The sequence below is a fragment of the Myotis daubentonii genome, chromosome 1 (genome assembly GCF_963259705.1).
Source record: "Myotis daubentonii chromosome 1, mMyoDau2.1, whole genome shotgun sequence".
NCBI classification, from domain to species: Eukaryota; Metazoa; Chordata; class Mammalia; order Chiroptera; family Vespertilionidae; genus Myotis; species Myotis daubentonii.
Window position 1 is genome coordinate 85,089,292 of NC_081840.1, and position 243,793 is coordinate 85,333,084.

Sequence of the window (243,793 nt, forward strand, 5' to 3'; positions counted from 1 at the left end):
TCTAGTTAATCATCACTTAAGGCAGTTTTGAAAACCACATTACTCACTGCTGCAAATTTCAATGTTATATTGTGTATGTTGTGTAGTTTGCTCTATTGCAAGTCTCTCTATTGATTTATTGGTTAAGAAAATGTCCATACTGATTCTGGCAGCCATAAGTGTTCCTTTTATACAGAAAATACATAGTTTCTCACTGAGGTAAACTTGTCAAGATCATTTCATTTAATCGTTGGAGAGAAAAGAACACCAGAAAAAATCACTTGGTGCTTTACATAGAGCTCGGAGTGAGGTTGGAAATTTCATATAAATACAGTATTTCAAGAAAATCCCAGCAAAACATATTACCCGCTTGGATTTGTTTCCTCTGCTTCTAAAGGAAACCTTTATATTTACCAGTGACCATACTAATGGTCAATAGCTTTCATTCTCCTTTTGCCTTTTAATGTAAGTGCAGATTTGGCACATTTTGTAATTTCATCTTATAAACAGCTTCAATAACCCTGCAATGAAAATCAGGCATTTTGATGGTATAGTAACTACAGCTACATAATTTTACACCAGGATGGGTCATAGGGTTGCTATATTTACCTTTAAGTTAGATTTGGTCATGTGTCCGTATTTATTTATCCTACTTGAATAGCCCTTACAGTGAAGATAAAAGTGTAATTATTTTTACAACAATGAAAGATTCAGGGTGCCAGAACCTCATATCCAGCAACCATAACTAGCACCAGTGAATAGCACTTCAAGGCTTTTAATCTCCATGACAACCTACCTTGCGTTCTTCAATAAAATACCACTTTGCATGCATACAAACATATTCTTTATGCATACAGTCTACTTGTTAATAAATATCATCTGCACTGAGCACACAAAAAAACCTTGCTTTTAAATAACTCTGAGTTCTCTCTATAAAAGTAATTAATTGAACTGAGAAAGAACTTAATTTATATCTTTACATCTATAGCACACCTACACAATAAGCCACCAAAAGACTTTCTGAAATAGATGTTGAAACTGATACCTTCTTCAATATGAAATGCTGTGGAGACACTACCCTCCAAGCTCTCTTGGGTGTTGTATCAATAATACTTTCTTGTGGTGAGTAGATAATTTCACTTTAGGCCTCCTTGTTGCTGATGTTCTACCATAAGGGAAAGTATGCCACTACAGGCTAAGGATTTTCTATTTATTCTCTCAGTTGTTAAAGAAAGTTCTCTAATTTTTAGGGTAAGATTGACTCGTTTGTTGATTGTTCTGGTTCTTGACATCTTTGTTCTTGACAGCTTTTGTTCATTTTTCTCCTTAGTTTTTACAGTCAGAATATATCAGAAAGAATTGGAAGAGAAACCCTGAAACTTTCAAGGGATGTTTCGTCCTGCCCATTTTAATAAAAGATGCTGGGTAGAAGATAAAAGTAGTTAATCAAGATTTGAAAGTGTCTGTTGATTTGGTTTTCCATATCTCATTTTTTGAGAGGAGCAGAACTGGTTTATCACATAGAACCTTACTTTCTTTTTAAATTGTCAGTCTAAGATGTCTTCTGTATAGATCAGAAGGAGAGGTCTTAGAAATCAGAGAACCTGAGACAATGTGCAGGCCATTGGAAACTTTGACCAAGATAGATCGCACTTTAATTTTTAGGTGATCCTTTGCTTTATTATGAAAAAGATTTATCCTCTCATGTCTCTGGTTCCTTTTTAAAATGATGTCTTTACTCTCTTGCCTACTTTGCAGACTGAGATCATGTTAATTACTGTATGCGTTACATAAAAGTCTTAGTAGATTTGGAAAAAACATTTTGAATATAATAACCTCTATCTAAAGAAAAAAAAACAAAACAGAACAAAAACAAAAAACACGATATTGTAGTCTCATGTATCTTAAACTAAAATAATGTAGAAGCAGAGTGTTTGCCTTTCCCTGCACAGGACGCCATGTCTAATTTGCTGTCTTCTCTACCACATCAGCAGTATTTTCAGGATCCTGAGGTTCACTCTATTCATTTTGTCCAACAGCCAGTACAGAATCAGAAAAGAAATTTGTAGACACTCTGACAAACATTTTATTAAAACAAATCAATTCATTGGTTTTATTTTCTTTATGATTTTTTATTTTTCATTTGCATTTGACATACAGTATTATATTAATTTCAGGTATACAACACAGTGATTACATTTACATAATTTACAAAGTGACCACCCCAATATGTCTACTACCCATCTGACACCATATTTAGTTATCACAATATTATTTACTATATTCCCTGTGTTAGACATTGTTTTCTTTGAATTTTACAAAACAACCAATTTCAGTAACTTGTTTCATTGTACAATATAACTGGATGTTTTTCCTGAATTGACCGGTTATTTTGGCATATAAGAATACTTTCAAATGTAGTAATTATTACATGGCAATGTCAGACAACCTGTTTGTTTGTTTTTCAGGTACTGAGAGTTTAGGCAACAAAATAGGTATACTTAGGTATAAAATATGAATCTAGTGTTTCGGGGGCTGGTAGGTCTTCAACAATTTTGGCTTTTGGTGTATGTGACAGTCCTCCAACTGGTCTGTGACCTCCTTAAGAGCCAGCACTTTGCGTCTTTATTTTTAATGACAGTGAGGAGACAAAAGGAAGCTAGGTAGATAGGGGTGGGACCATGGAAAAGGAAGTAGAACCGAGAACTACTAGGTGGATTTACTAAGGCACCCCAACTGGGTGGGGAAGGAAGGGCACTCAGGAGAGAGGCATGAACTTTAAAATGTACGGATATTGCTAAGACAAGCAGTATGCAGATAACCAATCACAAGGCAGTAAGGCATATAAACCAATCCAAAAGATGTTGCTAAGGCAGAATTCTTTGAAAAGACCAATTAGGAGCTAGCAAGACAACCCACCCCCTAAATTAAAAGGCATGCCCTCTTCAGCCAGTGTGGCTCAGTGGTTGAGCCCCCACCTATGAACCAGGAGGTCGCGGGTTCAATCCCCAGTGCGGGGCATGCAGGAGGCAGCCGATCCATGATTCTCTCTCATCATTGATGTTTCTATCTCTCCTTTTCCCTTCCTCTCTGAAATCAATAAAAATCTATCTTTAAAAAAAAGTGCACACTTCCTCTCTCCCTGCCACCAGTGGGCTCCTGACATTCATTCCCGTGGTGGGGAAGCACATCCTGCGTCTGTGTGGCTTATGGCCTAGTGAGCCTCCACACGTGGACTATCAGACTTTAATTATCTTGGATACTAAACTACTCCTGACTTAACATGGAATGGGAGCTCCAGATGCAGGCCTGCTCTTGGAACTCCAGCTACATCTTTTCCAGGACTGGCCTCTCCCAATAAACTTTGGTTTCATTAATCATTTTTGTCCGCGATTTTCAGCTTCGTGAGAAACAATATCGGTAAGAACTTCAGCTCACCATTTAGGTATCAATAGCAATCAAAACAAACTGAAAAAATGCTATATATCTCAAATACCAGAAAAATAATATAGTATTTTTGCAAATTAACTGTCATACTTCTATGATACTTTTCCACCCACATCTTTTGGCTTCATATTCTTTGAAATTTTCCTCTTATGGCAATGATTTCACAATATTTTCTATAGAAAAAATAATGGTACTGCTACAAGTTGTGCCCTACAAACAGGAATATGAAATATGTCCTATCTCATGCATTTCCTGTTAATAAAGAAAAATGAGTGCTACATTTATAATGGCCTCTACTCCATGATCAAATATACTAAAGGCCCGGTGCATGAAAATTCATGCACTGGAAGGGAGTCCCTCAGCCCGGCCTGCTCACAGTCTGGGAGCCCTCAGGGGTGGGAGGCGACCCAGCCATCAGGGGAAGGCAATGCCCCCATCACACCTCTGCTGCTGCCACTGCCAGCAACGAAAGTTTCAGCCAGCCCTGGTTACCTGAGCCTCGGGCAGCCCTGGGCAGCTGGGCAGCTGACATCCAAGGCTTGCCTGCACCTCAGGCCAGCCCTGGGAGGCTGGGGGCTGAGAGCGGGTCTGGACACACCATGCACCTGCTGCTGTTCCTCCCACCCGCCCCCCCCCCCCAGCTGGGCTGAAAGGACTGTGGGACTCCTGCGGCAGGAGCAAGGAGCCTGCCACTCCCGGCGGGGTTGAAAGGACTGGGGGACTGGGTGCTGCCATCTTTGTGATGGTGTGACAATCAATTTGCATATTCCATCTTTATCAGATAGGATTCCTAACAGGAGAAAAATTTTGTTTCAATTGGAGTCAGTAAGAACCAGATTATACAATTTCCCACGTTTAATGATTGGAAGAAATTTACACAGATTAGTTCTAATTGATATTATTTCCAGCATATTTCTCCTCCACTACCCACATATCACTGGTCGTAGCCCGCCATTACCATCCCAAACAGAGTAGGAACACAGCAGGCTTAAAGAAAAAGGGCAAAGAAGGACTCTGAACAGTGCTTACTCATCTAAATAACATTTCAAAGAAAACAGACAGCAAGCAATCATACTGTCCCAATTATTTACTGAGAATGGTTTACCACGAGCAAACCACTTTCATTCTGAGGAAGGTTTTATGCTTGTAATGGTTTTTTGACATCAGCAACGTTGTGGAAAGTTTACTCTTCAGTAATTCCAGGGAACAAATTTTGCATATTTTCCTCCTTTCCTTTGAAAATCATGCTAACAGGAAATGACACAGGATTTTTGGACTGGAAACGTGCGGTGTTTCCCTTGGCAGGATGGTCCCCTGGGCTCTTGTCCCATGGAGTCGAAGAATGAAACCACAGACGAAAGGTGGCATAGCAAAGGTGGAAATTTATTGAAGAACAGACTCCCATGTGGGGAGGGGGATAGAGTCCCACTGAGTCCCTTTTCCCTATCTATATATATATATCCTATCTAATAAAAGAGAAAAATGGTAATTGGCGTACGACCGATACCCTTTTCATTGGCTAATCAGCGAGATATGCAAATTAACTGTCAGCCAAGATGGCGGCCAGCAGCCAGGCAGCTTGAAACTAACATGAGGCTTGGTTGCCTCAGTGACGGAGGAAACCAACGTTCCCCGCCTGCCGCTGCCTCTGAGCCGGCAGTTTAAGAAACATTGTAACAAATACGCCCAACTTCAGCCAGCAGATTCGCAACATTGTAAGCAAAGGCCAGAAACCTACTTTCAGCCGGAGGCCTTAGAGCTGGAGCCAAGCCTCAAGCTAAAGCTGGCCCAGAATTAAAAAAAAAAAAAAGGAAAAAAGGAGCGGTTGGGAGCTTCAGTCACCCCCAGCCCGAAAACAGCCCTCAGCCCCTCACCCAGACTGGCCAGGCACCCCAGTGGGGACCCCCACCCTGATCCAGGACACCCTTCAGGGCAAACCAGCCGGCCCCACCCGTGCACCAGGCCTCTATCCTATATAGTAAAAGGGTAATATGCCTCCCGGCACCGGGATCAGCGTGACAGGGGGCAGCGCCCAAACCCCCTGTTCGCCCTGCGGCTCTGTGACAGGGGGCAGGGCCACAACCTCCCTATCGGCCCTGCTCTGTGCCTGATAGGGGGGAGCTCCCCCCCACACGGGCCCTGCTCTGTGTGTGACGGGGTAGAGCCATAACCTCCCCATCAGCCCTGCCCTGAGTGTGAGAGTGGCGGCGCCCCAACCCCCTGATCCGCCCTGCTCTGTGGGTGATAGAGGGCAGCACCCCAACCCCCTGATGGGCCCTGCTCTGTGCGTGACAGGGGGTTGCTCCACAACCTCCCCATCGACCCTGCCTTGAGTGTGACAGGGGACGGCGCCCCAACTCCCCAATCGGCCCTGCTCTGAGCCCAACCAGGGGCTGCACCTAGGGATTGGGCGTGCCCTCTGCCACCCGGGAGCAGGCCTAAGCCAGCAGGTCATTATCTCCCGAGGGGTCCCAGACTGCTAGAGGGCACAGGCCAGGCTGAGGGACCTCCCCTCCACCCCAAGTGCACAAATTTGTGTGCACCGGGCCTCTAGTATATATATAAAAGCCTAAGTGACCAAATGACCGAAATGACCAGAGCGACCAGTCACTATGACGTGCACTGACCACCAGGGGTCAGATGCTCAATGCAGAAGCTGCCCCCTGGTGGTCAGTGTGCTCCCGCTGGCAGCCACTCACTCCCTAAGTAGTCTTCCAGGTCCAATCTCCAGAAAACAGGACAGGCACTGACAGACCAGCACCACTGGCACAGTCCTGACAGCACTGCCAGCCTCCTGGAAGTCAGCCTTGGCCACCGTAGCCACTTCCCCTCCCTAGATGCTCTGCAAGGAAGAAACAATATAAAAGCAGCCTCCAGGTGGCTCCTGACAACCGGCCCAAATGTCAGTGGGATGGATCTGGGTCCCGGGCCAGCAAGGGCATCCCACCACCTGCCTAGAGGGCCGAAAATGTCCTGCTCTATGCCCCCTCCCCCCATTGCCCTTGGAACCCCACCGTGCACGAATTCATGCACTGGGCCTCTAGTAGTTTATAAAGGCTGCAGATCTTTGTGCCTTGATATCTTCTCTAATTGATCACTATTTCCCTTTGATTTGGTTACTATAGCAACTCCTGAGCTCAAAAGTGAACCTCACATGGGATGTCAGGCTCTCCTCCCTCAGAGTTCTCCCTCTGGGCTTTCTTCCTCCTTCTTTATTTTGTAAATATAGACCTTTTGCTACTTCTAGCTCCCTTATCTTATGGAAATGTAACTGCTGCCTCTCCCAATTCCCTTGTATTGTGGAAATGTAACTATTGCCTCTTTTCAGCCTGTGCTTTTTTCATGGACCCCCTTAATTTTAAAAATTCCCTAAGCCTGCCTATTTCACCCCTAAAAATTCCTATTTCAGTAACAACATACACCAGACTCTAAATGATCGAGAAGAACGTGTGTGTGTGTGTGTGTGTGTGTGTGTGTGTGTGTGTGTGTGTGTGTATTGGGGATGGAGGGGTAGAGAAACAGCTATAGAACTAGCAATGTTCTGTGGATCATGGTGTGGAGAAATGACCTCTCCCCAAAAAATTAAAACCAAAACTAAAAGAATAACATTTCAGGCCTGGAATTTTAGGCGTATGGAGACAATAGGTATTCTCATAACTGCTAAAATCGTATCGGTGGACAGTCCTTTTAAAACCGGACAATCAAGGGGTCCTGGCTGCCTGTCACTACTTGAGCCATGTAAGCAGAGACAGGGTTGAATCATATATGAGCATTTATTCCAATACAGCCATCACTATGGGAGAGCAGCTCGTCATCCACAAAAATCTGCTCTGCAACCCCCTATAAGCCATCTGTTTATATAGGGGAGGACAAAGATTACATGGGAAAGTAGGGATTACAGGCGTGAAGAAGTAGGCAATGGGGTCTGGGATGGGACTCCATTGTTTGGGCAACAAGGTTGTTAATCTTTCCATGATAGTAGGCAGTTCTTTATTGATATTTTTTACAGAGAGGAAGGGAGAGGGATAGAGAGTTAGAAACATCTATGAGAGAGAAACATCTATCAGTTGCCTCTTGCACACCCCCTCCTGGGGATGTACCTGCAACCAAGGTACATGCCCTTGACCAGAATCGAACCTGGGACCCTTGAGTCCGCAGGCCGATGCTCTATCCACTGAGCCAAACCGGTTAGGGCTAATAGGCAGTTCTTGAATGAGAATGGACCTCATTCCAAGGCTGACTGCCAAGTCCAAGGTTGATTCCCAGCCAGGTTAGAATGTCCTTTCTCTAATCAGAATAAGGCAATCATGGTTAGCAGAGCATGATTAATATCTCTCCTAACTATAGCTAGTCCCCAATATTCTATTTTTGCCCCTAACAATTTGTTATTGTGAGGTCAGTTGGGAGCTGAAAACCAGGATTACAGGCTTTATTAGGGGAAAGAGACCAGCTGGGCCGTCTTGCAAGGGGAGAACAGCAACCCGTGCAGAGGTGAACACGCCTTTTGAGGGGCGGAATGGGAAGGAATGGGGGCTTAGTGTACTTGGCGCACGCTGATTGGTGGCTTAATGTATGGTCCATATAGGACAAGGGCTTAGGGTATTTGGCAGGTATTGATTGGTGGTTCAATGTATAGTCCATATAAGGTGCCTGGTTAGGTTCTCAGGTATTTCCAGGCCCCAGGTTATGTCATACTCCGCCCACCAGTTGGGGGAAGGGAGGATCTATCAGTTATTATTCAGTAAAGAAACCCTGATCAAGCCATTGCTGTGTCATTAATTCTAAAAGAACATGTCTAGTAATTCAGTCCATCTGATGATTTCCCAGGCTTTGGGAATATTTGCTTCAGTGTGGCACACAGAAAAGTTATAGCAGATTGGACACATTTTGAGCCACAGACAAAATATTCTAAGTTCAAGTACCTACTGAATTTTATTTGCCAATTTTCATGGCATTTATCATATCATTATCTAAATGGTGATAGTCATTAAATCCAACCATAGTACACATTTTATACGAGAAAGGCACCAGTATATTGTCAAAGACCCTCATCAAACCTTAGTCAGGCTCCTCTGAACACTCCTCAACTAGATCTGTTTTTCTTTATATCACACCATTTTAGCAAAAAACAAAAAACAAAAAAACAACACGTTAATTCAGTTTATCAAGACTCTCCACTCTGACTGTCCAATCACCTTCGATGTCTGATCAAATTCCTTATCCCCACACTCCCTTAGGTGATAGGAGATCACCCCGGACTGCCTTCAGCAAGAAATCTATCAAGCGGGTTCAGCCAGAATGCCCCCGACCCTGATGTTTCCTCTTAGCAATTTTCTATCCACTGACCCCACCCTGCTCCCTGGCTATAAGTCCACACTTGCTCACGCTGTATTTAGAATTGAGTCCAGTTCTAACTGAGGTCTATCTTCCCCTTTGCCATAGTTCCTGAGTAAAGTCTGTTTTTACTGCTTGAAATACTGCCTAGCTCTGGTTTTTCTATAACAACATGGAAGCTTGCAATCATTAATTTGCAGCAGAAAGTAATGAACACTTATACCAACTTGGTAAGGCGTTATGAACAGTACTTGAGTATGTTAAAAAATTAGACTGACAGCTTTGAAACACACTGTCCTCTGTTTATCCATAAAACATGTATATGATTGCTACCAGAAATGCTCAGCTTCCTTATGAATGACCCGCTGTCTGCCCCTCTAGAGAGTGAGAAGAGGGTTCAGATTGCAGCCCATTCAGTTCTTGGCTCCTCTGCTGAGACTGCCAATTAGAGCATTTTGTGATATGGACATCTGTCCACTGGACTGGGACCAGCTCATCTCACAAAGCAGTTGTCAAATGGTAGCAACTTTCCATGACAACCTGTACTGGATTCAAACCCAGGCCCTTCCTTGGGTGACATGGCTTCCTCTCCTGCCACGGAATCCCAGAATTTAGGCACACTAATTTTCAAAGCAATCTAATGATAAAATCCTCATTTCTTTTAATTGATGGAAATTTTACTGATGCTTGCTTTTATTATAGAAAAAGTATCCATGAAGCGCATTTTTATTCTTGGAAACCTTGGCACTTTTCAAGTCACTGTGGGGGAAAAAATTATATATTTAACAATGTTTCAGTGAATGCTTTCTGAGTACCTACTACCTGTTAGGGAGTGTGAAGATGCTCCCAGTTTTCTTTCTTTTTCCTGAATATATTTGCTGAATAGCTGAAAAATTCATTTTGTCCCTTCTCTATAACTAGTTCTTTTTCTTCTTTTTCTTTTTTAATTCGGCATATAGTACAAGGTAAGAGGAGCCGAAACTTTTATAAGGCAAAAGGTAATGTTTGAAGTTACAGCAATGTGAATATAGTTTAGTTTCTCAACTATATATAATTACTTTGAAGAGAAAAATCAGAAGAATAGGTTTATTGTTATATTTTTGCCAGTGGGTGTGCGAAGTGATTTAACTTTGATTTAACAATGATTATGTAATTGTATTGATACAGGGCAAACAGCCTACCAACCTTAGCGAATCATCCAGACTGACAGGAGGAGGTGTAAAAATTCTGCCTGCTACTTTTCTGTTTCATATCCCTGCCTTTACAAAGGAGAGAAGTCTTGCTCACAAGTTGGGGAGGGCAGTGATACGTGAGGCATCAAAGCTCCAAGATCACAAATATAAATGAATCAAAAAACAGTGTGTTGATTCCAAGTGATATAATTTTAAAATGAATTGGGTGGCGGTGAACCTACCCTGCCCAAATGCTGACTGCGTCATAAGAGATACAATGCAAATGGCTGGAAGAAGGTACCTACCATTCAGAAATGAAATTCTAAACTTACAAAGCTGAACGAAGATACAAATTAATCCTACTGATCTCTTCCAGGATGTTGGTCCCTGTTTTACCGCTCTTGGATATTTGTTGCATAAACCAAACCATTCATTTGGACAAGGAGGAGCAACATAAGGTATAAAGGTCTAGGGGTAGCACTGTATCCTGAGGTAATTAAAATTTCTATTTTTGCAGCCATGGAACCTGCAGCCATAGCTGATTAAAAGTACAAAAATTTACATCTGGAGAATAATTGTGCCAAGGACAATGCTTGACCAAATGTAATTAGCCGAATTTAGATAAATTCTCAATGTGCATTCTTTAACTTGAATAGAAAAATCACACACTTCATTGACCATGAATGGATTTGAAAATGAACATTTGAATTATATGTGAGGATACTTTCCCAAAATAATAGGCCCAATATATGTCGATGTGCTAAGTAGAAGCTCTTGCTGACCCAAAGACTGTATCAGCCTTCTGCTTATACTCTCAAATTCTATTTGCTGATTTTTGTTAATATTTATAATAACAGAAATAGTAGGTGAGGGAAAGAAAGAGAATAACAGATCCATTTAAATCCTTATTCTTTGTTTTTTCAGTGCTTCTTGTTCTTTTTCTTAGGGATAATTAGAGATAAATGGTATGGTATTATGTTTGCTCAGATAGCAATACAAAAATGCCTATTTCCATCATTTTCAGTAATAGACTTTCAAGCTATATTTTCTTCAAAGTTGATCCTCATTATTCCAGTAATATTTAAGCTATTAATTTCTCCAGAGAGTGCTTTTTGAAAATGGTAAATTATAAGACAAATCCCAAAATTACATTTTCTTTAATTTACAGTATTGTTCAAGCTCTACTGTTAGCATAAATGAATAGTCTGAGCTGCAGTCTGGGAAAAAAAAAGCCTTGTGCATTAAACAGTTGGCTTGGAAACAGAAACATTAAGAATATGATTGAAATTTTTTACAGAAGATGAAATAACAGCATGCGCAAATGCTCATTTATGATAATTCTAACATTTCTGCTAGAGTTATAGAAAAGTAACAACATTTATCAAAACAAAAAAGGAAGAAAGAAAGGTGAAGGGCTTCACTTTCTAACCAACTGCAAAGATATCTGCAATGAAAGTGATTTTCACAGTTATATAGCTTTCATTTTTTTCTAAGTTGCAAGTTTACCCTTTTGAAGGAACACAAAGGGCTTTTCAAAACAAAAGTCAACTGAAGCAAAAGTTATCATGTTTCATGTTTAAAGTTGTCATGTTATAAAAATACAACAATAGCAACAAATATAGTCAAACAGCATGTTATTCTGATAGATGTTGAAGTCTATAAAGGTTTATAATCATCAGCTATTTATCTTATTATAAAAAGACATGAATTATGCTAATGTGTGATGAAATCATATTAAATTTCTCCCAGAGTATATCTGTTTGCTTTATTTATTTATTTTTTTGTCTTTGTTAAGGGTGGGGGGTTTGAGGAAAATAGATAATACTTTTTATAAAATTATGAACAAGACTAGTCTTCTAAAATCTATAAATAATCTGAAAAATTGTCAATGATAACCACCTAAGGCCTAAGTAAGCATTTGTAATTCTTCAAATGAAAAGCTTCAAATGAAATTCTTCAAATGAAAAGCCTCAGATACTAAGAATATCACTTCCTCCATCTAGTGGTAATTTACTGTAATTCTCTCAAATTCTAAAATAACATTTCAACCTCAATGTGGGTTTGGGGGACAAGAAGAGATAAACCAAAAAACTTACATATTATATGCATAGTCCATGGACAGGAGCAATAGGGTAGTGAAGAACTGGGGGAGTCGGGTAAGGACAGGGAGGAGGGGTAAACGGGGAGAGGGTGGGGAAATGGGAGATATCCATAATATTGTCAACAATAAAAAAATGTATATTTTAAATGTCATTTTGTTTTTATATTTATGCTAAGGTCATATAATTGTATTTATGTAAGAAATTAAGGCCCTGGCCGGTTTGGCTCACTGGATAGAGCGTCAGCCTGTGGACTCAAGGGTCTCAGGTTCGATTCAGGTCAAGGGCATGTACCTTGGTTGCAGGCTCATCCCCAGTAGGGGGTGTGCAGGAGGCAGCTGATCGATGCTTCTCTCTCATCGATGTTTCTACCTCTCTATCCCTCTCCCTTCCTCTCTGTAAAAAATCAATAAAATATATTTTAAAAAAGAAAAAAATTAAGCTATATTTTGTTAGATTTCTGAAAGATTTTACTACAGTCTGAAGAAATGTGGCATTGCTGTCTACAATATTTCACTCTTAAGCCAAAATGAATCAAATATAGTCTTTGTTTGCAACCTACTCGGGGAGGCTTGACATATATGTATTAAATGTGAATAAAGGCTGGTTTTAATTATCAAGTGAGTGATAAAGGCACATACTACAAGAACTCTGAGGAAGGTGTGGTCTTTAATTGTCACCATTGGATTCGAGGAATACATGGAATTGAAATGGTCTTTAAAGAGATGGTAGAAATTACATAACCAGAGTAGACTGAAAAAGGTATTCCAGGAGGGAGCAACAGTTACAAACAAGACTGGAAAACAAGAATTTAAATGGCTCTGGCATTTTTTAAAGACAATGGGTAAATCCTTTCCCTGCAAAAAATGAGTCCATATGTATGATCAAGAGGGGTGAGAGTAGGGTACAGTTATTATAGATTTGTTGTAGAGGGTCTTGATGTCAAGATTCGAATACTGAACTACATATCATTAGGTTCAATCCCAAGAATTATGATGGTGGCATCCATGGATCATCTATGGTTCATAATGAGCTTTTTGTGTTCAATAATTTCTTAAAATAAGGAAGTTTTTCTGTGCATGAGCATACATGCATTTCTCTATGGAGAATATCCATAATTATCATCAGATTCCCAATGGGATTCATTGCTCATATAATAGGCAAATATTACATATTTTGAACAGCAAACTGACATGTTGAGGTTTGAGAAGATTCCTTTGGCTTGGCCTGTAAGATAGTTTGATATGGGCAGTTAACGTATTATTTAGGCTGGTAATAGTCGCCCAGCACAAGCAATACTGAAACATCTGCTGCCCTGGTTGTATGGTACTTTGTTCCTCCCCTCTCTGGGCACTTAATACTTCCCTATGAGATGTTCTCAATCTAGAGCTGGTTCTATGATAATTTACAGACCCATATAAGTGATCCCTTCAAAAAATATCCATAAACATACCTAAAATTTAAGGGTAGTGGGTATATCTTTCTCACCATTGATGTCCATTCTGACTGCATTTCTATTTGGAACTCAAACTTCATAATGATAGTAGTAATCATAAAAATTTTCATTTGTTAATCTAAAAAAACAAAACAAATGAACAAACAAAACACAAAAACAGACTCACAGAAACAGAGATCAAACTGATGGCTGCCAGAGGGGAGCAGGGTAAGGGGATGGGTGAAAAGGGGAAGGGCCAAACTCTCAATGATCTTGTGATAAGTTTGTATGGTGAAAGATGATTGCAGGCTTAGCATGGTGATCACATTTTAAGGTATATAAATGTTGAATCATTATATTGTACACCTGAAACTAATATAATATTGTATACCAACTATACCTAATTTTTTTTAAGTTTCCACTTGTTGAAATCTATATGCCAGGCACAAAACTAGGTACATTTGTTCAATGAATTGAGTGCTCGTTATTTGCCAGGTAGGTCATCGGTAATTCTTATGATAATCCAATGAGTTAATTATATTCCCCAATTTTATAGATGAGGAAACTAAAGTGTAAAAGGGTTAAGTAACATTACCATAGTCACCTTGTTTATGCCTAGTACAGCTTTGATTTCAAACCAGATCTTGCTGATTTGATAAGATGTGTCAAAGGTGGAATTCAAAAAGTATTTGGCCAGGCCCTAGCTGGTTTTGCTCAGTGGATAGGGCATCGGCCTGCAGACCAAAGGGTCGTGGGTTTGATTTCTGGTCAAGGACATGTGCCTCGGTTGCAGACTGTTCCCTGGCCCAGGCCCTGGTCAGGGAGCATGCAGGAGGCAACCAATCGATGTGTTTCTCTCACATTGATGTTTCTCTCTGTCTTTCCCTCTCTCTTCCACTCTCTCTAAAAATAAATCAATGGGGAAACATCCTTGTGTGAGGATTAACAACAACAAAAAATAAGTATTTGGCCAGGATGTACAATTTCCGAATGCATGTATCTTGTCCTGCCATAGGCCATACCTGTCCATTTTTTCCCTTGTTCAAACTACCCCTATCCTTCCTAGCTCCCTTGCAAGAAGCCCAAGGGATAGGTACAGAGCCCAAAGCCAGATAAATGTGCTTTCTTTATATACTGTAAAGCTTTTGTCCAAAACCCCAGAGAACTAAGTAGGAACCAGTACCCAAATCTCTTTTCATAGCTTGATGTTTCTCAAGCTCTTTTACTAAGAAACTGTTTAATTGGTATGGCATATTAAAGTACCTCATGATCAAAAATATCATGGAAATATTGCATTGTATATTTGATAGATCCTCCTTCCCCCAATTGTCAAAGATCACATTAAATCCCTCCAGGACAGGATTGACAAAAGACAACATAACCAGCTAGAAGCGGGGTATGCCATTTTTGGCTCACTTACTCCATGGCTCCTCCCACTATTAGGCCCACTGGTATTTATTCTTTTAATTTTGCTCTTTAGCCCCTGTCTCATGCGCTGTTTCACTAGTTTTTTGCAGAACAGAATGCAGGTGTTCGCCAACCAGAATGTGGGAGAGATCTATCTGGCCTTGAATTCAGAACCTAGAGACACCTATGTCGCTGGAATCTTTGAGAGCCTGGGTAGATGCCCCTGACGACACCCTCTCTCAGCAGGAAGTAGCTACGGAAGACAGACCTTCGCCCCCTGACCTTGCCCCATTCTCAATTTTTTTACTATTACCAAAAGCCTGGAATAATAGAGCCTCCCTTCCCCCAACTGGTGGGCGGAGTATGACGTAACCTGCAGCCCGGAAATACCTGAGTGATTAACCATGTACCTTATATGAACTGTACATTGGACCACCAATCCACACCTTCCAAATACCCTAAGCCCTTGTCCTATACGGACAATACAGTAAGCCACCAATCAGTGTGCGCCGAGTACACTAAGCCCGTACCCCTTCCCATTCCGCCCCTCAAAAGGCGTGCCCACCCCTGCACGCGTTGCTGTCTTCCCCTTGTGAGGCAGCCGGGCAGGTGCTTCTCCTCTAATAAAGCCTGTAGTCCTGGTTTTCGGCCTCTGTCTGATTTTTCAATATTTTCCTCTTGGCATTTAAAAATGCATATTAACAGATTAAAAACTGAGACATCCTGCAGGAAAAGAAAGATTAGGTAAGGCTGCTCAAGACAGTTTTTCTCAAACTTGTTTGACCAAGAACTCTCTTACATAAAACTCCCACTAATACACTGAACAGCAGCCCAGAGTTTCATAAACTCTGGCTATCACAATGACAGAGTTAGCAGCAGCTACAGTGCCTGAAAGCAGACTCCCTCCAGGCTTCCATTGGAACAATGGAGCTCCTTCAGCAACTACAAAACGGAGTTTTTCTGACCCCAAACATTTCACATGTTCACTTTTCCCAAATGCAGCATGTGCATTTAAAAAATATATATATATAATTGCAATCCTCACACTCACAAAAAAGCTACAGGACAATTAAATTCTAGACTAAACGTGACCAGACCACTGCTTCAACAATTTACAATGTAAGCATCAATTACTTGTTAAATATTTCAAAACAACAACAACAATGCAGTCAAATCAGGAAATAATAAAATCTAGGCCCACATGATTCCTACCAGCCATAATCTATAGCAAAGAAAACAGAAGACGGGGAAAGAAAAAGCACTTCTTGGTTCCAGCATCACTGGGGTGTGAGTCAATCCAGGCCAGTTTACCACCAATCCCCCGTCTGTGGGCTTACATTTCGCTTGGGAGGAAGAACCCGTGAGAAGGTTAACTGTGACCCTGGAATTCCATATCCTAGAGGGGCGGGGGGAGCAGAGGGGAAATCTATCATTTATACACATTGCCTCTCTCGGGGAGTACTCGAAACACCCCTGTTTGCTTTCAAATTTTAGAAATTGCATTTGGGTCACCTCCACTTATGAAGTCTTTCCTGAACCACCCCCTGCCCCTCCCCCCCCCCAATTCATCACCTACCATTTATTTCATATATTTAAAACCTCAAATTTCCTCTTTCCATCTCTCTCTGGTCCCTGCATTCCTGCCACCCACGTCTGAATTGACAGGGGTCTCCCTCTGGGAAACAGCTGCGGTGCCTTCTTCTGAGCACAGCACACCTACATTTATATCAGGCCATTCACCAAGTCCTGCTGATTCTTCATCCCCAGCAAGATCTCAGGATATCCACGGTCTATGGCTGCCAACAGATTGCTTTCTTCTCTAAAACATCTCAGGCCTGTCCTTGCATCTTCTTAGCAGAGGAAGCCCCTTGTCGCCGAATTTGCCCCAGCTGAAAAGAGTGACTCAGTGCGTTTCTGAAACAGACCTGCTGGTGGTGATGTGGCTTAAAAGGCCTAATGTTGCCCTAACTGGTTTGGCTCAGTGGATAGAGCACTGGCCTGAGGACTGAAGGGTCCCAGGTCCAATTCTGGTCAAGGGCATGTACCTTGGTTGTGGGCACATCTCCAGTAGGAGGTGTGCAGGAGGCAGCTGATCAATGTTTATCTCTCATTGATGTTTCTAACTCTCTATCCCTCTCCCTTCCTCTCTGTAAAATATCAATAAAATACATTTTTTTTAAAAAAAGGCCTAATGTTATTTGATACCCATGTGCTCATGATGCAATCTAGACCTGCATTGCTGTTAACAGCTGAAGTCTATATAGCAGAAGTCACCTGTAAAAAAGAGATAGATCCAATAAAATGAAAGAGAAACATGATTGCAAGAGTTTCATGATTGCAAGCTGGGGAAATGAACATTTTTGTAGTAGGGAAGCTAGAAGAAATTTATCATGAGAGTATTTTTATTTACCATTATTTGGTAATTTAATGAACAGTATTTTGATTCTTGTTTGGTAGAAAATACAAAAAGAGCTAATGATGTCCTTAACTTTAAAAGACAGTCTCCCACCTTCCATAATTTATTTTGATACTTTATGTATCCCACAGTATTTGCTACTAACACTACATAATGAGTGGCAAGCTCAAAGTTACAATAAATTATGCATAATTTAGTCTTTTGGAAAGTCTATAAATACAGTGTGAAGTGTTCAGCTTGTTATTTGATACAACATCTGAAATCAGATTGCTTGGGTGCAAATGTTTATCTTGATATTATAATTGTGGCGTGAATGCTGAATTTATTTGTTTGCAAAGAGCATTTTATTAATTAGTTACACCAGTCTCAAAGGTATTCGATTTTTTTAGAGACATCAGTATCAAAACTTCTGCAAATATAAAGTAACTACTTTTTTTTTTTGCATTTATTTATTTATTTATTTATTTTTAAATCTTTTTTTTTTAAAGTAACTACTTTTTAAAAGAAGAGAAGTTTTATTAAATGATTTTTTAAAGTATCATTTGGGGAGCAAAAATGCTTCTAAGAGGCATATTTTCCAAACATATCTAAGCATTGAAGAATTTACTAATTTTATTATTTATTGCTTTTCATTATCATCCCATGTTCTTTCTTTAGACAAAATCAGAGTGCAAAGGTCTTATCTTGGTGTTCAGTTATTAAGAACTAAAGTATGTAAGAAAGTTTACTTTCCTATATGGTTAAATTATCTATAATTCTTGTTTTTATTTTATTTTATGTGTTGTCAAACTATCAATTGTGACGAATCTTTATATAGGATTATGTTGTCTCCATTTGTCCCCATTTAGGGATATAATTTTTATTCTTAAAGGGAGCATAGTTCATGTGTTTTATTATTTTTTTCATTGCAAACTCATGCTTATTGAAACTTTATATATGAAATTGATTTGAGGACTATATTTAAGGTGAGTTTCTTCATGAAGATTTGAATTCATACCTAAAAAAATATTGTAGGAACTACCAACTGGGACAAATTCTCACCTTGGATTTTGGGGAAAGGGGACACACAGTAGGAATTCCTGCTCAAAACCTACATAAGGGCTCATTTGTGGTTAGTAATACTCAAAGAGATTTTTTGAAATCCCTTCACCTACAGCCCAAGACTGAAACAAATTAATGTTCTTATTATCTCATTCTGCTGCTGGGGACTGGGGGAGTCCCTAATTTGCCCTTTTCTTGAAGGTATCAGCTTTAAGGGTTCCAGCTTTATGCAGAAGTCCATATCCAACATTCTGCCTTGCTCAGGCCTTAGGCCAATGATGGTGAACCTTTGAGCTCGGCGTGTCAGCATTTTGAAAAACCCTAACTTAACTCTGGTGCTGTGTCACATATAGAAATTTTTTGATATTTGCAACCATAGTGAAACAAAGACTTATATTTTTGATATTTATTTTATATATTTAAATGCCATTTAACAAAGAAAAATCAACCAAAAAAATGAGTTCGCGTGTCACCTCTGACATGCGTGTCATAGGTTCGCCATCACTGCCCTAGGTTTTGTCTTCTATTCCTCACATATGTTGCCCAGTAAAACAAGCCCTTTAGGCCACCAGAGATTTAACAGATAGGGTTAATTTTTGTCATTTTTGGCCTTGAAGCAGTGCCATCGTTTCCATATCAGCTCAACCAAGAACCTAAAACAGATTCCTTGAAGGAAGTTCTGAGAGACTCATCTCCACAGCCACAACACAAGTGCCAAGGAGAATATTTTCCTTATTTCATCATGATGGGATCTCCTGCATTAGAATGGAAGAATAGCCATGCCATCTCCAGAAATTTCAGGATGATTATCTCAGCATTGGGAGTCTGAGGTCCCCATGAGGGATATGAAAAATCAAGAGATGAAACAGAAAGTGGAGCTGTTTTCAAGAGCTTGTGCTCAATGAGGGGCCTGTTCATGCTATTGGTAGTAGCAGGGGAAGACAGAGAAAATGCAAGAGGACAGAAAAAGTAGGTGACTAATGCCACTTGCTACGACATGGCTCAAAAATGTCTTTGAACCAGGGAGAAATAATATGAGACTAGAGTTCCAGCTAGTTAGATGAGATTCCACTTTAAGTCTCTTGTTTGAATATTATCATATGACCCAGGCTGTAGGCCCTAGGAAAACTGAGGCTACACACATAGCTCTAAATGTCAACCAGTCATCTCCCTTCAATGTCGCACTTGAGGACCTAGTATACAATACATAGAACTGAACACATTATGTTACAACCCACACAAAACAGAACATACAAAATGTATCCTGACTCCTATATTTTCTGTCTTATTTGATGGCATAGTCATCTAAGTCACCCAGCTAGAGAAACTAAAAAGTATTCTCTCTACTCCCCAAAGTTTAAATTCTTTTTAATCCTCATCTGAGGATATTTTTCCCATTGCTTTTTAGAGAGAGTGGAAGGGAGAGAGGTATTGGGGGGAGGGGAGGGAAAAATAGAAATATCCATGTGAGAGAGATACATTGATTGGTTGTCTCCTGAATGACCCTCTCCAGGGGCCAAGGATTGTACCTGCAACCCAGGTACATGCCCTTGACTGGGAATCAAACCTGAGACCTTTCAGTGCACTGGCTGATGCTCTAACCACTAAGCACCACGGGCCAGGGCTAGTCCCCATACTTTACTCAAGTTATAAACCAATTCCACCACCAAAATTATCTCACTTATATGTGGAATCTGATGAACAGAATAAACTGACAAACAAAATAGATCCAGTGGCATGGAAGCATGCAACAGACTGAGGAATCTCAGAGGGAAGTGGGGGTGGAGAGGTGGAAGAAATTAGCCAAAGAACTATATGTACATATGCATAACCCATGGACACAGACAACAGTGTAGTGAAGGCCTAGAGAAGGGGTGGAAGTGGGAGGGGAGCTCTTTGGGGAAGCGGAGGGGGGCGGGGAGGAGAAAGAGAAATATCTGTAATACTTTCAACAATATGGATATATAAAAAATCTATAATAATAAAAGCATAATATGCAAATCGACCAAACAACCAAACAGCAGAAAGACCTTCCAGACAACCATGCTATCACACCTACTGGTGCCAGGTCAGCCAAGGCAGGTGCGATGCGATTGGTCGGGGGCCTGGCCATCACCCCATGATTGCCCTGCAGAGGGAGGTCCAGGCCACCTGCCAGCAGGGGTATCAAACAATCAGGGGGCTCCACAATCATCCCAAAGAGGTAGGCCCAGGCTACCTGGCCAGTGGCACTGCAGTGGGTAGCTTGGGCCTCCCTCTGTGGGGGTGATCCATCATGGAGCCCTGGCCGGGTGGGCAGGGCCTACCTCTATGGGGCGATCAATCACAGGGCTTTGGACTGTAAGAGGGAACAGGCCAGGCTGAGGGACCTCCCCCATCCCCGAGTGCACGAATTTTGTGCACCAGGCCTCTAGTAATATAATAATAACAATTAAAAATTTTTAAAACTTTGTAAACTATCTTTTGGTCTGCTCTCTCTTCCCTATCTCTCCTTTCTTACTTTATTCTTTTTTTTTTTTTTGAGGTATGATTGATTTACAATAAGTTGCTCATATTTATTTATTGATTGATTTTTTTTAATTGCTTAAAGTATTACAAAGGGTATTACATATGTGTCCATTTCCCCCCCCCCCCCCCGCCCTAGACAGTCCCCTAGCCTCCCCTATCCCCCAGTGTCTTATGTCCATTGGTTATGCTTATATGCATGCATACAAGTCTTTTGGTTGATCTCTTACCCCCCTCCCTCCTGCCCCCCAACCCTCCCTGGACTTCCCGCTGCAGTTTGACAATCTGTTTGAGGCAGCTCTGCCTCTGTATCTATTATTGTTCAAAAGTTTATAATGGTCTCTATTATCCATGAATGAGTGAGATCATGTGGTATTTTTCCTTCATTGACTGGCTTATTTCACTTAGCATAATGCTCTCCAGTTCCATCCATGCTGTTGCAAATGGTAAGAGTTCCTTCCTTTTTAGAGCAGCATAGTATTCCATCGTGTAGATGTACCACCATTTTCTAATCCATTCATCTACTGATGGGCACTTAGGCTGTTTCCAGATCTTAGCTATGGTGAATTGTGCTGCTATGAACATAGGGGTGCATATATCCTTTCTGATTGGTGTTTCTGGTTTCTTGGGATATATTCCTAGAAGTGGGATCACAGGGTCAAATGGGAGTTCCATTTTCAGTTTTTTGAGGAAACTCCATACTGTCTTCCATAGTGGCTGCACCAGTCTGCATTCCCACCAGCAGTGCACAAGTGTTCCTTTTTCTCCACATCCTCTCCAGCACTTGTCGTTTGTTGATTTGTAGATGAGAGCCAGCCTGACAGGTGTGAGATGGTGCCGGGGTCCAACCCCAGCGGGTCCAGGGGTCCCCAAAGGTGTGGACGGAGTCGGCGAAGAAGGAATGACACGGAGACAGCGTTCAGTTGATCAGCAGCCTAGCCAGGATCTCCAGCCAAGTTCTGGTCTCGATCTCCAGAGAGGTTCTGCTTAGGATCTCCAGCCAGGTTCTGTGTCCATGTTCTCTTGCTAGGTTCTCCAGGTTCTCCAGCCAGGTTCTGTAGCCATGTTCCCTCACTAGGTTCTCCAGCCAGGTTCTGTCCAGGTTCTCCAGCCAGGTTCAGTCACCAGGTTCTAGTCAGGCTCTCCTGCCAATCTCCGCAGTCAGGTTCAGTCCAGGATCTCCTGCCATGCTCTCTCGCCAGGCTCCGCCTCCAGGCTCCGAGGCCAGTCCCTGTCCAGGATCCTCTGGCATGCTCTCGCCAGCGAAGTTCTTCTGTCTCTAGAGAATGTTCTGTGTAGGTTCTGTGCCTAGGCTCTGTCTCTCTTGGTCCTGTCTTCCAAGCCCTGTGTCCTAAGTTCTGTGTTCTAAGTTCTGAGTGTTTCTGTCTTGTTACAACTGTATTTATACCAGTTGATTCAATCCTATCAATCTCTATTACAAAGGTTAGGGCGTTTCTTATCTCCATTCCAGGGAGAAAAGATTATGTAGTTTAAGCATGATTGTTCGTAGTTAAAGGGATTAATTACCCGCCTGGCACTTAGTTGAGGGGTTTTATTCCCTCCCTAACTTCAGGGGAAAATCCCTACCTGGGGATTCAACCTTTCTCGGAGAGGTGACCTTGGTTAAAACACAGCTCCAAGAAGGTGAGCCAGCATATTAAGAACAGTATGCCATATATGCCAGGTCCCTTGACAGCAAGGATGGACCGGCTCCCGGCAAATTCCCCCTTTTTTATTTTTTAAAAGCAAGCATTGAAAAGAAAAACCTGAAATGCTCTCTTATATCCATTTTAAGAGTAGGATTGGCGCTTTCCGCTATTACCTGAGTCCTGATCTATCACCCCAGGGAGAGCTCGCCAATCCTGCACTTTCCCGGGGTGGAAAGGCTGCAGTGGGGTTAAGGATAAGGCTCCTTGGGCCTACCTTCTCCCATGCCATTACATTTACCTTTCCTTCCTCAGAAAAGCATGGACATACTTCTTGTATAAAACGTTCTGTCTGACTGGGAGTAACCTTAATTCCTCTGCTAGCAAGCATATGTGTTAAAAGATCAATACAGAGTCTTATTTCTTTAGACTCAGTATGGCACATCTTCTTAATCTAAAGATCAATACAGAGTCTTCTTTCTTTGGACTCAGTATGGCACATCTTCTCAATCTAAGAATCAATACAGAGTCTTCTTTCTTTGGACTCAGTATGGCACATTTTCTTAATGTAAAGATCAATACAGAGTCTTCTTTCTTTGGACTCAGTATGGCACATCTTCTCAATCTAAGTTCTGTACTATCCACCTTCTTACCCTACTTATCCTCTATAGGGGGGTTTGCAGCACCCTGGTGGAGTCCTATCTGTCCTGAATGTGGGGGTTCTCAATGGGGGGCTTACCTATGGGAATCCTGTTCCAGGGGTTCCCAAAGGTGTGGACGGAGTTGGCGAAGACTATCCACCCTCTTCCTACGGTGGAGTCCTATCCGTCCCGAGTGCGGGGCGCTTACCTAGGGGAACCCTGTTCGGGCGCCAGATGCCGGGGTCCAACCCCAGCAGGTCCAGGGGTCCCCAAAGGCGTGGACGGAGTCGGCGAAGAAGGAATGACACGGAGACAGCGTTCAGTTGATCAGCAGCCTAGCCAGGATCTCCAGCCAAGTTCTGGTCTCGATCTCCAGAGAGGTTCTGCTTAGGATCTCCAGCCAGGTTCTGTGTCCATGTTCTCTTGCTAGGTTCTCCAGGTTCTCCAGCCAGGTTCTGTAGCCATGTTCCCTCACTAGGTTCTCCAGCCAGGTTCTGTCCAGGTTCTCCAGCCAGGTTCAGTCACCAGGTTCTAGTCAGGCTCTCCTGCCAATCTCCGCAGTCAGGTTCAGTCCAGGATCCCCTGCCATGCTCTCTCGCCAGGCTCCGCCTCCAGGCTCCGAGGCCAGTCCCTGTCCAGGATCCTCTGGCATGCTCTCGCCAGCGAAGTTCTTCTGTCTCTAGAGAATGTTCTGTGTAGGTTCTGTGCCTAGGCTCTGTCTCTCTTGGTCCTGTCTTCCAAGCCCTGTGTCCTAAGTTCTGTGTTCTAAGTTCTGTCTTACTTTATTCTTGCAGTAGTTTCCAAACTGGTCTGGTCTACCAGGTTCAATATTTCCCCATCTCAATCAATTCTTCTTGTTGCAAGCATTCCCTTAAGCACATCTCTAATTATAAGATTTTTCTGTGTAAAAAGATCATCTAGGTCCATATTTCATGTAGGATGGGATGCAGGATACATTCCAACATTCTTTACCCGGCATAAAGATTCACAACCCAACATAAAACTTATTTGCATAGGCTGACCATCCAACATTCTTCCTTTATTCATTTATTCAGCAAATATATTTTGAGTGCCTACTCTGTGTCAAGGATATAGTTAGCCACAGAGGAGTCATCTGAACTTGCCAGGGTCCTCTTAATCAATTATGATTTATCATGCTTCTATGTTTTTGCACATGTTATTTCTGATGCCCCTGATTTCAGGACCTAATTTAAATGCCACATCCACTGTCAAGCCTTCCATGACCCCCTTATGGTATGTCTCTCCTTCTTCTGTGCTTCCTTAAATATTTGCATAAAATTTAACATAATACTTATCACAATAGAATATTCAACTTAGCCTACATTTATTAAGTGCCTACCATGTTACACAAAGGCCATTTTACAGAGCTGCAAACCCAAAAGCTCCAAAGTAGCATTGGTTCAGTTGCTCCTTAAGTTTACGCTTGGATAATATTATAAGCATAAAGTTGATCTTAAGCTTTTCTATGTCATGTTATTTATCTTTGTAACAGGTCCCCTGCTTCTTCTCTTGACCTACATGAACTCTATTCTCAACACAGCAGCCAAAAGTTATATGTTTAAAACATCAGTGAGATAATGTTCCTTTACTTCCCTCAATCCTTTCAGTAGCTTTCCCTCCCTCACAGAATAAAATTCAAATCACTATTGTGGCCTAAAAGTCTACATAATCTGGTCTCCAGCTACCTCATCTCTTCACACTCTGTCTCCTTCACTCCCTTTCAACAAGTTGACACCCTTCCTATTTCTAAAACACATTTCTGTCTCAAGGTCTCATTCCCTCACCTTATTAATATTTCTGTTTAAATATCACTTTATCAGAGAAGACGTTAATGATCTCTCAATTTAAAATAAAATCTTCCTCCTCTTTGTTACTTTGCTCAGTTGTGTTTTTCTTCACAGCACTTGCTGTCATCTGACATATTACATGTGTATTTGTTTACTTGCTTATTTTGTGACTTTCACTTGATTGTGGGCTCCATAAGAACAGAGACTTTGTTTACTGCTCTGTCCTCAGGGCTTAGAACAGTACCTGGCACTCAATAATTATTGTTGATGAATTAATGAATATTTTTTTAAAAAAAGAGCCAAGACATAAACATTTTAAACCCTGTACTACTGGATTTTGTTCAGTTGAGTCCATATACTCATTCTGATTATAGCCAGGATATTAGTAAATAATGTTAGCTATATGACTTATGCTTCTGTTTATAGAAACACAGGATTTATAATATGATTTTAATAGGAAACATTGACTACGAATTGTAGATGTAAGATGAAAAAATATCATACACTTAAAAAAAATACAGCTTGAAAAAGCTGAGACATAGAAAAACTAATTGGCAATATTTCAGAGGATATAATATAAAGTTTTTAATTATTTTATTTATTATAAATTTGTTCAAAGATATTTAAAACCTTTTATTAAAATTAAAGGCTGGGGAAGCACAAATAATGAATAATTCCTGGGAATAACATATAATGTCATGATCATTCTTGATACTGTTTTATTCATTTCCAGGTATCTTCACCTCTTTGCATAGATCCAAATTTCCATCTGGTATCATGTATATGTTCTTTCTGTCTGAAGAAGTTCCTTTAACATTTTTTATAGTGCAGGTGTGTTGACAATGAAGGTCTGAAGAAGTTTTGAAATACATTTATTTCGCTTATTTTTCCCCCCCATGGGTTATAGAACTCTGGTTTGACAGTTGTTTTTCTCTGAATACTTTAAAGATGTTGCTCCAGGGGCGATCCACCCTCCGAGCTGCTGGACTATGGTCTGAGTCATACCCCTGCTCGGCCGTTCAACGGCCCCCACCACCGACAGCTGTGGACTAAATTCTTTTAGCCAAGAAATCTTCTCTCCAAAAGAAAGCTGGCACTGAAGGCTAAACAAACATGACTGATAAAGCAGGAATATTCTGGTAAATGTGAAAAACAAAGAACATCTCTCCGAGGTGTCTCAGAGCAAAGTTTAAAATATACTGACTTTCAAGATGAAGAACGAACTCCTGGGCAGGCAGTTGAGCCCAAGCTTTTAGGGCTAAGGTCAGAGGCCCTGCTGAAGCTGCGGGGTCACCTCTCCCCCCCTACCCCCCGCCCCCATCGCCCTCTGGAGCCACACTTCCAGATCTCTCCAGAAGCCAGGCTGTGCTGGGCCTCTGGACCTTTGGTCCTACGGTTCCTGTACCTAGAATGCCCTTCACAACTCCACCGCCACCTCTGCCTGCTAGACACCCATCACACACCAGACTTCATTAGGCATTATTCTAGGGCAGTGGTTCTCAACCTTCCTCATGTTGTGGTGACCCCCAACCATAAAATTATTTTCGTTGCTACTTCATAACTGTAATTTTGCTATGGTTATGAATCGTAATGTAAATATCTGATATGCAGGATGTATTTTCATTGTTACAAATTGAACATAATTAAAGTATAGTGATTAATCACAAAATCAATATGTAATTATATGTGTTTTCCGATGGTCTTAGGCGACCCCTGTGAAAGGGTCGTTCGACCCCCAAAGGGATCGCGACCCACAGGTTGAGAGCCGTTGCTAAAGAGGCTGGAGTTCAGGTTTGTAAACAAATGGAGATTTGAGGGAGATGGTGCACCTGGAATGGTTGTGGGGCTATACTTTGCACTATGCCTCTTTTTCATTTGGCTGTTTCTGAGATATGTTTTTATTATAAACTGGTAATTTGGTAAGTAAGTGGGTTCTAAATCTGAGTTCTAAACCTCTGATTTATAGCCAGTTAGCCAGAATTACATACAGATGACAACCTGGACTTTCAACTGACATCTGAAGTCCAAGGAGGGGGCTGTTGGAACCCTCAACCTATAGCCAATAGGTCAGAAGCACAGGTGATAACTTGGACTTTCAACTGGCATCTGAAGTTGGGCAGGGGGAGGCAGTCTCATGGAAATGAGCCCTTGGCCTATGGAATCTGATGCTTACTTCAAGCAGACAGTGTCAAATTGAGTTGAATTGTAGGACAACCCGCTAGGCGTGTCTGAGAGTTGCTTGGTGGTGTGGGAAACCGCCCCCCACCCCCACCCCCGACTTCCACATATACACACATGTTGAAATTGGGCCCAGAACCTTTAGGCCTCATCGGACATCTTTTAACTCTCCTCTTAGATCCCCTTGGCTCACTTTTTGGTTCCAGAGCACTAGCCACAACGAACTCTAGGAAGGTATAGCCTGCAGCACCTTATCTGAGCTGCAGCAAGGCTCACACTTTCTGCCAAACTTCCCTTCTGTCACCATAGGGGATGCCTTTGGGAGCGGGCTCGCCATCCTGGTGCACCTAAAAGAACCCGTGATAAAAGGGAGGACAGGAGTTTGAGAACAAATAATCTTCTCTTCTGTCTCTCCAGCAGGTAATTCTTATGCACATTCTTCACAGTTCTTCTCTCACCTGCTCCAAGGTGCAGAGAGAGAAAAATCTCATAGAAACTAGAGCTCAAGAAAAACTTGGATGGAGTAAGGAATGAAGATGAGGGAGAGGAGAGGACTCTGGTGAAGTGGAATTTTTGGACTGGAACACGGGGTGTTCCCCTGGGCAGATTGGTTCCTGGGCTCTTTATCCTCCAGAGTCGAAGAATGAATTCACGGACGAAAGGTGGTATAGCAAAGGTGGAGATTTATTGAAGAACAAGTCCAGACTCCCATGTGGGTAGGGGGAAAGGGACCCACTGAGTTCCTTTTCCCTATGGCTTATAAAGGCTGTAGATCTTGGTGCCTTGATATCCCTTCTGATTAGTCACTATTTCCTTGGACTGGTTACTATAGTAACTTCTGAGCTCAAAGGTCCAACCTCACATGGGACATGTAAGGTTTTCCTCCCCTCCTTCCTTATTGTTTTTTATTCCCTTTGGGGTTTCTTCTCCTTTTGGATGAAGGGCTTTCTTCCCTTCATTTTGTAAATATAGACCTTTTGCTGTTCCCAGCTCCCTCATTCTATGGAAATGTACCTGTTGCAGCTTTTCAGCTTTCCTATTCTACAGAAATATACCTTCTGCTGCTCTGCAGCCCTGTACTTCTTTCATGGTCCTCTTAATTTTTAAAATTTAATCAATAAAATATATTTTTAAAAATAAATAAATAAAAATAAAATTTCCTAAATCTGTCTTTTTCACTCCTAAAAATTCCTGTTTCACTGGCATTCTCTGTGGGCTATGTGAGCATTTTATACATCTTCATATCCCTCTAATATTTAGCTGAGTGTAGTTATTTAATAATGTTTTAAAATGAATATATGGAATATAGTACAGTAAAAATAAAAAATATATTTTTCTGACCTATATTTGACTATATATAAATTCTTATGGAAGATCTAATGTATTAGCTGTCTAGAAAAATTGCTTCTAAAAATCCATTTAAAATTAGGAGCCTGGAAAAACACCATGTGTAGTATTTGGCTTCTAGTTAGATTTTTTATTGAAATAAGTCGATTACTCTACAATGAAAATTTTTATTTACACCTTCCCTGTGCAGACAAAATGTTGATTGGAGGAAGAGAAGGATAGCAGGAGGGAACATGAATAATGGCTGGCAAGGACTCCCCTCCTGCTGACTTTAGTATTTTCAAAAGGCAAATGAGGAAGTATAGACTTTATTTAGTGGAATTTTTAATAGTTTTTAAAGAGCTTAGTTTCAGTGTAAAAACACTGACAAGGGCTATTGACATTAATTCACTTGAATAGATGGAAACAGTTAAACTTTTATTTCAGAATGTTATAAACAATAAATTTCATGAATATTTATTGTGAAATCTACCAAATTATAATTCGTTACAGTGTATTGTTCACCTAAAATTTCACTGTCATAAAGTCATAGCACAGTCAGAATCAGGAATGTCTGGTGTAAATATTTACTAAATGAATTAGAATTGTTAGGGGCAAAAATAGAATGGTGGGAACTAGCTGTGGTTATGGGAAATATAATCATGCTCTGTTAATTGTGATTGCCTTATTCTGGTTAAAGAAAAGACATTCTAACCTGGCTGAGAGTTGTGTGCCTGGGAGTCAACCTTGGACCTGGAAGTCAACTTTGGAATGCAGTCCATTCATTCAAGAACTGCTCATTGTCATGGAAAGATTAACAACCTTGTTGTCCAGGCAATGGAGTCCCACTCCAGCCCCATCTTCCCCTTCCCTGTAATCCCTACTTCCCCATTTAATCTTTGTCCTACCCTATATAAGCAGCTGGCTTATGAGAGGATCAGAGAGCAGATTTTGGTGGATGACCTGCTGCTTTCCCATACTGCTGGAGTATTGGAATAAACGCTCATGTATGACTCAATCCTGTCTCTGCTGAATTGGCCAAGTAGTGACAGGCAGTCCAGACCCTTTGATTTTCCGGTTATAGAATCAGAAGAGGTTTCCCCACTATTCTGACTCCCTCTGATACCACCAGGCTTCCTTTCTATTCTGCCACACCCAGAGGTACTCTAGGAGATAAGGGACCCCATACTCCCGTTACAGAATTTACCAGGTGACCGAAAAATACACAAGAGTACCTGGAGATACAGGAAAAAAAACATTTATTTCCAGATGTACTAGTACCGTGACTCAGGGGAGCCTGTTTCCAAATCCTGAGCAAACCAATATGAAGGAAGCTTTCTCTTTATACCCTTTGGTTTCTTTGTCCCCCAAATAAGGAACAGACTTCCGGACAGGCTTTGAAAAAAGCCCCATATGATGGGATGCGGCCAACACTGATAACCTCCTCCAGGGGTTGTGTATGGTTCATGGTTTACGGCCTCTGTAAAATGTAAGTATTTAGTTAAATAGGTCTTGCAAGACAAGATAATTAAGGAAGGGGCAGTGTCTAGACTACAGGCTAACAGGAATGTGTATTAGGGATACTGATTAACCAGGTACAGAGTCAGGCTACTAGCCTCCCCCCGAAAATGTCTTATTTCCCTCATCACTCCAACAGAGGAAAGAGCTTACTAGTGTTCTGTTATTAAGAGGGAAGTGAGCATACAGTGCATTCAATTGGATCTTCAATAAAGCCTTAGGATAAAAGTAGGTGTCCTGAGAAGGTGGCAAGGGGCCTTGGCGTTGTGGCAAAAGACCCAGGAGAAGTGACAGCCAGCACTCATCAGGAAAGTAAAACCTTTATTACACAGCGCTGCTAGTTCAGGGGACTTTGATCCAAAGCCTGAACTGACAATGTGGGGGGAGGTTTTGAGATTATATATATATATGTATGTGTGTGTATATATATATACATATATATATATATATATATATATATATATATATACACACACATATATATACATAATATGCTAATTAGACCGGACATTCTTCTGGACAACCTTCTGGATGAAGCCAGGGCTTCGAGGGAAGCCTGGGTCCCTGCCGGCAGCTGGGGGAAGGTCTACTCTTGCACGAATTTCGTGCATCGGGCCTCTAGTATATATATATATCTTCTTGTGGCAGACTCCTCAGGGTGGGCTTTGTAGCTCCACCCAAGTCAGTTAGAATGGGAAGATTACTATTTAACTAGAGACTGAACTAGCTATAAGCCCCCAAAGTTGCCCTCCTATTTTCCTTCTCATTCCCCCCCTCTTGTTCCACAAGCTAGCCTTAGCCTCCGGGATTACAGAAGACTCAGGAATTGGGGATAAGGTCACCAACCGCTCTAGCTATTTTCTGCTGAAGGAAGGCAACGAAAAGGGGGGTTTAGCATGCCGTGTCTTCATCATCTTCCCCAAGGGGGTCGTAAAAGTAGTTCTGAGTAGCATGGGCAGAGAAGTTCACCTCCCAGACTGGTAAGTCTGGGGATTCCGGCGACACTTGTATAAAAACAGAATAAAACTGTTAGAAAAATGAAAACAATGATTACCCAGAAATACCAAAGTCAGGTTGGTCAGCCGGATCTGCTGTCTTCTTCTTTTTTTTTTTTTTTTATATATATATATATATATATATATATATATATATTTAAATATATTTTATTGATTTTTTTACAGAGAGGAAGGGAGAGAGATAGAGAGTTAGAAACATCGATGGGAGAGAAACATCGATCAGCCGCCTCCTGCACATCCCCTACTGGGGATGTGCCCGCAACCCAGGTACATGCCCTTGACCGGAATCGAACCTGGGACCTTTCAGTCTGCAGGCCGACACTCTATCCACTGAGCCAAACCGGTTTCGGCTCTGCTGTCTTCTTGAAGATGATCTACAGTGGGTGGTTCAGGTCAGAGATCACCTTCCACTCTGGATGCTGATTGTCCAGCCGGTGGGCTGCTTTCTCCCAGGAGTGGTGGATCCAGGTGTTCAGTCCTGAAACTTTGAGAGCTGAGGGGGTGATTAGTATGACTGAATAAGGTCCCTTCCAGCTTGGCTTCAGGGGTTCCTTTTTCCAACCTTTTATCCAAGCCTGGTCCCCAGGCTTGTGAGGGTGCACAGCTGTTCCTAGAGAGATGGGCAATTGATCAGTAACCCATCTGTGGACTTCAAGGACAGTTTTCCCAATTCCTTGTAGCTGTTTCTGAATTTCTAAGTTCCCTACCTCCCCCAAATCTCCCTTTGGCCAAATTAAGGGAAAGGGTCTGCCACATAGAATTTCAAATGGAGAGAACCCTACCCTGGCCCTCAGGGCACAGCATACCTGCAGGAGCACAAGTGGTTAAGGTATCTGTCCAGGGTAAGTTTGTCTCCTGGCATTACCTGACCCTGTGGTTAATGGCATTCCATACCGTGGAATTATGTCCCATAGTAATGCCTCGGTGACTTCTTTCACCTTCTCTGTGCAGGCAGGATATGCCTCAACCCAGCCTGAAAAGGTGCCCTAATTCTGTAAAGTCTACCTCCAGATTTTCAAAGGGAGCCTGCCCACAGCACAAATTCCTATGGGTCCTATAGGACCCTGCCTTGCACTGTTTTGTACACAGAGGAGGCAGGCTGAGAGACTGAGGCTCATAAGGAGGGGTAACGGGCAATTAGATAATATCTGCTTAACAAGGCTTCTAGAGCCAATTTCCCTAAATGGGTAAGTTCAAGCTGCTGGAGAACTACTCTATGAGCTAATTGTTCTGGAACACAGACCCTATGATCTGGGAGTATCCACCAACCTTCCTTCATCCTCGTCCTCTTACGTCCTTCTCGCTGGGCCCAAGAGGGGTGTATTTCAGAGGTTCAGGTAATTCAGGATTCAGCATGATCCAAGATAGCGCTGCTCGCTCCTTAGCAGCCAGCTTTGCTGCTGTGTCTGCACATCGGTTCCCACCTGACACTGAATCTTTTCCCCACTGATGTCCTTTACAATGGATGACTGCTACTTCCTTGGGCTCCAAGACTGCTTCTAGTAACTCCAAGATTTTATTCTGATTTTTTTAGTTCTTTTCCTCCAGCCATCAGGAGCCCCCTTTCCTTGTATATGGCCCCATGGATATGCAGGGTAGCAAAGGCATAGTGCGAGTCAGTGTTGATGTTGGCGCACTTATCCTTACTGAGATTTAAGTCTCTGACTAGGGCCCAAAGTTCTGCCCTCTGTGCTGACCATCCTTCAGGCAGGGCCTGTGCCTCTATTACAGGGGTCCTCAAACTTTTTAAACGGGGCCAGTTCACTGTACCTCAGACCGTTGGAGGGCCGGACTATAGTTTAAAAAACAACTATGAACAAATTCCTATGCACACTGCACATATCTTATTTTGAAGTAAAAAAACAAAACGGGAACAAATACAATATTTGTATTTGCATGTGGCCCGCGGGCCGTAGTTTGAGGACCCCTGCTCTATTATCTCAGAGTTTGATACCACTGCATACCTGGCTTGTCTTTTTCCTTTATCTAGGAAGCTACTGCTCTCTGTGAACAATACTAAGTCCTGATTCTGTAGAGGCCTCTCTGTTAGATATGGCCAGCTGGAGTAAACCTCCTCTAGAACTTCTAGACTATCATGCTCAGGGGTTCCCTCTGATTGAGTCATCCGAGCACGAGTCAGCCAATGTTGCCCCTTGGCTTCCATTAGGGCAGCGGTTCTCAACCTGTGGGTCGCGACCCCTTTGGGTGTCGAACGACCCTTTCACAGAGGTCGCCTAAGACCATCGGAAAATACATATATAATTACATATTGTTTTTGTGAGTAATCACTATGCTTTAATTATGTTCAATTTGTAACAATGAAAATACATCCTGCATATCAGATATTTATATTATGATTCATAACAGTAGCAAAATTACAGTTATGAAGTAGCAACGAAAATAATTTTATGGTTGGGGATCACCACAACATGAGGAACTGTATTAAAGGGTCGCAGCATTAGGAAGGTTGAGAACCACTGCATTAGGGTGACAATAGCATGAGGCACTTGAACATTTAAGTTCTGTCCTAGAGTGAGCTTGTCTGCCTCTTTGACTAATAATGCTGTGGCTGCAAGGGCCTGAGGCATGGGGGCCACAGGGAGGCAACCAGGTCAATCTGTTTGGAGAGGTAGGCTACTGGCCTCTGCCAGGGTCCCAACTCCTGAGTCAGAACTCCTAGGGGTACCCTGTTGTTCCCGTGAATGAAAAGGTTAAAGTCCCGTGTCACATCTGGGAGCCTTAGGGTCGGCGCCTCAGTGAGCTTTGCCTTTATGGTCATGAAGGCTTTTTCCTGCTCAGAACCCCAGTTAATGGGTGCCTTTTCCTCTCCTTTTAAGGCTTCATAGAGGGGCTTAGCTAGATCTGAGAATCCTGGGATCCAAATTTGACAGAACCCTGCTGCCCCTAGGAATTCCCGAATCTGTCGCTGGGTGCTGGGGACTGGTATGGCACACACTGCCTGCTTCCTTTCAGTCCCCAGTCTTCGTTTCCCTTGGGTGATTCGGAAACCTAGGTATTTGGCTTCTCTCTGACAGATTTGAGCCTTCCTTTTGGACACCTGGTAACCTGTTTCAGTTAAGAGTCTTAGAAGGGTTCGTGCTCCTTCCCAACACTGAGCTCTCATGGAACTGGCCAGTAGGAGATCATCTATATATTGGAGTAGAACGCACCCCAAGTCCTATCCTGGAAATTTGGACAAATCTGATGCTAGTGCTCCACTAGAAGGAGTCGGGGAGTTCTTGAACCCTTGTGGCAGTCTGGTCCAGGGTCTGGTCCAGATCCTGTGGTTGGTTTTTCCCACTCAAAGGCAAGCAGGGGCTGACTGGAGGGTGCCAGCTGAAGGCAGAAAAAGGCCTTCTGCACAGACTAGTGGGAATTCCTTCTCTAATTCAGGCTCTAATAGTGAGTCCTTTGACTGGGAGGTATAAAGTCTCCATTCTTTCTCCCTAGGCACTGGTAAAGACAGGATCATTGGAGAGGTCTCCTCACCTAAGTGCAGTTGTGCTGAGCCATCCCGGGCTAAGGTGATTTCTGCTCCCATTTTGGCTAAAAGGTCTCTGTCCATTAGAGGGACCGGGCAGTCTGGCAAATACAGGAATTCATGAACCACCTGGTGGCCGCCTAGTTGACATCAGAGGGGGCGGCAGAATGGTCTGCGGGTGTGGTCCCTGGTAGCTCCGACAATGGTGACTTTCCGTCCTGAGAGGGGAGCTACTTTCTGAGTAACTACTGAGTGCTCTGCCCCTCTATCAACCATAAAGTTCACAGTCTGGCCCCCAATTTTCATTTTGACCATCGGCTCATGGGGGCCCAGCTGGAAAGAGCCCGGTCTGTCCTAGTCCGAGTCGGCTGCCATTATCAATGAGGTCTGCCTCAGGCGGATCTGGCGGATAGCAGCTGGGTGGTTTGGACGGCCTTGCCTGCTTTTACTGGCGGCTCAGACATTCATTCTTCCAGTGTCCTAATCCTTTACAATAGGCACACTGGTCCCATTTAAGACCTGTCCTTCCTTTTCCTGACTTGGCTCCTTGCTGTCTCCCTTTCCTTCCTGCTGAGAGTTCTGGGAGTTAGCTTCTATGACAGCCACAGAGATCAGGGTTGCTTGCAATCAACCCAGCTGGGCTTATGGGCCTGAAAAATTGACTCTAGGAGATCAACCATGGCCTGAGATTTTTCAGAATAAGCAGGAGTGTGATGCTTCTAATTTAAGAGATGGGTCGTCGTGAAAGGCTGGTAGTAAAAGACCGATCCCCCCTCTTGTAGGGTCCCACCTTCTCCTAGTACTACGGGGCCCGAGTTTCTCAGAAAGGCATCTGGAAAGCTGGGGGTGGCCTGGGTCCCTGGTCAGCTGAGTGCAAATGTCATCCAACTGGCTCTGGAGAGTCTGTTTGGGGTCGGGGTGGAGATGGAAGGAGGTGGTGTATCTAAGCTTCCCTGACCGGGCAAAGGAGCACTGGGTGCCACTTGAGGCACATATGGAGGTGGTAAAGCTGGCGGCACTTCCTGGGGGTAGGGGGGTCCTATAGAACAGGGGGCTGAGCTTCCTTCTGAGGGACCTGCTTCTTTTCTCCTGCCACTAAAACCTTACTCAGTCCCTCTTACACACTCAGAGCCGGATCCAAGGAGGACTATGCTGAGCTATTTCTAGCCATTGATCTATGTAAGAAAACTGATCAGGATGACCAGGGTCACCCGTGATGACTCAAAGAGGGCCCTGACAGCTGGGACATCTAGGGTTCCCTCTGAGGGCCAACCCACACCATAGGCTGGTCATTCTAATTCACAGAATTTTCAGGGAACTAGTTTCACACTATAATCCCGGCAAACTCTTTCTGTAAAACCCAATATTCTATAATATTATAACTAACTAGGGGCCCAGTGCATGAAATTCGTGCACTGGGTGTGTGTGGGGGGGAGTGTCCCTCAGCCCAGCCTGCCCCCTCTCACATACTGGGAGCCCTCAGGCATTGACCCCCATCACCCTCCAATCGCAGGATCGGCCCCTTGCCCAGGCCTGACGCCTCTGGCCTAGGCATCCGGCCCGGGCAGCGGGGACCCACAGCTGCAGTGGCCCCGCGATCGTGGGCTTGGCTTTAGGCCCAGGCAAGGGGCCCCTAGCTCCTGGGACTGCCAGCTTCGACTGTGCCCAGCTCCCATCGCTGGCTCCACCCCTACTTCCTGCTATCACTGGCCAGGGCGGCAAAGGCACCTGATTCTCCGATCATGGCTGGGGGGCAGGGCAAAGGCGGCCCCAGGGCTGCCTTTGCCCTGCCCCCCAGCTCTTAGCTCCCCCCTGGGTTTCCGATCACTGTCAGTGGCAGGGGGCTTCTTCCTGCTTTCCCTTTCGCCTCCCTGCATTGTGCCTACATATGCAAATTAACCGCCATCTTGTTGGCAGTTAACTGCCAATCTTAGTTGGCAATTAATTTGCATATAGCCCTGATTAGCCAATGAAAAGGGTAGCGTCGTACGCCAATTACCATTTTTCTCTTTTATTAGTGTTGATAACATATTTGACAAAGGCTCCTATGTACCTTCAGCATAAAATTTTCCTTCATGAGAGAGAAAACAAACATTCAAGGCATTTCAGAGCCTATTGGGATGATCTAAAGCCAATTCTAGATCAAGAAAAAGTTTCTTAAAATTCAAACCCTTCCAGGATTGTCAAACTTGATTTTACCAAAAGATTATATATCAAAGTGTATTAGACACAAACATCCTTATAACTTTCAGAAATAACCAGCTTTAGAAACTACCTTCTTTCTCCTTCAAAATGCATTTCTATGCCTCTGCTTTCTTTATTACACCAAAGCCATATTTTCCTTAACCTTAATTTTTAGGTGACATGTAAGTAATTAACATTCCTTAGATTAGCAATACATTTATATAATTTTTTTTCATTTATATAATTTTTGTCTTTTTTTTGTTTACCATTAGAACAATATCTCATGTAGTGTGCTCTATACATAGTTATTAAGTGTATGAATAAATCTGTCAGCTAAAAAAAAAAAAAAGGAATATATTGTGCAATCCTTGGTAAAGGCAAGTGTCACTGTTGCCCCAAGAATCTCACACATTATCTTTACAATTATCTTGTAAAGTGAACTCTTATGAGAAGAAAAAAAAAGAATTGTCGGTTTTTAGCACTGATGGTGGGAATTTTTATTTGGGACCAGCTCGGCTCCTACAACTTACTTTCAGTTTGCGGCTGAAATAAGGATGATGACTGCACTTGGCTTTTAGTCTTCCTCAACCACGGGAGGGAGCGAGGTTAAAAGTCCTGTCTCGGGAAACCCCGTACCAAGCCTGGGGAGGGTGTTTTTCCTTCTTGCTGTGACTGCTGTCTACGGAGGGGAAGTCACTGCTTTTATTCTCTCCATTCCTTAAAGGAATGAAACTTCAGAAACAATAGGGTCCTCTGGGGAGCCACCGGGCAGAAACGCCGACCCCGCGCCCGACCTCGCTGTGCACCGAGACAAGGAGCCGGACGAAAGAAACCGAAGGCACTCGGACACAGTCGGGAGGGCAGCCCGCGGGGGGCGCGCCGCCGCCGCCACCTCCGCGCCGCCGCGGGTTCCGCCCCGAGGGGCGGGGCCTAGGCCCTCTTCCGGGTTGCGGCCGGAAGTGGAGATTTTGAATCTTGCAGGCCGTTGGATGGGGATGTTGCTGTTGTCGCAGCGCGAGAACTGAAAAGTGGCCCGACGCTTCTGGAACGTCTGGCCGCGCCGTGGTGAGCGGCTGGGGAGCGGGACGAAGGGAGGGTTCCAGGGCTCGGCCGGCGTGCAGGGGAGCGGGGGCCTCGGGCTGCCTGTGGGTGTTCGGGTGGCGGGGCCGCCTGTAGGGATTTGGAGAGGTCGGGGCGCAGGGGAGCTTTTCCGGGCCGGCGCTCCGGACGGTTGGCGCCTACGAGGCAATGGTGATAGTATCGAGCCTCGCTTAACCTCTGACTTTTGTCTAATCTCTGACCTGCTGGTCATGGCTGGTTAGCATTTTCGCCCATTCGGCTCGCGTGCTGAAGCTTCGACAGTAGCTGTAGCCGATTGCGAACGCGTTGCCACAGGTAGGAGAACCCTCCTTTATCGAAGATGGAAGGTTGGCACAGGTTTGGAATGCGGAGGTGCGCGGCGGAGCTCCGGGTTCTTCCCGAGGGGCGCGGCCGCAGCAGGCTGTTCTTCGGCTCCGCGGGGAAGTGACAGGCTGTGGAATGCCCGGTAGGGATTTAAACTGAAATCTGAGCAGCCTTTGTGTTTAAAACCGGATGTTTTTCTTCCACGCCTGGCATTTTTCTTGTACCGCAGCAACCCGAGACTCTTGCCCATTTAAACCGGCTCTACGAAGAGCAGCGTTCACAAGGGTCCCATTCGATTGCTAACAATAGGGGTGAGGTTTAGTTGGTGCCACAGACATACCTCCAACCCCCTCTGTTCATTGGCCAGCTGGGGTATTGTGGAGTCACGTTGGAAATACTCCTGTTTTCAGCATGGGGTTTTCTTTGTTTTGCTTTGTTTTTCTTTTGGTGTTTTTTTGTTTTATTTATTTGTAATGACGAACTACCTAAAATAGCAAACTCTGTCTAGCCCCCCGTAGCAAAGTCTTGCCTTCTGGAATAGTTTAAATGTATGTCGTGAGTGAGTGCTGTATGGATTGGCTTTCGCTCAAGTGGACACTAAATGAGTGCTTTACAAAAGTGTGTGGACATTTTGTATCTTGCCTCATTGAAAACTCTCAGACTAATTTTGCCTTGCTTTATAGGAACAGGTATTTTCTGTTCCTTTTAAGATTTTTAACACCAGGGCATCATACTACATAAGTGTATAAGTAGTTCTTACAAAGTAGGACTTTGCATTATTCAGAATAGACATTCCTTCATCTAGTGTTGGCCACTCCCACTCTCCCCTCCCTGCTAATGAATTTTTGGTTCATCATTAGCTGGGGGTAAAATAGGTTTAAATGTTAAGTATTTATGATCGTTGAAATTTAAACATTTTGTGTAAGACTACAGCAAAGACATTCGCTATACTTTCCCATGAGCTATTCTCATTTTGTGTAAGCTACCAGCACATGGTAATTTTTTTTTAAAACATTAGTGTCTACGTTTTAATGTATCTTTTCCTTATCTGGATTCTTTTCATTGATTTTTTGCTCTGTCTCCCTAAATGAGTGAGTTCCAAATTTTATTGCATACACATTACCTTGAAGGATTTATTAAATAACTAGTGGCCTGGTGCACAAAATTTGTGCACATTAAAAGGGAATTAATTAGAGGAAATATATTAATATTGCTGTTTTCCCTTTCTCTATAATAGAAGTGTCCAGCCGGCCCCACCCCCATTGGGCGACACCAAGACCTGGCCGGCCCCAGCCCCATCAAGTCCAGCGGGCAGGGGACATAGCCTCACGTCATGGCACTGGGGTCGGGGGGTGCGGCCTCAGGGGCCTCAGGTTCCCCGCCCCGGCCCAACGCCAGCAGCCTCAGGTCCCTGCTGATTGGCATTACAGCATGATGGCATGATGACCATTTGCATATTACCTTTTATTATGATGATGATTCTAGCACTAGTCAGTGCTCAGTGGTTAGAGTGTCAGCCCAGGGACTGAGGGGTCATGGGTTCAGATTCCAGTCAAGGACAAACTCCATCTCCAGCGCTGCATGGCCTGGGCGCGAGGCAACCAATCACATGAGATGCTTCTCTCTCTCTCTCTCTTTCTCTTTCTCTCTCTCCCTCTCCCTCTCCCTCTCCCTCTCCCTCCCTCCCTCCCTCCCTCCCTTCCTTCCTTCCTCCCTCTTTCCTTCCCTCCCTCCCCTTCTTCTTCACTTCCCCTTCCACTCTCTTAAAAAAAAATCAATGGAAAAAATATCCTCTGATGAGGATTAATAAATGCTGATTACTTGGCTTCATCAGAGTAGGTCTGGAGGATGGGGTCAAGGAATCTGTATTTATTTATTATAATTTAACCAGAGAGAATTTGACCAGAGCTTCAAAAACTCTGACATGATCTTTACTAAAGAGGCTTTATAATATATTGATTAAGGGCATGGAACTGGAGTTAGTCCCATGTCTACCACTGGTAGCTTTGTGACGAAGAAAGCCATTTAACCTTTCTGTGCTTTGATTCCCTCAGCTGTGTATAACAATATCTGCCTTGTAGAAATATTGTGAGACTCAAATGAGTTAATACATATACACATTGTAGAACAATGTGTGGCACATAGTAAATGTTACATATATCTCTTATTGAGTTACTAAGCATTGTACAAACCACATTACATTCATTATCTCAATCTTCACAGATAGCACTGCTATATGTACTACTTTCAGATAAAACTGAAGCTAAGAGGGGCTCAGTAATTTATTCTCACACAACTAATCAAATGTTTGAACTGGGGTCAGAAACCAGATTTAATTAGAAAGTTTATGCCTTTTTATTTTTTTCCTTTTTATTGAATTTATTTGGGTGACATTGGTGAACAATTATACAGGTTTCAGGTGCACAGTTCCATAGCACATCATATGTACATTGTATTGTATGTTCACAACCCCAAGCCAGATATCCCGCCATCACCATTTATACCCCCTATACCTCCTTCACCTTCCCTTCGCCCACCTCCCCTTAGCAATCACTACACTGTTGTTTGTGAGTTTTTTTCTCTTTTTTTTTTTCTGAATCCCACCACCACCACCACCACCACCACGACCACCACCACCACCACCACCTAGCTCCCCAATTCCCCCTGACCCCCAGCTGTCAGCCTGCTTTCTGTGGGTCTGTCTCTATTTTGCTCGTTAGTTCATTTTGTTCATTAGATTCCACGTATCAGTGAGATCAAATGTACTAGTCTTTTTGAGAGTGGAAGAGGGCGGGGGGGGGGGGGGGGGGAGAGAGAATGAGAGAATGAGAATGAGAATCATGAATGTGAGAGGCACATCCATTGATTGCCTCCTGCACAGGCCCCCTCTGGGGCAGGGCTTGAACTTGCAACCCAGGTAGGTGCCCTTGCCCAGAAATTGAACTCAGGCAACCCTTCACTGTGCAGGCCCACACTCTATAATCAGTGAGCCACATTGGCCAGGGCTATGCCTTTTTAAAAAAGTAATGCTTCCTGCCCCTTTCTGCAGTCTGTCCTTACAAATGTTGCTCCATAAAAATCTCTGCTAGCTTCCCATTGCCTACCATATAAAATTCAAATTTCTTAGGGTTCCAGCCTCTGTTTTCAAGCATCATCTTCATAATATCCCACCACCTTTTTCCAACCTGTGACGTTTTATCCATACTACAGTTCTTCAAATCTATTCTCTATCATTTTTATGCATACTTATCCATTGACCTTTTTTTATTTCCCCTTAAAATTTTCAAATATCTACCTAGATTCCCCTAGCCTAGGCAGAGTGCTTCTTCCACCTTGGATTTTAGTTGTATGCATTGATTCTGAGCTCTTGTCCTGTTTGTCTTTTTACCTGCAAATTCTTAATACAGAACAGTGAGTCCTTATTCTCTGAAACTGTATATTCAATGAGTGCTAACATATTGTATCATGTTAATTCTGAAAGAATAGAATTTTGTGTAGTTTAGTAGAGAGATTTTAGTCATATATGGTTTGTAAATTCGACAAATATGGAAAAATAAGTACTGAAATCATTGGCTCAGAAGACCTATCAAGTGGGAAAAAATTAAGAGCAATATTTGCTTTATACATATTTTCACACTAATCCTTATAGCCATTTTATTATTTCCATATTAAGATGAAAAAAAAACTGATGCACCAAGATATTTAGTAACTTAAAAATTTTCTTTTGGCATTTAATTTCCATCTAGTACAATTTTGTTTTAACTATAGGAATGAGTTAAGTGTAATTTAAAAATTAACTTTATAATAGAAAGTTAGCCTTATTTGTACATGAATTCATTTTTGCATCAATTCTAAATTAAGAAAATATTGAGGAATTGAAAACATATTTGCCCCCCACCCCCACCCCTCACCCCCGTTTGAACATTTAAGATTGTTACCTGACCTTGCCCTCAACCTTTTTTAAAAAAACCTGTCTGACAATGCAGGGACATCATTCTAAGGACCATTGGGTAGAGGGATTAGTCCAGGGGTGGGCAAATTTTTTGACTCAGGGCCACAATGGGTTCTTAAACTGGACCGGAGGGCCGGAACAAAAGCATGGATGGAGTGTTTGTGTGAACTAATATAAATTCAAAGTAAACATCATTACATAAAAGGGTACGGTCTTTTTTTTTTTTTTTTTTTTTTTTAGTTTAGTTTTTTTCATTTCAAACGGGCCAGATCCGGCCCGCGGGCCGTAGTTTGCCCACAGCTGGGTTAGTCTAAGGATGCTTCCATGCCACATACCATCTCCAGCCAAAGTGGTACCAGGTATTTAAATCAGAGCTGAATAGCTGATGTGGGCTAGGCTATTCACATTATTTCTCTTGAATTTGGAATTGGAATACCAGACAACTATTGGGAGCCAAACTAGAAAACTTTTCATGTGCTATGACAATGGAATCAAGAAGAAACATTAAAAAGAGGCATAGGGAGCCAATACGAAGAGGAAGAAGGCGGGAAACATGTTTCCTGAGAACTAGTTGTAAAGTAACTCAATATAAACTTGTAGTAACTTTATTACATTTTTTTATTAAGACTTTTTTAATGAGCAATTTTAGGTTCACAGAAAAATTGTGGGGATTATAATAGAGATTTCCCATGTACCCTCTGCCCACACATGCATAGACTCTCTCATTGTCAATATCTCCCACTAGAGTGGTACATTTGTTAAAATTGATGAACCTGCATTGACATGATAATCACTCAAAGTCCATAGTTTAAATTTCTGTTCACTCTTGGGTGTTGTACATTCATTGGGTTTGGATAAAAATATGTAATGACATATCCATCATTATGATATCATACAGAGTATTTTCACTGGTCTGAAATTCCTCTGTGCTCCACCTATTCATCCCACCCCCCAGGCAACCACTGATCTTTTTACTGTCTTCATTGTTTTGCCCTTTTCAGAATATAATATAGTTGGATCTTTTTTAATATATGCATTCAGTGCTGTATATTTGCCTCTGAGCATTGCTTTCACAGCCTCCCCCAAAGTTTGATATTTTGTGTTTTCATTTAGTTCCAAATACTTTGTATTTTCTCTTGAGATTTCTTTTTTGACCCTTGTGTTATTTAACTGTGTTGTTTAATCTCCATGTGTTTTGGGATTTTTCGGTTATTTTTATGTTACTGATTTCTAGTTGGTTTTTTGTTTGTTTTTCTTTATTGATTAAGGTATTACATATGTGTCCTTACCCCCTCCATTGCCCCCCCCCCCTTCACCCCCACTCATGCTCTCACCTCCCTGGTGTCTTTGTCCATTGGTTATGCTTATATGCATGCATACAAGTCCTTTGGTTGGTCTCTCCCCCTTAACCCCACCCTCCCCTATCTTCCCTCTGTGGTTTGATGGTCTGATCGATCCTCCTCTGTCTCTGAATCTGTTTTTGTTCATCAGTTTATGTTGTTCATTATATTCCACAAATGAGTGAGATCATGTGATATTTATCTTTCTCCGACTGGCTTATTTCGCTTAGCATAATGCTCTCCAGTTCCATCCATGCTGTTGCAAATGGTAAGAATTCCTTCTTTTTTACTGCAGTGTAGTGTTCCATCGTGTAGATGTACCACAGTTTTCTAATCCATTCATCTACTGATGGGCACTTAGGCTGTTTCCAAATCTTAGCTATGGTGAATTGTGCTGCTATGAACATATGGGTGCATATATCCTTTCTGATTGGTGTTTCTAGTTTCTTGGGATATATTCCTAGAAGTGGGATCACTGGGTCAAATGGGAGTTCCATTTTTACTTTTTTGAAGAAACTCTGTACTGTTCTACACAGTGGCTGCACCAGTCTGCATTCCCACCAGCAGTGCACAAGGGTTCCTTTATCTCTACATCCTCTCCAGCACTTGTCATTTGTTGATGATAGCCATTCTGACAGGTGTGAGATGGTACCTCATTCTTGTTTTGATTTGCATCTCTCGGATGATTAGTGACATTGAGCATATTTTCATATGTCTCTTGGCCTTCCTTATGTCCTCTTTCGAAAAGTATCTATTTAGGTCCGTTGCTTATTTTTTTATTGGGTTGTTTATCTTCCTTTTGTTAAGTTGTATGAGTTCCCTGTAAATGTTGGAGATTAAATCCTTATTGGTGATAACATTGGCAAATACGTTCTCCCATGCAGTGGGCTTTCTTGTTGTTTTGTTGATGGTTTCTTTTGCTGTGCAGAAGCTTTTTATTTTGATGTAGTCCCATTTGTTTATTTTCTTTTTAGTTTCCACTGCCCTAGGAGCTGTATCAGTGAAGATATTGCTTCAGTATATGTCTTCAGATTTTGCTGCCTGTGGATTCCTCTAATATTTTTATGGCTTCCTGTCTTACCGTATGTGTAAGTCCTTTGTCCATTTTGAGTTTATGTTTGTGTATGGTGTAAGTTGGTGGTCTAGTACTGATTTCTAGTTTAATTTCATTGAGGTATGACAGCAGACATTATATGATTTCTATTCTTTTAAAGTTGTTATGGTCTGTTTTATGGCCCAGAATGTAGAACAAGCTTAAGAAGAATGTTGGATAAAGTTGTCCATTATATCCAGTTGATTGATTGATTATGTCCTTACTGATTTCTTTGCCTGTTGGATCTATCCATTTCTAATGGAGAGGGTTGAAGTATCCAAATATGGTAGTAGATTCATCCGTTTCTCTTTGCAATTCTAGTTTTGCCTCACATAGCTTAACACTGTTGTTAGCCACATACTTGTTAAGTATTTTTACACTTTCTTGCAGTATTAATCTTTTTATCATTATGTATGCCCTTATCTCAGATAAATTTTCTCTTTTTTTTTAATTGTTTTAGTAAAGTATTACAAAGAATATTACATGTCTCCTTTTTTTCCCGCCCTTAACAATCCCCTGGCCTCCCCTACCCCCCCAGTGTCTTATGTCCATTGGTTATGCTTATATGCATGCATACAAGTCCTTCGGTTGATCTCTTACCCCCCCGCCCCTCAACCCTTCCTGGCTTTCCCGCTGTAGTTTGACAGTCTGTTTGAGGCAGCTCTGCCTCTGTATCTATTTTTGTTCATAAGTTTATAATGGTCTTTATTATCCGTGAGTGAGTGAGATCATGTGGTGTTTTCCCTTCATTGATTGGCTTATTTCACTTAGCATAATGCTCTCGAGTTCCATCCATGCCGTTGCAAATGGTAAGAGTTCCTTCTTTTTTACAGCAGCATAGTATTCCATCATGTAGATGTACCACAGTTTTCTAATCCATTCATCCTACTGATGGGCACTTAGGCTGTTTCCAGATCTTAGCTATGGTAAATTGTGCTGCTGTGAACATAGGGGTGCATATATCCTTTCTGATTGGTGTTTCTGGTTTCTTGGGATATATTCCTAGAAGTGAGACCACAGGGTCAAATGGGAGTTCCATTTTTAGTTTTTTGAGGAAACTCCATACTGTCTTCCATAGTGGCTGCACCAGTCTGCATTCCCACCAGCAGTGCATGAGTGTTCCTTTTTCTCCTCATCCTCTCCAGCACTTGTCGTTTGTGGATTTGTTGATGATAGCCAGTCTGACAGGTGTGAGATGGTACCTCATTGTTGTTTTGATTTGCATCTCTCAGATGATTAGTGACTTTGAGCATGTTTTCATATGTCTCTTGGCTTTCTGAATGTCCTCTTTTGAAAGGTGTCTATTTAGGTCCTTTGCCCATTTTTTGATTGGATTGTTTATCTTCCTTTTGTTAAGTTGTTTGAGTTCCCTATAAATTTTGGAGATTAGGCCCTTATCAGATATAACATTGGCAAATATGTTTTCCCACACAGTGGGCTTTCTTGTTGTTTTGTTGATGGTTTCTTTTGCTGTGCAGCAGCCTTTTATTTTGATATAGTCCCATTTGTTTAGTTTCTCTTTAGTTTCCAATGTCCTAGGAGCTGTGTCGGTGAAGAAATTGCTTCGGCATATGTCTGAGATTTTGTTGCCTTTGGAATCTTCTAGTATTTTTATGGTTTCCCGTCGTACATTTAAGTCCTTTATCCATTTTGAGTTTATTTTTGTGTATGGAGTAAGTTGGTGGTCTAGTTTCATTTTCTTGCATGTATCCGTGCAATTGTCCCAACACTATTTATTGAAGAGACTATCTTGACTCCATTGTATGTTCTTGCCTCCTTTGTCAAATATTAATTGAGCATATTGGTTCAGGCCGATTTCTGGGCTCTCTATTCTATTCCATTGATCTATATGTCTGTTCTTCTGCCAATACCAGGCAGTTTTGAGAACAGTGGCTTTGTAATACAGCTTGATATCTGGTATCGAGATCCCACCTACTTTGTTCTTTTTCAGATTCGCTGCAGCTATTCGGGGTCTTTTTTTATTCCAGATGAATTTTTGGAGAGTTCGTTCTAGGCCTGTGAAATATGTCGTTGGTATTTTAATGGGAAGTGTGTTGAATTTATAGATTGCTTTGGGTAGTATGGACATTTTAATGATGTTGATTCTACCAATCCAAGAACATGGTAAGTTCTTCCATCTGTTTAGGTCTTTCTCTATCTCTTTTTTCAACGCCCTGTAGTTTTCTGAGTAGAGGTCTTTTACCTCCTTAGTTAAGTTTATTCCTAGGTAGCTTAATTTTTTTGGTGCGATGGTAAATGGGATTGTTTTTTTAGTCTCTCTTTCTGTAAGTTCACTATTGTTGTATAGAAATGCCATAGATTTCTTGGCGTTAATTTTGTATCCTGCTACATTGCCAAATTCATTTATTAAGTCTGATAGTTTTTGATGGAGTCTTTAGGGTTTTTTATGTACAATATCATGTCATCTGTGAATAAGGACAGTTGAACTTCTTCTTTTCCAATTTGGATGCCTTTTATTTCTTCTTGTCTAGTCGCAATGGCTAATACTTCCAGTACTATATCGAACAGGAGTGGTGAGAGTGGGCATCCCTGTCTTGTTCCTGTTCTTAGTGGAAATGGTGTTAGTTTTTGTCCATTGAGTATGATGTTGGCTGTGGGTTTGTCATATATGGCTTTTATTATGTTGAGGTATGATCCTTCTATTCCCACCTTGCTGAGAGTTTTTATCAAAAATAGTTGTTGGCTTTTGTCAAATGCTTTTTCTGCATCAATTGATATGACTATGTGGTTTTTTTCTTTCAATTTGTTTATGTGATGTATCACGTTTATTGATTTTCGGATATTGTACCACCCTTGCATCCCTGGGATAAATCCAACTTGGTCATGGTGTATGATCTTTCTGATGTACTGCTGGATCTGATTTGCTAAGATTTTGTTGAGGATTTTGGCATCTATGTTCATGAGGGATATTGGCTTGTAATTCTCTTTCATTGTGTTGTCTTTACCTGGTTTTGGTATTAGGGTGATGCTGGCTTCATAGAATGAGCTGGGAAGTGTTCCTTCCTCTTGGATTTTTTGTAGTAGTCTGAGGAGGATAGGTTTTAGTTCTTCCTTGAATGTTTGGTAAAACTCCCCTGTAAAGCCGTCTGGTCCTGGGCTTTTGTTTGCTGGAAGCTTTTTGATGACTGCTTCAATTTCTTCCATAGTTATTGGCCTGTTGAGATTTTTAGATTCTTCCTGATTAAGTTTTGGAATGTTGTATTTTTCTAGGAATATGTCCATTTTCTCCAGGTTGTCTAATTTGTTCGAGTAGAGTTGTCCATAGTATTGTTTAACAATCATTTGTATTTCTGTGGGGTCTGTTGTTATTTCGCCTCTATCATTTCTGATTTTGTTTATTTGGGTCCTCTTTCTTTGCTTCTTAGTGAGCTATAAACTTCCCTCTCAGGATTGCTTTCATTGTGTCCCGTAGGTTTTGGATTATTGTGTTTTCATTGTCATTAGTTTCCAGGATGTTTTTAATTTCTTCTTTGATTTCATTGGTAACCCAATCTATCTACACTAATAAAAGAGAAAAAATGGTAATTGGCGTACGACGCTACCCTTTTCATTGGCTAATCAGGGCTATATGCAAATTAACTTCCAACTAAGATTGGCAGTTAACTGCTAACAAGATGGCGGTTAATTTGCATTTGTAGGCACAATGCAGGGAGGCGAAAGGGAAAGCAGGAAGAAGCCCCCTGCCACTGACAGTGATCGGAAACCCAGGGGGGAGCTAAGAGCTGGGGTGCCCCCCAGCCATGATCGGAGAATCAGGTGCCTTTTCCACCCTGGCCAGTGATAGCAGGAAGTAGGGGTGGAGCCAGCGATGGGAGCTGGGCATGGTCGAAGCTGGCAGTCCCAGGAGCTAGGGGTCCCTTGCCTGGGCCTAAAGCGAAGCCCACGATCGCGGGGCCACTGAAGCTGTGGGTCCCCGCTGCCTGGGCCGGACGCCTCAGCCAGAAGCGTCCTGCAGGGGCAGGGGCGGAGCCCGCGCGATCGTGGCGCCCCCCGCTGCCATTGCAGGTCCCCGCTGTCCGGGCCGGACACCTAGGCCAGAGGCAGGCGTTAGGCCTGGGCAGGGGCGGAGCCTGCAACCGCGGGGAGCTGGGGGTCCCCTGCCCAGGCCTGACACCTCTGCCGGAGGCCTCAGGCCTGGTCAAGGGGCTGATCCGGTGATTGGTGATCGGAGGGTGATGAGGGTCAACTCCTCTGGCCGAGGCATCAGGCCTGGGTGGGGGGCAGAGCCGGGGATTGGGGGGATATGATGGTCCCCTTGCCCAGGCCTGAAGCCTGGGTCAGAGGCATCAGGCTTGGGCGGGGAGTGGAGCAAGCGATCAGAGGGAGATGGGGGTCCCCTGCCCAGGCATGATTCCTGGGCCAGAGGCCTCAGGCCTTGGCAGGGGCCAGAGCCAGTGATCGGGGGGAGATGGGGGTCCCCTGTCCAAGCCTGACGCCTCTGTCAGAGGCGTCAGGCCTGGGCAAGGGGCCGATCCTGTGATTGGAGGGTGATGGGGGTCAACGCCTGAGGGCTCCCAGTATGTGAGAGGGGACAGGCTGGGCTGAGGGACACTCCCCCCCTGCCCCCACCCAGTGCACGAATTTCATGCACCGGGCCCCTAGTATTTAATAACATGCTATTCAGCTTCCAAGTGTTTGAGTATTTTGGGTTGTTTTCATTGTAGTTTATTTCTAATGTTATGCCATCGTGGTCTGAGAAGATGCTTGGTATGATTTCAATCTTCTTGAATTTAGGGAGACTTTGTTTGTGACCCAATATGTGGTCTATTTTCGAGTCTGTCCCATGAGCCCTTGAGAAGAATGTATATTCCGTGGCTTTGGGGTGAAGTGTTCTGAAGATGTCAATTAAGTCCATCTGATCTAGTGAGTTATTTAGGATTGCTGTTTCTTTGCTGATTGTTTGTCTAGAGGATTTATCCAGTGATGTCAGTGGTGTATTAACACATTGTATGCGGGAAACGTGTTTACACGTTTTACATATTTATATGTTCTACCAGTGTAGTAGAGCACGGGACACGTATTAAGACGTTTTTTATAGACTAGCAGTAGAATGCGGGTAACGTATAAATACGTAAACTAAAGTTATCGTGATTTTACTGAACGTTGCCATTTGCGCAAAAAATTAGCAAAAATGGCCCGCGCCACCTGTTAGCGCGCGATAAAAACTACCCGCAAACAATGTGTTAAAGTCCCCTACTATGATTGTATTGTTGTCAATCTCTCCTTTGATATCTTCCAGTTTTTTTATGTATTTGCGTGCTCCTGCATTGGGTGCATACATGTTTGTCAGGGTTATATCTTCTTGTTGTATTGATCCCTTTAGTATTATGAAGTGGTCTTCCTTATCTCTTGTTATGGCCTTCACTTTGAGGTCTATTTTGTCCAATATAAGTATTGGTACCCCAGCTTTTTTTTCATTTCCATTTGCCTGAAAGATATTTTTCCATCCCTTCACTTTCAGTCTGTGTGAGTCCCTTCTTCTGAGGTGGGTCTCTTGTAGACAGCAAATGTATGGGTCATGTGTTTTTATCCATTCAGCAACTCGATGTCTTTTGGTTGGAGCATTTAGTCCGTTTATGTTCAAAGTTATTATTGAAAGGTACTTGTTTGTAGCCATTTCTTTTTTTGTGTGGCTGTTTTCTTTCTGAGCTTTTTATTTCTTCTTTTTACACCAGTCCCTTTAGCATTTCTTGTATTGCTGGCTTGGTGGTGATAAACTCCCTTAGCCTTTATTTGTCTGTGAAGCTTCTTATTTCCCCTTCAATTTTGAATGATAGCCTTGCTGGATAGAGTATTCTTGAATTCAGTCCTTTGCTTTGCATCACTTTGTAAATTTCTATCCATTCTTTTCTGGCCTGATGTGTTTCTGTTGAGAAATCATTTGATAATCTAATGGGAGATCCCTTGAATAAAGCTTTCCATCTCTCTCTTGCAGCCTTTAAGATTCTCTCTTTGTCCTGAACATTTGCCTTGGTAATTATGATGTGTCTTGGTGTGGGTCTTTTCGGGTTCACCTTGTTTGGGACTCTCTGTGCTTGTGTGATTTTTTTTCTCCCCCACCTCTGGGAGGTTTTCTGATATTATTTCTTCAAATAGGTTTTCTAACCCTTGTTCCTCTTTCTGTTGTTCTGGCACCCCTATTATTTGTATGTTGTTTTGTTTCATGTTGTCCCATAGCTCCCTTAGGCTCTCCTTCTGTCTTTTAATTTTATTTTCCAATTGCTGTTCAGTTTGGGTGTGTGTTTTTTCTCTGTCTTCTAATTCGCTAATTCGGTCCTCTGCTTCTCCTAGTCTACTGTTGAAACTTTCCATGGTGTTTTTTATTGCAGCTATATCACTCTTCCTTTCTTCTTGGTTCTTACATAATTCATTGATTTTTTTCATCTGTTTCTTCTTGCTTCTTGCATAAGTTGTTGATTTTTTCCTCCATCCGGTTTATGCACTCTAGGACCCTTAATCTGAATTCTTTTTCTGTCATGTTGCATGCCTCTGTATCACTTAGCTGCTTTTCTGGCGAGTCCTCCTTTTCTTTCCTTTGGGGGTTTCTTTGTCTACCCATGTTTGATTGTACTGCCATAACTAGATGTTGAGTTGTTCAGTGGCTGCTCCTTGGGTGACAGTGGTTCCTCGGGCTGCAGTTGTTCCTCAGGAGGTTGTGGTAGCAGCTGCTCCTCAGTTGGTAGCAGCTCCTCTGGTGGGTGCTGTTCACAGTTGTGGTGGCTCCTCTGGCTGGTGGGGGGAGTCTTCACACACAGCTGCTGTTCCTCAGACAGAGTCAGGTAAATTTTCTTATTTTGAAGTCTGTTCCGTCTGAAATTAATATAACTTCCACGTTTTTTTGGTTAGTGTTGACAGGGAATATTTTTCTCCACCCTTTTACTTTTAAATATAAGTATATTTAAAGTGGGTTTCTCGTAGGTAAAGTCTGATTTTTTTAAAGCCATTTTGACAAATCAATCTTTTAATTGGTATATTTAGACCATTGGCATCAAAGTGATTATTTATATAGGTAGAGTTATATCTGTTATATTTATTACTGTTTTCTATCTGTTGCTTTGCTCTTCCTACTTTTATCTGCCTTCTGTGATTTTAATTGAGCAATTTGGATTATTTTCTCTTTTTTTAGTATATCAGCTATATATATATTTTAAAAACTTTGTTAGTGGTTGCCCTAGAGTGCAGTATACATTTACAACTAATACATATTCAAATACATTGTTGCTATTGTTATTTTGAACAAATTATTTGTTAGATCAGTTAGGAATAAGAAAAAAGTTTTTATTTTACTTATTCCTTATTTGATGGTCTTTCTTTCTTTATGTAGACCTGAATGTCTCTCGCAAGCACTCCTTTTAACATTTCTTACAAGGCAGGCTGACTGGCAACAAATTTCCTTAATTTTTGTCTAAGAAAATAATTCTCCACTTTTGAAGCATAATTTCACAAGATATAGAATTCTAAGTTGTTTTCTTTTTTTCCTCAACACTAAATATTTTACTTCACTCTCTTTTTGCTTGCAAGGTTTCTGAGGAGAAGTTGTTTGTAATTCCTACCTTTCTTTATAGGTAAAGTGTTTTGCCCACCTCTGGCTTCTTTTAGGACTTTTAAAAATTATTTATTTTTCCATAGTTTGAAGTGATATGCATTTGTTTGGGAGCATTTATCCTGCTTACTCTTCTGAACTTCCTGGATATGTGGTTTAGTTTCTGACATTAACTTATTATTGTTTCAAATATTTCTTCCGTTCCTTTCTCTCTTTTCCTTCTAGCATTCCTGAAATGTGTATGTTATACCTTCTGGGGTTTTCCCACAGTGCTTGGGTATTCTGTTCTATTTTTTTTTCAGTCTTTGTTCTCTTTTCTTTTTAGTTTTTTAAAGTTTCTGTTATGATATCTTCAAACTCAGCAGTTCTTTGTTCAGTCTACTGATAATCCCATCAAATGCATTCTTCATTTCTGTTACAGTATTTTTGATATCTTTAGCATTTAGTTTTGGTGCTTTTATGGGATTTCCAACTCTGCTTACATTGCCCATCTGTTGTTGTATACTGTCTACTTTATCCATTAGAACCCTTAACATGTTCATCATAGTTGTTTCATATTCCTCTTTTGATAAAATTCCAACATCTCTGCGATGTTAGGTTCTGATGCTAGCTCTCTGTCTTTTTAGGTTGTGCTATTTGCCATTTGATATGCACAGTAAGTTTTTCTTGATAGCCAACATGATGTACAGTGTAAAAGGAATTGTTGTAAGTAAATAGGCTGTTTATAATATGGTGGTAAGGTATGGGGGAAGAGGAAATGTTCTATAGCCCTATGATTAGGTCTCAGTCTTTTCAGGAGCCTATGCTCCTGGACTATGAACTTCACAAGTATTTCTCAGTTTTTTTCTCCCCCATTGTGTGGGTCAGGATGGCTAGAACGGGTTGGGGTTGGATATTTCATTTACCCCAGATCATTTAGGCTCTGACAATACCCGAGTAATTTAGGCTCTGCTTAATTAGTTTTCTTGAGACCAGGACAGAGTGCTTTGGTGTCTTTCAAATGATACCTTTGCCCCCTCCCCCTGCCAAAAGTACAAGGAGATTTTTCTCTAGCATTTTTCTCTAACATTTACTGTGGATCTTTGTCAAGTTCCTGATGATAAATCTCACAATATTGTGAGAGGGACCCACAACTTTTAAATATCAAAGTTGTATGCACTGAGCTTCCAGCAATTAGTCAATTACAGTTCAGGTTTTCCTACCCTTGCACTAGGTCCCACAACAGTTATAGCTGATAAATCTCTGTTCTTGTAAGCGGTGACTCCCAGTATTCACCTGTATCTTCAGTCTTGGAGAGAGTGGTACAGTGGGGCCTTGACTTACGAGTTTAATTCGTTCCGAGACCAAGCTTGTTAAGGAGCTCCTTAACTCAAATTACTCTATCAACTCAATGCAAAAAATCGGCCGAGAGACAGCTGGTATCTCAAAAAACTCGTTAGTCGGGACACTCGTAAGTCAAGGCCCCACTGTATATCCCCCGTCCACCCCTCTCTGACAGATCCAAAAAGTGTTACTCATTATTCAGTCTTTTCAGCTCTTGTTGTTAGGATGGAGTGGTGACTTATAAGCTCCTTACATGCGGCTTTTCCTTTTAATTTATTTTTTATATTACTTTATTGATTTTTAGAGAGAGAGAGAGAGAGAGAGAGAGAGAGAGAGATAAGAGCAATACATCAATATCTCGAATGCACCAGACGGTGGATGAAACCTGCAACCTAGGTATGTGCCCTGACCAGGAATCAAACCCTCAAAGTTTTGGTGTACGGGATGATGCACCAACCAACTGAGCCACCCAGCCACGGCTGTATGAGTTCTTTATACTGTATTTTAGATAATAGCCCCTTGGAAGTATTGTTTACAAATATCTTTTGCCCTATAGAGATCCCTGGAAACCTCTGTGGTGTAGGTAACAGAAAATAAAAACTAGGGCTTTACCACCACCTACTGGAAAACAAAAGGAAGACCTCTAGTTATCAACCAGCTAAACAGTGAGAGTCAAATACTTAAAATATTTCGTGACCTGGCTTGGTGGCTCAGTTGGTTGGAGTGTCATCCTTTACATCAAAATTTTGAGGGTTTGATTCCCGGTCAGGGAACATACCTAGTTTGCAGGTTTGATCCCCGGTGAGGGTGTGTACTGGAGGCAACCAATCGATGTTTCTCTCACATCAATATTTCTCCCCACCTTCCTCTCCCACTCCCTCCTTCCTCTCTCTCTAAAAATCAGTAAAATATATCCTTGGGTGAGAAGATATATATATATTTATTTCATTTCCACAAATATCCAGACAGAGATTAATCCATCAATCCAAGGTAAGAAGGGAGTTCAGAAAGAAAAGGAAAAATCTCAAGAAGGTGGATGTCCTCTTTACGACCCGATCTCCTCAGTCTCAGAGTACCACCTCCGTGGTGGGAAGTGGCAGGCTATGGGTTACGCGACCTGTGTGTTCCCTGTGCTGCCTTCCTGTAGCCAGAAGCACCTGCAGAGCCACTCCATCTGAGTTGGCCCAGCTGCCTCTACCATGCTCTACCTCAATGGGTTAGGGAAGGTATGTGTGGTGGGGGAGGTTTTGCATATCTGCAGTTACGTTCTTTCTAGTGGGTTTAGCTGCAATGAGAACAGACTACATAACGCTGGAAAGTTTTTTTCTGCCTTTTTACAGTCTTTCAAGTGAGGATTTTACTGCCAGGGAGCCACAGGAGAATATGATAGATAATTCCCAGGACTGCAGATTTCTTTGACCAGTAATGATAGGTGGTAGAATGCTGCCACCCTTTGCAGTACTTCTCTGCCCCTGACCCTGGGCTCAGCCTCAATGTGTGCCAACTGCCCAGGCCTGATTGCTGCCTCTGCCCCTCTGGTTTACCCAGTGGGGGTTGCACCTCTAGTGTTCACTGCTATTGCATCTTCTGGGGCAGCAGAGAACTCTGGAATGCATCTATGGCTCTTGTCTCTGTCCTTTCCCCATCCTGTTGCCCTGTTCATTCCCACCTTCAGATGTCTTAATGCATATATCTCTCAAACGTGTTTGTGTGTTGAGCAGAAAATCTTTTATTGAATTATAGCCATCCAACTTCAAGGGTAAAGACCTGAAGGTCTTCTCGTGCTGCCATGCTGCTGACATCTCAGAATCTCTGTTTTTGCTAATTCATTGGGATATTGTCCACGTAATATCATGTGTTCTGCAAATAGAGCTATTTTGCTTTCAATTTGGATGCCTTTAATTTCCTTCTTGCCTAATTGTTCTAGCTAGAACTTCTAGTACAGTGTTGAATAGAAATGGTGAGAGTAGACCTGGTTGTTTTTCTCCAGATTTTATGTGGAAAGCTTTCAGTCTTTCACCACTGAAGTGTATTAGCTGTGGTGCCCTTTTATCATGCCAAGGAAGATCCCTTCTATTCCTCGATTGTTGGGGTTTTTTTAATCATGAAAGAGTGTTGGATTTTGTCACTGTTTTTTTTTTCTGCATCAATCAAGATGAACATGTCACATTTTGCTTTTATTGTTAATGTGATGTATTACATTATTTGACTTTTCTTCATACGTTGAACCACCCAGATATTCCTGTGATAAGCCCCACTTTGTCCTGGTGTGTAGTTCTCTTAACAAAGATTCAGTTTGCGGGTATTTTGTTGATGATTTTTGCATTTATATTCATAAGGGGTACTGATCTAGCTTTTCTGTGATGCCTTTAGCTTTGGTATGAAGATAAATGCTGGCTTTTTATAGATTGAATTAAGTGTTTCCTCCTCTTCTATATTTTGGATCGGTTTGGAAAACATTGGTGCCAGTTCTTAAATACTTGATAGAATTCATCAGTGAAGTATTTTAGGCATGGACTCCCTTTAGTTTGGAGATTCTTGATTTGTGAATTTTTCAGCATTCCTTCTTTCATTTTCTTGTTGGCCATGTTGAATTTCTTTTCTAAAGTGTGCGTTCAACTCCTGGATATCAAAACCAGATAAGGACACTACAGTAAAGCTACAGGCCAATATTCCTGATGAGTATGGATATAAAATTTCTCAATAAAATACTAACAAACCAAATTCAACAGCACATTAAAAGGATCATACATTATGATCAAGTAGGATTCATCCCTGGATGCAAAGATGGTTCAACATATGCAAATCAGTAAGTGTGATACATCACATTAATAGAATGTGAAATAAAAATTAAAGTAATCTCAATAGAAAAAGCATTTAACAAAAAAACATTCTTTCATGATAAAAATTCTCAACAAATTATGTATAGAAGGAATATGCTTCAACATAATAAAGGCCATCTATATATGCAAGCTAGCATCATAATGGTGAAAGGTTGAAAGCTTTTCCAGTAAAATTAGGAAGAAGACGGATGTGCACTCTCACCATTCCTATTCAACATAGTACTAGAAATCCTAGCAGAGGAGTCAGGCAAGAAAAACATAAAACATATCCAAATCCAAAAGAAATAAGCAAAATTGTCTGTTTGCAGGTGGTATAATCTTATATATTGAAAGCCCTAAAGATCCCACCAAAAAAAAACTGTTAGAATAGCTACCCAGCTGCCATGAAAGGGAATTTGGTTTACTTTATTGCATTAGTTAGTTATTGCTGTGTAACAACCCCAAAACTTTGTGACTTGAAACAGTAAACATTTATTATTTTTATCATTTCTTTGGGTCAAAATTTGAAAGCAGCTTAGCAGTGTGATTCTGGCTTAGGATCTCCTAGGAAGTTGCTCCCAGACTGTCAGCTAGGGTGCAGTCAGTCCTATGAAGGCTTGATTGGGGCTGAAGGATTCACTTTTAAAATGACTCCCTTATAAGGCTTTGAGTAAATGCCTCACTTCTTTGCCAAGTGGACCTCTTTAAAGAGCATCTTGAGAATCCTTTATGACATGGTAACTACTATAGCTTCCTCCAATGCTGATGACCCATGATAGGAAAGTCACAATGCCTTTTATGACATAGTCACACATTGTCATTTCTGCCAGGCTTTGTGGTGGAAGTTGCTAAGCGCAAGGAAAGGGAAATCAGGCTCCACCTGTTGAAGGGAGGAGAATCAAACTGTGAATATCACTAACAGACCAAGTTGGGGTAAGCAGTGGAAGAGACTCAAGAATACCTCTAGACAGTGGCTTTCTAGATTGCTTCGTTAAATTGTTAATGATGTTAAGTTATTGTTAAGACTTGAGCTGTTATTGAGAGCCTTGGCCGGCCCTCACAGCCCCTCGGAGCCTTGGCAGGTCCTCGTAGCCCCTCACAGCCTGGGCTGGCCCTCGCAGCCCCTGCTTCGTCTGGAAGGTCATCCCAACAGTCGTTCAGAAGGTCGTTCTGCTGTTTGGTCTAATTAGCATATTAGTTCGTTATTATATAGGATATACTTACATAACATTGTCTCCCCCCCCCCCACCCCCCCTACTACTTAGGGCATCTTAAAATTCATGTACTGGAAGGAAAACAAATGATAAAAATCCATCTAAAATGTGTGAATAATCCTTAATTTTTTGCTGAAGCTTTGTTTTGGAGATGGTTGTTTGAAATAAAGCAGTCATTAATCAGATGCTGGGGAATAGAAAGAAGGCTAAGTGAATTTAGTCAAAGTATGAGTTATATAATGTCTTTAGAACATCCAATTTGGGGTTAACTTTTATTTTTGATGTAATTTTAAACAGAGAAAAGTTAAAATAATAGTATAAGGTACTTTTATATATATTTTATCCAGATTCACTAGAGTTTTTTTTATGGCATTTGCCTTATCATCCTTCCGTTCTAAATAAAACCACCAGTGATGTGTGATAGGTTTTTTTTGTTTTGTTTTGTTTTTCTCTCATTGCAATGAAAGAGATTACAGACCAGAAAAACCACAGGACTTCTAACCAAAGGGTATGTAAATGGTTGAGCACTGTACTGGAATTAGAATGTGACTATAGCAGTCATATGCTTGCAGTTCTATATAGAATGCCTACAAATATAACAGCCACAAATATAGTCGGATGAAGAATTGTTTTTCAGGCTACTTAAATATGAATAGCATTGCTATTGATGATGTGATTTTTTTTTTCCTAAACAATAAACAAATCTTGGTAAAGTTATGAACAAAAATAACATACAAGTTTCCTTGACTTTACATAGGAGTAGTAGTTTGGAAATACTCATTTTGTCCTAAAATAGCAAGAAAAAAAAAGATGATATTTATAAATAATGGAAAGACTCATTTTGTCCTAAAGTAGCAGGGGGAAAAAGGTCTATATGTAAAATGGCTCAGGTTCTGGGATAATGTAATTATATATAGGTTTGAGGGTTTTTTGGTTTGTTTCTTTGTTATGTTTTAACCTACGTGAATCCTGAATATCCATTTGGAAATTCAAAAGTTTAGACCAGGATTTTTTCAGTCATTATGCCGTGGCACACTGGTATGCTGAAGAATTTTTAAAACGTCTAATACCTGACTATTTAGTCAGGGTCACTGACCTCTTCTCCCTTAGATTGTCAAATAAAAAAATGACAAGACAACAATAGCTGTTGGTGTGAATGAATCAAAATTATATCTGTTTTGTCATATTGGCAAAATATATTACGTTTTTTGTCTGTGCTGAAGAATTTAGTAAAAAATCCTTGAAAATCGCTGGTCTAGAATGTTCTTTGTTGTGTAGGACTGTTGGGTGCATTGCAGGATGTCTTGAAATCCTGGCCCCTATCCTCTAAATACAAGTAGTTATCTTAATCTTTTGATAACAACAAAACATTCCCTCCAATTTTAACAATGTCCACCACCTTTTGTTCAGAACTATCAGTCTTAGTTGTATAAAAGGTGAGGAAGTCATGTATTAGAGTATGAAATAATATGCAACTTATTTGTAATTATGCATTGACTAAATTTAAAATGGATAATTTGAAACTTTTAAAATTAAGCTGGCTGTATTATATGTTCTTATTTTTCCTAGTAAAATGAATGAAAATAAACCAAGTGACTCACGGACTCTAGGTAAGTAACAGTATTTAAAATATTTTCAAATATAATTTAAAATATTTTACTCATGCTTTTTTATAATAAATCTCTTCAAAATGCTATTCAAACTATAGAAATGAATTCCCCAATTCATGCTTGTTTCATATAGTCATGTATTAAGGTATAACATTGTGTGTGTATTCATTTCAACAAAAATCTGCTATAGGAAGAAAATTTGCTATATTTTATTTGTATTCTCTATATGTATTTATCAGGCATTGTTTATATCTTAATAAAATTATTTATTTAATAAATAAATTTTTTCACATTCCTTTACAAAAGGAAAAATGTCGGTGAGAACCATTTAAACAAAACATGAGTGTTTAACATGAAAAGCAAAAGTTAAGTTTGAATGGTCACAACAGTCTCCTCAAATAGATACAGACCTTTGCTTTTAGTTGTTTTTTCTTCATTTATATATTGAACTTAAACAGTATTTATTGACTTGTTACCATGGAAAATGAAAAATTTAAACTGTTACTTTATTTTAATATATTGATTTTTTACAGAGAGGAAGGGAGAGGGAGAGGGATAGAGAATTAGAAACATCAGTGAGAGAGAAACATCGATTCAGCTGCCTCCTGCACACTCCCTATCTGGGATGTGCCCACAACCAAGGTACATGCCCTTGACTGGAATTGAAACTGGGACCCTTCAGTCTGCAGGCCAACGCTCTATCCACTGAGCCAAACCAGTTAGGGCTAAACTGTTACTTTATACTCTTCTGCTACCACTCCTCCTCTCATCTATCCTTTTATAGATTTATTCTGTTTTTAATGTATTTTTATTGATTTCAGAGAGGAAGGGAGAAGCAGAGAGAGACAGAAACATCAATGATGAGAGAGAATTATTGATCATCTGCATCCTGCATGACCCCTACTGGGGATCAAGCCCACAACCCAGGCTTGTGCCTGACCTGGAATCAAACTGTGATCTGGTTCATAGGTCGGCACCCAACCACACCGGCCAGGCTATAGATTTATTTTTTTATTCCCTTTAAGTGTGATTTAACATATTACACTTAGAACTCTATGGCTTGCCTATCCTTTGTAGAGAGTATCTGTGGACTCCACATCATGTTGGATAAGGAAATTTGTGTTCTTAAACTTCCCTCTGCTTTCCTGATTTTACTTACGGACTTCTATCAACTATGCTAATAGTTCTGAAACTTAGTAATTCATAGAGTACCTTCATATATTTGCCAGATGTAAATACTACCTATTCTGTTATTACTTAATCTTTTTCCTAGGATTGACTCAATTTTATATATGTATATCCTATATAATAAAAGGCTAATATACAAATCAAATGAACAGCAGAACAACCGGTCGCTATGACACACACTGACCACCAGGGGGCAGATACTTAATGCAGGAGGTGTCCCCTGGTGGTCAGTGTGCTCCCACAGGGGGAGCACCGCTCAGCCAGAATCCAGGCTCACAGCTGGCTAGCCCAGCAGTGATTGTGGAGCCTCTCCCGCCTACGCTGCAGCGCTAAGGATGTCCAGCTGATGGCTTAGGCCCGCTCCTTAGGGGGAGCGGGCCTAAGCCATCAGTCAGACATCCCCTGAGGGCTCCTGGACTGCGAGAGGATGCAGTCTGGGCTGAGGGACCCACCCCCCTGCCCCCAGTGCATGAATTTCATGCATTGGGCCTCTGGTATATATATAAATGTGTTTATTTCATTATCTACACTAATGAAAGAGAAAGATGTAAATTGACCATCCCTTCATGATGTCCACCAGCCAATCAGGAGTGGGTATGCAAATTAACTCAACAAAGCTGGCAGGCCTGTGGGCAGTGCGCATGCACGCAGACTCCGAGCTCCTGGGGGCAGGGCAGGATGCTTGCGTTGTTGCCATGGCGACAACGCAGGCATTCCACACCACCCCAGCCGCTCCGGGCCTCTGGGCAGTGTGGGAAGGTGGAAAGGTGGCTCTGGGCCAGAGTGAAGGAGGAAAGGCAGCTCCGGCCGGAGCGAAGGCAGTGCCAGCAGCCAGAGGAAGGAAGGCCTATTCTTGTAGGAATCTTCGTGCATCGGGCCTCTAGTTATGAAATAATATCATTTGCTATAGTAGAAGATGATCTTACATACAATGAAGTCAGAACAATTTTACTGAATTCTAAACATTAAAATTAAAAAACAACAAGTACAAATAAAAACAAAAGTAATCTATTTATAAAAACCATGCCGAAAACCTATCCTGTCCTGTATTCATGGTCTGCATACTGGGTGGAGGCAGGAGGGGAACAAATTGAAAGCTGCAGGCTCACAGTATATAGCAGATGCAGCTTCATCTAAGCATATATCATGAGGACTCCTCTTTTGTAGTGTAAGCTAATTCCTTGTGTTTCTTTTTCTCTTGATACTGCATGCCCACTTACAGTAAAAGTGTAGGCACTAGGGATGAAGACATTAAGGTGGGACCTGCTGTTGTAAAATGTCCAATAAACAAATGGCAATTCGCTGGAGTTAATATGATCAGTTACTTTATATGGGGGAAGGCAGGGGAGCTAGACTCTTTTAAAAGATTGGAGGAAGGGGCTTTTAGGTTTGGCTCATTAAACTGGAGTGAGGAAGGTAAATATAGAGGGGATATTTTGCAATATAATATTGGAATCTATTTTGTGACTAGCCTAGATAACAAATATAGAGCACCTTTTTAACATATAACATTCATTGTTGATTAGTTAAGGCAGGGATAGGGAACATCCAGCCCATTGTCCCTGTAAGGCCTGCGAAATCATTTGGTCTGGCCCTGCCAAGACATTATGGGTGAGTTAATTAAATGTTTAACCAAATATAGCAGGCTAATTTTGCATGGCCTGGGAATGATGTTATAAATATCCAGCTCACCCTTGGCCGAAAAAAGGTTCCCCATCCCTGAGTTAAGGTAAATTAAGACTAGCTGCTACTGTTATAGGTGATCCCTAAAGTCTTAATGGTTTAACACAATAAAAATTTATTATGTGCTCATGTTACAGTCCAGTGTGGATTATTTAGTGGAGGTGGGGCAGACAGGGAGTTTCAGCTCTGTGCACTCATTTAGAGAGTCAAGCTCCTTCCATCTTGTATTGATCTACCACCTTGAGATTCTCGGAGGCTTTTCTCTTCAGCTAGTGATTTTCTCATTGTTTTATTAGTATGTTATTATAAATTTTCTGTATAAGTAAGCATCATGAGATATGAAAGATTGATAATAATTATACTAACTCTTCCTCAGTTCTATGTGCCACGCCCTTTTAATTATATTACTATATACTATATCATTTAATCCTCATTAAGACACAGTTTGAGGTTGGTACTGTTGTCCTCATTTTTAAGAGGAGGAAACAGAGGGAATGCAGGAGAGAGTGGGGAGGGGGAAGAGATCAACCAATGAACTCATATGCATAACCCATAGACCCAGACAATAGGATGGTGATGGTTGGGGGCGAGGAATGTTGGAGAGGGCAATGGGGGCAAAAGGGGACATATGTAATACTTTCAACGATAAAGATTTATTTTTAAAAAAGGAGGAAACAGAGCCATAAAGTGTTTATGTCACCTGTCCAGGGTTATACAGTGAGAATGTAGATCTGAGTCCTAACTCACATGTCCCTGACTCTACAGTTTGCCTTTTTTTTAAAAAAAATATATATTTTATTGATTTTTTACAGAGAGGAAGGGAGAGGGATAGAGAATTGGAAACATTGATCAGCTGCCTCCTGCACACTCCCCACTGGGGATGTGCCCGCAACCAAGGTACATGCCCTTGACCGGAATCGAACCTGGGACCCTTGAGTCTGCAGGCTGACGCTCTATCCGCTGAGCCGAACTGGTTAGGGCTACAGTTTGCCTTTTTAAGATTATTTTTATTTATTTATGTATTTACTTTAGTCTTTGTCTCGCTAATATTTATTGGAAATCAGAACTGTGCACTGGAAGGAATGTAGATGGTAACCTAGAGATCTTACACATTTCCTACCTTATAGTAGTGAAAGTAAGTTATACATATACAATAAAGGCTAAAACCAAGCAGCACTATAAGAAATCTCTTGGAGGAGGGTTTTGCTCTTAGAGTTGCTATGAATTCAAGGAGCAGAGTGAGATGTTTGGGTTAAGGTGATGTTGGGAGAATTTATCTTGAAAGTTGGAAGCCTAGGGAGGATCCAGAAAACAAACAAGAGAGGAAAGAAGAGGACACCTTATGTTTGGACATCATCCATTTCTTCCCAGCACACCTAGTTTTTCTCTGGTCCTACTCTCACAGAAACATGGAAATGTCAGCGTGCATCTGAGTGGCCCAGTAATTGAAGACTAGCGCTAATTTAAACATTGGTTATATTTGGTTATATTTCCTGTTCTGTTTTCAGTCTACCTAGACTGGGATTTGTATTCAGAGGTAAAGGAAAGAGTTGCACATTTCTCTGAGATCACTGTTGATTTGTGTAAAATACTAACCTGACTTCGTAGGAAAGGAATGAGATGGATGAGGGGCATGCTCATTGGTGAGTAAAAAGAGGTAGAGGCAGGATTTTAAGCTGGTGTGGATTCTTTTAGCCTTGGGAAAATGCAGCTGGGAGGCTCTCTGTACACTGGCAATCTGTTCCTGACATGGGTGAACTGAAGAACCTGTAGTTTGTGTGGTAGCTCCTCCTGAAAGTAATGATCTGATTCACCATATGATTTCCATTCTTTATGGACTATAAAAAAGACACTTCACCATTTTTTGAAAGGAGTATGAGCAGGAATGTTGGTAGCTTATGCATTATTTAGAACCTGCCATCTTGCCTTGGTCTCACAAAGGAAAATGACAGCATTGTCATGATGGTTTCAATGTATGTGATGGGAATATAGATGTTGGATTTTGGAGCTTCTGTGAATTGCTGAGGATATTAAACCCTCAATTTTTTCCCATCCATTATTGCAGATAAATATCTGGTATCATATTAAAAATTTATATTGCATGTACATTTGAGAAATATAGTATACTGTTAACAAAATTATTAACTCCAGCTCATATTTTATCCAGAGTAATACATATGAAAGATTACAGGACATCACATGGGCACAGATGATAGCTAGATTTGGCTCACTCTTATTTCCACTAGTGTCACATAGAACAATTTTGTTCATTTTGAGACATTTTCAGTGAGATACTTGGAAATTTGGGTAAGACTATTACATCAATGCACATAGATAAAATGGCTTGGCAGCAGCACCATCTTGTATTTACATAGTTCCTCTTTTCTTTTTGGCTACTTGTGAGTCTCTTTTATTTCAGTTCTAGATTCTTGTAGTCTTTCTCCTTCTTTAATAACACATCTTTGGTTATACCTCTGCCAATTCACAGATCTTCATTGGCTCCTATTTGCACCCCAAATAAATTACAAACTCCTCAGGGTAATAATTAGGGTTATCCTGTGTAACCACCCTCCAGAACAAAAAGTAGAATAGAAATAGCACCCAGAAGTCATCCTTGTTGTTGCTGTCCTCATGCTGTCCTATTATCCTTCCCAAGAATAATATCTGACTCAAAGTCTTTTTTGTTCATCGTTATGCTCATGAGATTCATCCATGTTGTTGGTTATAGTGGTAGTTCATGGCTTTGTAGCATTATTTGCATACCTCCATCAGCAAACTTTATGTGTATAAGGCTCTTCCTAGATGTGGTTTGGAGAGTGATGAAGTTCAGTAAAGCTTAAGCTAGTCATGCAGACACGGAAGTTCAGTATGTCCCTGCTGGGACCCTTAGTTTCTGTCTAGACCTTCTCAGGAGCCAGAAACAGTGCACAGGATAGCATGAGTGAGCACTTTAAAATTGCTCTTGCTTAGAGCTGAGCTTCTCAAACTTCTTTCTAAATTTGTTATTATTGTGGTAAAATGCACATAATAGAAAATTCACCATTTTAACTATTTTGAAATGTACACTTTGGTGACATTATGTACATACACTATTTTGTGCAACCATCACTGGCTCCAAAATATTTTCATCACCGTCAAAGGAAACTGTATACCCATTAGGTAGTCACTTCTCATTTCCTCTGGAAAACATCAGTCTGCTTTTTGTCTATCTCTGTAATATACCTATTCTGGATAATGAAATCTTATATAAGTGGAATCATGTACGTAACCTTTTGTGCTTGGATTCTTTCATTTAGCATAATGTTTCAAGACTTATCCATGTTGTGTGTATCAGTACTTCATTCCTTTTTCTAGCTAAATAATATTCCATCGTATGGATATACTATATTTTGTTTATTTATTTATCCACCTATCAATGAACATCTCCCCCCCCCCCTTTTTTTGGCTATTGTGAACAGTGCTGCTGTGAACATGAGTATACAAATATTTGTTTGAATATTTATTTTTTATTATTTCTTTGGCATGTATACCCAAGAATGGAATTGTTGTGCCATGCAGTAACTATGTTTAACTTTTTGCAGAACTGCCAGATTATTTTTCAAAGTAGCTATACCATTTCACATTTACACTAGCAGTATATGAGGGTTTCTCCGCAGCCTTCCAAACATTTGTTATTATCTGTTAATTGTTACTGTGTTATTACTTTTCTTGTTGTTAATCCTCACCCAAAGATATTTTTCCATTGATTTTTTGAGAGTGGGAGGGGGAGAGACAGAGAGAAGGAAACATCATGTGAAAGAGACACCTCACATCAACTTGTTGCCTCTGGCATGTGCCCTGACCAGGAATGGGAATTGAGCCTGCAACCAGAATCGAACCTGGGACCTTTCAGTCTGAAGGCCGATACTAGCCACTGAGCCAAACCGGCTAGGGTGTTTTGATTATAACCATCCTAGTGGGTGTGGAGTGGCATCTCACTGTGGTTTAGATTGTATTTCCTTAATGAATAATGATATTAAGCATCTTTTAATATGTTTACTGACAATATATCTTCTGTGGAGAAATGTCTATTCAGATCTTTTGCCCCATTTTAAAATTGGGTTGTATTTTTCTTGTTGAGTTGTAAGACTTTCTTATACATTCTGGACACTAGACCCTTAACAGGTATATGATTTCCAAATATATTCTCTTAATTCTCTGTACATTATCTTTTTACTCTCTTGTTATTATCCTTTGATGAACAAATGTCTTAAACTTCGGTGAAGTTTAGTTTCTCTATTTTTTCTTTGATTACTTTTGTTTTTAGTATCCTGTGATATTTAAGAAACTTGCCAAATTCAAGGTTATGAAGACTTACCCCTGTATTTTCTTCTAAGAGTTGTATAGTTTTGACCATACAATTAGGTCTTGGACCTGCTTTGAGTTAATTTAATTGTTGTATATGGTGTTAGGAAGGGGTGTGATTATATTATCTTGCATGTGACTATTTAGTTGTCCCAGCACCATTTAAAATTTTTTTTGTTGATTGGTTTAGAGAGAGAGAGAGATGTCATTCTGTTGCTCCATGCATTTATTGTTTCATTGGTTGCTTCTTGTATATACTCTGAGCAAAAATCGAACCTGAAACCTTGGTGCATTGAGACAGTGCCCTAACCAACTGAACTACCTGGCAAGGGCCTGCCATCACTATTTGTTGAAGAGACTTTTCTTTTTCCATGGAATGGTCTTAGAATCCTTGTTCAAAATTAATTGATCTTAGATATATGGGTTTATTTCTGGAATCTTCTTTTCCATATATCTATATGTCTATATATCTTTCCATTTCTCTTATGCCAGTACCACACTGTTTTGATTTTTGTATCTTTGTCATAAGTTTTGAGTCTTCTTTTTTTTTTTCCTAGGTCAATCTAAAGGTTTTTCTCTTTTATTGTGAGTCAGTCTAAAATTCTGTTGACCTTTTCAAAGAACCAACTTTGCTTTTATTCATTCTATTGTTTTCTTTCTCTTTCATTTTTTTCTGCTCTAATGTTTATTATTTCTTCCCTTTTGCTAGTTTTGGGTTTACTTTATTCTTTTTTTTCTTCTTCTAGTTCCTTAAAGTTAAAATTAAATTTGATTTTTATAGAGGCTTTCAGGAGCTTCCTGACCAGCCAGAGGTGGAAGCTTAGTTTCTGGGTTTTTCCTGAGAATGCACCCAGCCCTGAGCATGTGTGTGTCCTAGATTCCCTCACTATATGTGGGAACTTTTCAAAGCCATTATTTCCCCATGTATCCCCCATTTCCAGCCTCTTCTTTCTTAGGCTTTTTAGTCTGTCACCTGCTTGTCCTGTCAGTTATCCTTTGTTTCAAGCTGCTGCAGCTAGTATATTTGTCTAAATGCTTTTGATAATGGTCAGACTCCAGCCCTGAGAAAGTTCTGACCTAGGCAAAACAAAGGCAAGCATCTGAGCCCATCCCCTCAGGGAGCCTCTACATAGGTCAAAACAAACAGTAACATTTCTTTGAGAACAAAGTCCACCTTACCTCCTCTTGGACAATCCACACCAGGAACATGGCCATTGTACTTAAGGCCATTGCCCAGCTGGAGATTGGGAGGCGGGAGGTGATGGGTGAGTTAAAATACCATAAAGTTCTCATCAAATATAGCAACTTGTTTTTTATTAAGCACTAGAGGCCCGGTGCATGAATTCGTGCATGGGTAGGGTCCCTTGGACTAGCCTGTGATCAGGGCCACCTTCGCTGGCAACCAGCCCCGCCCCCTGCCGCCACCCACTCCAGTTCCCCATTCACCATCGGGCGATTGGAGCCTGAAGGCCAGGGGGAAGGATCGAGAGGTCGGCCGTTCCCGCCCGCTCGCCAGCCCTACCCCCGCCGTGGGTCACCCTCTGTGTGTGGGGCAACTGGCAGGGTGGGGACCTTGGCCTGGTGCCGCCCGCACCCTCTACCACCCACCCCCAGATCCCTGTTCACCATCGTGCGATGATAGCTTGCTGGCCGGAGAAAGAGATTAAGAGGAGGTCAGTGCACCTCATAGTGACTGGTTGAGCAGTCATTCTGCCGTTATGGTCGCTGGGCTTTTATTATATAGGATCCTCCTAATTGTTGTAAGATTTCAGAGTTTCTGAAAAATTGATTCTGACAGTTTTTGGCAGCTTAATCGTTACTTTAATAGAGTTTTGAAGACTCCTAATCCATTGTTTTCAGTGACGTTACCTTGCAGGTTGCCATTTTATCTATACACTGGAATTCATCATTAAAGATTAATGAATAAAATATAAAGTCACATTATTGTTTTAGAAGTAGGTGTTGAAATTTTAAGTTACCGATAACAATATAATGTGACTTGCTTACACAGAAAGAATTGAACACATCAATTGAAAAAAGCACTAATTCCATAGGGTGTTGTTGTTGTTTTTAATTTACAAAATATTTTTCCTATCTAATTTACTTTTTCACTGTTAGCTTGTGTTTTCTGTCGAAAAAATGATGATTGTCCTAATAAATATGGAGAAAAGAAAATTAATGAGAAATGGAATCTCACTGTACATTACTATTGTTTGGTGAGTATAATTTATAAGTAAATCTTAGAAATTTGATGTTCTTCTAAAGAAGAGGATTAGATCCTGATGATTGATTTCTAGGAATTAGATAACTTATTTTACTATTCTGGCTCTCATTTTGCCTATATGTAAAAATAAGATTTTCATTAAGACCTGTCATCATTACATATTTATTTTTGCCTAACCTTTTGACTAAAGGTAATAAATATTTGTAGAAAAGGAAATAAGATAATTTATGATGGGTCACTCAAAAGAAAAAAGTAATTTCATACTGAAAATTAGTCTCATTTATTTCCCCATTCCCTCCACCAATTTCTTGATTCACTGAATCTGTGTCTTAAAATCTTATTTTCTGGGTACCGCTTTAGGGCTGTTCACAGCATGGAGTCTGGCTTCTTCCAGAGCAAGTGAAGAAAAAAAGAAAGAGGGGATAGATACACACACTGTCATGGAATCATGTGACCTAGTCTTCACAGTCACATATCACTGTCACTTTTGCTTTGTGCTCTTGCTTAGAAGCAAGTCATTAAGTGTTAACTCACACTCAAGGGGAAAGGAATTAGACTCCACTTCTTAAAGGAAAGAGTATCAACTAATTTGTGGACATATTTTTATACCTACCACAGTATCCATGTTAAAACTCTTTAGATGCTTCCTTAAGAAAACATATAACATACTCCTTGGTGGTTCTGTAAGACTAGTTTTGTGTCTCAGTTACCCTATGGGTTAAATAAACTTCTAGATTGGCCTAAGAACCTAATTCCTTTGTACCAAGAGTTAAGAAAACATGAAATTGGCATGCTAACATTTTTTGTAAATTGGAATTTATTATATTTTGCATAACAAGAAAACGTTTTCATTTTTCTAAGAGTTTATTTTACTTTTTATATAGAATTAAGAGGGCTATTTTATTAGTCTGTTTACCCCCCCCCCCCCCCCATAACTAATTCCTAAATAATGTATATCACTTGGTTTTCTTTAGGAGACATTATGCTGATTAAGCCTCTTTAAGCACTTTGATATTGTCAATACTTTGAAGTATTTTTGAAATATTTAAATATATTTAAGTTGATCACATTAAATTTTTTATATTCTCTTATTTTATTAGTGAGTATAATAATTCGAAGAGATAGTAACCCTAGACTCAACATTTATAAGATTCTATTTCACTGTGAACAGAGAAGAGTAGTAATGTTACCAATGGCAATGGAATGTTAAAGTTAAAAGTGACTTATTGATAATCTAGTCCAGTGTTTTTATTTTTGTGTTTAAGGTCATTCATATTAAATTATTTGCTGAGGGATCTGGAAAGTTGGATACAGAGCCTGATTTGCAAGCTGGACTTGTTATTCACAGTCCCATGCTTTTTCTTGATTCATGCTCCTTTAACATGTTTAAACTAAAGTTAAAAATCAGATTTTAAAACATTTAAACATTTATGTTAATTACAGTTCAATAGGTTTCCCTGTAAATATGCCTTATATGATTTAGAATCCAGCTAGATTTACAGTTAGCCTGAAATATCACTAGTAACCTGTATTATCCCCCTCGTATTGACTGTTATTACATTTACACCTTTCAGTATTTACCACTTTTTCCCCATAAAGCTTAATTATAGGTATTTTTTGTTTTCCTTCCTTCCTTTCTTCCTTTGTCTGTTATTTCTTGAAATATTTTAGAGACTAGTTTCATTATATGAACTATTAATATACAGTGCCTTTCAAATAAAAAATGTGAGTAGCCTCTTACTTTGAACATAAAAAATAACTATTATAGGTAAGAGGTACTTGAAATTCTAGCTGTTTTATTTATTAAAATATTATAGATAAATAATTTTTATTCCAAACTAGTTTTTTAGAGTTTATTTTCTAATTGAGAACATATTCATAGTTGATGTCAAGTGGAATTTGGCAAAGAGGTAAAGAAGAAGAAGGAGTTTATGGTTTCCTAATAGAAGACATAAGGAAAGAAGTGAATAGAGCTTCTAAACTGGTAAGTAAATTATTTTACTCATTTTAGTAAATACTGTAAATATTGTCAATACTAGGGAAGTCTTCGTTATCAGTTTCTCCACTAGAAATTTGTAAGACTTCTATTTTATGTTCCAGTGCATACTTTGTCAAATATGGTGAATTTAGAACATTTGTATTTTTGCAAGTGAAAGGGAACTTAATCGCCCCTGGATAATATATGTGACAGTATTGATTTTCCCTTCCTTATCTTATTCCAACCAACCCATCAATTCACCCACATTTATCATCAGAATTCTGAACACACTAATACTCCGCTGTTCTTCAAACTTCAATACTGAGTCATCCAGACATTCACTTTTCATTCTTATATCTCAGTTGTTGGGTTGAAATGATGGGTTGAGGTAAAATTACACAAGTATGAAGACCAGTAATTTGTGATCTCCACACCTCTGTGGCCCTTCTGTGACTTTGTGTGCTTTGTTCAGTGCCTTCTCCTGTTCTCCAAGATAAGTATTCTAAGCTTTTAACTCCTCACTCATTTCATTATAATACTAGAGGCCCGGTTAAAGGATTCATGCACCAGTGGGGTCCCTTGGCCTGCACCCTCTTACAATCCGGGACCCCTCAGGGGATGTCAGATTGCCAGTTTCAGCCCGTTCCCCGCAGGCCAGGCCGTGGGATCCCATCAGTGCATGCCTCTAATCTACACTAATAAAAGAGAAACATGGTAATTGGTGTACAACCGCTACCCTTTTCATTGGCTAATCAGCGAGATATGCAAATTAACTGTCAGCCAAGATGGCGGCCGCCAGCTTGAAACTAACAGGAGGCTTGCTTCAGTGTCGGAGGAAACCAACGTTCCCCGCCTGCAGCTGCAGGCCTCTGAGCGGGCAGTTTGAAACATTTTAACAAAAAAAACACCCAGAAACCAGCTTTCAGCAGAGCTGGGATCTCAGAGCTGGAGTTATACATTGTTTCGATTACCTACTTTTACCAGCAGAGGCCTAAGAGCTGGAGCTTCAGAGCTAAAGCTGGCCCAGAATTAAAAACGAAAAAAGAAAAAAAGGAGCGGTTGGGAGCTTCCGTCACCTGCCAGCCTGAAAACAGACCTCAGCCCCTCACCCAGACTGGCCAGACACCCCAGTGGGGACCCCCACCCTGAAGGGTGTGTGACCAGCTGCAAACAGCCCTCAGCCCCTCACCCAGGCTGGCCAGGCACCCCAGTGGGGACCCAAACCCTGAAGGGTGTGTGACCAGCTGCAAACAGCCCTCAGCCCCTCACCCAGGCTGGCCAGGCACCCCAGTGGGGACCCCAACCCTGAAGGGTGTGTGACCAGTTGCAAACAGCCCTCAGCCCCTCACCCAGGCTGGCCAAGCACCCCAGTGGGGACCCCCACCCTGATCCAGGACACCCTTCAGGGCAAACCAGCTGGCCCCACCCATGCACCAGGCCTCTATCCTATATAGTAAAAGGGTAATATGCCTCCCAGCACCGGGATCAGCGGAGCCAAGAGGCCTCCCGGCACAGGGATCAGCGTGACAGGCGGCAGCGCCCAAACCCCCTGATCGCCCTGCGGCTCTGTATGTGACGGGGTGGGGCCACAACCTCCCTATCCGCCCTGCTCTGTGTGTGACAGGGGAAGGCGCCCCAACCTCCTGATCAGCCCTGCTCTGTGCCTGATACGGGGGAGCTCCCCAACCTCTGATCACCCTGCGGCTCTGTGTGGGACAGGGTGCGGCGCCCCAACCCCCTGATCGGCACTGCGCTGTGTGTGACAGGGTAGAGCCATAACCTCCCCATCGGCCCTTCCTTGAGTGTGAGAGTGGCGGCGTCCCAACCCCCTGATCGGCCCTGCTCTGTGTATGACAGGGGGCGGTGCCCCAACTCCCCTATTGGCCCTACTCTCTGAGTGACAGGGGGGAGCTCCTCAACCCCCTGATGGGCCCTGCTCTGTGCGTGACAGGGGTCAGCGCCCCAACACCCGGATTGGCCCTGCTCTGTGTGTGACAGGGGCTGGGTCCGCAACCTCCCCATCGACCCTGCCTTGAGTGTGAAGGGGCAGTGCCCCAACCCCCCAATTGGCCCTACCCTGAGCGTAACTCGGGGTGGCATCCCAACCTCCCAATCCGCCCTGCTCTGTGCATGACAGGGGGCGGCGCCCCAACTCCCCAATCGGCCCTGCTCTGAGCCCGACCAGGGGCTGCACCTAGGGATTGGGCCTGCCCTATGCCACCTGGGAGTGGGCCTAAGCCAGCAGGTCGTTATCTCCCGAGGGGTCCCAGACTGCGAGAGGGCACAGGCCAGGCTGAGGGACCCTCCCTTCCCCCCAAGTGCACAAATTTTTGTGCACCGGGCCTCTAGTATGCATATAAGATCTTTGGTTACTCTCTTACCACCCTCTACCCTCCCCCCCTTCCCACTGAGATGCATCAGTCTGTTCCATGTTTCCATGCCAGTTCTTTGAGTTTCTGGCCCCTGGTGGTCAGTGTGCATCATAGCTAACTGGTCGAATGGTTGAACGGTCGCTTAGGGTTTTATATATATATAGATGAGAATCTACTCTGTGATAGCTACTAAATGATGTGCAAGGAAAGGACTGTGGGTTTCCAAGTGGTCTGAGTAAGAATAATGAAGGTGAGAGAATGAGAAGGTTAAATATGAACATGCAGTAATAGCCTGCAATGTGCAACAGACAATTAAAGTAATGTATGTTTGTCCTCCTTCCTGTCCATGTCCATATCCCAGTTACACCCCTGGGCAAGTCTGGAATTTAAGGAGTATTTCTTAATTATGTGTTTTCATTTGAGATTTGAATGAGATGTTCGTGTATAGGCATTATGCTTATAAGCAAGCAGCTTTATTCAAGACATTTTATAAGGGAAGCATGTAGAGACCTTTATTTTAGTTGAGGCAAAGAAATGGAGGCAACTATTTTTTTTTAATATATATTTTATTGATTTTTTACAGAGAGGAAGGGAGAGGGATAGAGAGCCAGAAACATTGATGAGAGAGAAACATCGATCAGCTGCCTCCTGCACAGTCCCCACTGGGGATGTGCCTGCAACCAAGGTACATGCCCTTGACCGGAATCGAACCTGGGACCCTTTAGGCCACAGGCTGACGCTCTATCCACTGAGCCAAACCAGTTAGGGCGAGGCAACTATTTTTTAACATGTTGAGGATGCAGAGGCTTGATGGTAAAATAAAGGTTCCAGAGCATAAGGGAAAAGGTTGGGAGAATGGGCATCAGTAGGGTATCTAAGAGTCACATGTGAGTATTAGTATAAAAATTCCTCAACTTCCTGATAGTGAATATGTGGTGAGAGGTGGTCTCTAAAGGTCTCCTTACGGTTTGGAAATACCTGTTTTCTTAAAACATCTGAATTCTCTCTTGAGTATACTGTATTGTGAACCTTTAAGAATATCTTGATCCTGAAGAAGTATTTCCATTTGTGACTTTAAATTAGAATTCTCTATATCATTTTACTGAGAGAGCATCAGGTTGGCAAGGTATCCTATCTAATAAAGAGGGGATATGCTAATTGACTCTCATGCCGTCGCAAAGATGACGGCACCCACAGCCAATAAGGAGGGAATATGCTAATTGACTGTCCTGCCCTCAGAGATGGCAGCACCCACAGCCAATAAGGAGGGAATATGCTGATTGGCTGCCATGCCCTCAAAGATGGCAGTGCCCACAGCCACAAGATGGCTGGCAGGGGAGGACAGTTGTGGGTGTTCAGGCCAGCAGGGGAGGGCAGTTGGAGGTGATCAGGCCTGCAGGGGAGGGAAGTTGGGCGGGACCATGCCTGCAGGGGAGGGCAGTTGGGGGTGACCGGGCCGGCAGGGGAGGGCAGTTGGGGGCAATTGGGTTGGCAGGGGAGCAATTAGGCGTCGATCAGGCCAGCAGGGGAGCAGTTAGGGGATGATCAAGCTGGCAGGCAGAAGTGGTTAGGGGAAATCAGGCAGGCAGGCAGGCAGGCAAGCGGTTGGAGCCAGCAGTCCCAGATTGTGAGGGATGTCCAAATGTTGGTTTAGGCCTGATCCTATGGCAGTCAGATATCCCCCGAGGGGTCCCAGATTGGAGAGGGTGCAGGCTGGGCTGAGGGACACACAAACACACACACACACACACACACACACACACACACACACACACACACACACACACAGTGCATGAATTTCGTGCACCGGGCCTCTAGTTCTCTTATGACCTGGTAGTGTTTGAGGGATCAGCATTAACACTCTTTAATCTCTTCATCAGTGACCATTATAATGGTCATTTCAAGGATTTCAAGATGTTTTAGGTACTGCTCTATATTTTAGTATTGATTGATTCATCTAATAGTCTTTGTATACCACTGTTATATTTCAGTTAGTAGCAATGCTATTGTGTTTGTTTCCTAGAGCTGTCATAATAAATTACCATAACCTGGGTCACTTAAAATGGAAATGTCTCACAATTCTGGAGACCAGAAGTTCCAAATCAATCTGTCAGAATTGATTCCTTCTGGAAGCTCTGAGGGGGAATCCATTCCTTGCTTCTCTCTGAGCTTTTGATGGCTGCTGACAAGCTTTTCATTTCTTAGTTTGTGGCAGCATAACCTCAGTCTCTGCTTCCATCTTCATATGGTCTTCCCCTCTGTGTGTCTGTGTCTTAAATCTCCCCCTCCAAAGACATCAGTTATTTGACTTAGGAACCCCTCTAAATCCAGAATAATCTCATCTTTAAATCCTTAACTTACTTCAAAAAGACCATATTTCCAAATAAGGTCACATTCATTCAGGTACCAGGAATTAAGACTTGAATATACCTTTTTAGGGGTCACTATTTAACCTATTATGATTATCTAATACTTTTTCATATGGTTAGGATAGAGTGAGCCTAGCCATTTCTTTTTACAGATTGGTTTTTAGTATTGTGAAACTATTTTCCTTGGTGAATATTTCCTAATTATGTGTTTTCATTTGAAATTTGAATGAGACTTTCCTGTATAGCTATTATGTTCATAAACCCTTATTTTTTTTTAGCAAATAGGAAGGAAAAGAAACTTTTTTTTCTCATTCATATGTTAGGTTACAGATGTTTACTATATCAGAAATTATTGTAGGAGTGAATCTTTAGTGTCTTTAGGTTGTTTCTGGGTAGAACAATTTTTCAGGAAATTTCTTTAATATATTATCACCACAGCTATTTGCTATATGATTAAATTAATTTTCAGGCTCCTCAAAAGGAATATTTATTTATACCTCAGTTATAGTATAGTGCTCAATTTTTCTATGTTATGTCCCTATTCTTTTTTGTTTTTTTTCTAGAAATGCTGTGTTTGCAAGAAAAGTGGTGCTTCAATTGGATGTGTTGCACCTCGATGTAAACGAAGTTATCATTTCCCGTGTGGACTTCAGAGAGAATGTATTTTCCAGTTCACTGGAAATTTTGCGTGAGTTAACTGTTGAACATGAAAGATGATGGTTAAAGAAAAGTCAGTAATGGATATGGATATTCCAATTATATAATTACTTTGTTAAATTTTTTTTCAAAGCTGCACTGAATTTATACAGCGTATTTTATATATATATATATATATATAGAGAGAGAGAGAGAGAGAGAGAGAGAGAGAGAGAGAGAAAATATATGCAATCATTTCTATCTGCAAAGTCTTAAGAATAGCCATATATGAAATAGACTTATTTACCTTTAGCTTTCAGCTCTAGAGTATAATATCGAACTGTTAATGTGTATTCATAGTCAGTGAAAATTTTTACCTTATATAATTCTAGATTTTTATATCACTCTTTAGATTTATCAGTAATAGTCCAGTTTTCTTTCATGGAGCCATATTTACTTCTAGCGTAAATTGAAGGCATATAAATTTGGAATCCAAAAGGTAAATATTGCTCCCCTGGATGCTCCTGAAAGTACTGGTTCTTGAATCCAGCTGTAAACATGGAATTTTTATAAATTTTGATATTAGGTGTCATGAGTGTTTTATTTCTTTTAGTCCTTGTGTTCTTGACCAATTTAATGATTTTTTTCCTATGTAAAAAAACTGCAGTTTAGATAATACAAATGGAAATAAATTTAGTGGGTTAGGAATAAGTTATTATTTTCATTTTATCTGTTATATGATTAAATATTTAAATGTTAAGTTCCTTTAATTTTGTGCAGTTTTTGATGCAATGATGTGTGTATTCTGTTGCTAACAATCTTATATAGGATTCTCAACATAATATTAGTTGCTGAGATTCTGTGAGGGAAGGCCTACCACCAAAAGGTTCACATTTTGAAAGTTCAGTTAAACATGCTCATAGATTATGAAACTGACTTATAATGCCAAAGTTCCAGTCTGTTGTAGGTTAGTTATGAGAGAGATAGAAATGAAGTTTCTCTTATAAATGTGAATTGTAATGCTATCCTAATTGTGCTTTGTAACTTATTAGATGTTGGTTTTAAATAATTTAGGTCATTTTGTTGGAACCATCGACCTGTTCAAATAATTACACCTAATAATTATAGAGAATCCGTACCATGCACCATTTGCTTGGAGTTTATTGAGCCTATTCCAACTTATAGCATATTACGAAGTCCTTGTTGTAAAAATGCTTGGTTTCATAGAGACTGTTTACAGGTAAGATGTTTTGTAAGCTTTTTCTGATATAAAATTTGTTGCTTGCTGCTAAAATTTAAAATTGGAAAGAATTAACATGGGTGTTTTAGCCCATACTACTTGTAACTTTTTAAAACATCTCTATTAAAATATCTTCTTGACAAAAATGCCAACTCCATCTTTAATATCAAGGAAATCTGATTGTCCATATGGTACCATAGATCTGTTAATATGTAACATGTTATTCAGTAACCTGCTGTATAAAATTGTTCATAAGCCATATTTTAATGGCTTAAAAAATGCTTAATGTGCTCCATTTGCAGTATAACTTCTAATATAACTTGCAATATAACTTTCTGCTATGTGGTAGGAATTTGTAAGAGGTGATGAGAGTCAAAGGACATTAGAATAGCAAAAATGTCCCAACCTGCATGGCTCAGTGGTGGAGCATCTGCCTATGAACCAGGAGGTCGCAGTTCGATTCCAGGTTGGGGCTTGGTCCCTGGTGGGGGGCTTGCGGGAGGCAGCCAATCAGTGATTCTCTGTCATCATTGGTATTTCTGTCTCTGAAATCAATAAAAAATATATATATATTTTTTTAAAGTAGCAACAATGTTTTTATGAATTAACCTTTAGTAATGGCAATAAGATGTGAATAAAAGTAAACTATTGTTATCTGAAAAAATAAATAGAAACTTTATTGAAGCCTATTTTACATTAGGGTAAATTCACCCTAATGAATTGTACAATTAATATTTTAATACTTTAGATACGACTTTTTAATCTATATTTATCTAATGATTTTATTTGTTTCACAATAAATAAAACATATTTATTGTCAAGTTATTTACATATTTAAGCTTAGGAAACCAAGATATGTGAAATGATTATGTAATTGTAAGCTAAGATATTTAAATGTTAGAGGCCTTTCTTATTGTATGTCAAACCTGATGACAAGTTTTCAAGGAAACAAAATAACATGAAATTTGACATTAAACAATTTAATATTATTTTGTTCAGAAGATATTTGAAAGTTTAAAAAATCTCAGTTATTAGTAACGTCAAATATGTAGTATTCATGTAGTAAAGTGCCAACTGATAGTTATAGTTCATAGAATGCCAAATAACAAAGGATTTACTTGCTTTTTAAACCTTGGGTTTTATTATTGTTTACTAAAATAAAAGGTTACTACTGATTATAGATTATCCACAATTTTTTTTTTCCCTTTTAAGTTAAGAGATATTGCAAATCCTCTTATATATCAACTAGAGGCCTGGTGCATGAATTCATGCACGGGTGGGGTCCCTCGGCCTGGCCGACAATTGGGGCTGATTGGGGCCTTCTCTCCCAGCCCCAATTGGGGTCCATTGGGGCTGATTGGGGCTGGCCAGCTGGGAGGAGGGACCGTGGGATGTTGGCCGGCCACAGGTGGTTGACTGTGGGAGTGCACTGACCACCAGGGAGCAGCTCCTGCATTGAGTACCTGCCACCTGGTGGTCAGTGCACGTCATAGCTATCATCCGGTCGTAACGGTTGCTTAGGATTTTATATATATGCTAGAGGCCTGGTGCATGAAATTCATGCACAGGTAGGGTCTCTAAGCCTGGCTGGTGATCAGGGGTGATCTGTGGGGCCCCCACTGGCACCCACTTTGGCTGGTCTGGCACCACCCCCTGTGGGGCAAATGGAGTGATCGGGGCACCTTTGCTGGTACCTGCCTTGGCTGGCCTGGGGCCTGTGGGCTGGGGGCAGCCCCTGCATTGAGCATCTGCCCCCTGGTGGCCAGTGCATGTCATAGTGACCAGTTGTTCCTCTGGTTATTCTGCCATTCAGTTGATTTGCATATTAGGCTTTTATTATATAGGATAGACTAGAGGCCCAGTGCACAAAATCATGCGCAGGTAGGGTCCCTAGGCCTAGCCTGCGATCAGGGCCATCTTCTTCCTGCTCGTCAGTCCCCTGTCCTGCCCTGCCGCCACTCACCCCAGTTCCCCATGGTTCCCCATTGGCCATCCAGCGATTGGAGCCTGCAGACTGCAGGGAGAGATCGAGAGGTGGTCAATGTACCTCATAGGGACTGATTAGTCGTTCTGATCATTACATCTTTACAGTCCCTGGCCTCTTATTATATAGGACTAGTGGCCTGGTGCTAGAAATTCGTACACATTTAAAGGGAATTAATTAGAGGAAATATTTTAATATTGCTATTTGCCCTTTCTCTATAATAGAAGTGTCCAGCTGGCCCCACCCCAATTGGGCAACACCAAGACTCGGCTGCCCTCAGCCCCATCTAGCCCCGCCGGAAGGGGGACACAGCCTCACATCCCGGCGCTGGGGTGGGGGTGTGGCCTCAGGTCCCCTGTCAAGCCCTGCTGGGTGGGGGGCACAGCCTCAGGTCCCCCGCCCCAGCCCGGCACCCTGCAGCCTCAGGTACCTGCTGATTGGTGTGATGGTGTGATGACCATTTGCATACTAGCCTTTTATTAAGATGATAGTCTTAAAAGTACTAACAGTAGTTAAAGTAGTAAAGGTTAAATGATTACTTTCAATTTTTTGTATGAGCCTTGAATATTTATATTTAGGGCTATTCAGTGAAAAGTGGCAAAATGGAACCGATTTTGTTCGGTAAATATTAGAAATTCTGTTAATTCTTACAAATAAGTGTTTGTGAAAGGATCCAGAGGGTGTAGTTCATAAACATCATGAAGTGTTATCTGTACCTATTGAAGAAGAAGTTTACATTCTATGAGAATCTTTAAAAAGTATTTTATCTTAATTAAGGGTTTGTATTTGGATGAATGTAATTGCTGCCAAATGTATCTTATTAATTTTGTAACAGTATGTTATTTTTCAAGACAAATAAGATTTGCCTCATTTATCTATATATATATCTATATATATAAAAGTGTAATATGCAAATCGACTCGATGGCAGAATGACCGGCCGGCTATGATGCGCACTGACCACCAGGGGGCAGATGCTCAATGCAGGAGCTGCCCCCAGCCTGCAGGCCCTGATTGCCGAATTGGGGCCTGCCAGCCAACCTCTTGTTCCCTACCCCCAGCTGGCAGGCTCCAATCGCCTGATGAGGAACTGGGTACCGGGGTTGGGTGGTGGCAGACACAGGTGGTGCCAGTGCCCTGATCACTCTGCTGGCCGCCCCACACACAGAGGGCGGCGGGGGGTGGAGGGGGCGGCTGCTGGCAGCTGGGGCAGATCGGCCATGATCGCAGGCCAGGCCTGGGGACCCTCCCCTTGCACGGATTTCGTGCGCCGGGCCTCTAGTGTGTTAATAATGAATCAGAGAGAGGTTCTCAATCTTGATCTAGTATTCACCAGGCTTTTTGTGAACACTCTGAAGATACCAAGTTTCTAATTCTGTCATTAAAACGTAGAAATAAGTCCTAGCTGGTTTTGGCTCAGTGGATAGAGTGTTGGCCTGAGGACTAAGGGTCTGGGGTTTGATTCTGGTCAAGGTCACTTACCTCAATCCCTATTCTGGAGGCAACCAAACGATATGTCTCTCCCCCATCCATGTGTCTCGCTCTCCCTTCTACTCTCTCTGAAAATGAATGGAAAAATATCCTCAGGTGAGGATTAACAACAACCAAAAAAAGTAGAAATAATATTGCTAACAAAATTGTAGGTCTACTTTATGCAAATATAAAAATATAGCCACCTTGCCCTGGCTGGTGTTTAGTGGTTAGAGTGTCAGCTGTGCACCAGAGGCTCTCAGGTTCGATTCCGGGTCAAGGGCATGTACCTGGGTTGCAGGTTTGATCCCCGACCCTAGTTGAGGTTTGTGCTGGAGGCATCCAATCGCTGTGTCTTTCTCACATCGATGTTGCTTTCTCACACGCCAACCCTCCCTTCCACTCTCTCTAAGAAAAAAAAATGGAAAAAAATACCCTCGGGTAAGGATTAAACAACAACAAAAATACAGCCACATGGATACCTGTCTATGATATAAGTATTAATAAGCAATTGTTACTTGACTGGAGTTCATTCATATTCTCTATAGGAGTTCCAGTGGCTTTTCCACCCTAGTACTGGAATCTTAACTGAAATAATAAATGGAATCTGCCCTATCTAGATAGCTACAATAATACCTGAATAATTATTTTAAATATCTGAATTCATTAATATAAAAGAGTCAAAGGAAGAACAAACTTAATGCAATAGAATACAAAATTTTGGGAAAAAAACCTACGCAAAAATTTCATTGTTTTTACCACTACAAATGCTATATTATAAATTGGGATTTTGTGAGGAGAGACTATAGGTTAATATAAAAGAAATTAATGGACCCCAGCCGGTGTTCCTAAGTGGTTGAGCATCGACCCATGCACCAAGAGGTTGTGGGTTCAATTCCCAGTCCCGGGTTGCAAGCTAGCTCCCCGGTTGGGGCTATGCAGGAGGCAGCCAAGTCAATCAATGTTTCTGTCTTCTCCCTCTCACTTCCTCTCTGAAAAATAAAAACATCAATATAAAAACATATTAAAATTAATGGAAACTTTTCACTCTGGCTATGTAGAGAATTGTCACTATTCTTGTTCATTTTGGATTTCTCCTTCATTGTTCTGGTCTTGGTATCTTCCATATGCCCTCTGGTGTTTTTTCCTCCGTACTAGACACTTACTTTTGTATCACATCCTATATTTAGTATGTATTACAATTGCTTGCAGACCCTTTAGGTTTAGATTTCAGAAACTTGTTGCTTTCCTACCACATGGGTGTGTGTGTGTGTGTGTGTGTTACTTGGTAGTAGTTTGAACCTGGGCTCCTATTTGTTAACTTCTTTCTTCACCATCCGAAAATCATTCACGAACCCAAGTCTGTCAGGTCTACCTAATAGATATTTTTGTGTATACTTTTTCATTGCTGTTCTCTCCCTCTATTTTAACTAGACTTTTGTAGGAGCTTACTGAGCTGGTCTTTCTCCTGCATGCCTTATTTCCTATAATTTCTTCACACTATCGGTTTTGATTTACCTGTTTAGCCTCCTTACTTAGTTCACTATGGCCAGCCTGTCATCCTAAGTTTATTAATTAGTTTTCTAATCACATGTGCTTACTTGTTTTGATATATGCTTGATTTGATATATGCTATTTTCTAGTTTTGTAATGTCTTTTGTCCCATTTTCCTGGCAGTCTCCTGTGTCTTCTTCCAAAATTAGCTTTGACATTTTGTCAGGCTCTTATATAGACTGAGGTACTTCTTCCTCTCTCTTCCATGTATATACTTAAAAGAACTTGTACACTATATTAGAATTGTATACTGTATGCCTACTCATAAGTCATTTTATATTTCTGTTTTTGATACATAGCATAGTGTTTGGTGCCTATATAGTAGGGATTAAATATTTGTTAATGAAGGAGTGCTATTAGTTTTGTGGTATTTTTTACTGGGTATTGGCTACTCTTTCTAGTAGAGTTACAGTTTTCTGTTTCCCTCTGCATACCCTCTGCCTGCTGCCTTTGTATTTGTAGTAATGGAAGAGTGAGAATAGGTTTTATACTTCTCCCCTCTTAGGAAGAAAACTAACAGTGAGTTAAAAATAGAACCAAGGATACTTTTTATGTAGCACTTATTTAAATATATTTCCTAGATGAAATAACTCAAGATTTTTACTATTTTATTCATAGACATGGCCAACACAATATTTGGGAACAGAAATGATATTAGACACCAAAGGTTAAGAGGAATGTATGGGTGAATATATAGTAAAGCTTAGAACAGTCAATTCATTAGCTTAATTTTTTTTGGCAATTGGGAAAAAGATCTCCAAATTTTAGCAGTGGGATAACTTAGTTTATCAAAGTTTGAGAACCATTAGTGTACAAAATAGGATTTCATTATATATTGAGTGAAAAATAGCACATGTTCTGTTAGTTATAAAGTTCATAACCTAATATATTGTTAAATTATTAAAGATTTTCTATTTTTACTACAGGTTCAAGCAATAAATGCAGGAGTGTTTTTCTTTAGGTGCACAGTATGCAATAATAGTGACATATTTCAGAAAGAGATGTTGAGAATGGGAATTCATATTCCTGAAAAGTGAGTACCACGTTTGACAAAAGATATTTTATAAATAGGATTTAATAACAGTGAACATAGTCATTTATGTCTGATTATGTAATGATGGAGAAGCAGCCACTTCAGATGGGGAAATGTAAAGCAGCCCCTGCCACCTCCTCTTTCTCCCCAGATTGCTAGTTCTTGAGAGCAGGACTGTGACTTCAATTTTCATTAGTTGATTTATAGTCTCTGAATAAACACCTCAGTTGTATGTAATGTTAATTGATTTATACACAAGTATAGTAGGCTTTAAAATGGTATGTATAAATTAAGAGAATCAAGATGTGATTTAAAATGTCTAATAAGAATTTTGTTAGTACTTAAAGATGAGGAATCCTGAAATAATGGCACTAAACTTGAAATAAATGGAAGTGAAATGTTAAAAATGTAAGTTAGAAATTTTCTGCTTAATATTTCAGTTTGCATTTGAAAATTCACTGTGAGACTAAATGTAGGCTAAAATGACACTAAAGGATTTATATCTTGAAGAGAAGGATTAATCTTAAAAAACAAATTTTAGCCTCATTCCTAAGTACTATTATGTGAAAAGTTTTTATTTTTAGGTTCATTACCAACCCTTTAATATGTAACATTTTAGGTCAAAGTTTATTTTATGTCTTGCTTCATTTACAGAGATGCATCTTGGGAATTAGAAGAAAATGCTTATCAAGAGCTTCTGCAGCACTATGAGCATTGTGATGTACGAAGATGTCGTTGCAAGGAAGGGCGAGACTATAATGTGCCTAATAGGTATACCGGGAAGTTCACTTGTGCTTAATTCGTGTTCTTATTGAAACCTTCAGCTTAGAAAGCAGAGTTATAGTTAGTGAAATGTATTTGCTCTTAGGATGTTTGAAGTTTTAACTTTATTGTATATTTACATCTGTTTACAGAAAAATTATTGCACCTTATTTTCTTGGTGCATTTTTGTGAGGCTCTATTTTCTAGTGCTGCACTGGTCCTATATGGTAGCCACAAGGCACATGTGGCTATTGAACACTTGAAGTGTGGCTGTTCCCAATTTAGAGGTGTTGTAAGTGTCAAATACACACTGAAGACATAGTATGTATCTTAGTTAGTAGGGCTGCCATACAAAATACCACAAACAAGATGCCTTAAATAATAGAAATTTGTTTCTACTACTCACAGTTCTAGAGGCTAGAAGTCCATGATAAAGGTATCCACAGATCTGATGTCTTCTGAAACTTCTCCTTGACTTGCACATGATTCCCTTCTAGTTCTATCTTTACATGATTGTCCCTCTTACTATGTCCAGGCATATTGGATTAGGGTCCACCCATTTGACTTTATTTTATTTTAATTATCTCTTTAAAAGCCCTATCTCCAAACACAGTCACATTGTGAGGTACTGGGTGTTAGGACTCCAACATATGAATTTTGGGGAGACACAATCCAGCCTATTACAGTTAAGAAAAAATAAGTGAAAATATCTTAATTTTATATTGATTACTTATTTAACACTAGAGGCCCGGTGCACAAAAATTTGTGCACTTGGGGGTTGGGGGGGGTGGGTCCCTTAGCCCGGCCTGTGCCCTCTCGCAGTCTGGGACCCCCTCGGGGGATGTTCACCTGCTGGCTTAGGCCCGATCCCCGGGGGGGATCGGGCCTAAGCTGGCAGTCAGACATCCCTCTGGAAACCCGGGAACTCTCAGGGGATGTCCACTTGCCAGCGTGGAGCAGGCCTAAGCTGCAGTCGGACATCCTTAGCGCTGCTGAGGAGGCGGGAGAGGCTCCCGCCACCACCACTGTGCTGGCAGCCGTCAGCCTGGCTGAGAGGAAACTGATAAGAGAGAGAACAAATATGGGCTTGGTAGTGAGCCTGGGTTCTAAGGAGCTGCACAATACCTGAATTGTCTGAGCAAGCATTTTGTAGGAAATAATTCCTCATCTTGGATAAGAAAGAAAATATGTTAGGTAAGGTAATATATTTACTGAATGCCTCTTCCATATCAGATACACTGGCATAGTAATTGCCAAATATAAAAAAAAAATTTTTTCCCTTCTTTAATCATAGTCTTTCTGATGTTTATATTCTTTGTGTATGTGCATGTTCATATACATGTTGATACTTAGAGAATATTTAAAGAAGGAAATTTTAAACATAAATAATGAAATAGAAAAATATTCTTTAAGAAAAAGTAATGCAGTAAACAATGCAGATAATCTATTTTTCTTCCTTTGGGTTGGTTTTGTGTGTGAGGTGGACAGTGAGGCCTGTGGGAGTGTGGGAATTTGACTAAGTTAACATCAAAATGTCAATATTTGCTTCTCTTTATCTCCTCAGCAAATGGGAAATAAAGCGTTGTCAATCTTGTGGTTCTAGTGGAACACATTTAGCCTGTTCCTCACTACGATCGTGGGAACAAAATTGGGAGTGTTTGGACTGTAGAGGTATTACCTACAACTCAGGTAACATTTTGTAATTTTGAATAAAGATGTTCTTATTTAAATGCATATTATTTAAAAGTTTCTACCTATATTTCTGTTATGCTCACACTGGATTTTAAATCTGCAGGGGGTTTCCAAAAAGCCAAAAAACATACATTACCCAACACTAACAATGTTGGAATAAATGATTGCTTGTTGGAAGAATCATCACCTAAATTACCCAGACAGTCACCTGGACCCCAGCAAAAAGATCTGCTGAGGTGTGTATTTTGAATTGGAGAAAAATATAAAACTCTATTCTGAAAAAATGAATAGGAAGTGGCTGTATACACTTAGAATGCTAGCTGATCTTTACAGTAGTCTGGAAGAATGTTTTTCAAACAGCAGGACCCAACATTTGATCATGAAATCATACAATCAGCATTTAAAAAAGAAAATGAAACAGGATAGACTAGAATATAAAGTATCATATTGCACTGCAAATAGAAAGAATGTATGTAAAATAATTTTAGTATTTAATTGTATATGGGCCCATGATGTAGAACATATTTTTATTATAGATAATTTTCAAGATACTTTGAAAACACATATTTGGAAAGTGTGCTTAAACTGTTATTTGGTTATAGAGTTAGACAAGAAATTAAATAACATGAATATCATGTTACTTTGTTAAAAAAAGGAATTATATTTAATATAGAGTTAACTTTTTTATTTTGTAATCATTTGCTTAATACTATAATACTCACTATAAGTATCGGATAAAATGTCATCTGTGTAGGAAGCTTAAGGCATATGGACAAGTATTATTTTATTAATGCCTAACTTTTCATAAGACAGCAAAATGAGTAACTTTGAAAATCATTCTTAACCATTTAAATAAGATTAGAATTACATCTTCATACTGTGTCAGGTATTTGTCCAACCTAAGTTAGGATTTTTAAGTATATGTATAGCTTAATAAAAGAAAGTTCATATAGCCTTGTTGTTTCCAATAGGGAAAAAATAGACATAAGTAATATTAGTAGCTAAGCCTGAGGAAGTACTTTCTTATTAAAAATAATACCAAGTTAAAATTTAGAAGGACAAGAGAATTTTTGTGAAAAGATTTTATAACTAGATTTGCAAATAGAAGTGATTCTATTTAAGAAGGGAAGAATTGCTGTTTTAAAATACCAGTGTATTAACTGAAAATTTGTTACAAATATTTTTATACTAGAGGCCCGGTGCACAAAATTTGTGCACGGGGGGCAGGGGGTGTCAGCCCAGCCTGCACCCTCTCCAGTCTGGGACCCCTCGGGGGATGTTCGACTGGTGGTTTCGGCCTGATCCCTGTGGGCCTGGTTGCCCCTAACTGCCCTCCCCTGTAGGCCTGGTCGCCTCCAACTACCCTCCCCTACAGGTCTGGTTGCCCCGAACTGCCCTTCCCTGCTGACCTCATCGCCCACAACTGCCCTTCCCTGGTGGCCTGATTGCCCACAACTGCCCTCCCCTGCCGGCCTGGTTGCCGCCAATTGCCCACCCCTGCAGGCCTGGTCACCCCCAACTGCCCTCCCCTGCTGGCTATCTTGTGGTGGCCATCTTTGACCACATGGGGGCAGCCATCTTGTGCAAGGGCGTGATGGTCAATTTGCATATTAACTCTTTATTATATAGGATTTTTAGTATAAAAAAGATGTTCATGTTAGTTTTAAATAATTTTAATGTTTAGATTTCTAAAGCTGTTATGCCAGGGAAGTTTGAGTACTTGCACCTGCTCTAATATGCCATCATGTTTAGAAGGACAACATAGTATTTCCAGTCCAGACAGGAGCAAGGAAACAACTTGCAACAAGACAGTTTATTTTTGAAGGATTATCTTCCAAAAGATTTTGATTTCATTCAACCTGGGTTAATGAATATGGTAGGGGGTTGTGTGAAGAAAGAAAAAAACAAAACCTGGCCCACATTGGGACATTATAATGTCTTAGGATGGGAAAAATTTATACTTAATGTATAAAGATGAAAATGACATTGCCCCAAACAGGATCATTTTAAGTACATCAATACCAATTACAGATGGAAAAACTGAGGCAGGGTTGCAAATTCTCTTTATAATATTAGTTCTACTGTTAACTTTATGGTTAAAAATACATTGTAATTTCTTAAACCTATAGTTATCTTGTATAGTAAGCAGAGACTATGTTTGCTTTATTTTTTTTTAAAGGATCTAGTAAATATGAAATAAGACACAGTTTAATAAGTGTGTAGTAGTCATTGGCCAGAAAGGTCAGAGTTTGAGATTCTTACTCTTTCTTATATCTAAATCTACTGAATTGATCAAATTTGAGATAATCATCTATGTACTTTCTCATAAATCAGTTATGACATTAGATTATTCTAATTTGGTAGGATATTGGGGAAAGAGAATCAATAATTTTGAACTAAAGTTATTAAATAACTGTTTTGGGTTCCAGTGGCAGCATTGTCTGCTTTTGGGTGAGAGATGGGAAGAACTTTCTTTTAATCTTTTTTTGTTTCTTTTTAACTGTATATTGCCATTTCACTTAAAGCATTTTAGAGTCTTTACCTCTATGTTTAAATTCATGTTTTATAGGCAAGGCAACAAATTTAGGAGAGACATTTCAACAATAATTATAGAGCTAGGATTTCAAATTATTAAAAAAACAAAAAGATTATATATCAACAAAGCCGATATCTGGAATAGTGCCTTAAATGGATTCAGAAATCAAAAGTTTAATCCTTCATACACAATTGAAGTTGCATATGTTAATGAAAATGATAATTTTGGAACAGAGCATCCTGGATCAAAGCAAGAATTCCTAAGTCTTTTAATGCAACATCTTGAGAACTCACCATTGTTTGAAGGGTCCTTGTCAAAGAATTTGTCCCTAAATTCTCAAGGTAATTATTTATTATTGTACATACTGCATATACCATGTGTAAAGGAAGAGATGGCTGGTTAAAATTGATATTCAATACATGTGGTAAAAATGTATAATTTACTTTGTTAATAAAATACTGATAGAATCACAGAAAAATGAGGGTGGGGCAGTAATAGTTTTAAAAGCAAATTTTGTAGTGAAATATTTTCTTTAAGAATGTTAATTTTTTTATAGCAATATCCTGCTTGATAATGATTCCATAATTAACTGCAACTTCTTAAAAATGTATTTTATATTCATTCTAATTTTATTTGAATAGAGTGGGCAAATGGGATGGATGATTATCGGAGCCCTTCCTGTTCAGACATTTGGAAATTGCAGTTGGCACGTTTCTTCACAACCTATGAATTTTATAACATAATTTTCTGGTCCACATGTAACAGATTTTTAAATGTATTTTTGCTTTTAAGAATTTTTCTTACACAATTATGTATATGATACTTTTATGTGTTTATTTCTAGGGAGGAGTTAATATGATTAAAACGGGCATCTCAAAACTCTGGTTAAGTCTAGCATTCTTTTTTAGTAACTTTTATACCATTTTTGCTATAATATAGGAAATTTGAAAGTGAGAAGACATTTCAGTCCATTTGAATTCCTTCCTATATATTCCCTAGAACTTCCTCGCTATTACCTGAAGCATGATTGAAATAACTGAGAAACTACCAAAGATCATTTGTACTATATATACTACCTACAATTTAATTATAAACTAAAAAAAAATTTTAAGTAATTAATAATGTTAACTCAAGGCATTTTGGGTTTATAGGTGTTGTTTTTTTTTAAGAGTTTCTGTATTTTTTTTCTACAATAAGTTATTACTTTATATTCAGAAATAAAATTTTGTGTGTTTTTGGTGAGATCTATATTTTATACATGTTATAGCTTCTATGAATTGTTACTTTCCCATTTATCTAATGCTTAGATTATTTTTAATTTATTATAGATGTATTTATTATATATGATGTATAATAATAATAGAAATGTATTTAATGTATTTCCATCTATTTACAGCTCTGAAAGAGAATCATTACTATGAAGCTGGCAAAATGCTTGCCATTTCTTTGGCTCATGGTGGTCCTTCACCTGGTTTTTTTTCTAAAACTTTGTTTAACTGCCTTGTTTTTGGACCAGAAAATACTTTTCCAACTTTAGATGATGTTTCAGACTTTGATGTGGCACAGATTTTAATCAGGGTAAGAAATGTGCATGTTTATTAAAATGTAGACTACATTCTAAGTAGATTTGAATATAAATACTATATCTACAATAGAGTAATAATATTCTGTGGAGTACCTAAGGGGTATCAGTATTTCTGTTTATCAGCAGAGTACACAACCAGTTAAAAGATAGATGTAGAATGTGTTTATTAAACAGGCTCCAGCGAGCTCCCTTACCTCTTCCACTACATAGAGACAAAACTGAAATACAGCCATCTATGAACCAGGAAGTAGCTCTTACCAGACACCAAGTTTGCCAACACCTTTATCTTGGACTTCTCAACCTCCAAAACCCCGGGAAATAAATGTTTGTTCTTTAATAATAATAATAAAAAGATGTAAAGGTCAGACAGCTAGAGATCAAAGTGCCAAGTTTAATATTGATAAAACCAATTGGATAATGTGACTTCAGTCTGTGCTCAAAATGGCTTGCTAACATTTCTCAGAACTAGATGGATTTATCTGTCCTGCCAGAGACAATATAAGGCAGGTTTCTTGTTTCATGCTAGAGAGCAGATAAAAGTATGTTTTCCTGCAAGGCAGTGGATCTGAAGAGAGCAAGGACTTAGTTTACCAGTCAGAAAACTTGTCATTTCTCCTATAGGGAGTTAGGAGTGCTAGGTTGAATTTTTTCCATGTGTAAATTAGTGGGTAGACTCAATGTTCCCACCTAAAAAGAGTTAATATTTATTGAGCCCTATACTGCACATGTTACATGTACAAACTCAATTTAGTTATCGTATGCTGGCTGCATAAGGATCATTGCTTACATCAGGCATGTCAAACTCAAAGGCTAACATGGGCTAAATAAACAAGGTTTAAGTTTATGTGTGCCGCAGAAAAACAAAAGCTTCAATATTTATAGAAACGTAGGTTTATTTCGATAGAGACATGCTGAATAACAAAGGGCTGAAATAAATGAGTAATCATTAACATAAAATAATAGAGCATTTTAATAAAATTAATATTTTTTCTTGAACATTAACTTACCCAACACTGAATAACTGCACAAATTAATAAATGTAACACAAATAAACCTATTTTTCTTGTTCTACGAAAGTGAAATATTTCCTGTTGTACACACCAAACAAGTCAGTCCAAGACATGGCAATCAGCTGCTAAATATTTGCTGCTAGTATTAGTGGAAACAAATGGTGCGCCTGTGCGTAAGAAGCGTAAGGGAAATGAATGCAACACGATTATGGTAATCAGTCATTAGCAAACATTGTAGTTTGTTATTAATAATCCTATCTAATAATAGACAAACATGGTAATTGACCGTACCTTCACTATGCCTCCCATTGGCTAATCAGCGAGGTATGCAAATTAACCGCCAACAAAGATGGCGGTTAATTTGCATACATAGGCGTGAAGCGGCAGAGCGAAGACTGAAGCCAGCTCCAGCTGGAGCAGCGAAGGCTTGAAGGCAGCTCCGGCTGGAGCGAAGGCCTGGGTCCTGAGTTCCAGAGGAATACCGGTGCCGGCAGCCAGGGGAAGGGAAGGCCTATTGCATGAATCTTTTCGTGCAACAGGCCTCTAGTTATATATAACAGGATATTGTAAAAATTTATGAAATTTTTATTAAAATGATTCTTACATACCATTATATTGGCTGGGCTTCAAAAATATTCGTTGGTGGCCGGTGGGCTGAGAGTTTGACAAGCTTGGCTTACATGTTACTGATTTGGAGATAATGAAAGCCATTCAACTTTTCTTCCATTAACATCCTCTATCTAGTCATTGTCTCATTTAATTAGCTGTATAGTTAATTGTTAAAAGCATACAAGTCAGATTTTAAATCGAAATAACTATAAACTATAAGCTGTGTGATTTGGGCAATGAAGTTAGGCTTAGTTTTGTTAAGCCTAACTTTATTGTCTCACTTTCTCTTTTCTATGGATTTCTTAACTTTTTTTAAAATATATATTTTTTTATTGATTTCAGAGAGGAAGAGAAGGGAGAGATAGATACAATTTGGATGTTGGTACACTTGAGGTTGTCCCAGAGGCTCCTTGCATTATCTGCATATATTTGTAGTCTTTTTTCCTTTTGCTTTTCTGGTTGCGTCTTTTTTGCTTCTTCGTATTTAAAATATTTGACTTTATTCTTGGGATCCTCTAGTCTGCTGTTGGATCTCTGTATATTATTCTTTATTTCAGTCAGTGTATGCTTAATTTCTAATTGGTCCTTTTTCATATCCTTGAGGGTCTCACTATATTTCTCAGAGGTTTCTAGAAGATGCTTGAGTAACCTAAAACTGTGGTTTTGAACTCTATATCCAGTAGTTTGCTTTCCTTCATTTCTTTCATTTGTGACCTGTTTCTTTGTCTCTGCATTTTAGCTGTTTCCCTGTGTTGATAGAGTGGCTTTGTGTGCTAGGTGTCCTCTAGGGCCCAGTGACTCAGCCTCCCTAATTACCTGAGGTGGACACTGTTGGTGTACCCCTTTGTGGGCTGTGTGCACAATCTTGTTGTAGTTAAGCCTTGATTGTTGTAGGTATCACTGGGAGGAATTGACCTCCAGGCCAATTGGCTGTGAGGACCAGCTGTGTCTGCAATGGAAGAGCTGCTGTGCAGGAGACACCCTTATGGGGCAGGACTTGCTTCAGTGGGGCTTTGGCGCTCACTGTGTCTGTCCCCTGAGTGTGTCTCTTATGGATGTGAAGAGTTATAATATGGATGGTCTCACACTGACCACTGGGTACACTGGCTTTTGGATCTTCAAGGAGGTGCAAAGTCAGCCACTGCCTGAGGCCACCCAGCAGGAGCTACAGAGAGATCTGCAGATTCCTCCTCTTTGTTTGGGGTGTGGAGGTGCCCAGATGAGGCCCAGCTGTGAAGCAATGCAGGCTGCTGACGAGCCTTAGGCCTTCTTTTGGAAGCTCTGGGGTTCTCCGACCCAGCTGCAGTTTGACAAGTTTTTAGGCAGAGAAAGGCCAGGCCATTCGTATGCAAAAGCCTCTGCACACAGCTTGGGTGGGGTTGTAAATTGGGTGGGGTGGGTTCTCAGGGAATCACCAGGGCACAGCAAACAGCAATGGTTGCCTGTTGGCCCTCTCCCAATAGGTCCCTGGGTCTCTGTGTCCCCCGGCTCCGTGCAGGAACAATGGCCGCTGCAAGCACCTCTGTGAGAAAGTCGCCCTCCCCTTTTGGCCCGATGCCAGACAGTCCAGTTTTTCTCTGTGTGAGTCTGGGTCCCCAGATTCTGGCCTGGAACGTGTTCAGAGGAGTCGGGAGCTTGTGTCTCCCTCCCAATTGAAAAAGACGACAGCATACCCAGCTGCCAGCCCCTTTCGCACTCGCCTCCCTACCTCCACACTGCCACACCTCTGCTCCTCCTACCGGACTCAATGTGCTTTTCTCTTTCCTTCTAGTTGTAGAATTTGCACTCAGCTAACCTTCCCGTGGTTCTGGATGATACTCGTTTTGTCTTTTAGTTGTAGTTTTAATGTGGTTGCGCGCGGCAAGTTCAGGTGTTTACCTATGCCACCATCTTGGTTGTCTCTTACTTGTCTTTTTTAATACTTCTTCTTACTACCCCTGAAAGAGGTATTTTTCAGTGTTGTTTTAGCAGTCCTCATTTTATAATATTTAGAAAGCTTCTTTTCACCTATAACCTTTCTGAATGATTCCCAGACGTGTAATTTTGAGCCCCTAGATTTTGTGTGAAGATAAGATCTGGTTCTTGCTTGCACATTGTGCTCAACAGAACTAAATTTCCCCCCCAGAATTTTTCAGCTTGATTTTCCTTTACTTTTCAAGAGATATCTTGTGTCTAAGACATGATAGAGAAGGCGTTGTTTTCATTCTTTCACATTCCCTTTATCAGTCTGTGTCAAGCCATCTGCCTTTCCTTATTTTCAGTGTGCCTACTATACCAAACTTATTTATGTCTGTGTGTAAGCAATTAGGACATCATTCTGATATTCTTATTCAGGGTAATTTAAAAGTACAATCTTGACCACATTGCTTTCTCAGGAATGCTCAATGGCTTCTCATTGCCTATTGAACAAAGTTCATGTTATTCATTAGGTCATTTAAGACTTCCAACTCTCCTCATGGCTTTACCTATTTCTATTTCTGTATTCCCAAGCAATGTTTGTTTATTTAGTAAATACTATGTACCCAGTACTGTTTGATCACTGAAGACAGAGTAGGGAGCCAAAATCCCTATCTCCTTGAAATTCCCTTATAGAGCAGTGGTCACCAACTGGTGGTCTGTGAGGTCCAAAAGGTTGGCAACCACTGTTTTAGAGGGAAGACAGGAGATAAATAAATATATAACATACTAGTGTCCTGGTGCATGGATTCATGCACATTAAAAGGAAATTAATTAGAAGAAATATCTTAATATTGCTATTCCCATCTTTCTAATGAAAAGATTGTAGGATTCTACTGAGTCTCCTATCTTCTACTCCAGGACTTCTATGAAGATCAAACGAGATGAGGCATGGGGAAACGCTTCACAAACATTTGGTTAAACTGTAAAATGTTTGTACCTGGCTATAAAAGCAAGTCAGGATCCTGGGCTGAACAAACTCCAAGGAGGCTAGTCGCTAGGGAAAGGAAGCCAGGCATTGCTATGTGATGTCATTATCCGGCGTCCATAGCCACCATTTTGGGCTGGGCTGTGGGCTGCATTTTGCGCCATGGAATGTTGGCTGCGATTTGGTGGGGTTTCACTCCAGAGTGGTGGTGAGGCCTGTGTACCACTTGGGGGAGGCCAAATGTTGGTTTGTTGGCACCAGGTCCGTGGTGCTGTTTATTTTTAAATGGCCAGTGCGCATCATGGCAGCTCCTGCATTGGGCAGTATAGTTGACCTTGCAGTACATGGGGGTTACGGGCACCTAACCCCACACAGTCAGAAATCCACATATAATTTTTTGTTTGCCCATACTTAACTACAGTTGTCTCTCAGTATCTGCGAGAGACTGGTTCTAGGATCTCCAACCCGTGCAGATACCAAAAACTGCAGATGTTCAAATCTCTTACATAAAATGGTATAACACAATGCATACTATTAGCCCTCCTCATTTGCTGATGTAAAACCCATGGATAGATACAGAGAGCTGATTGTATTGAGAGAGAGAAAAATCTACATGTAAGAGGACCCACACAGTTCAAACGCATGTTGTTCAAGGGTCAACTGTGCCATCATGTAGTAAAATATATTATAAAAATAAAACAGAATATGAGAAAGGAGATAGATAATGCTTGGGGCATAATAGGTTAGAGCTGAGGCTAAGCTGCTATAATATAGACACCCAAAAGACAGTGTCTCAAAAAAAATGGCAGATATTTATTTCTCTCTAAAATCTGTTGTTTAGATTTTAGGGGTTAGGGTTGGCAAACTATGGCTGTAGGTCAAGTCTGGCCTGCTGCATCTTTTTTGTAAATGAAGTTTTATTGAAACTACACACCCATTTTTATATGTCAGTGACTGTTTTTACACTATAATGGTGGAGTTGAGTAGTTGTGACAGACATCTACTCACAAAACATAAAATGCTATCTGATTTTTACAGAAATGACTCATTTTAGAGTTATAGTAGTGGTACATATGGTCATCCAGGGAATTGGATTCCATTCTCTCATGGTTATGTAATCACTTAGGATAGTGTTTGCATCTACATGACTGAAGCTTGCACTTAATGGAGAAAAAATGGAAGTAGAGTGGGGGGGCATTTTGACACGTTTTCACTCACCCCCTTGGACAGCCTTAGTCACGTATAGCAAGGAAAATTGGCTATGCACCTAGCTAAAACTCAGTGTGGTGGATTTGGGAGGATAAGGCAAAGTACATTCAACTATTATTTTGAACCAGGTAGTCAGGAAAAACTTCAGAGAAATGCAGAGACCTAATATGAATGAGAGAATCCATGTAAGTCTCTGGGAGAAGAGTTTTTTGGAAAGAAGAAATTGCAAGGAAATTTTCTATTGACTGCCTTGTATTTTTATCTTTCTCCTTCTGTAAGTGTTTAAGAGCTAACCTATATGAAAGCGTTGGCACATAAATGGTCAAGAATTTTTCTGTTTATGATGTTCCCTGAAACACTCTTTCGGTTGTAGTCATCTAAGTCTCAGCTGATATTCTTTCTCTTTCATGAAATCTCAGGTCATTTCTCTTGCCTCACCAGTGCTATGTAACTGTTCTATGTCAATTAGTACCTTTTATGTAAGCAATTTCCTATATTAAAGGGGCATTATACTCAAGGTTTCTTGAAAGAAGTAGTATACAATGTTTATTAAACTGGATTGTCAGGTAAAATTTATTCTAGAAAAATAATTTTTGGTATACTTTCATTCCATTCTGGTGTACTCAAGAATTGAGTATAAAATAATGTGTCATTTGAAATGTAAAGTATCATTTACAAGTGAAAGTGGAAACTCGGTATATTTTCTTCTTCATTACAGATAAATAGTGCAACAAATGTAGCTGACTTAAACTCAATTATGAATGAATGCTATAACTACCTAGAGCTTATTGGATGTCTAAGAATTATAACATCATTAAGTGACAAATATTTATTGGCAAAAGACATACTTGCTTACCATGTAATTAAAAGAGTCCAAGCACCTTTTGAAAGGTAGGTTATTTATATGTGGAAAATTTACTCAAATTACATGTTAATTATCTTATAATGTGAGATATATTTGATAACAATTTTAAATAATTTTAAAACTAACCCGTTAAGGAAGACTACTGTTCTGACCATACTATATAGAATTGCATATATGATGCTTATGTAGGAAGAGTAATCATCATCTCAATTTATAATTATTTTTCTAAATAAAAATTATTTTAAAAATTCTTACCACTTAAGCCAACTATTTTATCTCTCCTCATTAATTTAATAACTATATATTGAGCACCTGTTGTCTGTTGGGTAATAAGTACTGAGCGTTCTTTGATTAACACGGTAGATGTGATTTTTTTAAAAAAATTCTTAATTGTTTAAAGTATTACATAAGTCTCCTTTTTCCCCCATTGACCTCTCTCTGGCCGCTCCCATCCCCCAGCACATGCCCTCACCCCCCTACTGTCTGTGTCCATTGGTTATGCTCATATGCATGCATACAAGTCCTTTGGTTGATCTCTTACCCCCTCACCTCCCATCTTTCCTCATAGGTAGGACAGCCTGTTTGATCCTATGTCTCTGGTTCTATTTGTAGATGTGATTCTTGCTCTTGAGCTTTAGAACACTGGTCTTCAAACTTTTTGTTCCAATAATACTTTTAATTAATTTTGAAAACTTACATATGTCCTCATACTCTATTTTTTAATAATGAAAAACAAAATATATTTGAAAGTAGGAAGAATGGTATGGCATGTAATCATGACCCATATCAATCAACCCGTGGCCAGTCTTGTTCATCTAACCTACCCTTGTTATTGACTCAAGTATTATTTTCAAACTATTATCAGACATCATGTTATCTCAAAAGTAATCGGGTTTTTCTTTAAATTTTAGTATCATTAATCCATAGATTTAAATATACTTGTGTTGAAATTTTTACAGTTATCTTTACTGAAGTTCAAATTGTCTCATCTTTTGCCAGTATAAGCCTTGTTATGTTTGAGTTTTTTTTAGGTTGACCCTTAATGGTCTTTGAGAGCCACCTTGCTATGTGGTATAGTAATATGTTTCAGTCTCATTTTGTTATACTGTGCTAATGGACCTTTGTTTCTTTGAATGGGAAATGATATTTCAAAACCAGAGTCTGGATGCTAGGGATGCTCATTTTTGCCAGGTTGGTCATTGTTTCTAGGCCTTTTCAGTGGACTAAAACTAGGAAATACAGTGCTTTTTGTTTTGTTGTTTTTAAGATAGAATACAGTATGAGTTTATACTGATACTTCAAATTCACTACTATCAGATGTTTAACTTTCCTTTGTCTCATGTTGAGAATCCTAGTTCTCAAAGTCCTGGAGAATTAGAATCTATAATAATTAAAGCACAATATGCTAATTAGACTAGACAGTCGAATGACTTCCCGGACATCCTTCCAGACGAATCCACCGCGGCGGGGGCCGAGGCAGAGGCAGAGGCAGAGGCAGATAGGGGCAATCAGGCAGGCAGGCAGGTTGAGTGGTTAGGAGCCAGCGGTCCTGGATTGCGAGAGGGATGTCCAACTGCCGGTTTAGGCCTCATTCCACTGCAGGATTGGGCCTAAACCGGCAGTCGGACGTCCCCTGAGGGGTCCCAGATTGCGAGAGGGTGCAGGGACCCTCCACCCCCGTGGATGAATTTTGTGCACCAGGCCTCTACTCTGTATATATACAGTAAAAGCCTATGCGACCATTAGGACCGAAAAACCGGAATGACCGGAATGACTGGTTGACCAGTCACTATGACGCAGACTGACCACCAGGGGCAGATGCTCAACTCAAGAGTTGCCCCCTGGTGGTCAGTGTGCTCCCACAGCCAACCTCCCGCAGCCCCTCCCCCCGGTCACCTGGCCAACCTCCCATGACCCCTTCACCTAGTCGGCCATCCCCCAACTGGCAGGCCAACCTCCCATGGTCCCTTCCCCCGAAGAGCTGACCCCCCCGAAAGGCCTTGATTGCCAGCCAGGCCAAGGGACCTCACCTGTGCAGAATATGTGCACCGGGCCTCTAGTGTGAAATAATTACTCACTTGACATATTCCATATTTTATAAACAGTAATCTCAGAATAACAATACTGCCAATTTGACTCAGTGGATAGAGTGTTGGCCTGTGGACTGAAGAGTCCCGGGTTCAATTCTGTTCAAGGGCACATGCCTGGGTTGTGGGCTCGATCCCCAGTGGGAGGTGTGCAAGAGGCAACCAATCAATGATTCTCTCTCATCATTGATGTTTCTATTTCTCCCTCTCTCTTCCTCTCTGAAATCAATAAAAATATACTTTAAAAAAAGAATAACAATACCAACAGTATTACCAATAACAAATACTATTTAAACAGGTTAAAATTGTTTTTCTATTTTTTTGTTCTAGGGCTATAGTGTCAAATTACTGTGTCTTAAAGTCATTTGTAATAGTTATATTTTGTGTTGTTATACTACCAACTGGGTATGCTTCTTTCATTTTTTATTTTTAGTGTTTTTTTAATTAAAATTTTATATGAAACTACAGTACATTGAAAGAACTCAGCTCTGTGATACAAATTGTATTCAAAGAAGTATAGCTTTTATCTTTATCACATCTACCTTCTATTCCTCATGACGTAATCATTTTGGTGGCTTTTATTGTTTATTCTTTCAATATATTTTTTTAAAATAATAGCAGGTAACTGTATAAGTGTATGTGTACTCATTTCTCATAGATAAGATACCATTCACCTTTTTTTTTTTCTTTTTTTTTTACTGGTCAAAATATTCTGGAGATCACTCCGTGGTAGTAAATAGACATAGTCCTCATTCTGTTTTAGCATTCTATAGAACTCTGTTGTTTGGATATATCATTATGTGGGTTTTTTTCAAGTTTCCTTTTTTTTTTTTTTTCCAACCAGTTTTCTATAGATGGACATTTAGGATGTTCCCCAACACACTCACAAATTAAAATATAATACCATAAACTTGAATATAACTCCCAATATATTTTTAATATTGCAATTTAAAAAGTTACATAGCTCTTTAAATGTATCCAAATATCCTGACTATAGGCCTCTCAAATAGTAAAATTTTATATAAATAGAATTACCATTTATAATTATGGTTAATACACAGAATAACCCCGTATAAATTTTGATGTGGTTATTTTAAAATTTGAAGTGCATCTCTTAGTGAAAGAGATGTTTATTTCCCCAAGTAGTTCATGTATCTTCAGATGGATTTTTCTGATTGCTAACTCAGAGAATTTATAATTGTTTATTTCTTCTGTTTTGTTTTGTTTTTATAAATATGACTAATCTAGATGTCAGGAAGTGCTTCCCTATCTGTTTAATTGGTGTTTAAATTAAAACTGAATGATAAATAGGAGTTAGGCAGATAAAGATGAAGAGGACAAGATAAAAGCGGAAGAGTAATCCCTCCAATGTAAAAGATAAAATATCGTATAATGAAAAAAATTGTAAATATGTATCTGAACTCATAAGAGTTTTATAGATGTCAGAAATAACAAGAAACCAAAAGCCAAATTCCCTAGCTGTCATATGAAATCAGAACCCTCAGTTTGCACAAACTTGGGTTTGGCATCCTGCATGTACACTCATCTGAAGCAAAGAAATTAACAAAGTAATTGATTTTAGGATTCATAGAACTTGTAGAGTGCCAGGCAAAAGCAAATACATAGCAACTGTGTTTGGAAATTGCTGCAGTCTGGGCCTAATGGGAGCGCTAATGATAGATACATTCATTGCTAAAGAAGAGGCATTCCATATAGAAGGCAAAACACACAAACATCGAAAAAAACAAGTATTGGGAATAGCACTCAAGAATTTAAATAACAAAACAAAATGAATGAGATAAAATATTAGTATAATAAAACTGCGATATAATGGACTAATTCGGGCGTGGGGGAGTTCGTTAAAATCTAAAGCCTATTACATAATAAATTAGGTTGTCTGATTGTGTGTATGTTAAAAAATTGACGAAGTAGTTTACCTATTTTTACTTATGTAGAAATGTTCCTGTAATTAAAATTAAGTATGTATAAAAAGTTTGATTTCACAGAAAAGTTTTCTATATGTATTACAGTAATTTTAAAATCACCTGTCACCCCGAGTAAACAAATGCACACAGGTGGTGTCATGTGGTATGATCATATGCTAATCATTCACCAAACACTGTTTATGACTGGTGACTCTTGGATTTAAATATGTAAACTATAGTTGTAGATGTGTAATTTTTATTTATGTTGACAAAATTATTACAGTGTTTTTTCCAACATATAGCCTATTCACTAAAATTTGTTAAAAATAACAGTGAATTAATACCAAAAATAACCAGCTAATTTAATTGTCAGCAAATCTTGGTTTTAAAAGCATTTTAGAATTAACAGGGTGTTAATTTTTACATATGACATACGGACCAGAAACTTCGTTTGTTAAATCTAGGTCTGCAAAATTGAGGGTTTAGTGTAGTGATTTAAAAGAGAAGACAAACAATTGGAAAAGAAACACACACAAAATGAATCAAATAGTACTTCTATGTTGGAAAATGACCACATGTACTTCTGTTAAGTACAGTTAAAAACCTGAAAATTACATGTAAAATAAACATAAGACTGAAAGGTGAGGGGATGAAAGCAGACCAGCTGAGGATCTCAGAACCCAGGAATGACACAGCAGAATGAAGAGGAAATCTAGACATTCTTATCTGAAGTAAAACTAAGAGAATTTGTCACCAGCAGACCTACCCTAAAATAAAGTCTATAAGAAATTTCTGAAACAGAAAGCAAATTATTAAAGGTACTAGAGGCCTGGTGCACGAATTTGTGCATGGGTGGGGTCCGTCTGCCCGGCTGTCAATCTGGGGCCGATCAGGGCCATCTCGCCCAGCCCTGATTGGGGCCATGGGGCCATGGGGGCCGGCTGGCTGGGGAGGGACTGTGGGAGGGCTCCAGAGCATGTCCAGCCCTCTCACCCATTCCCAATCAGCCAGACCCCAGCAGCAAACTTAACCTACTGGTTGGAGCATCTGCCCTCTGGTGGTCAGTGCTTTTAATAACGACTGGTTGAGCAGTCGACCAAATGGTCAACCAATCGGTTGGACACTTAGCATATTACACTTTTACTATATAGGATAATTGTGAAACATCAGGAAGGATGAAACAATAAAAAGAATAAAAGCATGTTTTCTTTTGTGTTTTCTAAATCATGTTTCATAGTTGAGTCAAAAATTACAGTAACATTTTATGTGGTTCAAATGTATGTGGAAGAAGTATTTAGGAAATTACATTATGTACAGGGAAAGGCAAAAGAACTTAGAGAGAGGTAAGACTTATAAAATGTTGGTACCAGTAGACATATTTAAAAAGAAAACATACAACAAATACATTCAACAGCACTATAGATAAAAAAGGAATTTAAAAATTCAAATAACCCACAGGAGGACAAGAAAAAGGACACAAAAATAATCATGGAAATAAAAAATAGTATTTGTTAAATGGTAGGCAGTTCAAGAAAAAAACTAGTGATCTGGAAGAGGAATATGAGGATTTGTTCATAACAGAGAAAGATTGAAAACGAGGTTTTGTGAAAATTAGAATAAGAGAACCCAAACATATATTTAACTAAATAAACAAGATGGAGGCAGGGCAGTATTATAGAAAACGCTGCTTAAGCCCTGGCCTAGAGGCTCAGTTAATTCGAGTGTCATCCTATACACCAACAGGTTGAGGATATAATTCCTGATCAGGAGGCTTCCAGAAGGCAACCAATCAATGTTTCTCTCACATCAGTGTTTCTCTCTCTCCCTTCTTCTCTCTCCCCCAAAATCAATAAAAACATATTCTCAGGTGAGGATTATGAAGTAAAATACAATACAATACAATACAATACAATACAATACAATACAATACAATACATAAATAAAATAAATAAAATAGAAAATGCTGCAGAAAAAGTTCTTGAGGATCACAGGGCTTAATGAGCCAAAGTAGTGCAGTTTGTGGTGAAATTGCATTCTTGAGCCAAAAGACACTTGTAAAAATGAGTTATACTGGAAGCATTTTGTGGTGTGTTTTTTTCAGTAATGTCAACAATGAAAACAGATAGCCCTGGTAATAACTTCACAAACTAGTTACATTATCATTCAAGAGTGAGAGAAATAGACATTTGGAGACAGTTTATTTTTTCCTAAAGAGATTAATTAAGTACATATTTAGGGAAGAAAAATTGAACCTAGAAAGAAAAAGATACAAGAAGCAGCAGTGAGCACAGGTATGGGGAAAATATGAATAAATAAAAATGAGCATTGGCCATTAAAAAACAACTAAATTTTGGTAAAATAGTTAAAATAATTAAAATATTAGTGAAAAATTAATCTGTAAGAAGAGAATGGATATTGTTGGGTTTATTGTTTTAAGGGATTTGTATTGCTGAGGTAGTAATGAGGAAGCATCAATTAGCTTTAGATTATTAAATCAAGTATGTATCTTTTAAGTTATGTTCTAAAATAACAGGAAGAGCGTATGTAACTTCCAAACCAGGTTGGTGAGGTCTGGGGGCGAAATAAAGAAGATAATGAGCCCTAACCAGTTTGGTTCAGTGGATAAAGCATCAGCCTGTGGACTGAAGGGTCCCAGGTTCGATTCCGGTCAAGGGCATGTACCTTGGTTGCTGGCACATCCCCAGTAGGGAGTGTGCAGGAGGCAGCTGCTCGATGTTTCTCTCTCATCGATGTTTCTGACAATCAATTAAAAATATATTTTAAAAAAAGAAGATAATGGACAGAAAATAGGATAAAAACAAGCAAAGAAAACACATGTTCAGAGAAAGCACACTATAAAGTAGGAAAATACTCTAAATTTAGATTGGTAAGAATGACACATAAATAGCTTAGACTTTTGTGTATTAAAAAGATAGGATCTTAAATTGCATTTTAAAGAAATGACTTTAACACAAAATAAATTAATGAGATTCTAATCTTTAAAAAGAAGCCTTGTCCTTAAATGACCCTAATAATAGTGTAAAAAAGAACAAATTCTTTAGGAACATTGAATAGTTGAATCTATTTGTACCTTTAAACATGTCTCAAAGGAGTAAATAAGTTTATGCATACAAATAATTAGTGAGGGTCTTAAATAGCAGTGATTAAAGTATTTGTTTTTGAAAAGGGTTTATAAAAGGAATCTTCGAATATACATAATTACTCTCTTCGTTTCCACAATATGCTGAAGACCCTAGCAGAGCAACAACACCAAATGAATAAGTGCATGTTACTAAGGATTAGAAGAACTAAAATTATCATTTGTAGCCTGCATGATTGTCTAACCTAAAATAATGTAAGAAATTCTTCTATAAAGTGTTTAGCAAGGTTACTGGATACAAGAGGTAAACGATTCTATCAGGGAGGTTTGCTAGTGAGAAGGAATGGTAAAGGAATTGGTAAACAGAGCAACTAATTGTACAAAAATGTTTCCTTTGGGAATTTATGAAACTAAGAAGAATTTTTAACTGGCATAAGAAGAGTGGGAGCAATTAGTTTTAAGTGTTGTAAGGTCTTTGTATTGTTCAGGAAGAGGGTAAACAGGAGTCCCCCCAAACCCCATCCGTGGTTTCACTTTTCTCAGTTTCAGCTACTCTTGATCAATCACGGTTCAGAAATATTAAGTGGAAAATTCCATAAAGAATTCATAAATTTTAAATTGTATACTGTTTTGAGAAGCATGGAGAAATCTTGCCCTCCCTGAGATGTAAATCATTCTTTTATCCACCTTATCCATGCCTCTTCGTAGCCATCATGGTTTTCAGATGGACTGTCACAATATTGCATTGCTTGGATTCAAGTAACCCTTATTTACTTAGTAACGGCCCTAGCGTGCAAGAGTAATAATACTGGAAATTCAGATTGCCAAAGAGAAGCCATAATGTGCTTCCTTTCAGTGGTTCTCAACCTTCTGGCCCTTTAAATACAGTTCCTCATGTTGTGACCCAACCATAAAATTATTTTCGTTGCTACTTCATAACTGCAATGTTGCTGTTATGAATTTTAATGTAAATATCTGATATGGAGGATGGTCTTAGGCGACCCCTGTGAAAGGGTCGTTCGACCGCCAAAGGGATCGCGACCTACAGGTTGAGAACCGCTGCTTTAAGTGAAAAGTCGAACATTCTCAACCTCAATAAGGAAAGAAAAAATCATGTTGAGTTGCTACGATTTATAGTAAGAACAAATCTGTGAAATTGTGAAGAAGGATAAAAATTCATCCTAGTTTTCCTGTATTGCACCTCAAATTGCAAAAGTTATAGCCACAGTGCGTGAAAAATGCTTAGTTAAGATGGAAAAGATATTAAATTATGGGTGGGAGACATGAACAGCAAACTTGTTCTGAATGATGACAACACGTTGCACCAGAAAGCATTGCACTTATATGAAGACTTCAGTAAGGAATCCCTGAAACAAATGTCACCAAACCATTTACTGCAAGTAAGGGATGGTCGCACAGATGCAGGAATAGGTTTGGACTGAAAAATACAAAAATTACTGGCGAGGCTATCTGCCCATGAAGGAAGTACTGCCATATCTCCAGCAGAATTAAAGAAGTTGATTACTAAGGAGAAAGGTATGTATATATAGGAAAAATAGTATATTAGGGTTCAGTACTACCCACAGTTTCGGCAGCTATTAGGGGTCTTGGAACATATCTCCCAATAAGGCGGGACTACTGCACATTGATTCACTTTAGATTTTAAATTTGCCTATTAAAATCTTAAGAGGTAACTATTTAAAAAAGTAGTAGTGTGACTTTTTAAATAGAAGGTAAATTGGGATTTAAAAATAAAGCTAGAAATGTTAATTCCCTATTGTAATATCAAACACATGTATGAATGTTCTCTCAGTACTTTTCTTCTCTTAAGTTTTAAGCAGGGTCTGAAAACTCTTGGAGTTTTGGAGAAAATTCAGACTTATCCAGAAGCATTTTATAGCATCTTCTGTCATAAACCTGAGAATCTTTCTGCAAAAATGCTTAGAGATCTTTTTACAGTACACACATGTGACGCACAGTCTTTGGGATTTTGGAACAGTTACTTACAGGCTGTTGAGGGTATGTGGATGTTTTATTTTTATCTAACTGTCTTAGAATGTTTGTTTCAGTATATTAGTTTATTTCTTTGAGTTTTGCATTTTGATAATAAGAATTTTCATTGGCTAACTTCATATTTACAAAACATTTAAAAATAAGTTTGTGTGATTGAGTTGAAATTGATGAGGAAAGGTTAAGAATAAAATTATATTTTGCAACGTTTTTGTTAATATAATTTGAGGTAAGAGGGAGTCTTCCTAGGAATTTTAAATATATGGGTGATGGCCATTGCATAGAATAGTATAAAAGCTAATTGTTTCATCTTTCTCAAACTTGTTAATTACTCATCCATTGGTTAGGACTATGATATTGATGTTTATCATTGAGCATTAGCAATGTAAAATCTTTTTGTTTAATAGAGTGGAAAATATTTTAACTTTTAGTTGAATCTTCTTTCAGACAAGTTTTTATTATTGTTGTTGTTTTACACAGTTTAGTTTTTCTCTGCATTTATTGAACTAATTGATTTTCAACCAGTGTGCTATAAGAATTTTATATATATATATACATATATATATATATATATATATATAATTGATTTTTTTACAGAGAGGAAGGGAGAGAGATAGAGAGTTAGAAACACCGATGAGAGAGAAACATGGATCAGCCGCCTCCTGCACACCTCCTACTGGGGATGTGCCCGCAACCAAGGTACATGCCCTTGACCGAAATCGAACCTGGGACCTTTGAGTCTGCAGGCCAATGCGCTATCCACTGAGCCAAACCGGTTACGGCAACAGGAATTTTTAAAACATGTAGTGCCTGACTATAATAACCTAGAAGTAGTGTATGATATATTGTTTTTAGAATATTATATCCCCAAAAGACGGAATTTCATAATCCACTGAACCTCTTGGATTCTGATAACTTTATATTAGAGAAGGCATTCACATTTACAATGAGTAGGTCAACTAAGTGATTTTGTGAGTCCTACTTTGAGATTCAAACATTTATTGAATGTACTGTTTTCCTATTACCACACTTTACTTAGGTATTTAGTTTGCCCAAGATAGATGTGGGAATCTCTGCCTTTCAACATTCCCAGTCAAGATGGGGAAGAGTCTATGATGGTAGCAATATATAACGAACTTATTTTTCTTCTTTTTGGTAAACTTTTCAGATGGTAAATCTGCAACAACATTGGAAGACATTCTTATTTTTGCAACTGGTTGCAATTCCATTCCACCTGCTGGATTTAAACCCACTCCTTCAGTTGAGTGCCTTCATATGGATTTTCCTGTTGGAAACAAGTGTAATAACTGTTTAGCTCTTCCAATTACCAATACATATAAAGAATTTCAAGAAAAAATGGACTTTTCCATAAGAAACACTTTAAGACTAGAAAAAGAAGAAAGCTCTCACTACATTGGACATTAAGATGTTTTGAACAAAGAGATGCTTCTTTAAAGCTGCTATTGATATTTTTGTTTCAGAAATCTGTCCATTATCACTTTTGAACAAACTTGTCAGCTTCTTGGTCCAATAAAATTTATGATGTGAATATTAAGGAATGTTTTGGCCATTTAAACTAAAAAAATTTTGTTAAGGTATACCATTTAAAGTTGATGATGTTTTTCTATTTTGTTAGTATACATGCTTTATAATGTTCAATATAAATTTTTTTAGAATGGCTGTTAGACTTTCTTCAAGCATAGTAGCATGGTATATATAAGAAAAAAACTTTTACTCACTATTTTTGTAAAATTGGATTAGCTATAGGATGCCACATTTCAAATTATTATTTTATTTTAAAGCATTAAATGGAAAAGCTAATTGATAAATTCTGTTATATAAATCAAAGGCACATATTCTGGGGTATGTGTTACATATATCCTTTTCTAGGATGGCACTAAATTGGTTGTTAAAAATGTTATTTTTAGATTACTGATTATATTAAAATAGACCCACACTGCAATTAGATTATGCCTAAGGAAGTACGTATTACAGAAAAAGCGGAATTGCACAAATATTCTATAATCTATGGACATTCCATAGTCTTAAAAATACTCTTGAGGTGGATAAAAATATATTAAAAAGTGTATTCTTTAAAGCCTTGGCTTTAATCATAGGAGTTTTTCCCCATGTTAGATCCATACTCATTTCAGGTATCTGAATGATATCTGTGGGTTGTCATATGGTGGTTTGGCTATTTGACAGGTATTTATTTTTAAGATGATAGTATGATAGGTAAGCTCGCACCATTGCTTTACTGCTATTTTTTTTGCTCTTGAAAGGTATCTGTTATTTTATAGGTAATGTAGAAATTTGTAAGAAAGAAATACAAATAGAATGGAAAACCCACTCTAATCTCACCATGCAGAATTAACTGATGTGTTTCCGCCTTTCCTTCTACAAACTCTTTTGTTCCATTTACTAAAAGTAACAAGAAACTATGTAAGAACAATTTGAAGTTTATGTCCCCATCCATAGTCATGTCACCATAATTATATACACTTTCACAAAAGAAGAAATTGGAAAAGTCTAATTTTTATAATGTTATCAAATATAAATGGGTTTTCCACCAAAGTAAATCATATGAGAGGTAAATTGCTTAGTTGCAACCACATTTTTCTTCTTTTTCTTTTTTTAAAATATTGATTTCAGGGAGGAATGGAGAGGGAGAGAGAGAGATAGAAACATCAATGATGAGAATCATTGATCAGCTGCCTCCTGCACGCCCCCTACTGGGGATTGAGCGGGCAACCCGGGCATGTACCCTTGACCAGAATCGAACCCAGGACCCTTCAGTCCGCAGAGTGATGCTCTATCTGCTGAGCCAAACCATCTAGGGCCACATTTGTCCTGATACACAAAATAGGTGTCAGCTATCATCATATTCTCATTTTCCCTGAGAAACATCCCTAAGTTATTGATTTTTGTTGTTAATCCTCACCTGAGGATATTTTTTACATTGATTTTTTAGAGAGAGTGGGAGGGAGGGAGAAGGGGAAAGAGAGAAAAAGAAACATTGATGCAAGAAAGAGACATTGATTGGTTGCTACCTGCACATGCCTCAGCCAGCCAGGGATTGAAGCTGAGACCCTTCCATGCTTGGGCCAGTGCTCTAACCATTGAGCATGCCAGCCAGGGCAGTTATTGATATTTTTAAAGAAAAATAAAGGGATTGACTTGATATTGGTAATATATCTCTTAATACCAAAAGAAAAGTAAAGCATAGTCCTAGTGTACTTTTCTTTGTTATACTTACTAACAGACCCAGCAAAGTAAAGTTTCACTTTCATTTAAAATCTTTAAGAACATTAAGGTATTTCTTTGTCTTTTGTTAAATTTTTAATTATTGAAAGTAATTAAAAGGACCTATTATTAAAAAAGGATTTGAATATCTAATATAAACCTCAAACTTGCCATATAGCTTTTATTTAAAATGTTTTGATAGATTGGCTACTTCATTCTTTAATCTACCAAGTTTTATGAACTTTAAAAAGCCTCTAAAGCCCTGACTGGTTTGGCTCGGTGGATAGAGCGTCGGCCTGCGGACTGAAGGGTCCCAGGTTCGATTCCAGTCGAGGGCATGTACCTCGGTTGTGGGCACATCCCCAGTAGGGGTTGTGCAGGAGGCAGCTGATTGATGTTTCTCTCTCATCAATGTTTCTAGCTCTCTATCCCTCTCCCTTCCTCTCTATAAAAAATCAATAAAATATATTTAAAAAAAATAAAACTCAAAAAAAAATCTTTTTAAAAAAGCCACTAAAACAGTACAAACAAAATCTAAATAAATTTATGGTTATTTGTAGTTTTAATTAATTTCCCCTGCAGCAGTAATTTAGCTGATGATTACTGTCACTTTTTAGGTGGGGAGGGATGGATGGGAGAGAAGGGCGGGGTTTGGCTACAATTAAAAACATTATGGTATTTCAATTCCTCCTTTCACTGATTTTATGTGTAGACAAGGCCTTCGGGATAAGGTGGTATAAATAATCATAGGATAGGCACAGTTTAAACTGAAGCATAAGTATTCATATTGAAAAATGTTTTCTGCATGCCATTTAAGGATGTTACATTAGTATGATGTTTTAAGTATTAATCTGTTTAATCAGGGCATATCAGAGAAACTTGTAGGTTGTTTTCTGCAGTGTTACAATGTCAAGTGGTATTACGGTTTTTTTCTATTGTTATAGCCAGTGCACAATTCTTACTAATGTTGATTTTAAAAAGGAATAATGCTATAATCCTTTGTAAATATGTGTATGTCTTAAATATCTTAAACTAAATGCCATATATTTCAAGCTTGTTTCCTATTGTTCTCAATGTCAAGAAAAATCAAACTTTTGCCTATTATGCATCTACTTTTAATGGTCTTTGGTTGGTTTTATATTCATTGTTTTAAAAGCTTTACACTTTTTGGTGTGAGAACTTCATTTGAAAGTCTTTTACATAATTATCTACAATTATACTTGGTTGTTTTAAGGTAAATATCCTTTAAAATATCAGAAACTAGCTTATGATTTTATATTTTGTCATATTTAATTCCTATTTTATGAATAAGCCATTCTCTGTTTGGGTCAAGTAAAAAGCCTTCATTTGATTACTAACTTGAGAAATAAATCATTTTGGCTTCTACTTTATATCAAAACTTTCAATAATTTTTTCCCCTAATTATGTGGAAGCTAGTGTAACTTTTGTACTCAAAACTAAATTCTAAGGAGAGTATAATAGTTAAATTTTTCAGTGACTGCCTGTAGCAGTCATTATTATTAGAATGAGATTCTATTTATAAATCTGTAATCTTTTTATGTAGTGATTATCACCTGCTTCATTGTTACTTTACAGTAAGCTATTAAACTAGTTTTTATGCTTCAAATAATGCAATACAAATCATAAAGAACTCACTGAATGATGGATTGCATGTAGTTCAGGAATATTTGGGTTGCTTTGAAGTAACCCAGTTTTAAGTTCTCGTTTTGACTTTTTCAATTGCCAAACATATTCCAATACCTACTGTATGTGAACAGGTATTGTGCTAGGTGTTATTTTGTGTCAGCCTATTTCTCCCTTTTTTTGAACACATCAGATGTAGCCAAAAAACATGACACTTAAGTGAAGTTTTTTAAATAAATGTGTTTATGCTATTAAAAGTGAAGTGCTTATATAAACTCGTCAGAATTTAACAAGATTAAGTTTCCAAAATTATTAAGTAGATAGAAGATTCCACATTTGAGAGATCCTGCAGTTGGCTTATGCCTAGTAAACTCTTAAATGAGCTGTTCTGAGATATTCTATGTTAAAACTGTCCCCTAATGGCCTATTAAGCGTGGCTTAGTGGTTGCCCTATGACCTTGGAGTTCAAGGTTCGATTCCTGGTCAGGGCACATGCCCCAGTTGCAGGCTCGATCCCCAGTATGGAGCATGTAGGAGGCAGACAATGATTCTCCCTCTCCCTTTTTCTCTGAAACCAATTAAAAAATATATTTAAAAAACTATCCCCTAATAAAAAATTACAGTTTGCCAGAACAAATTAAACCAAAAATCTGGGTAGGTAGAGCTGGTTAAAGGGGTACAATAAATTAGGTTAACTCTTACTCTGAAGCCACGGTTTGATTATTTCTGGTTCTGATAATAATGTAACAAATAAATACCTTTACAGAGACTACTTGTCTACTGCCAATCATCTGTGGGGCATATTTTTTTTAAAATTTACATTATATGCATTCCTTGTTCAGGAGAGGTTTTTATCATTTTTATGTAGATACTATATATAAATGTCTAGCATTTTCTTAACTTTTTTGTTTTGTTAATTCTCATCCGAGGATCTTTTTCCATTGATTTTTAAAAATTTTATATTTTTATTGATTTCAGAGAGGAAGGGAAAGGAAGAGAGAGGTAGAAACATCAATGATGAGAGAGAATCATTGATTGGCTGCCTCCTGCACGCCCCACCCTGGGGATTGAGCCCGCAACCTGGGCATGTACCCTTGACCGGAATCGAACCCTGGACCCTTCCGCAGGCCAACGCTCTATCCACTTAGTCACACCAGCCGGGACTTTCCATTGATTTTTTAGAGAGAATGGAAGGGAGGGGGAGAGACAGAGAAGGAAACAACTATGTGAGAGAGACACCAATTGGTTGCCTCCCACATGTGTCCAACCTGGGATGGGAATCCAGCCTGTAACCGAGGACCATGCAGTAGTGAACCCAGGACCCTTCCTTCAGTCTGCAGGCTGACACTACTGAGCCAAACCAGCCAGGGCAGTGGTTCTCAACTTGTGGGTCGCGACCCCTTTGGTGGTCGAACGACCCTTTCAAGGGGTCGCCTAAGATCATCCTGCATTTCAGATACTTACATTACGATTCATAACTGTGGGGCGCGGTTACGGTGTTTTGGCCAGGTCCAAGCCTCGGACTAATGAAAGGACAGGGTCCTCTCATTGCCACCTGCAAGTCCCAGCTGGAGGGCAGGGCCCTCCCAGCACAATTATAGCCAACAGCTGTGGTTGTAAGCTTGCACCTACAGTCCAAACAACGTAGCCCCACGTGCCTTGTGATAGAGTCCGGGTGCATGTAGTTAAGTGGGGATGAAACTCACGAGAATGCTGTAAACGACTTGATCACGCCCTACTTTGCCTCTGGCATCTGCTATAAAATAAAAGACATGGCTTGGCTTGTGGGCGTTGTCGTTTTCTCCTCATCAGGGAGGCAGCATCCCACGGAGACCCAGCTTTCATTCTCTTGTCCTTTCATTCCCCCCCGCCCCCCTCAGGGTCACTGAACCAGGCTGAGCTGGCAAGGCACATAAGGCGCCCTGGGGCTGAGTATGCCATGGCCATGCCGGCTCCCCACACATAACAGTAGCAACATTACAGTTATGAAGTAGCAACGAAAATAAGTCTATGGTTGGGTCACAACATGAGGAACTGTATTTAAAGGGCCAGAAGGTTGAGAACCACTGGGCTAGGGCTTTCTTAGCATTTTAACCCTTTGCGGTCGTTTGTCTACTCTCAGCCACCAAAGCTTTTTTACGGTTCCGGTCGTATGTCTGCTCTCAGCCACCACAGCAAGGAACCGTACGAATCTTAACTCTATTCATTCATGTATCAGTTCATAATTTCTCTGAAAGCTCTTAAGTGTCTAAGCGACCTTGTCACGAACCAAAACATTGCCCCGACAAATCGGAGATATCGAAACTCAATATAAACAAACGCGGTCGTTCCACACTCGCCATGCAAAACACCGTGGCGAGTCAGTCGCCTTTTGAGAGTGAAGAAATCGACAAGCTTCAGAGATACTTCGCAGAATTTCAAATAAAGCTTTACAAATTACGTAGTTCCAAAAAAGATTAATAAATCTTGTTTATCCTTCATAATCTTGCATGTTATGTATCACTGCTCTTTCAATGGAAATTAATTCCGACCAGTACGACACCCATGTCCAAATTTAATACGACCGCAAAGGGTTAATGTGACAAGTAGTCTTAGGGAGAAGTCTGGTGAAGCTGAAATGGTTAAATGATTGATTTGCATTTGAGAGTAGACGTACCCAAATGAACAAGATCGGGCTCTCAGATGTTGCAAGATGGGCAAGCCTGTATATTTTCTATTCCATGGACACAGAAACTGAAGTAGAACTTTCCAAAGGGCAGGAACTGTCATTTCTGTTTAAAACACATCTAGATCATTGGTGATTTCTTCAAAATATTGTGATAGCACTGGCCAGGTGACTCAGGTAGTTGGAGCTCTCCTCTGACACCAAAAGGCTGAGGGGTTTGCTTCCTAGTCTGGGCACATATTTACGTTTGGTGTTCCATCCCTGGTCGGGCACATACAGGAGGGAAGTGGTAGATGTGTCTCACATCAATATTTCTCTGTCTCTTCCTCCCTCTCTCCATCCCTTCCTCTAGTCAATAAAACATATCCTCCAATGATGATAAAAATAACTATTAAAATATTAGTGATAGCACTAAATAAAGCAGTAAATATTTCAGTTAATTTCTTAGTGACTATGCCAATTAGCTATAAAAATGAGAGATAATTTAATTCTTAAAGGTTCGTAACTTTTACCAACCTCTCCCTATGACCTCCAGTCCCCAGCCCCTGGTACATATAAGTCATACGATTCAGTAATGAACTTCCACCTTTAAGATGAATAAGGTCGGAGGACCTAATAATATATAACATGGTACTGTAGTGATAACTACATTATGTAATTGAAATTTGCTTAGAGTAGAACTTAAATGTTCTCATATATATGATAACTAAAGGGGGGAATCCTTTCACTATATATAAATATATATATATATATATATATATATATATATATATATATATATACACACACATATACACATATATATATGTCAATCATGATGATGTACACTTCAAATATCTTACAACTTTTGTCAATTATTCCTTCATAAAGCTGAAAAAAATAATAGGTGACACCAAGACATTAACTGCAAGAAAGAGATGGTTACAGAGATTCAGGAATAGTTTTGGACTGAAAAAATTACACAAGAAAAAAGAATGTAGGCTCACTTCCAAGGTGTTTCCTAGTGGTGTTTAAAATAAGATCATCTGTCTTCATTTTCATAAAAATAAACAACTTTTATTTGTGAAACAGAGAAGTTAATGTTGTGTTATAGAAATGTGCTTTTCGTGTAATTGTTAGGGTAATTTTTAACTTATTTCTCATATAAATTTGAAAGTTGTTTTCAAAGCAGATTTTGGGGCACAGGGTCTATGATTTCATTTCAGAATGAACATGCTTCACAGCTCTTGCAATGTCATCAATGAACTCTATTGAAAATATGGGAGATGAGCTGTCATATTGTATCCATTTTTACATCCAATAAAATATGGATTAAATTAGGAATCATCAATATTGGATACATTTGATCATCACATGGCTTCAAGTGTACATTAAAACACCAGCCTTATCCTACTTACCCACTCTCCCCCAAAGTAATGGTTTGTGATTTTGCAGTTACCTAAGGGATGGGAGGAAATACCACGTGGCCATTTTGCACCCTTCTGGCTCCTGTGTCCACGTAAGCAAACCACCACCGTAAGACTGGACCACTGAGAAAAACATTGCTCCAAAACTGCCAGGAAAGGGGAGCCGGGAGGATACAGAAGAGGGAGCTGGCATTTAAGTGCCTCCTTTGTTGCGGGAGCTTCACTCCACGTTAGTCCCGTGGTCCTTAAACCCTAAGAATGCTCCCAGCGAGTGATGTGTAAATGACCAAGCAGTTCCGAGTTTCCCGACGGTCGTAGCACTGCGCCACGCTCCCACCGTGAGTTCAGCTTCAAGCAGCTGCCACTGGAGAGGCGGGGCCGGACTAGACAGAATAAAGGTCCCTACTGTTCCGCAGCAGAAAACCTCCACAGGGGTCAGGCATTCCCCCGCTCCGGGTCTCAAAGTCCTGCAGGGGTGCAGCCGTGGGAGCGCCGTCCCCATCAACTTCCTTTAGCCCCGCCCCTCCGGGCTTTGCTTCCGGGGCGGTTGCGGCAGCCACGTCACCCCGGGCTCTGCTCGCCGGCCGGGCAGTGGATGGTGGGAGCCAAGATGGCGGCAGCTAGTATTCGAGAGAGACAAACAGGTACCGCGTCCTTCATTGCCTTCTCCCTGCGGTTCTGTGCCTGCGGTGGGACGCCCTCTTCCTCTGCGGGTCGCCTCCCTCGGTCGCAGCGCCTGGAGCTGGGAGACGGGCCTCCTGGAGTTTAATCCGGTTCCCGGAGCAGCGAGAGCCCCTCCCCTTGGGAGTTCTTAGGGAAGAGATGCCGTGGGCTGGAGAGCTCGGCCCCGCGAGGGGTGCAGGAGCCGGGCTCGTGCAGGGGGCCGGCTGGGGTGGGCCTTCCCTGCGGAGCCCCCGAGGCCGCCAGGACGAGCTCAGGCGGGGGGCATTTCCCCCTCGGTGTTGCCTCTCCGGGTTTGTTTCTGTGCGCGGTTCAGTTCTCTCCGTTTTCATGGTGAAAGTTTCGTTTTCTGGCATTCCCACCGCGGTTGAAAGACAAGTATTCTTTTCAGGGCAACTTGCGTCCGGCCGCTTCACCTTTGGACGCGGGCATTGGGGTACCCGGCGAGAAACGCCTGGTGGTCTCCCCAGCTCCGGGGAGGGGACGGAGGGGGCAGGGGGAAATAGCCGCACCGTGTTCACAGCCGGTTCACAGATTGGTGTTTTCAGGCTGCACGTGCAGTCTATACAGTGAAATGGAGTGAGACCAGCATACCTTTCTTCCCTTGAGCTCTGATACGTTTTTCTATCTTCGATATTCTTAGTTTTGCCTTAATTTCCTAGGCAACTTGCATTTTACCTGTTGGCTACAAACTGATGGCTTATGCCTGTTAGCCGGTTGTCTTAAAAGTTCGCCAGGGCTTTTAATTCTCAGGAGCTAATGGAAATAAGCCATCGAAAATGTGCATACATGTAAATTCTGTCTCTCGTAATTGTTTTAGGTTGCATGTAAATTTGAATAGGGAAATAATTGGCTGTGATTAAGGTGGCCTATAGCGGGGATTTGGGCCGTGCTTGATTCCTTAGGGTTTCAAAGAAAACATTATAGCCTTCAGACTGATAATGACACACAGCGCATACTGAGTTGTGTTCTGCTTTCCCCAGTAGATAATTTAATACAAGCTATCAGATGAAGGCAGGCATAACTTACATATATGAAAGTTCTAGTAAGATTTGGGGAATACCTGCCATTCATTTTATCTGTGGAAGCAGATAGGTGCCCCGCTTGTTTTTGAGGTATGGTTCTGACAGCTTAAGGAAGCCCAGTGAATTAGGTTATACTACGTATTAAAATAAGATCTGAAGGAACACACTTTATCAATACAAAGGAGCTTTTTGAAAAATGAATATTGGGGACCCTCTCCCCCTCCCTACCTGGGAGTCCATTCTGTGGGACCCTTTCCCCCTCCCTTCTTGGGCGTCAGTTCTGTGGGACTCTTTCCCTCGCCTCATGTGGGAGTCTGTACTTGTTCTTCAGTGAATTTCCACCTTTGCTATATAAAAAAGAAAATTGTATGGTAGTAACTTTTATATGCAGGAACTGTAGAATTTAAAATCTAACAGCATAATTTCAATACTGCAGAAATGAAGTTAATTATAGCAAGATTTCACATCATTACTAGATAGGTTATGCCAGCTTAATCGTTTATAATATTAGTACCCACAAATTCTGTTTTATTTTCAGAGAAAGATAAACCCTATGATATATGTTATAGTCGCAGAATTATACATCTCCCTGATATGTACTGAAAATGTTTTGGGAAATAACTCACAGTCAATTCTCAGATATTCCAAGTACCAGACAGTGTGATACAGAGGAGTTTGCAATCTGTTTGGGTAGAAAGTGGTTGATATATAATGAGCATTTAGTATTGCCGGGCACTGGTTTTAGTGATTTCCATATGTATTATTGTCTCCATTTTGCAGATGCCTGTTTTTTTGCTTTGCTTGTCTGAAGAATCTTTATTCATCTTAAAGGTCCCCTCAAAAGCCATCTTGTTTGTGCATGTGTCCTGGACCACTGCCCTCTCTATTTCTGCCTTTAGTTCAACAGGCAGAATCCTGTGCTTCCATGGTCCTTCATGCATGCCTCTGTGTTGAGGTTCTTGCTCAGCTCCCTCACTTCTGAGCATTGGAGAGCCACAGATCAACTGCTTTCTCTTTTGTGATCTCTTGAGCTTCTTGGATAAATAGGTATTATCTACATACTGACGATCCCCAAGTTCATCTCTTTAGCCTGTCCTCTGAACTCAGTATACCCCATGTCAATTAATGGCAACTCCATTCGTGTAGTTGCTCAGGTCAAAAACCTTGGAGTTTTCATGACTTCTCTCTTTCATATCCCACACCCAGGTCTGTCCATAAATCTTGTCAGCTCTATTGTAGATTTTTTTATAAAAATATATTTTATTGATTTTTTACAGAGAGGAAGAGAGAGGGACAGAGAGCTAGAAACATCGATGAGAGAGAAACATCTTCAGCTGCCTCCTGCACATCTCCTACTGGGGATATGCCCGCAACCAAGGTACATGCCCCCGACCGGAATCGAATCTGGGACCCTTCAGTCCATAGGCCGACGCTCTATCCACTGAGCCAAACCGGTTTTGGCTATTGTGGATTTTTTTTAAAAAAAATATGTTTTATTGATTTCAGGGAGAGGAAGGGAGAGAGAGAGAGAGAGAGAAACATCAATGATGAGAATCATCGGTCGGCTGTCTCCTGCATGCCCTCTACTGGGGATCGAGCCCGCAACTGGGGCATGTGCCCTTGACCGGAATGGAACCTGGGACCTTTCAGTACGCAGGCTGATGCTTTATCCACTGAGCCAAACCAGCCGGGGCGTCAGCTCTGTTCTGAAGATATTTCCAGGATCTGACCGTTGTCATTGCTGTCTCCCATGTCCAAGCCACCATGAATTTCTGTAATAACTGCCTATTTGATCTCCTTGCTTTTGCATCCCTGTCCCCCTTCATTTTTCTTCACACAGTACTCAGATGTTACATATTTGCTCAAAACCCTCCAGCTGCTTCCTGCTTCAGTCATAGTAAAAGCCACGGTGACTTTACAGTGGTCCACAGCAGTGGTTGGCAACCCCTGGTCTACAAGACTCCACATGACCTGATTCGCACTTGATTTTTTGACCTCATTCCCTATTATTACTCCCTTTTCTAACCACTAGACTTCCCACTTAAGAGCCTTTATATGTGTTTTTTCTATCTAGAATATTCTTTTAGAGATATCTGTGGCTCATTCCCTCATTTCCTTTAGGCCTTTATTCAAATGTTACCTACTCAGGAGACCTTTCCTGACTACTTAAAATTACACCACTATTTCTTCTTCCCCCTTCCCTTCCTTGTTTTTCTCCATAGCACTTATCATGATCACACATACCACATGTTTTATTTATTTTGTTGTTGTTTTTCCCCCCAACTAAAATGAAAGCTACTTGAGGATAGGTAATTTTATTGTCTGTTTTGTTTAATGCCAACAACTAAAACTGTCCAGCAGATGGTAAACACTACTAAACATTTGTTGAATGAGTTGAGTATATAGTGAATGAGTGAAAACAAAAACAAAAACATTTCAGGCAAGGATGAAACGACATTAGCCAAATCTAGAACGGTGGATAATATGTTTAGGGCCAATAAAGGAAATTAGTTTATCATTTGAGCTAAAAGCAATGATTTACGCCTTTAGGGTGTTATTCTGATGAAAGTAAAATTACATTCTTATACATTATTTGTACACAGGCCTTTTGCTTTATTAACAAACTCACTGTGTCAAAACCTCTGTTAACAAGTTGGCCAAGGCTCAGAGTTGGGGATATTCATCTAGGTGGCGCTGAGAAGGCAAATACCTGCTGTTACCGGCCTCTCATTTAGCCGAGGCCTACCTCTGGAGAACTCTACACCTGGGCTCACATGCAGCTCAGGCTGTGATTCTTCCCAGGTGTCCTGTGTCAAGAGTGAGCAGCTGTTCCTAGAAACGAGATTTTCTCTGTCGGGCCTGAGTGCCAGGATGGTGGCATCTCTGTTGTCTGGAGGTGGGAGGAAGGAAGAGCTCTTTTAAAGCACAGTGGGACAGTTAATCCTGGAGCACCTGCTATGCCTCATGTGTCAGTCATCTTTATGCAAAGTGGTTTTTGTTTGTTTATGTATTTTTTTGTATAATACCCTAACACCCATGAGCTACGGAAGTAGGTGTAAATTAGTATTGGCAATGTGTGTTATTGGCTGGGCATTAGGTACTAATATTTTACCAAAATGTTATGTCTGAATATACACACATAAATATGCAAATATATCACTGAAATGCAATTTTTTATTTTACCTGCCTCAAGAAACAAGCATTTAATAGAACGTTTTCTAGTGAGTGAGTGAATATGCTGTAAATTAATATTCAGGTAATTTGAGCATTATGTAATTCTCTAGTAGGAGTTGGGTTTGTAGATTATTCTGTATTAATAATAAAGCCTTTTCAAAATGCTTTTTAAAATCAACTAAGTAGATTTTAGTGTTGCCAGTCTTTTAAAAATTAAATCACCTAAAGAGTACCTACCCTATTTGGCCATCTCATCTTCACATAGACGTACATCAAGATTTTTATTTTCCTTAAAATTAATTATACCTGAGTCTGTTATTTGTAACATATGAACAGATGAGCAATAAAAACCACAGAAGTAGCCCAATGGGCGTGACTCAGTGGTTGGCATCGACCTATGAGGCAGGAGGTCACGGTTCCATTCTCGGTCAGGGCACATGAGCTTCAGGCTCAATACCCAGTCATTTGATTAATTAGTTTTATTTGAATAATTTGTGTATTTTGTTTTAAGGTAGTAAGTAATAAATGTGGGGGAAAAGTGAAATCCTAAAAAACAATGTTATATTTAATGAGACTCTTTTTATTTCCAGTGGCTTTGAAACGTATGTTGAATTTCAATGTGCCTCATGTTAAAAACAGCACTGGAGAACCAGTATGGAAGGTAAGAGGGTTTATTTTAATGGGGACTATTCCCTTTTTCTCAGCCCTTATTGGTGGTGATTGGATGGAATTTCTTGTTAATATGTACTGCACAGTAGGACATTTTAGTGGTAATGCATGAATATTTTATTTAACATGACTTCTTAATGTGAATCTTTTTGATAAATACTATATGGAGTAAGACAGGCAATGATAGTAGCATTTCATCTAGGTAATCCTGATCTCCTGGGCAGCACCCCTCTCTTAGGTCTTTACTCTGGTTGATGTTTTGTTCTTTAGCTCTGCTAGTCCAGAGTTTGGATCTTGCAAGCTTGCTCAGGGTTAGTGAGACTCTGGGGATTGGTCCATTTTAATCAACTCTTGAGAGAGTGATCTGTAAACCAAAATGCCACTTCATTGCCCTAGCCTAGCCGATTTGGCTCAGTGGATAGAGCATTGGCCTGTGGACTAAAGGGTCCCAGCTTTGATTCCGGCCAAGGGCACATGCCTGGGTTGCGGTCTAGGTCCCCCCCTCCCCCAGTAGGGGGCATGCAGGAGGCAGCCAATCAATGATTCTCTCTCATCGATGTTTCTATCTATTTCTCTCTCTTCCTCTCTGAAATCAATGGGGGAAAAATGACACTTCATTAATTTACTGATATATAAAACTATTAGTAAAACTGGTAATTAGATCAGAAAGCAATCCATAATCTTTCTCCCTGAGCTATTTCATTCTAAACTTCGTGCTGCCTCTAGCTCAGCCGTGGGCAAACTACTGCCCGCGGTCTGGATCCGGCCCATTTGAAATGAATAAAACTATTGAAAAAAAAGACCGTACCCTTTTATGTAATGATGTTTACTTTGAATTTATATTAGTTCACACAAACACTCCATCCATGCTTTTGTTCCGGCCCTCCGGTCCAGTTTAAGAACCCATTGTGGCCCTCGAGTCAAAAAGTTTGCCCACCCCTGCTCTAGCTCTTTCTTCAAAGAGATAATGCAGTCATTTAGTTTCAAACTTATCAGTTTATAATCATTTTAAATTTAATTAAGCACAAGTCAACTTGGTTACAGTTTTGGGTGTTTTGAAAATTCTCCACGAGTCCTTAGAAGTACTTTGGTTAAAGCTATCTATATTGAATTATTCATAGTTTAAGTTTGAGCATATCCCCTAACTTCCCCCTTCCTTCCTTGTTATTTATGGGCATCTCCTTATATTGCCCCTTGCATAAACTATATTTGTTTATTTTTTAATGTTTTTATTGATTTTTAGAGAGAGAGATAGAAACATCAATGAGAGAGAAACAGATGAGAGGCTGCCTCCTGCAGGTCTCTTACTGGGGATCAAGCCTGAAACCCAGGTGACATCAATTTGTTTTCTATATCTATGAGTTTGTTTCTGTTTTTATTGTTCATTTATTTTGTTTTTCAGACTTCACGTGTAAGTGAAATCTTTCTCTGTCTGACTTATTTCAATTATCGTAATGCTCTCTAGGTCCATCAGTGTTGTTGCACATGGAAAGATTTCATTCATTTTATGGCTGAGTAATATTCCATTGATTATGTCTACCATATCTTCTTTATCCAGTTGTCTGTTGATGGACACTTAGGTTGCTTCCATACTTGGCTATTGTATGTGAAATGTCCTTTCTCTCTCTTTCTTTCCTCCTTCCTCTCTCTCTCTTCCTCTCTCTCTCTCTCTCTCTCTCTCTCTCTCTCTCTCTCTCTTTTAAATCCTCACCAGAGGGTATTTTTTCCATTGATTTTCAGGTAGAGTGGAAGGGGAGGGGGAGGGAGGGAGCGGGAAAGAGAGAGAGAGACATCAATGTGAGAGAGGCACATCGATTGGTTGCCTCCTTCATGGGCCCCAACCAGGGTCAGGGATTGAATGGCAATGGAGGCACATGCCCTTGAGCCAAGCCAGCCACGGCTTCTTTGTCTCTTTATGGCCTTTTTTTAAAAGTTTATTTTATCTGATAAAGGTATTGCTAGCCCAGCTTTTTTTGTCTTTTTCATTTCCATTTTCATGAAATATTCTTTTCCATCCCTTTACTTTCATTCTGTGTGTGTCCTTCTATCTAAAGTGGGTCTCTTTTAGGCAGCATATGTATAGGTTTTGCTTTCTTTTTAAAAAAAATATATTTTTATTAATTTCAGAGAGGAAGGGAGAGTGAGAGAGAGATAAAAACATCCATGATGAGAGAAAACCATAGATTGGCTGCCTCCTACACACCCCACATTGGGAATCGAGCCCAAAACTCAGGCATGTGTCCTGACCAGGAATCGAACCGTAACCTCCTGATTCATAGGTTGACACTCAACCACTGAGCCATGCCAGCCAGGCTTGTTTTCTTTTTATTCAGCCACCCTTTTTCCTTCTATTAGAGCGTTTAATCCATTTACATTTAAAGTGATTTTTTAAAAAATATATTTTTATTGATTTCAGACAGAGAGGAAGGGAGATGGGGGAGAGACAGAAACATCAATGATGAGAGAGAATCATCAGTCAGCCGCCACCTGCACACCCCCCACTGGGGATCGAGCCCACAACACCTGGGCATGTGCTCTTGACCGGAACCGAACCCAGGACCCTTCAGTCCTCAGGCCAACACTCTATCCACTGAGCCAAACCAGCCAGGGCTAAAGTGATTATTGATAAGTTAGTCATTATTGCCATTTTATTATTCATATTTTTTATCTTTTTTCTTCTTCATAAAGAAGTTAACATTTTTTGTAATACTGGTTTAGTGGTGATGAACTCCTTTAGCTTTTTCTTGTCTGGAAAGCTCTTTATGTCTCCTTTTATTTTTATTTTTTTTAATTGATTTCAGATAGGAAGGAAGAGGGAGAGAGAGGTAGAAACATCAATGATGAGAGAGAATCATTGATCGGCTGCCTCCTGCACGCCATCCCAACCCCCCTGGGGATCGAGCCCACAACCAAGGGCATGTGCCCTTGACTGGAATTGAACCTGGGACCCTTCAGTCCACAGGCCGACACTCTATCCACTGAGCCAGACTGGCTAGGGCTCTCCATTGATTTTAAATGACAGCCTTACTGGTTAATTTTGGTCATAGTTCCTTGCTTTTTATCACTTTGATTAGTTCATGCCAGTCCCTTCTGGCCTGTAATGTTGAGAAATCATCTGACAGTCTTATGGGAGGTCCCTTGTAGGTAATTAACTGCTTTTTTCTTGCTGCTTTTAAAATTCTCTGTCTTTAACCTTTGGAATTTTAATTACGATCTGTCTTGGTGTGGGCCTCTTTGGATTCATCTTGTTTTGGCTCTCTGCTCTTTCTGGACTTGTATGTCTATTTTCTTCTCCAGGTAGGGGAAGTTTTCTGTCATTATTTCTTCAAATAGGTTTCATTCCCTTATTCTCTTCTTCTGGTGGTACCAAATGTTGTTACACTTGAAGTTGTCCCAGATGTCCCTTAAACTGTCTTTTAATACATATATTGCTGTTTCTATTGGGTGTTTTCAGCTACTTTGTGTTCCAAATCACTGATTCAGTTCTCTGCTTCATCTGATCTGCTGTTGGTTCCATCTTCATTTCAGTTATTGTGTTCTTCCTTGGTTCTTTTTTATGTTTTTTTTTTTTATCTTTGTGAAAGTTCTCCCTGATTTCATCTGTTCTTCCTCTGTGTTCATTGAATATCCTTATACCCAGTGTTTTGAATTCTGTCTGGTAGATTGCTTGCCTTCATTTTGTTTAGTTCTTTTTCTGGAGTTTTGTCCTATTTTTTCATGTGGGACATGTTTCTTTCCTCCTCATTTTGACTGACTCCCTATATTTATTTCTAGGTACTAAATAGATCTGCAGTGTCTCCCAGTCTTGTCAGAGTGGCCTTATGTAGTAGGTGTTCTGTGGTAGATGTCAGAGTGGGGCCCACTGGTGCAGACTCCCTGGTCACCTGAGCTGGGTGATTGCTATTGGTATGCCAGTGGATGGGATTGACCCCCAGGCTGACTGGATGTGAGGATTGGCCATAATTACAGTGGATGAGCTGTAGTGCGGGGACACCCGATTGAGAGGGAATAACTGTAGTGGGGCTCTGGTGCCTGCCGTGTCCACCCTTTGGGTGTGTCATTTGTGGAGCTATTTCGGTGGTGCTCTGGTATGGCCTGAAGATGGCTACTGGATGTATTGGTTCTAGGGCAGGGGTGGGCAAACTTTTTGACTCGAGGGCCACAATGGGTTCTTAAACTGGACTGGGGGGCCGGAACAAAAGCATGGATGGAGTGTTTGTGTGAACTAATATAAATTCAAAGTAAACATCATTACATAAGAGGGTACGGTCTTTTTTTTTTTTTTTTTTTTTTTTAGTTTTATTCATTTCAAACGGGCCGGATCCGGCCTGCGGGCCGTAGTTTGCCCACGGCTGTTCTAGGGCCTCTTGGGAGGGCCTCTGGTGCACGTCCAAATCAGCCAATGCCTGTGCCTGGCAGGGACCACCTGGTAGGACTTACAGTGATCTGTGGTTGTTTACAGCCTATTCTGGACTTGGAGGTACCTGGGAGAGGCTATGCTGCAAACCAAGGCCAACTGCCACTCATGGCAGGGACCACTTAGCAAGGGGTACAGGGCATGCTGAAGGCAACCGCTGCTTGTTTGGAGTTTGTGGACTTTGAGAGATTAAAGTCAAGTCCAAAGTGTGAGCCAAGGCTGACAGCTTGTGAGGAATAGCCACTAATTGAGGTTTGGGCTGGTGCATGGGTTGGGTAGGGAAAGGTTTCAGGAATCAGTTTGAATCCAATTTGATGGAGACTCAAGATTTGGTGCCCACTTGCACCTGCAGGCTGGGTGGGGGTGGGCTCAGCAAAGGAACAAAGGCTCCTGCCAGCAGTTTGGTCCCAAAGAGAGCTGCTCCTCCAGCCCTCACCCTGAATCTAGAGAATTCAGTTCCTCCCCCTATGTCGCTAGTGCTTTCCAAGCTGCTACTCTGTGCTGGAGCTCAGAGTGAGTGAGTTTGTGAGTGAATAAGTCTGGTTTAGTCCCTTTAAGACTTCAGCACCTAGGTCTACAGCAGCAGCCCCTCTCTCGAACTCCCCTCACTTGGACACACTCACTGCTAGTTTTCACAGCTAGATGTTTGGGGGACTGTCCCTTCATTGTTGGTGCCGAGGGCTGGGATCCCTCATTCTTCAGGGAGGACCTCCACAGCCACGATATCCATCCCAGTTCTTAAACTGCCACACGTGGGAGTGGGACCAGCCCGTTCTGCATCTCTGCCCCTCCTACCAGTCTCAGTATGGCTTGCATTTATCCTTAGTTGTAGGAGTTCAGTTCAGCTAGTCTTCAGGTGATTCTCAAGGATGGTTGTTCTGCCATTTAGTTGTAATTTCGATGTGGTTGTGGGAAGAAGCACGCACAGCGTTTACCTACTCTGCCATCTTGACCAAACGTCGTCTAGTATATTTTTTAACATAGAAAAAGTAGCCTGTAAGAAGAAATTTATGTAATTATTAATTTATTTTAACCTAAGTAGTAATGTTTTTAAGATTGGATTACTGCATGAATTGAAATTTTAGTGAAAATGCTAGAAAATATTGAATTAGTATATGTATAAGAATTCAATATACTTTGATTAAAATAAAATGTATATCAACATTGTCATAGTATGGGTTCTCTATTGACTGTTCACTGATAATGATGTTTAAAACCACAATTTTTTATTAGGTGCTCATTTATGACAGATTTGGCCAGGATATCATCTCTCCTCTCCTCTCCGTGAAGGAGCTGAGAGACATGGGAATCACTCTGCATCTGTGAGTTTTAACATATTTCTAATAATGGCATTTGTTTTCAAATAGTTGCTAAAGATTTCTTTGGGTACCTTAAAATTATTAGGGGACATTTATAGAGAATATAATGTTAAGTTGCAGTATTTTATAGAATAACATTTTATAATCTTCCTTTACTCAACCCTTTATTTCTTTTTTAAAAAAATATATTTTTATTGATTTCAGAAAGAAGGGAGAGTGAGCGAGAGAGAGAATCATCAGAGAGAGAATAATCAGTGATGAGAGAGTATCATTGATTGGCTGCCTCCTGCACGCCCCTTACTGGGGATCAAGCTCCAACCCGGGCATATGCCCTTGACTGGAATAGAACCCGGGACCCATCAGTCCACAGGCCAACACTCTTATCTACTGAACCAAACCAGCGAGGGCAACTCTTTACTTCTTATGTTAAAAATAAATCCCCAGTCTAAGACTTGAATTTCAGAATTTAAATTTTCTCTCATTTTTTTCTACAGACTGGTTTACCCTCTTATGTGAAGGAAAAGTACTGGTTGTCTTAAGATCTCTTCCAGCTCTAAACATTTTTTTATTCCTTTAATTTACATATACTTTTAAAATTAGTTTACCATTAATATGAAAAATTTAAGTAATTATGAAGTAATGACTTAATCACTGTAGGAGGCTATCTATGCTGTCTTCTTACTACTGAATTTATTTGATTATGTTGCTTCTAATATGTTTGATAAATTGCATGTGCCTCTTCACTCTCTTCTTTATAAAAGGATGACTAAAATATTGTATATAGAAGGACATATATAAAAGGTTGTACATAGAATATTGGTTATAGAAGCATGGCTGTAGAATATTATAGAAATAGAATTTTAGTTCTATTTCCTGATACAAGCATGATAAAATCTTACAATGAAGAATAAAGACATTTTGTGATTTGATATTGGATATTTGAATGAATATACTGCCTGGATTGTAAAAAAGAAAATTATCAAGTGATAAAAATCTTTGAGTGCTTATGCATTCTGTTACGTAGCCAAAACAAAAATTCTCTTAAAGGAAGCATTTATATGTCTTTCATTTAAAAAATATATTTGACTTTATGGTTAAATTTTTTTTACTGTTTCTAAAGACTTTCACCTTTCTGTTTTTTTCTCTCTTGGAGAACTTCACTTTCCTTCCATTTGCCTCCCCAATCTTTTTCTATGAAAAATGGGAATAAAATTCATTTTGAATGTGCTTTAAGTCCTCTTTCAAGGAGAACATTGGTAGAAGAGGTATTAAAAGTAAGGCAACTGGAGTATAAGAAATGAAGACTAAGAGATTAGAATCTTACTAGATAAATAGTAACACTGATACAAGGAGAAAGCTGGGTAAATAAGTAATTACAGCAAGAGCTTTTAGAGTACCGGTTACTGTTCTTGAACTAGTGAACTCCCAGTTTGGTAAATACTGATTTAAACTGTCTTTTTAGAAAAGTGACTAAGAAAAAAGTGAATTTTATGTTCTTTATGTCTTCTAGGCTTTTGCACTCGGATCGAGATCCTATTCCAGATGTTCCTGCAGTGTATTTTGTGATGCCAACTGAAGAAAATATTGACAGAATGTGCCAGGTAACAAGATTTCTTATTTTCCCGACTCTTAAATGTGAAAACAGATTTTTAAAAAAAACTTAAGATATCCAGTGTGAAAAATCAGAAATTCCCTTACTCAGTTTCCCACTTTGATTTTTTGAGACTATGTTTGAATTTTAAATACCAGTCTGACAGATTAAGATTATTTTTTTGGCTGAAGAAGCATTTTAATTGATTAAGATTGAGTCTAGCTTAAAAAAAACAAACCCACAAATAAATAAAAAACAGAAAACCTAACACTATAGCTTAAAAGTAGGATTTTATTTTTCTAAGATAATAATTAGCCTGGAAGTAGGATGTCCAAGGTAGTATAGCCTCTCTATGAGGTAATCAAAGACTCAGGCTCCCTCTGTCTTTCTGATCTATCATCTTTAGTTTGTAGCTTTTCATTGGCTTGCTTATTGCTTCATGGATGCAAGGTAGCAGCTGCAACTGTAAACATTACATCTTTGCTCAAGGCTGGAGGAAGGGGAGAATGGATATGCCACCCCTGGCTGTTCATTTAGATCAGGAAAGCTAAACTTTCCCTGAAACTCCCATATGACTTTCATTTATGCCTCACATATGGTAGAATTAACTTCAAAGGAGGCTGTGGAAGTTAATAAAGTGTATTGCTACCCCAAAGAAAATCTAGATTCTTTTAGCAAGGAAGAGGGGAAAAGGGGATATTGAATAGGTAGCTAACAAATCACAAGCATCTTTACTTATTTATTGTTGAATGAAGTTACTAATTAAATTATTGTTGAAAATCACATATTTTGTGTCTTCTTTAGTTAATGATGCCTGGCTTTATATTTTACCCTGCATAAACTCAACTATGCCATTTTTAAAAGAGGCACAATTTATCAGTCCCTTCCTATTTCCTTTTGTTACAACAGTTTTATTGAAATATAGTTCACCTAACCATAAAATTCACCCATTTTTAATGTACAAAGTGTACAGTTCATTGGTTTTCAGTATATTCAGAGTTTTGCAACCATCATTATAATAAATTTTTAGAACATTTTCATCTCCTTAACTTAATGTTATATCCTCCACCTCCACTTCCTATCCTGAGCTACTTTTTGTTTCTTAATATATGAATGGAATTATATACATGGTCTATTGTATCTGACTTCTTTCTTTTAGCATAGTATTTTCAAAGTTCATATCGTAACATGTACCAGTACTTCATTCCTCTTTATTATGTAATAATAGTCTATTGAATGAATATACCAAATTTTGTTTGTCCATTAGTTGATGGGCATTTGGGCTGATTCCACCTTTTGGCTGTTATGAACGTTTGTGTATATTTCTGTATAGACATGTGTTTTCATTTCTGTTACGTCCATAAACACCTTGGAGTGGAATTGCTTGGTAAAACTTAACTTTTTGAGGAATTGTGAAACCAATTTCTCCATATCCTTGCTAGTACTTTTTATTATCTGTAGCCATCCTAATGTGTATCTCATTGTGGTTTGGATTTGCATTTCCTTGATGACTAATGATATTAAGCATTGTTTAATATGCTTATTAGCCATTTGTATATCTTTGGAGAAATGTTCATTTCTCCAAAAGGAACTATTGCCAAATCTTTGTTTTCTTCAGATTTTTATATATGGTATGAGGTAGGTCTCCAACTTCATTCTTTTTCATGTGACCATCCAATTGTCCCAACATCATTTGTTGAAGAGATTATTCTTTCCCCAATGAAAGGTCAATTAACAGTGGTTACATTGGTTTATTTCTGGACTCTCAGTTCTATTCCATTGACCTTTGCTCTTATGCTAGTACCACACTGTCTTGATTACTCTTCCTTTGTAACAAATTTTGAAAGTTGAAAATTGAGTTCTTCAACTTTGAACTTTGTTTTCAATGTTATTTAGGCTTTTTTGGGTCCTTGAATTTCCATATTAATTTTAGGATTAGCTTACCAATTTCTATAAAGAAGCCACCTGAGGATCTGTTAGGGATTGCCTTGAATCTATAGATCAATTTTTAGAGTATTGCCATCTTAACAATATTAAATTTTTCTGATTTATGAACATGCAGTATATTTCCATTCCTTTTGATCTTTCAGTAATGTTATATAGTGTGTAGAATATAAGTCTTGCAATTCTTTTGCTAAATTTATTCTTTATATTTTTAGTGCTATTGTGAATGGAATTTTTTTGGGGGGGTGGTGGGGATTGCAAGTGTGTAGACACCCAGTTGACTTTTATATATTGAGCTTGTATCCTGCAGCCTTACTCAACTTCTGTGTCCTTTTGAAATGTTTCCATCATTTCTTTGTCTACTTTTTACTTTTCTGGCACAGTCCAGGATTCAAGCATTTGTCTGAGGAGCCCTGGTTGCTTTTTGTAGAGAACAGTATTTAGAAATTAGCATCTGATCATTGCTACTAGGGTGTCCCAGTCCTTTGGCCCTTTCAATGAACAGAGCTAAGAAATATATGTATGTACCTATACACACACTTTTATATTTATACTAGAGGCCCAGTGCACGAAATTCATGCACGGATAGTGTCCCTAGGCCTGGCCGGCGATCAGGGCCAATTGGGGCCTTCTGGCTGCCAGCGAGGGCCTCCCTTTCCCAGCTGCTGGCTGGAGCCTTCCTTCGTTTTGTGCTGCCCCCTGGTGGTCACGGCATGTCATAGCGATCGATTGAACTCCTGGTCTGATCAAACTCGTGAGCAGACAATTTGCATATTAGGCTTTTATATATATAGATTTAATTTTATAAATCTTCCTACTTATCTTTCTAGGTAGATAAATAGATAACCTCCAAAAATGTTTCAGTTTAAAAATACAAGATTCATTCTAGCTTTTCCTTTTTCAAGTTTATAACTTCTTTCTCTGACAGTAAGAAACATGGCTCTCAATATCCTCAACAGATTTACTTATTTTCTCAGTCCTCTCAATTCTGAGTCCTTTAATGATTCTCCCAACCTTTGTAGAACTACTGCCCTGCTCAGCCACCTTCTTCACACAGGCTCCCAACTCCTCAGGTTTTCACATTCCAGCATCTCTGAAATCAGATGCATCTTAAAACTTACGGTGTGTTATAGCTTTTTATTGCAGCATTAATTCTTTCTTAATGTTACATAAAATAATGATGCCTGTTATGATTGACAATATCTTAGCTTTGAAAAATGTGGTTATTTAGAGGTCTGTTTGCCTGGAATTTAAGAAGATAAGTAAATTTGGCCTGGCCACTGTGATGCAGTGGTTGGACCATGAACCCTGCACACTGAAAGGTCTTGGATACAATTTCTGGTTCATGTCTGGGTTGCAGGTTCGATCCTGGACCCAGTCTGGGCTTGTGTAGGAGGCAGCTAATCAATGTGTCTCTCTCTCATCAATATTCCTCTTCCTCTTCCTCTCCAATTAGTTTTTGAGGCTTATGTCTTAATGTTCTTGCTTTTCCAAAATTTATTAGTTTTGTTAAATAGTGTAATTAACATGTTAAGCGCCATGTCAGTCACCGGTGACTGACACTATCCTTTCCGTCCGAACTGGTCAGTCACTGGTGAAATCGAATATCAGATATCCTGGGCTAAATGGGAAAGAAGACAAAACAGGCTTGGAGCTTAAGGTGTTAATAGGATTTCATTGATAATATAACTAAAACTAGAGGCCCGGTGCACAAAAATTTGTCCACTTGGGGCGAAGAGGGGGTCCCTCAGCCCAGCCTGTGCCCTCTCGCAGTCTGGGACCCCTCAGGAGATAACGACCTGCTGGCTTAGGCCTGCTTCCAGATGGCAGAGGGCAGGCCCAATCCCTAGGTGCAGCCCCTGGTTGGGCTCAGAACACGGCTGATTGGGGAGTTGGGGCGCCGCCCCCTGTCATGCACAGAGCAGGGCGGATTGGGAGGTTTCGATGCCACCCTCAGGGTAGGGCCGATTGGGGGGTTGGGGCACCGCCCCCTGTTACACTCAAGGCAGGGTCGATGGGGAGGTTGGAGCGCCACCCCCTGTCACGCACAGAGCAGGGCCCATCAGGGGGTTGGGGGGCTACCCCCTGTCATGCACAGAGTAGGGCCGATAGGGGAGTTGGGGTACCGCCCCCTGTCACACACAGAGCAGGGCGGATCAGAGGGTTGGGGCACCGCACCCTGTCACACTCAGGGCAGGGCCGATGGGGAGGTTATGGCTCTACCCTATCACACACAGAGCAGGGCCCGTGGGGGGCGGTTGGGGCGCCGCCTTCTATCACCCACAGAGCAGGGCCAATCAGGCGGTTGGGGCGCCGCCACTCTCACACTCAGGGCAGGGCCGATGGGGAGGTTATGGCTCTACCCCGTCACACACAGCAGGGCCCATGGGGGGGGGGGGGGGTTGGGGCACCGCACCCTGTCACACACAGAGCTGCAGGGCGATAAGGGGTTTTGGGAGCTCCCCCCCATCAGGCACAGAGCAGGGCTGATCAGGGGGTTGGGGCGCCTTCCCCTGTCACGAACAGAGCAGGGCAGATAGGTTGTGGCCCCGCCCCCTGTCACACACTGAGCCACAGGGCGATCAGAGGGTTTGGGCGCTGCCCCCTGTCACGCTGATCCCTGTGCCGGGAGGCCTCGCGGCTCCGCTGATCCCGATGCTGGGAGGCATATTACCCTTTTACTATATAGGGTAGAGGCCTGGTGCACGGGTGGGGGCCAGCTGGTTTGCCCTGAAGGGTGTCCTGGATCAGGGTGGGGGTCCCCACTGGGGTGCCTGGCCAGCCTGGATGAGGGGATGATGGCTGTTTGCAGCTGGTCACACACCCTTCAGGGTGGCGGTCCCCACTGGGGTGCCTGGCCAGTCTGGGTGAGGGGCTGAGGGCTGTTTTCAGGCTGGGGGTGACTGAAGCTCCCAACCGCTCCTTTTTTTCTTTTTCTTTTTAATTCTGGGCCAGCTTTAGCTCTGAGGCTTGGCTCCAGCTCTTTGGCCTCCGCTGCTGAAAGCAGGTATCTGGTTTTTTTGGGTTCTATAATCGAAACACTGTTTCAACTCCAGCTCTGAGATCCCGGCTGGCTGAAAGCAGGTTTCTGGGGTTTTGTTTAGCTTCTATATTTGTAACAATGTTTCAAACTGCAAGCTCAGAGGCCGGCACGGCAGGCGGGGAACGTTGGAGTCCTCCGTCACTGAAGCAAGCAAGCCTCATGTTCGCTTCAAGCTCCCTGGCTGCTGGCCGCCATCTTGGCTGGCAGTTAATTTGCATATCGCCCTGATTAGCCAATGGGAAGGGTAGCGGAGGTACGGCATGTTTCTCTTTTATTAGATAGGATATAACTTTATTAATATATCTACTTGGTTATGTCTGGTAACCAAGTAACCAATACTTCTTTATAACTTTGTTCTCTTAGGATACTTTTTTTGATTGTCATTTTTATATAATTTGTCTCTTTTTTTTAAAATAATTTTTATTTCTTGAAGTATTACAAAGATTATTACATATGTCTCCTTTTTCCCCCCCTTGACATTCCCTCGGCCTCCCCTACCCCCTAGTGTCTTGTGTCCATTGGTTATTCTCATATGCATGCATTTAAGTCCTTCGGTTGATCGCTTAACCCCCCCCCCCAAACCCTCCCCAGGCTCCCCACTGTAGTTTGACAGTCTGTTCAGTGCTGCTCTGCCTCTGTATCTACCCCTGTTCATCAGTCTATACTGGTCCCCATTGTCTGTTCCAACCTCACTGGAGCCGTCCCAGCCTCACCAGGGCCGTTTCGTCCTCACCAGGACCGTCTTGACCTCACCGGGGCCATCCCGACCTCACTGGGGTCATCCCTACCTCACCGGGGCCGTCCCGACCTCACCGGGGCCGTCTCTACCTCACCGGGGCCATTCCGACTTCACCGGGGCCGTTTCGGCCTCATCGGGGCTGTCCCAACCTCACTGGGGCCATTTAAACCTCACCAGGGCCGTCCCGACCTCACTAGGGCCGTTTCAACCTCACCAGGGCCGTCCCAACCTCACCGGGGCCGTCTCGACCTCACCAGGGCCATCTCAACCTTACTGGGGCCATTCTGACTTCACCCGGGCCGTTTCAACCTCACTGGGGCCGTCCCGACCTCACCGGGGCTGTTTCAACATCACCGGGGCCGTCCCGACCTCACCGGGACAGTCTCGACCTCATCGGGGCCATTTCAGCCCCGGATGCTGTCTCAACCTCACCAGGGCCATTCCGACCTCACCGGGGCCGTCCCTGTCTCACCGGGGAAACAGGAAGTTTGGCACTCTGTCCCCTGCTGGGCAGCTCCCCACCAGACAAAATCTCCAGGCGTTCCTGGTGGCTGAACATCCGGCACGCCTGCTCGGACTTTGTCCTCCACCAAGTGCACAGACTGCCCGTCTGCCGTCCCCCAGCGTCCCCCGCGAGACTGGAACCGGTGGCCGTGCTTGTGCGCCTGCTGGCACAGCGGTTCCACATCGCTGGCCCAGCTAGGCCCGGCCCTGGCCCGCCCCAATCCCGACTCCGCCCCCTGAGTGCGTCCCTCCCAGATGCGAGGAACCGAAATCTGCAGCCTGCTGGGTTGGGCTCTGTACTTGGCACCTCTGCACATCCTACTCAGTCTCAATGCTCTTCTTTCTATGCGAGGAGTTGAAATCTGCAGTTTGTTGGGTTGGGCTCTGTACTTGGTGTCTCCGCACAGCCTACTCAGTCTCAATGCTCTTCTTTCTTTCCTTCCAGTTGTAGAGCCTCCACTGGGCCAGCTTTCCCATGGTTCCGTATGATAGCTGTTTGTCCTATAGTTGGTAGTTTCGATGTTGTTGTGGGAGGCAGCACGCCGCCATCTTGGTTCTCCTGGGTCTGCTTCTTGAGTGTGTCTCCCATGGGTGCGAGGAGTTGAAGTCTGCAATTTGTTGGGTTAGGCTGCAAAAGCGCAGGTGGGTCTTTTTGTGCCCCTGGCACAGCTTGGATGGGGATGTAAATTGATTAGGGCTGGGTCTCAGGGAGTCGCCAGGGCGGAGCAAATAGCAATGGCGTCTCTGCGGCTCCTCTCTGGGGCTTTGGGACTTCGCGTTCCCCAGTGCTGGCAAGCAGCTGCGCAACAGAGCCTCCCTTGCTTTCTGATGGCTGCAAGGCTCTGCCACCTCTCCCCGTAGGGTCTGGTGCCTCATGATCCTGCCTGAACCAGCTCAGTGGATTTGAGAGTTTGTAAAAGCGCAGGTGTTTCCTCTTGTGCCTCTGGCACAGCCTGGATGGGGATGTAAATTGAGTAGGGTGGGGTCTCAGGGAGTCCCCTTGGCGGGGCAAATAGCAATGGCGGTGGCTCCTCGCCTCTCCGGGACAACAGGACTTCGCGTCCCCTAGTGCCAGCGAGCAGCTGCGCACCAGAGCCTCCCTCGCTTTCTGACTGCTGCAAGGCTGTGCCACCTCTCCCCATAGGGTCTAGGGCAGGGGTGGGCAAACTTTTTGACTCGAGGGCCACAATGGGTTCTTAAACTGGACCGGAGGGCCGGAACAAAAGCATGGATGGAGTGTTTGTGTGAACTAATATAAATTCAAAGTAAACATCCTATCTAATAAAAGAGAAAAATGGTAATTGGCGTACGACGATACCCTTTTCATTGGCTAATCAGGGCTATATGCAAATTAACTGCCAACTAAGATTGGCAGTTAACTGCCAACTAAGATTGGCAGTTAACTGCCAACAAGATGGCGGTTAATTTGCATATGTAGGCACAATGCAGGGAGGCGAAAGGGAAAGCAGGAAGAAGCCCCCTGCCACTGACAGTGATTGGAAACCCAGGGGGGAGCTAAGAGCTGGGGGGCAGGGCAAAGGCGGCCCTGCCTTTGCCCTGCCCCCCAGCCATGATCGGAGAATCAGGCGCCTTTGTCGCCCTGGCCAGTGATAGCAGGAAGTAGGGGTGGAGCCAGCGATGGGAGCTGGGCACGGTCGAAGCTGGCAGTCCCGGGAGCTAGGGGTCCCTTGCCTGGGCCTAAAGCGGAGCCCACGATCGTGGGGCCGCTGCAGCTGCGGGTCCCCGCTGCCCGGGCCAGATGCCTAGGCCAGAGGCGTTAGGCCTGGGCAGGGGCGGAGCCTGCAACCACGGGGAGCTGGGGGTCCCCTGCCCAGGCTTGACACCTCTGCTGGAGGCCTCAGGCCTGGTCAAGGGGCCGATCCGGTGATTGGTGATCGGAGGGTGATGAGGGTCAACTCCTCTGGCCGAGGCATCAGGCCTGGGCAAGGGGCCGATCCTGCGATTGGAGGGTGATGGGGGTCAACACCTGAGGGCTCCCAGTATGTGAGAGGGGGCAGGCTGGGCTGAGGGACACTCCCCCGCCCCCCCCCACACACACCCAGTGCACGAATTTCGTGCACCGGGCCCCTAGTCATTACATAAAAGGGTACAGTCTTTTTTTTTTTTTTTTTTTAGTTTTATTCATTTCAAACGGGCCGGATCAGACCTGCGGGCCGTAGTTTGCCCAGGGCTGGTCTAGGGCCTCAGAGACCCGCCCCGAGCAATCTGATTGAAAAAAAACCGCACATCCAGTTGCAGCCCGCCTGGCGTGCGACTGTGTACCTCTGTTTTTGGAGCCTCTGTAGCTCCTACTCATTCTCACTGCACTTCTGTCTCTCCTTCCAGTTGTAGAACTTCCATTGGGCCAACTTCCCCATGGTTCTGAATGGTGGTTTTTTGTCTTGTAGTTGGTAGTTTCAATGATGTTGTGGGAGGCAGCACGCACAGGGCTACTCCCTACGCCGCCATCTTGGTTTTCCGGGCTATAATTTGTCTCTTAAATGGTATATTATCCTTCAAAACCTTGCTCTTATACTATCTAAAAGATTTTTATTTGCAATCATTCTTTATACTAGCCTGTAAGAATGAAGTATTCATTGTATTTATAGGATCTTCGGAATCAACTCTATGAATCATATTATTTAAATTTCATTTCTGCTATTTCAAGAAGTAAACTGGAAGATATTGCAAACGCAGCATTAGCAGCTAATGCTGTACCACAAGTAGCCAAGGTAAGAGATTTTCGTTGACTGATGACATTTTGTTAATATAAAATATAGTAATATTCTGAAACCTGTTAGTCGATATAGGTGTCTAATTAATAAAGGACCAGAACCACCTAAGAATATTCAGACTCATTACTTTTAGAAAGAGTTCTGATAATGTAAATTATCTTAAACGTGACCTGGGCAAAATAAATCAAACCAAAGAAACCTACTTAATGAATTTGAAAGATAAAAAGAAGAAGCTGAATCAATGTTTGTTTTAGGCTGGGATTAGTATAATCTTTTTAGCTCAACTTAGAAATAGCTTGCCAGTTGTGTTATCATAAATTATACTCAAAATGTATTGACATTGTTTTATCTATAATCACTACATTTACCATAATATCTCTAGATCTTTTCTTAGGAGAGAGGGTCTAGAAAAGCTAAACTGCATATTATAAGAAAAATGAAATTCACAATAAGCCAGCACTTCTATATCATAGTGACAGGTTCAGCTTTGTTAAAAATAAAGTCTGTAAAATATATTCTTGGTTATAGCCCTGTGCTTCTTGAATTTAGATGAGACATAAATGAAATTCTGGAGAATGTATAGAGCAAATAAAAAACTAAACAACCATGCATTTACTTCTTATTTTTTCTCACTGATTTAGATTTAGATAATGCTTTATTATTTCTGATTAGTTTTTGAAGCTTATGCCTTAATGTTCTTGCTTTTCCAAAATTCATTAGTTTTATATAAAACTAGGGGCCCAATGCACGAATTCGTGCACCTTGAAAGGAACTGTGGGCCGTGAGGCTGCGGTGGGCACAGGGGCAGGTCTCGGCCCATCCTCCATGCCATCACCTGGCCCCTCCTGCCACGGCCTCCCAGTCCCCTGTCTGCTGGCAGTCCCACTCCCACCACCACTCCCACGTGCTGACGGCACTGGCCCTGCTCACACCCTCTGATGGCACGGAGTGATTGGGCCAGCGCCATCAGTGGGTATGAGCAGCATCTGCTGCCCCAATCACCCCTCAGGAGCAGGGGGTGGTGGAGAAGCCCTGAGAGGCGATCGGGGCCTGCAGCTACTGCTCACACCCACTGACGGCGCCGAGCAATTGGGGCCGGCAGCAGGTGCGAGCAGGGGCAGCGTCAGCAGTAGGTACGAGCGCCAGTTGGAACCGCTGTAAAATAAGCCAGGGCTCAAAGGTTTATTTTTGTTTTTGTGGTGGTTGTTTTTTTTTATATTAAGTTTATTCTTGCCCAGTTAGGCAGTCTGTTACATAGTATGATTTTTAGCTATTGAATAAAATTGTAATTTTTTCCAATTTTTGCCATTGGTAGATGAAATCAAACTAAATGTGCTTTATTATAAAATTGACTTGTAAGCCTTTTTTTTTGTTTGTTTGTTTCTAGGTTTTTGATCAGTATCTCAATTTTATTACTTTGGAAGATGATATGTTTGTTTTATGTAATCAAAATAAGGAGCTTGTTTCATATCGTGGTATGTAAAAATAGGAATATTGAATTTACTGTTAACAAAATGAATGGTGTAGTGTAAAATGAACTTGTTTAGTGCAGTCCAAAACCAGCTTTGTTTATAGCTATACAGCTCAATAAGATTTTTTTAAAGCATGCAAAGAACACAGGTGTCATACTGAATTCTGTCACATAGAAACAAAATTTATTTAATAAACCTGTTTTGTAAGCTCAGTGAAGTATCAGTTTTTTTACCTTTTAGGTGCCGCACAACAACTTGCATGAAAGGTTCACTCATGGCAAATAAGACAGTGTTTTAGTAGTAAGATTCAGTCAGTTTTTTAGTATTTTAACCCTTGGACAAGAACAAGTTACTTTTCTGTGCTTCGGTTCCTTATCTGTAAAATGAGGATAATAATACTACCTACCTCAGAGAGTTTTTGTGGGCAATAAATAGATTAGTGTAAAATGCCTAGAAAAGTTTCTGCTCATGGTATACACTTAGAAAAAGCTGGCTAATATTGCTGTTTGTCAAGATCAGACAACCACAAGGCGTCAGCAGCTTCTATAGTGCTGTTATAGAATGAAGTGCCTTTCACAGATATAGGTTGTTGGACTCCATAGTAGTGAGATTGAGTATTGGTTTTGAAGCAAATGCTGTCTAACCACCTCTAAAGCTTGCTTTCCAATTTTGGTAAACTGACCATTCCTGGGATGTAGGTTAAAATTAACAGACATTCATGCACACACACACTACAGTATATTGTCTGTGTTTCTTTGTTGATTTTTTTTGTAAGAACACTTAACATGAGATCTACTCTCTTAACATGTTAAAGTGTACAGTATTGTTGACTATAGGTGTGATGTTGTGTAGCAGATTTCTATAACTTACCCATGTTGTTTAACTGAAATTTAATGTCCATTCATTAGTTATGTCAAATATTTTTAAGAAAATTGCAGACTGTAGAAGATGTCATTAGCCAATTCAGTGAAATAATCATTAATTTGCTACTTAAGGATTGAGATGTTTGATGATGACTAGAATTTCGGTGGCTCTTAAGTGGAAAACATGTTCCCACTTAAGGGAGCACTTGGAAATGTGTAAGTGCCAGTTGTCACAACTGGGTGGGTTGCTGCTAGCAGGGACTAGGGATGCTAGATATTCTGCATTGTGTAAACCATGCTCACACAGAAAATTGTTCTGTCCAAACTGTCAGTGGTGCCCAATTATGAAACTCTGGACCAAATGATAAACTACCTACAAGAAGAGAATATGAATATTTTGGTTTCATTGAGCTCCTTGATATACTTTTTTGTTGAAATTAAGCAGCATTCCTATGCTTGAGCTTAGCCAAAAGCCCAAAAGCGATAAACAACACTCCTAGAAGGATAGATTTGTTGAATTGCCCATGTAAGAGATTTTTGACAGTAGTTATTTACAGAAATTTATTCACAGTTAATTGAGTTATAAATTAATTAACTACTTAAGTTAAAAGATTAAAACCTAGTTTCCCTTAAGTCTTTAAACTAAACTAAATGTTGACACATTATTTGAAATCTTGTTACATAAAAACAAGCACGTTTACTTTTATCAATTAACTCACACTGAACAACTAAATTCTAGTCAGTCCTATTTAACAGCTTATTTAGCTTAGTTTGCTAAATTTCCTTAAACAGTTTAAATTGTATTTATAAATTCACTATATTAAATTTTATTTTTAAGTACTTCAGATACCAGACTAGGCAAATTTATAAATCTAACAAGCACAATCTACCCAAATATTTAAATAATTTTTAAAAATAATTAAATTGATGAGTCTAAGTTCATTAAACATTCAAGTACTTGTAAATTTAATTTTCTTACACTGCCTCTCAATTTTAAAGAGCACAAGTCTGAAATTATTAATTAGTACATTTGTATTTAAATTTAATTTATTTAAGTATAATCACATCTTAAACTGCTCATATTCTCAATAGTATAGTTATTATAATAATTCTAGGTTGTTTCATAAAGCACTTTACAATATAAGCTCATTTACTCCTTAGAATAACTTTGTGAAGTAGGTATTATTTTCATTTTCCAAAGGAGGAAACTGAGTCTCAGATGTTAAGGAAGTTAACAAGGAAATAGCAGAACCAGGTTACTAAGCCCAGGCACTTATTCCAGGGACAGCACTCTTAACCATTATGTGCCAAATCCTCTCACACAGTACAAGTGCTTTAGCTGATCTTAAACAGATTATTCCAAACATAAATATACTAATGCCATGGATTTGGTTATCTACTTTCTGTGGATTGAGAATTTATCTTGTAAAGGAGGCAGATTTATATCTCAGTGAGACTCAAGCTACTGTCTCAGACAAACCAGATTGTTATCACAAGTGAGTTGATGCTATCGATGGAAAGGTTTTTGACTATTCAGGTCAGTTCTCAGAGTGTGGGATTAGGGTATAGGACCAAAGGGCCAGAAGCTTCCACGTAGATTTTTACCTATATGTTATTAAAAAAATGAACTGAGTGTTTTCCTAGATTGTTATCCCCTAATTTACATAATTCACAGTTTACCCTTATGCCATTTCTATCATTAATTTAGATAGATGGCAGTCTGCACCAAGAAGTAGCACATTTTTTCATACAGATTCTGTATTGCCTGGCTCAATTCTTTATTGTTTTTATGTTCTCTGTCTGCATGGACAAAGTATTTCTTTACATATTTTGATATATCCAGTTGGATTCTGTTTTCCTCTCATGTTAATCACAAGTAATATTTAATTTAACATTTTTCACATTCAGGATGTTTGGAAATTAAAAATAGTATATAGATCATATTTTAGTGTAATCTTTTAACAAATAGTTACTAAGAATCTCCTTGTCAGACACTGGGCCTAGTTATTGTGTGAAATAGGAAGATGAATAAGGTCAAGTCTTTGACTGTCAATGATAGTCTTCACAACAGTGTTTCTGAAAATATAGCCCCAAGAATCATCTAAGGTGCTTGTCAAAGTTACATATTTCTTAGAATTACTTCAAATCTATTGAATTGAATCTCTAGGGGAAAGGACCAAGAATCTCTAATTTTTAATAGCTTTCATAGAAATTTCTTTCTCTTCCATATTCCCAGAGTGATTCTTATACCCACTAAAGTTTGGGAACCACTTATGTACCATCTAGTAGATCAGAAAAGACTTTAATATAACTCAACATAATAAAAAGGAAATGATATGTGAAGTTGGTCTTGTCATAATTGATTTGCATTATTCTTTTCTGGCAGTAGTTGAAGATCAGTAGTTTGTTTAGGCCATCTAGTGCTTGTGAATAAAACTACGGAATACAATACATATTTTCTATTACCCTGGCAAAAACTTTGTGTGTTTTATGTGGTGGCTTTTTTTCTTATTACTGCTCTGATATTGATACTAATTACTACTGATACCGAGGTGGGATTTTTTTAAGGTAGTATAATTTTTAATGGATACTTGTAAAGTTTAAGCATAAAAAATTTTACTTATTTGAGTATTACCTATGTTATTAAACTGAGTATTGATTAGGAGTTTAGTAATAATTTTAAGAGTTTAATAAAATAAGGCATACATTTAGGTCTCTTTATTTCTCCTTTACTTGTGTCTTTTTAGCTATTAACAGGCCAGATATCACAGACACTGAAATGGAAACTGTTATGGATACTATTGTTGACAGCCTCTTCTGCTTTTTTGTTACACTGGGTAAGTTTTCAAGTCTTTCTTTAAAGTAAATTATTTAACAGCTCATTTTAATCTGTTAAACTATAATATCCTGTTTTTGTTTTTTATACACTCCACACATGCACTTATTTAGACTATTTTTTGAAAATAACCTGAAAGAATCCATATCTAATTCTTAGTGGGGATTATGTTAGTGTATTGGAATCAAGAGGGTTAACATTATACATGGCTAAAATTTGAATTTTTCTTATTATATGTATAAATAAATTGCCATCAGACCAAAACAAAGTTTAAAAATTTTCTAATAGTCTAATTTTTACTTCTGCAGTTGACTGAGCACTCTTTGAATAGAATCTAAAATGCAACAATTCAGTATATAAAAAATACAATGTTCTAAGTTTTATGAACTTCTCAATGCATTCATTTTTATTTTATTTTAGATTTTTGCCTTTGAAAAATGTGGAGTAATAAATTAAGAGGTCTGATAAATTGATAATTTTTAGGAGCATTTAAAATTATGTGAAGAGGTATTTTCTGTTATCTTTTAAATTAATATTTCTAAAAGAGATCGTAATTCTGTATGGGTAATTTATAAAATAAATAAAAAATAATAATACCAAACTGCTAAATTATCTTCATTCTTTTCCTTTAAGGGAAATTAAAGTGAATCTTGTGAGTAGAGAGTAAACTTATTTTTTGCAACTGCCTATAGGGAGTTGAAATGCTGATTTAGGGAATTCATTGAAAAACCTGGTCACATTGATTGCCCAACACTATATAAAAATAGTCTTTCTGACTCCCTTTATAATTGGGAAGGTTCATTTTACTTTTACTCTTCAGATTATAAATCCTTTTTTTATGTTTGTAACCTAAAATTATATACATGTATGTTATTTAAAAACAAACAAACATATATATATATATATATATATATATATATATATATATATATATATTATTGATTTCAGAGAGGAAGGGAGAGGGAGAAATAGAAACATCAATGATGAGAGAGAATCATTGATTAGCTGCCTTCTGCACACCCCCAACTGGGGATCGAGCCCACAACCCAGGCATGTGCCCTTGACTGGAATTGAACCTGGGACCCTTTGATCCACAGTCCGACGCTGTATGCACTGAGCCAAACCAGCTAGGGCTCTTTGTTATTTTTTAATGCTGATAAATTTTGTAAGTAGCCATTTTAATTATTAAGAGTGGAAATCATTGCTAACATGTATTGTTAAAATAGGTGCTGTTCCTATAATCAGATGTTCAAGAGGAACAGCAGCAGAAATGGTAGCAGTGGTGAGTTTATGCAAATATCCATTGGGGATAAATAATACTGCATCACCTGTTTTACATAAATACCTCAAATGTTTTTGTTAATTTTAAGAATATGATTGCTATGAGTTATGTATTAAGTACCTAAAGCAAATATTTTTATAGCATTGGGATTCCACCAAAAATAAAAAGTAATCATTGTGTACTTCTATGTAATGGAGTAAGATGATTTACTTCAATGTGCTATTCTAGCCCTATTATTTTAAAATCTAGAGGCCCAGTAGACGAAAATTTGTGCACTCGGGGGAGGGAGGGAGCCTCAGACCAGCCTGTGCCCTCTTGCAGTCTGGGACCCCTCGGGGGATGTCCACCTGCTGACTTAGGACCACTCCCTGGGGTATTGGGCCTAAACTGGCAGTCAGATATCCCTCTGGCAGCCCGGGAGCCCTCAGGGAATGTCCGACTAATGGCTTAGGCCCGCTCTCTGTGGAGAGTGGGCCTAAGCCGTTAGTCGGACATCCTTAGTGCTGTCACAGAGGCAGGAGAGGCTCCCAGCACTGCTGCTGTGCTGGCCAGCCATGAGCTGGCTTCTGGCTGAGCGGCACTCCCCCTCTGGATGTGCACTGACCACCAGGGAGCAGCTCCTGGATTGAGCAACTGCCTCCTGGTGGTCAGTACGCGTCATAGTGACTGGTCGTTCCAGTCGTTCTGCTGTTAGGGTCAATTTGCATGTTATCCTTTTATTATATAGGATACTTTTAATTGGTTTTGTTGATGTTTGCTTTGTTTTTGTTTTTTTTTTGTTTTTAGAGGGAGAGAGAGGAAGGGAGAGGGATAGAGAAATAGAAACATGGATGAGAAAGAAACATCACTGATCAGCAGCCTCCTACACACCTCCTACTGGGGATCAAGCCTGCAACCTAGGCATGTGCCCTGAGTGGCCAGATTATTATGACCACCTGACGTTTTTAGGCAAATTAGCCGTACACTGCATCGTATGGGATATGGAAGCCGAAGGCCTGTTCAAACACCTTTGCTGTCTGCAGTTTCCAAGATAAAACGGCTCCAGTTCGCACAAGAACACAAGGATTGGATAGCGAGCATTGGAAAAAAGTCATGTGGTCCGATGAATCATGTTTCCAGTTGCATCATGCAGATGGCAGAGTGAGAATTTGGCAGAAAGAGCGTGAAAGCATGCACCCCACATGCATGAGTACAACCCTTCAAGCTGGTGGGGGCAGTGTTATGATTTGGGGCATGTTTTTTCTGGCATGATTTGGGCCCTTTAATTCGTGTGGAACAACGTCTGAATAGCACAACATACCTAAGTATCGTTGCTGATCAGCTTCATCCTATCATGTTGATGGCGTATCCCAATGGAGATGGCTTCTTCCAACAAGACAATGTGCCATGCCACGGTGCTCGTATTGTGCAGGAGTGGTTTCAAGAACATGAGGGAGACTTTACCTTGCTTAGGCGGCCCCCACAATCACCAGATCTCAATCCAATTGAGCATTTGTGGGACGAAGTTAAAAGCCATCAGGCAGCTGGTTCCACAACCATCAAATCTCACAGAACTGGACAGTGCTATTCATCAGGCATGGTGTCAGATTCCTCGCATCACCTTTCAACATCTTGTGGAGTCAATGCCAAGAAGAATTGCTGCAGTATTGAAGGCAAAAGTGCTGGGAGCCGGTCCATGCTTGCTGTTTCAAGGGACCTGGCATATATGGCATACTGTTCTTAATATGTTTGTTCACCTTCTTGGCACTATGTGTTTTAACCAAGGTCACCTCTCTGAGAAAGGTTGTTTCCCCAGGTAGGGATTTTCCCCTGAAGTTAGGGAGGGAATAAAACCCCTCAACTAAGTGCCAGGCGGGTAATTAATCACTTTAACTACGAACAGTCATGCTTAAGCTACATAATCTTTACTCCCTGGAATGGAGATAAGAAACGCCCTAACCTTTGTAATAGAGATTGATAGGATTGAATCAACTGGTATAAATACAGATGTAACAAGACAGCAAGAGACAGAACTTAGAACACAGAACTTAGGAGACAGGACGAAGAGAGACAGAACCTAGGCACAGAACCTACACAGAACGTTCTCTAGAGACAGAAGGACTTCGCTGGAGAGAGCATGCCGGAGGATCCGGGACAGGGACTGGCCTCGGAGCCTGGAGGTGGAGCCTGGCGAGAGAGCATGGCAGGGGATCCTGGACTGAACCTGACTGCGGAGATTGGCAGGAGAGCCTGACTAGAACCTGGTGACTGAACCTGACTGGAGAACCTGGAGAACCTATAGAACCTGGCAATAGAACCAGGCAAGAGAACCCAACCATGCTGATCAACTGAACGCTGCCTCTGTATCATTCCTTCTTCGCCGACTCCGTCTACGCCTTTGGGAACCCCTGGACCTGCTGGGGTTGGACCCCGGCACAAAAGGTGGTCCAATGAAGTACTGGTGGGGTGGTCATAATAATCTGGCCACTCAGTGTATATTCCTCATTCAGCCTTTTCTTTTTTCTTTTTTTTTTCAGCCTTATTTTTCCAAATAGTATTTTATACCTATTTGATCCCACAAACTGTTTAATATTTAACTTTATTTAGCAAATATTTATTAACAGTCATAACCATTTTTAAAATTGTTAGATGCATTTTGCTACAATATTGGAATAAAATATTCAATATAAATTGAGCACTCAAAATTTGCTTTAAAGACTAAAAAGTAAATAAGGGATTAGAGAAATTACTGAAAGGAAAAGAGGGTAAATGGTATGGAAAGGAGGAGGAAGATACACTAACGTTTTTTAGTTTTATTAGCCCAAATGAATCATTGACTGGTGGAGGGCTGCTTTCTTTCACATACTTCATTTCCATTCTGGAGCCTCTTGTAGCCTCCACTATATAGTCACATTCTTTGGTACAACAGAGTCATGCTTGGGCTGAGAAGGTGGGTCATTACTGCAAAGCGTTTTCTGTACTTAAAGTATAAATAGTCAAGGAAAAGTGATTGTTAATGAAATCCGGTCTGAGTCACAGTAGAAGAGGCATTGGTCTTTTCAAGTCCCAGTTATGATGATATTGAATAGTGAAGAAGATAAAATATTTAAGATTTTATAATTGCTACTTTGTAAAGAAATTCCAAGTTTCCTAGTTATGACACTAAGAATACAGTATATATTACAGTTCAGTGAAATACATTATATATTACAGAACAGTGAAACTATTCTTTAAAAGTTAATGTAAAATTTCCTTTTTTCAGAAACTAGACAAAAAACTTCGGGAAAATCTAAGAGATGCAAGGAACAGTCTTTTTACAGGTGACACACTTGGAGCTGGCCAATTCAGGTATTATATTAGTTAATATACTTATAGGACTTGAAAATGAAACATTTGTAGTTTGGGGGGTTTTCTTATCTGAGAAAACACTCTTATAGTTGAAATTTGTTTCTTTTTCAAAATGAGGTAACTAGGATCAGGGTGTTGACTCAAATTGTTTAAATGAAATATTTACTTTCTTTTGTTAGAAACTTTTGTTTTGCATTTTTATCATCTGTTGGAGAAATTTTTCTGTTTCTGTGACTTTGAAGGTCAGAAGCCATTTCCTTAAATTCTCAGTTAGCTTCTTGGTAATGAAAACAAAGAAGTGAAAAACTTGTGAAGCTTATATCTATTTCTCCCTATTAGCTAGTTTCCATTTTTATATTGAAATACTAATAGCTTAAACTGATAAAGTGTTTTTGTCTTTGTTAGCATGTCTAGCATGAGTAGATAATGTCATAGTTACTCAATTATTATTGCATTTTGCAATAGAGTAACATTTGATTACTAAAAATGGATGATATTGGAGTGAAGAATTAAAGAAATTCATACAAATGAATTTATTTCAAGGGAAGAATACTCAAATATTCTTAAATATTTTTCACAGTGTTTCTCATTAAGTGGAGCAGAAACATCAAATTCTCACTTGGTTATTGCAACAGAAGCAATCACTGTGTTGTCATACCCTATTTAATAGTTCCTTTTTATAGTGCCACTATATAGACACTTTTATTTGAATAATTTTTTTGAAAAAATTTACATTATTATAATATAGTTGTCTTATTTTTAATTTGTTGGATGCATTTCTAAATTATTTTAATTAGTGGTCAGCAGCCTTGAGGGACTGTTGTTAAATACATTTGAATACAGTTAGTTGTGGGCTAATGATTCTAAATGGGAACTTGGTAATATCTGGAGAAATATTTGGTTGTCACAACTAGGAATCCACTGTGTGTGTTATAGGATGCTGCTAAACATCCTGCAGCGTATAGGACCCTCCATAATGAGGAATTATCCAGCCCTAAATGTCAATAATGCTGAGTTAAGAAACTCTGCCCTAGGCTATCCTCCCTTGCTTTCCTCCCACCTAACTCTGGAGTAATAAATGATAGTAAGTGGTAAGGGTGCTACTTCTAATTTTGATTGCTAGTCTTATATTCAGGGAGAGAGTTCACTGTCTTGCACCCAGTAGGGTGGAGTGAGTTAACTAAAATGGTCAGAGGTATCTTGGCAGAACAAAATATATATAGTTAATATAATCAGATAGCAGTGACTTCTGAAAATTAACATGTATGTCTGATACAGTAGTTCCTTTAAAGCAAAGCTCTACAACTTTTGAAGACACATGGTAACCAAATGACTTTTTGCTTTAAGTGTAGTCTATTTCACATCTAAATTATAATAATGGAGTAAAACAATATTTTACTCCAAGTGACTGGTAAATGATAAGTGAGTAGTTATATAATTAGGTACCATTGTGGCATGATGTTTTAGTTTTATGCAATTATAACTTGATACAGTTTTATGAGACTCTTTAGAGTCTGCTTTTTGAATTTATGTTCACAGGAAAAAAATTATAATTTGCAACTGACAAAACTCAAACATTTGTGTAAATTTATAAGATTCTAACAATGGCCTTTCTTTTTTTTCAAAAATATGAAATATAAATCTGGTTAGAAGTAACTTATTCTTTCTTTGATAACTCTAATTATTCTGTAAGAGCATTTGTATAGATATTTTTCCCTTTAAAAAGTACCTAAGTAAAACATAATCCAGTATTTTACACAGGCTCTAGGTAGTCCAAAGCATTACTTTACTTCTCTGACTGACCTAGAAAATTTTTTTAAAAAGCAAAGTATTATGGAATGCCATACTTTTTGTTCATATCAAAATGACATATACTGGAAAGTATTAGAAAAATGTAGATGTATACACTGGCATCAAGACTTATATAATTGTTTTTAATATATTTACAGCTTCCAAAGGCCTTTATTAGTCCTTGTTGACAGAAACATAGATTTGGCAACTCCTTTACACCATACTTGGACATATCAAGCATTGGTGCATGATGTACTGGTAAGAAGCTAAATATACCCCTTTTTACTATAATGTAACATTAGTGAGTCCCTTCATTTAAAATTAATATCATGGCTTCACAAATACACATGATAATGATGGAGCTGAGAAATATGGACAAAAAGAGTGATAGGCTTTGGTATCATTGGATGCTGGAGAATAGTTAAGTTCCAAACTTAAGATCTGTAAATTATAAGATAAACCAATGGTACTTTGGTCATAATGGGGAAAAGGAAATGGAGGAAAATGAATGACTTTTTAAAAAAATAAAAGTAAGTAAATAAATATGTTCTTAGGGAGAAAAGCTGTAATTTCTCCCATTTTTCTGGGAATCAGTTAAGCTTCATCTTATAAAAAATAAGCAGTATTTTTATATTACACCATGTTTTTCTGAAGTAATTCCACATATGTAATTTCATGCTTAAAAGAAAAGCCTGTCTTATTTATCTACATGTTGTGTATGGCAGGTGATACACAGAGATAAATAAAACACAGTCCCAATCTTCAAAGGCAGTGGGAAGAAAATGTGTACACATAATTTCTGTACAAGACACTATGTAATAGGGCCAGATCAGTTTCCATTTAAAAGAAAATCCTATATCTTGCCTCTGTTGAGACTATAATTCTAATTTACTAACTCCTGTCTGGCCTTTGGGGATTATAGTATACTAGAGGCACAGTGCACAAAATTCATGCACAGGTAGGGTCCCTAGGCCTGGCCGCTATCAGAGCCAATCAGGGCCTTCCAGCTGCTGGGCGGGGCCTTCCTTGGTTCCGCGCCACCCCCTGGTGGTCAGCGCATGTCATAGCGAGCGATTGAACTTCCAAGGGGACACTTTGCATATTAGCCTTTTACATATATAGATAGTTGTGTCATTATTGCAAAGGTTGCCTGAAATGTCATGTATAAAGGAAATGGAAGACATGCAGTTGATGGTTTGGACTTAAGTTTATTTCTTTAAAACCCAGATTTAGCTGTAAGGTATTTCTTTAAATTAGATTTCAGGATTACTAATGGAAATTGGCAGTTCTGCACAATTGTCTATCCTAGAGTCCAATGCCATTCTCGACTCTTAAGATGAATGTCAATGAAATAGTATTCAACTCTGTAAAAAGAGCAAGAACAATCAAAGGGACCATGGAATTAAACCCTGAGTAATGGACCATGGAAGCCAGTTTTAGGAGGTCAAGTATAAGAGGCTGAAGAAGAGGGCATTAGTTCAACCATTACTGGAGTACTTACTCTCTTACAGAACAAGACCCTGTTTTAGCAAAAAATGAAACAAAGGAAAATATTCCTTTTTTCCTGGTGTGTAACATGCTAGCAGGAGAGACAGGTAATATGTAAAATAAACAAAACATATAACTTTTCAGAAAGGAGGAAATACTCTGGAGGAAAATTAAGTAATGGAAAACAGAATTACAGTTATTAAATAGGGAAGACCTGCCGAAAAGGGGACACATTTGAGGAAAGATCTAAAGGAGGTAAGGTAGTAAATTATGTATCTATATGAGAGAACAGCATTCCAAATAGAAGGTTGTCCATTATCAAGATGGCCAGAGCAAAATAAGGCAGGAGATGAAGTTAGATAGGACTTAGGAAGCAATATAGCATAGGAGAGTGATTTTCAACCTTTTTTATCTCATGGCACACATAAACTAATTACTAAAATTCTATGGCACACCAAAAAATATATATCTTTTGCCTATATGACAAAATAGGTACAATTTTGATTCATTCACACCGGACAGCTTTTATTGTGTTGGCTGTTGTCATTTTTTAATTTGACAATATAAGGGAAAAGAGGTCAGTGCCCCTGACTAAATAAGCAAGTATTACATGTTTTAAAAATTCTTACAGGGGAAAAAAGTCTGTCTTAACAAGTCTATAAAAAAATAAATAAAGTTGAACAATGTAAGTAAAAAAAAAAATTTTGCAGCACATGGTTGAAAATCACTGGTATAGGATATTATAGACAGTTGTAAGAATATTGGCTTTTAATTTTGAGGGAAATGGGGCGTCACACATGGTTTTAAGTAAAGGATTGACATCTGATAGACTCCTTGGGGATATAGAAAGAGTCTAGGAGACCAGTTAGGAGGCTTTTGCATTTATCGTAGCAAGAGATGATGTTAACTTACACCAAAATGGAAATGGTGTGGTTTGTGATAATCTGTTGAATGTAAAGTATAAGATTTGCTGATGAATTGGATGTGGGATCCAAAAAACAGAAGTCACAATATTTTGACCTTTGCAAATGAACAGGTGTTATTTACTGAAATGGAAAAGAAATAGAGCATTTTCGTGGGGAAGATCAGATATTGAGTTTTGGACATGTTAAATGTGAGCTAGCTGCCCATTTAGGTGTTCAAGTGTAGCTATCAGATAGGATAATTACATCCATCTGAAGTTCAGGAGAAACATCTGTTTTAGAGAAATAAATTTAGAGTAGTCCATATATAGATGGCATTTAAAACCAAGAGATAAGACAAGATAACCAAGGGAATGAGTGTAGATAGAAGAGAGAAGACGTCCAAGACTGAACTCTGAGGCATTTTAACATTAGAGGTTGGATGATGAGTAGGAACTAGCAGATGAAGCAACCAGTGAGGTATGAGTACTAGATCTGTGTCATTTTGGAAACTAGTGAGTAAATGTTTCAAAGAGGAGGCAGGCATCAACTTGGACGAATGCTGAAGACTAAGTCACCATTGCATGTGGCAGTGTCAAACTTGTTAGTGACTTTGGTAAGAGCAGCCTTCATAGTGTAGGAGCAAAATATTGAAGTAGTTTTAAGAAAGATTGGCAGGAGAGTCATAAGAGAGTGAATACAGACAAACCTAAAAGAGTTTTGCTGTGTAGGAGAGCTGAGAAAAGGGGTGATGTTTGGAAGGAGATGTGAGGTCAAAAAAAAGAGAAAGATTACAGCATTGTTGTATATCAATGGGAATGATCAAAGGAGAAAAATTGATGCAGGAGATAAGAATATCCTGCAGGTCTATAGGAGGCATTAGTGATGAGGATGACTATAGACCAGGATTTCTCAATCTTGGCATTACTGACATTTTGGACTCAATAATTCTTTGGGGGGGAGTGGGGGGTGGCGCGCAGGGGCTATCCTATGCATTGTAGGATTTTTAGCAGCATTTCTGGTGTGTACCCTCTAGATCAGCGGTTCTCAACCTATGGGTCGCGACCCCTTTGGAGGTCAAACGACCCTTTCACAGGGGTCGCCTAAGACCATCGGAAAACACATATATAATTACATATTGTTTTTATGATTAATCACTGTACTTTAATTATGTTCAATTTGTAACAATGAAAACACATCCTGCATATCAGATATTTACATTACAATTCATAACAGTAGCAAAATTATAGTTATGAGGTAGGAACGAAAATAATTTTATGGTTGGGGGTCACCACAACATGAGGAACTGTATTAAAGGGTTGTGGCATTAGGAAGGTTGAGAACCACTGCTCTAGATGCTAGTAGCACTCCCTCAGTTGTGACAACCAAAATGTCTTTACACATTTACCAAATATACCCAGGGGGTGGAGGGGGGCAAATGACCTCTGATTGAGAACTGCTGTTATAGGCCAGTGATGGAGTTTCAAAACTGGTGTTTTAGGGAAGAGGACAAATAAAGAGTCTGGGAGTAGCAAGGAAGACACTTGTGCCAATCTTGGGTCCACTGATATGAAATGTGTGATGAGTAAAAAACAACACACAAATGGTGAATTTCTAAGAAAGCTACAGGGGATAGCCACTTAGAGTTCAATTAGAGCAAAAAAGTATCATGGAAGTTTAGAGTTGATTGATATTCAGAATAGGAGATTTTGCTGATGACTGAGGGGTGTGACAGAAGTGATTTGGGAGTCAGGTAAAAATAAGATATGGGACCTGAAGTGGGGGAGTACAGAAAGCATACAGGGATTGTTGGGCATAATGAGATTATTTTGATAGTCTCAAATTATATTTGATTAGTGGAGTCCAGACTCTTGGGTAGGACTGAGGGGCGGCAATATTTTAGAACAGCAGTCGCCAACTGGTGGTCCGTGAGGTCTGAAAGGATCGACCGCTGTCTTAGAATGTACAGTTCAGGAGTCACCTCTTCTCTCCTGCCAGTGGTGTGTGGAGGCTGTATAGAGCTTTGAGATGCTGAGATCCTTTCTAAGTACTGACCTTGCAGAGTTCTTGGAGGAAATGAATGCACATGATTCTTGGAATTCAGGAGATAAGACTTAGGTACAAGTAATTGCAATAAAAGGAATATGCTCTGATTCCCCATTGGGATATGTAACTTAGAGCAGAGATTCCCCAAAACCAGACAAGGCTGATGCTGATCCTTGAGGTTTTCTCTCTTCCAGAGTGAAATGAGAATAATAAGGAGAAGGACTATTAATTAAACTTTTATGACTGACCTTTATATTAATTTTTTTAGTGCTTTACCTTTTATTATTGTATCCTTGTGAAACTTACTAATTTTTATTTTCTACTCTTTTAAATTAAAATATTCTTTTAAAAATATAGGATGGTAAAAGTAGATGGTAGGGTTTTGGTTTGGTTTTGTTCTAAGTTTCTTCACTTGGCTTCACAGAATAAAAAGTTGGCAACCTTATGTCTCCAAAGAATTCAGTGCAACAAGTGCCTGCTCTGTACCAGACACTGTGGGAATCACTGAGATACAGGGTGAGCAAAGCAGACGTGATCCATGCTTGCATGTTGGGTAGAATAGTGGATTCCTGTGGACACTTGGGTTATTGTTGTTTTTATTGTTTGTTATTAGCAATGCACATCTCTAACTTTTGGGAGTAGGTTCTCAAATTTTTTTATTATCATGTAAGCAGTGTTTTCTCAGTATATCATTATTAAAACTAGAGGCTCAGTGCACAAAATTTGTGCACAGGCGCGGTCCCTAGGCCTGGCCGGTGATCAAAGCGTGAACGTTTGGTGTAGAGGAGCAGGTCCCAGCTGAGCTCTGGGCAGCACCTAGACCCTTGGGGTGCTGCATGCCCCCCCTCCGCCTGAGTCATGGCGCCCAAGTCCCCACGCAGAGATGCGGTGAGCGCGGCTGGATGCAGTGGGCTGGGGCACAGCGTGGGCCTCTGGGTCGCCCAGTAGCACCTTATGAAAGCCGGCGGGCAGCACACTCTCTCCAAGCCGGTCTCACAGACTGGCTCCTATGCCAACCCACAGGGAACCCGACTGGACTCTGCAGTCCTTGCGGCTGCAGCCCAGCTCACCTGGAAGACGCCACGCGGGTGCGGGTGGGCTCCTCGCAGGCACCCAGTACATGAGCCCTGGTGTCCCGGGGAAGGGTAGCAGGGGGAGTAAGAGCGAGCTTGGCGGACACCCTGCATTTTTCACTGCACCTCCATCCCCGTCACCCCTGCCCCCAGGTAGCCAGTGAGAGGTCGCAGTGCGTCGCTGCCGCCTGCCATGTTCTGCACCGCCCCCTGGTGGTCAGCACATGTCATAGCGAGCGGTTGAACTCCCGGTCAAACTCTGGTCAAGGGGACACTGCATATTAGGCTTTTATTATATAGGATATTTAGGTGTTTTGAAAATAGTCTTTTGAGGAGATTGGTTTTAGTAACTGTACAACTTATATTGACTTGATCATTAATTTTACTGCAGTTTCTAGATGTGAAAAATCTATAACTGAGAGAATCATACATTGTAACAACACCATTTTTGGTTGAGTGTTAAAACTGCTGCTTTTGAAGTTTTTTCTAAGCTTTTAAAATTCGTAATTATACTCTTTACCTCCACAAGATGGAGTAAAAGTTCCAGATAGGTATTCTTTTTGTGCCTTTGGCTCTTTGCTACCTGACTCTTATTATTTGAAACTTTAAATCAGAATTTATGCTTATATACATAGAGACTTTAATAAAGTTTGTTTTTTTTCTTGTCAAGAAATTAAAAGGAGGTGGTTTCTAAATTAGTATATACTTCTGAAAAGTTATTAGAAAAGCATTTTTTTTTTTTTTTTTTTAAGAAAAGCATTTTAGAAGCACTCATTGTCTTCAAGATGTGTGATTCCAATATAACAGATGCCTAAGTGTAGTTCAAAAATTTGGTACTTTGAAGGTTGATGCTCCGTTGATCTTTTAATGTTTATTTACACAAAACCTCTTGGACAGCACTCTGTAGGCATAGTTTCAGGCATTTGCCTAAAACTCAAGAGTATAATACAAACTTTTACTAATTTAATATAAGCATAGATTGTTTATAACTGAACAAACTATAGTTGATCATAGGAAGTTTCTGCTAGAGGTGTGGGCTATGTAAAAGCCCAGGAGACACCCTTGAGTTCATTTGGTATTGTTTAGTATTTCCATATTCATTGCTGTTTCTAAATTTGGGTTAAAACTTTATTTAAAGGAAAGGAGAGTATTTTTACTTACTACTAGTAGCCCTGTGCATGAACCCATGCACCAGTAGGTTGCTGCTGCCCCGCCCTCCTGTAGCTCCCCCTGCCCTCTTCTCTCCTCCCCCCCCCCCCCAAAGCTTGCTGCCCTGCCCCCTCCTGTAGCTCGCCACAGCCCTCTTGTACCTCGCTGGCCCACCCTCCTGCTGATCCGTGATCTGGTCTTGACGTGCTTGGTCATTACGCCTCAGGGCATAATGGTTAATTAGTATATTCCTCTCTTAGGATTTGCTAACCTAGCTTTAGGTACTACTGGTTTTTCCCCTTATATCCTTGTTGCTTAGTACATAAGATTTTGAGACAGCACTAAGTAGCAGTGAGCCGGTGGGCGGTAAGGAGCGAGGGCTCCAGGATGTCCCTCGAGGGGTCCCGGATTGCGAGAGGGCACAGGCTGGGCTGAGGGACACCCCCCCCCCCCCCCCGTGTCAAATTTTCGTGCACCGGGCCTCTAGTTTCATATAAAATCACAAAGTCAGAGAATACTGTAATGAACCGCCATGTGCATCATTTAGCTTACCAGACACTATGCATCTTACCCATTTTATCCAGGCATTATATGATCTTTTGCTTAAATACTTCAGCATGTATCTTTTAAAAAAGAAAGGTGCCATAATTTTACTGTCTTACCCAGCAAAATTAATAATTATTTTTTGGTAATCTCTAATATTATTTTTATACTCATTTTATACATCTTTACAGATAGTTTGTTCAAATAGGGTTCCAAACAATATCTATTGTTGTTATATCCATTGCATTGGTTGATATATCTTTTTGAGTTTCTCAGTTTACAACAATTTCGCTCTTCCCACTCCTTTTTTATTGCTATTTTTGGGGTAAAGGAGTTGGCTTGGTTTTCTAAAGAGTTTTATACATTCTGCATTTGGTTGATTGCATCCTTTTGGAGTACAATTTGACATGTTATTCTGTCCAGAGTATTTCCTGGAAACTGATAATAGATGTATTAGAGACTTGATTAGATTTGGCTCAATTCCTTGCCAACATTTAAGTTACTTTATTTTACTTTGCTTTTTTTCTCATGTGAATATTAAATCTTAGCTCTGCATCGATAGATGTCACCCATATTATCCAAATGCCTTTTTGGTAACAGTAGCTCTGTCTGTCCGGGTCTGTTTTAATTTGTGAAATGAAAATAAGACTGCTGAAGACTTGCACGTTCATATCTGGTGATTTGGGGTGCCGTTATCCAGTCTTCTAAGTCAGGAAAAGTGTGAATGTCAGTAGAAACAGATTAGATTCTGCCATGTTAAAACTAATTTTGTTGTCTTTTATTTGTATAAATGTTGTTTCTTTAACATGGTTGAGTACAGCACAGAATGTTCTAATTTCCTAATTTTCAAAACTGAAATTAGCCCTGACCGGTTTTGCTCAGTGGATAGATCATCGGCTTGCGGACTCAAGGGTCCCGGGTTCGATTCCAGTCAAGGGCATGTACCTTGGTTGCGGGCACAAACCCAGTGGGGAGTGTGCAGGAGGCAGCTGATGGATGTTTCTCTCTCATCGATGTTTCTAATTCTCTATCCCTCTCCCTTCCTCTCTGTAAAAAATCAATAAAATATATATTTAAAAAAAAAACAACCTGAAATTAGTTTTCCTTATTTGCCTGGCCATTATGCAAACAATGGAAGAATTCTTGCCATTATTATGTTATTTCTCAAAACTCTTAACATCTTTTATATCTTTATCATTTGTGTTTTCTTTAAGTATTTCACCAAAACTTTAGTAAAAATATGCTGTCCTATTTGTAGAGCAGTAATTTTGCTAATAAGTTTCTTTTATTTTGAATGTGCTCTGTCATCACCATAGAAATAGTCCTTCACTAAAAATTGTAGTTAATAAAGCTGAACTATTTAAAAATGTTTCTTTTCAATATTTTGTTTTATTAATTTTTAAAAGGGTTCTCAGAGTTAGCTGTTAATGTTTATTTATTGTACTTTCTATATGGGTGATTTGTTGTACAAAGTGAGGCTAAGATATATGGATGGGAAAATAAGATTAATTAAATAAGGTTACTGATTATGTTTATCCTTTGATAATATGAGGAATCTGTAGGAAAGACATAATATTAATACGTTGAAATATACCACAATACTCTTGTTATTTATGCCACTGTGACATTTAGACACCCTTTGCTTTCTTTTTTTTTTTTTTGGATGGGGGTTTTGTCATAAGGAAAATGGCAAGGAAATAAGCTATTGTAAAAGATTTATTTGAGAAAGTTATAGGGTATGGTCTAAGGCTCTTGACTCAGTACTGATGATTTTGTTTTATCAAGAGGAGATTAAATTGTATCCAGTACATTGAATTTGCTAAGACCTGCAAGTTAAATCATTAGTTAAAACTTATATCTTAGAACTAAGATGATTGTATCATGCTAGATAATTTATCCATGTAATTTCTTTCTTGCTCATCATTATTTACTCATTTATTGATAGCAATGTTTTATCTCTAGCTAGCTATTCAGAGTAGAGTTGAACCATAAAATACTGCTATTACATGAAGGAACCCACAGGTCAAATGCAAGAATAGAAAAAAGAAATTTACTTTTATTTATTTATTTATTTTGTATGTTTTTTGTTGGTTTTTTTTTTTTTTTTGAGAAAGGGCAAAAAAAAAATATTCAAGCATCATAGGAGTAAAATTAATTCTAGGCAGAAAACTTTAACAACTTTTCTGACTAGCTCTTAGAACTTATTTGAATGGGAGTACAGTTATTGTAGCTTCTGTTGGAATTTTTTAAAGGTGCAATCCATCATCAAGTAACAAATCTTAATGTTAGACTCTCTATGAGTTTAAAAATCATATTTAAGACTGTATTGGAAACAACTAAGCATCAAGAGGTCTGGTCAAATAAATAGGTAGAGCTGAATATTGGACTACTATGTTGACATGATAAAAATGAGGTAGCTGTGCATATACAAATAGAGAAAGAATTCTAAAATATGTAATTAAATGAGAAAGGTATGGCAAAAATATGATGCAGTCTCATTGTTAAAAGTAAAATTAAAAGAATATGTCTATGCTGGCATATGAAAAAAATATTTTTCTATTATACACAAGAATCTTAACATGGTTTTTACATATATTTGAAATTCTAATCCTATACAGCTACTGCTTCACATATACACAAAAGTACATTTGTGTCTAAAAATACATTGAAAAGAGGTCTTCTAAATTTCAGATCCTTTGTTTTGTCCTTGCAAATATTAGAAATGGCATCAAGAATCTGTTATTTTCCTTGTTGTAGGAAATGTTATGGTTCTTAAATTCAGAAAACTATTATTTAATACAAGATTACTTTTTCTTAGGATTTTCACTTAAACAGAGTTAATTTGGAAGAATCTTCAGGATTGGAAAATACTCCAGCTGGTGCTAGACCAAAGAGAAAAAACAAGAAGTCTTATGATTTAACTCCAGTTGACAAATTTTGGCAGAAACATAAAGGAAGGTAAGTAAGAAAAACATAATTAAATAAGAGATTTTCCCATTAAAAAGAAATGAAGATGTCATCTGACTTAATTTATATTATTTAAAAAACAATCCAAAAGGTCATAGTTCATCTACACAATGAATAGGAGCTATATATAATAGTCCATAGATACGTGTCTTCATTGCCCGATTTCTTCCTGACTCCTTAGTTGTTTTTTGTTATTTTGTAGTAGCCAATTCCCCATTCAAGAAGCTTATACCATATGATCTTGTAGATTTTACAGATAGTTTTTGTAAATTTTGTTGCTATCCCCACTGACCTTCAATAAGACCATTTCTGCCTTTCATTAAAATGGGTTTTTGTGATAGGGAAACCATTTAGGTCTGATTTTCCTTTTTTTGTCCCATTTGCCTTCATGCAAACCCAGTTTTATATATCTGTGGAAAGAATGCCTCAGCCTGCAAACCAGATTTATTTAAAGTACATTAGAAATAATAGGTAAAAAAATCAAAACAATTTGTCTTGTGATTTATTTCTAGGCAGATACACAGATCTTAAATGTTGTTCTGTCGTTTGGAAGTTTAGACTACATTGTAGGCTCACTAACTTATAAAACTTAGCAAGTGGTCATTATAGCTAGGGAAACATTCTAAACAAAAATTATTCCTCTGAGAGAAACAGTTAAGAAATATTATATTATTTTTAATACTTTGTGTTACTGTATCTATATCTATCTATATCCTTGATATGGCTCTTCTTTTTGGCCTCATTTATGTTGAAAGAGAAGTAGGATATAAAGTTTCAAAATGTTGGGGGTTTTTGGTATGTTTTAAGTTTTTAACACTGGAAAATCATTATAGCAAAGAATTTTACTTTCTCTGTACAGAGAAAGCCACTATCTTCCTCTTTCTGACTATGGCAAATTTGAATACTGTTAAGATTTACTTTATTTTAAATAATTCTCTCCTCTTTAGAATTTCATAGTGTACATTTCCTTCCAGAATGGTGAAGTACAAGAAGTTACATGTACATTATTTATAGAGGATGTAGGATATTTTAAAGTTAACGTTAAAATTTATATTTCCTAATAGAGAAAAGGCTTAAGAAAAAAAATCTCTTCACTCAAATATGAAAATTTTAAATATTTTCTTTAGACCTTATGTTTAAGATCAATTCAGAAGATCAAATGAATAGTAAGAACTTTAAATTTTTGTTTGCAAGTAGGAATAGCTGTGAATAACTCTCTCTAAATATTGTACTAAAGAGTAAGGTGGGCACAAAGGACACGGGGAGACAGCATGAAGTGAAACAGCTGACTTAAATATGTCTGAGTTTCAGTTTCCCCATCAGTAAAATGTAGGGATGATAATTCTACCTATTGTTCTATTTCAGAAGGTTGTGATGAAGATTGAGATAATTAAAGTAACTTGCCCAGAGTCATCCAGCCTTCATTGGTGAAACCAGGGATAAAACCCAGTTCTGGCAGATCCAAAGTCCCTGGTCTCAACTGTTAATAGTGTGTACCTTACCAAGACTGGTCAGGATTACATGAGAAAACAGAGACAAACTATCAGCAAAGAGTTTGCATACAGTAAGCGCTCAGTAAATGTAAGCTGTTATTGTCTGTTGGCCTGAGACCTGAAGCTGCTAGAGATTTTAAGGGTCGTCTAGTTCACCCAGCACATTTTACCTGCTCAGTGCTATTTTTTGCCAACATAGACTGCTGGAGTTGGGGTTGTGCCTGCTTTTGTCATATAAAACTGGATTGTGTTCCTCAAATGCTTTCAGAACTTCTGTCATTTCTGTCAATCTCCATTGGATGAAATATACTGATCATTAATGAAGTGTTATCAAATGTCCAGGCCTAGAAAAGAGGGGGAGATTTTAGTTTCATTACTGATGACACATAACCATTTCTTTTTAAAAGAGAAAAGGCTTCTAGCCTCCCCTAGGCATGGATGAAAAATACTCATGTTAGGAACCATTTCATGGTCATATGTTCCTCTAGAATTATTCAAGATTAGTACTAAGTGCCACTTGCTACCAGAACCGCTCAGTGATTACGAATCAGTTGTATTGAAGCCTGTGGAGATTACTGCCAAGTCACCTGAAAGAAGATACCAGGTGTTAAACAAACAAAACTGGCCTACATTCTGTTTTTACCAGTAGTGTTCTAGGATATTAAGCTTACAGAATTAAAATATTTTTTCCACAGTTACTGACATGTAATACTTTTTAAATATCTCCGTTGTAGTTAACCCTTTGACATTAACAAGTTAATTTGGGATGTAGCATTTAATTGATGTTTGATATACCATGATTTCTCTTTGTTTTTCAGTCACTTAGATATTTTACTTTTCTTTCTAATAACATTTGGGGGAAGAGAAAATATAATATGTCTAATGAAGAGAATAGAAATAAAATTTTAATTTATATTTAGATCTATAAATATTATGATATGCATTTTATTTTTTATTTTATTTTATTTTTAAATATATTTTATTGATTTTTTACAGAGAGGAAGGGAGAGGGACAGAGAGTTAGAAACATCGATGAGAGAGAAACACCGATCAGCTGCTTCTTGCACACCCCCTACTGGGGATGTGCCCGTAGCCAAGGTACATGTCCTTGACCGGAATCGAACCTGGGACCTTTCAGTCCATAGGCCGATGCTCTATCCACTGAGCCAAACCGGTTAGGGCACGATATGCATTTTAAAGAAATAGTATTTGTAACATACAGTTTACCCTGGAACAATGCAGGATAGAAAGGAGCACCAACCTCTCACAACCCGCACATCCCCACAGTGATTTTAAATCTGCATGTAACTTTTTTTTTTTAATTACAGTTCGCATTCAACATTATTTTATATTAGTTTCAGGTATACAGCATAGCAATTAGACAATAATATAATTTACAAAGTGATCCCGTGATATTTCAAGTACCCACCTGACACTATAGATAGTTATTATAATATTGTTGACTGTGTTCCCTATGCTTTACTTAATCCCTGTGACTACCAATTAGTACTTCTTAACCCTTTCACCTTTTTTCACCCGGCCCCCAATTCTCCTCCCCTCTGGAATCCATCATCTATTCCCTGTATCTTCAGGTCTATTTTTATTTTGTTTGTTCATTTATTTATTTTGTTCTTTAGATTCCACATATAAGTGAAATCATGTGGTATTTTGTCTTTCTCTGTTTGGCACATTTCACTTAGCATAATACCCTCTAGGTCAGGGGTCCTCAAACTACAGCCCGCGGGCCACATGCAAATACAAATATTGTATTTGTTCCCGTTTTGTTTTTTTACTTCAAAATAAGATATGTGCAGTGTGCATAGGAATTTGTTCATAGTTTTTTCTTTAAACTATAGTCCAACCCTCCAACGGTCTGAGGGACAGTGAACTAGCCCCCTGTTTAAAAAGTTTGAGGACCCCTCCTCTAGGTCCATCTATGCTGTGACAAATGGTAAGATTTTATTCTATTTTATTGCCAAGTAATATTCCATTGTATGTACCACAGGTTTTTTTTCATCCACTCATGTATTGATGGTTACTTGCAGATTGCATACATATCTTGGCTATTGTAAATAATGCTGTAGTGAACACAGGGTTTCATATATTCTTTCAAATTAGTCTTTTGGATTTCTTCAGATATATACCTAGAAGTGGAATTGCTAGGTCATAAGGCAGTTCCATTTTTAATTTTTTGAGGGCCCAGCTGGTGTGGCTCAGTTGGTTGAGCATCGTACCATGGCACCAAGAGGTCGCCGGAGGTAGTCTGTTTGATTCCTGGTCAGTACACATGTCTGGGTGTGGGCTCAATCCCCGGTAGGGGGCATACAGGAGGCAGCTGACCCAACATTGATGTTTCTGTCTCCCCCCCCTCTCTCTCTAAAAAAAAAAAAAGCTTTAATTTTTTAAGGAATCTCCATACTATATAGTGCCTTCACCAATTTGCAGTCCCACCAAGAGTGCATGAGATAGCCTTTTGACTGGTATGAGGTGATATATCCTTGCTTTTCTCCGATAATTAGTGACATTGAGGATCTTTTCATGTCTGTTGGCCAATTGTATGGCCATTTTGGAGAAGTGTCTATTCAGGTCCTCTGCTCACTTCTTAGTTGAATTGTTTGGATTTTTTTGGAGTTGTCTTGAGTTCTCAATAAATTTGGATATTAACCCCTTCTGTCCAATACTGTTTCAGTCCATTCCCAGAAGTTGCAGAATCAGTTCAACAAGAACTAGAATCTTACAGAGCACAGGAAGATGAAGTTAAACGACTAAAAAGCATTATGGTAAGATTCTGTTTACTTTTTTAGAATTATAGGGAAGCAGAAGGGCATCTGGAGGGAGAAAGAAGTTAACTTTTTCTTCTCCTAAAAATTCAAGACCATTCATTGCTTTAATTAAAAAAGAAAAAAAATACATCAACTTATATAAAAGACTAGAGGCCCGGTGCACAAAAATTTGTGCACTGGGTGGTGGGGGGGGTGTCCCTCAGCCCGGCCTGTGCCCTCTCACATTCTGGGACCCCTCAGGGGATGACCACCTGCTGGCTGAGGCCTGCTCCCGGGGGTATTGGGCCTAAGATGGCAATCAGACATCCCTCTGGCAGCCCTCAGGGGATGTCCACTTGCCAGCGGGGAGCAGACCTAAGCTGCAGTCGGACACCCTTAGTGCTGCGGAGGAGCCAGGAGAGGCTCCCACCACCACCGCTGTACTGGCAGCCATCAGCCTGGCTTGTGGCTGAGCAGAGCTCCCCCATGTGGGAGCACACTGACCACCAGAGGGCAGTTCCTGCATTCAGCGTCTGCCCCCTGGTGGTCAGTGTGTGTCATAGTAACCAGTCATTCCCAGTCTTTCTGCTGTTAGGGTCAGTTTGCATATTACCCTTTTACTATATAGGATAGAGGCCTGGTGCATGGGTGGGGGCCAGCTGGTTTGTCCTGAATGGTGTCCCGGATCAGGGTGGGGGTCCTGCTTGGGTGCCTGGCCAGCCTGGGTGAGGGGCTGATGGCTGTTTTCAGGCTGCCCGCAACCCCTTCAGGGTGGGGTTTCCCACTGGGGTGCCTGGCCAGCCTGGATGAGGGGATGATGGCTGTTTTCAGGCTGCCTGCACCCCCTTCAGGGTGGGGGTCCCCACTGGGGTGCCTGGCCAGCCTGGATGAGGGGCTGAGAGCTGTTTTTAGGCTGGCCACACCCCCTTTAGGGTGGGCGTCCCCACTAGGGGGGTGCCTGGCCAGTCTGGATGAGGGGCTGAGGGCTGTTTTCAGGCTGCCTGCACCCCCTTCAGGGTGGGGGTGCCCACTGGAGTGCCTGGCCAGCCTGGATTAGGGGCTGAGGGCTGTTTTCAGGCTGCCTGCACACCCTTCAGGGTCGGGATCCCCACTGGGGTGCCTGGCCAGCCTGGATGAGGGGCTACGGGCTCTTTTCAGGCAGGCCAACCCTGCAACTGAAGCTCCCAGTCTCTCCTTTTTTTCTTTTTTTTCTTTTTTTTAATTCTTGGATTTATTTACCTTCTGTAATTGAAACTTTGTTGCGGCTTCTGCTCTGAGACCAGCCTGCTGAAAGCAGGTATCTGGGGTTTGTTTAGCTTCTATAATTGCAACATTGTTGCATCCGGAGCTCAGAGCTGGGCTGCGGCAGGCGGGGAACCTTAGCTTCCTCCATCGCCGGGGCAACCAAGCCTCATGTTTGCTTCAGCTGCGTGGCTGCCGGCCGCCATCTCGGTTGGCAGTTAATTTGCATATCACCCTGATTAGCCAATGGGAAGCGTAGCAGAGGTATGGTTAATTACCATGTTTGTCTATTATTAGATAGGATGTTTTGCATAATGAAATCTAAATACTGAGTAGAGCAAATGTTTTTTTTAATATATTTTTATTTATTTCAGAGAGAAAGGAAGAGGGAGAGAGAGAGAGAAACATCCATGATGAGAGAGAATTATGGATTGGCTGCCTCCTGCAAGTCCCCCACTGGAGATCGAGCCCACAACCCGGGCAGGTGCCCTTGACCAGAATCGAACCTGGGACCTTTCAGTTCCTAGGCTGACGCTCTATCCACCAAGCCAAACCGGCTAGGGCTAGAGCAAATATCTTTTTAAAAATAATACTAATTTATTATTTGAATCCTGTCTAATAAAAGAGTAATATGCAAATTGACCATCACCCCAACACACAAGATGGCCACCCCCATGTGATCAAAAATGGCCCCCACAAGGTGGCTAACAGGGGAGGGAGTTGGGAGGGACCAGGCCTGAAAGGGAGGGCAGTTGGGGGTGATCAGGCCTGCAGGGGAGGGCATTTGGGGGGAACCAGGCCTGCAGGGGAGGGCAGTTGGGGAGAACCAGGCCTGCAAGGGAGGGCAGTTGGGGGGGACCAGGTCTGCAGGGGAGGGCAGTTGGGGGTAACCAGGCCAGCAGGGGAGGGCAGTTAGGAGCAATCTGACCGGCAGGGGAGCAGTTAGGCATCGATCAGGCTGGCAGGGGAGCGGTTAGGGGGTGATCAGGCTGGCAGGCAGAAGCGGTTAGGGGCAATCAGGCAGGTAGGCAGGCAAGCAGTTGGGAGCCAGCAGTCCTGGATTGTGAGAGGGATGTCACTTGAGGGGTCCTAGATTGGAGAGGGTGCAGGCTGGGCTGAGAACACCCTACCCCCCCCCCCCATGAATTTTGTGCACTGGGCCTCTAGTATATATATAAAATGCAGCTTTATTTTAGAAATACATCTTTTAGTGCTACTTTGATCTAACTTTAGATTTTAGCTCTACTATTTATTACTCTGTGACCTGTGAAAAGTTTCTGGGTCATATTCTTTATCTGAAATGCCAGCTGATCATTTTTGTAGTCATCAACCATTTATTGGGCTGTTGGTGGCTAGAACTTTTCTCTAATTGTAAAAAGACATATATGTTTTTTCCTTAAAGGAGAAGAATTATTATTTTTGGTGTCCTAAATCTTACTGTTTACCAGTGATCTTAAAATATATTGATTTTTATGCTTGGGTTTTGGGATGTGTGAGTAGTTACTAGGACTTTTTTCCTTCCCAGGGACTAGAAGGGGAAGATGAAGGAGCCATAAGTATGCTTTCTGACAATACTGCTAAGCTAACATCAGCTGTTAGGTAAGTAAGAAATATATCCTCTTTGAAGTCTTTTTGTTGATAAGATTTACTTAGGTGGTAAAAATTTTGTTAATATTTTTAATAATACGATATATTAGGTAATAACATATACTTTAAGTTTAAAGAACTAAATAGTATTTTTAACATGTTCAATCAAAGTTCTCTCTTTTATATAACAGATCATTTGCTTCTTTCACTAGTTGGAGTATTGTATAATGTGGATAATTTTACGAAGAAGATAATATTGATGATAAAGTAATGCAAGTTGTTATTAAATTTATCATTGCTACTATTTATTAACTAAAGGTTAAGCAATTTCTTTTAGATCCTTTAAATGCTATTAAGGAGAGAGGAAAAATGTTTTAGAACTATAAGTACAATCATATTTCCATTAATCTGATTTTATTCTAAGCCTCTAGATATTGGAACCAAAAAGTGAACAGTGGAGTAATGATATTTGGGAGGCAGATTATTTTAAACTAAGAAGCACTTTATCTGCATTAGAGTAGTAAATACTCTATGTGATCAAGCCTAGAGATTACATCCAGTTGATAGTTTAATTTGTCATTTTGTTACTGTTTTACTTAAGTGTCCTCAAAGAGCATAGCCAGGTGTGGGTTTTATTAAGGTCTATATCATTTTCTTAGAAAATATAATGGTTAATTTTCAATTTTTTTTTTTTTAATTTTCAATTTTTTGATACTTGTAGTTCTTTGCCAGAACTCCTTGAAAAAAAAAGACTTATTGATCTCCACACAAATGTTGCTACTGCTGTTTTAGAACATATAAAGGTAAATTTAACTTTTATCCCCCCACAATATAATTTTTACACATATTATTCTGTTAACAGTAGAGCTGTATCTCACCATCAGTAATACAGATTTAGACATTTCGTTTTATTGTAGTAATATCTAAAATAGCTATTAATATCATCATTTCATTATGTAATTTGGTCCTGAACTTTTTAGTTTTAGATGAATCTATTAGCATTTAAGCTTCTTACTATTTCCTATTGTTCTGTGATTTTGAAACAAATAAATTGGATCTTATATATGTTGTTATAGTTTTTTCTCATTACTTCATTCATGATTACCTGATATTGGCTTGACTTAGTTCCAGTATTGTACAGGTATTCATTCTCTGGACTTGGAACTGAATTCTAGTGACAGCTTGACCATGTGCTAGGATGTGACCCCTACTTCCCATTTAATAAACATTTGAAAAGCAATGTAAAAAAGCTGGGTATGCCAGCTGCCTGTCAAAGATGTTGATAGTATCTTGGATTTATAGAAAAGGAACTTAAATTTGTTTTCTTTTTTTAATTATTTAAAAAGTCACAGAGGGTTAGGAAGGAGCTAATATAGATAAATAATGAGCAATGTGCAGCATGGAATTTAAATCTGCAAATTTCTATTAAGCTGACAACCTAATTTTTTCTTTGTTCCACATCTTCATATTGATAATTGCTGTTTTCATGTACCTACAGGAATAGAAACATAAATGTTCAGTCTAAGTGGTTCTGCTGATATTTTCCCTTTTTTATATGTAAAATTTCTATAAAGTGGAAAAAGACTGCCTAGATCTGTTTACCTGAGGTCCATGGGAGATTTTAGGAAAGTTCACAGCATAAGCCAAGATAGGCCGTTTGTATGGAAAAGCCAGTGACAATGGGGCGAGGTCTCAGGTTATCACCAGGGTAGGAGGAACAGAATTAGCCAGGTTGATGGAAACTCAACCTGCCTGCTCTGTAGGAAGAAGGCTCAGCAAAGGAAGAATGGCCTCTGCCAGCACTCACCCCAAAGCCAGACAATTCGGTTCCTTCCAATATGTCTCTGGTGCCTTTCAAACTGTTGTCCCAACACTAGAGGTCAGAGCAAGTGAGTTCCAGTAAGTCCGTGTGCTGGCCCTTTACGAAGAATGCCTGGGACTCCAGCAGCCCTCAGTCTCCATCAGCCTTAATCCCTGTTGGTTTTTACAGCCGGAAGTTATAGGGACTTCTCTTCCTGTGGAACCCTGAGCTGGGAAGGAGGGAGCTAGGAAGGGGCTGGGACACTTTGACCCTCAGGGGGGATCTCTGTACCAAAGATATCCCTCTGATTTTTAATCACCACATGTGAGTATGGGGCCAGCCTATTCCGCATCTCTACCCCTCCTACCAGTCTCAATGTGCTTCTTCTGTAAACCCTTAGCTATAGGACTTCTGTTTAACTACATTTCATGAGGTTCTCAATGATGGTTGTTCCTTAGTTTACTTGTAATTCTGACGTGGTTGTGGGAATATTTATGTATCACGTTTACATACTCTGTTATCTTGACCAGAAGCTCTGTAATTCATAACTTTGAAACCTTTCCTTTAGTAGTTCTTTTATTTCTTCTACAGATATGATTTCCCCCACTTGCTGGTTGTTAAGGAATGGCTTCTGGGACTACTTAAATAATTTGCAGACAGATTTTTTTAAAATGTATTTTTATTGATGTCAGGAAGGGAGAGTGGGAGAGAGAGAGAAACATCAATGATGAGAGAGAATCATTGATCAGCTGCCTCCTGCACCCCCTACTAGGGATCAAGCCCACAACCCAGGCATGTGCCCTTGACTGGAATCAAACCCCGGACCCTTCAATCCACAGGCCAACGCTCTATCCACTGAGCCAAACCAGCTAGGCCAGATTTAAATTTTTTTTTATGTTTAAATTGAATTAAGTATTCTTTAGCATCTGACACCTAAGAATAGGAAAAGATACCTACTTGTAAATCATAGTATATGAGAGAGAGAAGTGGCATTATGTGCTCTTTCACCTAATGCTCCCCTTTGAGAGAAAGAGCTGTGGCATCAGAATGCTTCATCCTCTTGTAGCCAATAAAAAACAAACTGTTAGTAAGTTGTTGTGGATTGAGTCTTCATTGGTGTTGAATCATCATTTTTGTTTTACTACTTCCTGTGGAGAAAGTTACGTGGTCTAAAGACGTCATCTGATCAAGCAAACATGTATAGCCCTAGGTCTTCACTCTGAGCAAGGCTTAGCCCCTGCTAGCAGTGCTAGCTTTTAACCACAACCCCTTCTCCAGGGGTTAATTTTTAGAAATTCTCTTAATTGGTCTCCACACCAAATTAATTGATACCCTTCATTCTCTCTGTAAAACATAGTGTTAACTGGCCACAATATTGACATGTTGACAACTGACAGCTAGTATGTTGTACAAGTGGAATTTTTAGCTTACCAAAAATAGCTATTTGTATTTAATTCCAACCTATCATTTTATGAATAGGAAAAGAGTATTATGTCTATAAAACTTAAGTTCACATCTTAGAAAGACTCAATGAAGTGGTGATCTAATTATTGTTTAAATTAGTAGTGGGGTAAAAAAAAAAAAAACCCTAAACGATTGGAAAATTTCCAAAGTACTAAAATTGCTTTGCAAATGTCTACAAATTTTTTTGGTCCACTTGAAAGAAACTGAAACTGGAAATCATAGGTGATGCCTTACAGGTGTACTTTATGCAAGAAAGAAAAAATGTCAGTAGATTAACATACAATTGTACATTTTAGATCTTAAGTTAAAAGGCAATGTTTAAAATGTATATATACAACACATCTTTTTTAATCATTCTTTATATTAACTGGCTTTGATTAACTGCTAACCACTCTCCTGATCACAGTAGGGAAGGAATTTTACTGTACTAAAAGTTAGAACATTTCTCTGGCTGGATTTTGATTGATCTGTTTAAAATGATCTCTTCTCCAATATACATGCCAAGTAAATATTCATTTTTAAAAAATATATTTTATTGATTTTTTATCGAGAGGAAGGGAGAGGGATATAGAGAGTTAGAAACATCAATGATAGAGAAACATCAATCAGCTGCCTCCTGCACACCCCCTACTGGGGATGTGCCCGCAACCAAGGTACATGCCCTTGACCGGAATCGAACCTGGGACCTTTCAGTCCGCAGACCAACACTCTATCCACTGAGCCAAACCAGTTAGGGTCCAAGTGAATATTCTTATGACCTAGTTATCTTTTCTTCAAGGCAGGGGGAAAATACATTCTGTAACAGGAAGTCCCCATGGACAAGCTACCACTATCTTCTACCTCTTCTCATCCCAAATAAGGCTAATCATTACTGGAATTTGAATACGTATTTCTTACTTTAAGTATGACCAAAGATATCTCTTAAATAAGTAGAATACCCTTCAACTTCTCACACACTGAATTTCTGGAGACTACTTACACATCTCCAAAAAAAGTGTGAAATTACTTTTCTCTAGCTCTTTGCTTTCACTTCTCTGCCATCTGTTTTTGTGAAGATGAAGCATTGTCATTTAGTAAGACCTAGTTTAGTAGATTCATAAAGGTTACTTTAAAGAAATAAGACTTCTCAAAACCTAATAATAAGAAATAAACAATTCAGTTTAAAAAATGGCCAAAGTATTTGAACAGAGACTTGACTTTAAAAAAATACAGATAGCAAATAAGTTTCCACATCAATCGTCATTAGAAAAATGCAAACTAAAACCACAATGAGATACCAGAACACATCTATTGAAGTGTCTAAAATTAAAAGGATTGATCATGTCAACCTTTGGCAAAGATACAGAGGAACTGAAACTCATAAATTGCTGGTAGAAATGTAAAATGGTACATCCACTTTGGAAAATAATTTGTCAGTTTCTTAAACTGTTAAATACAAACCTATATGTTCCAGCCATTTCACTCCAAGGCATTTACTCAATATAAATGAAAGCATATGTTCATTGTACACGAATGTTCATAGCTGTGTTTTTTATAATACCCCAAAACTGGAAACAACCCAAATGTCATCAGATACTAGTAAATTGGATAAACAAATCATGGTATATCTAGTCAATGGAATACTAGTCAGCGATAAAAAGGAAAGTGCTATTGATAAATGCAACAACATGGGTGGATCTCAAAATAGAGTGAAAGGAGTCACATTTTTTTAAAAAGGGAAAAGTACACAGTAAACCCTTGATTTTGCGGCCCTGATTTAACAGAGTTCGGATTTAATGGACAAAATTTCCAGTCCATATGTCATATGTGAAAATTAATACCCTGTTAATTTTAAAAAGCTTTTAACCAAGATTTGCTTATAAATCAATTAAGTTATTTTTTGTTTTGTTTTGTTACTAATTCACTATTATTTTTAACAAATTTTAGCAGATAGACCATATGTTGGAAAAAACACTGTAGTAATTTCGGCAACATAAATATTACATATCTGCAACTATAGTTACATATTTAAACCCAAGAGTCACTGCTGGTAAACGGTGTTCTGTGAGTGATTACACCACATCACTTGCAGTTATTGGTTCTGTTGTCTCATGGCATGACTTTCTGCGGCAGTTTTAACACCTGCAGTCAATATTCTCAGATGCACTAAGCAGCACCCCAGCTGTGTGCATTTGTTTACTCTCGGTGACTGTGCCTAAGACTTGACTTTGAGTGGTAAGCGCACAATGCAATATACAGATGATATATTATAGAACTGTATACATAATTGTATTAATCAATGTCACCCCAAAATTTTAATTTAAAAAAGGAGTACATAATCTTTGATTCGGTTTACATAAATTTGTAAAAACAAAGCTAATCTATAGTAACAGAAAGTAAGTAGATCAGTGCTTATCTAGGGACAGGAAGAGGAGTGTTGAGGGTAAAAAGGGATGCATTACAATAAGGAAACTGTTCTGGGTAATGAATGATAAGTGCTCTGTCTGGATTGTATTCATGAATTCATTCATATGTTAAAATTTACCAAATTCTGTGTATTGTATATCAGTTACCCTTCAAAAATTCAAACAAAGGTTAGTGGTTATGTATTTTAAATAATTTATTTTACAGATAAACATACTTTTTTTAAGTCATTGAGAAAACCAAAGATTAATTTTGGTAATGAGAATTTTTCACTTTAGGTTTAAAGTGACCTAGAATAGCAAGAAACAGAATATAGTACATAATTTGTGAATAGGTAAGCCCGAAATATTTTTATAGATTTTTTTTCCTTACAGAAACAGGCAGTAAGATAAATGCAGAGAATAGAAGCAAATTGAAACGAAGAGTAAAATTATATATAATAAAAGGCTAATATGCAAATAGACCTAATAGCAGAACGACCTGTTGCTGTGATGCGCACAGGGCAGACACTTAAAGCAGGAGCTGCCCCCTGGTTGTCAGTGTGCTCCCACAGGGGGAGCACTGCTCAGCCAGAAGCTGGGCTCATGGCTGGCGAGCACAGCGATGGTGACGGAAGCCTCTCCCCCTCCGCGGCAGCGCTAAGGATGTCTGACGGCCAGCAGCCGAACATCCCCTGAGGGCTCCTGGACTGCGAGAGGGCACAGGCCGGGCTGAGGGGACCCTCCCCGCCCCCCCCCCCCCCGAGTGCACAAATTTCGTGCACCAGGCCTCTAGTGTTTAAAATCAAAGGAGAGTACAGATGCAGTCCTTATTTTTTAATTAAATTCCTCAGAGTTTATACCTTGAGTTGTTCTGAGGTAGCTTACAATGACAGCACATACAATAGCTGAGTAGAGAATGATTAATGAGAATCAGGGATGTATAAATTAGAGTAGAAAGTCAGAGTCAAACATAGCCCTTACAATTTCCTCTGTTCTTTGGTCTCTATTTTCCAGAGTCCTCCGTGAACCTACCATGGAACTTAAGACTGTCAAGCTAGAAGGTACCTAGGGACAGAGTTCTAAGTAGATTCTACAAATTAGTGAGGTTTCTTCCCTGGTCAAATAAGGTTAGAAATAAAACTTACTATATTCTCCTCTTGGAGATTCACCATGCAATGTAATATATAAAGTAGTCTGCAAGGCATGTATTTAGAAAACTTAATTAGCCAGTATTTCTCAAACTCTTGACTTTGAAACACTTTTAGGTAATACCTCTTATAACCAACTCTGAGAAGTAGCAGTCTGCAGAATATATTTTGTGAAATATTCTTATTTTATAAATGAAGGAATTTCTCTCTTACCTCAAAAACAGGTTAAATGTTTCCTAGTTAATGGCAGGGTTGAAACTCAAACTTGGCAGTCTTTGTATTTTGTCTTGCTGTCTTCTTGCCATGCCATTTTTCCTTGTTACTCAGTGAAGCAAAAAATGTTTCATTTAAAGATATGCCTTAAAGAATTTTACATTCTTTTACTTAGCTCCTTCTTATAGTACCATTGTTGCTTTCTTTCAGTATTGATTACCTAAAATGTCCAGTTCTGTGGATGGTTCTTATTTTAATCCTAGTGAAAATATTTACACCCTGATGTTATGTGAGTGCTAGAGTACCTTAAAATAACATCTATTTTAAGATGCTATGTAAATGAGCTTGATTTTACTGCAGTACCTTAATGCTTTATACTTCACAAATATTTTATGATCAAACATAGCATCCTTAAATCACAATCCTTAGATGGAAAATGTGAACACATGGTATTCTGTTTTTTAAAAGGAAGAACAAACTTTTTTGGCAACTTATATGTCAGATAATTTAACATGATAGATTATGTTCCCCTATTCTACGTAGGAATATGAATCTCAGAGGTACTGAGTACTTGGATTAAAGCCAGAGCCTGAAATTGAACTTTGGCTTTTTTACTTTTAAGTCCCATACATTACCGTACTGTAGTTTTTAAAACATATCCATCAAAAATTCAATGAGCCCTGGCCTGTGTGGCTCAATTGGTTGGGCATCATCCTATGCCCTGGAAAGCGGGGGAGGGAAAGGGGGTTGGCAGTTACTGGTTTGATTCCCAGTCAGGGCACATGCCCAGGTTACAGGCTGGATTCCTGGGTGGAGGTGTGCGGGAGGCAGCTAATCAATGTTTCGCTCTTATGTGGATGTTTCTCTCTCTCCCTCTCCTTCTCTCTTTAAAAAAATAAATTAAAATAATTTTTTCAAATAAATTAAAATAATTTGAAAACAGAGCAGCTTTAGAATCAGGAGTAATTTCAGCAAAAACAAAATAGAGGGAAGTAGGGACTCCAATTGTCTTATTAAAATATTTGATCATTTAATGTGTTTATTCAATTCATTTAAAGAATAGTCTGATCTTTTATATCTATGAATGCTTAAATAGGCTATGAAAATTTAGTAGTCAAAGTTTAAGTTAAGTTTTATAAAACAAGTATACTTTTTAAAACAATGGACTTTTTTTTAAAGGGTAAATTATTGAAGTGCTGATAAGTATCTCAGGAATCGAATTCCATGCTAGGGTCACATATTGGCTTGATAACAAACATAAATACACACAAACAAATGTTTTATATACTCTGCATATTCATTATAAATGTCAGACTGATGTATATATATACTTTGAAGCACAGACCAAATCATCTCTGTATTCTTTTCTGTTGAGCCATTTTATATAGTACCCATCAAAAAGTAAAAGTGAGAGATTATTATTCAAAGCTACATACCGTACATTTTCCCAAGATTTTGCAAACACTTTATTAAATGCAACCCTTTCTTTTGTTTTCCATCATATACATACCATTTTTGGATTTTGTTCTTTTAAATTACAGACTGTTTTTTAGAGCGGTTTGTTTTGTTTTTAGCAACTATTTTCCGTCAACCTTATTTTCACTCTTAAGAGTTGGTGGACAAACAGCTTAAGACCACTCAGTGGTTGTTCCTACCCATTCAGTGGGCTGAGCCGTCGGGGCTGCAGACCGGCCTTCAGTGGCAGGCTGAGCGCTGCAGGCTTCAGTAGGAAACGGCTGAATGGGCACAGAGGGCATCTGCGCACCTTCAGACCAGTCTGTGACCTCAGGTTATGCAGCAGTGAACACGGGAGCTGGAGCAGCCCATTCGCCCTGAAATTTCTTCTTGGTCATAGCCTTTCCAGCAGTTGCCAGCTCTTCCTTTTCAATCTCTTCAGGGTCTCTGTAGAGTTCAGGCATGGGTGGTTATGGGAGATGGTGCCACTCATATGCAGTACTTCCTGGGCCATCATCCACCACAGCAGACCCACTGAGTGAGCCCCCTGTTGTTGCAAGGGATAGCAATGCCCACATAGCTCAGAGGAGAGTCTGTGATACACAGAGCAGGGGGAAGCAGGGTAACATAAGACGTCTCTGGTGAGATCTGGTGGTCAGCCCTGGGATCGGTTCCACCAGAAGTCCCAGCTTCCGGAAGGCTGCCTGGATCTGGGTAGTGAAGGTTCCAGGAGTGAAGCGGCTATAGCAGTGACTCCAGTGGCAGCAGCAAACTTCAGCGCAGCTCACTGGCTGGTATTCCTGGATGATATGGCACTGACCTCAGCAGGGTTTTCAGTGGCAACAGTGGCACAAGCTGCCAGATTCTCTTCAGATTGATGATGTAGATGCCATCACTCTTCCTTTTGTAGATGGACTGTTCCATTTGCAAGTCAAGGTTGGTGCCAGTGGGTTCCTGCTGCAAGGAATGTGAGGATATCCATCCTCCTCCTTCATTTGTAGAACTTGAAGGGCTCCAGACATTGTGGAAGTTTCCATTTAAGTTACCTGGGAACCAAGAACAATGCCATATGGGCCCCTTTCACAATAGTGCAGAAAAGCTAGAGAACTTTTGCCTTTGTAGGAAAATAAGTGAAAAGTACAGAGAATGTCTATATACCACCCACCCCCAGTTTCCCCTATTATTAACATTTTGCATTACTGTGGTACATTTGTTAAAATTGATAAGCCAACATCAATACATTATTACTGAAGTCCATAGTTTATTGGGCTTCACTCTTTTGTGTTGTACATTCTATGGGTTTTGAAAAGTGTATAACAACATAGATCCTTATTACAGTATCATATAGAAGTTTCACTGCCCTAAAAATCACCTGCACTCCACCTTTTCATCTCTGTTTTCCTTCCCCTGAGTCCCTGATAACCGCTGATCTTTTTACTATCTCCGTGGTGTTATCTTTTCCAGAATGTCATGGAGTTGAAATCATATAGTGTGTAGCCATTTCAGATTGGCTGCTTTCATGTCAAAATATGCATTTAAGATTCCTCCATGTCTTTTCATAGCTTGGTAGTTCATTTCTTTTTATTGCTGACTATATTCTTTTGTCTAAATGTGCCAGTTGTTTTATCCATTCAACTACTGAAGGATATGTTGGTTGCTTCCAGATTTTTGACAGTTATGAATAAAGGTGCAATAAACATTCACGTGAAGGTTTTTGGGTGGATATAAGATTTCATCTCTGTCGGGTAAATACCAAAGAGTGTGATTGCTGAATCATATGTTAACATTATGTTTAGATTTAACAAACTGCCAGCTGCCGGACTGTCTTCCAGGCTGGCTGTACCACTGCAATCCCACCAGCAATGAGTGAGAGTTCCTACTGCGCCATAGCCTTGCTTGCATTTGGTATTGTCATTATTGGATTTCAGCCATTCTCATTGATTGTTTTAATTTGCAAATCTCTAATGACATACGATATAGAACATCTTTTCATATGCTTACTTCCCATCTGTATCTTTGGTGAGATCTCTGTTCAGGTCTTTGAGCCATTTTTTAAATCAGATTGTTTTCTTATTGTTGAGTTTTAAGAATTATTTGTACTTTTGGGGCAGAGGGAAGAAAGAGTCCTTTGAAGGGATGTCTTTTGCAAATATTTTCTCCCAGTCTATAGATTGTCTTCTCATTCTCTTGACAGTGTCACAGAACAGAAACTTTTAATTTTAATTAAGTCCAACTTATTATTTCTTTCATGAATTGTGCCTTTGGTATTGTATCTAAAAATTCATCATTATACCTAAGATTTAAATTTTCTCTTAAGTTATCTTCTAGGAGTTTTATAGTTTTGCAGGTTACATTTAGGTCTATCATCCATTTTTAGTTAATGTTTGTGAAAATTGTAGGGTTTGTGCCTAGATTAATTTTTTTACATGTATGTGTGCAGTTGTTCCAGACCATTTTTAAAATTTCTTAAATGTTTTAAAAATCCTCACCTGAGGACATGCTTACAGAGAGGAAGGGAGAGAGAGAGAAACAGAAATATTGATCAGTTACTTTCTGAGCACGCCCCAATTGGGGATCAAACCTGCAACCCAGGTATGTACCCTGACTGGGAATTGAACTGGCAACCTTTCAGTACTAGGATGACACTCAACCAACTGAGCCGCTCTGGCCAGGCTCCAGCACCATTTCTTGAAAAATGTCTTTTCTTTATTGAATTGCAGTTGCTTTTCTGTCAAAGATAAGTTGACTTGATTTGTATGGGTTTATTTATTCACTCTCTTTTCTGTTCTGTTGGTATATTTGTCTACTTTTTGGCTAGGACCCTGCCGTTGTAATTACTATAGCTTTATTGTAAGTCTTAAAAATCAAGTATTGTCAATTCCTTATTTTTATCTCCTTGAATATTGTGTTGACTATTCTGGGTCTTTCTTGTCTCCATACAAACCTTAGAATCATTTTGTCAATATCTACAAAATAACTTGCTGCAATTTTGATTGGGATTGGTTGAATCTGTACAAGTTGGGAAGAACTGACATATTGGCAATATTGAGTCTTCCTATTTATTAACATAGAATATCTCTCTTTTCTTTCAAAATTTTATAGCTTTTCTCATATAGATCTTCTACATATTTTAGATTTATAATAGATTTATAACTCATTTATTTTTGTTTTGAGTACTAATGAAATAGTATTGTCTTTTAATTTCAGTTGTTCATTGCTAGTATATTAGAAAATAATTGACTTTTGTATATTAACCTTGTATCTTGTAACCTTGCCACTTACTAGTTCCAGAAGTTTTGTGTTGCTTCTTTGAAATTTTCTTCATTGACAATCATGTCATCTGCAAATGAAGACAATTTTATTTACTTACTCCCTATCTGTATACCTCTTATTTCATTTTATGTTTATTGGATTAGTTAGGGCTTCTAGTATAATGTTGAATATGAGTATGTGAGGAGCATCCTAGCTTTGTTCCTGATCTTAGCAGCAAAGCATCTAATTTCTCACTTGTCTTCTGTTTTTGGGAAGACATTGTAGAGCAATGGTAAAATTTTTTTCTTAAATGTTTGGTAGAATTCTCTAGTGAGCCCCTCTAGACCTGATGTTTTCTGTTTTGGAAGGTTACTAATATTGATTGATTTCTTTAATAGATGTATCAGCCCATTCAAATTATTTGTTTCTCCATTAGTGAATTTTGACAGATTGTGTCTTTCACAGAATTGGTTTATAATGTCATGAGTTTATTAGTGATATCTAGTAATATTTCATTTCTGATATTAGTTATTCATGTTCCTTCTCCTTTTTTCTTAATTAACCTCACTAGAGAGTTATCAGTTTTATTGATCTTTTCAAAGAACCAGCTTTTGGTTCCAGTGATTTTTCTCTATTGCTTTCTTATTTTTAATTTCATTGATTTCTGTTCTGGTTTTTATTATTTCTTTTCATCTGCTTACTTTGGATTTAATTTGCTCTTTTTTTCAGGAGTTCAACACATTGGTAGTATAAATGACAACGGAATGCCTCTGAGAGTCATAGTAAATTAAAACCCATATTAGTTTACAAGTGCCATGTAAACCTCTATTTTTTCCAAAAATATTATAAAGCAGTTTTTGATATTTCATTATAATAAGGTTATAATATTTGTATTTTTAATATTTGTCATCTATAAAGAATAATTCATGTACATTTTTAATTTTTTATTACATGATCACTTTTGTCAGAATTTAAATATTTTTGGTAGGAGTCAGTATGTGGGATGAATTTATGATTTCCTTATTCTAAAAACAGTTTTAAGGCAGCTTTCATAAGTAGCACAAATGATAAAAATAATGAAATAAAAACTCAGAATAGTTGCTATATAGTTACATTATAATGGTAATTCTCAAATTTGGCTTTGAAGTTTCTGGCAACCAAGATTTAAAAAAAGAGGGAGGGGATTAAGTTTTAAAAAATCAAAAAACTCCTTATAAAAAGGAGAATTTCTGTTATTTTTATTTTAAGCAAAGTGTTTCTTGGCGTCATATTACAGAAGACATTGCTCATATTAGGCATAACTAGAGTAAATTTAATTATGTAATGATGCAGTATTTTAATACCAGTTGCAATCATAGATTTCATGGTAACTTAAAGTCAACAGTATAATATTAAAATATCATTAAATGAGGGCAGTTTTATAAACACTAAGGTAGTAAGTTCTAAGTTTATACCCTTTTAGTATCTAAAGTGGAAAGAATTTAAAAATTGCACATTCTTTAACATTATCACTTTTTTCTATTGGACTTTTAATAGGAGTCAGCAGAGAAGTTGAGGTTACACATTCAGATTTGGATCTAGAATGCTAGATGTTCAGTAATTTTTGTTGAGAGAAAAAAAATGTATATATTTGGAAATGAGATATCCAAGTAGTAAGGTTGATAGCCTGTTGTAGACATTCCAAATACTAACCAGGTTCCCCACCAGTGCATTGTCCCATCTCTGCACAGAAGAGATGTTTTCCCTTATATAGAATGAATTTTATTCAAGGTGTCTAAGTCACTCTGACATATGAGCAAGTGCTCCAAAGTAAGCATTTTCAGCCACCTGTGTTATAGAACACTTTCAAATATAAGTTCATGGATCATCTGATTTTTGTGCAACATAATTTTTCATCTAGACAGACCCATTCAAACTCACCAATATGAAATGCCCCCCAAAAATACACATGTAAATAACTAAAAGTATATTAAATGTGCTATTTTGTTATATTATAAAAAGTAATTGTACTTTTGGAGAATTTCAGTCATCTTGCAGGGCACAAGGCATACAATAAAGAACAAGTAGTCAGAAGGAATTTATACTCTAGGGATTATATGCAGACTATTACAGTACAGCATACAGATCTACCCACTGGGAAGATGGGATATCCATATACATCCCTAAAAGATGATAGGACCTAAACATGAGGAGAAGAAGAAAGAAAAAGAACATCCCAGTTGTCGTGGTTCAGTGGTTTTGTGTTGACCACGGTTTGATTACTGGTCAGGGCATATGCCCGGATTTTGGGCTTGGTCCCCAGTGGGGGGCGTGCAGGAGGCAGCCAATCAGTGGTTCTCTCTCATTGATGTTTCTCTCTCCCTCTCCCTTTCTCTCTGAAATCAATAAAAATATTTTTTTTTAAAAAAAAGAAAGACCAAGAAAGGCTAGGGTATAAATGATCTTCAGCTTAGATATAGGTTATACATATCCGACTAAAGGTATAGTTCTAAGTTCCTATTAGCTTAGGATATACTTTTCTATAGATACTATGTGGTTGGCCCCTGTCCAAACCCTATTTAATTCATAATATGAAAGATTCCTAATGTTGTGTTGAAACAGAGAAGGGTTTATCAACCCCTCTCCCTCCTGTGATAGGTAGGAGGAGAGGAATATTTGGATTCCTAATAGTAAAAGAAAGTTAACTCTCCTTTTTCTTGCCTTTACTTTCACTGCTGACTAATGTTAGAGATTAGAATTGAGGATTGGAAGAGAGGGAAGGCCAAGAGGTACCAATGTAGACTTTGTCATCAACCAGTTGTTGACTGAGGTGAGGAAAGAAAAGCGTAGCTAGCAGTGAGTAGGGAGTCCCACAGTGGTGGTGTCTTCTGTACCTAGAGTGGAAAGAGAAACGGGGCAGGGAGGGAATGAATGCTCCTTAATTGTCGGAAGGAAAAGGGAATTCACTTCATGTCCTATGTGGGTCATATGACAAATGTTTTTAGTTAATGATTTTCAAAAGTCAAAATTTGTATACTTGACCCTTGAACAAAGCAGGCATTAGGGGCACCACCCAACCCGCAGTTGAAATAAAAAATAGCATTTTTGGTTTGAGGTTGATTTAATCCACAGATGCAAAACCCAGGGATACAGAGGGCCAGTTGTATATTTATTGAAAAAATTTGGCATATAAGAGGACTCATGCAGTTCAAATCCCTGTTGTTCAAGGGTCAACTGTACTTACACATCCCAGGTAACTTTATTAAGAGTTTTCCATTATTGTGAAGAAAGAGGACAGCTGATTTTTAAAGGGGATTTTTGAGAAATTCATGGCTTAGAATTTATATTCACTAGCTATAATTTGTACTCCATGTGTAGTCCTTTGGTTTTCTGTAAAATTCCCTTCTTACTCATTCTTGATATTTATTGAAGCTATCAAAAATCTATTTATCTTGACCTTGTCATTTTGTTTTATATTTTTAACTTGTCTCTTTTCCATATAACTCTTATTATCCAAATTGTATTCTCCTTTGAACTCATCTATATATATAAAAACCTAAGCAACCGGCCGACTGGATGGTAGCTATGATGCACACTGACCATCAGGGGGCAGATGCTCAATGCAAGAGCAGAAACCACAGGCATGGAAACATGGAGCAGACTGATGAATCTTAGAGGGCAGGGGGATGGGGGGAAGGCAGGAAAAGATTAACCAAAGATCTTACATGGTGGGGTCCCTCAGCCTGGCCTATAGGGATCGGGCCAAAACTGGCTCTCCGACATCCCCCGAGGGGTCTCGGATTGCCAGAGGGTGCAGGCTAGGCCGAGGGACCCCCTTCGTGCACTGGGCCTCTAGTAGTGTATAAAAGTAATCAGTCTGGGATTATAGAAGTTGTTTCTGTACAGAAGTTGTTCCTTATACGGATGATCCCTTATTTCAAGAAATTGAGAAAGGACCTATAGATATCATGTATCTGGTCAAAATAACCTTGTGGCACATATACTAAATTACATGTTTTACAAAAAACCTAAATATGTACTAATTAGAAAATAACACTTTTTCCCCCATAAAGCATATGCAAAGGAAATAAAGTTGTGCTTGAGGAAAATAAAATTTTTCCTACTCTTTCTCTGTGATGCACATTGGAGTCTAAACTGGATTTGAATCTTAACTCTACTACTTTTACTCTGGTAACCTTAAAATAAGTATATGTTTCTATGTGTCCTTTCTTCATCTTTAAAATGAGACTAATAATTTCTAGCTCATATTATTATTTGGAGAATTAAAAAGAGATAATCTAACTTAGTTTTTAAACACTGTTCACTGATACCCTTGAGCTCTGTAGAGACTTTTAATGGGTCAACTTGAATCTATTTTATGTTTAGGGTTCTGCAGAAGATTTGGTTTGAGGAGGAGGGTCCTGAGGTTCACTGTTCAAAAACATTTGACTGTTGTCTTGGCCAGTTGTTCAGAGGTTAGAGCGTCGGCCTGAAGACCAAAGGGTCACGGGTTCGATTTCCAGTTATGGCATGTGCCTGTTGCAGGTTCCCCAGCCCTGGTAGGGGCGAGTTCAGGAGGCAACCAGTTGATGTGTGTCTCTCATCTTTCTCTCTCCGCCTTCTACTCTCTCTAGCAATCAATGAAAAAAAATCCTCCATTGAGGATTTTGAATGAATGAATGAATGAATGAATAAATAAATAAATAAATAAATAAATAAATAAATAAATAACAGCATAGTTGTAGAGTGCATTGTACATAATAGATGCTGAAAGATACTAGTTCTCTTATGCAGGAAGTTAAAGTGTAAGCTAATACATCAAGAAGAACAAAATGGATCTAATGTTTCTTCACTGATTTATGTAGGTTCATGCATTAGATTCTATTATGTCATTTAGCATACTTAATTTCATAAATCACTAAAGACTTGATTGATTACATTTTTCACTTCTAAGAGTTTATATGACTTTTTTTCTTACTTTCATAACTTTTAAAGATGACTATTAATCAGGCTCTGGCTGGGTATCTCAGTTGGTTAGAGCATGGACCTGACATTCCAAGGTTTTGGGTTCGATCCCATACAAGAATCGACCAATGAATCCATAAATGAGTGCAACAACGAATAGATGTTTCTCTCTGCCTCTCTCTCTCTCTTTCTCTCTCCCTCCCTCCCTCCCTCCCTCCCTTCCCTTTCTCTCAAATCAAATAAATTTAAATATCTTTAAAAAACAGATGACTACTTATCCGTATATATCCTGATCTTATAGCTTAGAAATTCAACAATTATTTTTTCAAGTACTTGTTACAAGCCATATGCCTTATTAGAGTATTAGTCTTAAATGATTAATTAGATACACTCTAGGGAGTGTACTCTTTTAGAAGAGTAGCATGTAAACAAAGGAGAATAATATAGTATAACTAGAGGCTCAGTGCATGAAATGCGTGCACTCTGGGTGGAGGGGGTCCCTCAGCCCGGCCTGCGCCCTCTCACAGTCCAGGAGCCCTTGAGTGGTGCCCGACTGGCAATCAGACATCCTTAGCACTGCTGCGGAGGTGGGAGAGACTCGCGCCACCGCTGCTGCGCTTACCAGCTGTAAGCCCGGCTTCTGACTGAGCAGAGCACACTGACCACCAGGGGGCAGCCCCTGCATTGAGTGTCTGCCCCCTGGTGGTCAGTGCGCATCATAGTGACCAGTCGTTCCGCAGTTCAGTCTATTTGCGTATGAGCCTTTTATTACCAGTATATAGGATCATTGTTATTATGGAAATGTATGTAAAGTGCACATTTAAAGGAATAATAAATTCTTCCAGCTGACAAAGAGACTGGGGGAGGGGCAAGAAGGGGAAAGAATGGAGATTGAAGAAAGAGTTGCAAAGAAGCTGGTCCTTGAAGAATGAGTAGAATTCACCAGGCAGACAATGGAAGAAGAACATATTCTTAAAAAGCTAAGAGAGTAATCTGAGTCTAAGCCTAGACACATGATGTCTAATAAACAAAAGTCAGTGAGTTATTTGATGTGACTATAGGGAACTATCCTAGTGTATAGTAGTTAAACAGAAAAGGTTGGCTGGAGCAGATTGTGAGGGTCTGCAAGTAAACTTAACACCTGATTTTATCACATTACCTCCTCCATTTCTGGCTTCAGTCTACAGATAATTAACCTTTCCCAATATAATATTCACATTAACATAATTCCTACTACCATTATCCTAGTTCCTCACAAGTTATCTTGGACTTTTTTCATTATTTGCTTTAAATCTACATTCTCATGTTAATTATTAAGTATCTGTCTCTTTCCATTTCCACAGCCACTACTATGGTCTCTTTTCTAGGATCTCTTTTCTGTTTCTTCTGTCCATTTTTAATTTTATACTTTTTTATTCTTAGGACTTCACCTCATCTATTTTGGTATTCAAAATAGCTTTGTAGAGGAGCTAAGAAAGCTCCTATGCCAGGGAGTCTGAAGAAGATAAAGTGCCAAATAGTTTATAAAAAGGAAAACTTGTAAAGTTTATTATACTCTTATCAGGAGCTCATTAATATGGAAATTCTCCATGTACTGATTTAGGGTATTTTGTTGAGTAAAAGCAAAGGACAGAAGAGTACAGTATATTACCTTTTGTGTCAGTTTTCTCCAGTCCGATTATGCCTTGGTATGATCCCTTTCACTGAAATGAACTCTATCCTTCAAATCACTTTCAAAATTCAACTCAGATTTTATCACTTCCTCCTCCACAATTGGTTAACTATTTCATTCTGTCACCTTAGCTTAATATATTTATTTATGTTCTATATTTATATATTGGTTTTTGTTGGTAACTTATTTCACATAAGTGGTTTCTATTCCTTTTAGAGCAGTGACTTTTTATCAGTGTGAACCAAGAATTCTTAAAACATGCAATACCTGACTATTTAGTCAGGGACACTGACCTCTTTTCACTTAGATTGTCAAATAAAAAAATGACAACAGCCAACACAGTAATAGCCATCCAGTGTGAATGAACCAATATTATATCTGTGGTTTTTTTTGTCAGATCAGCAAAAATACATATTTTTGTTGTGCTGCATAATTTCAGTAATTCGTTTACGTGTGCATGAAATGAAAAAGGTTGAAAATCACTGTCTTAGATTAACACCTTCAGTAGAAAACATGTTCTTTTCTCTCTTATGTATTATCTGAAACATAATTTAATAGATACTTGGTAATAATTTTTATTTCCTTTTGAGGATCCTAACATGTTAATTTCATTTGGATAATTTTACTCAACACATTCTTAATTTGGGAAAAGGTGTGATACCAAAAAGCTAAGCTTGACTACTTTTCTAGTATCTAAAACTTCAAAGTATTAAATGGGGCTATTAATGAGGAAAAACAGTTTTATTTAAAAATCATTGAAAATCATTTAGGGTAATAGAAATTCAGTTAAGGTAAAAATATGTAGATTTGTTCACAAAAATATATATAACCATAACATGACCACTAATTTGCATGGAATACAATATTATTTGTATGCTAGTTACTGATTTATACAGTAATTGAGATTTGTGAGGTTTTTATCTTTGCTAATACAAATATGACAATTAATTTGGAATTTATAAGTCAAATATGGTAAACAAAGGGCCAATCTGGTTGTTGTTTTTTTACATAAAGTATATGATCAGAAGTAAGAAACTTTAAAATAATTCTATTAGGAAATGAATGTTTGCTTTTAAAATTGATCATAGAAAATAAAACTTGTAAGCTGAGAAGCCCTTAATGTGTTTTTATTACTTGAGGTATTCTAATCTAATATTTATTTTGAAACAGGCAAGAAAACTAGATGTATATTTTGAATATGAAGAAAAAATAATGAGCAAAACTACTCTGGATAAATCTCTTCTAGATATAATATCAGACCCTGATGGTATGTACCATAAATTTGAGGTTAATGTAAGTTTCACATCAGGTGAATCCAGCATTTTCAATTTTAGTAAAATCTGAATAGAATTATTTTTTCTAACCATTTATGCTAATAATGAGATAATTAAACTATTTTCTACTGAGAAGTTTATAGCATAGCAGTTCATAAAGTAGAAAAATAATTTGCATTTTATTTCATTGAACTTTTCTTTAATGGTATTTAAGCACTTTTTATATTCATTTAAAGTGCTACATCTGAAGCTCAATTTCTGTTGGTCCAAGAAGATTTGAAGGTATAACATTCAAAGCAGGTGTCTCTAAGTGATATATTTTCTAAATAATTTGGTTTAAACATAAAATTTTATAAAAAGATGTATCTAAAACTGAATTCTATTTTAAATATTTAGGGAATTCACTTTTAAAGAAACTCTTTAGTCAGTCCCTTTATATTTTATATTCATCTAAATATTTGTATGTTAGATTTTCTTAAGATATATTCTTTGTATTTGGAAAATGTAATTTAATTATTGCTTTCAATTATAATGATCATAGGATCTACATAGGGTTTTAGCCTATTAAAATCTCTAAACTTTAGAGAGTTATTGATCATTTCAGAATAGTTAGCAGTTCAAATCTCAGCCCTTTTCCAAAATAAATAAAAAGGATATAAGCTCTACTCATCTCATATTTCGCACAAAAGTCACTCATCTGATGATAATGGTTTTTGAGTTAGGGTTTTGGTATGAGTTGTTTTTTTTTAATATGTTTTTATTCATTTTTAGAGGGAGAGCGAGAGAAACATCAATGATGAGAGAATCACTGATCGGCTGCCTCCTGCACGCCCCCTACTGGGGATTAAGCCCTGACTGGGAATTGAACCTGCCACCTCTGGGTTCATAGGTTGACACTCAGCCACTGAGCCACATCAGCTGGGCTGGTATGAGCTTTTGACTTTATTTCAAATTAAAAAGTAATTTTAAAATGTCCAAATTATTTGTAATTAAAGATTCTATTCATACAACTTCTGAGAAGCCATAAGTATTGCTCTCACTTTTTAAAAAATATGTTTTTATTGATTTTAGAGTGAGGAAGGGAAAGGGAGAGAGAGAGAGAAAGAAATATTGATCGGCTGCCTCCTGCATGCCCCCTACTGTGGTTTGACCCTACAACCTGAACATGTGCCCTGACCAGGAATTGAACCAGCGACCTCTTGGTATATGGATTGACACTAAACCACTGAGCCATATAGCCGGGCTTGCTCACACTTTTAAAAAGCTAGATTTGTAGTGAGAGCATAGCATTTTAAGTATTTATACTTTACACTGAAAAAGGGCAAAATATACATACGTCCATTACTTCAGAGTTATTTAACAAGAACTTTTGAGTAAAGTTAAATAGTGTGTTGATAAAAGGGCAAACAGAACCTTTCATTGTCCTTTCCCCCTACTTTCTCAAACAGTTTATTTTTAAAGACATTAAATAAGGCTGAGCAATGTAGGCATTTATGCAAAGCAGAAGTCTGGTGTCACTTTCGACCAGAACAAGATCTTGGAACCTGAGCAAAATGAGAAGGGCATCTACATGTAGGTAATGGGAGTGTTGATAATTTGTATAAGGTATTGAAGTCCGAGTGAAGCGAGCAGTGTCCACAGGTGGAAATACGGGTGTAAGAGCTCTAACAGATTGCTGCACAGGAGCCAACCCAACATCAGCCCAAATGGGTGAGCAGTATGGCCAGGCATGTTGGGGCCATTGTAGGGAATCTGTCCAAGTGGAGTGAAAAGGCTTCCATGCAGGCAAAGATGGCAACAGAGATAGGATGTTTGTTATATACGAGGAGCTGGTTAAATAAGTAAATATATTAGGTAATATAACGGGAGCCAGGTGTCTCCTTGGAGAAGGAAGTTATAAATAGGAAAGGGAGAAGACTAGAATGAATCCTGGAATGTTGGGTTGGAATTGGAGGTGTTGGTATGGACTTAGTGTTTTCACTATGTATTTGTCAGATAGAGAAATAAATGCAGATGTTTTGTGTGTGTGTGTGTGTGTGTGTGTGTGTGTGTACACTTATACAGGTGTCCCAAAAAAATGTATACACACTTGAACAGCTGATAGCACAATTTTGAAAATGAAATCATTTTAATAAACATTGCCTTTATAATTATTCAAAGTACTAGGGGCCCAGTGCACGAAATTCGTGCACTGGGTGTGTGGGGGGGGGGAGTGTCCCTCAGCCCAGCCTGCCCCCTCTCACATACTGGGAGCCCTCAGGGGTTGACCCCCATCACCCTCTAATCGCAGGATCGGCCCCTTGCCCAGGCCTGACGCCTCTGACAGAGGTGTCAGGCCTGGACAGGGGACCCTCATTTCCCCCCATCACTGGTTCTGCCCCCAGCCCAGGCCTGATGCCTCTGGCCCAGGCATCAGGCCTGGGCAGGGGACCCCCAGACCCCTCCGATTGCTGGCTCTGCCCCTTGCCCAGGCCTGATGCCTCAGCCAGAGGCATAGACCCCCCATCACCCTCTGATCACCTGATTGGCCCCTTGCCCAGGCCTGACGCCTCCGCCAGAGGTGTCAGGCTTGGACAGGGGACCCCCATCTCCCCCCGATCACTGGCTCTGGCCCCCGCCCAGGCCTGAGGCCTCGGCCAGAGGAGTTGACCCTCATCACCCTCGGATCACCAATTACCAGAATGCCCCTTGACCAGGCCTGAGGCCTCCGGCAGAGGTGTCAGGCCTGGGCAGGGGACCCCCAGCTCCCCGCGGTTGCAGGCTCCGCCCCTGCCCAGGCCTAACGCCTCTGGCTGAGGCGTCCGGCCCGGGCAGCGGGGACCCGCAGCTGCAGCGACCCCGCAATCATGGGCTCCGCTTTAGGCCCAGGCAAGGGACCCCTAGCTCCTGGGACTGCCAGCTTCGACCGTGCCCAGCTCCCATCGCTGGCTCCACCCCTACTTCCTGCTATCACTGGCCAGGGCAGCAAAGGCACCTGATTCTCCGATCATGGCTGGGGGGCAGGGCAAAGGCGGCCCCAGGGCCGCCTTTGCCCTGCCCCCCAGCTCTTAGCTCCCCCCTGGGTTTCCGATCACTGTCAGTGGCATGGGGCTTCTTCCTGCTTTCCCTTTCGCCTCCCTGCGTTGTGCCTACATATGCAAATTAACCGCCATCTTGTGGGCAGTTAACTGCCAATCTTAGTTGGCAGTTAACTGCCAATCTTAGTTGGCAGTTAACTGCCAATCATAGTTGGCAGTTAATTTGCATATAGCCCTGATTAGCCAATGAAAAGGGTATCGTCGTACGCCAATTACCATTTTTCTCTTTTATTAGTGTAGATAGATACATTTTGGGGGACATCCTATATATGTATTATCTAGCTCTGCCAATTGAGCAGGGCTGGAAGCAACAATGCCCCAATAGTAAAGATTTTAGTTTATAAATACCATTTTACATTAGGATTCCAGGGCTGAGATGGGGAAAGAAAGTATATAATGAGCTGGACACTCTGACTTTAAAATAGAGTGCAGTTACAGTAGAAACTTACGTGTGACAAGAAGATCCAGGCTGTGGCTATAAGCTCTAGAGTACTTATAACTGTAAAGATACAATTGCAATTTGGTTCCCCTGTGATTCACGTTCGTGTTAAGTATTTGAATGCTCTATAGTCCTTACCATCAGGACTCTTAAAAACCTTAGCAGAGGTTTGGGGCATTTATTAGCACATAGTAACTATAAAATGTTTATCCCTGAAGAATGGGAGCTGTTCCTTCTTTAAACAGAACGTGTGCCTTTTGTGAGAAAAAGGCTATGCTATAGATGCTGAGAATATTAAAAGCAACAGCAGGGAACCACCACAGGCCCCTAAAACTCTGAGGGAGAGAGGACCCTTTCTCTACTACCTTAGAAGCTATGGTCCCAAGAGCCTAAAGTAAGCCCTGTTGTTCTTTTTCTCTATTTCCTCTAGCTGCTTAGTCAGTTACAGGAAATGCACAATGGAGCAGGGTAACTAGAGCCAAAGGTTTTTGGCTGGAGCACCAAAAAGGAAGGGCTAAGGGAATTGGAAAGAACCAGAAAGATTGCAGAGGAAGGAGCTCAGAAAAGCAGCCCCATCAAATTGTTCATGAATTCCTGGGCTCACCTCTGAACTGCCTATATGGGAATCTGATCCTAAACACCATTCGAAAGATTAAGAGTGAAGGGCTACATGATCTCCCAGTTCTCCTATTGTCCACTGGGCAGTGAGACACATCCCCATAGTACTGCAAAAGGGTTTGAAAATAGAATCAGTGATGGAACCACAACCCACAGGAAGGTGGTAGGAACTTTGGCCTGAACCAGCAGGCTAATTACCTGCTAAAACAAAAATATCAGCTTTTCCTAGGATTTAAACAAGACCATGAATCAAAGTGTCTAAGATACTTTATTTATTTGTAAACATGAGAACTTTGGAGAAAGATCTTTATCACCATTCGTTTTCATATATAGGGAGTGAGGATAATTTAAGAATGGGCGTCTAGATTCTAACCATATTTTAAAAAATTGATGGTTCATCAGTTATATTTTGAAAAAGTTCTTGTTTTTATTCTGTAATAAAGTATAACAATTCGATTTCTTGAGTATTAGGACATAATCTGAAGTGAGAGTGCATATTTTTATTTATTGAGTAGTGAAACTGAGTTACCTATGGCTATTAATGACTTTTCACCCAAGTAAACCCAGTAGCAGAGGGGAGAATAAGTTAGTTTCTCTGGACAGTTTTGGGCTATGGGTAATAGGAGTTGTAGTAGCCCAAGGCACCCACTGCAAGCAAGAAATTTCTTTAAAATCTTATGTTTTGTCTTAAAATTTTAGACAAATATGTTATGCACAGTACATCAGTGTTTAATATAAATGTATTAAATGTAATATAATGCCCTTCAGAAAGAGGAGACATTATATTTAATTATCCCAATTTGAAAAGTATGACCTTAGTTTGATCTAGATGATTTTAGGCAGCAAGATTTCATAATCTAATACCTAGGGTGACCACACAACTTGTGTCCCAGGACAGTCCCAATTTTATGCTGATTGTCTTTCCATAATTATTACTAACATCCCCTTTTCATATCAATAGTCTCCTGTAAATCTCAATATAAAGTACACTATGGAAGAAAGAATGGAGATACTTCCATATCCCATCTCTTTAATACTAAAGCATTTAAATTTTTTCCATATCTGTATTTTATCTGGTTGTAATTAAAGTGTTTATAACCTTAAATCAGCTAAATCTAGATTCATATTTAGATATGCCTTGACTTTTTATATACCTGTGTTGACTAAATACCCAGAATTATGAGGGGTTTTTAAAATTCTGCTTTCCCCTATGTAGCAGGAACTCCAGAAGATAAAATGAGGCTGTTTCTTATTTATTATATAAGCACACAGCAGGCACCTTCTGAGGTATGGTCTCTGTTCATTTATTGGGCAAACGGGGGGGTGGGGGTGGGGGGGCGGAGGAGATGTTTGTTTCAAAAATAGAGGTAAAAATCACTATGGCCAAATAATGACTTCATTTCTTTCTTTAAAAGAAAAATAGTTTGTTAAGGCTGGTTCCATTTACTGATGAGTTTTATAACAGTGTTTATTGCCACCAACTATCCTCTCATTATATGTCTGACCCCTTTTAAGTCATTGGAATATGAACTGAATTCAAGTGGCCAAAAATTTTATTTCTAGAAAATAGCTATTCTAAACTAAGTTAACCAAGTTTGCTATGCTTTTTGAAAGGTTGTTTTTACTATTTCTCATGATGTGATCATCTTAAAAGTTCCATTTCTTTTTTGTATTTTGATTATTATTTTTAATTAATTTTTAGAGAGAAAGGAAGGGAAAGGGGGAGAGAAAGACACATCAGTGTGAGAGCAAAACATAAGTTGGCTGCTTCCCACACGCTCACTATGAGGGATCAAACTGCAACCCAGGCATGTGCTCTGGCCAGGAATCGAACCACCAATCTTTCAGTGCATGGGACAACACCCAACCAACTGAGCCACACCAACCAGGGCAAAAGTTCCATTTCTTTAAGCGGTAGCTACTAATATTTATTTGCCTTCCAAAGATTTTATCTTTTACCTCAAGTAAAAATTTGGTAATTTTTTAAGATTGTTTTAAAACTAATGTCCATTATAGAAGAGGAGTCGCTTGAAGGAAAATATGCAGTGTTCCCAAAAGTCCTGTAAAGATTGTAATTTAATAAGATTTTGGTAATCTTCAGATTCATGTTGCACGATTCACATAAAAATAAAGGTGAAATACTTTGTATTGCAATGAAATAACTACTTTTATATTAGAAAGAGTTCCTAAGAATGGTTGGAAAATGATGAAGGGTCCTTCTAGATTTTTTTTTCTCACTGAAAGTATGGATTGTGGGTAATTTTATTGTTTTAGTTTTTTCCTGTAATGAGCCATCAACTGCTTTTGAAGAAAAAAAAGTTTTTTAAGTATGTATAGACCATTAACTTACTCTGAAGGAAAGCACTGATTTTGGTATCAGTCTTGTTGTTGAGTTAAAAACCTCTTAACTTATTCTAATGTTAACTCAGTATAATTTTACCAACTTTTCAAAAAGCATAAGAAGCTCACAGATGACATCTAGAATGATATGGCTCTTGTAAACTCTTTTCCTTTGCTGGTAGTGTTGATTTTAAAAAAAATATCTGGTATATTACAAGGCTTTTGGTCAAAAATGTGTGGCATGTTAAAACAATTTTACTTTATCCTAGGAATACATAGTAGACTTTTATTTTATTTCAGTAAGAAAGTGTCACATTCTTTTCAGAAATAACGCTCTCATTAATAGAGGTATACCTGTATTTTGGGGGATCCTCATAGCCTATTCATAATATTTTCTTAAGAACATATGATTTAAAAACTTAATTCAAGATTTTTTAAATTTGACCACATCATTTTATTGTCATTTATTTTTTGCTTGAGGCCTGGTTCACGAAGTTTGTGCACGGGTAGTTTCCCTAGGCCTGGCTTGCGCTCAGGGCCGATCAGGTTCCCTGCCTCCCCGCCTCCTTCTTCCCTCACCCACCTGCCACCACTGCACAGTTCCCACCATGTTCCACACCACCCCCTGGTGGTCAGCGCCCATCATAGCGAGCAATCGAACTCCTGGTCTCCCGGTCGAACTCCCAAGGGGACATTTTGCATATCAGCCTTCTATATAGACTAGAGGCCCAGTGCATGAAATTCGTGCACGGGGAGGGTCCCCTCAGCCCAGCCTGCACCCTCTCCAATCTGGGACCCCACGGGGGATGTCCGACTGTGGTTTAGGCCCGATCCCCCAATCTCACAATCCTGAACTGCTGGCTCCTAATCGCTTGCCTGCCTGCCTGGTCACCCCTAACTGCCCTCCCCCTGCTGGCCTGATTGCCCCTCACTGCCTCAGTGTGCTGGTCTGATCGCCCCTAACTGCCCCCTCCCTGCTGGCCTGGTCACCTTGAGACCACACCCCCCCCCCACCTGGGTAGTCGCCCCTCACTTCCCCCCCTGCCAGCCTGGTTGCCCCGAACTGCCCCCCCCCCCCCCGCTGGCCTGGTCACCTCTTACTGCCCCCCCTGTGGCCTGGTCACCCCTTACTGCCCCCTGTGCTGGCCTAGTCGCCCCCAATTGCCCCCCCCCCCCCCGCCAACCTGGTCACCCCACGCAGCCTGCTTGTTTGGTCGTTTGGTCGTCCCTCGCTAACCCCCCTAACAACCTGGTCACCCCACACAGCCTGCTTGTTCAGTCGTTTGGTCGTCCCTCACTAACCCCCCTGCTGGCCTGGTTGTAGGCAGCCATCTTGTGATGGCGTGAAGGTTTATTTGCATATTGCCTCTTTATTATATAGGATAAGTTATGTTTCTTCATAACTTTAAGTGACCATTAAGAGGTTTGAAGCAAATTGTGACGACTGATATCAGATTAATAGCCTCAAAAATGCAAAAGAGTAAACATTACTGGTTAAAGATGCACTTAAAGTTTCTGTCTTATAAAATTTTTAGAATGAAGTCACTGCTAATAAGCTCCTATAAATTACACTGTTTCAACTAGACTTACTCATCATAAATAAAAAGAGCAAGAAAAAGAAAACAGTGATTTTTAAATTGTAAGACAGCTTCTATTCAGTTAAGAATTTGGACCTCAAAATGAATATAAGATGGGAAAACCTGGATCTGCAGTTCCCTCAGTCAGTGTCATTTCTCTTGTGTGTCTTGTTTAAAATAGTCTTGGTCAAGCCAAATCTTTTATTTAATGCTTATCTTAAGGAAAGGCCATCTGTTTCAACAGTGGAGAAAAAACAGGCTATTGGCCTTACTGAGGAATGACAAAACAGTGTTTATTAGTGATTTGGGAGCATGTCAAAGGTAATTTTCATTACATGTAATTTTTGTCTCAGGTGCCCAATTTGGTTACTTCAGATAAAACTCCATTCCACTTGGGTTCCTCAAATTCAAACTCATGCCTTTGGTCTAACTATTTTTGAATAATCAAATGACAACAAACAATATGGTCTTTCCTTTCATGAAAGTAAAATTTTTGTCATATCATTCTTTGCTTATTTTAGGCTGACTTGGAGCAATACAAAAAAGCCTTAACTGATGCAGGATGTGACCTTAACCCCTTACAGTATATCAAACAGTGGAAGTAAGTTTTCTTTTTGAATTTTCACCATTTAAGAGAGCACAATGGAAGTTGAATTCTCAAGAAAATGGCAATGTTACTAAGAAAATTGAACAATGCCTTAATATATTTTATTCAGTGGTATGAATATTTTCTTATCTGTCCCTCCCTATCCACAACTAAAAATTACACAAAATAATGATGTTTTTCTTTCCAGACATATTTATATTCTCTTCACTGATAAGATGAGAAAGTCAAAGGATGAAGTTTTGGGTCAAAGGTCTCAAAACATTTTTAAAAGTTTTAATTTCACTAGTTCTCAGAGAAATGCAGATTAACATAATGCAGAGATTTACAAAATATTGTGCCCAGGATGTAAGCAAATTAATTGGTGCATTTATACTCTGCTATTAGAAATATAAATTGTCTCAATTTTGCTGGATAGTATAAAGTTGTTTTTGGTTTTTTTTTTTTTTTTAAGTTTTATTTATTTATTTATTTTTTAATCCTCGAGGATATTTTCCCATTGATTTTTAGAGATTGGAGAGAGGGAAAGACAGAGAGAAATATTGATGTGAGAGAAACACATCCATTGGTTGCCTCCTGCAAGCCCTGAGCAGAGCCCAGGCCAGGGAGGAGCCTGCAACCGAGGTACGTGTCCTTGACCAGAATCAAACCTAGGATGCTTCAGTCTGCAGGCCGACCAGCTAGGGCTAAAGTTTTAATTTAAAAAAGAAATAAAATGCCCTTGATCTAGAACTTCTACTCTTGAGGATTTATCCCGAAGAGTATTGGAGTTCTAAAATTTAGAAGCAATTTAATAATGAAATTTTGAAAACCAACCTAAATGTCCAGCAATAAATTAGTAAGTAAATTATGGTATTTCCATAAGATAAAATGCAACAGAGTCATTAAAAAATCATTGTAGCCCTAGCCGGTTTGGCTCACTGGATAGAGCGTCAGCCTGGGGACTGAAGAGTCCCGGGTTCGATTCCGGTCAAGGGCATGTACCTTGGTTGCAGGCACATCCCCAGTAGGGGGTGTGCAGGAGGCAGCTGGTCAATGCTTCTCTCTCATCAATGTTTCTAACTCTGTATCCCTCTCCCTTCCTCTCTGTAAAAAATCAATAAAATATATTTAAAAAAAAATAATTGTAGAGGACTTATTTAATGACATTGGGCAAAGTTCATGTTGTATTGAAAGTGAAAAAGAAGTTTACCACTGTATTCCTTGATTTGTTTGATAAATAATTATTTCCCTTGTTTGTGTACATAGGGACTCTTCTAGACATCAGGAATACAATAGTGAGCATGCTAAGGAAGGCCCCTACACATTGAGTTTTTTTGTGTTGAGGGAACAATAAATCAACAAGCAAACAAATGAACAAAATATTAAATCATATTAAGTGATATAAAGCAGTAATAACATCTTAACTTGTTGGGGGTGATGATTAACTTTATTGAGGAGATATGAAAAGTCTCTGGGAAGTGATATTTGAGCCAAAATTTAGATGACATCATTTATAGTATAATTCCTAAAATCCGTTTATCCGTGTGTGTGTGTGTGTGTGTGTGTGTGTGTATGAACATACATGTGTATATATGTGTGTGTAGTGTATATATATCCTATATAATAAAAACCTAATATGAAATTGACCGAACAGCAGAACGACGATTGCTATGACGCACACTGACCACCAAGAGGCAGACGCTCAACTCAGGAGCTGCCCCTAGCCCGCAGGCCCCAGACCAGCCAAGGCGGGTGCCAACGGGGGCCCCCCGATCGCCCCACAGATCAACCCAGATTGCTGGCCAGGCAACCTCCCATGCATGAATATCGTGCATTGAGTCTCGTGTGTGTGTGTGTGTGTGTGTGTGTGTGTGTGTGTGTATGTGTGTATATATATATATGTAGTCACATAGCTGAAGTGATGTACACCTCAGTGTTATTAGTGACTAACTTTGGTAGAATTTTTTTTCTTTTGGGTGCTTATCTTTATTTTCCAAATTTTCTACAACAAACATCACCTTCAAAATATTTCCTAAAATAATTGTTTTAAGACTACAAGGTTGAATATACTTTCTGACCTCAGATTTATCAAAAAAAAATATGCAAACTAAATAGAAATCCATCATTCAGAACTGCCTGAAGTCTAGCTAAGCAGAAGTGTTATAACTAAGGATATAAAGAAGAAGCTACATTGAGACTGGGAGTGCTGGCAAAGGCCATTGTTCCTTTTCTGGGACCTCTCCCCACAGAATTGGCAGGTGGGTGCTATGTCTGAGTCTCCATCAGCCTGGCTAACTATTTGTCCCTCCCTGGTGATTCTCTGAGACCTGGTCCCACCCAACTTGTGGGCCACCCAAGCTGTTTCCAGCAGCTTTTTGATACAAACTGCCTCTCTTGACTCAGGCTTCAGAGTTTCCTAAAATCTCTCAAACTAGCAGCATGCCCCTTCCCTCTTCCTAAGTGACCCCAGGTCTGGCACTAGCATCAGTCAGCCTTGGTTTTCAGCTCAGCCTCCCCAGGCACCTCCAAGCCAGCAAAAGTAGCCTTTTACAGATCGCTCTGTAGCTCATGTCAGGTGGTCTGGGCAGGGCACAGGCAGTGGCTGACCTTGCATCCCTTGGCAGGCCCCAGAGCCAGTGCACCCAGTAGACAGCTTCAGACTACAATGGATTAAAACTCAAATACCTCCACAAGTGACACACTCAAGGGGCAAACTCATCTGGCACCAAAGCCTACTGGAGTGAGTCCTGCTCCATAGGGTCAGCCCCTGTACAGAAACTTCTCCACTGTAGTCACAGCCGGTTCTCACAGCCAATCAGCCTTAGGGTCAATTCCTCCCAGTAACCTGCCAATTGCAATCAAAGCTCAACTGTAACAGGACACTGCATGCAGTCCACACAGGGAGTGCACCTGGAGCACTCAGGTTACTAGGGAGGTTACACCACTGGACATCTACTACATAAAGCCACTCTACCAAGTCTAGGTGACGTAGCAGCTCTACCTAATACATGGAAAAAAAAACATAGGGAAGCAGCCAAATGCAGAGGCAAAGAAACAGACCCCAAATGAAAGAACAGGAAAAATCTCCAGAAAAAGAACTAAATGAAATGGAGGCAAGCAAACTACCAGATACACTGTTCAAAACACTGATTATAAGAATGCTTAATGAACTTATTCAAAAATTAAACAGCATAAAGAAGGACACAGAAACCATATAAAAGAACCAGTCAGAAATGAAGAGTACACTAACTGAAATGTAGAATAAATTACATGGAATCAATAGGAGAGTAGATGAAGCAGAAAATCAACCAGCAATTTGGAATATAAGCAGAAAACACCTAATCAGAACAGCAAAAAGAAAAAAAAAAATCCCCAAAGGTGAGTCTGGAACAACTTCAGGCATACCAACATTTATATCATGGCAGTGCTAGAAGGAGAAGAGAGAGAGCAAGAAATTGAAAAATCTATTTGAAAGAGTAATGCCAGAAAACATCCCTAACCAGGTGAAGGAACTAGACATACAGGTTCGGGAACCACAGAGTCCCAAATAAGATGAACCCAAAGAGGCCTATACCAAGACACATCATAATTAAAATGCCAAAGGATAAAAGCAGAGAAGGAATCTTAAAAGCAGCAAAAGAATGACTGTCACTTTCCTACAAGGGGGTCCCCACAAGACTGTCATCTGATTTCTCAACAGAAATGTGTATGTTAGAAAGAATCGGCACAAAATATTCCAAATGAAGAAAAGGAGGGGCCTATAATCAAGATTACTTTACCCAGCAAAGCTATCATTTAGAATTGAAGGATAGATAAAAAGCTTTTAGACAAGAAAAAGCTAAAGGAGTTCACCACCACCAAACCAGTATCACAAGAAAGAACGAAGGGTCTTCTTTAAGAAGAAGGGGGAAAAATCAAAATATGAATAACATTGCAATAAATACATATTTATCATTACTTTAAATGCAAATGGATTAAACGCTTCAATCAGAAGACATATATATGATGACTGAATGGATAACAAAACAAGAACCTTACATAACATTGTTTACCAGAGACTCATTTCAGATTGAAAGACACACAGAGGCCAAAACCAGTTTGGCTCAGTGGATAGAGCGTCGGCTTGCGGACTGAAGGGTCCCAGGTTCGATTCCGGTCAAGGGCATGTACCTGGGTTGCGGGCACATCCCCAGTAGGAGATGTGCAGGAGGCAGCTGATCGATGTTTCTCTCTCATCGATGTTTCTAGCTCTCTGTCTCTCTCCCTTCCTCTCTGTAAAATATCAATAAAATATATTAAAAAAAAAAAAAAAGACACACAGAGACTGAAAGTAAAGGGGTTTCCATTTCATGAAAATGGAAACGAAACAAAACAAAGTGGTATAGTAATACTTGTACCAGACGAAATAGATTTTAAAACAAAGGCTACTCAAGAGATGAAGTACCCAGCAACTCCACTTCTGAGTATTTAACCAAAGAAAATCAAAACACTAAACCCATATATGTATTCCAGCATTATTTATAACTAGAGGCCCAGTGCACAGATTCATGCACCAGTGGGGTCCCTTGGCCTGGCCTGTGCTCTCTCACAATTCAGGAACCCTCAGGGCATGTTGGAGAGCCAGTTGCGGCCCAATCCCTGCAGGCCAGGCCTCCATTAGCATATAAGATCTTTGGTTAATCGCTTCCTCCCTCCTCCCTCCCCTCTTCCCTCTGAGATTCATCAGTTTGTACCATGTTTCCATGCCTGTACGTTGAGCTTCTGCCCCTTGGTGGTCAGTGCGCATCAGAGCTACCGGTTGGACGATTGCACGGTTGCTTAAGCTTTTATAAATATAGACTAGAGGCCCAGTGCATGAAATTCGTGCATGGTGGTGGGGGGGGGGGGTTGTCCCTCAACAGGGCCTGCACCCTTTCCAATCTGGGACATACAAGTTGAGGATACACAGAGTGCCTGCGGTATTGGGCCTAAACCTGCAGTTGGACATCCCTCTCACAATCCGGGACTGTTATGCCCAGAGCTCAGGGTCCCCAATAATCCACCACCAGGGAGCCTTTTCCGATGCAAAAGCAAAGAGTCTTTATTATTCAAACCCAGGTCTGGCTTCCAGCCTCTGTCCAACGCAGTGGTGAGACGAGAGAGCGTGTCCCAGGAGAACAAAGGTTATATAGGGCAAGTTATTTGGGTGGGCTTTAGGGGTGACGTGAGTTACAGAGATTGATAATTTAGGTCAGGGTTTTACAGCATAAGGGTCAGGAAGTTACCAACACATTCTGAAGGTTAGAGCCGTCCTCCACTGTAGCCTTATTAGGACCTTAGCTGCATTTCTGGAGCTTCATTGGTCCACTCAGGTGGTGGTTGGAGGAGTTAGGACAATACCAGCATTCTTGTGGTCACTCTCAGAAAATGGGGGGGCTTGGGCTGAGGGCCCAGCCTTGCAAGACAAAATAGAGGAGAGGGAGGAGAATGTGTCTCTGCTTTGTTGTTGAAAGGGAGGAGAGTGTGTTTCTGCTTTGTCCTTTCAGGACCACTGGCTCCTAACCACTCGCCTGCCTGTCTGCCTGATTGCCCCTAACTGCTTCTGCCTTCCAGCCTGATCACCCCTAACTGCTCCCCTGACGGCCTGATTAACACCTAACTGCTCTCCTGCCAGCCTGATCGCCCCCAAATGTCCTCCCCTACTGGCCTGATCTCGTCCCCAACTGCCCTCCCCTACCGGCCTGATCTCACCCCCAACTGCCCTCCCCTGCTGGCCTGATGGCCCCCAACTGCCCTCCCCTGCTAGCCTGATGGCCCCCAACTGCCCTCCCCTGCTGACCTGATCTCGCCCCCAACTGCCCTTCCCTGCTGACCTGATCTTGCCCCCAACTGCCCTTCCCTGCCGGCCTGATTGCCTCTGACTGCCTGATCATCCCTAACTGCCCTCCTCTGCTGGCCAATTTGGTTTTGATTGGTCGGTTTCTATGCCAGTCAGTATCTCTGGGCCTATCAACAGGGCCTGATCAGAAAGGCAGGGCTAATCAGCAGCCCTGGTGGAGGCCTGGAGAGAAATGGAGGCACGGCTGCTGGAGAGAAAGAGAGAGACAAGTGCTGACCAACAGCTGCCACAAAGGCTACGGATCAGACCCTGCTTCTCTCTTCAGGCCTCTCTCCAGGCCTGATTCGCAGCCCCCTCAGCAGTCAGTGCTGGGTCGCCACGGTTTTTATATATTAGGATACTTTGTTTTTTTAATTTTGTTTATTTGTGTTCTTGTAATAAGAAAACATACACACACAAAACTTTCTTTAAAACTATCTTTTCCATTTTTCATAATGTATAAACACACATCTGACTATGTGGCATATGTCATTGTTTTTTAATTATTATTATGTGGGAATTCCTTAATCAAACATTTGGTGTTATAAAAAGAAAGGCAGTCGTTGGCATCGTTTTATGTGGTTACAAAAATTTTAATTTCTAATTTGTAACTTTCTGTTTTTAATTATAAGAGTAATACCAATTTATTCAAGAAAACTTTAAAACTCAGGTATAAAGAAAGTAAAAATTTACCTGTCATCTCAACATTCAGAATGTACAAGTAAACATCTATATAATAAAAGCATAATATGCTAAATGTCCGACTGATTGGTCGACCATTCGCCGGCCACGCCTAGTGACCCTACCTGTGCATGAATTCGTGCACCGGGCCTTCAGTTACTGTATATTCTTTCATATGCGCATTAAATATAGTTTTTAGAACTGGGAAATCACTATTACAGATAGAGTTTTGTATTCTGGTTTTTCCTTATCTTTGTTTTTTTTTTTTAATATATTTTTATTGATTTTAGAGAGGAAGGGAGAGAGAGATAGAAACATCAATGATGAGAAGAATCATTGATCAGCTGCCTCCTGCGTACCTCCTACTGGGTATTGAGCCTGCAACCCTGGTCATGTGCCCTTGACCGAATCAAACCCGAGACCCTCCAGTCCGCAGGCCAATACTCTGTCCACTAAGGCAAACCGGCTAGGGCTCTTAGTTTTCAATGGTAGTGTGTATTGTTTGTATACTATTTAGCCATATAAATGTATTATTATTTATTAATCCCTTCTTTATTGTTTTGATATAGTTGTTTCTAGTGAAAAATAAATTTATGTTAATGGAAAAAATTCTAATCTGCTGAAAACAGTTGATTCATATCCTCCTTTCTTAACAAGATTGTGAGCTTTGTGTTTGGGATTTATCTAATGGTATTATCAGTGGATTTTAGAATACACTGAGTCTTAAAATCCACTGATAATGGATATAGAATATTTTTAGCATTTCAACTATCACATCTTAGTGATTCTTTTTTTATTTTCTCATAAGATTTTCTTGCATTTAGGTGGAATTTTTTTTAATAAAGCATTTGAAGTAAGAATCATAAGAGATCTAAGATTCACATAAAAATGTTTATAGCATGCTACTTAAATATAGAACAGCATCTACAATGTGATATTAATTTTGTTATTAAAAGTAAACATATGTTAGCCCTGGCCAGTGTTGCTTAGTGGTAAGACCATCGGCCTCTGCACCAAAGGGTTGAGGGTTCAATTCCTGGTCAAGGGCACAAACCTGGGTTGCAGTTTCCATCCCTGACCCCAGTCGGGGTGCATGTGGGAGGCAACCAGTCGATGTGTCTCTTTCACTTTGATGTTTCTCTCTCTCTCCCCCTCCTGCCCTCCCTCCTTTCCATTCTCTTGCTTAAAAAAAAAGAAAAGAAAAAAAAATCAATGGGAAAAATATCCTTGGGTGAGGATTAACAACAAATAAAGTATATTTGCTATACATGCAATGTCCATAGTTTCAAAGAGTACCCACCAAAATCATAACAGTGGTTACCTCAAAGTGGGAGGGTTCTTCTGAAAGTATTCTGTTTTCTGAACTCTAAAATGACATATTCCCAGAAGGAAAATATTTTAAGACATATCTAAATGCCATCTTTTTGCCCATCTTTCAAGAATTCTATAGTTGATTTAAAAATTCTGGACATTTAGAAAGATTGAAAAGAAATGACTTTCAAGTATAAAAATGTGTGGTATAGGATATAACTAAAAGGAAAAATCATTGGGTAGTAGAATTAGAATAGTGTTAATGAAGAAAATGGTTTTGAGCTGAGAAATGTACAATTTCTACTGGAGAAGAAGGCAGTAAGTTTATACCTCCCAAAAGACAGCATGAACAAAGGCATGTATCTGGGAAAGAGGACTTGTGGAATGTGGGGAGCAGTAAGGAAACTAAACTTAATCAGTACATAATGGTTCTTTAAAGACAGCAAGTCTATTTCATGTTAATGATTGGATAGAAAGGAAATGAAAAATTGTGAAGTTTGGAAAATAAATGCATTGTTTCCTAAAGAATCTCAATATTTCAGTACTAATTGTACTATATTGAGTATTATTTTACATGGTTATAAATTTATATTATTTTGGTTTCTTTAATTGTTTTGGTGCTAATTATACTGAAATATTGTATTTTATTAGTTAAAAAATGATTTTTTTCAGAAAATGTTTGCATAGTAAAAGTTAAAGTTAGTCAATAAATATTTTATTTTTTGTTGAATTTATTGGTTAATAAATTATACAGGTTTCAGGCTTATAATTCTATAATACATTATCTGTATATTGTATTACCACCTCAAGTCAAGTCTCCTTCCATCACAATTTTTCCAACCTGTACCCTCTTCTTCCTCCCCCCACCCTTCTCTGTCAATAGATACATATTTTTTAAAATACGTATATTTTTTTATTTCAGAGAGGAAGGGAGAGAGAGATGGAAGCATCAATGATGAGAATCACTGACCGGCTGCCCCCTGCACACCCCACAATGGGGATCAAGCCCACAACTCAGACATATGCCCCGAGCAGGACTCGAACTGTGACCTCCTGGTTCATGGGTCAAAGCTCAACCACTGACCCACACCAGCCGGGCTCAATATATATTTTAATACCATGATACTGAATGTTAGCTCTAATAATCGACATTTACATATAACTATCTTATTTCTTAGGGCTTTTGCCAAGATGGCCTCAGCTCCTGCCAGCTATGGCAACACTACTACTAAACCATTGGGGTAAGTATTTTTAATAATTCTGATTGGGTAAGTCTGGTACTTTAGACCATAATTAGACTTTCATGCCTTAAAAACACACTGACAATTTGAATGCAGAGTATTTTTATTGTGATAGAGAATAAATATCAACATGCCTTTAGCTTAGTATAAATTTTCATTTTAAAATGTAAGTTAATATATTTTACATGGTATGAGCTATTTGCTTCTTTTGCTTCCTTGTTCTTAAAACATTACATTTTTCATTTCCAGAAGATAAATGAAGGTTAAAGCTATCTTTACACTAATGTTGGTAACTAATATAGACTTGAAGCTAGGCACTTAAGACCTAGCTTCAAGATAGACCTGGGCATCCTGCTAAATAGTAGGGAGGAAGTCCCCAGGGCTGGGTATGACTTCTGACTCCACAGTATCGTATAAAGTCTGCGTGATTTTCAAAGGAGCTGTACAAGGTAATTCTAACTGCTCTTTTCCATACCATACAATTTCAAATTCTTAGCTTATATTTTATAGTTTAGAGCAAAAGCATGAAGCCCAGAAGGAAACAGGTTTATCCTAGCCCAATCCTGAGCTACCAATTTTAAAGATATATCTTTTTATTAATTTCAGAGAAGAAGAAAGCGATAGAAATATCAGTGATGAGAGAGAATCATTGATCAGTTGCCTCCTGCACACCCCCTATTGGGGATTGTGCCCACAACCCAGGCATGTGCTATGACCTGGAATCTAACCATGACCTCCTGGTTCATAGGTTGATGCTCAACCACTGAGCTTCGCCAGCCTGGCACTACCACTTTTTAAAAAAATATGTTTTTATTGATTTTAGATAGAAGGAGGAAGGGAAAGAAACAGAGAAACATTGATGAGAGAGAATCATTGATCACCTGCCTCCTGCATGGACCCTATTGGGGATTGAGCCCACAACCCAGGCATGTTCCTCGACCTTTCAGTGCATGGGATGATGCTCAACCAACTGAGCCACACTGGCCAGGGCTTGAGCGATGAAACAATTTAACAAAACAAAATTACTTGTCATAATGCAGAACTTTGTAAGTGTTTGACAAAATGAGTCCAGCTGACTTCACCTACAGTCAGTGCTGTGCAAGTTAGCACACTCCCTCAGAGTTGCCTGGTACCAGGGAATTGCCTGAAAACTGTCCATTCCAACAAAGATTACTTTCTATTGTTTCTGATCTTGCCCATCTCTTCATTTCAGAGGGGAATAAGGACAAGATAGGGAAAAAGAAAATATATTTGGAAAATTACTGAGTGTAATAAATAGACTTACCAATTTCATGCCTTAAAATCCTATTGAATAGTAAAAGCCTCTTACATTTCTTATGGATCTTGTAGCTGAGGACTTAAATTTTTTCTTGTGTTACAAGAAAATTTTGGATGCTTTAAAGGATGTCTTTAGCCTTCTGATACCATAATACAGGATTACCAATCTGTCTCACAAAGCATCCTTTGATCCCAAAAGAGAGGCTGTTGGAAACACACATATAAACCTAGTATGGGAAATCATTTGTTGGTGTTTTTGATGTTAAAAATTTGGATAACATTCTTCAGAATCAAGGTAAAATTCATCAGGTGTATTATGTTCACATTTTATGTGATAGATTTTATGTATAGAAAGAGAGACAGTATACAATGCAGGATTGGATCTAGCTGCTGTGATAAAGAGAAAATAGTAACTTTTGACCTCATCATACTTATGGGCATGCATATATATATCTACACTAATAAAAGAGAAACATGGTAATTAGTGTCACTCCGCTACCCTTCCCATTGGCTAATCCCCCTGTCACTCACAGAGTAGGGCCGAGATATGCAAATTAACTGGCAGCCAAGATGGCGGCCGGCAGCCAGGCAGCTGATGCGAACAGGGAGGCTTGCTTGCTTCAGTGACGGAGAACTCCAACGTTCCCCGCCTGACTTGCCGGCCTCTCAGCTGCAACTCTAAGCAACTATGTTGTGAATAAAGAAGCTAAAAAACCCCAGAAACCTGCTTTACTCAGCCGAGCTTCAGCCAGCCGGACCGCAACATTGTATCAAATACAGACGGTAAACAAAGGCCAGAAACCTATTTTCAGCAGCCGAGGCCTCAGAGCTAAAGCTGGCCCAGAATAAAAAAAAAGAAAAGAAAAAAGGGAGCAGTTGGGAGCTTCAGTCCCAGCCTGAAAACAGCCCTCAGCCCCTCAGCCAGACTGGCCAGGCACCCCAGTGGGGACTCCCACCCTGAAGGGTGTGTGACCAGTTGCAAACAGCCATCATCCCCTCAGCCAGACTGGCCAGGCACCCCAGTGGGGACCCCCACCCTGATCCAGGACACCCTTCAGGGCAAACCAGCCAGCCCCACCCGTGCACCAGGCCTCTATTCTATATAGTAAAAGGGTAATATGCCTCCCAGCACTGGGATCAGTGGAGCCGCGAGGCCTCCCGGCACCGGGATCAGCGTGACAGGGGGCAGCGCCCAAACCCCCTGATCGCCCTGCAGCTCTGTGTGTGACAGGGGGCGGGGCCCCAACCCCCCCGCCCCCCACGGGCCCTGCTCTGTGTGTGACGGGGTAGAGTCATAACCTCCCCATTGGCCCTGCTCTGTGGGTGATAGAGGGCGGCGCCCCAACCCCCTGATCCGCCCTGCCCTGAGTGTGACGGGGGTGGTGCCCCAACTCCCCTATCGGCCCTACTCTGTGAGTGACAGGTGGGAGCTCCTCAACCCCCTGATCGGCCCTGCTCTGTGCATGACGGGGGAGCTCCCCAACCCCCTGATTGACCCTGCTCTGTGCATGACAGGGTATGGAGCCCCAACCCCCCTGATGGGCCCTGCTCTGTGCGTGACGGGGTGGCGCCGCAACCTCCCCATCCACCCTGCCTTGAGTGTGACGGGGCGGTGCCCCAACCCCCCAATCGGCCCTACCCTGAGCGTGACTGAGGGTGGCATCGCAACCTCCCAATCTGCCCTGCTCTGTGCATGACAGGGGAAGGCGCCCCAACTCCCCAATCGGCCCTGCTCTGAGCCCGACCAGGGGCTGCACCTAGGGATTGGGCCTGCCCTCTGCCACCCGGGAGCAGGCCTAAGCCAGAAGGTCATTATCTCCTGAGGGGTCCCAGACTGCAAGAGGGCACAGGCCGGTCTGAGGGACCCCCCCCTTCCCCCGAGTGCACAAATTTTTGTGCACCGGGCCTCTAGTATGTGTGTGTGTGTGTGTGTGTGTGTGTGTGTGTGTGTGTGTGTGTGTGTGTATATGTATATGTGTGTATATGTGTGTGTGTGTATATATATATATTCTTTAATATGTTGGTGTCTTGAATTCCTAAAGCAACTTAATTTACTATCTTTAACTTTTTTCTTTTAGCATTAAGGCAAGCAAGAAAGCAAGCAGTTCTCTACAAATTATAATTTGCCTAAAAACTAGTTAAGGCTCATTATTTACAATAGCTAAGATCTGGAAACAGCCCAAGTGTCCCATCAGTAGATGAGTGAATAAAAAAACTATGGTACATTTTACGCCATGGAACACTATGCAGTTGTAAAACAAAGGATCTCTTACCCTTTGAGACAGCATGGATGGACCTGGAGAGTATTATGCTAAGCAAAATAAGCCAGAGAAACACAAATATCACATGATCTCACTTATACGTGGAATCTAATGAGCAAAATAAATTGACAATCAAAATGGGTCCAAAGACATGGATACATGGAACAGACTGACAGCACTCAGAGTGGGTGGGAGGGATGGGGGGAGATTAACCAAAGAATATATATGCATAGCACCTGAATGAACACAGACAGTAGTGTGATGAAGGCCTGGGGTGGGGCAGGGGCCGCTAGTGGAAGGAGAAAATCTCGGACATCTGTAATACTGTCAACAATTTTTTTTAAAGCTATAGCTAAGGATCAACAATCAAAATGTTTATTTTGAGGGCGGTTCTTCATTTTTACATTTTGTTAATATTGACTAGTCAGTATTTTATTACTTTTTTATTGTTAAGTAAAATTGCAGCAGTAACATCAGAATTCTCAGGTGACTTCTGTTTAATGAAAACAAATATGGTAGGTATAGAGGGCATCAGCATGTGGTATGTAATTAGGCAAATATTTTATCTTATCTGTAATATATTGGAGAGATAGTTTATGCTTATTGTGATCCTCTTCTTTTACCCCTAGTCTCTTTTCACGAGTCATGAATACTGGATCACAATTTGTGATGGAAGGAGTGAAGAACCTGGTATTGAAACAGCAAGTAAGTACACTTGTTAGAAAACATTGGTAATCTTTCAGCATAAGTTCACATGTTGACAGGTTGCTCAGCTAAAGCAACTTCTAGATATATTCAAATTATAACTGTTAGGAATAAAATAAAATCAAGGGTCTTTGTTGCTATATTTAAGGATTTTTCAGAGGTCTGTCATTGCTTTATTTCTTTTAATTTGCTCTTGGGTTTTACTGACATTTTTCTTTTTCTTTGACTACCATCAGGTTTGTGGAAGTGCCTTAATTGAGAAAAATAAACAAAACCTATTTAGAATAACAAACTGCTATATAATGCATATTATTTAAGTTTTAGCATATTAAGAGAATAGAGTAATGAATTTAGTAGCCTAAAGGCCTGTGTAAATTAGAATAAATAAAACATTTTAAGCCCTAGCTGGTTTGGCTCAGTGGATAGAGCATCGGCCTGTGTACTGAAGGGTCCCAGGTTTGATTCCAGTCAAGGGCACATGCCTGGGTTGCGGGCTCCATCCCCAGTGTGGAGCATGCAGGAGGCAGCCAATCAATGATTCTCTCTCATTATTGATGTTTCTATCTCTCCCTCTCCCTTCCCTCTGAAATCAATAAAAATATATTTAAAAAAAAACATTTTAAGCATAATTTATGGATTGGGGTAATAAAACTCATTTAATTTCATACTTCATTTTGGAATACCTGTTTTAGTATTACTCATGACATTTTTAAATGGTTTTTTGTATTGTTTTTCTCTTATTCTATTATATAGCTATTCAGCATCAGAGAGTCATTAACTAATTTAGTTCTTTTCGAAGAGAATTTGGTTTTTATTTTCTTTCAATAAACAAACATCTTGGCTGGCATAGCTCAGTGGTTGAGCACCAACCTATGAACTGGAGGTCATGGTTAGATTCCTGGTCAGGGCACATGCTGGGTTTCAGGCTCCATCCCCAGTGTGGGGCATGCAGGAGGCAGCCGATCAATGATACTCTCTCATCATTGATGTTTCTCTCTCTCTCCCCCTCTCCCTTCCAAACTCTGAAATCAATACAAATTTATATATGAAAGCCTAAGCAACCATCCAACCGATAACTATGACATGCAATTGACCACCAGGGGGCAGACACAACGCAGGAGCTGCCAAGCTGTGGTGACTTGGCAGCTGTGGTTTTCAGGTGACATACCCGGAACCAGAGAGGAGGGAGCCCGATTCCAGGGTGCGTCACCCGAGGACTGACCTCTTCCAATCTGGGACCCCTTGGGGGATGTCGGAGATTGGGTTTTGGCCGATCCCTGTAGGCAAGGCTGAGGGATCCCACGGGTGTACGAATCCATGCACCAGGCCTCTAGTATATTTTAAAAAACAAAAACAGAAAAAAAGTGTATTATTAAAGAAGAATGAAAAATCTTAATTTGCTGTGTTTAATTAGATGGCTTATTATTTTTCAAACTTCAGATACATTTCCTAAATACTTGGGAATATATTTAGCTTCCTCCCTCTTAGAAATTATTTTCAATATCTCTCATTCTATCTCTCGCCTGGTTAGGAGCTACGAGTAAATACTTACTGTACCTTTTTTACTAGTTCACAGTATTCCCTGAGTCAATTTATCTTCACTCTTTTGGATTACGAAAAGTGAAAAGGTACAAAGATAGGAAGTCGGGCACATTAGAGACCACTGAACTGTACTTTACAATTCAACCTAATGGCTCTTAAAGAAAAAATTACTCATGACACTTATTAAAGAACAGTAAGGCAGACTTTATTCAGGGGACCATCACAAAAGGTATTGGTACCACTGTAGTAGGGGATTGCAGTTAGAGGGAGAGATGAGGCTCAGCTCCAAATACATCAAGTTAATTTGCGAATTTATAGTCAAGGAGTAGGGTAGGGTCAGTAGATGGAAAATTACTAAAAGTAAACCACATTGATAGAGGGGGTTTCTGGTTAAACCAACCTAGCAGGATTCTTGCTGAAGACAGACCAGTGTGATAGGATATCTCCTGGGAGATGGGAGAGGATGACTAACCTGATCGGATATCAAGGGTGATCAGATATCGAGGATGGGGGATTCTGGCCAACCTGATGTAGCAGGATTCTTTCTAAATTTGGAAAATGCAAACACAGAAGTTCAAAGGTCGAGGCTTAGTGGAAACCGTGCTCAGAAAAGCTTGAGTAGAGTTTTCTCAGGGATAGAATTTTTGTCACACCAAACTATTTATCATCAACCATAGACAGGGTGATTTTCTTAGGTGAGACAGAAGGGAAGCACCAATTCCTAAGGTAAAGGTAATGGGTGCCTTTTGCTAGATAGACTTGTATAACCACATGTAGTTAAATTTATTTTTAAGAATTACATATTTTTCTTAACAGTCACTTTTAGAAGGAAATCCCAATAGTAAGATTCTCTAAACAAAGTATCACAAATAACTCATGGCTTTACAGACTTAAATTTTTGGAATGATCATATATATATATTTATTTATTTTAATTCTTTATCGTTAAGAGAATGTCTCCTTTTTCCCCCATTGACCTCTCCCACCTGCTTCCTCCTGCCCCCCCAGCATAAGCCCTCATCACCCTACAATCTGAGTCCATTGATTATTCTTATATGCATGCATACAAGTCTTTGGGTTGCTCTCTTACCTGCCCTCCTCCCACCCTCCCCTGCCTTCCCTCTGAGGTTTGACAGTCTGTTTGATGCTTCTATGTCTCTGGATCTATTTTTGTTTGTCATATTATGTTGTTCATTACATTCCACAAATGAGTGAGATCATGTGATATTTATCTTTCTTCGACTGGCTTATTTCGCTTAGTATAATGCTCTCCAGGTCCATCCATGCTGCCGCAAATGGTAAGAGTTCCTTCTTTTTTGCAGCAGTGTAGTATTCCATCGTGTAGATGTACCACCATTTTTTAATCCTCTCATCTGCTGATGGGCACTTAGGCTGTTTCCAAATCTTAGCTATGGTAAATTGTGCTGCTATGAACATAGGGATGCATATATCCTTTCTGATTGGTGTTTCTGGTTTCTTGGGATATATTCCTAGAAGTGGGATCACAGGGTCAAATGGGAGTTCCATTTTTATTTTTTTGAGGAAACTCCGTACTGTTTTCCATAGTGGCTGCACCAGTCTGCATTCCCACCAGCAATGTATGAGGGTTCCTTTTTCTCCACATCCTCTCCAGCACTTGTTGTTGGTTGATTTGTTGATGATAGCCATTCTGACAGGTGTGAGATGGTACCTCATTGTCATTTTGATTTGCATCTCTTGGATGATGAGTGACTTTGAGCATTTATTCATATGTCTCATGGCCTTCTGTATGTCCACTTTTGAAAAGTGTCTGTTTAGGTCCCTTGCCCACTTTTTTATTGTATTGTTTATCTTCTTTTTGTTGAGTTATATGAGTTCCCTATAAATCTTGGAGATTAAACCCTTCTCAACCTGTGGGTTGTGACCCCTTTGGGGCTCGAATGACCCTTTCACAGGGGTTGCCTAAATACATCCTGCATATCAGATATTTACATTATGATTCATAACAGTAGCAAAATTACAGTTATGAAGTAGCAACGAAAATAATTTTATGGTTGGGGGTCACCACAACATGAGGAACTGTATTAAAGGGTCGTGGCATTAGGAAGGTTCAGAACCACTGGGGTAAAAAGAAAGGAAAGAGAAAAACTAAAGTGGAGAAGGGAGAAGAAAAAAGGATGAAACAGAGAAGTCAGGAAGGAAAAGGTGGGGGGGAAAGAAAATAATCTATACTAATAATTGATAGATATGTAAATTGACCGTCCCTCCACAACACCCACAGCCCATCAGGAGTGAGTATGCAAATTAACCCGACAAAGATGGCAGGACTGTGGGCAGTGCGTACACACGCAGGTGCCTAGCGGCCGGGGTCAGGGTGGGGCACCTGGCTTCAAAGCCAGGTGTCCCGGCCACTCTGGGCTGGTGGGCAGCGCGTGGAGGCGTGGAACGGCTGGGGCAGGACGGGACTCCTGGCTTCAAAGCTAGGCGTCCCTCCCTGGCCACTCCGGGCCAGTGGGCAGCATGCGCCGGGGTCCTGCCCCGCCCTGGCTGTTCCAGGCCAGTAGGCAGCATGCACAGAGAGCCTCTGAGCAGGGGAGGCGGGCCGGCGGAGGGCGGCTTGTACTCCCCACATGGTGTCGGTGGCAGCTGTGAGCACACTAAGTGGAACCTGTAGGCCGAGCTGAAGTAGCGCCTGCAGGACATTAGCGCCGAGGAGTGGCTGCGCAAGTCCCACCTCTTGTCCCAGAAAGTGTGCGATCACAAGGACACCCACCATGGTGGGCCAGATTGACACTCTCCTGGCTGCGCCACGGGGGTTTGCGGATCTTTGAAGCCGCAGGCCTCCGGTGCGCACATCCTCTCTTCCCCCCCAGTGTGCGAACACCCCCCAGTGAGCTGTCACCCATGCGTGCCTGCAACAGTCCCGGACCATGGCACGGGCAAGATCCCTCCACTTTTCCGCCTCACTTCCATCAACCCCAGCATGCCTACATCCCCCACAGGATGTGTGCACGTACCCTCCATCAAGCTCACGTCCTTTGGAGAATGTCTGGGTGTTCTGGGTGCTAAGGGTGGGTGCCTGTGAGATGACAGTGCAAGGACGGAGTGGTGATGCCCTTTTCCCGTGGAGGCCAGTGCAGGGACGAGATCACCTCTGTGGGGTTAATGCAGGTGCTTATGTGGGAGCAGGGGCAGACAGGCACACCTGGTGGGCGCAGGCGGCCCTCGCTGAGGTGCCTTTGGTCAGCGTTCAAGATCAGGAACCCAGAGGAGGCGAGGAGTTACATCCTCTCAGTGAAATGGTGGGATAGTCGGGGCGACTGCAGAGGAGGAATGTGCACTTTGGGTGCCAGCACCCATGAGCGAAGGCTGCCCTGACTGAGCCTTGCTCACGTGGGGCCTAGCGCACTCCTGCCGGGCAGCAGGTGACAGGATGTGCTTTTCCAAGTTAATGAGAGAAACATTGATTCTCCCACTGCCCGCGAAGGTGGAAAGTGAAGTGGGGAGACATGCGGAAAGTGAGCGAGGTTCCCTGTCTGGGGGTTCCAAATCCACTGTTGGTTCCTTTCACCGCTGACTAGAGATATATGGGGTGTCCCATGAAAATGTATACCCACTTTGAATACCTTCTAATTCCAATGGGTTTAAGCATGAAAAGAAAGAAACAACAATGAAGCTGTCATCTGTTAAAAGTGCGGGCACAAACTGACAGGACATTCCCCTAGGGGTCCCGGATTGGAGAGGGTGCAGGCCGGACTGAGGGCCCCCTCCCCCATGCACGAATTTCGTGCACCAGGCCTCTAGTAAAAAAATAATACTAAAAAGTTTTTTAATTTTTTAAAAAGTAAAGTGAAGTGTCATTTGCCTCAGCCACATTTTAATGCCCCATGGGGGTTGATTTAGGACCCCACTCTTAGGTCTATCTGCCAATTCTGGGCTTCCTGTTAGATAGTTAGGTGCTGAACACTGTCAGGCACTGTCTGTGGCTTTTAGCATGGTGTTGAAGCTCCAGGTGATCCACTACTCCTCTGCATGTGTCTGTCTCCACAGGCCTTGGCTGCAAGCAGGCGGGACCAATCTGCCCGCTTTGCCTGTCTGCTAGCTGTCAATCTTACGCACTCAAGTATCTATTTCTGTCAGGGCTTTAGGTGGGGGTGGTACTGTTTCGCTTCCCAGGGAATCAGATAGATGTTTTTTTCCTGACTCAAAGCTACTCTGTGAATAATCCAAAATATTACTCTGGTCTTTGGATGGTCAGTTATCCTTATATGGAGACCAATGGGGTTGGCTGGCAACCTGGAGTTTTTATCAGTCTGGGTCCCAGAATTGTGGGGCAGACTGGCCCCTCTTCTAACCCAGTCACTGAGGGCTCTTTGGGGCTATTCAGAACCTTTGTTTCCTTTGTATAGCTCAAAATGCAGGCAGGGTGCGGCAGGCTGTATTTCCTGCCTTGATGCTACAGGCAGGGGCTAGCTCTTAGGAGAGAAATGGCCACTTGGGTTTAGAAGGTTATGGATGTCCTGGTGCCAAAGTCCTGTCCACGTTTCCTTGCTCTGCTTCCCTCCCCAGCCTCAGGCACCTCAACTCTGTTCCTCTCCCTGTGCCACACCCTCTTGCAATTGAAAAGTCCTGTGTTCTGGGTTTAGCTAATAAAAACAAAGACAACCAAAAGCAAAACAACTACGAAACTGCAGGTTCTCCCCCCCCCCCCCCCCCCCCCCGGGCACCGTGCTGCTCAGCCCACTTTTCAGAACACCACAGCCTTGCGTGGCTGCGGTTTTACATCTAGATTCCCCAGCAACCACCAGCCCTGTGGCTTTTCCTTTTCATGCCTGTTGCCAAGGGATGCAGCTTCGGTGCAATGCAGCTTACTCCTCACCTTTTTTTTTTTTTAAATATATTTTATTGGTTTTTTACAGAGAGAAAGGGAGAGGGATATAGAGAGTTAGAAACATCGATGAGAGAGAAACATCGATCAGCTGCCTCCTGCACACCCCCTACTGGGGATGTGCCCACAACCAAGGTACATGCCCTTGACCAGAATCGAACCTGAGACCCTTGAGTCCACAGGCCGAGGCTCTATCCGCTGAGCCAAACCGGTTAGGGCCCTCCTCACCTTCTCAGCATGGTGGCCAAGAATCCCTCTCCAACCCAAGTCCACATTCCTGCTGTTTTCCAGGCATCTTCTGCCCTTCCTTCTTGTAAATTGTCTCCACAGCTGTGTCTAATTTGTTAATTCCAGGTGGATGTTCTCTAATTTAGTTGCTTTTTTAGTCTGGCCCCTGGACGAGGTGCACAACACGTGTGCCTATTCATCTGCCATTTTCCAATTCCCATATTTTTATTTTGAACTTATTACCTTACTAGAGGCCCAGTGCATGGATTTGTGCACCAGTGGGGTCCCTTGGCCTGGCCTTTGGGGACTGGGCCGAAAACAGCAGTCTGACATCCCCTGAGGGGTCCTGGATTGCAAAAGGGTGCAGGCCAGGATGAGGGACCCCACCAGTGCATGAATCCACGCACTGGGCTGGTTTTGGCTGATCCCCAAGGCCAGGACAAGGGACTCCAACAGTGCAAGCACCAGTGCAAGAATCCTTGCACTGGGCCTCTCGTATGCATAGAAGATCTTTTGTTAATCTCTTCCTGCCCTCTCTCCTCTCCCTTCCCTCTGAGATTCATCACTCTGTTCCATGTTTCTATGCCTGAGCATTGAGCATCTTCCCCCTGGGTCAGTGCGCATCATAGCTACTGGTGGAATGGTTGAACTGTGGTACAGTCACTTAGGCTTTTATATATATATAGGCACATGATATATGTCCTCTAATGATGCCAGTAAAGATGCATCTAAACTAATCAACCTAAATATTTTATTGTGTTAACACAAAATTTGTTTTTACCTAGAGTTCTTAAAATATAAAAATTAATTATCTCTTCAACTTTAAGGCCCTTTTGTTTTCTTAACATTGCAAATCACAACTTTGAGAAATGACTCTTGATTATGTGTACAACATTACTGCCGTAATGACAAGGTGAGCCATGCCATTTTTTTTTCAAGTGGATGTTAATAAAACTTTTTAGGTTCAAATTAGAGGGAATAGTTTTTGATTTGGTGGGGGGAGAGTATGTTGTGAAATAAAAATAAAAGTCATATTGCAAAAACGGTCCCAGATGATTATTTGTTATTGTTGTTTCAAAAAAAAAAAAAAGAGAGAGAAAAATAGAGGATATTGAAGGGTATGCACCTAAGTTTTAAATGTTAGTTTTTTCTGGGTGAGTATTCATCTCTGAGTATCTTTATGACGAAGGCCCAGTGCATGGATTTGTGCACCGGTGGGATCCCTCAGCCTGGCCTGCAGGGATCGGGTCGAAACCGGCTCTCCAACATCCCCTGAGGGGTCCCAGATTGTGGGAGGGTGCTGGGCAGGCTGAGGGACCCCACCGGTGCATGAATCTGTGCACTGGGCCTCTACTCTATAATAATAAAAGCATAATATGCAAATTGACCAGACAGCTGGACAGTGGAAGGGCCGGCGGAGGCAGCCGGGGCTGCGTGGGCCTACTCTTGCATGAATTTTCTACATCGGGCCTCTAGTCTGTATATATGAAAGCCTAAGCACAGGCCCCTCAGCCTGACCTCTGGGGATCGGGCCGAAAGTGGCTCTCCGCCATCCCCCGAGGGATCCCAGATTGCAAGATGGCACAGGCCAGGCCGAGGGACCCCATAGTGCATGAACTTGTGCTCCAGGCCTCTACTATCCATATAAGATCTTTGGTTAATCTCTTCCTGCCTTCCCCATTACCCCCCTTCCCTCTGGGATTCATCAATCTGTTACATGTTTCCATGCCTGTGGTTTCTGCTTTTGTGTTGAGCATCTGCCCCCTGGTGGTCAGTTGTGTGTCATGGCTACCGGCCAGTTGCCTGGTCGGCTGGTCGCTTAGGCTTTTATATATAGAGATTCCTAGAATTCATTTAGAATCAAAGGAGTAAACATTTCTCTTTAATAAATTGTTCTTAAAATAAATATTGCCAAATTGTCCTCCAGAAAAGTTGTAGCAATTTGCCATGAATTACAGTGCCTGTTTCTCTACATCCTTTTCAAACCTCGACATGTGTGTTTATTATCTTTGTCAGTCAATACTTAAAAATGAGTCTCTTTTTCTAGATCTATTTAAGCTAATACAGTGGGGCCTTGACTTACGAGTTTAATTCGTTCTGTGACGGAGCTCATACTCAAATTACTCGTATGTCAAATCACTGTGACGTTCGCTGCACCAACTAGCGTTGGGGTATCTGAAGCTGGCTCGTAACCCGAATTTTTTTGAGCTTGCAACTCAAAGCAAAAAATTGGCGGAGAGACGGCTTGTATTTCAAAAAAACTCATTAGTCAGGACACTCGTACAAATCTACTTTTAAAGTTACATTTTCCTAATGATCTAAAATAGTGGTGCTATGGTGGGAGATCTGGGGCATTTGGGGGACTAAAAGGAAAGAGATGCCAGGGAAGAGACTGCTAGAGATACGTTCTGTTTCACACTTATAAAATTCTGAGTAATTTAGGAGAAACCAAAATGGCGGCATAGGTAAACACCTGAAATTGCAGCCTCGCACAACCACTTCAAAAATACAACTAAAAGACAAAACAGACATCATCCAGAACCACAGGAAGGCTGGCTGGCTGGAAATTCTACAACTAGAAGGGAAGAGAAAAGCACACTGAGACTCAGAGGAGGTGCGGAAGTAAAATGCAGAGGTATGGATGCGTGCACGGAAAGGGTTGGCAACTGAGGATGCGGTTGTCTTTTTCAATTGGGAGGGAGTCTCAAGCTCCCGACGACCCCGGCTCCAGCTCCAAGCGAGTCTCTGGGGACCCAGACTCATATGGGGAGAAACTGGACTGTCTGGCAGCAGGTGGAACTCAAGGGCGGCTTTCTCTCAGAGCTGCTTGCAGCGATTACCTCGGGACACTGAGACCCGGGACCTCTTAGGGCAGGACTGAAGATCAGACATAGCTGTTTGCTCCGCCCTGTTGATTCCCTGAGACCCCACCACACCCAAGCTGTGCGCAGAGGCTTTTGCATATGAATGACATGGCCCTTTGCAATCTAAAATTACCTAACAAACTGCATCTGGGTCAGAGAGACCCAGAACATCCAAAACAAGGCTCAAGGCCCCACAGCAGCTTGCATTGCTTCACAGCTTGGCCTCATCTGGGCACCTCCAAATCCCTAACAAAGAAGAGGAATCTGTAGATCTCTCCATAGCTCCTGCTGGGTAGCCTCAGGCAGAGGCTAAATTAGCACCTCCCTGGAGATTCAAGAGCCAATGTACCCAGTGGTAAGAGTGGGACCATCCAGATTATAACTCCTCAGATCCATATGGGACACACTAGGGGGGCAGACTCAGTGAGCACCAAAGCCCCACTGAAGCAAGTCTTGCCCCAGAAGGGTGTCTCTAGCACAGAAGTTCTCCCACTGCAGACACAGCTGATTCTCACAGCCAATTGACCTGGAGCTCAATTCCTCCCAGTGATACCTACAACAATCAAGGCTTAACTACAACAAGACTGTGCACAAAGCCCACAAAGGGGTGCACCAAGAGTGTCCACCTCAGGTAATTGAGGAGGCTGAGCCACTGGGCCCTATAGGACACCTAGCACACAAAGCCACTCTATCAACACAGGGAAGCATAAAAAATGCGGAGACAAAGAAATAGGTCACAAATGACAGAAATAGAGGAAAGCAAACTACTGGATATAGAGTTCAAAACCACGGTTATAAGGTTTTTCAAGAATTTTCTAGAAACAGCTGATAAATTTAGTAATACCCTAAATAAGTCTAGTGCAGGGGTGGGCAAACTTTTTGACTCGAGGGCCACAATGTGTTCTTAAACTGGAACGGAGGGCCGGAACAAAAGCATGGATGGAGTGTTTGTGTGAACTAATACAAATTCAAAGTAAACATCATTACATAAAAGGATACGGTCTTTTTTTTTCAATAGTTTTATTCATTTCAAACAGGCCGGATCCGGGCCGCGGGCCGTAGTTTGCCCACGGCTGGTCTAGTGAGACCCTTAAGGATATGAAAAAGGACCAACTAGAAATTAAGCATACACTTACTGAAATAAAAAATATTATACAGAGATCCAACAGCAGACTAGAGGATTGCAAGAATCAAGTCAAAGATTTGAAGTATGAAGAAGTAAAAAACACCCAACCAGAAAAGCAAAAAGAAAAAGGAATCCAAAAATATGAAGATAGTGTAAGGAGCTTCTGGGACAACTTCAAGCATACCAACATCAAATTATGGGGGTGCCAGAAGAAGAGAGAGAGCAAGATATTGGAAGCCTATTTGAAGAAATAATGACAGAAAACTTCCCCTAACTTGTGAAAGAAATAGACTTACAAGTCCAGGAAGCGCAGAGAACCCCAAACAAAAGGAATCCAAAGAGGACCACACCAAGACACATCATAATTAAAATGCCAAGAACAAAAGACAAAGAGAGAATCTTAAAAGCAGCAAGAGAAAAACAGTTACCTACAAGGGTGTACCCATACGACTGTCAGCTGATTTCTCACCAGAAACCATGCAGGCCAGAAGGGAGTGGCAAGAAGTATTCAAAGTGATGAATAGCAAGAACCTACAACCAAGATTACTTTATCCAGCAAAGCTATCATTCAGAATTGAAGGTCAGATAAAGAGCTTCACAGATAAGAAAAAGCTAAAGGAGTTCATCACCACCAAACCAGTATTATCTGAAATGCTGAAAGGTATCCTTTAAGAAGAGGAAGAAGAAAAACGTAAAGATACAAATTATGAACAACAAATACACATCTATCAACAAGTGAATCTGAAAATCAAGTGAATAATCTGATGAACAGAATGAACTGGTGATTATAATAGAATCAGGGGCATAGAAAGGGAGTGGACTGATTATTCTTGGGGGGGGGGGGGGAGGTGTGAGGGAGATGCGGGAAGAGACTGGACAAAAATCGTGCACCTATGGATGAGGACAGTGGGGGGGGAGGGGTAAGGACAGAGGGTGGAGTGGGAACTGGGTGGAGGGGAGCTATGGGGGGGAAAAAGAGGAAAAACTGTAATCTGAACAATAAAGATTTTTTAAAAAGGATTTGAACAAGAAAACTGAAAAGTAAATTGATGCAACAGGAAAATTTTAACACTAACTAGATATTGAACTGTATTAAGAAATTGTTAATTATTTTAGATGTGGTAATAGTGTTAGATTATTTTTTAACGCATATATTGGTGATGTGTACTGAAATGTTGATAGCTAAAATTGTTTGATATTGGGAGCTTGTTTTGAAACAGCCTAGGAAAGTGAATAGTAGGTGAATATAAATGAAATAAGATTTGCCATGAGTTGATAATTATTGAAGCTGGCTGATGGAGGATTGGACTTATTTTATTGGGTTGACGTAATCCTGTTTTCTTTAATATACTATGATTTGGGGGGGAAAGAACTTTATGTATTTTTCTGTTTCCTCATCTCAGGATGTTGATGTGGATATTAGATTCACCTATAGATTCCTTTCTGATTTATAATTACTCCTATCTTCACTTCACTGGCAACATTCCACCCCTTCTATCGTTGATACATCACTTATTGCCAGTATATTTCCAGTGTCGATACCTCATCTTATTCTTTACTGGCTGATAGTCTTCAAAATAGGCATTCTCTTCACGGAGGTCCACATACTACTTTTCATTCTCCATGGCTTTGATAATCAGGAAACCGCAACTCTTGTCCCAGCCTCACTGCTGACTTCATCATCAACATGTCATCCAAGCCCAAGGCTGCAAGGGGAGTTAGAAAGAGCCCCCATAGACCATGTGGCAGTATAGAGCAACAAGTGGCTAATTCTAGGAGAGCTTTTTAACTGTTTTGGATATAGGGCTGTATTGTCTTTTTTAAATGTCTGTTTTTTAATTAATTTGTATATTTTATTTCAGATTTGTTTTTAAGCAGTCACACCATCAGAAGTAAAATTAACAGTGTTTTTCTTTAAACTTTTACAGTGATTAAAATCATAAAACATGACTATGGTCTTAAACTAGAAAGGGTTCTTAGAAATAGATTTCTATTTTTTTTCTCTCCAGATAATTTCCAGTTTATGCATTTGAAATTTGAACATTTTAGAAATAGTGGTCCTTAATTTAGGATATTCATTGTGTATGGGACTTTGTCTCTCAAATCTATATTTACAGAGGCTTTCTACTAATAAAAATTTTGTTATTAATCTATACAATAATATATTTTACTTTATTTCTGAAACTGCAGTTTCCAAACACTAAAATAAATAAATAAATAAATAATGCTTGGCAATTTTTAAAACAATGGGTTTTTATTAGATTAAATTTCATTCATACCTCTTATATTGAGATACCCAGGTTTTTTTTGTTTCTACAGATGAGTAAGGTAACAGTCTTATTTGTTGAATGAAAAGAATTATATAGTTTTGTTCTGTTTTCTCTCTGTTGCCACAGTTCAGTTTTTCCATCAATAAAAGTTGATTAATCTTTTTTTTAAAAAAAAATATATTTTATTGATTTTTCAAAGAGAGGAATGGAGAGGGATAGAGAGTTAGAAACATCGATGAGAAACATCAATCAGCTGCCTCGTGCACTCCCCCTACTGGGGATGTGCCCACAACCAAGGTACATGCCCTTGACCAGAATCGAACCTGGGACCCTTCAGTCCGCAGGCTGACACTCTATCCCCTGAGCCAAACTGGTTAGGGCAAAAGTTGATTATTCTTATGTAAATTATTAATATAAAACTGATTTTAAAACGATTAACTCAATTCAAGCCTTTATTTAGGCAAAGAGTAAAAAGTTGGTGAAAGAGAGGTCTCATAAATTATTTTCTAAAGTACTCTTTCTTTTTTTTTTTTTTTTTTTTTTTTTTTTTTTAATTAAATCTTTATTGTTCAGATTATTACATTTGTTCCTCTTTTTTCCCCCCCATAACTCCCCTCCTCCCAGCTCCCGCCCCACCCTCCGCCCTCACTCCCCACCCACTGTCCTCATCCATAGGTGCACGATTCTTGTCCAGTCTCTTCCCACATCTCCCACACCCCTTTCCCCCCCAAGAATAGTCAGTCCATTCCCTTTCTATGTCCCTGATTCTATTATAATCAACAGTTCATTCTGTTCATCAGATTATTTATTCACTTGATTCTTAGATTCACTTGTTGATAGATGCATATTTGTTGTTCATAATTTGTATCTTTACCTTTTTCTTCCTCTTCCTCTTCTTAAAGGATACCTTTCAGCATTTCATATAATCCTGGTTTGGTGGTGATGAACTCCTTTAGCTTTTCCTTATCTGTGAAGCTCTTTATCTGACCTTCAATTCTGAATGATAGCTTTGCTGGATAAAGTAATCTTGGTTGTAGGTTCTTGGTATTCATCACTTTGAATATTTCTTGCCACTCCCTTCTGGCCTGCAAAGTTTCTGTTGAGAAATCAGCTGACAGTCGTATGGGTATTCCCTTGTAGGTAACTCGGTTTCTTTCTCTTGCTGCTTTTAAGATTCTCTCTTTATCTTTTGCTCTTGGCATTTTAATGATGATGTGTCTTGGTGTGGTCCTCTTTGGATTCCTTTTGTTTGGGGTTCTCCGCGCTTCTTGGACCTGTAAGTCCATTTCTTTCACCAGGTGGGGGAAGTTTTCTGTCATTATTTCTTCAAATAGGTTTTCAATATCTTGGTCTCTCTCATCTTCTGGCACCCCTATAATTCTGATGTTGGTACGCTTGAAGTTGTCCCAGAGGCTCCTTACACTATCCTCGCATTTTTGGATTCTTTTTTCATTTTGCTTTTCCGGTTGGATGTTTTTTGCTTCCTTGCATTTCAAATCTTTGACTTGATTCTTGCGCTCCTCTGGTCTGCTGTCGGGCGTCTGTATAATATTCGTTATTTCAGTCCGTGTGTGCTTAATTTCTAGTTGGTTCCCCAATATAAGATCGAGGGTCTTATTAGTTTTCGTGTAGATCTCATTAAGTTTATCGACAGCTTCTAAACAGTTCTTGAGAGACCTTAAAAGTGTGGTTCTGAATTCTATTTCTTCCATTGACAATTTTGTCCTGTTTCTTTGTCTCCGCATTTTGTTATGCTTCCTTGGTGCACCCCCTAGTGGTCTTTGTTCACAGTCTTATAGATAAATCTTGATTGTTGTAGCTAATTCCAGGGAGGGTTTGACCTCCAGGCCAAGTGGCTATGAGAATCAGCTGTGTCAGCAGTGAGAGGACTTCTGTCCTCTAGGGAGGTGCTAATCTAGCCTTTGCCTGAGGCTATCCGGCAAATGCCTCTGTGCAGGGCGTGGGCAGGGCGGGTCGCACAGGATCAACAGGGTGGGCCAGAGAGAGCAGTTATGGCGGCTCTCAGTCCTGTCCCCAGGGGCTCTGCCTCTCTGAGTCCCAGCACCCGCTGCAAAGCTGGGAGAGAAAGCTGCACTCGCTCTGACCGAAGCCAGACAGTCCCGCTTCTCCCGTTTGAGTCTGGGTCCCTAAAGACTCGCCCGGATCTGGAGCTCAGAGTCTGCGACTCCCTCCCGATTGAAAACGCCAACCGCGCCCTCCGCCGCCAGCCCGCTCCTCGCACTCCGCACCTCAGAATTTGACTTCAGCACTGCGCCTCCTCTGAGTGTCCGTATGCGTTTCTCTTTCCTCCTAGTTGTAGGACTTCCACTCAGCCAGCGTTCCTGTGGTTCTGGGTGATGTCCGTTCCGTATTTTAGTTTCACTTTTGAAGTAGTTGTTCAAAGCAGCAAACTCCGGCGTTAACCTATGCCGCCATCTTGGTTCTCCCTAAAGTACTCTTTCTTATACCTTTAAAGACATCATATATTTCCTTTATCATTCTCTACACATGAAGTTTCCCTTCATCTGTGACAGTGTGTGAATATTGTATGGTGCAGAAGTGATAAATGATTCTTTGGCGTTATCTGGTTGTAAAGACCAGACAGAAATATAAAGAATTGTTTATGGGCTTATGAATGTTTTAACTATTCTGCCAGCTAGAAGGAAATTTTTCTTATGTTATTTAATGGCCTATTCACTGGTAGGCTTGTCTTTGGTATCTACTGAACTATAAAATAAAGAGCAAAATTTGTATCTTTTTTTAAAATCTTATTTTTTAATATTGTTAAAAGTTTTACTTATGTCCCCTTTTTTGCCCCAATGACTCCTTCTAGCCTACCCCCAACCCCCGTCCCCTATTGTCTGTGTCCATGGGTTATGTAGATGTGCATACAAGTTCTATGGTTGATCTCTTTCTTCCCACCCACCCATCCTTGCCTTCCCTCTGAGATTCGACTGTCTGTCCCATGGAAAAATCATATTTCTATACTAAATAAAGATTTATCATGAGACATTGGTATAAAAAAATTTTCAATTATTTTCACTAATATAATAAAAGTAATATGACTTATGACTTTATAAAATCTCTTCAGAATTTTTCTCCATTGCACAAATCAAATAGTACAATTCAGGGAACTGAAGGGAGTTATATGTATATAAAGTTAATTTTAATAAAATCTTATAATTTATAATGTTCCCTTGATCCAGATTTTTAAAAAATTATTTCTCTCTGTTATGTTGCAAAGTTCTCCATTGTTTTCTGTTAGTATTGCCTGGAAAAAAATTTATAACTATAGTTTTTTCTTTTGGATAAAGCATTTTTGTAGATTTAAATCTGCACCATTGTTCCTTAGAGAAAGTAATGGTTTAGACTTATTCTTACATGAACAAACTCAATTTTACTTGAAACAAACTTAAAAGGTAACATTTTTGTGCTACTTTTTTTTTTCTTTAATTCTAAATAATAGAATTCAGGAAACGCAGTCAGCTGGAGCATTTGTTGCTGTGTTTACATTAAAAAGTTCCTGGCCAACACAAATATCAGATAATAATGAAATAGCTTTAATTTTAAAAGACTTCTACTTGCCATCTAGAGAAAGTAAAAGAAAAAAATGCATATTTTTCTGTTTGCTCAAGGCAGTATTTTCCTTAGTGATGGTCCATTTTAGTAACACTGAAATGTTGTATTGCCTAAGGAAAGTAAAACTCCTTGTAAAATAGTAGTGTGCTATATACAGATATTTAAATAATCAGACTTAATGTTGCCTTTGTTGTGTAAAGTCTCTAAGATTCAAAACTTTTTTCCAGAACTTCCTGTACAGCTCACAAAGGAAATACCAGTTCAAAGTAGGCAGAATACCATCCCGTAGGAATGCACTTTGAATAGGCATAATAGTCACATAGTAAATTTTCTATACTCCTTGTGTTGTTATTTTCAAAATAATGATAAAAATCATCAGACTGAAATGTAACAATAGTATTACTTATCCCAAAGGCATGTAAGCATGTCAAAAGGCAATCTTCTGCCAACAGTAGTATTATACATTTCATGTTCAAGGTGCAGTTTGTTCCATAAAAAGACATTGCAGAATGTCATTGAAAATTTGGAATTTATCCCAGGCAAAATAAAAAATGGTCAGTAAAGTTTGTATATATTCATTTCCCCATTTTTCAAAGAGCACAAGTATCTTTTAGCTTAGAAGAATATACAGTAGAAATGAAACAACTCTGATAGGTCATTTAATCTCATACATCTTCACAAAGTTTAAGTTACTCTGTTTTTAAAGAAACTTACAATTTGCAAAGAGGAAATGAAAAAAAAAAGTAACATTAGGAATCTTACGTGATCAAAACAAAAGCTTTCCATTGCTAGTATTAAAAAGCAAACATCTAACAAACAAAGTAAAGAAGCCCAAACATGTAAAATCTAGATACACCTACACATTAAAAGGACCTTTTGATTTAGAGGTGTATTTTTCTATGGAAACTTCAGTGGTGCCAAGCTATTTATGTCTGTAAAACCATTCACAGAATACTTAATCTTAGAATGTGTTCAATTGGAAGGTAAGCATACTTAACTGTAGAATGATTGCATTGTTTGATAATAGAGAACTTTTCTCATGAAAATACTAATCTCTTCCACAGAATCTACCTGTAACTCGTATTTTAGACAATCTCATGGAAATGAAGTCAAACCCTGTGAGTAGCATATAACATTATACTTGTAAAATTGTTAAACATATCTAACTGACTCTATGAAGGTGATAAAAGATGAATTTGTTGTGACCTTAATTACAACAGACTACATGAGGGACAGAAAAGAGTCCATGTTCTTTTTTAGCCATTGTCACAGATAATAGGAATTGGTTTCTCAACTACTACAACCATTCTGGCAGTCCTCATCCAAATTAAATGTATATTCTATATGTATAATCCTATCTAACAAAAGACAAAAAGGGTAATTAACTGTACCTCCGCTACACTTCCCATTGGCTAATCAAGGCGATATGCAAATTAACCGCCAACCAAGATGGCGGCCGGCAGCCACGCAGCTGAAGCGAGCAGGGGGCTTGCTTGCTCCAGTGATGGAGGAAGCCAAGGTTCCCCGCCTGCCGTGGCCCGACTCTGAGCTCGGGAAGCAACAATGTTTCATTTATAGAAGCTAAACAAACCCCAGATACCTGCTTTCAGCGGGCCGCAGCCTCAGAGTTGGGAGCGCCAGTGACGGCAACAGTGTTTCAATTATAGAAGGTAAATAAATCCCAGAATAAAAAGAAAAAAGAAAAAAAGGAGGGGCTGGGAGCTTCAGTCTCCCGCCAGCCTGAAAACGGCCCTCAGCCCCTCACCCAGACTGGCCAGGCACCCCAGTGGAGACCCCCACCCTGAAGGGGGTGTGACCAGCTGCAAACAGCTATCAGCCCCTCACCCAGGCTGGCCAGGCACCCAAGCGGGACCCCCACCCTGATCTGGAACACCCTTCAGGGCAAACCAGCTGGCCCCCACCCGTGCACCAGGCCTCTGTCCTATATAGTAAAAGGGTAATATGCAAACTGACCCTAACAGCAGAAAGACTGGGAATGGCTGGTCACTATGACACACACTGACCACCAGGGGGCAGACGCTCAATGCAGGAGCTGCCCTCTGGTGGTCAGTGCGCTCTCACATGGGGGAGCTCTGCTCAGCCACAAGCCAGGCTGATGGCTGCCAGTACAGTGGTGGTGGTGGGAGACTCTCCTGGCTCCTCAGCAGCACTAAGGATGTCCGACTGCAGCTTAGGTCTGCTCCCCGCTGGCAAGTGGACATCCTCTGAGGGCTGCCGGGCTGCCAGAGGAATGTCTGATTGCCATCTTAGGCCCAATCCCCCGGGGAGCAGGCCTAAACCAGCAAGTGGTCATCCCCCGAGGGGTCCCAGACTGTGAGAGGGCACAGTCCGGGCTGAGGGACACCCCCCCAAGTGCACAAATTTTTGTGCACAGGGCCTCTAGTTTAATATAAAATATATCCTAAGGAGCACGTTTGTGTAAATGAAAAAGAATAGTAAGTATCAGCTGGTATAACATAAGGAGAACCAAACCAATTTAATTTTCTGAAAATTAGGAGAGGAATGCATAGTGAAATTTTTAAGTGTATGTGTTCAGGTGGTACTAAACTCTTAGGGGCTGAAAAGTAAATGGAGAGATAAATTGTTGAGTGAATAGACAAATGAGTAAATATTGTTAGCATTTACTTAAAGAATCAGTTTCCAAGCTATCTGTTTATAATTTGAAAAAGGAATGTAAAAATTGCTACAACCTGTTTCATTAAACAGCCCAGCTTGTTAGTGTGGCAACTAGAGAATGGTTATCATCGTAAGAGTCTGGAATTGAGAAAGGTAGCATGATCCTATTCCCAGCAACACCCTAGTTTGGGTTGATCTGGATCATTTTAGACTTGGTAGCGAGGTTTAAGATCCCAGCCTAGAAAGAGAATGAGAACAGAATCTTCACATTAATGTGTAAGTTTTTTGTAATTATTAAAACACTAGAGGCCCGTTGCACAAAGATTCGTGTAGTAGGCCTTCTTTCCCCTGGCTGCCAGCACCAGTTTTCCTCTGGCACCCAGGACCCAGACCTTCACTCTGGCCAACCACCTTCCATCTTCGCTCTGGACACAGTCTTCGCTGTGGCTGGAGCCTTCAGTCTTTGCTCCTCGCTCTGGCGGGAGTCTTCAGTCTCCAGCCAGAGCTGCTCCTATAGCTCCTTCCGCCCCCCACCCTCCCCCTCATAGCTTGATCACTGCTTCACCCGCAGACCTCGCCAATGGGCTCCTGGGTCCCGGGGTGCCGCCTTGCCTGCGGCCCGGCTTTATGATCACGATCACAGGCCACAGGCAAGGCACCTCTTGGATCCCGGGGTGCCACCTTGCCTGCGGCCCGGTTTACAATTACAATCACAATCACGGCCGTAGGGTCCCGCTGCCCAGGGCCGCATATGGGGGTCCCGGCTGGGGGCGGGGCTTAGGCGGCACACAGGGGCCCGGATGGTGGCTCGCGCTGGCCTGCCCTGCCTGCCGTATGCAAATTAGCCACCATCTTTGTTGGTGGTTAATTTGCATATCGTGCTGATTAGCCAATGGGAGGTGTAGCGAAGGTATGGTCAATTACCATGTTTGTCTATTATTAGGATGATTCTACTATTAAAGGAAATTAATCGAAATAATTTTAAATCTGCCCATATGAAAACAAAGATACAGTGTAATAAAACATTCCCCATTGGAGCAATTACAATTATGAAAGGAGTAAGAGTGTTGTCTATAATAATAATAAAAGAATTGGGTTTTTCCATCTGGGAATCGATATAGAGAAAATAGCATGCCATCTATATATATAAAAGCCTAAGCAACAGGTCAACCGAACAACTGTTCACTATGATGACACACTGACCATCAGGGGGCAGACGCTCAAACAGGAGCTGCCCCCTGGTGGTCAGTGGGCTCCCACAGCCAACCTCCTGCAGCTGGTTAACTTGCCTCAGTCCCTCCCCCCAGCCGGGCCCAATCAGCCCTGATTGCTGGCCAGGCCGAGGTACCCCACCCATGCACGAATTCATGCACCAGGCCTCTATTGTAATAATAATAGATTTTATTACTGCATCCTAGAATATATGAGGAAGGAGCTCTCTTAAAAAGCCTGCAAGAAATACACATTTATAATTATCTTAGCGAATATGACTTCATTATAGGCAGTTAAATGAATAGAAGATATTCCAAACAGTAATAAAAAATAAAGGTATAAATAAATGTGAAATTTTAGACTGATACCAAATCTACAAGGGGTCGAGGAAGTTTAGTGTATTTTATTACTATCCTTATCTTGAAGCTGAGATGATAATGACAGTGGTAATGGTAATAGCTAATATTTATTACACACTTAGGTGCTTAATAAGAATTAAATGTAATAATATGTAAAATATTTTGAATGGTTCCTGGTTCCTCTCCTATTTGCAGATTAGTTTGAGGCATTGAAAAGATTAGCAAAGTGCACTAAGTTAGACTTAGCTAGTAATCTTGAATGTATCTTATCTTAAAGGCTTTAAAATGCTCTAAGCTAATTCTAGGTGCATTCTTATCACTTACATTTGTTAATTGAAGGTCCTCTTTTTATTTGTCTTAATTGAATAAACTGAAAGAAAAGGATTAAGGCTGTACCAGATACGTTTTATCTTGCCTTGTAAATCTAGCCGGTAATGGTTTACTGGAGCAGAGTATTAATTAATGGATCTGACATTGTATTTGGTTCACTGTGAGTTCTGTGATTGATTAGCACTGTTCACCACTGAGTACAAGACCTGATAGTGGCAACACATTAGTAGTTTGTCATCAATCAGGTTTGGATAGTGCCATCTATACGGTAGAAAAGAATGAGTTCCTTTGGCTGAGTGGGCCATGGGAGGAGAGAGGGAGGCAGAGATTAGTAAGTGATTGCATCATAAGCAGTAAAGCAGTACTTTCCAACTCCTTTAATATCAAGACGCTAGTTTCCAATATAGAGGAGGTCCACAACCCCTTATCTACCACTTCTGAAATCCAAATTGTTCTGAAAACTAAAAGATTTAAATTCAAAATTCCAATATACATTTAACTTGAAATGTTTCAAATAAGAGGTTGTGAACCTGTATTCGGTATTCTGTATATTCAATAAAATCATGGACATATAGGCCTAGCCAGTTTGGTTCAGTGGATAGAGCGTGGGCCTGAGGACTCAAGGGTCCCAGGTTTGATTCCTGTTCAGGGCCCATGCCCAGGTTGTGAGCTCAATCCCCAGTGTGGAGCATGCAGGAGGCAACCAATCAGTGGTTCTCTCTCATCATTGTTGTTTCTCTCTCACCCTCTCCCTTCCTCTCTGAAATCAATAAAAATACATTTTTTAAAAAAATCATGGACATATAAAGATAATAAGATTCTAAAAACAGAAATACATCACTTGTAAACCTGATACATTTTCAAGAAACAGTACTGTATAGCATATTGGTTAAGGTGTGGGCATTAAAACTAGATTACCTGGGCTCAGATCCTGGAGTTAATATAAAAGCTAATTATGTGACCTTAGCAAAGTTATATACTCTCTGTACTCCAGCTTGCTAACCTGAAAAATAGGGATAATAATAATAACCACCTCATTGATATTATTGGGATTAAGTTATTTTATCGAAAGCAGTAGAATAATGCTTAACATATAGTAAGGGCTCGGTAAATGGTGGTGGTGGTGGTTACACGTTCTACCAGATTAATAGATTCATTAAAATAAATTAAGCCAAACTGTACCTTTCTGAAGAGAAATTCCATAGTCATGGTAAAATTTTATTTTTTTAATAGGAAACTGATGACTTTAGATATTTTGATCCCAAAATGCTACGGGGCAATGACAGGTAAGCAGCTCTTGTGTATTTGTTGTAGGTTTCCCCACCCCTGCCAAGAAGGGAAATAACATAATTATTTTTGTAATAAATAACTGCTTAATATTAAAAATTTAAACTGCATAGAAAACTGGTAAGTAAACCCAGAGATAATCACTGGTAATTATACTTAAATGTTTTGGTGCTTTTCCTTCCAAGATATACACATAAAAGTACCTTTAGATGTTTTTTGCTTTGTTTTTAGTGAAATGGTGGTGGTATAACAACCTGTGGGGGGAAAGAGGATCTTGGATAATATGTATGTTTTTAAATAAATACTCTTTATTGGACCAAATGAAAAAATGTGTCTTTATGTTAGAAAGCAGTTGGGTTCTTTCTTGGGGGGGTAAGGCGGAAGGGGTGTTTTGTTGTTGTTAATCCTCGAGAATATTTTTTCCCATCGATTTCTAGAGAGTGGAAGGGGAGGGGGAGAGAGAGAGACATCCATCAGTGTGAAAGAGACACACATCGATTGGTTGCCCCCTGTATATCCCCCAACCAGGGCCAGGGATTGAACCTGCAACCCAAGTATGTGCCTTGACCAGGAATCAAACCTGAGACCCTTTAGTGCTCAGGCTGATGCTCTAACCACTGAGTAACACTGGCCAGGGCAGTTACCGGTTTTTATTTGTTTTTATTTTTTACTTAACTGGCCCATGTAATCTAAGTTGCTATAGATTGCTGTACATACATTTTGACAATGAAACTTTCTACAGATAATTTCTATATTTTATGACAAAAATGGTATGGTATTTGTTTAGTTTATTATGAATATTATTTTTCAAGATTTAATTCATGGTGGTATGAAAAATAGCCTAAAAGATGCAGAAAAAAAAATAGGCATATTTAGGAGGGAGAAAAACCTTAAAATCATTGTTTCTAGCACCAGAACTTGAATGAAGCTGCTTTCTTGCTTGTCCCTTATGTTTGGGATCTTTAGAACTTTGTCTTTGCTTTACCCCAAGCTTTCTCATCTTTGTAGGTAGTCAGGATAGATAATCTAATCACTAGATAGCTGCTTATTTGGTAGTTTTGGTAACTTAAAAGGTTATTCTCATTTTTGAACTTATTAGAAATACTCCCAAAGTTGCAAAAGAAGCTGCTGATAGCAGCTATAGCTGGCAAGAAGGAATTGACAAAAGATAAGTTATAGAAGAGAGAGATGAAGAGTGACCACTAATGGGTATTGGGGCTTCTTTTGGGGATAAAAAAAGTTCTGAAGTAGACACTGGTAATGGTTTTACAACTCTGTAAATATATAAAACCACTGAGTGCACACTTTAAAACTGGATTTTACAATTCCTTTCCTATCTCAATATTCTTCCTTGCATTTGTATATGCTAACAAGTAAATACATTTTTCTTCTTAGAAACTTACTGAGGAGCTCTTTTCATCGACTTGTACGTTATGTATGATAATGAGGAGGAATCTGGTATTGATAAGACAGGAGCTCAGGCTTTCCTCCTCCTCTGAGCTAATCTCATCACAACTGGATCTGGGTGATTTGTAACTAGTAATGCTGTGCTACTTAAGTCTTAACTCTTCGCATTCCACTTCTACTCTTAGAGCAACTAAAGCAGTGGTCACCAACCAGTGGTCTGTGAGGTCCGAAAGCTTGGCAACCGCTGATTTAAGGAAACCTTTGGATCAATGGTTGCCAACTGGTGGTCCGCAGACCACTGACGGTCCATGAGGTCCGAAAGCTTGGTGATGGCTGAACTAAAGCTCTCTAGAAGGAATTTAAATACTGAGGAGGTGTTTCAGTCAGGTGGGCTCTGGTTTCTGTGGAATATTCCAGTGGGCCGGAGAAATGAGGACAAGACGATAGGGCTGTGGAATAAGCCTCCGAGTAACCAGGGGAAGTTACAATAGCTCTCTCCTCTTGGTTGGGATTTTCAAAAATTGCTTCTGAAGAAGAACTGAGTTGTCTTTGTGCAGCCTGTTTTAGCACTCAAAACAAATATACATTTGATTCACAAGAGCTTTGAAAACATCTTCATAAAAAGACCTCTTGAACACTAAGGAAGTATTGTTAAACTATATTATAAATATACTAGTATAAATAAATATGTAATTTGTATGTAATATTAATATAGAGATACATATATGTGTGTGTGTGTGTGTGTGTGTGTGTGTGAGAGCTACAGTAGAATACAGATCCCTACTCCTTTCCCCCTTTCTTTCCTAAATTGTTGTTATCCTTCCCGTTTACATACTTTTTTCACAAATGTAGATACTCACAACTGTAATATTATGTTGAGTATGGTAAAAATTTTATATAATTTATCACTAAAATATATACTTTATCAACTCATCTTAAACCCAGATTTCCACTCCATATGGGAGCTGCTGCTCAGTCTTCTCCTATAATTTTGAAGTCCATAGGTTGCCCCATTTCCTTTTAGACACTGAGACATGTACCTCTTCTGTATTCTTCCTCTGCATCCCAATTCATTACCTGGCTACACAAAACTAAAGGACCCACCCTCCAAGACAGTGAAGGAGGAAGAATTGTAAATATATATGTAATTGTGTGTGTGTGTGTGTGTGTGTGTGTGTGTGTCCCCCATGCCTGTTTTTCTCATCAGAAAAGCCATGGGTGAAATTTTCAGTATGTTTTTTTTTTTTGTTACAGCTCAGTTCCGAGGAACAAAAATCCATTCCAAGAGGTACGTTCCATATAAAAATAAAATGTCCCTGAAAAGGGAAGATGAAAAGGTGACCAAGCAGTCAAGAACTTCTTTATCCTAAACATGGTTTATTATGATGACTATCTGGCAATCTTGATAAATCCAATGCTGTGCACCCAAGATTCTTAAAAAATATATATTCTTAGCAAGTATATTTTTCTGATTTATAAAGCTGCTTTAAACACTGAGAATCATTTAAGCTTAAAATAACTGACATGAAATGAAGTAATTCTCAGAAAAAGAAGTCTTTAAGAAAGTTTTATATGTTTGGAACTTCTAAAATTGGATTCTAAACTTTTGTGAAGATATGACTATGTTTGCATTTGAAATATAAAAATAGATTCTTAATAAAAATACAAGAAAGAACATACGGGGTTGGGCAAAAGTAGGTTAACAGTTGTGAGTACACAGAAACAGTTTATTCTTGTATTTTTAACTAGTGGCCCGGTGCACAAAATTCGTGCACATTAAAAGGGGATTAGAGGAAATATTTTAATGTTGCTATTTGCCCTTTCTCTATAATAGAAGTGTCAGAGATGAAAGAAAATTAGTAAAATGTATATGAAAATCTTCCTCCTGTCAGAGTCTGGAGCGCACCACAGGACCCAGAGTCAAGTCCCCACCCATCCACGTGCGCCTCAAAATTGCGCAAGTCCCAGACCCAGCCTGTCCCACCCTTGTCAAGCCCCACCGGGTGGGGCGCTCAGCCTCAGGTCCCCTGGCCTGGCGCCAGGGCGAGGGGGGGGGGTGTGCCTTGAGGTCCTCTGTCAAGCCTCACGGGGACGAGGCGGGGAAGGGCACAGCCTCAGGTCCCTGCTGATTGCTCCTTAAGGCTCATTACGGGAACTCAGCCTCCACTGTGGGTGCTCCCATCTTTGTGGTGGAGTGGCGGGCAATTTGCATATTCCCTCTTTATTATATAGGATTAGTTATCGTATTGTTTTCCATATGGACAGCTGTGAACCTTTTACCCCACCCTGTATATTAGAAATTATATAAATGCTAAGTTTTTTGTTCTTTATACCTACAGTAAATAACCTGAAATTCAAAAATGCCTTTGGAAAAAGCCCTTTGGATTTCTTTGCTGTTACTTATGTGAAGACTGAGGTTTATTTTCCTCTAAATTGTTTCTGAAAAATCTGTCTCATTTACTACTCAATAGATACTAGAAGTTTATAAATGTATAAACTTTTTAGAAACAAATTTCTTTATAAGTGAAGTAACATCAGGCATGCAGGATATGACCTTTGCTAGCTAGTATTTTCTTTTACCTATGTGTGGAATATGTTCCCGCCTAAAAACTTTATGCTTGAAAACTTAAAATACTGTTTTAAAATGGTGTTTTAACTATTTCTTTTAACTTATTTTTCTGTTTGCATTTTTAGGCAATTGTCTTTGTGGTTGGAGGAGGCAACTACATTGAATATCAAAATCTCATTGACTACATAAAGGTACATGTTGACCTTTTTATTCTTTTATCATTTAATGTTTATAAGAGTTGTTCTGTCTTTAGAATGCTAACACACTCTATCTCAAGGGCTCTCCTGATTTTTACATAAACCCCTTTTCTAGAGGTAGTTTAAAAATCCTTCATACAGGACTGGTTTTTTTTATTCCCATCACATTCATTTCTGGACTAAAATTGTACTTGAGGTGGAAAACAATACATCTTTTTGATGTCATGTATTTTGCAGCTATCTATCTTAGTTTGACTTTACATGTTTAGAGACTTCAGGTAACCCCTCTCCCAAAGGGTCTCCCTTGGTGAAATGATTTACCAAACACATTACCTGAATCATAAGCATTTTTCTCCTATCCCATTGACTTCAGTCAGCAACATACTTCTCACAAATTAGAATGCTGCTTTTTCAGCAAACAAGAGCTTTAAAGGTAGCAGATTGGCAGTGGAGTACAATTCAGAGCTGACAGCAGCAGGGAGTAATGGACAACTAAGCAGAAGGAGAATATGGAGGAAAGGGTGTGACTTGAAAAGCTAAATAAATTAATAAATTAAATGCAGGTGTGATGGAATTAGTGATTGTTAGACTGACATCTTGTAATCTTCACTTATTTACTTAACATTAAAGAATGATCATTCCTTATGTCCTATGTGATGTAAGGCTTTAATAAAGATAGAGATTTTGGTACAACAGGAGAAAAAAAAATAGGCCGATGCCATAAATCTTCAAACTCCCAGCACAACTGCTGGGATTCTATGTCACTTGCACAGCACATACTTCATCTTCACAATGTAAACCTCCAAGATCTGTGTAAGATACTCTGGTCTCAGGGGCATCGTCTTGTACAAGGAGGGGTCTTTTATAGCCTTTGTGGCCATAGAGCCACATAAAAAAAAATCTAAGAATGTTTTCTTCAATGAATACAAATCCTTCATTGCAAGAGTGTTGGCCTAAGATTTTATAGATAATTATGAAATGTGGCAGTTATCAGATCCCTTCTATTTCCATATTTTAAAAAATACTATGCCACTTCACCACTTTATTCCATGCAATTTTGGGTTAAAATCCAACACCTTCTCCCCCCCACCCCCCAAAAAATATCTTTAAGAATAACAAAAAGATTTGTTAGCTTTAATCCCTCTTCTTGAGAATACTTGTTACTTACTTGTATCTGATTTTTACAGGGGAAACCGGGCAAACACATTTTATATGGCTGCAGTGAACTTTTTAATGCTACACAGTTCGTAAAACAGGTAAAGTTTACCTTTTTAGTTTGTTTCTGTTAACATACCCTAAGTTGCTGTTGGTATTTTTCAAAAGAGAATCATTATATTCATCTAAACCAGCTGAAACCATAGAGCTATAACAAAATGTAAGGTTTTGACATGGACAACTGTACAAAAAACTCTGATAAGTAACATTATTTTCAGTATTCCAAATCTGTAAAAAGGTAAATTCGAGTAGTGTACTCAATTAGGAAAATTTTAATTCAGCATTTCCTTACATACTGTCTACGTTTCTGATTTTGCAAAGCCTATCACAAATTGGGCTAAGAAATAAAGTCACTTTCTTGGGCTGTTCCTACCAAATGCACTCAGGTGATACAGTGGGATTACATTCACTGTGGAAGTTAATGACAGCAGTAGCTGAAGTGTACAGGGTCTATACATTGTTGTAGTAGTGTTCTCAGTAATTATATTAACTTTATAGCTTTTTAAGCTTGAACTACCTGAATTGCTCAGTAGACTGATGAGTAATATTCACTCACCTTTGCCATGATTGCCACAAAAATAATAACTATATCCTTTACTCATTTTTAGTACCTGTTTTTTTTTCTAGCACAACTTTCTTACCCCATTATTTAGTTCTTATATTTTTAACCTCAATATAGTGTCCGAATGGCATTATGAGAATTTCAAATATACAGAAAAGTTGGAGAATTTGCACTGAGCACATTACACTCCCCATTAACATTTTACTGTACTTTCTAAGATACCTACCCGTCTATCCATTGTTCATTCATGACCCCAACTTACTTTATTAATTTTAAAGTAAATTATAGATATCAATATACTTTCCTCTCAACACACTGTGTCAATACTATTAGAGTTCATTGTCTGCTTAGGGTTCGTTTTTTTTAAGCCTTTGGAGGTAAAATTTACAGCAGTGAAATACACAGATCTTAAGTGTACATCCCTGAGTTTTGTCAGATACGTTCACCTAAGTAACCCGAACCCCCAACAAGATACAGAACCGTAACCCTAACTGGTTTGGCTCAGTGGATAGAGCGTCAGCCTGCGGACTGAAGGGTCCCAGGTTCGATTCCGGTCAAGGGCATGTACCTTGGTTGCAGGCACATCCCCAGTAGGGGGTGTGCAGGAGGCAGCTGATCGATGTTTCTGACTCTCTATCCCTCTCCCTCTCTGTGAAAAATGAATAAAATATATTTAAAAAGAAAGATACAGAACCATCACACCACAAAGTTTCTTTATGGCCGTTCCCAGTCAATCCTAGCCCCTCATCAACTCCTGCCCAACAACATTGCCTTGATGTTTTTCTGTTGTGGATTAGTTTTGCCTATTCTAGAACATCATGTAAACAGAATCTTTTTGCTTGGTTAGGTTAACTGGAGAATCCTCAAATTTGTTAATATTTTCTAATGAGCCAGATATTGTTTATGCTAATTTTCTGTTAGTTTTCTAGTCATTGATTTCAAGGCTTGTATTATTTTATTTTGATTACTTTGGGTTTACTTTATCCTTCTTTTCTGAAGTTGGAATATTAAGTCAACTACTTTAGTTTTTCTTTTCTAAAATAAGCATTTAAAAAACTATAAAATTAAAACTTTTGCCAAACACTGCTTTACCTGTGTTCCACAAATGTTGATATATCTTCATTATCATTGTTTGAAATATTTTTAATTTACCTGGTGATTTATTTTTTAGCCCATTTATAATGTAGAGATCTATGGTTGTTTTCAAGTGTTTGTAGGTTTTCTGGATATATTACTTATTCTTACTGAATTCTAATTTCATTCCTTTGTGGTTAGAGAACATAAATTCTTTTTATGGCCCAACATATAGTCTGTTTTGCTAGGCACTTCATGTGCACTTAATTGGGACATGCATTATACAAAAATTGAGGGAAGGGCTCTATAAATAGCATTTTGGTCAAGGTAGTTGAAGGCATTACTTAGATTCTCTGTGTCCTTATTATTATTTTTTTGGTCTATTTCTATTAGGTATGAAAAGACTGATATTAAAATCAACTGTAATTATAGAATTATCTTTCAATTTCTGCTTTTTGCACTTTTAGCTCTGTTATTAGTAAACTCACATACATGATTGTTGTATTTCCTAATAGCCTCTTTTGTTATGTAGTATTCTTCTACACATCTGGTAATACTTTGTCTTGAAGTCCACTTTATCTGATAATGACATAGCCACTCTAGCTTTCTCACACTTATGGCTTACATGTTACAACTTTTCCATCTGTTTACTTTCAACTTATATATCTTATAGGTAGCATATAGTTGGATCTTTTAGGTTTTTTACAACCATTTTGACAATCTGCCTTTTTTTTATAAATATATTTTTATTGATTTCAGAAAGGAAGGGAGACCGAGAGATAGAAACATCAATGATGAGAGAGAATCATTGATTGGCTGCCTCCTGTACATCCCCTACTGGGGATCAAGTCTGCAACCTGGGCATGTGCCCTGACTGGGAAGTGAACCATGACCTCAACCACTGAGCACACCAGCTGGGCAATAATCTCTGTCTTTTAATTGGAGTCAGTTGATATCTAATCAGTTATTCGATTGGATTTAGGGCTACCATTTTACTGTTTGCTTTCTACTAGCCTTCTGTTTGGTGTTCATCTGTTCCTCCTTCCCTGCCTTATTTTGAATTATTTGAACACTTTTTAGAGTTCTATTTTAATTCACCCACAGGTTTTTTTTTAGTTACATCTCTGCATTATTAATTTAGTGGTTGCTGTGGAGATCATCATCATATATATATCTTTAACTGTTCATAGACTAGATTTCATATTGTGCCATTTTCATTAAATGCAGAAATCTTGCAACCATATAGACTTATTTCCTCAATATTTATGCTGTGATTGTCATATAATTTGTATCTACATATATCACTAACATTACATGACAGTGGACAGTGTTATCATTTGTACTTCAGATATAAAGAAGTCTTTTGCATTTACACAGATATGATTTCCAGTGCTCTTCATCCCTTAGAATAATTCTAATTTTTATCTGTTGACTGAAAAACTTTTTCTAGCATTCAGCGTAGCTCAGGTATGCTAGCAGTGAATTCTCTTAATTTTCTTTCATATGAAAATGTCCTTATTTCACCTTCATATAAATTATTGTTGGATATAGAATTCTGAATTGACAGTTTTTCAACACTTTAAAGATCATTCCATAATCTTCTGCCTTCCATTGTTTCTGATGGGAAGTCTGCAGTCATTCAGATTGATGTAACTTTATATGTAATACATAATTTTTCTCTGCCTTTCAATATTTTTTATTTTCTTTGGTTTTCAGAAATTTAGTTATGTTTTTTTGTGTGTGTATTATGTTTCAGGATCACTGAATTTTTTTAACCCTATAAATTTATACATTCACAAAATTTAGGGGATTTTCAGCTGTTATTTCTTCAAGTATTTTTTTTTTAATTAAATCTTTATTGTTCAGATTATTACATTTGTTCCTCTTTTTCCCCCCATAACTCCCCTCCTCCCAGTTGCCGCCCCACCCTCCGCCCTCACTCCCCACCCACTGTCCTCTACCATAGGTGCACAATTTTTGTCCAGTCTCTTTCCGCATCTCCCACACCCCTTTCCCCCCCAAGAATAGTCAGTCCATTCCCTTTCTATGTCCCTGATTCTATTATGATCACCAGATTATTTATTCACTTGATTCTTAGATTCACTTGTTGATAGATGCATATTTGTTGTTCATAATTTGTATCTTTACCTTTTTCTTCTTCTTCCTCTTCTTTTTTTTTTTAATATATTTTTATTGATTATTTTACAGAGAGGAAGGGAGAGGGATAGAGAGTTAGAAACATCGATGAGAGAGAAACATCGATCAGCTGCTTCCTGCACACCTCCTACTGGGGATGTGCCCGCAACCAAGGTACATGCCCTTGACCAGAATCGAACCGGGGACCTTTCAGTCTGCAGGCCGACGCTCTATCCACTGAGCCAAACCAGCTAGGGCTTCTTCCTCTTCTTAAAGGATACCTTTCAGCATTTCATATAATACTGGTTTGGTGGTGATGAACTCCTTTAGCTTTTCCTTATCTGTGAAGCTCTTTATCTGACCTTCCGTTCTGAATGATAGCTTTGCTGGATAAAGTAATCTTGGTTGTAGGTTCTTGGTATTCATCACTTTGAATATTTCTTGCCATTCCCTTCTGGCCTGCAAAGTTTCTGTTGAGAAATCAGCTGACAGTCGTATGGGTATTCCCTTGTAGGTAACTGGGTTTCTTTCTCTTGCTGCTTTTAAGATTCTCTCTTTGTCTTTTGCTCTTGGCATTTTAATTATGATGTGTCTTGGTGTGGTCCTCTTTGGATTCCTTTTGTTTGGGGTTCTCTGCGCTTCCTGGACCTGTAAGTCTATTTCTTTCACCAGGTGGGGGAAGTTTTCTGTCATTATTTCTTCAAATAGGTTTTCAATATCTTGCTCTCTCTCATCTTCTGGCACCCCTATAATTCTGATGTTGGTTTGCTTGAAGCTGTCCCAGAGGCTCCTCACACTATCTTCGTATTTTCGGATTCTTTTTTCATTTTGCTTTTCCAGTTGGGTGTTTTTTGCTTCTTCGCGTTTTGAATCTTTGACTTGATTCTTGCGCTCCTCTGGTCTGCTGTTGGGTGTCTGTATAATATTCTTTATTTCAGTCAGTGTATGCTTAATTTCTAGTTGGTTCTTTATCACAACATCGAGGGTCTCATTAGATTTCTTGAGGATCTCACTACATTTATCGGCGGTCTCACCAGTCTTTTCGAGGGCCTTACTAAGTTTATCGGCAGCTTCTAGACAGTTCTTGAGAGACCTTAAAAGTGTGGTTTTGAGCTCTATATCTTCCATTTCTGACATTTGAGTCCTGTTTCTTTGTCTCCGCATTTTTTTATCTTTTCTTGGTGCACCCCCTAGTGGTCTTTGTGCGCAGTCTTGTAGTTAAGCCTTAATTGTTGTCGGTAATACCAGGGGTGATTTGACCTCCAGGCTAACTGGCTATGAGAGTCCTTCAAGTATTTTTATACCCAATTCTCTCTCTCCTCTCCTGTTGGGGCTCCATCTACATATATGTTCACCTTTTTATATTGTCTCACAGATTCCTAAGGACTCTGTTCATTAGGTTGTACAGTTTTAAGCTGCTCTGTCCTCAGATTCACTAAGTCTGTTTACTCTGTTATCCCCATTCTACTGTTGAATAATATATTTACCAGTTCTAGAATTTTTTATTTTATTTTATTTTATTTTTTTATTAATATATTTTTTATTGATTAAGATATTACATATGTGTCCTTGTCCCCACGTTACCCTCTACCCCCCCCCCCCCCATTGTCCGTGTCCATTGGTTAGGCCTATATGCCTGCATGTAAGTCCTTTGGTTGATCCTTACCCCCACCCTCCCCTACCCTCCCTCCAATGCCCAACAGTCCAATCAATGCCTCTCCGTCTATGGATCAGTCCTTGTTCATCAGTTTATGTTGTTCATTATATTCCATAAATGAGTGAGATCATGTGGTATTTATCTGCTCTCCAGTTCCATCCATGCTGTGACAAATGGTAAGAGTTCCTTTTCCTTCTTCCTCTTCTTAAAGAATCCCTTTCAGCATTTCATATAATGCTGGTTTGGTGGTGATGAACTCCTTTAGCGTTTTCTTATCTGTGAAGCTCTTTATCTGACCTTCTATTCTGAATGATAGCTTTGCTGTATAAAGTAATCTTGGTTGTAGGTTCTTGCTATTCATCACTTTGAATATTTCTTGCCACTCTCTTCTGGCCTGCATGGTTTCTGTTGAGAAATCAGCTGACAGTCGTATGGGTACTCCCTTGTAGGTAACTGACTGTCTTTCTCTTGCTGCTTTTAAGATTCTCTCTTTGTCTTTTGCTCTTGGCATTTTAATTATGATGTGTCTTGGTGTGGTCCTCTTTGGATTCCTTTTGTTTGGGGTTCTCTGCGCTTCCTGGACTTGTAAGTCTATTTCTTTCACCAGGTAGGGGAAGTTTTCTTTCATTATTTCTTCAAATAGGTTTTCAATATCTTGCCCTCTCTCTTCTTCTGGTACCCCTATAATTCTGATGTTGGTACGCTTGAAGTTGTCCCAGAGGCTCCTTACACTATCTTCATATTTTTGGAATCTCTTTTCTTTTTTCTTTTTCGGTTGGGTATTTTTTGTTTCTTTGTATTTCAAATCTTTGACTTGATTCTTGGGATCCTCTTGTCTGCTGTTGGATCTCTGTAAATTATTCTTTATTTCAGTCAGTGTATGCTTAATTTCTAGTTGGTCCTTTTTCATGTCCTCCATGGTCTCACTATACTTATTGAGGGACTCATTAAATTTATCGGCAGTTTCCATAAAGTTCTTGAAAAACCTTATAAACATGGCCTTGAACTCTATATCCAGTCGTTTGCTTTCCTCCGTTTCTGCCATTTGTGACCTGTTTCTTTGTCTCCGCATTTTGGCTGCTTCCCTGTGTTGATAGAGTGGCTTTGTGTGCTAGGTGTCCTGTAGGGCCCAGTGGCTCAGCCTCCCCAGTTACCTGAGGTGGACACTCTTGGTGCACCCCCTTGTGGGCTTTGTGCACAGTCTTGTTGTAGCTATGCCTTGGTTGTTGTAGGATCACTGGGAGGAATTGACCTCCAGGCCAATCGGCAGTGAGAATCAGCTGTGTCTGCAGTGGGAGAACTTCTGTGCTGGAGACACCCTTCTGGGGCAAGACTTGCTTCAGTGAGGCTTTGGTGCTCACTGAGACTGCACCCTGAGTGTGTCCCTTATGGATCTGAGGAGTTGTAATCCGGATGGTCCCCCTCTGACAACTGGGTACAGTGGCTCTTGGATCTAAGGAGGTGCTAATCTAGCCTCTGCCTGAGGTTACACAGCAGGAACTACGAAGAGAACTGCAGATTCCCCTTCCCTTTTTTTTGGAGTTTGGAAGTGCCCTGATGCTGCTCAGCTGTGTAGCAATGCAAGCCGCTGTGGGGCCTTAGGCCTTCTCTTGGAAGCTCTGGGTCTATCTGGCCCAGCTGCGGTTAGGTAATTACAGGTTGCAAATGGCCGGGGCATTCATATGCAAAAGCCTCTGCTGCAGCCTGGGCGGGGCGGGGTCTCAAGGAATCAAAGGGCGGAGCAAGCCGCTATGGCGGAGCCTCAGCCCCGCCCTAAGGAGTCGCGAGTCCCAGTGTCCTGGCAATGGCTGCAAGCACCTCTGAGGGAAAGCCGCCCTCAAGATCGCCTGCTGCCAGACAGACCAGTTTCTCCCCGTATGAGTTCTGGGTCCCCAGAGACTTCCCGGAACGGGATTTCAGAGCCGTCGGGAGCTTGTGTCTCCCTCAGGATTCAAAAAGACAGCCGCGTCCTCAGGTGCCAGACCCTTTCCACGCGCGTGGGCCCCCGTACCTCTGCACTCCACCTCCGCAGCTCCTCTGGCTCCCAGTGTGCTTTTCTTTCCTTCTAGTTGTAGAATTTACACTCAGCCAGCCTTCCTGAAGTTCTGGATGATGTCCGTTTTGTGTTTTTGATGTAATTTTCAATTGTTGTGAGGCAGCAATTTCCCGGTGTTTATCTATGCCGCCATCTTAGTTTCTCCCAGTTCTAGAATTTTTATTTGTTTTTCTATATAGTTTGTATTTCTCTGCTAAGATTTTTTATCTTTTCATTGTTAGCATATTTTCCATAATTGAGGAAAGTTGTCACAGCTTTTAAAACCTGGATTATCTTGCTGTCAGTCTCCATTGTCTTTCCTCCTAGAGCAGTGATGGCGAACCTTTTGAGCTCGGCGTGTCAGCATTTTGAAAAACCCTAACTTAACTCTGGTGCTGTGTCACATATAGAAATTTTTTGATATTTGCAACCATAGTAAAACAACGACTTATATTTTTGATATTGTATTTTATATATTTAAATACCATTTAACAAAGAAAAATCAACCAAAAAAATGAGTTCGCGTGTCACCTCTGACACGCGTGTCATAGGATCGCCATCACTGTCCTAGAGAATGGATCATATTTTCCTGTTTCTTCATATATTGACTTAATTTTAGATTGTATCTTTAATATTGTTATTTTATTTTGGAAACTGAATTGTATTTCTCTAAAGAGTGTTGACTTGTGGCTTTAGCAGGTAATTACCTTGATTAGATTCGGATTTCAAACTGTCTCTGGGACAGTTCTTAGTCTCTTTTATTCACAAGTGGTTCAAGGTTTTACCATAGATTTAGGAAAAGTCTATACACAGGGTTTAGGACCACATCACACTGGCTCTCTCCTTTCCAGGATTTCTCCCTCACTTTTCAGTGACTTTCATTGCCCCAAACTCCTCTAGTCCTTCAGGCCAGAAACTGCAGTTTTTCTATCAGAATTTTAGCTCCAGTATGGTACCAACTCTGGCCTCCTTGAGGCTAAGAATCACTGAAGCAGGGACCCAGCCAGTGCTATTACCTCCTTTCAGTTGTTCTCCTAGTTGGTTTTGTATTTTGCTTAAAGTTTATAGTTGCTATCTCTGAGAGAATTCATCCAATAAGAGATAAAACAGCCTTTCTAAATTGAAAGCCTTGTCCTTTTAATAACCTCCTAGAAATATAAAATTAATTAAAATAAGTGGAGAAGTGATCTGTCAGCAGTGAAGTCCCATGATGTTTTTTCCTTATTTACATTTTCATATTGAGGTAAATATTAATTTTATCATTCTCAGGGTTTTTGTTTTTCATTGGTTGAATTTGCACCTATAAATGTTTTCCACATTTTTTGCCATGACAGTGTTTATTGCTATTTAGTTTTAAAATACCTACAAATCTTAAACATTTGAGTTAGTGGTAAAAGTGTTTTATTCTAGAAATGCAATAAATGCAAATGTGCATTTGAAGGTGTTTAAAAATATTTGAATGCCTGTATCTTTTGTGATTAATAAAAAGCTATATTTATGTTGTAGCTGTCACAACTTGGACAGAAATAGCACAGAAGAACCTTAATATGAGACTCTACTTGGACTTGGACTTGGACAAATGTAAAAAGAAAAGTCAAAAGAGCCAGATGTTTTCTTCTCTATATCAGTGTCCTAACAGTGAAACTTAGAATTATTTGTTAATTTTTAAGGAAATTCTATACTTAATATAATGTGTACTGATTAAAAGAATAAAGCATTTCAGAAATAAATTTTTAACATTGTACATTCCCTCTTCTGTTATGTTTCCCAAATGAGAAAGTACTTGGAAGGAAAGAAACCTCTGTCTGAATATAATGTTGAAATATTGATATAATAAATAGTTATTGAAACTAGTGAAAGTTTAAGAATACAATATACAAATGTTACTCTATTGGTTCATGACTCTCCTACTTGTATGCATTTTTATTATGAAATTACTGTTTTGTGGTTTTTGGTTTCCTATGTTCCCCCTAGATTTTAAGTGGAGATTTTAAAACCACTTTAATGTCTCTTCTCCGTCTAGCACACCTATATACATCTTATCACATAAAATCCCTCTTTTATATACTATCAACAAACACTAACAACATCTAGAATGAACATATGTAAAACATTTATTCCATGGAGTTCTAAATCTT

The 243,793-nt window shown here is 39.9% G+C and overlaps 2 protein-coding genes across 4 annotated transcripts; both read left to right on the forward strand.

Annotated features, from left to right (window-relative positions):
- Positions 1 to 37,577: 37,577 nt before the first annotated feature.
- On the forward strand, positions 37,578 to 109,937 carry G2E3 (G2/M-phase specific E3 ubiquitin protein ligase). 2 transcript variants are annotated; one of them, XM_059710015.1, is made up of 15 exons: positions 37,578 to 37,698; positions 58,915 to 58,955; positions 68,289 to 68,386; positions 70,277 to 70,378; positions 75,677 to 75,801; positions 76,824 to 76,989; positions 82,923 to 83,029; positions 83,684 to 83,800; positions 85,356 to 85,480; positions 85,587 to 85,719; positions 88,053 to 88,360; positions 89,416 to 89,597; positions 96,035 to 96,207; positions 105,125 to 105,312; positions 106,472 to 109,937. In XM_059710015.1, exons 2-15 carry the CDS (start codon positions 58,919 to 58,921, stop codon positions 106,726 to 106,728), a joined length of 2,118 nt encoding a protein of 705 aa, XP_059565998.1. In that variant the 5' UTR covers positions 37,578 to 37,698; positions 58,915 to 58,918; the 3' UTR covers positions 106,729 to 109,937. The 2 variants fall into 2 exon arrangements, with proteins under 2 accessions (XP_059565998.1, XP_059566007.1); XM_059710024.1 differs by lacking the exon at positions 37,578 to 37,698 and adding an exon at positions 37,956 to 38,028.
- A 4,851-nt stretch (positions 109,938 to 114,788) lies between these two features.
- Positions 114,789 to 243,399, forward strand: SCFD1 (sec1 family domain containing 1). Of its 2 annotated transcripts, XM_059709712.1 has the most exons (25): positions 114,789 to 114,905; positions 119,732 to 119,802; positions 125,461 to 125,549; positions 127,057 to 127,147; positions 135,977 to 136,099; positions 137,490 to 137,577; positions 141,185 to 141,274; positions 142,500 to 142,555; positions 145,797 to 145,882; positions 147,832 to 147,931; positions 157,693 to 157,832; positions 162,024 to 162,114; positions 164,864 to 164,937; positions 165,647 to 165,728; positions 184,429 to 184,525; positions 189,883 to 189,953; positions 193,105 to 193,184; positions 202,197 to 202,259; positions 206,428 to 206,503; positions 224,043 to 224,096; positions 228,750 to 228,802; positions 231,465 to 231,498; positions 232,905 to 232,970; positions 234,164 to 234,232; positions 243,162 to 243,399. In XM_059709712.1, the coding sequence occupies exons 1-25, from the start codon at positions 114,857 to 114,859 to the stop codon at positions 243,183 to 243,185; spliced, it is 1,917 nt and encodes a 638-aa protein (XP_059565695.1). In that variant the 5' UTR covers positions 114,789 to 114,856; the 3' UTR covers positions 243,186 to 243,399. The 2 variants fall into 2 exon arrangements, with proteins under 2 accessions (XP_059565695.1, XP_059565703.1); XM_059709720.1 differs by lacking the exon at positions 125,461 to 125,549.
- The last annotated feature ends 394 nt before the right edge of the window (positions 243,400 to 243,793 follow it).

Coding starts and splice junctions, on each gene's coding strand:
- SCFD1 (XM_059709712.1), top strand. CDS start 114,857: ATGGTGGGAGCCAAGATGGCGGCAGCTAGTATTCGAGAGAGACAAACA. Junction 114,906..119,731: donor TATTCGAGAGAGACAAACAG/GTACCGCGTCCT, acceptor TTTTATTTCCAG/TGGCTTTGAAACGTATGTTG. Junction 157,833..162,023: donor TGGCAGAAACATAAAGGAAG/GTAAGTAAGAAA, acceptor ATACTGTTTCAG/TCCATTCCCAGAAGTTGCAG.
- G2E3 (XM_059710015.1), top strand. CDS start 58,919: ATGAATGAAAATAAACCAAGTGACTCACGGACTCTAG. Junction 85,720..88,052: donor CAGCAAAAAGATCTGCTGAG/GTGTGTATTTTG, acceptor CATGTTTTATAG/GCAAGGCAACAAATTTAGGA. Junction 96,208..105,124: donor GTCCAAGCACCTTTTGAAAG/GTAGGTTATTTA, acceptor TCTTCTCTTAAG/TTTTAAGCAGGGTCTGAAAA.